The 288358-nt window shown below is 40.7% G+C and overlaps 7 protein-coding genes and 1 long non-coding RNA gene across 24 annotated transcripts in view; 5 read left to right on the top strand and 3 right to left on the bottom strand.

Moving 5' to 3' along the window:
• The window catches only part of LOC131701839 (uncharacterized), a 7888-nt gene extending 3415 nt beyond the window's left edge, over positions 1 to 4473 (top strand). Inside the window, exon 3 of the long non-coding RNA XR_009309059.1 lies at positions 4431 to 4473. This is a non-coding gene — a long non-coding RNA (uncharacterized LOC131701839). The remainder of the gene's footprint in view (positions 1 to 4430) is intronic.
• An 89514-nt stretch (positions 4474 to 93987) lies between these two features.
• Positions 93988 to 176726, bottom strand: LOC117431976 (rho guanine nucleotide exchange factor 10-like protein). 5 transcript variants are annotated; one of them, XM_059002060.1, is made up of 28 exons: positions 176439 to 176726; positions 164613 to 164948; positions 164365 to 164392; positions 158988 to 159094; positions 157620 to 157670; positions 156049 to 156141; positions 155052 to 155185; positions 152732 to 152848; positions 151454 to 151562; positions 149776 to 149879; positions 148838 to 148915; positions 148047 to 148226; positions 146918 to 147034; positions 146040 to 146132; positions 144233 to 144403; positions 142774 to 142919; positions 141632 to 141807; positions 137516 to 137631; positions 136865 to 136992; positions 131466 to 131566; positions 119051 to 119172; positions 108307 to 108393; positions 104414 to 104628; positions 103964 to 104121; positions 103233 to 103375; positions 99102 to 99273; positions 97626 to 97748; positions 93988 to 97147 (listed from the first exon to the last, which is right to left on the bottom strand). In XM_059002060.1, exons 2-28 carry the CDS (start codon positions 164941 to 164943, stop codon positions 96606 to 96608), a joined length of 3942 nt encoding a protein of 1313 aa, XP_058858043.1. In that variant the 5' UTR covers positions 164944 to 164948; positions 176439 to 176726; the 3' UTR covers positions 93988 to 96605. The 5 variants fall into 5 exon arrangements, with proteins under 5 accessions (XP_058858043.1, XP_058858042.1, XP_058858044.1 ...); XM_059002059.1 differs by having other exon boundaries at positions 176443 to 176726; XM_059002061.1 differs by lacking the exon at positions 157620 to 157670 and having other exon boundaries at positions 176443 to 176726.
• Positions 176727 to 178511: 1785 nt separating this feature from the next.
• On the top strand, positions 178512 to 188278 carry LOC117432085 (protein RCC2 homolog). The gene is made up of 13 exons (XM_034053535.3): positions 178512 to 179074; positions 180982 to 181190; positions 181528 to 181621; positions 181791 to 181934; positions 183501 to 183632; positions 183779 to 183867; positions 183964 to 184078; positions 184458 to 184624; positions 184856 to 185036; positions 185207 to 185312; positions 185456 to 185528; positions 185825 to 185902; positions 186273 to 188278. Exons 2-13 carry the CDS (start codon positions 180987 to 180989, stop codon positions 186375 to 186377), a joined length of 1488 nt encoding a protein of 495 aa, XP_033909426.1. The 5' UTR covers positions 178512 to 179074; positions 180982 to 180986; the 3' UTR covers positions 186378 to 188278.
• A 558-nt stretch (positions 188279 to 188836) lies between these two features.
• LOC131701818 (protein-arginine deiminase type-2-like) lies at positions 188837 to 206605 on the bottom strand. Of its 3 annotated transcripts, none has more exons than XM_059001827.1 (16): positions 206570 to 206605; positions 198664 to 198832; positions 197623 to 197692; positions 196751 to 196812; positions 195699 to 195816; positions 194905 to 195030; positions 194384 to 194562; positions 194058 to 194161; positions 193720 to 193831; positions 193469 to 193576; positions 192952 to 193103; positions 192625 to 192772; positions 192353 to 192446; positions 192164 to 192240; positions 190147 to 190275; positions 188837 to 189833 (listed from the first exon to the last, which is right to left on the bottom strand). In XM_059001827.1, exons 2-16 carry the CDS (start codon positions 198736 to 198738, stop codon positions 189600 to 189602), a joined length of 1788 nt encoding a protein of 595 aa, XP_058857810.1. In that variant the 5' UTR covers positions 198739 to 198832; positions 206570 to 206605; the 3' UTR covers positions 188837 to 189599. The 3 variants fall into 3 exon arrangements, with proteins under 3 accessions (XP_058857810.1, XP_058857808.1, XP_058857809.1); XM_059001825.1 differs by lacking the exon at positions 206570 to 206605 and adding an exon at positions 204528 to 204814; XM_059001826.1 differs by lacking the exon at positions 206570 to 206605 and adding an exon at positions 200018 to 200129.
• A 2295-nt stretch (positions 206606 to 208900) lies between these two features.
• LOC117425464 (succinate dehydrogenase [ubiquinone] iron-sulfur subunit, mitochondrial) lies at positions 208901 to 213846 on the top strand. The gene is made up of 8 exons (XM_034904373.2): positions 208901 to 209049; positions 210275 to 210423; positions 211364 to 211449; positions 211934 to 212070; positions 212398 to 212514; positions 212796 to 212897; positions 213292 to 213414; positions 213556 to 213846. Exons 1-8 carry the CDS (start codon positions 208981 to 208983, stop codon positions 213634 to 213636), a joined length of 864 nt encoding a protein of 287 aa, XP_034760264.2. The 5' UTR covers positions 208901 to 208980; the 3' UTR covers positions 213637 to 213846.
• Positions 213847 to 214670: 824 nt separating this feature from the next.
• On the top strand, positions 214671 to 238382 carry LOC117432301 (polyamine-transporting ATPase 13A2-like). 2 transcript variants are annotated; one of them, XM_034054007.3, is made up of 29 exons: positions 214671 to 214782; positions 222821 to 222912; positions 224358 to 224525; positions 225125 to 225183; positions 225330 to 225399; positions 225676 to 225755; positions 226121 to 226198; positions 226612 to 226681; positions 227268 to 227402; positions 227697 to 227763; positions 228198 to 228329; positions 228536 to 228703; positions 229326 to 229436; positions 229574 to 229620; positions 229725 to 229913; positions 230911 to 231117; positions 231272 to 231385; positions 231501 to 231657; positions 231979 to 232099; positions 232294 to 232418; positions 232840 to 233015; positions 233177 to 233287; positions 233548 to 233627; positions 233972 to 234124; positions 234455 to 234551; positions 235090 to 235313; positions 235639 to 235790; positions 235961 to 236133; positions 236510 to 238382. In XM_034054007.3, the coding sequence occupies exons 1-29, from the start codon at positions 214773 to 214775 to the stop codon at positions 236675 to 236677; spliced, it is 3534 nt and encodes a 1177-aa protein (XP_033909898.2). In that variant the 5' UTR covers positions 214671 to 214772; the 3' UTR covers positions 236678 to 238382. The 2 variants fall into 2 exon arrangements, with proteins under 2 accessions (XP_033909898.2, XP_033909899.2); XM_034054008.3 differs by lacking the exon at positions 214671 to 214782 and adding an exon at positions 219276 to 219462.
• Positions 238383 to 238547: 165 nt separating this feature from the next.
• LOC131701836 (microfibrillar-associated protein 2-like) lies at positions 238548 to 251144 on the top strand. The gene is made up of 9 exons (XM_059002176.1): positions 238548 to 238677; positions 242075 to 242164; positions 243086 to 243169; positions 243691 to 243711; positions 244050 to 244127; positions 244813 to 244854; positions 247371 to 247458; positions 247751 to 247824; positions 248379 to 251144. Exons 2-9 carry the CDS (start codon positions 242128 to 242130, stop codon positions 248480 to 248482), a joined length of 528 nt encoding a protein of 175 aa, XP_058858159.1. The 5' UTR covers positions 238548 to 238677; positions 242075 to 242127; the 3' UTR covers positions 248483 to 251144.
• Positions 250156 to 285566, bottom strand: LOC117432308 (rootletin-like). 10 transcript variants are annotated; one of them, XM_059002169.1, is made up of 39 exons: positions 285399 to 285566; positions 280960 to 281092; positions 280483 to 280622; positions 276826 to 276876; positions 276236 to 276310; positions 275753 to 275944; positions 275414 to 275497; positions 275091 to 275191; positions 274442 to 274607; positions 274092 to 274198; positions 273533 to 273760; positions 272789 to 272885; positions 272089 to 272193; positions 271314 to 271541; positions 270577 to 270776; positions 270022 to 270204; positions 269668 to 269812; positions 269036 to 269182; positions 268321 to 268551; positions 267462 to 267655; positions 265628 to 265755; positions 265225 to 265394; positions 264516 to 264695; positions 264101 to 264235; positions 262136 to 262279; positions 261819 to 262057; positions 261472 to 261631; positions 261017 to 261184; positions 260143 to 260527; positions 258790 to 258968; positions 258423 to 258543; positions 258033 to 258196; positions 256560 to 256775; positions 255586 to 255810; positions 255322 to 255471; positions 255028 to 255228; positions 254420 to 254551; positions 252093 to 252272; positions 250156 to 251672 (listed from the first exon to the last, which is right to left on the bottom strand). In XM_059002169.1, the coding sequence occupies exons 3-39, from the start codon at positions 280615 to 280617 to the stop codon at positions 251586 to 251588; spliced, it is 6033 nt and encodes a 2010-aa protein (XP_058858152.1). In that variant the 5' UTR covers positions 280618 to 280622; positions 280960 to 281092; positions 285399 to 285566; the 3' UTR covers positions 250156 to 251585. The 10 variants fall into 10 exon arrangements, with proteins under 10 accessions (XP_058858152.1, XP_058858144.1, XP_058858145.1 ...); XM_059002161.1 differs by lacking the exon at positions 285399 to 285566 and adding an exon at positions 282930 to 283378 and having other exon boundaries at positions 280483 to 280673; XM_059002162.1 differs by lacking the exon at positions 285399 to 285566 and adding an exon at positions 282930 to 283378.
• Between the last annotated feature and the right edge of the window lie 2792 nt (positions 285567 to 288358).

Genomic DNA, 288358 nt, shown 5'->3' with positions numbered 1-288358 from the left:
CATGGATTTGCAATATACTGCAGATCAGCCCTGATTTGCTGGTACTCTGTCTGGTACTGCAATGTATTACTAATGTAAATTGGTTCATACCATTGAGATACTGTTGGTATGTCAAAATATGAAAGTGTTAGCAGGCAGATACAATCATTGACCCTTATGATTGAACCACAGCAACAGTGCCTAGTCATTGTAGATGTTGTGTGCTCTAGTCTTTTTGATAGTACTTTATGAAAAGAGGGCTGACAGTGGCATACAGTAGAATGATGTATTCAGATGCTTTGTATCAGACACTGTGTTAGAGCAAAGAGACTGAAGGTGAATGATTGAAGGTGGATGAGTGGAGAGCAGCTTTTCATTGGAGACACACGAAACCCGCAGAATTGCCAGCTACAATACAGCTTGTGTTGGTGTCAAGTCTTATGAAAGACAAGTTTGGAGCAGGGAGCCATGGCACGAAGGAGAAATGTATAGAGCCTGATTTCAGATGCATAGCTTTCCTTCAGGGTTTAACAAGCTTTCCAGTTGAGTGTTTAAATGGGAGCTCTGGATTCCAGTCAGAGAAGGGTTACTCTAACTTTCAGGGGAGGGGATAAACTCCACTGGTCAGACTGATTTCCCATGACACCAGCAAAGCGAGCAGCTCAGATAAAGCTATAAAGAGCAGAATATGTGACCAGCAGAAGAAATTAAGCACCTTATCAGGGTTAAAGATTTAAAGCCATAGTACGCCACTGTTGTGGTTACATTCTTTACTGCATAGTTCTAGAGTTTAGAGTTCTGTGCTCTCTACTTCAGAAAGAATGCAGACCCCGTTGGCAGTCTAGTTTGTGTACATTCTCCAACTGTCTTTCAGCTGTTTGGACACAAGCTTCCTATCTACACCAGCTTGTTTCAGGTCTGTCGAGAAAGGAAAACATAAATCATTTTTATTCAAAAATTAATTTTGAAAAACCAAACTCGTCCAGTTGAATACATTGCAATGATGTATTTTCAGACATAGGTAAGTATCAGGAATATGTGTTATCCCAAAATGGGTAACAATACTAAAAATACTGACAAACTTTATCGGTTAACCACTGGGTAAAACACAAATAAAAAACAGATGAAAAACGCTCAGATATTTTCCAGCTATTCCTATGTGTAGTGGTGAGTCTGTTTTCTGACAGGTGTTTGTTTCTCTTTGTTGTTATGTCACGGATAGTTGTGTTGTCTGCCCAACTCTGTCAACAGCAAGTACGCAAAGAAACCTTCAGACAGCACTCTGAGGTATTACTGCTCATCCACCACATTTCAGGTCTGTGAAACGATCAATAACCTTACTACAAAGATAAAGTACTGACCCTTTTCTGACTCTGATTGTGTGGGGATATACAATACTATATCATGTTTATAAAATATATACTTTACTCTGTCTATATTTAAGTGATAAGCCGCATTGGGTGTGCAGCAATCGGTCTTCTCTCAAGGTTTTTAGCATGGGTGATGGTTGTCTCCAAGTATACCAGGATTATATAGCATGCATTATATAGCAAGGGTCCTGGATTTGAATAATTAAATAGATTTTAATGTATTTGTCTTAAATACTGATCTAAGCAGAAACAATACTAGGAACATGTAGATGGTATATCTCTTTAAGTCTCTTTAAGTCAATTTAAACTAATATTTAGTCATCATGCTTTTAAAAACAGGTTATACATTTTTTTATGAATCCGGTCTTTTATAACTCGGAGGAGATTTTTTTCAAATCCTGTTTTGTCTAATTTAAGTTACTAGAACAAATGACTTCTGTGTTTGTTTTTTTGCTTAACAATACTACCTGTTTCCTTTCATAAAAAAAAAAAAAACACCTTTGGGTATACAAGATGGAAATTCTTTGATCTGAAGTTTGTGTACCTGAAAAAGCCTAAACAGTATTTCTCAGAAATAAGGTATGACTCTCTTTGACTAGAATAGCTGATTGGTTATATTAAAATATATTATACCATATATATATGATTAGAGTAAATTATCATAAAATAAGAAAGAGTTGTATCATAAATCACAAGATCAAAGGTATGTTACCTTTATATGACGTTTCAATCATTTGAGTCTTTCTAATTTCAATTAATTAAATACTTATATATATTTATATATATATATATATATATATATATATATATATATATATATATATATATATATAGATAGATAGATAGATAGATAGATAGAAGTCCTTGTAAATACTGTACGTACAAGCCATCTGGTATTATTAATTACGCTTTTAAAATGGGAATGAAGAAATTATTATTTTGCATTATATATGTGAAATCTGTCATTTGCTTTCACTGGGATTCTGAATCACAATACCCTGTGATTATGGTACAGCTTGGATGACTAAATCAGAAATACTGATTCACAAGTGCTTACTGCTGAATTCTGTTCAATCAGGACAAAGAGCAGAAGTAGTGTATCAGACCACATACATCCAGAGCCTTTATTAAGGTAAACCCAAAGCAGCTGTCACATAATAGCTAGAACAAGAGAGATAATTGAGTGTACTTGGAGACATCTGTCTTGACCTGCAATCTCAGAGTTGATCCACTTAGAGGAATAGAAATTGTGTGTGTATGTGTAAAAAGAAGAGCAAAGGGATGTAATTGGAGTATTTATTTCAGACGTACATCAAAGTTAAGTAGAACCAGCGGGGAATGGACCAATATGAAATGCAGAGTGTGAGTGGGTTTTGAAAAATGTGCCTCTCATTTGCCGTTATTTTGAAAGTTCTCATTAGTTTGCATTTTTGAGTGTTTAATCTAAAAGCTGTTGGAAGCCAAACCGTTGGGGAAAAAAAAAACTCTTCATGCAGCTCATTTGAAAAGAACAACGGATTTAGACCAGAAGAGAATTAACAAAGGGAATGACAGGGAACACACAGAATAAGCTTGTACTAATGGCTGTTTTTACCATGTGGTTCTAAATACTTTAACATATTATATCCTATCACTGCACATTATTTTGTAACATGACTGTCCCACATGGAATAGAAAACTAGTGCAGTATATTTAATTCAAAGCACTAAAAATATATTTCATATATATCGCAATTTATTGTATTCCTGTTTACATAATATATGCGGTGTAGTGCAATATATTCTGTTTTATATCCCCATATATTTCAGCATCCTTTCAAAATAGACATTGCAATATGTTATAGAGGCCATTTTTTATATTTCAACATATGTATGCTTCTAACTATACAGTATTTCTAAATACATTTCCAAATATATTATCTTTTTATATATTTCTCCATGTGTTTTCCATGATTCCAAGTAACCAGGAATAGGAGCTACAGTATTTTATATTTTAGCTGTGTAGCTGGTTACATAAAGAGCCAAGCTTAGAAAAATATGAAGTTCAAACAGGTTTCCCAAGAACTGCATTTCAAGATTTACTGAATTATTTTATAGCTCCAAGTATTTCAGTGCCTTCCTTTTAATACAGTGCCGTTTCTGAAGTATATGAAACGTGCAGCTTTCGTGCATTTTAAACTCTTCTTTGTCCTTCTATTAGCTTAGTTTTCCTATTTCAGAGTAAGGAGATAAAGAGGTCTAAAGAGTGTGAACTCGTATTTGAAAATCAATGAAGCCTGGTCTGCCTGGCTGTGGAGTTTTAACATATTGATCACCTTGCAATGTTTGTACTTTCCTTGGCACATTTGTATAATTGACAAAGCTCATTATTGTTAATCACCTTGAAAATTACCTGTACACCGCAGGCTGGAATATCTTCCTTCATTTCCAGGGCAATTTCCAGTTGTAATTCTTCATTTTTTACTGATGTATATTTGCACATACTGGCATTGCCGGGGGACAGGTTAATGGTTACATTCTGGTGTGCCAGCTGAACTGGGAACCAATTTGAGGTTACTTCTTAAAAATGTGCTGTGATAACTGCAACAGAAAACGATACACAGTACAAAGTGGATCTAAGCAAGATGAATACATTAAGACAACCGCAACAGTTCGCACCCATACCAAGTTGCTGTCAGGTTGAATATAGTATTTGAGGTTGTATTTTTAAGATAAACTGGAATCTGTCTCTACTTGTCTGTCTGCCTCATAGGAATGTGAAATGTATCCCTTTTGTGAACAGTGACCCATTCATGTATTAAGGGTCTCCATCCCTATATATCTTACTGCAAGCAGAGCCAGACAGACAGCATTTGGGAGAGTAAGAGTGAGCACTGACAGTAGGAGCTGTCCACTTTAACATTGGTTGACAAGGTGCTGGAAGCGTTGAGCGGGAAAGACATGACCTGCCACTGTCTGGTGGCGCTGAAAGCCAGAGAATGAGACTGTTCATTTTTTTTTCTTTCAGGTTTGTCATGTACAACAGCAAGGTTCCAGACCCTTTGTGTCAGTTTTGACAGGTGTTTACTGTTTTGTTTTTTAGGCTGCTCTGCATGAAATAATCGCCCGCGGATGCAGTAAAAAGGTAAACCTGAGTTTCCTATCCCTTTTTTGTTGGCCTTGTCACATGATTGAGAAGTCAACCCTTTCACATGTGAGGCAGAGTGGGATTCCATGCCTTGGTGGAGCTGCAACAACAGCAGTTAACTAAGATAAAGACACCCACTGGCTGATCTAGCCTACATTACATCTATGGCAGGTAACTAGAACTGAAGAGCTGCTCAAAGCACATTATAAAATAATATAGAAGTCTGCTAAGAGAGAGACAGAGACAGGGACAGAGAGAGAGACAGACAGACAGAGACAGAGACAGAGAGAGAGCGAGTGAGAGAGACAGAGACAGAGAGAGTGTGCTTGTGTTTGAAAAAAAATAGTACTGGCATCCATGTTTTATTCATTCACAGCCAGTACACAGTAAATGCAGTTTTCAGGGAAGCTGCAACAGCATGCACCACCACTGAGCCCCCAGCAAAGGTATCACCCCATTCCTTTTTCACACAGACCATTAAAAGCCTAATTGTTTTAATGTCTCTGCCACACGCCTTATCCCAGACTGATACAAATGAAAAACAAAACATTTTAGCCATTCAGAGTCATAAGAAAAGTGGGCTTTAAAAAATAACTGTACACTGCTTACTCTTTTAAATTGTTTTGTAAAGGAGCAAGGTTATCCCATGACACTGTAAACATTGCAGAGATCATTGGACAAGCCAGTGTACAAATAATATAAAATTTCATTGGGAGTCTGTGGGTTACACAGGGATTCAAAGGGTAAGCAGGTCATTGTAAGAGTTATAAATTACATTCTGCTTAAGCTCTTTTTTTAATTGAATAAGGTTTTGTGTTTCAATTTCTAATGCCAATTTCAGTTATCATACTTCATACCAGGCACTTTTATTTGATCAAAAGCATATCATTCAATAGAATTACACAATCCTAATTGAATAGAATGATTGAAGGCCCCCATGATGGATTATGTATTGAGCATAATTGTCAAGGAGGGCAGAGTATTAATCATACATGTATTTCTTAATGGATCACATCATAAAGCTAAATATAATAAGAGCTTATTTTCTAGGAACTCGAAAGAAATTAAACATTTTAATACTAATACTAAATTGTTTTGCTCAATCAAAAGCTATGCAGACAGAAAAAGGCACTTGGAGTAGTATCATATAAATTGAAGTGATTGGACATGACTGATCATTTTGTAGGTAGCCAATACCAGATAATTCACTTCTACTACTCTCTAAATCTGACCTCCTTTTCTTTCCCTCCTCCTCCCCCTCCTCTGATCTCTCTATCTCTGTTCCTCTGGAATCTACCACACTCTCTCCCTCTTCCTCCGCTAAGAACCTTGGAGTCACCCTGGACCCCTGCCTCTCTTATTCCCAGCACATCACTCTGGCACGCACTTGCCGATTCTTCCTGAGCAACATCCGAAGAATCCGACCCTTCCTCACCAACTATGCTACCCAGCTCCTGGTCCAGGCCCTGGTACTCTCCCGCCTAGACTACTGCAACTCCCTCCTGGCTGGCCTCCCTGCGTCCGCCACCCGTCCGCTCCAGCTCATCCAGAACTCTGCTGCCCGCCTGGTGTTCTCTCTGCCTCGCTTTGCCCACGCTACTCCACTACTCCGCTCGCTCCACTGGCTCCCGATCACCGCTCGCATCCAGTTCAAGACTCTTGTACTAGCCTACAGATGCCTTGACCAGACTGCACCCAGCTACCTCCAGACCCTCATCTCTCCCTACACCCCCACTCGACCTCTCCATTCCGCCTGCACTAGAAGACTAGCTCTACCTCCGCTACGCTCCCCTGCCTCCAGAGCCCGCTCCTTCTCCACCCTTGTTCCGCAGTGGTGGAATGACCTTCCTACAGATGTCAGGACTGCCCAGTCCCTGACCACATTCCGGCGCCTCCTTAAGACTCACCTCTTCAAAGAGCACCTGTAGAACTCCTCTGTTTGTATCCTGGGACACTATCACCCTTCATGTAAATGTGCTTTATTTTGCTCTTATCTGCCCCCTATTTTACTGCATTTAATCCTGTACTTCAGAATACTGTAATCTGCCAAGTGTTTAACCTGTAGTACTTTGTATTTAAACACATCTTGATGTAACTATCACTATTTAATCATATCCTGATGTAACTATCACTATTATCTGCTGTATTATTGAATTGTGGGTTGTCACACTTGTACCTTGCTTGAACAAAAGTTATTGTATTCTTGCTCTTATTGTATTACTTGTATTGTAACACTTGAAATGTATTTGCTTACGATTGTAAGTCGCCCTGGATAAGGGCATCTGCTAAGAAATAAATAATAATAATAATAATACTTGTGATATAATTGTAATTTATATCTTATATCTTCTTACTAAGTACAATTGGTACACCAGAGTGTTACCATTAACCTGTCCCTCTGCAAAACCCAGTGGGTGAATAATGTACCATGATTATTTGATGTGCTATTTCTTACTGATGTATTTATTAGATTGTTACTGGGAGGCAGGTTAATGCTGAACCAGATGGAATAGAGAGATACCTTTTTGCTGCCTCAGCAGTGTTTTGTTTCCAAGTTTTAAAAAGCCACCAGGACATGATGACTAAAACAGAAAATGCCATACAAAGCGCATACAAACCAGGCGAATACATTAGGTAAAATTTCATAGTCGTACCAAATTTCTCTTTTAAGTAATTCAAAAGAGAATTTCCCTTTACCTTTTCTCACTTGCCTTCGAGGGGCTATTGAATTTAAAGGTGAATCTGAATGAGGTGTACCCAAGCGTGACACCTCTCGGGTTGTACTTCTTTGTGTGGCACTGATTACTCCAGAGAGCCCGGCAATGCTGCTCAATCAGCTTGGAAGACCGCCTTCAGAGGGATTAGTAACTTTTTCAATTCTCAACTTAAAGATAAGGCAGAGGTCAGTAACAGAAAAGAGTTACTGTGCTAGCCTTTCCAGTTCAGCGGCTGCATTGCAATGAAAATCTGACTGATCTCAAACCAACCCTGCATTCTCTGAAACAGTTTGTTGGGGTGTAGCCCAGTGACCATTATAAATCGCTTACTTTTTTGTCTCGGTGTCACAAAGACGGCCGGAGTGGGTGGCGTCAGACCAGAAGCAGGAAGTAAACAGACAGACACTTGGAGTTTGGTGGAGCTGAGCGAATGGTTTCGCTCAGCATTTAATAAAACAGCACAGAAAATAAAAGGTTTGAAACACAAAAACACTGGACACGGCACTGCACGCCAAAATAAAGAGACAAACAAAACGGACTACACAGACAAAACACGGTGAGTGAAAACACTTAACTATTATTATTATTCTTATTATTATTATTATTATTATTACCTCCGTCTCCAATCCCGTTCTCCACTCACTGAACACCTAACCCCGACTGAATGAAACGTGCATCTATATACTGTTGTGCTGGGATTCAATTACTAATTAATTATTCACTTGAATCCCAGCACGTGAATTAATTCTGTGCAACTCCGTGCTCACATATTACTTTTAACCAGCACGTGAAGTGATTTGTGCCCTCCTCGTGCCTAAATACAAATCTACACTTTTTAAATCACACGTGAAACACAGACCCGTTTATATCCCGTGTACCAATCCATACACCAACATTTACACACGCACGCAACACACAACACATAAATGCACACAGGGGCGGGGCGCATTGCCACATATACCCCCCCTTGTGCGCAGCACACATGGCCTCAACGGCCACCTCCCCCCTTAAAAATCCAGCAGTCCAGGCCAAAGTCTCGGGCTGGGAAGGGAGGCTTCAGTGGGCCCATGGCTGGCCATGCTGTCAGCACCCCTGCCGGTAGTGGCACGGCTGACAGCATGCTGGTCCATTCCTGCAGCGAAACTGCTGCTGGGGAAAGTGGTCTCCTGACCTCTCCCCCTGTCTTTGTAGCCGGGAGCTCCCTTTGGTGGGGCTCCGACCACAGTACTTCCAGCAGCAAAGAAGCTGCAGTGGGAGCAGGTCTCCTGACCTCCCCCACGATCTCCGGCAGCGAAACTGCTGCTGGGGTTGGTGGTCTCCAGACCTCCTCCCCCTTCTTCGTGGCCGACAGCTCCCCTTTCTGGGGCTCCGGCCACCGTACTCCCTGTGGTGGAGGTACGGGAAGCAGAGACAGCTCCTGCTGTCTCTGCTTCTGGCAGTGGCAGAGGCAGAGGCAGCTCCTGCTCCTCTGCTCCTGGAAGTGGCAGAGGCAGCTCCGGCTGCTCTGCTCCTGCCGGTGTAGGTGGCAGAGGCAGCTCCGGCTGCTCTGCTCCTGCCGGTGTAGGTGGCGGAGGCAGAGGCAGCTCCGGCTGCTCTGCTCCTGCCGGTGAAGGTGGGAGCAGCGTGTAGTCTCCTGCCAATGGAGGTGGGAGCAGCGTGTAGTCTCCCCCTTTTCCAGGAGACTGGTGCTGCTCTGCCTCTCTTGCAGGGAACTGGTGCGGCTCCGCCTTTGACGGGGAAACCAGCAGGCATTCTCCCTCTGCTGGTGGAGGTGGAACCAGCAGGCATTCTCCCTCTGCTGGCAGCTTGGGTCCTGGGGCTGTGGAAGCCCCGACTTCCCTCTCTTCGGGCTGTGGACGCTCAGGCTCCTCCCGCTCGGGCTGTGGACGCTCTGGCTCCTCCCGCTCGGGCTGTGGACGCTCTGGCTCCTCCCGCTCGGGCTGTGGACGCTCTGGCTCCTCCCGCTTGGGCTGTGGACGCAAAACCAGCAGGCATTCTTCCTCTGCTGGTGGAGATGGGGACAGCAGGCATTCTTCCTCTGCTGGTGGACCTGCTACCTGGGCTGCTGTTCCACTTATAATTGCCACCAGGTAGCTGAGGACCAACCCCACACCTTCCTCCCAGGTGCTTACGGTCTGTTCCCTTGCATAAGCCTCCCATCGTTCCCTATCCATAAACTGCAGGAACCGGACGACTACTGGGATAGACTGGGCCTCCTGCCCAGCATTTTCCAGCATCCAGTCCCGCACTTTGATGGCGTCTTCTGCCATATATTTTTTTTTTTTCACAAAACCCCCTCTCCTGGTCTGACGCTTGGAGGCGCTATTATCCCACGATGACACCACGTGTCACAAAGACGGCCGGAGTGGGTGGCGTCAGACCAGAAGCAGGAAGTAAACAGACAGACACTTGGAGTTTGGTGGAGCTGAGCGAATGGTTTCGCTCAGCATTTAATAAAACAGCTCAGAAAATAAAAGGTTTGAAACACAGAAACAATGGAGACGGCACTACACGCCAAAATAAAGAGACAAACAAAACGGACTACACAGACAAAACACGGTGAGTGAAAACACTTAACTATTATTATTATTCTTATTATTATTATTATTATTATTACCTCCGTCTCCAATCCCGTTCTCCACTCACTGAACACCTAACCCTGACTGAATGAAACGTGCATCTATATATACTGTTGTGCTGGGATTCAATTACTAATTAATTATTCACTTGAATCCCAGCACGTGAATTAATTCTGTGCAACCCCGTGCTCACATATTACTTTTAACCAGCACGTGAAGTGATTTGTGCCCTCCTCGTGCCTAAATACAAATCTACACTTTTTAAATCACACGTGAAACACAGACCCGTTTATATCCCGTGTACCAATCCATACACCAACATTTACACACGCACGCAACACACAACACATAAATGCACACAGGGGCGGGGCGCATTGCCACACTTGGTCATCCCCAACGTGGAGAAAAATGAGATCAAATGTCATCAAAATTGTATTCTTTTTACCACTATCACCATGTGGGGCATGAAATACAAAGCTGTTTTATATGCATAAACATGACACCTACCCTGGAACCTTGTTCTCCATCATATGTGGTGTATGTACCGCATTGCAAAATGTAGTATGGTAAGGCATTTCCCAATTAATCAATTAACAAAGGTGTTAGGGCTGCAGGTGGGAGAGACTCTGACAGGTGAAACAATCATTTGTATTTGTAGTTTAGTTTTGAAAAACTAAATATTTGATTTGGTTTCATTTGAATTAAAAGTGATATCGAAACATTGATCTGTGGACTCCCACTGGAGAGACTATGACGGTCTTGTTTAAATCAGTCAGTTTCATTAATTGAACCTCAGTTTTTTTGTTAGACTACATTATTGGTTAGTGCCAGTACGGATCTTTTCAAGAAGCTATTTGACTCTCATTTAGGTGGGAATGTACTTTAATTTGCTGTGAACCTCAATATTTTATCATGGGGTCCTAGGACCCCAGAACCCCATATTTCATATTAACCGATACAGTATCTGTGACAGTAATTATAACCCCACCTGAAACGGCAATCTCTCTTTTTCTGTACATAGGATTTGTCATTGTGGAAAACCAACGACTATTCAATGGCTGACAGCATGGCCTGCCCTTTCTACCTGCTAGAACATGTGTGGAGTTTTTACAGTCCAATATAAGGATGGTCGACTGTGGGAATGAATGAGATTAATTGGTCCTAGCATGAGCTACTGTATCCCTCGTTATTTATAACTGCTTATTCTTCTGCCCCACTGTGCGTATGATAGCAGGTCCTATGGATTCTATTTGGTGGCTCCTGTCTGTTTTCTCTCTCTGCCAAATTACTTGTACAGGTCGTGCCCCTAAGCTCATTACACTGTCAGCTGGTCATTAATAGCAGGCAAGCAAAATTTTAAGTGTCGTCACCACTTCATTTAACTCAGTTAGTTACATATCCCTCTAGATATTGCAGGAAGAATATTAGGGAGCACCACGCCTTGGGAAAGGAGTTTAGAAATGCAACACAAACCAGATACATACATTGGAATTCTAATGCTTAGTAAATGTACTCCAGGTCAGCTACAGATTAAAGTGTTTGTTACTGGCTGCCATAATCTCTTACCTCTATCCCAAACAGTTTTGTCTGACATTCTACTTATAAACTAGGGAGATTTTTAAACAAACATTTGGTTGTTTAAGGGAAACTGCAGCTGCAGCAAAGCTTTCAGAGCCTCGAAGATAATGAAATAATTCCATAAATCAATCCGGGGATGGAAATAAGGCTCACATTTCATAGCTGTTTGATCCATTCCTGTTTTCACTATGAGTGAAATAAGACACACCTGAGCTTGTCACCTATACACTGGGGCTAATCAAGCTTGTAGTAAAACCTGGAGTGGGTGAAACTGCTATGCAATAGGAGTCCTATTTCTATCCCTGCTGTCATGCACTTCAATTTCTTACGTAGATCTCACATGGGCAGTAATTGAAAGGCAAATGCATGTTATAGCAAATGTGTTATTTTCAACTAGGTTAAAGAAAGTGTTAGTTAAAGGCGAGAAAATAGAAGGAAGGTAAAAAGGTGTAATTTCACCAGAAATGTAAAACATTGTTTAATTACTAAATGGCATAATCTACTGCATTGTGAGTCTGCTCAACATGTGTAATGGGTGAACATTATGACAGGCCTCAGAATATTTTCCAAGGGGAGAGAATACAAAAATAGCATCCAGGTGTGATCAACAGCTGCAACTTCCTTTTGAAGGAGTTCAAACGGAGTGGGGTGTCATGAACATATTTGATTTAATGTCGCATGACGTTCCAGTGCTCCAAACAATTAAGAAACATTCAGTGCTGGGTATAGAGGCATCCATTCACACACTCATGTCCAGTATCTTGTCAGACCTGCAGTAGTGTCCACGGTGATCACACAGTATATGGACATACAGTATTGAAGGTGCACTATAGGGACTGCTTATTCCAATGTAGGATTTACCATTGATGTTCACATCTCTGACTATCAACTTGTTTAGAGCACTGTAGAAATAAAAATTAAATTGGGACAACCTTTGTGATGAAAGAGCATTTTATTAGAGAATAAAACCACATCAGGGCATTTTGACTTGCTTGTTTTTTGGCACTGAGACCAGGTGGAGGGTGAAGGTGGAGGGTGGGGAGGAAGAGGAGGTGGATTTAAATAGACCTTGCTTGAATGCTATTGCCAGCTGAGTGAAGGTTGACATTAATGTGGGAGTGGTTGACTTCAGGTGATGATTTCAGGCACTTTCCTTTCAATCAAACAATCATTTTTGTAGCTGTATTTAAAGTGTCCTGCCTAAAACTTTGCATGCAATGTGATGTGTTAGTTTACCAGATCCACTCTTGTCAGCATTTTTATATATGGGGAGTTGACTGTAAACTGATGCTAAACACATTTGCTACATTATGTCTCTTGTCCCTGGCTGGAGTGGTGAGTTAGCTGTAAAATCAGCTCAATGCCAAATGTTAATTTATTCTGCTCCACAGCAACAAGATTCCTGAAACATTTCCCAAGGTACTTTAAACATACAGCAAATGTTACTTTCTCCAACTCTGCTGGAACGCCATGGGACTAGTCTAACGTATGGATATTGTACTTTGAATGTTAATTCCTCTGTGCCTGATGTTTATTTTGAAAGCTGCTTCTTAAACCTCATAGTGTTGTTTCCTTGTTCTCTTTTCTCTACACTTATTATACAGCAAATGTTCCTAAATATGTAAATACTTACTTGAACAACAGTCAATGCCAAATGGCAGAATATTTTGTTTTTTATGTCCACTTTCTATAGACATTCTATTTTTACCATCAGTGAATTACAAAATAAACAAAATAAAATAATAAAAACAACAACAGACACATGAAATGCCTCTTCTTGCACTGGATAGAGCGACCTTTAGCAGAAATATTTACCAATCGTTGTTGCAGCTGGTGTCTTTTTCGCTGAAGACATTTTAAAGAAATCACGCAACTCTATGCAATGTGTTGAATCAGGAGTCTCCAATCCTGGTCCTGGAGGATTGGAGACCCCTGTGTTAAATCATTACAGGAAGCAAACTAAACTGGCTGCCAGGTTCCTAAATGTGAACAGTAGTGCGTCACTAAAGCAAACATTTGCTGTATTTATTTTTAAGTGCTAAAATCTATGTATATTTGTGGCAGAGTGGTTGAAGTGATGTCACGGACCAGGAAGGAGCAACACAAAAACAAAGGCAGCAAAGGTGGGTATGGGAACGAGACACGTTTGCGCTCGGCTTTTAATAATAAATCAAATAATAAACAAAACACTTACACAAAACAAAAGGGCTCGATGGCCAAAATAAACTAACAAACAAATACCGTGTGGTACAGCGGTAGCAGTTGCTTCGGGTGTATTCTCTCGCTCTATAGTACTCCCGTCTCTGGCTCAAAGGAAAATGCCCCGATTAACCTGGAGCGGGTTCTTTTAAGCTGTGGCTGGAGCCTTAATTAATTATCAATAAAACAATTACCTTGTTGAGGCTCCAGCCACATTCTCACAGGTTTTTAAATTAAAAACAAACAATAAAAACATGGTTTTCCCACAGTCCCAAATATAATAATAATAATAATAATAATAATAATAATAATAATAATAATAATCCTACAAAACATTCAAATAATACAGGGGTGGGGTGTACCTCGTCACAATATTTCTTTCAGAAATGGGAATTTTCACAGGGTACTGCATCTCACACAACAATGGGTACATTTCATGAAAATCTGTGATAACAGCGCGGAAAATACAGGCTTAGTCATATGATAAACAGAGGGGAAGGGGTATTTGCAAATTAATTCCAAGTCCCAAATCCCCAAACACTGTGCTGGACAGTAAATAGACTGGATCTTTAGCAGCGCAGTCCCTCTGCACCATTGTAGGGTGATGAGGGATGAAAAATCCTTGGAAAATCCCCATTTCCAACCTTCTTCCTTTGAGCTTCAACAACAACTTGGCTTTGTACAAATCACAAATACGGACCCATGAGAATTCCGGATGATTAACGATTCCATTTATAGCGAACGCAACATGAAAATATTGCTGTCCTCCCCGTGGAATCCACCAAGGAAAAACACGCCATTATATGTCGCCTCGTAGCAACAAGTCCAGCACACACACTCTCACATTAGAGCTGTAATTCAGCTGGGGAGCGCTAACATATCTAAGAGTGTCCATCACTTCTCTTAATTAGATCAGAAATCCCTTTACAACATCACCAGCTTATTTATCTCTTCCCCTTCTTAATCAAATGATACACATGGCCCAGATACAGTATACAGACTGTGTAAATGAAAGCTTGCTAGCTGGCAGTACTGTATTTGCATGTCGAGCAGAGCTCACACATCTTGGAACACCTTAGCTTTTGCAAGTGAACACATGAGAAAATCTGGATGCCCGCAAAAGGTTTAAATGGTAACAAAATTATCTATTTCAGGACGTTTCAGACAAAAGCCCTTCTTCAGCTGTTTTGTCTGAAACCTTTTGTGTCTATCCAAAAGAATATAATATATGTGTATGTGTATATTAGGTCTGATCTTCAGAGCTTCATTCGGTGAATCTCTATAAATAAAAAATAAAGTAAAAGCTCGTTTGGGGATTTTTACTGCAACAACATTGTTACTAAACTTTTAGACATCTGTGGACTCAAAATCCACTGACCAAATCATTTTTAATCTTCTACTGCCGAAAGTTGAGTGACACTGGGGCTCTATTGTCCACTGTGTTGTAATGATAAGGCATGACATTTAATTGAATCACAGTTTCTGTTACTACACCTGTTTCATATTTTCCTTTTCTCTTATATGGAATTTATTTTCATATTGCACGTCCTTTAAACTGGGATGTTTATTAAGGGACATCATCAACCCAATTTAATAAGAGAAAGGCTCAGGAATTAAGAGAGGAGTTATATCTGGGGAATGAAACCCAACAAACTGGTCTACTGAGCACACCCAAGGCCAAACTACTGAAGACTACAATATACAGCATGAACGCACGATATCCTATTACAGTGTAAAACTCAGCGTGATCTTAGAACACTGCAGTTTTTAATTGCAAAAACATCTCGTTAAATACTGTTAATTTATTCTAGCCCATGACATTGAGACTGCTGAACATTTTACTCACCCCAGTTGCAGCTTCACAATGGGATTTGTATATAAAAGTCAAAGAAGATTTGCACTGCTGTAAACACTTGGATACAGCCTAGTTTCAACAAATGAAATAAGGTTAGGTACTATATATACAGTATAGGTTAGTAATACTGTACCCTTACAGGAAAATGCTATACTGTTTCCATGAATAAACCCTAGCTATGCTAGCAGCTTTGTCAAATTGATATTGTCAAATCATTTGTTTTATTCCCAAAATGGTGGAAAACTGTCATGGTACTTCAATGGATTTCAATACAGTAACTGCTGTACCATCTCCCCAGGGTCATGTTCTGTAATAAGGAGAAATGGTAGTGCAAGAGGAGCTACAGTGATAGCTGCCGCTGGTAGAGTGGTACCACCAGGAATGGTGTTGCTAGGCTTCTTTAAACAACACTGCACACTTGCATAACAGTGTCCGAATACTATTTTCTAAGCTGAGTGGTACGGACCGCTATGGAACACTAGTCTACTCATTAACCCAACTGATCTTGTTTTCTCTGACATTATGCCAACATTTACACTAAATCCCCTAACTCTTGCTTGTTGTTTATACGAAAGCTCTTTGGTATGAGCAAATGAACAACGATAACAAGAGGGGAGAATATATGTTTATGCAAATGTTTTCTATTCGTGTCTCCAGGCACTTTCACAAATATCAGTAAAACAAATAAAGTGAGCACCACTGATCAAACAGATCATTCTTTAATGAGGATTTTAATTGACCTAGAGAGTGCCTCTTTCCCAGTGCCTACAGAAGTGCTCCCCAGGGGAGGAGGAGAGGGGGGCCATGTTCGGGGAACCCTCCCACCCACAGATCGCAACAAGGAGCAAAGGGAGCTAAAGTTCAGAGAAGATTTTGGATCAACCATGTTCAGAGATGAAAAACTACCCCATGAGACTGCAGGTAAACTTGGAGCTAAACTGCAGCTTTTAAGTAATTGCTTTTTTAAAAACTTCAAACAATATATAGACAGGGGGAGTCAGAAAGGACAAGCCATAAGAACCTAATGATAACAAATACAGTAGACCTTTATAAGGGGTACAGCAGGGTCAGTATTATAATAAAGTGGGTCTGTCACAATGACAGGAATTGCAGCCTCGGTATAGGATACAGAAGGCAGACAAACAATAGGTATAACTCAAGAGTAAAAATAAAAGGTTGGGAAGTTCAAAGAAAAACCCATAAGAAACTTTTCTAAAGCAAACAAAGTCCTGTCGGGATTCCCCTGACAGACTCGCTCTGTGGTTTCAGCACCACCTGACTGGACAGTTCCGTTTTGGGTTTTCTGCTTCACTTTCAGCACCTTTCACAATAGTGTAGAGTGGACAGCTTCTGTTGTCAGTATGTGGGGCAATCCTCACTCCTGCAAATCGTTCTCTGCCTCCCCTGCTTGCAAAGACACATACGTATGGTATGTGGGCTGACACCTTTATTGTGTGGCAGAGCCTATATATATTCCACACTAGGGTACTCGACACAACCAATAAACACACAGGGCAGATATTCTGAACAGACAACCCTGCCACAGGTGGTATAAAGAGATTCAGAGGAATAGTGAAGTCAATCATTTGCTAAATATATTTTGGAAAAAAATGTCCCTATGGATGCATCCTTTATGAGTCACCCGAAGCTAATCTTTAATGACTGAAATAAAAATAAAATGTACTTTTTTTTACACGCTGTTGCTTCTTAAAGTCCAGGTTTCATATTTGTTTTGTTTTTTAGAACATACATAAAACTGTTTCAAATGAATCTAATCAACTATTAAGTAGGCAAATATTATAGAATCTCATTTATAAAGTTTTTAAAGCGCACAGCTCTTCAAATTATGAGTAGAGTCATTATCTCACTCTAAACCTTACTAGACTTTAGAATCCTGAAACGTACTGTTAACAGTGAAATACATTTCAAACAGCCTATGTGATCCAGTCCAAAAATTCAAACTTAAGAACACATTTTGAAAGTGTCCCCAGCTCAAAAACATACATTTGGTTTATGATAGCATTAATGTGCTCCACAGCGGTCATTATCTGTTGATAATTAACCTGGTCTTTCGTTAAGAAATCGAAGATGTCATTTTAACCTCCTTATGCTGCAAGTAGTAACAAGAGTTTGAGAAAGCAGGTTTAAAGGGGAACAAAGCATGTGTCTATTCCGCCACTTTTTAGACTGTAAACAAACTAGATGATCAACAAGGTCTATTTTTTGATAAGGTTAGGGTGCACAGAAGGCTTAACTATGAAGATGTTTATAATCAGACACCAAGAAATGCTCTTAAACAGTCTTAATATTTTTTAAGACATTTTGCAGTAACTTTACTAATAATCCATATTTAACTATATGTACATCAATGTGTGTTTTCTTTATTAAGTTAATTTAATAAGCATGGAAGCTTAATTCATTCACATTAGCTGAAAGTCCCCATAGTTTGCTGAATATTTAATAATTTACATACTTTTTCCAACTCCAGTTGTAACTTGACTTTTATAATGAATCTGCATACAATTGTACAAATATGCCCCTGTGTTTCCCAGACATTGCATCTGTGTCAATTTTAAAGTAAAGTAGATAAGAATTGCACTTTGGTTCAAGTGCACTTTGTGTGTTGTGCATGAGGTTTTTGGCAAAAGAAGATACTTAATATACCAATTCGGGTTTGTTTTCAATATACCATTCTGTTTCCATGGCAAAACTGAATAGATATTTCATCACTGAAATGTGTTTATACTGTAGTGTCTAAACCTGTTTCATTTTTCATTAATAGTTAGGCAACACTTAAAGTACTTTAGTTTTAGAGTAAGTTACTACATGTTTATATTAACACCAAAATGAACAACATGTGTTTATAAGTAAGCTAGGTAAAAGTTAAACCCCAAAAAATTAGTATGGAGGAAAATTGTAATAAAAAATAAATAAATCAAGGTGAACTACGTTTTGTTTTTTCAGTGAGAAAAACATCGCTATCACTGGTAATTTAGGAGCATACATTATACATTCTCATATTAAAATATAAATTAGAGAACAGTAGAACTAAGTGTTCTACAGCACATTATCAATCTGAAGTACTGCCCTTCCCTCACCATTAAATGTTACTTAAAGTCAGCATAACTGGAGAAGTTCCTACAGAGCACATGAGGGCAGACTGATATAAACAGCAAGACAAAGAATTCTATAGCATTAGTGTTTCCCAGAACCGAGTTTAACATATAGGAACATCTCATCGTCCCTAACAATAAAAGCACCCAAAGAAGAACCAACTTTAAAAGAAAGCTGCTTTAATTGGGTTCCCTTAATCAGAGATTGATTGTTACTGAAAAATCTCCAGGTTTTACAAATGCAATATACAGTGTATGTATGTATGTATGCGTGTATATACATTTCAGTATGTTTAACATACCTTTGTCAAGGGAAAGTGTGTTTGAAAACAAACAGTGGAGGTATTTATAGGCTTTTGATGCCATGGTAACCACACATTTAAATCGAATGTCTTTGTGATGTCATTTACTATATAAAGAGCCATGAAGGGCATATTGTCCTATATGGCCCAAGTGTTGCTGGAGGACAGGTTAATGGTTACACTTCGATGTACTCTTTAGTTAGACATGTTTCTGCGAGCTCCATAGAGGCCACGTTGTGTCCCGAGGATGTGATAACTGAAACAAAAAATTGTAAATATAGAGGATACTGAAAGATCGTTCGTAGTATACAGTTTTTATTCACCACAGGAGGATGTCCCAGTAAACCACAAGCCCCGACAGGAGGGAGTGGTTTATGTAAGACCATCCTCCTAGGGCAAAAAAAGACTATACAATAAACGATCATTCAATATTCTGCTTATACGTATATTTAAAAAAAGAAATAGCAATACAATGTGTACATTTTTTATATTAAATCAATTCAAGGATTATTTTAACTGCCAGATCTTTACTTTCATTTTCAACAGACTATGCTTCAACATGGATTCATTTTGAACCCTGTTTATGGCCTCTTTGCAAACGTCTTTTTAGACAGTCCCTTTGAGGGAGGTCTCTGCTGTGTTAACGAAGGGGCTTCAGGCAGATCGGTAACTGGCATTTCTTGACTAAACTCATTCTCAAGGAAATCAGGGTCCAAATCAAAACAACAATAGACATCTTAAATTAGTCAGACATTTTGTATAAAACACATATTGTGTTGTTTGAATACCGAAGCACAGCTCCGTCCTGAACTTCAGCAGCACACCACTGGATTGGAATGTAAACAAAGACACATTCAAAACTAGTCCCGGTAAGCATGTTATTCCACTTAAGCGGAATAACAAAAATGTACCCTACGTTAGATATACCTACTCTTGTGGTATAAAAAAATGTATATACTGAGCAAGAAGAAGAATACATTGCTTAAGATATCGCTGGTATTTCATACCTGGACAAAGTTGTACTTTAAGAAAGTCAAGACAACATACTGTGTATCTAAACTTGTAAAGAAAGGAAAGAAAAAAAAAGATAGGTTCAGTGAGTGCTGAGTGACTATTTAATAAAATGGATGATCTGGCCTGAGGGTGTGCTTTACCATTCCAGAGCTCCTCTCACTACCCAAGCAGAGATTGATGTCGGTTGTCAATCACCTCTGGCCTTTTCATTTTTCAATGCACCTCAGCGGCACGGTGCACTAAGCTGAGCTTCATGAGTTTCCATTAAATAAACCATGAGAGTGAGAGAGGAGCAGACCCATTGAACAGGGGATAAAATGTGTGGGACTGGGGGACTGGAGCCCATCTTTATAACTTTCCATTCCCAAAGCAATACCAATCACAATATATACATCTGAAATATTACCAGGAAAATCCCTTTGAGAGGAAGTGTCTCATTTTATACTAGGGCAGAACAACTCTGGTTGCATTATACATTATACATTCTGCACTTTCAAATAAGAACATTAATAAACATTAGTTATTTAAGACAGTAAATGTGACCCCTCTAGAGTCTGACAGTCTCCAACTGCTTACGTCTTACAGGACTAAAGATATTCTAAAGCTGTTGTGTTTCCATAACTTGTAAAATAATATTAAGAAGCAGTGATTTTTTTTTAAGTTCTGGGCAGTTCTATAAGGGATTTAAAGTGGAATAAATCTTTATTAATTCAGCACTTGGATATTCCTCTAGATATGAATTGCTTAATTTGTATCCTGTTGTAATCAAAGGTTAATTGGAGTATATTATAATTAACTGCCTTGAAATAAATACTTTATGGTGTGGTGATTAAATCCTATTTGATTCGAGGCATTCTCTATTAGAAGTGTAAACGAAAGAGTTGATGGAGAACTTTTTTATTACAAAAGGTAATGAAGGGCATCCTCGTTACATGACTTATATTTCAGATAAAATCAAGCAGACAAACAGTTCTTTTACCCAGTGTAGTACCAGATATTTTAATATCATTTGTTTATTTGGTTTATTTCACTGCATTTCAACAGTAAATGCTAAATTGTAGAATATTTAGTTTATTATTATTATTATTATTATTATTATTATTATTATTATTATTATTATTATTATTATTTATTTTTTAGCAGACGCCCTTATCCAGGGCGACTTACAATCGAAAGCAAATACATTTCAAGTATCACAGTACAAGTAATAATACACTTAAGAGCAAGATAAATACAATGACTTTACAGTATGTGCATCTTTTAAAGACATTCCATTTTCACTATCAGTGAATTATCAAAAAAAATAAAAACATAAATAATATAAAAATAACAACAGACATGTGAAATGTCCCCTTCTTGTACTGGACGCGAAAATATTTCCGATCTTTGATGCAGCTGGTGTCTTTTTCATTGAAGACATTTAAGAAACCATGCAGCTCTATGCAGTGTGTTTAATCATTTTACCAGAACTAAACTACACTGACTAAATGATGGTGCATCAATAAGGCAAATGTTTGCTGTGTTTATTTTAAGTGATAAAAAATATGTTTAAACTATTCTTTCAGAAATGGGAATTTTCACTTGGGAACAACATATTACACGGCAATGGATTAATATGACAGAAATGGTGAAATCTGTGATAACTAAAAAAAAAAATACAGCCTTAAATATGGTGAATAGAAATGCACAAGAATAAGATTTATGAAAATATTTAGTTTGCTACACCCACTTTTAATTGCATTCTACTGCAGTATATCTTTTGTAATGAAACAGTATACAAATTCTCTTCACCAATTTCACTAAGAACTGTCTGGATTCAGCCAGTGTTTGTGTATGCAAATAAAGTCTTGTTTGGAAGTAAATAATTAACAAAATAATAATTTGTAATGCCTTCTGATTTTTGAAAAACAAAACATCTGAAATGAGCTGACAAAACAAAATCTTCACCCTCCTACACAGAACATGAAAGGAAATTGCAGGTGTTTTATTAATTGGCCTGTCATTAACTACAGCGGTCTTAGCAAAGGGAAAAACAACGGAAGTGATAACACTGCGTGCATGAGATTGAAATCCATTTCTTAAAGGTCTGACTATAATTCTAGGCATCAACACACCATGCCTCCAGTCTTATTCTTTGCCAGTGTAATTAATGTCATCATCTATTTCTCCATCTCAGCTCTGTTATCTAAAGTGATATTACCTAATCATATACTGTGCTGTCTCTTTATAACGCTATGGTCTATTTGTGTTACACGAAGGTTAAAGTGCTGGTGGAATGGCATTCTGGGGCATATGGGAGCCACAGCCATGCTGGTTTATAACTGGTTTCATGGTATTAAGGGACCACCTTATAAAGGAGAAGCACTGAATAGGACAGAGCATTAAGCTATACAGTTTAACTGTTCTTGTGTAGTTTAAAAAGGATTTAGATAGAAGCTGATTTTCCCCCACTCAAGAACAGAGTGATCGGAAAAGCCCACTTGTGGATATCAGGTTGAATCAGCGTGATCTTCTGTTTATGTAGAAAGATAAGTTTAGATAAGTCGCTGTTTTAAAAAATGAAAGTGTTGCTACCGAGTTTGTGCAAATGCTAATGTCTCTATTGCATTTAACTTGTTCAACATTTCAGGGGCCAATTACCCATCTTCTAACCATGTCCTCTAAAAATCTAAAGATTGCCTTATTAGCACTACTTTTAAGTGTGACTCATTGTTTTATGGATAAACATGTATTTGAAGAGTATGGTTTAGTCTGTACTTGGTTTGCTTGCTTGCATCTTGTCTGTCATTCTTGAAATGCAGCAATCGCAATCGAACTCTTAACCTAACAGCCACTTTCACATGTACTATTCCCCAGCCGGCTTGCTGTTTGCTGCAGCAGTTTGCCTGGAGGAGATACGACCCATGGCTTTGATCTCCAGAGGTTTCCTCAATATGAAAGAAAAATGACATTCTTTGAAGAATAGTATTGTGTCTGCTTGAAAGGCAGACACAATACTATTTGAGAATACATTAGTGAACTTTTTTTTTCTAAAAGTGAAGTCAATCAAACGTGTATTTTGCGGTGCTTTCCGGAGCTGCTTGAATAGCATATTTAGGAACATTTGTTGTATAATAACTCTGGAGAAAATGATACATTTTGAGTGTGACAACGCTATTTTTTTCTGCTTTTAATAAATATTATTTTTAATTGAGAAATATCTTGAAATACCTATTTTACTCTGAATGGTTCTTACACAGCAATTATTCAAACAGTTTTTTGGTAAGTGTATGTGAAGGTGCTGGGAGTTTCAGAGATGCTCTACAGCTGCTGCTTGCTATAGATATATGTAATGCAGGCTAGAGCAGTCAAAGTAGCCTTACTGTACATTAGTAAGCGCTAGCACCATCTGGTGTTACAGCAAAACTCAAGGAAACTTGATCCATGTCATTGGCTCTTGCTCCAGTAAAAGGGCGACAGAAGTTAATTTAGCATTATACTGTTAATAGTCTCTGTATAAATATTTGTAAAACTATAAAATCATTTTAAATTTTTTTTTTTTTAATATAATAAAATAAAATTCTGTTAAGAACTACCTTAAATAAGTAAACATATTATAGTCCATATGGGGTACTGTACCACTACACGAGGGCAGGCATTCAAACTGTTCTGAAATGTATTTTGAAACACATTAGGTTATTTTCAAATGTATTTAGAATTTCCAGAGAGGCGGTGTATCTGAGCAGTGAAAACGTCTCTCTTTTTGATGGCTGACAATCTAGCCTGTTGCATTGCAATGTGCAGACAGACAAAAGAACTCCAGCTAAATATCCCATTTAAATGCATTGAGTATTTGGAGATAAAATAAATAAATAAAAAATACAGAACTTCACTGGTCAAAATAATGAATGGAGCAGTCGCCCACAGTGCTGTCCATGTGAGCATGAGAATAAGTTTTGTGACAATCAGCCAGCGATGGTTGCTGTGCGTTGGCTTGGGGGGATCTCAGTAGGCAACTTCTTGATTGAGCTCCGGAGAGGGGACCTGACCAATCAGCTCAGGGTAATTGAAGCCACCCTGGGGATTGTGAAGGTCAGGAGGTCATTGCGCTAGGCAACCCCCCGTCTTCTCTGACCACTCTGCTCATCACTGCAGTAAAGACTAAAACAGTTACAAAAGACCATCCTCAATTCCCTAACCAGTATAGCGGATACACAAGCAATATTATGTATTATTGTAGCCATTAGTCAAAGTACTTATATATTTTATAATAATCAACAGGGTCCCACAAAAGCATTGCATGGAGGGGCTTGACACAGACTGAAGTTGTACTGACAGGTTGGAATGGGTAGGTAGTATCAGTGATTTTAACAAATGTACTTTGTATTATTTTCAGTTTATTATCACATATATATATATATATATATATATATATATATATATATATATATATATATATATATATATATATATATATATATATATTATTACAAATAAAGTTTGCTTTAAAATCTCTGGGACACACATCAGAATGTATTTACCCAGGAGACAAAGAAATGGACAATAAACAACCAGGCTTCCTTGACATTAGCACTAACATGTATCATCAGATTTGCATCAAGTTATGAAATGTTTACTAAAGCCTGCTACTTGTTTTTGAGCTTTGAAGAAGTAGGCTGTGAAAGATCTATACATTCTTTAAATAATTTACCAAATCGCAAGATTGTTTTCTGTTCAGAGTTCAAAACAACATGACAAGTCGAACATTATTAGAATAAACAGGCCCAGTTGTTCTTTGAAAAGGATATGATACACGGATGTTTCTTGGTTTTATCTTTATTTTTAATTAATTTGGGTTTATTTTCAGATAAACGCAAAGAAAAGAAACTTTCTTTATTTAAATTTTAAAAAAATCTAAATTATGAAAATAAAACAAAATGTCCCGAAAGCTTCAAATTTGAATTGTACTTGCATTCAATATGCCTGTCATTTTTTGACACCATTTTCTGTGGAAATTGCTAAACTTCATCTTTAAATTCCCACTTAAAAAAACTGCAAAATAAATAGAATATTTCATTAGTAAACCTCTTTTAAAAATGACATAGACAACTTCAAAATATCGCCAGTTAGTGCCGATACACAGAAAACTTGACACAAAATGAAAACTAAACAAGTGAAGAGCATGAATAGAAATGAGTAATTGCTGATAGTATCTGCTCCTCCATGACTACTCCATGTTACTACATGGAAATGTTGTAATTGCATGGTAACAGAAAAGTCATTTTATTATACACATATTCCACCAGTCGTGGTGAGCTTGTCTGGAGAACCCTAAGTGCTGGGACCAAACAGCCTTCCTCACCTGACAGCTCCGCCTGCTCTCTCTGATTGTATAAATGTAGAGTAGCTCATAGCATCTAAAGGCAGGATTAGAAAATAAAGAGAACTCCGCAGTGGAGCAGCATAACCCAATTGAGATCAACAGAAGCCTGCACAGGGATGTTATTCATTTTAGCATCAGATACTTTCTGAGTAAGACATCCTCTTTTCATCTTCACCAGGCTTTCTAAACCCCTGTGCCTGCTTCCTGAGAGCTCAGATCCCCAGCCCTGCTTCGGCCTCTCTCTACATACCTGCACCACAGGTCAATGGCATTAAGAACCACTAATTAAGTCCATAAATCCCATGTGACCTTTCTGCACCGTGCAACGCTGTGTACATCATTTTCGATTAACCAGCTTGTGAAAAGGGCTATGCTACCTATTAACTCTATGCCACTGTATGTAAAATAAATCTGTAAACTCACCTGTAGTTGAAAATGGACTGAGCTTCCCTAAAAAAAAAAAAAAAGAAAAACTTCTGATTGGGCCTACATTGTTTGGTACTGATTATGGGCCAGTATAACTGAGAGCTCTCAACATGTTCTTCCTTCTCATTAACCTTGTGGCCTGCTAACCCAAGCTCTGACATTCTGTTCTAAGCCAAATTGATAAGAAAAGGGAAAAAATCCACCATGAAGATTTTATCCGCTTGTTATCTTTTTCTTTTTGCTCAAGAAAAGATTCAGGAAAGGAAGGAATACATTATTTAGACTGTTGTTAAGGGCAGGATGACCATACTTGAGAGAGTTTGGACTGGTGTTCATTATTAAGGTTCAGGGTAATAATGGCGCTGAAGAGCAGAGAATGGTTTGCTTTTATCCTTGGGCTCACTATTAAGGAGCATAGTAATGACTGTGCTGAAGAGTTGAGAATGGAGTGCATAGATTAGTGCTCATTATTAAAGTGCAGTGTAATATTACAGAGCTACAAATAGAGTGTTTTTAGGCTTGTGTTTGTTATTAAGGTGCAGGCTAATGACAGTGCTGGAAAGCTGAGAAAATCAAATCAATCAAAGCCGCAGAACACAGAAGATCCTACCTCTAGTTGAAGAAAGAGGTTTAGCTACTGCATACAATCAGTGTGTATAGAAAGGGTTATTAAAAAAAACAACGAGAAGAGGCTCATTACGACTGCAGCTGTTCTGACAGCGTGGAGGAGCCTGCATTAAACTGATCTGGCTGAGTATTTCAATTAAGAATAAAGACTATTTATCATATGCATTGTCTGACATTATGTAATTTTACTGTTATATTCCCCAATGGCAAAGTTTAGAAATCCATTTGTTTTATTTAACAGTCACTAGAACAAGTCATTTTATTGTATTTTGTGCTGAACAGCAGGAGTCTTAGCATAATACTGTAAACTACCAGCTCAAAACATCTCTGTGGGGTATTGATACATACAAGCAACAGAAGTTTGCACTGAGTGATTATAAAATGTGATATGAGAACTGAGGAAGTAACTCCCACATTCATGTAAAACCTTCAAACAGTGGCAGCAACCGATAGGTACATTTAAATACAGTCTGTGTCACGCTTATCAGTTTACCTCCTCCCCTCCTCCCCAACCTCCACCTCATTTTTGGACTCTCCCTGCCTATCTCTCAGCATAAAAATTCAAGGCAGCACCAAGTTCCCCTAAAGGCAAGGCCAAGCGCCAAAACCAAGCAAGTCAAACGCTGCGATGCATGCATATGTCAACCACTTTTATTCTCTAATGAAAATGTCGTCTTTAAAATGTAGGGGTTGTCCTGACTGAAAAGGCTGTTCAGTTCTCAGGCATCAGCTTTTTATTTTTACTAGAATGTATCTGTTTTTTTTTTTTTAAATTTAAAAAATACAAAAAAGCTGAACATAATAGGCTGTAGAATCCCAGGGTTTGCTCTTGTGGTTTATTGTATCACCAGAACTCCTCAAAGGAATTACAGCTTTATTATTATTATTATTTATTTCTTAGCTGACGCCCTTATCCAGGGCGACTTACAATTGTTACAAGATATCACATTATTTTTACATACAATAACCCATTTATACAGTTGGGTTTTTACTGGAGCAATCTAGGTAAAGTACCTTGCTCAAGGGTACAGCAGCAGTGTCCCCACTAGGGATTGAACCCACAACTCTCCGGTCAAGAGTCCAGAGCCCTAATCACTACTCCACACTGCTGCCCTAACCACTACTCCACACTGCTGCCCATTAAATCATGTGGAAAGAATAGCTGGAAAAAAGAAAATATTTTTGCCAATATCTTTTGTGTTATAACAAAGACTTTTAAAGCCAATTTTCTTTTTAGTACTACTGATTATTTGATTGTGTGTTTAATGATATTTGTTCTAAATCCATTACTGTTGCCGTTGCTGTTTATACAGCTAGGGTTCCTTCAAGTGATGCACAACCTAGCACTGCATCACAATTGCACCCCAAATTTGCTTTTGAACTGTTAGGGAAACAGTAGCTAATGAGTTTGTCTACTTGGCTGTTCAGTGTAACTTTATGCAGACAGAAGGTCAAGAATGTTCTGCAACTGTGTAAGAGCATACGGAATAAGTACTCATCCCAGAGATAAGCATTTGCATTTCCAATGCCTTTTAACAGCAAAGACAGCAAAAAGAAGCCTTTTCATGAGGGCTTGTGAACAGACCCTCTTCAGTTGCATGCTGTGATCTGTGATGTGATAGCAGAGACTTGAAGTTTCTCTCTGTTGGGGATTCAGTGTGCAACATGTCTGGCACTCGGAGGCACACCAGATTTTAAAAGCACACAGCTCTGAACCGTCTGCCACTGCAGATCCAAAGAGAAACAGACTGAACCATAAGAGTGATCCAAATGAAGCAAGTGCTGCTGTAAAGGGTAGAAATGTCAAGTGTCCCTTATTTGAGAAACTTAACTGGTATTCATTGTAGCAGTCTCGCTCTACATCCACATGTCATCTTCATTTTTTTTTTTTTTTTAATCTCACTTGTTTTCGATGCCCTTGGCGTTTCTGAAAGAGTATTGAAAATGGAAATTGATGAATTATGAAGGGCTGTGTGACTGTGCTAACATGCGCTGTTGGATGTTTGATTTGCATAAACCTTGTGGTTGACTAATTATTTAAACAGCGGCCGTATTTAGATCTATTTAGATCAGTTGAATAGACCCTATCTGTCTTTGTTTGTAACTTGTTATTCTAAGAAACACCAAACCCCCAGATACAGCTTGTGTAAATGTAAAACATTCTCAAGCCTCTGTGTCTACACCTCCCTACAACTGATAAGACACCCCAGCACAAAGCAGCATGCACAATTCTCCATTGATTCATCAGCTGTCCCTACCACGTCCTGGAACTCCGTGACAAACAAAGACACATTGCTCTAGGGGAGCGAGACCAAAGAGCAGGATTGAGCCACAACTCCATAATTGAAATAAGTCTGTCTTTCTCTAGGCTGCTGAATCTGATATTAACTGAATAATCTAGATGTGAGCTGTGCCTGTGAAGTGCTTTCTGCCCCATCTCTGTCAGACCCAGGCGTGATCTATAAAGTCAGCCCTTGCTTACAGTTTAGCCTTCAGTGTAACTGTCAGACTGGCTCTGGTCGCAGTTTATATCTGATCATAACAATACACTCTGTCCTCAAACAACCCCTTATCGTGAATGTGATATATAGGATAATAGACCTGTCTGACACATTTCAAATTGGTTTAAATACTAGAGCAGGGTGTCTTGTCACTTTGAGGTACCTACATGAGTCAGAAATATATTTCAATGTATTACAGGGGCTATTACAGGAAATAATTGGTAACACTGACATTGCATACACAGCAGTAAAATTGAACTTAAATTACATTTTAGAAAACAAGATAGGTTTGGACACCCCTTGAAAACACGATCTTAAATATTTTGGAGTATTTTCTTGTCACTTAGGTTTCAGAGTATATTTGGTGTCGTATTTGATTATGCATTATGTTAGACAATATAGCTCCCACTGTGAAACATTGCTACAATATGTCGGGACACATTTTCATACAGATTATATTAAATATATTCGGGCCTCAAGCAGAAATTGGGTCAGGATTGTGACATTCTGAAGTTAATGGCAAAAACGTTGTTATTATCTGCCGGCCAGTTGACCTTGGAATACTGGCATATGCTTGTTCACATGCAAACTTGTGGAGGCGGTGAGCTACTTCTTAATTAGCAGTACACCTTAATGACCTAACATCTTTGAGAGACTACATTCTACATGAGGTCTTTCTGTTATGTTAATGACCAGGTTTCTTTTTTTCATTACACCATACTGCAATGCAAATACATTCTATTGCTTTATCATTTTAAATAAACTATGTCCTTGAACACAAATGTTTTAAGATGGAAGTACATCTTGATTTAGATATTTTAACAGAGGAATTTCACAAAGACTTTACAGAACACCTGAAGAATACACTTCTCCACACACCATACTATCTGGTAAAAAGTAGTTTGATAACGTACAGTACCTTCAAATCAGTTCTGGTAGCTACAGTATATAGTCTTATTGATGTGTTTTTTTTTTATAGCAAATATAAACATTTGTGGCATAAACAAGATACGGTATATCATTCGGTCTATCAATGCTCACTCATTTCCTTGCACCTGATTGGTCCAAAACTGTGTCTTAAAGGTTTCCAGTGATTCAGCATCAACAACCCATTACCTTCAACAGATTATGTAATCATTTCAGATTGCTTCTATTCAGAATACTGAAGTGTTCAAAATACATCTGTTTTATAAACTCAGGAGTCAATGTAGGGGTTAGGGGGTCACATTACTGCAACACTTGTATCAACTCACTATAATACATCTGCTGCAGTAAATCATCAGGCTTTAAGATTTGTGACTCTATCTAACACAGACTGTCACAAAGACGGCCGGAGTGGGTGGCGTCAGACCAGAAGCAGGAAGTAAATAAACAGAGAGATGGGGTTTTGGTGAGGCTGAACGCGTGATCGCGTTCAGCATTTAATAAACAGAACAGAAAATAAAAGGTTGGAACAGACAAAAACAGGACACGGCACTTGACGCCAAAATAAACAGACATACAAAACGGACTAACACTAAACAAACGGTGCACGGACAGACAAACAAACACGGTGAGAACAAACACTTATATTTATGATCTTTACTTCTTTTAACTCTCCTCTCTCTCTCACCCGTTCTCCTCTTCCGAACACCCAACCACCACTGAGTGAAAATGTGCATCTATATATACTGTTGTGCTGGGATTCAATTACTAATTAATTATTCACTTGAATCCCAGCACGTGAATTAATTACGTGAAACCCCGTGTTCACATATTATATTTTAAATGCACGTGCGTGATGTGCAATCCCGTGCCTAAATACAAATATACACTTTTTAAATACACGTGAAACACAGACCCGTTTATATCCCGTGTACCAATGACTATACACCAACATTAACATACGCACGCATATACACAACACAGAACACACAAATGCACACAGGGGCGGGGCACTTTGCCACATATACCCCCCCTTGTGCGCAGCACACATGGCCTCAACGGCCACCTCCCCCCTTAAATACCCAGCAGTCCCGGCCAAAGTCTCGGGCTGGGAAGGGAGGCTTTAGTGGGCCCATGGCTGGACATGCTGTCAGCTCCCCTGCCGGTAGTGGCACGGCTGACAGCATGCTGGTCCCGTCCTGCAGCGAAAAAGCTGCGGGGGCAGGTGGTCCCCCGACCTCCCCCTTCTTCATAGCCGGCAGCTCCCTCCTGTGGGGCTCCGGCCACAAGAACTCCTGCAGCGAAACTGCTGCTGGGGAAAGTGGTCTCCAGACCTCATCCCCCTTCTTCGTGGCCGGCAGCTCCCCTTTCTGGGGCTCCGGCCACCGTACTCCCTGCGGAGGTACGGGCAGCAGAGGCAGCTCCAGCTCCTCTGCTCCAGGCGGTGGCGGAGGCAGAGGCAGCTCCAGCTCCTCTGCTCCTGGCGGTGGTGGAGGCAGAGGCAGCTCCAGCTCCTCTGCTCCTGGCGGTGGTGGTGGCGGAGGCAGAGGCAGCTCCTGCTCCTGGCGGTGGTGGAGGCAGAGGCAGCTCCAGCTCCTCTGCTCCTGGTGGAGGTGGAACCAGCAGGTATTCACCCTCTGCTGGTGGAGGTGGGAGGGGCAAGCAGTCCTCCCACTGTGGTGAAGGTGGAACCAGCAGGTATTCACCCTCTGCTGGTGGAGGTGGGAGGGGCAAGCAGTCCTCCCACTGCGGTGGAGGTGGAACCAGCAGGCATTCACCCTCTGCTGGTGGAGGTGGGACCAGCAGGTATTCACCCTCTGCTGGCAGCTTGGGTCCTAGGGCTGTGGAAGCCCCGTCTTCCCTCTCTTCGGGCTGTGGACGCACCGACTCCTCCCTTTTGGGCTGTGGACGCCCCGACTCCTCCCCGTTGGGCTGTGGATGCACCGACTCCTCCCCGTTGGGCTGTGGACGCACCGACTCCTCCCCGTTGGGCTGTGGACGCACCGACTCCTCCCCGTTGGGCTGTGGACGCACCGACTCCTCCCCGTTGGGCTGTGGACGTTCGGGCTCCTCCCACTCAGGCGTAGGACGTTCGGGCTCCTCCCACTCAGGCGTAGGACGTTCGGGCTCCTCCCACTCAGGCGTAGGACGTTCGGGCTCCTCCCACTCAGGCGTAGGACGTTCGGGCTCCTCCCACTCAGGCGTAGGACGTTCGGGCTCCTCCCACTCAGGCGTAGGACGTTCGGGCTCCTCCCACTCAGGCGTAGGACATTCGGGCTCCTCCCGCTTGGGCTGTGGACACTCAGGCTCCTCCCGCTCGGGCTGTGGACGTAAAACCAGCAGGCATTCTTCCTCTGCTGGTGGAGACGGGGACAGCAGGCATTCTTCCTCTGCTGGTGGGACTGCTACCTGGGCTGCTGTTCCACTTATAATTGCCTCCAGGTAGCTGAGGACCAAACCCACACCTTCCTCCCAGGTGCTTACGGTCTGTTCCCTTGCATAAGCCTCCCATCGTTCCCTATCCATAAACTGCAGGAACTGGACGACTACTGGTATAGACTGGGCCTCCAGCCCAGCATTTTCCAGCATCCAGTCCCGCACCTTGATGGCGTCTTCTGCCATTTTTTTTTTTATTTTATTTTTTTAAATCCAAAACTGCGGTTCCTGCTCTGGCCTGAGTCCTGGAGGCGCTGTAGATCCCACGCAGGACACCACGTGTCACAAAGACGGCCGGAGTGGGTGGCGTCAGACCAGAAGCAGGAAGTAAATAAACAGAGAGATGGGGTTTTGGTGAGGCTGAACGCGTGATCGCGTTCAGCATTTAATAAACAGAACAGAAAATAAAAGGTTGGAACAGACAAAAACAGGACACGGCACTTGACGCCAAAATAAACAGACATACAAAACGGACTAACACTAAACAAACGGTGCACGGACAGACAAACAAACACGGTGAGAACAAACACTTATATTTATGATCTTTACTTCTTTTAACTCTCCTCTCTCTCTCACCCGTTCTCCTCTTCCGAACACCCAACCACCACTGAGTGAAAATGTGCATCTATATATACTGTTGTGCTGGGATTCAATTACTAATTAATTATTCACTTGAATCCCAGCACGTGAATTAATTACGTGAAACCCCGTGTTCACATATTATATTTTAAATGCACGTGCGTGATGTGCAATCCCGTGCCTAAATACAAATATACACTTTTTAAATACACGTGAAACACAGACCCGTTTATATCCCGTGTACCAATGACTATACACCAACATTAACATACGCACGCATATACACAACACAGAACACACAAATGCACACAGGGGCGGGGCACTTTGCCACACAGACACATACCATTATCATTATATTCAATATGAATATACAGTATATACAATCCAAAATGGTGCTGCTTGGAATACATAAGCATTATCCTGTATAGTTTCTTATTTTCCTACAATGAATTGTCTTTTTGCCACCTAAATAGTTGTATGTCACACCATAAATGTGAATGAGTATCGTAAAGAAGCGTTGGAGGAAATATTGCTGTTATGTTTCTTCACCTCAAATGTAATGAGTCACCATTGGATCTTGGATTAACCATACAAGCTACACTGGGATTATCACACTGCACAGTAATCATTGGAGCCAAGAACTGAAGGGTAGAGTATAGAATTTCCCTCAGTGATGCTGTTTTGAGAAAATAAGACTTTGTAGAGTGCTGTATGGGGAAAGTGCTACTTCAGGGACATTTGAAGTAATTGTAGCTAACAAAATAATTCCATTAATCTAACCCAGTTTGCACTTCCTTCAGCTACATAGGTCTCAAATGTGCAGTATAGTTTTTAAAAATACACATGTTTGCTGTAACTGGTACTACACAAGGTTAGATAAAGTTCTCAGTTTGTTTGCCTTGTCATCCAGGAAGTCTGTTTTACTTGATCATTTCATCCCAGCAGTGTCTTCTGTGTTACTGGCTGAAGGCATGGGGTGGGGATTATTTCATGCTCCAAATGCATATTTGCTAAAGCATGTGTTTCTTTTAAAACTGCACACTTGAGACCTACAGTACCTATAGATGTGCGTGGCAGAGAAATTGTAGTTTGGTTCAATTTCTACAGGCCTATTAATAGATGCATGCAGTATGCTTCTAGTTTCTTTTCATGCGTTAGAGAGTACAGCTGTAAGAAACCCTAATGCTATAAGGTTTGTGACTCCATCTCCCACTTTGTGTGTGTTTGCCTTTACCTGTCTTTTGGTTTCTTGAGATAAACATTGATATTAACAAAAATAGGTAGCTTTGTCTGTAGCTCCCTACAGTCACCAAGGGGTCTTACTATCGCCTCTCTCAAACCATGCTTCACTGTATTTGTATTGTATGTACAACACATACTGCACCTCCAACGATCGTCAAGGAAAGGATTTATATCTTATCTCAATCCATTACGTCCCCGCTGTGTGCCACAGTTCCTTGTTTCTAGCTTCCACCTGCTTTTTTGTTTCGTCTACTGGGGAGGGCAGCTATCCTGCCCCCCTGCCCATGGCTTCCCAACAGTCAGCCTCTCCACTTATCTGCAAGCTAATTTATGGGCAGGGGTACCTCGAAAGGCGAGGCCAAAGGCCAAAGAATGTAGTGTAAAATATGTATAATATAGTAGTGTTGTGTAATCTATGCTTTTAATAAATAATGTACCGTATGAGTTCCACTATATTCACAACCACCAAAATGTAACAGAAAAAAAAAATCTGCTTGCATTTTATGTGGGCAGAGGACTAGAATGCATCAGTACACATATGTATCTCATCCAACTGTACAATACAATATTAATAATGTGCAGAATTAAAACACACAACCAGAAACATGGCATGTCTTTGGGAAGTGAGAAGTCTCAGGGGTCTTGGGTTCTACACCTCGAATTTCTGAACCTCTCCAGGCAGTAGCAGATCATCAGTGGTGCTTTTTTTTAAAGAGGCTACAAATGGGGTCAATGATACATTCGGGGGGAAAATGTTCATTAACTATAACATTAAAGGAAATCAGAGTACAAATGACTCAATTTGTTTTGCTGGCCCATCTCTGCCTTTCATTACTGCGTTTCCAGATATTCATTGCTAAGTAATTATGATAAGCTGGAGCCAGGGACAGCTATGAATTCCAGCCTTATTAGCATTATTTCAGAGGTAAATGGATCAGGCATGTTCCTCTTCTGGCTGTGAGGTTTGGGTGCTTTAAACACATTCAAAGGGAAAGGCAGTGCATCGGAAGCATACTCTTCCCTTAATCTCATTACCATGCATAACCTTTGCTGCTGCTTGTCACGATTAGAAAGGGGAGGATAAAGGCACACGCTACAAGCGCAAGTGAGAAATTGCACACGCTTTTGTGGTTTTTGGATGAATAAAAGACAAAGCTTGCAATCTACATATAAAGCGGTACCCGTGCCCCAAGCCCCTCTGTTGCTGGAGCCTAAAAGCAGACACAGCTGGCTAATGTTTGTTAAGGTATCGTACACATAAGGCTTAGTCTAAAGCTTGGCTCCCCTGCCACCTCTTTAAGGCAAACTGAAAAATCTTTGTAACCTGTGTTTTCCCTCCAGCCTGCTAGGTGGTGCATCTGCATTCTCAGAACATTTGACTTAACTGTATTTACTTATATGTATTTGATGCATTTAGCAAAATGTGATCAGGAGAGGTTTTAAAACCCAGCATTATAAATATCGTGGTATCAAGTCTTACAGGTGAAACTCGCTGCAATGGCCTAGCAGCAATCAGACCATGTGACCTACAGCAAAAACACTAGGATGCCAAAGTTTATTTATAACGTTTTAGTGTATTGTGTATTGTCCTTCTGCAGCACTTAAGCTATAGTTTCACAAGGGTCACTGAAAATGAGTTTTTAAAATGTGGCTTATGGTGCTATCCATCCCTGTACCCCTCCAGTTAAACCTCTGGCTAGTGAGGATTTATGACTACCCATTAAGCAAAGGTAAGGAGCCTGTTTTTGTGACCATTTCCCCATTGCAGTTCCAAATACCTTTTGGCTTGGGAACAAGTGAGTGCTAAGGGGTTACTCTCTAGACAGATTTATAACATTTTATTTGGAATATTTACATACCCTCAATTAACAAACAAGTAAACAGAACAGTCCCAGCAAAATTAAATGGTGAGCAGTAATAATGTTAAGATGACTTTGAAAGCGAATTCAGTGCTACAGGGTGATTATTATATTACTAGTAGTAGTAGTAGTAGTAGCAGTATTAATATTAGTATTATTATTATAATTATTATACCTGATCTTTTTTTGGAATCAACCTTGTATTAATTTAAATCTAATCACAGAATAACCAGGATCATGACACTGTTCTATGTTATCCTGCATTGCTAAGCAGAGGCAGTGCTTGATACATTCAGCTAATTTAGATTTAAACTTAATTTTACATACATTGTAATTGTGGTATGAACAGGATACTCTGTGAATGCTCATGCAGTGCTTTGTTTATTTCACTCATGAGGATGGTCGTTGACGACTCCTTCGTTCTTCTACAGGGGCTCTTTGGTTATTTGTTCATCCTCATTGGTGGAATAATACAGTAATCCATTAACGTCAATGGACTATCTTCCCTGAGAGCCCTTTCACTCCTATTTTGTAAAGTTCTATTAAGCTTGGCAGTGGGAAAGTTACATTACTGAAGATGGGGGGGGGGGGGGGGAGTACACATCAGAAATATACAAGATGGAGAGGGACGGATAAACACAGAAGATTAAGGGAGAGAATGAAAGGACAGATAATGTCGTTTTAGAGGAGGACAGATGAAGGGATAATGAACACCAATGGAAGGGGCTCACTAAGAAAGAAAGTCAAAAGAAAATTTGGTAGATAACTGGGTAACAATTCGTACTTTATCTAAATGATTTTCTTTGAGGTTGCTTTCAATTAGAAGCAGCGAGACACCGCTCTTGATCTTTCAAGAGAATAATTGCCTATCTCCTTACCCTTGACAACATTTTTGCAGCAATTAAACTGTATTTCTTTACCTTAAACCATCTCAATTTTCCTAGTATTCAAGTATACAATTTTAATACCCTATTGTGTATGTCCTTTATAAATTATACTCTCTGTCTCTACTTGCATCATTATTTAACATGATTTTAATAATAATTACATATGAAATAACATGATTTAATTCATTCTTGTGGAATTCAAATCAAGTATCAGTTCAAGAATTCAATACATATCATGTTTTATTAATTAATGAGCACTCAAATTATATTTAATAATTACAGTATATTCCTATTTTTAAAGAAAAGAGCTATACAAGTACAATATGCTGTATTTGATTGTACAGTATTTCAGATATACCACTAGTTTTCTTGTTTTTCTGGTCCTGCTATACAAATAGTGAGACATCTCTTCTTTTACACATATTAAAAACATAATATAGAATCATATCAAAGTGGATAAAAAATATAGATTTGAGATATTTTTCAGAGAGGCAATATTGATATATAATGGATCTATCCTATGGGTTGGTATTTATCTAGCATTGCCAAATTATCTTTCAGAAATGCACAGTAATAAATGGTATGGTATTGATTATGTTCAGGGAGGCTGCCTGGAAGTGATCCTTTCCTTAAATCCTCTGTCTGCCCTGTGCCCCGGGCTCTGTGGAGCTCACAAATTTAATTTCAGAACTGGAAGCACCGAGATTAGAATGTGGAAGGTGTGCATGCAATCCACACAACCAGAGGCGCTCAGCCCAGGCAAGACTAGCTGTATCTCACTTGATTGATCTGCCTGTTTGTTTTCTTCTTACAGAGACATTGCAGAATAGCAAAGTTCTTAATGCCCTGTAAACTTTGCTGTTGAAACTTTTATTTCACTTCATTGCTCAGTCTGAACGCACACACACACACAGACGTACCAGCACGTTAGTATCTTCCAACGTTCTATTACCTTATTACTGTATAGTGTTTGCAATCGTTCTGAGTGGTCTGGGGTTATATAGAGGAAGGCTGTTTTATGCCAGCACTTAGGATACTAAAGCAAGCTCAAAGCTAGAGAACACATGATAAAAACAGGGTTACACTTTACAGTAAGTGTCTCTAATTGCTTTGTATTTATGTAGTAGTTACTCAATAAATACATGTGTACTTACACATAATTACAATGTTGTTATGCATAGTTACAATGTTACAGAGGAAATTTAAAACAATATTGGTCAGTTAATCTTAATATTAACAGGGCATATCTACACAGAAACTATATCCTTTATAAGAAGCTGCTACTGTAGACCATGACTAGAACGTGTCTTTAAATGCTATTGTAATGAAGTGTGAATCACCAAAACCTTCAATACCACATTTGGAGATGTTTTATAATTGGATCCTTAATTAAACTAAAGTGATCTACCTACAAGAAGCATTAAAGAACTGAAGAGATTGTTCGATTGTGTTGCAGTACTTTGTGGGGGGCAGTAAGAAACATGGTCTTGAATCAGAACTATCCCATAGGGTATTGCTGCAGCCCCCCAGTCATCTCAGCCCCTCCCCCGTCCACATCACCATGCGTCCCAGCACTCAACCGTACGCATTGACGGGAAGTGATGTGTTACTAGAAGAGACTCTGAGAATTGTAGTAATTATTGATTCCTTTTTAACAATGAAAGCAAAGCTGGCAAATGAATTAATTAGTATTTTTTTAATTAATTTTCACTTACAAAGATTGCAACATGGTTAGTTGCAGCCATCTCCTTTTGATTATATATAATCAAAAGGAGTATATATGATCTTGAATTGCAGGGCAATACATTTATTAACTGCACCCTGCTGTTCAAGTATATTACTCTTATGCAGCACTTAAGCTATAGTTTCACAAGGGTCGCTGAAAATGAGCTTTTAAAATGTGGCTTATGGTGCTATCCATCCCTGTACCCCCTCCAGTTGAAACTCTGGCTAGTGAGGATTTATGACTGCCCATTAAGCAAAGGTCAGGAGCCTGTTTTGATGACCATCTCCCCATTGCAGTTCCAAATACCTTTTGGCGTAGGAATGTGTGTGCTAAGGAGTTACTCTGTAGGCTGGGGGGATTTTAATGAGTGTTTCTCCTGGGCAGCCCCCCAATTTAATTAGATCTCGAATTGAACAAAGCTAGTAGCTCTCATTAAAGGGTAAGGACTAGGATGGATGGTACATCCCTTCTCTAGTGCCGCTCTTAACACAAGCGCTCATCTGCCTCCAGTTTCCAGTCGATTGATATACTGAGCAGGAGATAAGGGAGACCAGATTAATGATAAGACTGATAATAGGAATGAATTTTGCTTTGGATTCCCTTTTCAACTACAGATTGCTGTTGTTGCAGGATTTTTTTTTTTTTCCATAGCGGAAAAATTCAATACACCGTTGTAAAATTAAAAAACAAATTATTTCAACTCTGAAAATGCTGCTTCTTTTCTTAATTGCTAAAACAAACCCTTAAGCCATCACAAAGGGAGTAACATTTTATTTTCTATGCGAGGGATCAATTAGGCAATAATAACCCAAAGCAGTGTGCAGAGCATTGCCTGCTAAATTATTTACCATGGTGGTAGTTAAGCGGTCCAATCCATTTCCTTAATGTTTTGTTGATTGCATTAGGGCACTGTTTTAAATTCATCAAACACACAAACTAATCTCATCTTGTTCTATTTGGGGCAACCTATGTCTGGTCTAAAATCTGCCACTGGGCATGTATTACTTTTCTGTATAATATCTCAGTTAGTAATTTCTTCACCTGCCTACAGTGCCGAGTCCTTGGTTGTGCTTGTAAGTGTTTTCCTCCATGTTGGTGTCATTACATTAGGTAACTTTCCCAAACTTAGCCCAAACAGTCCTAACTGGGGCTTGCAGAGTCCCAACTGAATCCAGATTGTGATGGATATTTCAGCAGCAGATAGAAATGGAGTATTACAGTACTGGCTGTTAAAGTTCAGTTCTATAGCAAATATCTTACCCCTATGCAAGTTCCTGGTCATATACCATGGTAAAAGCATGGTAATCAGTAAAAAAAGAGAGCCAAACATTGTAAAGCATTTTAAAAAAAAGTCTGGTAAAAAAAAAACAAAAAAAAAAACGTTAACTGCTAAAGTTCCATGCAATAAAAAACATAGTGTGCAAATATGATTTTATTTTACATGGCCATGCTAACAGTACTGTAGAGTACTTTTCTAAATAGGACTTGGAGGTCTGTCCAGTTTTTACCATGGTATGCCCAGCTTGTCTCCTGTTTCTTGTCATTTTCTTTTAAGCCTGTCACAGCCTACTCACCAAGTCTCCACCATCTATGTGAACCTGGAACTGCAGGATATGGTCGACAGTTAATGCAGCAATAGACCATACCCGTTATTGTGTGTGTATGTGTGTGTGTTTGTGTGGGGGACAGAATTCCTTCATTTCCATGTTGCTCCTGGATACCTGCCTTTGGCTTTATAAAATTGCTCCTCGCACAATTTCCCCTTAGCAGTAGAATTGGCCAATCAGAATGCTCTACAAGCAGATACTACCTTGTTGCCAAGGGTCATGTTACCTGTTTTCCAGTGTTCTACGTGTGTTGGACAAGTATTTGTAAGCACCTGGGATATGTAACTATCCCTCATATGTTAGTGTTCATTTTTCATGTGTACTTCCATGACAGACAATATTGTAGATCCATATTCTGTCCTACTTGTTCCACAGCGTTAACATCCCTGGCATGTAATCTGTAATGTATAAAAGCTGCTTCTCCCTGTTGCAAGTCAGTTATGATTAGGGGTGTGCAGAAACTCGTGATTACCTTTAAGAAGTATTTGTCAGCAGGTATTAAATAAATGTATTTATTAATGTGTTGATTTCAAAACAAGAAAAGCTGTCCTTCCCTCATCTTTACAATTGCGTACCAATCAATGGCAATTAACTTCTGCATTGAGTGTTTTAGTATCCGATTGGAATGAATTTTCCTGATTCGTTATAAATGTGACCTTTCATTTGTCAAGTTTAATCAGAGAATACACCTAGCCTAGGACTACAATCTCACAACTCAATACAGAGATGACACGTTCCCAAAGAAACTAAGGAAAGTGAAAAAAAATTGATTTCATACCAAAAGGATAAAAGAAAGAAAAATAATCGCTTATAAAATAGAAATGCGTTTTAGCTAGTTTGATCACGACAGGCTCTATATTAAATAACACTGCCAGAGTGTTAGTGATTGATACTCAATAATTGTGTAAACAAGGGAAACTGAGGGGGCTGCATTGTTTTGTGTTGAGTAATCCACATGTTTTATCAATTTAATTAATACCTAACAACTTAACATTTCTTAAAGGTAATTACTGGGGAATTACAAGTTTTGGCACACCACTACAGACCACTACACGCCCACACTTTTCTCTCAGGCTTCTCTCAGATGTTGATTATGTATAAAACAAACTGCATGGGTAAGGGTATATTGATATGGTTTGAGTTGCTTTCATGCTGCTGTGGCACAATAAATGAATGGCTATCTGTGGTACAACTGGCTGCAAAGACCTTGAGCCTTTTATAAATTGTGACTACACAAGCACGTGTGTAAATACAGTGCCATTGCAATGGACATTAGCATTGCTTTTCGGTTTTATTGCATTCGAACTACACAATGTGCAATTGCAAAGTAGTTTGAGACACTTACTGTAAAGTGTTAGCAAGATACGTTTTGATTTTTTGGTTACCTCCCCTCAATTAGGTGGCAATATCGTTTTGTACATTTTTTGTTTTCTAAAAAAAACAAGAGTGTGACCAAGAGACAGGGCGTAATATAAATAATTGCTTACATTTGAGCACTCAGCTGAACTGTCCTTGCACTGTCTGCTTAATATTGTGCAGAACTCGTTCCCAAACATGCTAGGCTAATGTTGGTGTCAGATACTGAGAAATATCTCCCAGCCAACCCATAAACATGGGTATACAAATAACTCAATCATGACTTAGAAAAATAGGTCAGGGGTAATGGTTTAAAAAACAATTCTGTACCATCACCCACTCCTCTCCCAATCTTCATGTATCTCATCATGTGATTTATGTCTGTGGTGGGCATGATTACTAACCATTTTGCAAAAACTGATCCTGAAAAGCCCATTGTAAGAATGCTCTAAAACCTATAAAAGAGTGTAAAGTACTTCCTCACAATATTCTGCAGCACAATCTCCTTAGCTGGTATGCTGGTGGTGCTCAATTTCCATGTGTGCTTCCATGACAACCAATTGATCATATCTTTTTCCTTTTGTATTAGTTCCAGTGCCTTAACTGTAACTCACTGCACAGATAGCAACGTTGTGCCGGGCTTCAAGAACATATCTGTGCTAGTCTCTTCGAGGAAGAGGGAGAGAGTGCAGAAGAAACATAGCTGTCAAAGCTGAGTGTTCACCCGTGAACGTTTTTACACAGTCATCGTTTTAAAACGTCCGCACCTAAGCGACAGGGGAAACGATCAAGCGTGAATAATGTGACATCTTCAGCGAAGAGAAATTGTCAAAAGGTAAAATAAAAGTAAGAATCTATGCTGATGGGAAGGGAGTAGGATTTTGCCCTAGACTGGAGAACCTAACCACCTGTATCAGACTCACATTATCGCAGGTTGCACTTCCATACAGCTCCACCAGGGGGAATTGCTTACATTGTTACCAGAGACTGGTCACCTCTGGCAGAGACACAATGTGGCTGTATTTTGATGGGGACAGTTCATTGTTTGAGAATAGCACACAATATGTGTTCAAAATAGAATATAGAGTTATAGGAAGGCAAACGTTTGTGTGACACTACCATTCCAATATCTCCATGACATACTGATTTATTGGTAGCGCACAAGTTGAAAACATTCAGATAGTATAACGAGGCAAGCACGCATTTCAAATATTTTATTTATGAATGTCAAGTGATATGTTGTACAGTGATAATTACAGTTAAACTCAATGAGACTTTAAGATAGAGTGGTGCCCTGTTATGTAGCCAAAGTTATTTCAAAGTTGAAGGTAGCTCCATTCAATATGATTTTAATATCCTAGTCTACGTTTGAGTAATGTGTGTCTATGAAACTACACTGACATCGCAATGCATTACAAAAGCATTGTTATCTAATTTAGTTTAATTATTTAAAGGTAGATTATACATGACCTGTGATGTAATACCTTTTTATACAGGATCAGAGGATTCACTTTTTATGTTTGGCCTTTGCAGGGTTGGGGAATTCAAACAATATGTCCTTATAATATGTTGGTAGAGATCGAAATGCAATCATGTACAAACAAGCATGTGATTTTTTCATGCATTTCATATTGAATTCTCATTCCACACACATTACTGTACTGTTTGCATTATGGTTTGTACTCGTATTGGCTCTTAACTAATTTGCATGAAGCATCCAGCTCTTTTGCAAAGTGAGTTTGGATTTTGTATTTATTTATTTTTGTATTCCTTTACAGTAAACTATTTTGTAATACACTGTCATTGCATTGTATCATCCCAATAATGCTTTATAGATCAAAATAAGTTCATTAAACTTACCATAATAGCTAATAACCTGCTGGCCTGGCATGCATTTTGTATGTCAAAAGAAACATTTTATCATTGAGTCCGAATCCAGTTTGAATGCAATCTGGATCTTGTAATCTAATGCTATTTGACTTGTCACCACTGTAGGCCATTATAGCCTGCATTGTTACCAGAAATAGATTGGTCACCTCTGGCAGGTACTGTTTTTTTTATTATTATTGTCCTCACTGATAGATAAACCCATCTGTATCTCGGCTGAACGGGGTCACTATCTGGTCTGTGACCCACAGGGAATCAGATTTGTTGCCGTGGGAACCAGGGCTATCTGTGCTGAACAATGTGTTATCACAGTCTTTGCTTATGGAGAATGGATGATTAACAGAAATGTAACAACTGAAGCCTATAATTGCCTTCTTTCTTCTTCAGCTGGTATGAAGGCATATCATTTTTTTCTGTTATAAGTGAGAACATTATTGTCTAACTATAATGGAAAACGATAAACCCACACAGTTGTCTATGGGTGCATATGTGTGTGTATGTATATATCGTCCCTTTCCTACTCATAGGGCTAAAGTGCTAAAATTCTACTTTAGGAAAACGGAAAAAAAAAACATTTTTAAACTTACTGAATAAATCAATGGCAATTTAATCTGTACACATTTCACAGAGCATTATGGTGCAATGCAAGGAAGAAGAGTTTTTTTTTTCTAAATCCACACTCTTTAGCCCTATTTCTATTCATTTCAATTTCATCCTTTTGGCATTTGCGGTCAGTTTTATTTTGTCTTACTTTGTGCTGCCAAAAGGGCGAAACTGCAATGTTACTATTTATTTTTAAAAAGAGGCTTTTGCTTGAGGTTAATGATCAAAGTGTCAACGTTACCTGGTCTGTGTTTCTATGCTACTGAAAACAAGCATGCAGCAGCATTCCTTTCCTCTGCTTAGGATATCTTTGTAATGTTAACATTTACAGTAAAATAAAAAATTGAAAAAAAGTGCCATAGCACGATATCCTTCTGAAAACACGACCATACAACTAAACAATCATTTGATGTAAAGTGTGTGCAACAAGCAACGGAACGCTCCTGATAGAGGCTGCCATGCTGCTCCAAGGATTTTGTATACAGGAAGTACCACTTTGTTACTCCAACCACCCGGCCTTTGTTACTGTTTCAAACACATGCTAATGCAAGCAAGGTGAAAGTGCCCATTAGCCTCTTCATACCGCTCTGATTATTAGAGGTGCAGGCTCGCTCTTTTAGCATGTTATTTATTTCACTTTGGGCATGCGTTGTTTCACTTAATCTGAAAATAGCCAAAAATGCAGTTTTGCCCTATTTGCAGGTAAAGGAAGATATATCTACAGTGCATTCCATGAAAATTGCATCACCATGTTTTAATGGCTTTTTGAACATTATACAAGGCAAACCGGATTTTAAATTGAAATTATCCAAATTGGCACAAATGGGAAGTCATTGTAACATGGTTTGAAAGGAGTGTGTTTGTACCTAGCAGTTAGGATTGTCCAGGCTTGCTCAAAGCCAGGTACAGACTGATGCAAAGAAAAATGATCATACATTCAGTAACTCAATTGGAACAACAGAATCACTCAGAATAATTGTAAATATCATAAAGGTAATATGTAAAAAAAAAAAAAAATCAATAGAAACTACATTTCAAGTTACTAACTTTCAAAATATTCATATTGAAGGCTGTCCAAAATCCTAATAGAGATATCTCACTCAATCCACTTTGCTTTCCCCTCTAAGAAACCCTAACTGAAACATTAGCAGATACAGCGATGACAACACCATACATTTGGAACAGATACGGAACACATTATGATGCAGTTCATTGACCCCAGGAAGGACAAGCAATGAAGAAGGTGGCCGGTCATCGGCTAAGAATACTAACTAGAGAATTTCATACAAAACACCCAAAAATGTATTGCCATTCAGAAGAGGGCTTTAGTTGGATTTGTGTTTCTTTGCCCCACGGGAAAGGGATGACTGAGGAACAGATTATTGGATGAAAATCTCTCCCAAATGAAACCCTAAATGTGACAGGAGAATGACAGTTCATTTAGATCATGTGAATCATTGCTGGGATTTTACTGCAGTGCTTGGCTGCTGTGTTAATACTGTTTTTAGAATCAGATGGCAAGACTCCTTTTGAGAGGAGGCAAGAGGAAGGGGAGTGGGGGTGCAGAGGAGGGATCAGTTTAAGTGAACACAGCATTCAGAACTATGTACGATATGATACTGTAACCCAGTTGTGGAAAGAGAAAAAAAAAGTACAATGTGCTTTTCCGATGAGCATTATACTTTTTTTTCTCTTTCCTTGGGCCTTTTAATGCAGAAAAAATAAATTGTTCATTATTTTCATTGCTCAATTATTAAGAAAACATTTTACAGTTTGATCACATCATCAGAGCCTTACCCCCCCCCCCCCCCCCCGGCAAAGGTATGGTAATAACACCAGCCACTTTCTGTAGATTTGCAATGATCACACTAACACATTAACGCTCCCTGTTCACAGCTCTCATAAGTGTAAATTGATTGATTTGGAGAAGCTGAGCACCTGGTATACATGTTCCTGATTTCATCCATTTGACAGATTGATTTGCCCATTGTGATGTGAACCCGGGTTTGTTTGGAGTGGAGGCTGAACGCGCAGCCAGCAGGAGTAAAGGAATTGGAGTTTGATTTGGCAGGTGGTAGGAAAACAAAGATGAAAGAAAGAGCCGTCGAATTTAAGGGCGTATCTCCCTGCCTGTGTTTTCTTTCTGTTTTTAAATTAATATTTTAAAAGGCATTGGGGTTTTAGAGGAGTGCTGGAGATGGCGTGTATTGCTTTTATTGTTGTTTCCATGCAGGTATTGAACTGTACTGCCCTTTTTTTTAAATTGTAATTCTGTATTTAGTTATTATTTTAATTAACAAGCAGTGCAAGCCCCCTGCTGTGACTGTGTATTCTAGATCTGCCCTGTTTGTTAAGTATAGTTTACCACCTAAAATGATGTTCATTGCCCGATATAATGGTGTGGTCTAGTTTCTTTTTCTTCTGGTATTATGCCTGGCTGATCCCACCCCGATCAGAAAGAACCACAGGACCTCCCGGGTGCTACAATTAATTATGAGCTTCTTTGAGCTTCATTCCTTTCAAATCATGTGACAACCTTTCAACTCTGTCAGCCCCACCTACTCTCTCTCTCTCTCTCTCTCGCTCTCTCTCTCTCTCTCTCTCTCTCTCTCTCTCTCTCTCTCTCTCTCTCTCATATATACATACAGTATATATATATATGAATAAAACGTTCACTTGCAGTGTGCAGGGTCACCAGTTTGTGCCCAGCCTCCCCCTGTTACACCTCATTTGAGAGAAGAAACTGGATTCAACCTGAATCTTTATCAAGTTTTAAACACAAAGTTTACAAACGAGAGGAGGCCATTCTGCCCATCTTGCTCGTTTGGTTGTTAGTAGCTTATTGATCCCAAAATCTCATCAAGCAGCTTCTTGAAGGATCCCAAGTTTTAAACACACATAGGAATCTTCACATTACCTACAAAAATTATAGTGCACTTCATATTGCGTAAACCATTTCTGGTTAATCACAGTAGAAAGGCAACTGTATTGTGCACAGAACTTTGCATGTTACAGTGTACTAATAGTTAATAGAGAAAATATTAAAACAAATTAAATCACTACCATAACACGATCTGCAATTCCACTAAAAATTAATAGAATAAATATCAAACCCGAGAAACTGGCACACAGCGAAACATGGCTATTATTTTAGCTTTGACATGCCTTCTCCTCGACGCTCCAGCGATTGTAATTTGAATTTGTTGATTTGAATGTGATTGTGATCTGTTTTCCTCTCCTTTAAAACACATTTGTAATTAAATGTATTCCCCTGGAATCTGGGCCTCTGCTGAAAATGATCACGTTTTGTCTGGCCTCCCTCTCTTGTTTAAATAGAAAAGTAATTTTTTTTGTGTGTGTCTTACATCTAAGAATGTCTGGTTTGCTGAACTTCCTTAGCACTTCTCAGTCCATGCCACCTGAGAAAATTACACTGAAAATTAGATGTGGTGACAGAGACCAACACTGACTGAGGGTTCTGAAATTATTCCTCGTCTGTATGTAAATTAAATTCTTTCCGTCAGGGTGAAAAATACCACAGTTTTGGACTTAATAAGCAGATTAAAAGCATATATAATTTTGTCAGACCAGCATGGGAGCTGACAGCATACTGAGAGCTATTATTTTCAGTGTCAGCTCTCGCTGCTATGTAGCATGGCTTGTTCAAGTCTTAACAGGGGATTTAATACATTACTTGACTTTTTACAACATCCTTACTGCGACTGTGGTTGTCTATGCCTCATGTGTACTGCACACTGCTGCAAATTACTTTCACACAATTGGTATTTGTATCACACTGGCTCTCCTGGTGTTTTGGGCTAACTTTGCTAATTTATCATCATTCCCCCTCCAAACAGGCTTACTTTGTACAGTCACACTCTTATAATATAACTTCAAAGGGGCTGAAGGGGGTTGACTTCATCAGGAGTTCAGAATAACCTTGTGAAATAAAGCATTAAAACACAGAAGTGTTTTAAAATAGGCCTGTTTTGCTGTGGAGCTAAGATGTTGTGCTAGGTACTGTATAGCTCTGATTTACAATAGTTATATTCTTTCATTATATAATCTGTTTCACTGTACATGCACACCACCTGCAGTATAAATATTTCAGTGTTGTTTGTCCCATGTTGTGTTACTTTACATTAAATACCCAAAACATTTAAATACAGCAGCTTACTAACATGCAAACCTTCTAATCTTCCACTATCATTTCCTAAAGTGATATGAAGAGGGATTGAAATCAGCTGTATGTTTAAATGTGAGCGATGTTAACCAGAGTGTGATAGCCAATATCAGAAGCTTGTCCCCACTGACGCTCATTATAGTCTGGCCTGGACATTTGAATGTTAAAAGCAAAGGGTGACATTAACATGAGTGTTATTAAGCAGGATTCACTGTAGTAAAATTTGCACAAATTGGGTACCACAGTGGCTCACTTAATAAAGGTACTGCCGACTTGTGGTGTAAGCCATGTTATGGGGAATTTGCTGGTTTGAATCCCAAGAGGCTGAACTTGGTTGGGGACCTACACAGAGCACTGATCTGCAGTGCTCTTGGGCCGGTACGTGGCTTATCAAAGTTTAAAAATTGGGGAGAAATGTATACCCAGACAATGCATAAATGCATGTCAAGGGGTGTTCATTCTGCCTGCAACGTGACTGACTGGAGTCAGTGCCATGGGCACCCACCTTTATAAACAATGAAACTCAGAAGACTTGGTTCATAAACAAATGCCTTATGAAGCTACCATTTAATAAAAATTGCAATACTAGCTTTAGGAGTACAATATGTGTACATATTTAAAAAATATATGGTGGTTGTTCCTATACATTGGTATCAATGTTACTGTATTTACAAAAAGTGCAATTTTATTACATGTGGTACGTATTTATTTCACATGAATTATTAACTGCTCTTCATGGGTTTTTTATGTATCACACCACACTTTTCAAAATGAATTTATATGAAAAATGAGGGCATTACTTTAAAGGCATAAAACATTTAACAGGAGCGAGAACCAAGCGAGAGCTGTTCCTTTCTTATAATTGTGCTGTTGCTTGCTATATTTATAGTTACAATTCAGAAAATGTTATTTTCCACTTTCAAAATAGGGTTCTGAGACAGAGGCCATGTTTTCTGGAGGAATATGAAAAATATATATACAGTATATATTGTGTGACAGTAACCTTAAGATACTCAAGCGAAGCTAACAGAGTATTTAGTCCGCTAATAATGAACTGACTTTGGAGCTCATTATCCTCTGCTGTGCTATTTCAGGGCTGCGGAGAAACAGGAAATGTGGTAGAAAGATGAGCCGTGGGCCAAATCCTGATTAATCATGTGAGGCTTAGCGTAACGTGTAACTCGAGTTGTTATTGAGAGGCATGCGAGGAGACAGAGTGAATCTCGATGCGCAGAGACCCCAAGCAAGCGCATAGGCTGAAGCGTTAAGGAGATTTACAAGAGGATCTGGCCTGGCAGCCGACAGATTTGTTTGTGTTGGAGTCATTGTCCCACAGGAGTGAGTGAGAGAGAGAGAGAGAGAGAGAGAGAGAGAGAGAGAGAGAGAGAGAGAGAGAGAGAGAGAATGTCTCTGATCCGCAGGGAATGGATTTGCTTATACCCGAGGATTGTGGCTGTCAGGGTTATTGTTCAGTCTTCCATCTCCCTCCTTCCAAACCCAACAGTTGTACTGAATAAGATTATTTTTTTATTGTCTCGAGATTGCGTGCAAGTTAAGATGAAGCTTGACATCATCTTGAGAAAGCTAAAGGGCTTTAGAGCTTATTAAAGAGCTGTCACGCCTAACTAGGAATGGAGTAATGTTTACAGCAAGGTGTTGGAGAGCTGAGAATGGTGAGTGTTTACAGCAAGGTGCTGGAGAGCTGAGAATGGTGAGTGTTTACAGCAAGGTGCTGGAGAGCTGAGGATGGAGAGGGTTTACAGCAAGGTGCTGGAGAGCTGAGAGCAGAGAAAATGGAGAGTGTTTAGACGAATGCTCATTATAAGGGTGCAGGGTAATGACAGTGCTGGACAGACTGGCCTGTATATTGGGTATGATTGGAAAGGGTGGAAGGCTTTTGTTACATCTGGGAAACAGTCTTGATGGACATGTTGGTCAACACAGCCACCGAGACTCAAACCGCATGCACTGTCACCCATTACCATGCAGGGGAGTGGGAACTAGGGGGGCTGGGGGTGCAGTGCACTGCACCTTTTTACATTGCTTTTGAATAGTTTATAAATGGCATTGTTGCAATCTCACAAGAATCAGTAAGGAGGTGCTGAGTTGTGGAGCAATGCTAAAAACACATGTACACAGTGACATTCTGGACGCGGTAGATGTCCATTCCCTCGTGACAAAATTCATCAGCATGGCACCGGACCGCAAGTCAACCTTTGGAGCTTCTGACTGTCCTTGTCTACGACTATTGTAAATAAATCTGTTCAACCTGTTTTCACAAGTAAATATTTCTGAATTGCAGTATATAAGTGGATCATAACAGTATATGCTAATTTTCGATTTGTTTGCTCTAAATGTTTTATGGTAAGCATGTTGTAAACATTGCAAGGACTGTGGTTAAAGATTTGTTTTACTTATAGATAAACAGGTGTTGATGCTAGCTTCGTTTTATCAACATGTTTAATATAACAGCAAACGAATGCATGGATTCCATCATATACAGGGGTTACAGTTTTCTTCAATGGCTTTTAATACCCCCACTATGAAAATTGTTCCAGCGCCACTGTTATCATGCTTGTGAAGTAACAGAGATCCTTCTGCTCTCCCATGTTTGTTACTAAATCCAGTGCTCCCCCTTTATAATGTCTTTGTCGGGAGCTATAGGTAATAGATTAATAACCAGAATATAAGTCTTTGTGATTTTGGGTCAAATGGGAGCCATGACCACATCACTTTATAACCTGTTCTACAGTATAAATGGTCGCCTTATAACGAGCAACATTCTGCTGTCATGCATCTTATTTTGGTCTGTCGACCACATAAATTGAAGAATAGGGGATTTTCAGATTTTAACATTTTCACAGTTATTCCCCAGTCAGTGTATAACAAACAGAAGGAGTCATTTCTAAATGAACAAACCAAACTGTCACCAGGTTTTATTACATCAGCTAATTATATTTCAGTCTAATGGTTGTGGTACACTCCTGTGTAATATCACCCATAACCATTAAACACTCAATACAGCTGAATTTAGAAATACTTTACTACAGCAGAGTTTGAGGTGCAGGGTGAAAGTGTTGTATCTGAGAGCTAATAAAAACGTATTAGGATGCAGTACAGGAAACTGCAAGCCCTGTGGAGATTTCTTCAGCACAGGAAAGTCAGTACCGTGAAACCTCCAGCGATTGATTAAACTTCCCCAGCATTAAAACTACCAATTAAGCACCAATTTGAAACACTTACAAAGTCATCTTGACAATACTGCAGCAAAACTGTTTGCTTACCAGGTCTTAAATCTGCCTGGGTAAAGATTATTTGGTATAGAAAAAATGAAATTATTCACAGCAACAGAAGAAGCTGGGTGGGGTAGATAAAACCTGCAGACCTCTGAGACTGAGATGGGTTTAAAACCCCCATCTCCACTTTCATTTGACACTGTGATAAAGTGAAAAACAGGGCCGAACAAAGGCTCTGGAAATAACAGATGCCTCTTTGTTTTAATTCATCTGCTAAATAAATAGTAATAATAATGGTAATGACGCCTACTCAAATGCATCAACCGGGGTGAATTTGCATGCCAAGATTGACTTTTTCTGGGAGCCGTAGCACAGCATGCCTGCTTGGGTCGTGATAACGGTCCATGTTGTGCCAAAATCTCCATCCCTCTGCCCTCTTCACCAGCAACAGGGTCTAAACACCCTCGATGCGGGATTTTGCCGAGCTCTGATAAGGCAGCTCATTCGTGGCAACAGGGCAGGTATTAACCTGCAATCATGTAAGAAAAGACTGCTATGACAGCCCAGGAGGGTTGGGGGGAGAGCAGGAAATCAGTACTGTATTGTCTATCAGCGCAGATGAGTGGCCAGTTTATAAGAAGTGAATAAAAAGACAGATGACAAGAACTGATCATTTCGCCTCTGACAATGGAAGCAAAACTGGCATCCTGCAGTTCAATCAAAGAGCTGTATGTTGTAAGCAAATGTACTCATTATTCTGAGTATCTATAAGCTACCACGCTGATGTGTCCCTATAGGGGCAAGGGCACTTCATTACTGTTGCTTTAGTCTGTAATCAGTACTCTGAAGGCGCTAGTCAACTTGTTTCTTGTATGTCTGACCTCGAGTCTGTAACATTCATTTTCTAATAACACTGCAAACTTATCTTTAGGGAGTCTGCCTTTCAGTTGCGTGGCATACTGTACAGGGGACAATAAATTAGAAGCGCTTGCTATAATACCGTCAATGTGGGTTCACAATGGGCAGTCAGGCTGCAAGGAGTCTTAAATTGATTCAGTTGTTCTGGATGGATGCTTGACCGTTCCTCAGTGATTTCTCTCATTCTCTTATTCCTACAGTGAGGTTGGAGGGTGGAGATCTGTTCACCAGAGTAGCTCTTTGAGTCATCAGGAATTTGCAAACAAGCTGTGCAGTGATTTCCTCAGTGTGCCTTGAAAGGAACTAACTTTGTTTAGCGTTGAATTTAGAGGAGCTGGATCTTGTTAAGGTGTAAAATCAATTTTCCATATTTAATTCGGTTATGTTGTTGTAACTTTGAAAAGACTCTCAATTGGGCTACTAGTTTGGAATTGAAAGAGTTTGTCTCAAAGAAAAGGGCTTCTCTGATTCCCGAGGTGAAATTAAATATTACTGAAGAGACAAAACCACAGATAGGGAACAGCGTGGTGCGGTACTAGATTATTGGGTACACAGGGACCAAAATAAAATGAGATGAAGAGATTGAAATGTAGAGATAAGCGGACAAGGAGATTAAAAAACTGAGATAACCTGCTGGGGATACAGGAAGAGATGCTGCAGTGAGATAAATGTGTGAATATAATGTACAGTATCTAAACTAAATGGCACATTGTGACAGAAATACAATGAGTTCTGGTGATAAATCTTCCTCCCGACCTGTGAGGGCGCTAAAGAACGGGAGGAGAAGTATCTGGAAGGGCTGGCCTGACAGTTCGTTTCCGGGACCGGGAAGTGGGTCAGCCTGGAAGGAAGCGAGACTCTGTTGTAAGACCGTATTGATTTGACAGGTAAACGAGGGGCAGCTGCAAGTAATAAGGCAGCTGCAACCGTTTACCTAGATATCATGCGGGATTACATATAGGGGCCAGGGTAACGCTGTTCTTTTCCTTCGTTTGGGTTAAACGTGTGGAGAGAGAAGGATCGAGAGAGGAGCTCTCATCGTTAAAAAAAGGAATAATTACGTGTTGTGTTGTGTTGTGTTTGTCTGTGTAATTGTCTGTGTTTTTCACCACCAGACAGTTAAAGCACTACTCCGGAGCTGTCGCCAAGGGTCAGCACTATCCGGAGCACCACTGCACCCCGCACTATCTGTGTTTGCCCCAGCAATACTGCGCTCACCCAGGACTGGTGACCGTCTGTTTGTTTTTGTTCAGGACTGTGCCTTGTTTATTGTTATCCCCGTGCGTTACACATCGTTGTGTATCGCCGGGGATTTAGTTGCTTTGCGGTCACCAGACCTGGAAAAAAAGAATAAAGCACTGTTTTCACTGGAATACCATTGTCTGCCTGTCACTCCTGCACCGCATCACCGCTACACCTGTTCCCCTTACTTACCACTTTGCCACACACATACATGTAGTAAACTCTTTAAAATGGCCTCATTATAATGCATTATTTTCTATATTGCCATTGTAATTACGCACAGTTCCTATAGTTGTATAATCCTTTCCCATGCTAGGCAGCAGTGTGGCGTAGTGGTTAGGGCTCTGGACTCTTGACCGGAGGATCGTGGGTTCAATCCCTGGTAGGGGACACTGCTGTTGTACCCTTAAGCAAGGTACTTTACCTAGATTGCTCCAGTAAAAACCCAACTGTATAAATGGGTAATTGTATGTAAAAATAATGTGATATCTTGTAACAATTGTAAGTCGCCCTGGATAAGGGCGTCTGCTAAGAAATAAATAATAATAATATGCATATCTATGTATTGCAGTGCATAAGAAAGCAATAACGGGTGATGTTCCATACAAGGAGAAGCTAATGCCATTAAACCACCTATATTTGAACATTGGTAAGTAAAATTATATTTTATTTTTTTATTTTTATTTTTTTTACTATTCAGGGTGTTTGAGCGGATTTTGTTTTTGCTACAGTATTGCAATATAATGTTTATCTAGATCTGCTCTACCTGGTTTTCAGTTTGCTTGTCTAGAGAAGAGCCAGTACTGAACACACCTCGGTATTCCATTCAAATCTTGTCAGGGTGACCTTTCAAATCTTCTGGTCTCACCTGCTCTCTGTTTATATTCTAGGCAGAGAAAAGGTAAGGCTGACAGAGTTGAAAAGTCATCACATGATTTGAATGGAATGAGGACGTCTGTTCAGTCCCAGTGCTTACGATTCTCCACATAAACTCAAAGCAAGTTCAAAGTAAGGCTCAGGCAGATATACATCATACAGCAGTGTGCAAATGTATTAGAACACCTCAAGATTTGTCATTTATATTCTTTATATGCCTACCTGCATGAAAACCTCTGGGTGTGACAATTTCAAAGTAATCAGTAATATAGAAACAATAGGCACTCGTGTGAAAATGTTAGACCACTTTGTGCTTTAATTAGGCATCTTAAACAACCTTTAAAAAGTCTCATGCATTTTATCATGTGTGGCTATGTGTTCCTTTTCTTTAACTATTTTAAATTAATTGCATGTGCAGCCCATTAAAGTCATCAATTAAATAAGACAATCACCAATTTGCTTATTTTGACAATGTTCCAGGATTTTCAGTTCCAGTGGTTTGATTTCATACACACATCAAATCTAAACAACAGAAGCAATGGGGTGCTCTAATAAATTGTTCTGATAAATACTGTAACGTAATATGGGAGCCACAGAACCCTTGAACCACTGACATGATAGAAAACATCAGAAATAGAAAGGAAAACATGTCAATGACATTTAAAGCTATTCACTTTTTCTCGTAGAGATTTTCGTTGTAGTTCCATGTGGCGAATAGTTACTCACATGCTTCAACTAACCGTGCAGAAATGAGGCTGTGGGCAAGAGCCAGATCAATTGGCAGACATACACTGGCATCTGAATGTCCAGAGATCAAACATGTACTTCTGTGCAAACCCAAACCATTTAACATAGAATACCAATTAAATACTGATGCATTTATTAATTCCCATTTTATTAATTAAATGGGCCCTATCATTTGCAAGAAGTGCGCAGTTGTGTAACTTCATTAACATTTAATAAAAGCCATTGTTAATTGATTAATAAGTTCCAATTGCTGCATTCATTAATGTAGGGATCATGTATTAAGCATGAAGCAGATGTGTAATTATAGGCCATTTAGGTTTAATTAATTTGTTAATGAATGGTTTTCTTAATTGAGATTCTAATAAGGTCCAACTTATATCCAAATTCAGAGACAGGTGGGGTGAAGTCATTGTCAAACTAAGATAGAGGGCCTGGTTTTCAAAAGGGGCAAAATAAGAACTAGGTCGCAAAATTATTTTTAATACCTAATTTATGTAACTCAATCAAGTTATTTATATTTTTAAGGGTTCAACAGGTGGATACATGGCACATTTTATATTAACTCTTTGAAAGCCTTATGTTTAGTGACCTAAATCAAGTTTTAAAAATCACTTTGCAACCTAGTTCTTATTTTGCCACTTCTGTAAATCAGGCCTTAAGTGTCTATAATGGGATTAAAAGCTAGAATGTCCTGTCTTCCAATTCTAAACTTGCATCACGTCCAAAACACTGATCAAAAGGACACTGCCTCCTATTTCTTTTTTGTTATGCTTCTTGAGAGGTTGAGATGAAGAGGTTGAGATGAGGTTGAGATGAAGAGAGAAGCGGACAAGGAGATAAAAAAAACTGAGATAAACTGTCGGGGATACAGGCAGAGATACTGTAATGAGATAAATGTGTGAATATAATGTGGAGTTTCAGAGGGAGAAACCCAGCACTGAGCCCATGCACTTTTCTAATAATCCAAAGACCTTTTACAACAAAGAAAGGAGATGGAGGTTTACGGCAGCCTTGAACTTATCATGGTCGTAGGTAGAGGGAAAATGGAGGCACCAATGAGGCCAATTAAAAAAACTCTCACAGAGAGAGAGAGAGAGAGAGAGAGAGAGAGAGAGAGAGAGAGAGAGAGAGAGAGAGAGAGAGAGAGGGAGAGCTTAATGCAGGTTTCCAAAGAAATGTTTCTATTAGTAATGCTTAGCAAATAACCCAGCATTTTAGATTTACTACAGTAATATATCAGTGTTTAGTTCTTTAATGAAGAAGATGGACCCATGCTGGACAGGGATGTTAAGATGATAAGCGCATATATCTATTATAACCAAGGAATAAAAGATTCATTGGATATTGATTATTTTTACTGGAAATCTGTGGTTTTACATCAGCAGATACATAATGGAATGATGAAGTAGTCTGCTGTGTATTTAACATTCTCTACTGATGCAGATTAACGTTAGACAGTTATTAACATTAACACTGAACGAACAGAAGCCAGTGAGCTGCCTTTCTTCCCTGCCTTTTTGTGCTGATTTTCACCTCTATTAATTTTTTTAATTAACACTAATAAATGCTCAGCAAATGTTATATAAAATAAATCCTGGAAATAAAGGTTTTCCAATTAAATAGACTGGATGAGCCACGATTGCCTCATAGGCAGACACATGCATTTATTGATGCTTCCAAAGGCTGCTAGCAAGAGTTTGAATAGATCATGTGATTACCAGCATGCCATTTACCCACCAAGCCACCAGGAACCAGAGATACAAAATGAGGTATATCAGATTTCTCAAAAGGTGCATCATTTGTATAAACCAAAATTTGAAACACTGTGGATGAAGACTTACTGAATTAATTTATCAGCTTTTAGTCAGGATCCTGTTAAAAAATGCCATTGAATCATTGAATAGTTCACAAGTTAATCCTTTGGAGAAGGATTCAGAAGTACATAAGAAACCAACAATAATAATAATAATAATAATAATAATAATAATAATAATAATAATAATAATAATGATAATAATAATAATAATAATAATAATAATAATAATAATAATAATAATAATAATAATAATAATTCATAATAAATGTGCTGTCTTTCAATAGTTTACCCTGAGCTTGTTCACTAACAGCCTTCTCAGGGAGGTAATAAGTAACCTCAGATACAGAGGTGACTGCTGTCCGGGTGCATGGACTTTCACTTACGGTAACTCACTCACTTGTCAGGTTTTTAATTCACAGATTTACATGGGTATCAGAGGTGTATATGAAACAAAACACTCCAGGGTGCCAGAAAAGACTGCTGGGCTTTCAGACTCTTAGAACTGTAGGGAACCGTTTCACTATCAACGGCTGTGGGTATGGATCACAAGTTATGGTAGCTGTATTAACACTGAAGGTTTGACACTAGAAAGTGTTTTCTTTGAAAAATACACTTTTTTCTCCAATGATTCAATTCCTAAATTCAATTATCACCCAGACAGACAGGGGCTTTAACCCTTTCCATGCTAAATATGAAACAGCACATACAAATCTACTTCAAAGAATACCCGGTAGACTGCATTTGCATTAATAAGAAATATGATTTTTCTCCATGGATGGGTTCTGCAGCTAAATTAATGAACCCAATTATGAAACGAATGTGTTGAAGAGGAAGTAGCTCTGAATGTAATTGTATTGGTTCCATCTCTCCTTGCATTTTTATGAAGATTGCAATCTTTCAGATTCTGAGGCTCCAATATTGGGTAACATTTTACAATAAGTGTCTCTAATTACTGTGTATAGTTACAATTTACTTAATGTATACATTTTTTGCATGATATAACCCTAACTCTAAACCTAACCCAAACCCCACTAATCCTAACTCTAAACCTAACCCTAACCCTTTTCTGATACAATTGTGTACTTACATATGTCATGCAAAAAGATTTACACGTTAAGTACATTTTAACTATGCATAATAACATGAAATGTGGTTAACACATTACATTTTAAGTGAAAAAAATAGCACAGTTACTTTTAGTCATTCTTCAAATAAAACAGGACTGCGGCTAATGCATAACATGGAAATCAGAAAGCGAGGCAGAGACGAAAGATAACTCAATCTTGAATCAACAGAACCCATAAATGCTCAACATAATTGCAAATCAATTGGTATTTCATTGTTTGCAAAAGTAAAGGGAAAATAATAGTTTAAGTTATTTATAAGGGAAACGAGAGCCATGGCATTTACTCTGTCCACTTGAAAAGCCAGGCACATGCATGTCCTGGCACCTGTAAGAGGATGTGCACGCAGATACATTGCTCCATTTAATCTTGTGTAAAATGCCCCTTAAAAACATCTTTAAATTATTCATATCAATAAATTATTGAACAGTGCCTCTAATCCTATTCAGTGTGCAAGGGCACCATCTCTGCACACTGCAAATACATTCCCTGCAGCCTAACTATATCAATAGTGGGGAATTAATAATGTTATCATCCAGCTTTATTAAAAGTGGACTTCAATGGTGATTGGTAATGCAATTTAAAAACCATGTAGAGAGATGCATTGCTATATATGACAAACACAAATAAGCAAACCTTTCTAGGGCTAGAAAATGACATTATTCTGTAATTTAATCCAGCAATGGTGCAAAGATGTTCAGTATCAAAAGGCTTTTCATATAATAAATATAGATTAGCAGTTTCTTTAATTGCTGGTAATGCTGTGGTGTGATAATAGTTCAGTTAGGATTTATTTTGGTTTATACACTGTAACCAAATATATTTCTGAAAAATAAACAAGGCACCGTTTTCTAGTTGATGTATAGCAGCATAAAAAAAAACAACATTTCCTTTTTTGACATAACTGCAACCACACACATAACACGCTCGCACACACACGCTGCAGTCACACATTTCAACAGGGTAGTAGAAACTGGGAAACTTTGGCACTGAACTGTACCTGTACATAAAAGTACAGCTACCCGTTTTCATTAAAGTTCATAGAGTTGCTGTACAGTTTTTAAGCAGGTTCGTTTTCATACTGCTGAAATTCTTATGGTGTTACAGACAGAGCATTCAGCATCACACAACGCACAATGGGACACTTGCAGCTGCATCTATATGCTTAATAATCCACATACGCAGTGCATGTGCTCACACTAAGCACAGTGTAAAACATTCAAAACGATCGGTTCCTTTTGCTTTTGTCTGTAATAAGTGAATGTACGCATTACCTGTGTGAGGAGCCTGTATAATCCCATTATAAGCTTCTTGTAAGGAAATACTTGCTATTTCTGCTATTACAACAGGCTTCCATGGAAGTATGGTTCTTGTTTAGTATTGAGTAGCACTGCAGGAGAGAAAGTCTAAAAGGCTGTTCCATGGGTTATTTACAATCCCCCTGAGCGAGCTGTAAATTAAGTTAAAGGTGAACTGTTGGGAGACGGCACCTTGACTGTATATTTCTGAACTAGCTTACTTTTTTAAAATGATTAACTGGTGAACTATTCAACTGATCTTTAACAGCATCATTAAAGGACTAAAAGCTGATAAATAATTTAGGAAACCTGAAATGTAGGGAAATTTGCTACGCGTTATTGAAAGAAACATTTCTTTGGAAAGCATGTTATGGAAATTATTTTGTGATGATACATATATATATATATATATATATATATATATATATATATATATATATATATATATATATATGTATAATATATTCGTTATATATATACTTATACTATATATATATATATATGTATATATATATATATATATTCTTTTTTAATTGTCTGTTTTGAAATTTTCTATTTGTACTGTACGCCGAACTAAAAGCATTTTCTTTAATTACAAGATTGTAAAAAGGTAAATAGTGTATTGTTCACAAAATACAAACCCAGCACTTCACATTGAAAGCTTTTTAAGAGATGTATAATTAAATACTGTAGCTGAAACAAGGTTCATTATGGAGTGACACAAAAGCCTGTAGCTATAAAATCACAAACTTAATGGATCGCAAACTCACAAAGAAAGAGGTTTGGTAAATGGATTCCAATCTGTTTGCTTTACTCTGCATGTTAAATCTGTATTCCCCTGTCTATAGCAGAGCCTTGAACATATTTGGTCAATCAATGCATTCTGCAGCCCTAGGGTAACAGCTAAGTGAATTGCATGGGGACTGGGCTGGATGTAGAAATATGACGATTATACCGTAGCTCCATTGCTGTCATTTAAGCGCAATGATCTGTTTTAAATAATGTATAAAATATTGATGAATGTGTTATAATACACAGTGATCCTTAATTCATCATGTTAACTGCCTTGTGTAATGTACTTATGTTAGTGTTCTAAACTGTTTTAATTCTACTTGTATAAAGGTACAGTACCATGCAACAGTTATTTCATGATTGAGCAACATAATTTTTATTTTGAAAGCCTCAATTATCCATTCATGATGGTGGCATAGTTGTAGCACCATTTAATCATTATCTCTATACATTTCAGACGAAGATGACACTGTGGATTCACTGTGCTGTAGTACGCTTAGCCATGAGTTTTTTCCCCCTGTTTCACCAAGCAGGTTTTTGCTTTACAGTGCTTTTTAAAACTTCTGTGCTGGCTGAGTTTTACATGACAGTATATCACTGCCTCATTACTTAGCTTCCGTAAACTGATTAAAACTTGCCCAAAGCCTGTTTCCTCAGCAATGTGTTGTTTTGTTCTTTCTCTCTCATTTCCCACATTGAAAGTTCTCGTTACAGTTTGACACTTGAATTTAATTCTGCCTGGGATTTGAAAATTCACTATATATATATATATATATATATATATATATATATATATATATATATATATATATATATATATACATATATATTCTGTCAGTCACTGAAGCAGCATGATTATTCTCCTCTTGCATTTTAAAACTAATGCTTTATTTTGAGCGGTATAAATATGTTTTTAATTAATATGCATGTAACAATTTGCTGAAGTTTAGTTACATGTTAATAACTAGATATGCCATGCATGTGTGTATCTATCATTAGACTGCCATTTTAGCTCATATTTCATATGTGTGTTGAGAATGTTTTTTGAGACATAAGCTATAAGCTATCCATGCTGCCTAAATAATGCACATTTAAACCAAATGAAATCACAATTTAAAAGTGTGATGATCGCGTGAACCAGGCATTAGTAGCTTTGTAAGTCTATTTTACTGGAGCAGGAAACTACCAGCAGGAAACTATAGGAGGCTGTGTGGTCCAGTGGTTAAAGAAAAGGGCTTGTAACCAGGAGGTCCCTGGTTCAAATCCCACCTCAGCCTCTGACTCATTGTGTGACCCTGAGCAAGTCACTTAACCTCCTTGTGCTCTGTCTTTCGGGTGAGACGTAATTGTAAGTGACTCTGCAGCTGATGCATAGTTCACACACCCTAGTCTCTGTAAGTTGCCTTGGGTAAAGGCGTTTGCTAAATAAACACATAATAATAATAATACCAAGTCTCAAAACTTACATATGAAATATAAGCTCAAACAGCAGTCTAATGATCGATACACACATGCATGGCATATCTATTGACTGGTTATTAACATACAACTAAACTTCAGCAAATTGTTAATTGCATATTAATTAAACATGTATGTATGCCACTCAAAATAAAGCGTTCCCAATTCAATATAATAGTATTAATACAACATTATTTATATTTCATCCAATATAAATAAGCATTTAATGGTATATTAACAGTGTTATAAAACGTGTAATAAAGGCGTTATAACTAATGCATGTGAAGCTTTCTGCTCTGCTTGATAGATTGCTCACAACCTGCCTTCATTTCATGACTGGGTTGCTGTCCATGTGGATTAACACCTTTCAGATGTGACTGTCCTCTGCAGCCATCACTTTCCCCTTTCAGTCACCAGTCGATTCGCACCGCACCCAACCTGGTCAGTTGTTGTCTTCAAAGATGTTTTGTCATTACTTAAATGCTTGCCCATTTTAAATCCTGCTAACTGCTCTAGGACACATGGTACAGGTACACAAATATCTTTGTGATTACTTTCAAACAGTTCACAATAAAACAAGAACCTACGGTGAATTTTTCTTTATATACAGCATTAAATTAACATGCATTACTTTTTTTAACAAACTCTAACTAATATTCCAATTAGTGTCGCTGTGTTTCTTATCCTGAACTGAGCCCAGGGAGGGTGGGTTTAAAGAAGCTTTGACACACACAACAACACTGCGGCAATACCTGTCCTTACAAGAGTATATAAAACAAACATACAGTATAAAGCTACTGCTCCAGTCTCTTTGCTTACAACAAGGCACATTTGCAATGCTAATCTAGAAAAAAAGCTCTTTGAAAGGTATACATAGACTGCTGTCAGCCACATCACATGCGCTGATGACTGAGCTGTGTGAGGGAATGTATAATCAAACCTCCATCTGAACACCCAGCTTCTCTGCTGTCTTTCTTTGAACAGCTCTTTTTTGTGTCGACAGGCAGTGCTGAGGGATTCATTACTGAAAGCTCCTCTTAAAAGTATTCTAAGACTTTAAAAAATATTTAAATTGTATTTATAAATATACATTTTATTTTCATACCAAAAAAAAAACAAAAACAAACCTATCCTGCAGGGAAACAGTTTATGCAAGTGTTTTCTTTGCAGCCAGGTCCCCCGGAGACTGAAAAGAAAGAGCTTAGAAGAAAATAAAGATCCTGCTGTATTTCCTCATGCTCAGAATAGGAATTGCTTTTCTGCAGCCACGAGGCATGGCAGCTGGTACAGTACAAGCATCACATCAGAGCACACACTGTCAGACACTGATTGCAGATCCCAGACAGCAGGGGAATGACTAGCCTACATGCACAACTTAAGCACTGTTTTTATGCGCATGCAATATTATATTGGAGTGACGATGAAATATTAGTTACCTGAACTAAAGTATTCCAGTTGTTTTTGATTCACATTTAAAGCATCTCTGGTGCCTCATTTGAGCTCAGAATCATGTCCAAGTAAATCTGATACACTTGTTACGTAGAACAAACAAGTTATTGCTTACTTCCACTAGGGGCAGTGTTGCAGGGGACAGGTTAAGCTAAACAACTCAAACCCACTGCCTTCCATGTTGAAGCCCAGCACTATTGTAACCACTGAGCTCTCAAACCCACACTGTGACCCAGCACTTTCTCAATACCACTGAGCTACACCTACCAACTACTTTTCATACTGCAACCTCTTTACACTGGCTCCCTATGCAGTATAGAATTAATTTTAAGATTGTGCTGTTAACTTACAAGGCCCTGAATGGATTAGCACCTAGTTATTTGCAAGAGTTACTGACCCTGTATCTTCTAAACTACACTCTGAGATCACAGGATGCGTGGCTGCAGGTTATTCCCATGGTCAACAAAAAGCAACACAGGAGGTAGGGCTTTTTCTTGTAGAACTCCTAAATTATGGAATGCTCTGTCTTTGTTTGTCAGGGAAGCTGGGACCATTACAGCTTTCAAGTCAAGACTAAAAACACACTTTTATAAAATGCCTTTCTTAGCTTAGTGGGTTTTAATGTAACTTTAAAATTGCTGCTTTTGTATTATTATGCATATACTGTTATTTAAATGCTCTGACTGTGGCAGTTGTATGTGTGACATGCTATACAAATGCATTGTGGTTTGTTCTTTTTTTCTGCTATGTACTGTAGAGTGTTTTGCGATACTTTTGTATAAAAAGCGCTATATAAATGCAATAAATATAAATATAAAACTAACCACTGAGCTCCTCAAATACATTACTGTGTCTACACTGTATTTCAACACTTTCTCTACTGAGTTACTCAAACCCACTACCTTCCACATTACAGCCCAGTTGAGCTCAAAGAGCACGTGATATACTGACATGTACTCCAGCAGTAAGCTCACTACAGTACCTGTGTATCACTAGCAAAGATGAGCTTCTTTTTGTGTTCAGAGAAATGTAAGTAATGTTTCTTTCATTATATATAAAAGCAGCTTTTTCCTTTATGTACTCCTCAGGGTCTAAGCCTCACACACACAAACAGACGAACACCAACCCTTTGCAGGAACACCGGGGCTCCGAGGTCTCACTTTGTAAAGGCGAAGTCGAGTGGTGTGCTGGATGAGTTATGCAGTCGGGGGTGCAGCTTTTCATCCTGGCTGTGTCAAGTTCTCAATTGGCTAGGGATTCGATATTTTCTTGCTTGTGAGTTTATTTTGCTGTAAAAATGTACTGTATTGTATGTCTATATTACATCAACAGGAGTATATTCAAAATCCTAGCTATAAAGTGGGGAAGGACGTATGATTTAAACTATAAGCCAGAAGGCTTGATAATATGAAAAAGCAATGTTGCATGAACAGCATGTAACATGCATGTATGTCATATATTTGGCTTATGTAAACTAAATATATGAAAACTAAAGATGTGTAATGGCAGGGGTGAAATGCTGCCGGTATTCATCGGTACAGGGACTCATTTTAATGCCGGTACTGGGTACCGGGACTCATTTTAATTCCAGTACTTGGTACCGGGACTTATTTAATCACACAGTCCACTAGAGCGACGTTTCTCAAATGCGCTTTCATTCAGCACAGAGGTGTGGAAACCCTTTGTAGTCGGGGTGCACAGGATACAGAGACCACAAACAGAACCTAGAAGCGGTATAGGTTAGATTACTAGGTACTTATTTTCTTGTACCACTGCAACCAGTTCAAGTTCAAGATAGGACTCTCTACTGGTATACTTAAGAGATAGATATTGCACTGGGGGGTGGGAGGGTGAAGGTGTTTTTTTCTCTTTTCTTTTCTTGCTGTGGGGTTGATGGAGGGGGGGGGGACCATAAATGTGAAAATGTACAGTGCTGTATATTTGCAAATCTTCTGTTTGATGTATATGAGTACAACAATAAAAAAAGATAAAACAATTAAAAAAAAGAAAAATTATCACCGATTTCCTTGCCAGAATTTGTGCGAAAGTTTCTAAAATAACAAGTGATGTGTGGCACAGTTGGGATTAACATAAAAAAAGCTCAGGATCAACAAAGTGCTGCTTCAGATTTGGTAAGTGAGTCAGAATCGGGATACAGATGCAGTGAGGTGTGCTTCACGCTTTCCATACACAGGCTCAACTTGCAAGGTGCATGCTAAGTATAGCGATCAACGTTAGTTGTTGTGATCCTAGTATTTTCTGAAACGAAACCTGTTTCTGCCTGAAATACTTTCTGGAATAGATCATGGTAATTAATATACACAGAAACACAACAGAGAAGCACACAGAATATATTATTATAGATAAGTAATAAGTACAAAAAATAAATAAAAATAACAGGGATATATGTTCTGATCCAGGATTGTCATTGTAGGATGGCCAGGTCCTGTTCTAGGTGATTAAAATGGTCAAGTCAAGTACATCATTTTGTTCAGAGTAGTGCCTGCTACATTAAAAATTAGAGGGGTATTTTAGATCCAATTGTACACTGTTTGATATACCTTTTTGTATAATTTTTTCATAGCACAATTGTTTTTTTATACCATCATTCCTTTTTTAGAATATGTTGAAAGAACTCTCCCTTTCTAGAGCAGTTACTGCATAATGTAATATTTCTTAATACTTAGATTTCAGATTTAACTTAAGTGTTATATCACAGTACATGACATGAGTGATACATGCAGAGGGTACAAAGCTTCCAGTATTTTCAGCTTCCTTGTTTATGGTGAATTGGTTATATTTAATCAGTTATTTTTTAAGGCTTATTTTGTATTGATAAATGTATTGTGTACCGATAAGTATACCTTTTAAAACTATTTATTAATTGTAACTCAAATTGTCTCCATTTTTGTAATGTTTACACCCCACTGTGCATATGAGAACCTGCACTTATTTGTTGAGATTTTCACCACTGTGTAATGGTCTGTTAATAGTAAGCATGTATCACAAATATATCTGTTCAGCATATATGACATAGACGCCAGTCCATCTTATAAAAGACACAAACCAAAAGATTTTCCAACAGAAGAAATAATAGCGATAACATTTCCTGTGCTAATAAGAGGTAAGAAAAGGGATTTACAAACCTCAGCAAACACGCCTGTGAAAGCATGTCCTAGCTATTCCTGACTGTAGACATCGCTATGAATCACTCATATTTTATGAACAGTCTTAATGTTAGCCCTCCCGTTATCATGTCATTAAAAACAACAACATCTCTTTTACTGTAACACCATTCCACTCGATTCAATGAAGGCGTTATCAAGATACATAACCAAAATAAAAGGAAAAAAAATAGTGTAGGTACACAAAAATATGAATAATTGATTTAAAAAATTGAATTATATCAGGACATTTCAGACTGCAAGTACTTCTTCAGCTAAATATATATTTATATATTGAGAAAAAAAAACAATATTTTAAATAGCATATTGCTTGCATTTTTCTTTTTTCTTTCATTTATGGTCTTGCTAGCATGGTCCTTGTGTTTATGTGGGTATATGGGACTATAATAATTTAGTTTACTACTATTTTCAATACAAACACATCGTTGTTTTAAGGAGAAACTAAATACATGAGCTTTTCTAGTTTACTACACTGAGAGGATCCAACCTTGTCAATTTCCAGAACTTGTCAAGCGTATCACAATTTATTTGTTATCTCTAATAGCAGCAACAATTAACACTGTGAGAACCAGGCTTTGCTTTACATAGACGTTATTTCCCTGGAGAGCTGTGTTATTTATTTTTAATCAAGGCTTGCTTTCTTAATCAATCATTCATTCCTAGAGATGACATCCCCGAAAGCACTTTTTTATCTCTCAAGAGACGTCTCAGTTGTTGTCATTTGTAATTAAGCTGCACGAATTCGACACAGCGAGTTACAGCACTTCATTCTTAATAAGACATGTGTTCAAAAGTATTAGCAAACATCATATTTGTAGTAGTTATTTTTTTACAGTAAGCTCATTACTTCAATCTGTGGTCTTGACTTATAATTGAAACCAGCAGTACAAATATCTGGAGTTATCTTGTGTTGTTTGTAAGTGGTTTAAACGGTAGACACAGACATTCATTTGCATGTGTCAAAATATCAAACCACTCAGAAGCTGGATTTATTGTTCTCAGCCAGAGCAAGAACAAGTTAACTTCTGTTGTAACCTTTAGGTGTCATTCAGGGAGCAGGTGCAGGGGCTCCTCCCTAGTTCATCAAGCCAATCTATCAATTAAACTAATCTATAATGATCCTACCTACTTAAGCCCTGGGTTGAACACTCATTCTTTGTTTGTTTTTTTGCATTTGCTTATTGTCACGCAGCGCTGCAGACCCCACTTGTCATTTCATTTCTGCCGTCTGTCTACATTAATTGTGGCAGCATGTATTCACAACACCTTCTCGTTCTGGCTTACAGTGATTCCCTGTGCGATTTGGTAGTGGGTTGTCTTTCAACGTTAGAAATGAAAAGGTCAGTTTCTGCTCGTTTTGATGGCGTTCGTGGTGGTGCGCGCATTGAATCATGGGATAGCACAATTGTCCTATCCTGCTCGCTCTGTGTTTTGTTCTGTTTACTTGTTTGTACAATCCCGTTCAGGCTCCAATATTAGCAGCAACACATTCATTAACATTAAAATATTTCATTACCGCTGCGCCCCTTATGCTCACAACTGTGTTTGTTGTGTCTACATTAATTATGGAGTGGCAATGCTTGTTACCCACACATCTGAGTGGGCTCCAATAAAAGCGCCTGTAGTGTTACTCATTTAATCATGGATAAGCGCATTGGATCATGGGGCCACACAATTAAACGGTTCAGACGTCTGGTTTGTCCTATCCTTGATTTGGCCACGCTCGCCCCGGCACTGCAGCTGCCAATATTTCATGCTGATGTCATCTCGTTCTGTCTTCTAATGCTCCCTGTGCAATCTGCTGCACCTTGACCAGGCAATCCATTCAGCAATATTCTTATTCTCCTTCAGCAGTAGCCATAAGCTCACAATTTAACCGTAAGATACAAGCCCAGTGTAAGCTAGGAGCTCATTGTCACAAATCAAGCTCGCTGTCGCAAGTCGAGCAGTTGCCAGTTTCTGCCACTAGAGGTCTCCCTTTTCCCAAGAGTGAAATTTTGAAACTGAACGTTCTCTAGTCATATCAGATTCATATCATTGGTGATTAGTTCATTTAAATATATTTATTTAATTTATTTTTGGCATAATATCTGCTCTTATTCAGTAATATCTGATACGTCTCCTATGGGGGGGATAAAATAATTAAATAATTTGTTCTTCCTGATATTTATTGAGTGGGGGCTATCCCTCCGCTGGGACCACCGAAGGTTTCCTTCCGATTAAGGGTTTTTCCTCTCCACTGAGTGGGTGAGTATTATTAACCTATGTTCCTTACTAACCCTTATTTTGAATTCTTAATTTATTTATTTTTTGCATTGGTGGCGCAGATGTGGGGAGCTGGGGTTCCTCTTTTGGGGGCAAGCGACATCACTTCCCAACCTTAGGCCCAGTCGAGCTGGCCTCGACCTCCAAGTGGAAGGTACTCCGAGAGCCAGAGGGGAGTATAGAGGGGTACAGATTGAGGGAGAGTTGGGGGCTCTGTTACAGTACAGAGGTGTTCAGATTGAGGGAGGGTTGGGGGCTCTGTTACAGTGAGGTATAGCGGGCAATGCATTAACGGAGAGTTGGGGGGCTAGATTAAATCCAGTGATTTAGGAATCTGAGGGTCGCACCCTCTGCTGGACTAAGAATGCAATGTTTAAGGTTGACTAAATAATAAACAACTGGCAGCTCAGCTGGAAGATAATTAATACAGCTTTGAACAGGCAGAGTGACTAAATGCTTATTTGGAGAAAACAAATCAATAGTGATTCTGCAAAGTCAACAGAGCAGTAAATGGAAATAACTCCTTTGTCTAAAGACCCAGAGCTTTGGAATACAGGGTCTTAGAGCGCACAATTCCAAATGAGGAATTCCAGTGACTTGAGATCAGGTGTGTGGATATATAAAAAGATATACTGTAGTACTCCAGTGTCCAGTGCTGTCGGTCAATTCATCCCTGTGGAAGATTGACTGGGGTAACTCAACCTCTTACATCAATGACTTGGGTCAATTTGTTATTATTATTGGAAAGCCTGTGAAACAAGATTTAAAATGACAATAACGTTATTTGTCATCTACACATGCAAATCAATTAGGTCAAAGGTCATAAAATTGGCATCCTTTCCACAATTTCTCATGTGGAGCACAGAGCTCACTTTGCATGTACAGTACACGACACTGCTCTGGGAATCATAGGTGATATGTGGCTTATGCTATGTATCATCAACTATAGTAGACCCTTGACGGAATTGGTGCCTTTCGAGCTGCCAGTAATGTCCTTACACCCCATTGACAGTGTTATGGTAAGTGGTTCTAATATTTTACACTAAATATTTAGTAAAGTCAGTGCTTTTTCATCCACTATTCAGTTAAGATTCTCAGCTCAAGCACAGACATATGCCTCCTCACGAATTCCTATGCTACAACAAGGCCTATGAAAGGCCTGGGCTGCCTAGTAAACATCCCTTCTGCCTTTGTACTCTTAGGCTTCTGTACTTAAGTCATTTTGAAGGCTCTTTGTGGAAACTGTGTTTGATGCTTCCATATCTACATCATTCTCATTTTAAGGCCCAATACTATGTCTGATGTAAAGATGGAACACCTATTCCCCCATGGCCATGTTCCACACGTGGAGCGAATCTCTGATAGAGGAGAGCCATACTCTGCCTCCTAAGTGCAGTGATTCACAGTACCTTTCAAGTAGTTTTAGACTGCAGTGCTGTGATTCCGAGGACTATAATGAGACTAAGATAAGATGATTGCCATATCCCAGGAGCCATGCTTTAATAAGGGTGCTGGAGGGTCTCTATGAGATAGGGCTATCGTCTTTTAGCCGGTTGAGGTCTATTGCTCAAACCTGCAAGTTTTCAGCACTTTTGTCATTGGCCTTAATTAATTGCTGCCTCTGTGAGTTTTCCTAGAGTTGTCACTAGACAGTAGAAACTGCTGTATTTTCAGTCTGAATGTATCATCTCCCGCAGGGGGTGCATATCCCTGGGGACTAGGCTATTCTGGAGGCGAGTAGGTGTGCCTGGTCTTGAATATGTGTTAAATGTCTTGGTTTCCTTTTTAGAATAGCAGCAGAAACAATCCTGACAGTTACATAAGTTTCAATATCAGCAGGTGAATATTAGTTAACTTAACTAATGCATTGTTCTTACTATTTAAAGTCACTTTGTATCATTTTTTCCTTCAGTCATCTCATCTTGGGGACTTTTTAAAACTCAAAAAAGATGAAGATACCCACATGGCCTCAATAGAGCTCTTAGAATCATGTGTACAATAAAACTTCAAATAATTTCCAGGTCTCAAATAATCGCCTGTCTCTAATACACGCTGGGTCTATTTATTTTAAAAATCCTATCGTAAATTCAGCGATGTTACCGCAAGAACTAGAGCATGGAATAATGCCATTTTTGTTAGTGAATTGAGCCCTCAACTAGCCCTACACATTTGGGATAATACCTTTATCAGCCGTTTCTTCAGTATATAATATTGAGTGTTTGAAGTTGTGGATGGTATTTTAACTTCTATATTCAACATGTATTCAGCCGTGCCCTCTATCAATAAATGCCGATTTCAAGCACTGGTGGAACTGAGATCCAGGCATGGCAATCTTGTTAAACGGATTGCACTTTTTCATTTGAAAGGAATTGTCGTTATTGTTGTCACTTTGAGGCCGCCGCTGCTGAAGCCTGATTCTGAGCTGCATCTGTTGGAACTCTGGCAGCCATTAGTACCCCAAACAGCTGTAATTTACAGCCAGAAGCGCTTGTTATTATTTGAAGATAATAATAGAGGACAGGTCGTGTATGCTCGCTTTTCACACAGTACTTGACGTGTTAATGGCATACCCTTCCAACTCATTTTACTGTGGGATCAGCAGGGAGAATTTCCCCCAGAAAATTCTCTCTTTATCAAATGATCTCCGAAGGAAATGCAGGTTGCAATGGTAATGCAACAGCTATTTTCTAAATGGAAAAAATGTGTAGAACAATTACCAGTAATGGCAACACAATCCTGATTCTGTAGTACACTGTCTGGAACTAATATGGCACAATAATTGATTACCAGTGTGTATCTTACAGTACAATTGTGAGAAGATTTTCACATTTTAATATAGTTGCACGTTCTACCAATAGCATAGTGCTGTAAGTCCAATGTCGCCCTTGTGCTGTCATTGCCCTTTAGTAAAACAACATTGATTGTCTGCATTGCTATTGAGGAAAATAAATCAGGTTAGCTCTTTGAAAATGTGCCTCTACTTACATGCCTCTACCCACAGACATTCCACAAAGGATAAATGTTGCAAGATCACTGGCTTTAGCAACCCATCTACTTCCAAAGAGTAATGTGGATGCCCAGCAGGGCAGAGTTAGCACACCGAGCAGTAATAGGAATACCTTGTGTGACCTTTCCAGGCTCACATTTCCTTTTCCAATCCAATTAGCTCTGTTTAGTGTTTACATTTCCAATCGAAACCATTTTCAGCTTCCATAATTAATCCAATTTGATAAACTGACCAAGGTCAAATACAGGCCAAAAAATGCTTTCAATATTAATTTAATGACCCGTCCACGGGGGACTTGTACTGAGGGATTGCAAACATGTAGCTCACAATGACACCCAGAGGTAACTGCAGCAAGGAAACAGCAAAAAAAAAAAAAAAGATAATAATAATTTCAGTGTAAAAGAAAAAATGGCCAGTGTAAAAGAAGTAAATCATTCTCAAAGTTTAATAAAAATGTTTTACTTAAATTTAGATTGCCCAATTATTTTAATTGCCTCTTTATCTTAAGAAAGCATATCACCAGTAATGACAACACGATTTTAGAATACTGTAGCGACTCGCTGCAGTGCTGTCTGTTGGCCTTTCCAGGAGATGGCGCTGCCAGCCCTGGCACGTAGTACATAGTTGCCACAAGGGACTGTGGGAATTGAGATAATCCTTGTTGTAAATAGTTGAATTATGTTTGCTCTTGGTCACCCTGCATGTGTTTTCCTGTGTTTGTCTGTGTGCTGTGTGCGAGTTTGGTGGCTGTTTATGTGTGTGCAAGAGACACCATGAAAGTGTGTAAGTGTGTGCGAGGGGCTGTCGTTGAAGCCTTCTTTCTTTCATTTGCATTGCTGTTTCCAGGTAGCAAAATTGCTCTAAAGGGGCATGGCCTTTCCCAGAGGCGCTAATCTTATTGTAAGGCTGGGTTTTGCTGCCAATAAAGAGTGTAACTGCCTTGAGCTACGTGCCTGGCTTCATTTATTGACATGATAGGTGGCATCTTTGTCAAGATTGCTACAATACATTTTATGCCGTGGCTCTGATACGCAGCTTGGTACCGATATGGTGCCTTGGTACTGCGTTGGATAACCAGCATTCATTGATTCATACCGCTGTGATAGACTGTTTCAGAATATGAGAATGTTTCCATTCTACCAAAGGCGGTCTCATCCCATCCCGCTTCCCTTGTGCTCCGATTGCCTTGTCGTAAGGATTGTAGCGCCACGGCTCCATTGCCACTGCAGAGCATTGTCACTGTGGTTAGGAACATAGAGGAAGCTGCTTCAGGGTGGTGCATGACACTGAATTTCATTGCAGCTCTGTCCTCGAGTCAAGCTTTGCAGCAAACTTTGAGATGAGTTCAGAGGATCTCCGGTCCAGAGCAGCTAAACCAGCTGGACTTCAATGAAACTGATTGTTTGTTTTTTGCCATGACCTTGCAATACTGAACCATGCTGTGAAGTTTTTGAATTTCTAAATGCTGTATACTACTCAAACTGCCTCACAAGCCACTTTCTAAACAAAAACACCGGTGACAGAAAACACAAAGAAAAACAATTACTTTTCTTTCATCTTTAAGAAAATTGTTACCACTGGAAAATAAGACATAACTCATAAGTCATAACATGGAACCGTTCTGTCATTCAGTATGTGGACTAGCTCAGGTTCCCTTCCTCTCCATATTTTTCATCTGTTTCCAGTTCAAACCACAGCATTTCAGTTGCTCCGCGTTTTTTAAAAACAGGATTTGAATGATAAACACCTGTCATATGTAGGCTATACTGGTGTGTAACTGAACTGTTCCCCACATCCTTTGTTATTCAAATGCAACCCTTTAAAGTATTCTGTATTATGCAAAAGCTACATCTCCCTGTTTCAAGAAGTTTGTTTCTGAAGTTTTATACAGCTCAGAGGGTGGAAGGATTTTGTCTTTTTAATACATTGTAATAAGACGTATGAAAGCTTCAGATGTAGCTTCTTGTGATAAATTTCATTTTAACTTATTTGACAAATATAGCCTATAATTTGAGACTGTATGCTTTCATCTAATTTCCAGCAGTGTCCGATATGAGCAACGCAGTTATGAATCATTCATGCATTGCTCCACAATACAGAAACTTGTAAAGTCTTTGCTAACTTAACCTGTAGCTCTGCTGAGGTTACTCTATCAGCAGTATAACACAAATGAGGAGGCTTTGAAGTTTTCAGATGCATTAAATGTTATGGATCAGCATCTAAAATACCTCACTAGGCACAACAGTAGGTTGCCTTTGACACCTGCTTCGGTTGCTGATGTGACACAAAATGAGAAACAATATGATACTAGGACAGGGTTTCTCAAACTCTGTCCTGGGGACCCCCTGTGCCTGCTGGTTTTCATTCCAACTGAGCTCTCAATTACTTAACTATACCCTTAATTGAACTGATAATTTGCTTAATTAGACCTTTTTACTTGTTTTCAGCTCTTAAACAGTTGCAGTTCAAGTTACTTATACAATGTTACAGCTAACTTGAAATATGCAACTGTTCAAACACAATGTGTGGATGTCCATGTGTGGACCCTGTCCTCGGTGAAGCAGCATTCTAAGCACCAGTTAGTATACCTGTCACTCTTGTATTTAATTTGAATTTTCCATTTCACTGTCTGAGTGGCTTTAAACATCTCATTATGCCCGCCGTTGCAGAAGCAACAGTGTTAAAAAAAAAAAAAATAACAGCTCAGTAATTACTTTTCAGGAATCATTTGGGGGGAGCGTCATTATTATCAATATCTGCGGAATTAAATACTGTGAAGCGAGCAGGCATGGGAGCCAGCAATCTCTACAGCACACTCATTTTGAACTCCCCCATGGCACTCCCTCTGCCAGCTGGAAGCCAGTCCACATACAAAAAGGGTCTTCTTGGTAGTGCTAAGTTTCCAACACACTGCTACATTTACTAATCAGAGACAATGTCAAATACTTATTAGTACCTCATACTTAATAGTCTGGTATATCTAAACACTGTTAAGGTGTAATAACCATGACTAAAAACCAGAACGCACACATACGGTGGACCCTCGTAATCTACATTAATCTACAGGTTAAAAATATATATATATAAAATCGATAGTTTATCTGTCCATAGATGGCACATTTTTAAAGAGGACCCAAAACTAAATGAGTGGTTAGCTTAACAAGTAGCTTTGCTGTGGGTCAATTGGTTTTCAAGTCACTGGAGCAGTATAAGCACTAACTACACAAAAGATTTAGAAAGTTTAAACAGCTGTTCCATTGTAAGGCCTATGCAATCACGTATTCTGCTGTATCACATGTCTGATTGCATGATGACTATATTATACCAGTATATAATATATAGCAAAGCCTGATATTGATGTAATACAGCCATTTGAAATGTTTGTATCAGATTGATCTCATTTACATTAGGAAAAGCCCATTGTGGACTGCTGCTTTGATCTCTGAGGGAGTGGATATCCGCTTGAGTTGTATATATTTTCTAAATATATATCAATATTGCAGTGATTTTTACTGGGGTTCATGGGTCTTGCCTAGACAGGTGAATACTGCTGTATTCTCAAACCATAGTTCCATACATGCCAACAGTCCCTATATGGTCGGGACAGTCCCGATTTCATAGCAAATGTCCCGCGTCCCGATGCATAGGAAGAAAGTCCCGATATTTACCCATAAATAAAATGATTTATTCTGCACAGTAGAGTTAGTGAAAACCACACGCGGTGCTCTTCGTGCGGCTGACACATCTGCTGATCACTAACTTATACAAAGGTAAGAACGCTTCATTATGTCTATTTTTACCGCCATGATGGTCGTGTCATGTTGAGTTGGGGGGAATTATATTATTATATGATAATAAGTGTTTTTTTGTGTATGACTCCTCCCATGTGTACGATGCATATGAGCACCCCCCCCCCCCCCCCCCCGCCGGACGGTAAAGACATTCATAACCGTCTGTAGCATTCCTGCACATCTCCTCCAGCTGTTCATAAACACAATCCCTGTTTGTTCAATGCAAATACAGTACCAGTATGTGAATATTGGACTTCCTTTAAAGCCTTTTCTTTATCTGATGAAGGTTTGCTACAAGAAACAACATCTGTTAATGATGGCAACTTAGAAAAAAAAACAAAAAAAAAAACCAGATGGTTCATTTAAGAATTCTTAAGGGTACGTAATGTTTCTCACTTGTCCTGTACCATTCAGCTTGATTCATAAACATATGGGAGACGTGGGTGATGTGGGTGCGAATGATGTTTTTAGAACTAGCCACAAGCTAAGTCTGGTGGAACTTGTTAATAGATTTCTTGCGCTCTTTTGAAAGCTATTGCAAACTATACTATAAGAGTAAATAGCTTACCATTGTGCGATGCTTGGATTGTGATTGTGATGAGTGGTTCTGAGCTTTATACAAGTTTCCCAAATAGCTGGCTTCAGCTAAATTGACTTCGTACCAGTATACTAGCTAATTCACTCATTGCTCATTCCAGAAAAGCAGCTGATGTTATGACCTCTGCTAAAGGTCAAAGTGTTTTTCTGGAAGGAGGAATGACTATACAGAATGCAGGCAGCTGATATGCTTAATGTTCAGTGAATTTAGATGAAAGATCAAATATAAGGTTGAGATTCAATCACAAAATGCAGCACCCATGTTAATTCACTTTTTCTGGCGTGATTCAATTAAATTATGCAATACACTTGTCTTAAAGAGCAGGCAGCTGGGTTCCAAAAAATATAACATTACTGTCCCCACGTGTTGTTACTATATATATACAGATGCATGGCATGTGTATATATATATATATATATATATATATATATATATATATATATATATATATATATATATATATATATATATATATATATATATTATAGATACGCTTCAGTGAGTCACAGGAAAATAATTTCATCTAGGGTTTATGTGACGTCATAATTTAAGAGACCGTAGGTCGAGTAATTTATAAACTGTCACAGAAACGCGAGATGGAATTGTTTTCCTGTAACAACTCACTGAAGAGGCCCATCTATTTTTTTTTAATAATACGTGGATACCCTTGTGATGCTAATATTAAAGAAGACGAGGTTCAGCAGTACAGTTGGTTTTTTAAACGTCGTGTTTCAGTGCTGTACAGACGTTCTATGTCGTTATCCGTTTCTCCAGTTTCTCTGAGACACGAATGTACCAGCTCTACATCATTTTTTTTAACATACTCTCCTCTCCTCCTTCTCCTCTACTCTCTCCTCTGCTAAATGTACTTATTTCCAATCTGTAATCCAAGCCTCCACTTACAACCCACGTAAACTATTCTCTACCTTCTCCTCCCTCCCAAACCCTCCCCCCTCCTCCTCCCTCCTCTATCTCCCCTGATGACTTTGCCTCCTTCTTCTTTTCTAAAATCTCAGATATCCGCAAACTCTTTAACACCTCTCCCTCCCCCGCACCCCCTCCTGCTCCAACCCCTACACCCACTGCATCCCCTACTAACTCACCCTCCTTCTCCACCTTCTCTCCCCTCTCACACTCTGACCTCTCCTCCCTGCTCCAGGGTCACAAACCCACCACGTGTGCCCTGAACCCCCTCCCCACTCACCTCTTTCAAGCTGCTGCTCCTGCTCTACTTCCCTTCATCTCCTCCCTTCTCAACACCTCTCTCCTTTCTTGTCTCTTTCCCTCTGCCTTCCAAAAAGCCTCTATCACTCCCCTCCTCAAAAAACCTACCCTCGACCCCACCTCCCTCCAGAGCTACCGCCCTGTCTCCCTCCTACCCTTCCTCTCGAAAACCCTCGAGCAGACTGTACACTGCCAGCTCTCTGCTTTCCTGTCCAACCACTCTCTGCTCGACCCTCTCCAATCTGGCTTCCGCTCTGCTCACTCCACTGAAACTGCCCTCCTGTCTGTCACCAACTCACTTAAGTCTGCCCGAGCTGCCTCTCTCTCCTCTGTCCTAATTCTCCTCGACCTCTCTGCTGCCTTTGACACTGTTATCACTCTATTCTACTATCATCTCTCGCTGACCTGGGGATCTCTGGCACTGCTCTGGCCTGGTTCTCCTCCTACCTCTCCAACCGCACTTACCAGGTAACCTGGCGTGGAGCAACCTCCACACCTCACCCTCTCTTAACTGGAGTCCCCCAAGGGTCAGTCTTGGGTCCTCTCCTGTTCTCTCTCTACACCCGCTCCCTGGGCCCCCTCATCGCATCCTATGGTTTCTCATACCATTTCTATGCTGATGATGCTCAGATTCTCCTCTCCTTCCCCACCTCTGACTCCACCATCTCCTCCCGTATCTCTACCTGTCTGTCTGCTATTTCCTCCTGGATGCACTCGCATCACCTCAAACTCAACCTCTGTAAATCTGACCTCCTTTTATTTCCCTCCTCCTCCCCCTCCTCTGATCTCTCTATCTCTGTTCCTCTCGAATCTACCACACTCTCTCCCTCTTCCTCTGCTAAGAACCTCAGAGTCACCCTGGACCCCTGCCTCTCTTATTCCCAGCACATCTCCACTCTGGCACGCACTTGCCGATTCTTCCTGAGCAACATCCGAAGAATCCGACCCTTCCTCACCAACTACGCCACCCAGCTCCTGGTCCAGGCCTTGGTACTCTCCCGCCTAGACCACTGCAACTCCCTCCTGGCTGGCCTCCCTGCGTCCGCCACCCATCCGCTCCAGCTCATCCAGAACTCCGCTGCCCGCCTGGTGTTCTCTCTGCCTCGCTTCTCCCACGCAACTCCACTACTCCACTCACTCCACTGGCTACAGATCACCGCTCGCATCCAGTTCAAGACTCTTGTACTAGCCTACAGATGCCTTGACCAGACTGCACCCAGCTACCTCCAGACCCTCGTCTCTCCCTACACCCCCACTTGACCTCTCCGCTCCGCCTGCACTAGAAGACTGGCTCTACCTCCTCTACGCTCCCCTGCCTCCAGAGCCCGCTCCTTCTCCACCCTCGCTCCGCAGTGGTGGAATGACCTTCCTACAGATGTCAGGACCGCCCAGTCCCTGACCACATTCCGGTGCCTCCTTAAGACTCACCTCTTCAGATAGCACCTGTAGAACTCCTCTGTTTTTCCCCTGGGACACTATCACCCTTCCTTAAATCTGCTTTATTTGCTCTTATCTGCCACCCTATTTTACTGCATTTAATCCTGTACTTCAGAGTACTGTAATCTGCCAAGTGTTTAATCTGTAGTATTTTGTAGTTAATCATATCCTGATGTAACTATCACTGTCACTGTCACATCTGCTGTATTATTGAATTGTATTTTGTCACACTTGTACTTGCTCGAACCAAAGTCATTGTATTTATCTTGCTCTTATTGTATTATTACTTGTACTGTAACACTTGAAATGTATTTGCTAACGATTGTAAGTCGCCTTGGATAAGGGCGTCTGCTAAGAAATAAATAATAATAATAATAATTGCAATGCAAAATGCCGCAAGTGTGTTTAGTTTAGTCAGTTTTGCACTTACTTATTATGTATGAATCTGCTGATTTTGATTGATAAAAATTTTTATTCATTACTGCATGATGTGCTCGAACGCAGAGTATTGGACAAAATAGCTACTTTGAGTCTGCATGCTGTTTACACCACTGAATGAAATAATACATTGCCCTTTTCACCACTTTTCAAAAGAACCCACATTCTTATCACTTTTCTTGAACCAGCATAGCCAGTATAATTCCTTTACTTCTATTCTACTAAATGTTTTAAGCAATGATTGTGTCTGAGTGGCCTTCTACTTTGCTGTAACATGGGGTTCTATTTTATAATGGCACTTGCATGTAGATACAGTGAGGAGCCGGTACTTCGCAACCATTTACATTTTTGACGCATTGTAAAAGCAGCTGTAAAATCAATAAGCCATTGTGTTTCATCCTTGATTGCTGCCTAGTTGTATTGTCAGTGTAATTAGGGCCCCCATAAAATTAATCTGTCAGAGTTACAAGCTAAACTGCTCACAAAGAAAGAATGATGTGCAATTGTGTCTTAACACCATTCAAAAAGGGAAGACAGCTCTACAAACTTCAATATTGAAGGGAATGTGATGAAAATAGGACAAGGCACCCATTTTCTATCTTTACCTCCGAAAATCTATTGTAGCATTTTAAATCTGAATGAAGCACACACTACCAAACTGACACAGCATTTAATCTTCTGCTTGCGGATTAGTAATACATGACTCGTGGAGCTAGCTTGGATGCATCAGATCAGTCTGACATCGACACAAACTGGCTTTCAGACCAAACAGGAATAATCACAGCTGTCTTTGTCATTGTGTCTGGCCACCTAGGTTCTAATAGGCTTGACAGCGTCATTGCAGGACAGCAAGGCAGTTTCCAGGCAAGACCATGTAGAACGACTGCGGCAACAGATCATCTTCCCCTGGGCACCCAAATCAAGTGCAGATTCCTACTTTCTTTCAGCTCTCTGTGATGCTGCATTCAGTGAGAGTATTGTCTAAAAACCCATTTAGAAAACACTTTATGTACAGTTCACATCTGGTGGGCAGAGTTTAAATCCAGCTTAAGTGAATTAAGTTTGGTAGAGAAGCACAATGTACAGTATATGCCTGTTGATCGAGATATATTGCGTATAGAACTATGCTTGTGGGTTTTTCAAAGCATATTTATTTTTCATTTCAATGGCAAGCTTGTTTGGTGAGGGTGGAAAACAATCAATAGCCATGATCATATATATCTAGGAACCTGTCCATCCCTATGTCACACTTACATTTTTACATGCCCATGGATGTACCGCTATGGCCAAAAGCTTTGAATAAAACCTGCTAAATAATGTTATGTTAACATATTGAATTAGATAAGGCATTGCATATACTTAACAAAAAACGGACAAAAAATGTGACATTGCGAAATCTAACATGAAATACTGTACTACTAGTATGGCTTCCGGTGATGCAAAACTTTTGGCCATAACTGTAGATCATGGTGTGCCACTGTTTTCATGGTAGCTGTAATCTTATATTTACAGCCCTTGTAGGGCATGCTTGTTACTGTTTGGTCCAGATGCCTGTGCTCCAGGGATAAGGTCTTACAATTCTGGAAGAGGGATAGCATTTGTGTTTCTAGACCTAATGTACTGATGATCTGCAGAAGCTTCCATAGATGCTTGTGGATTTCATATTGTATTGTTGTTGTTGGTAGCTGAACTCCACCTTTGCCTAGCTGTGCTTTAACATAATCTTCAGGTTTGAATAATACCAGCGGTGGGCCGACTGATCTGATGAACAAGAGTGACAAGCGGTAGTTTTTGGCGTTTAGCTATTTGGGTTGTGAAATAAATTTATTTTCTTACTCGTAGATGACGCATCCTAAAATATATGGTTACAGAACACTTTTGGCTGTGTGGTCCAGTTGTTAAAAAGGGCTTGTAACTAGGCAGTCCCTGGTTCAAATCCCGCCTCAGCCACTGACTCATTGTGTGACCCTAAGCAAGTCACTTAACCTCCTTGTGCTCTGTCTTTCAGGTGAGATGTAATTGACTCTGCAGCTGATGCATAGCTCACACACCCTAGTCTCTGTAAGTCGCCTTGGATAAAGGCGTCTGCTAAATAAACAAATAATAATAATTTTGTCATCCATGGAACAGGTAAGCATATTTTTATGTTGCACATGTTATGTATTAGGGTTATTTTTTTGGAACAAAATTATGTTGGGTTTTTTGGGGGGGGGGTGGAGGGGGTTTTGTACGGTTCATCATTTGCAAACTGTAAAAATCTCTATGGAACCCATCATCAAGAGACTGCTGGGAAAGCTACTGTAAATGCCCCCAGTCATAAAGAGGAAGTTGCAATATGAATCCTGTCAGGTAGGGTCATGTAAGGTCAGAACAGTCTGAACTGAACTGCCGCTAGGCTGAAGTAGCATTCAGATTGATTTTTCATTTTCATTATTGCACAGTAAATTCGTAATTCATGGTTTAAATTCATAATTGATATTTTATTATTGGGCCATCGGTAAATGTGTCAAGCCAGGGTCAAATGACTGAACTGGTGAATCATTTTAAAGCTACACTAACACAGTAAGGAAGATATAACTTAATTTGAGGCTGTAGGTGCCTCAGGGGGAAAAGCTGTTGTCGAGCTGCTAAATTCTTCCATCATTTAACCTGCGGTTCATTCAATCGGACTGCAGGTCTGTTTGTTAACTCTTTTGACAAAAAAAATAAGAAATGAGTTGAGGAGAAAAATAACAAGTACAGTGACCAACTGTATCTTCACTATTGGGAAGTCTGTGATGAACTCCCTTATAAATGACTAGTCTTTAAATAAAAAAAAAATAGAGGTACTGTAAATCTTGTAGCTAACACACAGATTTTCCTAAAAATTTGTAAAGGAGTGTGCGTTATAGTTTTTAAATGATGGTAGCTGCTTATTCCTGTTAAAATTGCTAAAATATAGAAAAATTGTACCGAAGAGTAGTCTAAATAAAGAGACTTTTTTTCCCCCGCTTATAACTCATTTAAATAAAAGCTTTACATACAGTAGCATTTCCTCTAGTGAAAGAAGGAATGTAGGGTATTTGTATTAGTTGCATGTTTTTACTAAAATACAATACAATAATTACATATAATAGCCTCCAATATTCCCCAGTTGAAATTGTTCAGTCAAAGTACCGTGAAGACACAGTACTTTAAAAGTTTACTTCACTATTCTCTGGAATTTTGACAAATAGCTTTTATAGAATGTTTTAAACGGTAATGGCATGCTGAGTGCAGCACACTCAACTGTGTCAGTGTAGTTTAGGTAACTTATAATATGAAAATAATATGAAGCACTTCTTTATCCAAACACAATCTTTGTCTCCTTATAAAGTAAAAAATATATATGAAATGCAGCCTTTCCCTCAAAAAAAGATTATTGGAATGAAGTGTATACCCCTTACTGTTCTGTATTAGTTACTGTAAAAACTTTTTTATAAGTCTATTTTTTAGGTGTTTTAGGGGGTCCGATAAAGGGGGGAGTGACTTATACACCGGTGTGACCTATAGGCTTTTTCCTGAAATTTTTGTCTCAAAGGGGGGGAGGGGGCAACTAATACACCGGTGAGACTTATACACCGTTTTTTACAGTATATTAGGTGTAGCTTAGCACACTGTGGTGCTGGATAAGTGCGGAATCAGCTGTCATATTCTGTATATCTCATTGTGAATCTCAATGATCTAACAACCACACTATTCAAATAATATACACTGGATTTCAATAGGAAGGGGAAAAATAACAGTATTTAAATGTTCAAAGAGCCATCAATGTTTTGGCATAATAAGGGGGTTGCTGTAGGTTTATAAAACAGAGTGAAAGGATGTGGTAACATTCAAACCAAGGCTGCTCTTCAGTGTCTGCATAGCAGAGTGCAGAATAGCTTAGGTATATATATATACTTAGACAAGGTTTTATTTCTGGAACCAGGGCAGCGTACTGTGGCTCGCCGTCTTGGGTGCTCACAGCCAGCAATTTCAAACATAGCGAGACGGTATGACCAGACACACTCTGTCAATGACAGGCCACGAACTGGGAGACCAAGAGTCAACACCTGCCAAAGATCGACAGATCATTTTGCAGCATCTTCGTAACATGTCAATTGTTAATCAGCACAATAAAAAGTCACTGCACCTGCTCTAAAACAGAGTTTGTCATTTTTCAATCACATCTAGTGAATTTGATGCTCATATATATATATTATTCTGATCTAAATGTGTGTCAGTCAGCTTAGTGATGTAGATGAGAATGTTTTCATTTCATTTTTGCATTCACTACGCAAAACATGAAAATAGCAACACGTGTGCATAGATTTTCACTACATACAGAGACGTTGAATAAACACTCAAGTTATTGTGCTATACACTAGTTTACTGATGCCGTCAAGAAAGGAAAAAACACATAAAGCATTGAACTTAACTGAAAGACAGAGACTTCGGGAAAAGGATATTAATTCTCATGTTGGTGAAACAGAAATCAGTCAGAATCACTCAAATGAGAGTAAATCAATGTGCTGGAGATTATTTTAATGCAGATTTTAACATATTACAATTACAATTTGATATTGAAATATACAAGGATAAAACTAGCAGTGAAAAACATTAAAAAAAAAAGAATTTAAGAAAAGTACACCTTTAAGAAATCTAATTGCTGGTAGCTAGTCTTTTCAGGTCTTTTCAGGTCTGGGTTTAAATGTTATTGAGATGGAAGTGGATGCTACCTAATCTGAATAACACTACAGCAATTATTTCAGATTTCTCGCAGTCTTTCACCTGCCAGGGATTCCACAGGGAGCGTCGCATTTGCTGTGGTTCTACTGTGGGTTAAGGAAGTAAAATCAACAGGCACTGTTTCTCCTCACCACTCTACAGTGGATCCTACGGGCCAGGCGTCTGATTAGCTCAAAATGAACACCTGTAGGGCTGGCCTTTGTCTTTGACTGTAGAGCTCCAGAGTATAGAGAGGTAATTGGCTTGGTCATGGGATCAGAGGACACACTCTGACCTTCAGCTGTCCTGAGCTCTTGTGCTGCAGTGAGGGAAAATAATTGGACCAAAAAGAAAATGGAGCATGTATGTTTAGAATAAAATCTTGAAGAAAGAAGTAAACAGCCACACAGAAAATACATTTTACCATAATAAACTGAACACGATTATACAGTAAGACATACAGTTTTAAACCAAACGCAAAGTAATAAGCAAATGCCACACCCGATTAATGCAGTTCGCAGTCACAGAAAATGGTTGTGTGATTATATTAAGCGTATAAAAGCAGAACATTAGAAAACATGAATTCAATTAGGATAATGGACCTGTTTTCACAGCAAAGTGTTCAACTATATATCTAAAAAAGTACAGTTAATTGATCATTTCACATTTCTGGCATTTTTCAATTTACTGGTAAACCAAACTCTTTCAGTTTACAGATTGCTGTTAACCCTTTATAGGAGTGCTATCCAATGCTTTTACACCTTGTATATGCACCAGCAACATTAGCACTGGACCCAAGATTTTCCTCTGCATTGTTTTTCATATCAATGCAGAAATCCGATCACAGCTCGCATCCAGTTCAAGATTATTATTATTATTATTTATTTCTTAGCAGACGCCCTTATCCAGGGCGACTTACAATTGTTACAAGTGTATTGTAACACTTGAAATGTATTTGCTTACGATTGTAAGTCGCCCTGGATAAGGGCGTCTGCTAAGAAATAAATAATAATAATAATAATAATAATAATAATAATAATAATAATAATAATAATTACATTATTAAGACTCTTGTACTAGCCTACAGATGCCTTGACCAGACTGCACTCAGCTACCTCCAGACCCTCATCTCTCCCTACACCCCCACTTGACCTCTCCGCTCCACCTGCGCTAGAAGACTGGCTCTACCTCCTCTACGCTCCCCTGCCTCCAGAGCCCGCTCCTTCTCCACCCTTGCTCCGCAGTGGTGGAATGACCTTCCTACAGATGTCAGGACTGCCCAGTCCCTGACCACATTCCGGCGCCTCCTTAAGACTCACCTCTTCAAACAGCACCTGTAGAACTCCTCTGTTTGTATCCTGGGACACTATCACCCTTCATTTAAATGTGCTTTATTTTACTCTTATCTGCCCCCTATTTTACTGCATTTAATCCTGTACTTCAGAATACTGTAATCTGCCAAGTGTTTAACCTGTAGTATTTTGTATTTAATCATATCCTGATGTAACTATCACTATTTAATCATATCCTGATGTAACTATCACTATTATCTGCTGTATTATTGAATTGTGGTTTGTCACACTTGAACAAAAGTTATTGTATTTCTTGCTCTTATTGTATTACTTGTATTGTAACACTTGAAATGTATTTGCTTACGATTGTAAGTCGCCCTGGATAAGGGTGTCTGCTAAGAAATAAATAATAATAATAATAATAATAATAAATCAATGGGAACTAGGCGTGCTGTGCACCTGCTGGTGCAATGATAAATCCTGCTACTTTCATGAATCTTATGAGCTGTGTGTGTCGTGCACTGCGTCTTTGCACATTGCTTTTGAACACAAACGATAATAGACCAATCAGCGACGGCTGTCACAACAGGGGCGGGATATTTTATAAATCGCAAAGTTGCAATCTCAGTGGCACCACATGCTAAAATCAGCTCGTCACACATGCTGCTAACTTGGGTGTTGCTTTGTGGAGCAAAACTAAAAGCACACGTACACAGTGGCAGTCTGGACACACTAGATGTCCATTCCCTCATGAAAAAATTCATCAGCATGACACCAGACCGCAAGTCAACCTTTGGAGCCTTCTGACTGTCCTTGTCTACAACTGCTGGAAATAAAATACAACTGTTCAACCTCTTTTTACAAGTAAACATTTGTGAATTGCAGTATGTAAGTGGATCATAACAGTATGCACTACTTTTTGATTTGTGTGCGCTAAACATTTAAGCTTGTTGTTAATATTGTAGCAAGGACTGTGGTAAAGCATTTTTTTAAATAGATGAACAGGTGTTGATGCTGGCTTAGTTTCATTAACATGTTTAACATAACAGCAACCAAATGCATGGCTTCCATCTTATACAGGGGTTACAGTTTTGTTGAATGGCTTTCAGCACCCCTGGTAACTTCCTGTGCAGTAGGACAGCCTTACTCCAATCATCTTGCAGCAATTAGACCATGTGACCAGCCACAAAGGAAGTGAGAGCAAATGGAAGTATATTTGTGATTTTACACAAAAAAGTGTTATTTATTTTTCATATCCAATGCTGAGTGATTCATTTTTACAGCGAATCTGCATTTATTTCAAATTCTTTGACAGAATGACCAGCAGAATTGCACTGTTTCAAATGAAGCTGCATTGCTAGATTATGATTCATATTTTGTTGTTTTAATTTGGGTTTAAGCATACTTTCTTTTCCATACATTGTACTTGTTATATAAACTTAAATACTCCATGAACTTATGAGGCTTGTTGGCTATATGGCTTTCCTCATCATTGCAATCACTACCGTACTCCATAAATGTTCATGACGTATCCTCGATATCTTTGTGTACAACAGCTTTGGGAAAGAACCTGAAACAAAATTGTTATAAATCAAGAGGAACAGAGAGTTATATTTCGTCCTCTTTGCACCCCAGCTGTCAGTGTTGCAGCAGCCACTGCTGCATTTCCTGTTAAACATTGCTTGTAATTAAATGTAATTAAACTCTAAATAATTGAAAGCCGTTTCATATTGGTTTATTGTGTTAGGAATGGGATAGGCGGATCATCCCAAGAGCCTTCATTCCCTGACAATAAAGCTATTTCAAGTCTTTTAATTGGAGGCCCTTTTTAAAGGTATAGTCAACTGTTTAATTAAAAAGTAATTCATTAAAATATTGCTCATTTACTTTTCTCGAAAGATGTTTGAAATGAGCATCCGATGATCAAGTGAGACAAATATGCTGGCTGGAGTCGAATCCACGTGTTTTGGAAGAAAAAAATATGTGCTTAGAAAGCTTTTTCTATGAAACAAAGACTAGCTAGTGCTTCCAAATCCACTGTTCAAAATGAAAAAGTAACACACACAGATAGGCAAGAGCAAACCATGGATAGCCTTATTAGTGAGGAGCAATATTTTTAAAAAATATGATGCTCACTAGCTGATGTAGTGTCTTTAAAAATATTCATTGTTTACAACTTGTATCTACTGTGTCTCTTTCCCTTGACTCTAAATCCCCTGGTAATTGGTTTACTTGAAATGTATTAATTCAAAAAGGAGTCTTTGCTATTGACTCGTGTGCAAATCATTCCGCTCTTAAACCCCTTCCCCATATTGCGTTATGTCCTTGTCAGCCCCCTGAGAAACTAGACGCTCCTTAGGTATTTACATGTAAAATCTAAATGGACAGTTTTTATTAGGATTACAAATGTGTTAGCAAAAGAGATGCATGCAATGCCATAACTTTGTAAAACTGACCTTGAAAATATTCCCAGTCGAAAATACAAAGGAATATAAGAAAGCATCTCCACCACAATGACTTTCTTTATTTTAAACCATGTGTTACTGTTGGTATTGCTGAAGGTTGGATCTAAAATGAATGCAGAGTGCCGCTGAACATCCCTAGGGGAGCAATCAAGTCTAAATGTAGGGTCAGAGAGCTTTAGGGAGGCACCGCACAGTGGGAGGCTTTAGGGAGGCACCGCACAGCTTGAATCCCTTTACTTGCGACTTTAAGCCAGTCCGCTTTGCAAGGCCATCACTGGAACAGCATGCCAGCAGTAATTGAATTTGGTGTTGAGTTAATTAGAAGTACATTACATGCATCACTATTAACACTACATCAGGAGTTTTCAGCCGGGAGTACGTGTACCCCTGGGGTACTTCCAAGGATCATAGGGGTTACGGAGAACTACTCAAAAACACTAATAAAGTGGGCTTTACAGCAACTGACACATAATGCAAGGATCCACACTGTGTACTCTGAAAGGTTTAACTGGACCTAAACCTTTGAGGTAAATAAAATAAAATGTTACATTGTGTCTCGAATTACTGTCTCTAATTACTCTGTGTTTACATAGTAGTTACTGAGTAAATACACGTGTACTTACACATAGTTGTAAATAGGTACATCTTTTTGCATCTGCAAATGTGCAATTGTATCAGAAAATGGTTAGGGTTAGGTTTATATCATGCAAAAATATTTACACATTAAGTACATTGTAATTATGTGTACCTACACGTGTATTTACTCAGTAACTACTATGTAAATAGAACATAAGAACATAAGAAAGTTTACAAACGAGAGGAGGCCATTCAGCCCATCTTGCTCGTTTGGTTGCTAGTAGCTTATTGATCCAGAATCTCATCAAGCAGCTTCTTGAAGGATACCAGGGTGTCAGCTTCAACAACATTACTGGGGAGTTGGTTCCAGACCCTCACAATTCTCTGTGTAAAAAAGTGCCTCCTATTTTCTGTTCTGAATGCCCCTTTATCTAATCTCCATTTGTGACCCCTGGTCCTTGTTTCTTTTTTCAGGTCAAAGAAGTGCCCTGGCTCGACATTGTCTATACCACAGTGATCAGAGACACTTAATGTAAGGTGTTACCTAAAATAGAAGTCCCTTCTCTTACAGCCCTGGAGGCAGTTTCTGCTTAACAAACTAAGCGGTCACTATTATTATTATTTATTTATTTATTTCTTAAGGAGACGCCCTTATCCAGGGCGACTTACAATTGTTACAAGATATCACATTATTTTTACATACAATTACCCATTTATACAGTTGGGTTTTTACTGGCGCAATTTAGGTAAAGTACCTTGCTCAAGGGTACAGCAGCAGTGTCCCCTACCAGGGATTGAACCCACAACCCTCCGGTCAAGAGTCCAGAGCCCTAACCACTATCTTGTGTACCAGCCGCATTAATAGAAGCGAGAAAAGATCTAGTCTAGTCTAGTCTGTAGCCTTATGCAACAGAAATGTTAGGGAAAGTTTTGCCTCAATTTTTTGAATTTTTCTTGAAGGAAAGAAAGAGCAGGGCTGAATTAGGGAGATCAGGTGCATCAAAAAAGTTTTGCCACTAGCAATTTTAATTCTAAGGGAACTTGCTTTTTACAAGAAGAGTAACAGATTTTGTTCCTCAGTATTGAGACTAAGTCAGTGTTGTAAAATAGAAATATGTTACATGCATTACAGTATTTTAATAATGTAATTCTGTAAGTTTATTTTCAAAGATATTTGGTTTTACCTTTATCTTAGTTACATTGCAATAACACACTCCTTTGTTGTGCTGTTTGTTTGTATTTCACAAGTATTTACATTCATTTTCACTTACAGTGACAGGATTTTGATTTTGATTTACTTTTAAAACGTTTAAACCTTTAGTAGTTTATTTTGTAGTTACATTGTATTTAATATGTTGTTATATATTTGCAGTGTAATTACTACATAACTGCAAGTGCATCTATAGTGTAATTCATTTACCTTGATTGCCTATCCTTTTCCCCACTTTGAATTTACCATTGTTTGTATTAGTTAAGCCTCTCATTGCTTTAAGAGATCCCTATGTCTCTCAAGCTCGAGTGGAATGTGAAACCTCTTAAACAATCACATATATTCTGCACACCCGTTGATTGAAATCAATATTTAGGACTTTTCAAACAGCATTTTACTGACAAAACACGAATGTCTCCCTAATGGGTTTTTATTGAGTGGGATGTTGTAGAATTTTTTTCCACCAGTTATTCTAAAGCAATTTGAGAAAAGCTCGAAGTGGTTTTAGGAGAATGTAAGAAACAAATGCTCAGTATAATGCCTGCATACACTGTGCTGAACTGAATAAATCCTGAAATTGTTTCAGTATTTATTTTGGGGGTGACTCAGATATAGGTTTGACCGCACGGTGTGCAGGGTGAGTCATGCAGTCAGGAGAGTGCAGGTTTGCATCCTGGCTGTGTAAAGTTGCCAGACTTCACTTTGGATTGCACAGGGATCATTGGCTCTGGCGCTCCCATGGGTTAGGGACTGATTCCCCTCACTGCGCTACAGCAGACCATACTGGCCAGGCACCGAAGGAGCTCAAAGCATACATATGCAAGGCTAGTAGCTCACCTACTTCTGCTGTAGAGCTTCTGGGTCTAAAGAGGACACTCATCGACCTTCAGATCAGTTTACCCCTAGCAGTACCATGAACAGAGCATTACCAGCTATGACTACATGATTGCTACCATTGTGATACCACAGATTATTAAAAACGCTGCTATCTGTAATATAGTGCCAGTATTCCAATATCATTATACCTGCCCTTGTCCTACCATAGTCCCTTTGTGCTGTACATAATTGCATTGTCATTCAAGATTTGGTAGTGGCACTACAGAAAGAGTACAATTCAGTGGTAACCACTAAACATTCTCTCGCCTACAATTTAAATAACCCTGAATGCACTGTGTTGTGTAAGATTGCATGGCAATGAGCACTAAAGGGCTCCATTCTCAGCTCCCTAGCGCTTTGCCACACTCATATTTACACATACTGCTTTGTGTTAAATTGTCGCGCCAGCTCTTCGTGTCACTTTTAATACTGAAGTCTCACCTCACGAGGCCTGTGCAGATTTAATTAACACGCTGCTGAAACTCAAAATGAATTTAATCTCGCTTGCCGAGGACCTGTAAAGTAATTGTGCTGACTAGCAGATGGGCTTGTTACAACACGAAAGGATTTGGAAATTGCATCATTTTTCCTTTATGGAAATCAACCACTTCAAAATGCACTGCAGCTGTCAATCATGTAGAACGTGGAATTTTTAAGCTGGTGTTTACTTTGTTTACCTTTGAATAGCGAGTATGGGGTAAACAAGGTAAACAGAGTTGACTTGATCAAGAGTTCATCAAAAAAATGGAGAAATAAGCTTTAAAACACAGAAGAAATGTTGCTGTAGGAGTAAAATATAGATATGGAATTTATTACAGTTGTGTTCAATTATAAACGGTATTATTAATATCTAGACTATTACATTGCATATCAACAACAAAACTAATAATTAAAAGCTGTGAACACACATGCATGCTACCAGTACTTTGTATTCAGAACATTAAAATACAAGACAGCAACCTCCTTGTTATCTTAGGCTTTTATTTTTCATAGTGATATTAAGAAGGGTAAAAATCAGATGTACGACTGTTAATTGTGAGTGATATGAATGGTGATAAAGTGATACTATCAGGAGCTTGTCCCCATTGACTCCCATTATAGTCTGGCTGGGATATACTGTACTGTAATGTGCTGCTATTAAGCATAGGTTGACATTAAGGAGTGATATTAAGGAGGTTTGACTGTAGTTATCTTTCGGCTATGCAGATATAATGACTTCCACTGTAACATAATTTTGTTTTTTTAAGAAAGTACCTTTATGGGAATAACTGTATCCCACCTAGATAATACCACTGTTATCCAAGTGCATTACCCTGAAGAAGCCACAGCAAATAGCCCGGCAAATATTGCACAGTGATACGGTACACAGTTTTGTTCCAGATCAGCATCTACTGTAATATAAATAGAATAGGACCATGCACAATCTCTTTGTAAGTGCTGCAGATTTGCTTCTGTTTTATTTATTTAACTTTTCTTTGTCTAGCTTTGCTGAATCCCAAAGGACTCCAGACAACTGCCTGTGTGCCTCTCTTACCAGCGAGCTCTCACTGTCTGCTCCTGTTCTTCCAGTTCAGATAGTTGTTAAATCACATCACATTGGAAAGTTTGTCCGGCTCGCTGAATCCTAAACCGTCTTCAACAGTATTTTTTTTGTAAATGTACTGATTTAAGCCGAAAGATAAAAAGAGAACTGTTGACTTTGTTTGAAACCCTTAGGAGACGATTTCTTGAGCAGCTGTGATGGATTACTGAAGCGGATTGCGTCCCACTGCATCTCAGCAATGTGAAGATGGAAACAACAAGGTGGCTCCATGTCTTAGTGTAAAATAACTGCACACAAAGCGAGCAGCTCAGTGCTTAGGCTTACAGGGAAAGCTTTTGAAGTGGAAGTTTCACAAGGCCAAATCCCACCCTGAACCGACTCGGCCATAATGAATTGTAAATATCACCACACATTTGCTACAGCGCAGGTGTAAAATTGAGTGCTTGGTGGCTTTATATTAGTATGCACTTGCGCCATCTAGTGCACAGCAGTGTATTGCCAGGAATACAAAAGAAAACTTGATCCGAAGTGGATTGCTCCTGTAAAGCCGCTTTGGATTATCTAGCCTGTGTTACATACAAGTATATCTATGGCAGGCACCTGGAACTGAAGAGTAGATCCTAAACATCATCTGAAAGCATCTGAACAAAGACATATAAATAATCATTTAAAAAAGTAATTGCAGTAAGAAACACTCAAAATGACTGAACGCATAACACAAAATGGTAAGTAAAATATATGTTACTTTAAATCTAGATACACGTTAAAGTTTAATGTGCCCACACATCTAGCATCTAATTGCTTTTAAAAAGAAAAAATATCAAAACAGAAAAACAACCTTGACATGCTTCACAATCTAATGAATCTCTTGGTCCCTGTGGTTCTTATTGTACTGTAGTTGTAGATGGCTGATTTGGCAGCAGTCAATGCTTTGTAAAGAGGTCCATTGTAGTTACTTCTATCACACAACAAACCTTAAAGGCTGAGTTTGGTACTGCACATTGACCTCGTTATCAAAGGTCAAGCTATGACACCTATTTTATAACAAGAAAAAACTTCTAAATTCAATAAGTCATAAAAAAATGTAAAACCCAAATACACAACATGGTATTGCAACATTATCCATTGCACTGCACATATATGGCGGATTAATTAATACCACTGGCACTGTCATTAACATTTCATGCAGCAGTGTGGAGTAGTGGTTAGGGCTCTGGACTCTTGACCGGAGGATCGTGGGTTCAATTCCCAGTGGGGACACTGCTGCTGTACCCTTGAGCAAGGTACTTTACCTAGATTTCTCCAGTAAACACCCAACTGTATAAATGGGTAATTGTATGTAAAAATAATGTGATATCTTGTAACAATTGTAAGTCGCCCTGGATAAGGGTGTCAGCTAAGAAATAAATAATAATAATAATAACTAAATGAACAAACTATTGGTGTATATAAACAATATCAATCAGTCTGAGTTTCTAAAGCAATGTTGATTCTGACATTGTAATAGAAACGCTTATATTTCACTATTTGTGTGTTTTTTAGACTTTCCTGTAGAATACTTTGTGATTTGTGAGTCTGGGAACATGTCTACTACAGACTTACTGAACTAGTCACAACATGTAAAAATCTCTGCATGTAACACTCTTGATCTCTGTTTATCCTTTGGCAATGAAAGATGTTATTGAAGTGCTGCTTTTCTGAACGTCACTTTTTGGTGTTTTTGTGATCTCTCATGCTTACCATAACATTCTCGGATGAGGACGGCTAATCGCATGTGCAGCCATTTTTTTATTTCTATTTATTTATTTTTTGGACTCCCACCCCCCACCCCCCCACCTGTTGAGAACCACTGGGTAAATGTAATGGATTCGCTATACAACACTTCATGTTAGCTGCTCATGTATAGTTTACTTTGAGTTCTTGTGATAACAAGTTTTTGAAAATTCAGATTAATGTGAATTAAAGATTGCCAAATGACAAGCTTGGTTTCTTCTCACCCAAACTAAGCTGTACTAATAACAGTTGTTATAATAGTGGAAAACACTAGTGGAAGCTTTGAGTAAATTGTTGATGCTCATATTATCGATATATATTGTAACTCCTGAATGTGTCTAAGACTTTTGCACAGCAGTGTATGTAAAAATGTTTGTCCTGTTCTCATGTAAACCCAGTAAAGGACATCCTTTTTGAATAACTTAATTTCCCGTTCTTCAGCTCGACAAATAATTCAGGACTGAAAGAGTTAAATGCCAGTGACAGCTTGAGTGACTGTGTGGTGTTTCTTTTCTTCCAGCACTACCAGGAGAAAGTTTTCCTTCTTATAGATATACTAACAGCAAAGACTTGACACAGATTCCTGTACATCTCTTTATTGAGTGTTTTCACAGTCAAAGATTTGTCACAGAAAAAAGACACTTGTTTCAGGTTCTAAACCTGTGGTATATACACTATAACACAATTGTGTGGCATTGCTGTACAGAACTTATTCAGGATGTATACATAGGTACTAGACAAGTTTCATAGTTTGATTCAGTACATGTATGGTCTCTGTGTGAGAGAAAAAATGACTACACAGATACAGAACAGTTTGTTGGGGTTAAACAGTTGCTAGGGGACGTACCACACTGCCCGTCAAGGGAGTGTCTGCAAAATTCAAGCACAATTAGCAGGAGTAAGGGATTATATACAAATGACCAATTTAAGAGAGAAAAAAAACAATGTTAGTAAAACTTTTAAATATTGTAAATAATGTTTACAGTTGTATTTTTTTTCACAACCCTTAACAGTGCAAATACAAGACACTCATCCCTCCTTCCCTTTTCTTTGATCTTAAGTTTCTTCTCAACGCAAAATACAGTAACCTGAATCTCAGATGATCAAAAACCCATCCTTTAACTCACTAGTCATGATCTTTGTTCATTTGAACCACTTTAATATCATTAAAATGGCTTGACAAGGGTGGGATATTCATAACATTTTAAAATAACCTATTTCACAATTGTAGAATGGGATTATTTTGAGCTTTGATATTGAGCATGATTGATTCAACTCAACGGTCACATCCCAGTCTTTGATGACGCGTACATAAATGTACAGCACATGTATTCATACTGGTGATGAGTACAAGTCCTACAGCAGCTCTATACGGACCAGGAAAGAATAGACAGAAGAGGATGGAATGTATGGCAGTCTGGAAACAGAAAGCCTTACAGTAAGTCATAAATTCAGTTCAAGCCAATTAGCAAACTATGAAATTCTTCCTTACAGCACTAACACCACAGTCCACTTGTGTGCAGTGAAGGTTCAGTGTTCCATGCCCTCTGAATGCAGCTTTCACCTGTGCAGGATGTTTACCAACCTGAAACAGGTTCTGACCAGGGCCCTCTCCTGTGGTCTTGCCATGACAACCGTTACCAGGCCAGCAGGTGAAGGCAACAGGAAGTGGTTGAGAGCTGAAGGAATGCTGGATAGAATGGCAGGCCAGCTGGCATTGCTACAGCAATTCAAAAAGGTGCCATCTGAGAGACCATATTGTTATTTTGGATTGGAGAGTGATTCTGGTTTCAGCCAGAGTCACTTTTAAAGACCAGCCCACACAGTTAAATGGTACGATTTAAAAAGAAAAATTGTACCAAGCAAGGCATTTGTAATTGTCAACACCATGGTAGCCTTCCCAAAAATTGTCTCTAAATAACTTGATAGAACTTGAGAAAGCCAAGTTATTGCTTTAGAAGCAGCTCTGTTATTTCTTCACATTTACAGTACATCTTACAGCACCCACTACAATATTCCCTGCTGGGTACCAAAACCAATTAAAACAAAGCTGGTTGATTAAACCACTGAAGACAGAAAATCAGCTAATGACGGCAATACAATTGAACAGAACACTGAACAAAAGCCTACTTGTTTGCTTACTTTTGTGGATGCTGGTTTTCCCTGTGCAATAGGGCAGCAGTGTGGAGTAGTGGTTAGGGCTCTGGACTCTTGACCGGAGGGTTGTGGGTTCAATCCCCAGTGGGGGACACTGCTGTTGTACCCTTGAGCAAGGTACTTTACCTAGATTGCTCCAGTAAAAAAAAAACCCAACTGTAAAAATGGGTAATTGTATGTAAAATAATGTGATATCTGTATAATGTGAAATAATGTATAATGTGATATCTTGTAACAATTGTAAGTCGCCCTGGATAAGGGCGTCTGCTAAGAAATTAATAATAATAATAAATTGCACTTTTTGTTTGTAAAGTTTGTGAAAGATACCAGGTGTCAAACTTGAAAGGGGTGTGGTCAAGGTCAGAGGCAAGGTTACAGGTCAGTGAAAGACATTTTTGGAGGAATTGGAAAAGATCAAGTTCCATCAGATGAAGAAAGTGGGAGGGGCAGACTTTTACATGGGGTGTAGTCTGGTGTAAACGGGTGTGGCTTGAAAAGGGGATGGTGACAGTGTGTTATGTTTCCAATATTACAAGTGATCTTTTACATCATTTCCATAATCAAGTTAATCTGCAAAGTGCTTTCACCATCTGCTTGAGAATGGTAATTCAATCCAGGTATTGTGTACAGAAGGTGAAAGAGAGAGAGAGAGAGAGAGAGAGAGAGAGAGAGAGAGAGAGAGAGAGAGAGAGAGAGAGAGAGAGAGACCCTATAACACCGTTCTCTTGCACCCATTGTAGGTGTAGATCTGAATGAACCAATTAAGAATGGTTCATATAACCGAATACTGGGTAGTGGAATCACATATTTAAAATGTTACCAGATCATAATTATCCCAGTCCACTCTCATTACAGGTGCTGTGCTGCCTCTCATAGCATCAGTGTCCTCCCCACAGGAGCCAGCTGGACCGCCCCATACCCGTCCCAGGAGCACAGCCTATTGAATTCCAGGAGGCCTCTTTCCAGAGCCTAGGGAGACCCAATCTGTATCTGGCTAGGAGCAAGATTGACTGATGCACAGTTTCCTTGTAGCACACAGGCCCTTGCCTACACAGTGAGAGGGAGCTGCCACACCATGAGAATGCTCTCCGATGATTCGGTGCCAGTGCTGTTCCCGCCACCCCCTCCCAGGCTACGGAAGCCTCTCCCCCCGGAGATGACGGCAGCCGAAGTGACCCCCTCTTTCCGAACCCCCTCCCGGGCCGAGGGCCGGCCGCGCACCCACACCTCGGGGTCCTCACTAAGCTCGTAGATGGAGCCGTCCTCCACGCTGTGCTCCAGGGACTCCAGAGACGAGTCTGACGCTCCCTCTGGTTTACTGCTCAGAGGTTTGCCAGGGAGCTGGGAGGTGGAGCGCAGGCGGTACTGCAGCAGGACCCCCTTGCCCTTGCCCTCCCTTCTGGGGCCGCCATTGGCCTGGTGTAGGGACTCCTGGGAGGAGGTGTTGGTCTTGTCCTCCCCCCCACTAGGCGAGTCCCCCCCATCCCCCATGGAGTCCCTCTTGAGCAGCTGTGGGGACAGCGTGCTGGAGGTGGCCACCAGGAAATCCACCGGCCCGCAGTGAGCGTTGAGAGAGGTCATTCCTTTCCCTGGAGGCACAAGAGGGGAACGATGGTGACATTTCTGTACTGTACAAAAAACACACAGGTCATGCCAATTTCCCTTAAGGAGGAGTGACAACCAAGACTTTAGAAGCCACTTTATTCCCTCTTATCACTGTTCCACTTCTGTTTTGCTGAAGATCTTCTGGTTATTTTCATTGTATATATTTTTCTATAGATTAAAATGGTTTTAACTGCTGCCTCCTGTTGCCTAATCATTACTGGAGTAAGCAACTATACTTATACTTAACTAAGACTTACAGGTGTTACAGGGCAGTACAGGGTTACAATGCAAGGAAAATATTTAAATACTGTATAGTTTACATTAAGTGCAAATTAAATTAAAAAGTACAATATGAAATAAGATGAAATAAGTTAGGATTGCAACAATGTATATCTACTACACAATTATTGAATGAAGATTTGGTAGAATTGACCTAAAAGTATCTTCTAGAAAGAAGCGTACCTGTTATTTTGGGGATGCCCTCCAACTTGGGCACTGGCAGTGTGACAATGATTCCCTGGGCAGTGCCGACCCACAGTAACCCCTGGCAAATCAGCAGACTGGTCACCCGCACGCTCTTCTGAGCTGTAAGGAGCACAAAGGGAGCAACGTTAAATTAAGTTGGTAAAGATCCTTGGAAAAAATTACATTTACTTGAAAACTCGGCTATCTCTTAACTACTATATTTAGTAATGTTAAGTATTATCGAAATTTATATTTATATATATATATATATATATATATATATATATATATATATATAAAATAACTAGCCACTAAGTGCCTCACATATTGTAATTCTGATGGTGGAAAGCATTTATTTATTTTAACAATCAATGTTTTACCATGTTCAAGTTACAAGCACCTGCCAGTGGAGTTTCGCCCGTTTTGACAAGAAAAAAAACACAACATTTAAAAGTACATCAGTCAGCAGTTGTCGACTGCTTCAAACTATCACCTATCCTCTAAATTTTAATTGGGATGAGGTGAAGATGTTTCCATAGCAACCAGAACTTCTCCTAGTTACCAACCCCCCCAACCCCTCCAAGGGCACATGAAAAGGGAAGTATTCATCTCCACCTTTCTCTAACCCTCTTTTGCGACTCCCGTACTTTATTAATTCATGTTCCTGCCCTTGTGTCTTCATTACCATTTTTCTTTCTATTTAATAGATTTGTATTCTTCTCATTGAAATCAACCCATCAGCTCTTACCATAGGGACCAACTGCAGCAGGAACTGAAATTGTAGGACTGGGAAAGGAGGAGGTCAGTCTTAATTGGTGCCTCGCTGTAGCTCTCATTAGAAGATTTGTTCCTAGCAAATCTCTTAACTCTAACCCGATCAATGGCACAGGTTTAGTCTTTAAAATGTTTACATATAAAAAGGGGAAACTTTTGAACAGATGCTTGATTTCATTCATAAAAATAATCCCAGAGAAAGCCATCATTTCCCGAAAGGTACAGTAATGCTCACTTTTTTCACAAGATGAGAGCGTGGGTCAATCACTGTGACAGAAAGGGAATTCATTTTTAGGAAAGCACTGCTTTAGGAGGTAGCAATTTTAATAATGAATTTGTGTAATAATGTACAGACATTGTCATTCAAAAACTGAAATATCTCTTTGGAGGGAAGCCTGGTGGAATCTTGCCAGACTACGCAGGCTAGACCACTATTAAAACAAATCAGATTATTTATATTAAATTGCGTAAGACAGTAAATACCTTGCTTTAACCATTTAAGGGAGGCCTAGTGGTGTGTGGGATACTGTGACATAAAACTGTAGGAAAGTCAAGTAGATAAACATTTGGATAAAAGGCCAGAAAAATTGTGCAGCGTTTTGTGATGTTCAGATCAGACCACCAATCTTTTTTGATTAGAGGCCTCCAGAAGTGAAAGCCGAGAGTCTAGTAAACCTCCCCCTATTCCCGAGGACTTGCCTGGGCTGAGGAAGGTGGTGCGGGCTGAGATGTTGATTTCCTGGAGGGGCTCCAGCGTCTCGGTGTGAAACAGGCGGATAGATGAGCCCTCGGAAAACGCCATCCAAACCCCACCCCCGGCGCGCGCCATGTGGGCCACGCTCACCGCCGTGTCCTGGTGCGCTTCAAAACTCTGGATGAGAAAAGAAAAGCCCCTCATGAACAAACACAATACCCAGAAAAAATAATGACGGGACTTGCATAGTGTGAAACCAATCCCTGTAGACCACTTTCCCAATCCATTCAGAGCTTGGACGGATATATCTCCGGTCTCCATTCACTCTACATCATCTGAGAATAATACACAATATTTTAGAAGATCTAAACAAGGCCTGGAGCATTACACCTGGTGTAAACCATTCAACATAGCAGTAAATTACCCAGATTGTTCTATCCGATTTGTGTATCGGCTCACCGCTGCAAACCAAACTTTCGGTATTCAAATTGGAAAGAAAAAAAAGTTAGGGTAAAATATTATAAAAATACATTTTAAAAAAAAAGATGTAGGACTGAAGATTCTCTATAGCAAACCAACAACCTATTTATACCTAACCAATACCAGGTTCCAGGTTACCAGGTCCAATTGTGTTTTTTTATTGGATTAATAATTCCCTAAAAAAAATATATACTGTATATATATATTTTTTTAAAAACAACATACAGAAACATTAACATGGGACCTCAAAGATGTGTTAAATATCCTTTCTCCATGTCCTCACACACCGCCACACAGTGTAAACTGGGCCTTTTCAATGTTACTCAGTCCTGGGATGAATTTTGTTTTTTTGTTTTTTTAAATCTTCTATTCGCTCCCAAGGAGTACATACACACACACACGTGTGTGTGTCGCCAATTGAATTTCATCCCACACACTTATTATAAAAATTCTCAATTTATACAACGGCCATTCCAAAGGTAGTGATTATTTCCAGCTCTATAATGACAACAGATTGAAAACATGAAAGAGTCATCTGGTGACCAAAGAGGTCTGCTCACTGCCTTACGCACAATTGAGTCTGTTTATCAGCAACCAGTAATTAGCAACACTGAGTCCCACAGACCAGAAGTAATAAGCAGTCTCCATTTAAAATTTGTTTAGAAATCATCTCAGACAACCCAATTGAAAGCACCGTGTTCCATACTAAGCCTGTTGATTTGCTTAATGCCCCACAGCATGTTTGTGGCTACGTGCATGAACCCAGCTCCTAGCTTTTTAAATTCAAAGCCTGTCCAAAGTTCACTAATTACCATTATTTATTTTTTGACTATGCTTTTTATGTAGTGTCGCCACAGCAGCTTGGCACCCAATCAGGTGAGAGGAAATAGGCTGTGTAACCAATGACATGAGAGCTGGCTGGGAAACATGTTCTGCTCTTTTGGTTGCTAGGTAACCAATCACAGCAGGCTTGAGCATTCTAACTTCTCCCATCTCAAAGTGGTGTTTATTTCGGCTGTCAATTAGGTTTGAGGAGCCGCTTCTCAAACATGGAACATAATTCTGCATTTCTATTGATTTATTATTTTAAAAAGAATAAAACCTTCCTACCAAACTGAAAATAACAATAATAATATACATTTTAGGCACGAACACTCAGATAAAAGGCCAGGAGTTGGTGCAAAGTTGACTTAAGGCACATTAAAAATGTAAATATCACAATAGCTGCAGTTTTATTTGATAAACTGCACAGTAATTCTGTCCAGATTTGGAGTTGGCAGTGGCTGGATTAAACTGACAACCTGGGGATGGAGAGATAAATCTTAATATTGGCTGAACCCCAGTTGCATTGAAGCCGATTGAACCTGGGGGTTAAGCACCCCACCGGATTTACTGAAGTAAAGGTCTCTCAACAGGGCAGGACTGTTTGTAAGCCATGTTGACAGGCTTGTGGAAATGAGGTATTGTTAAGCTTTTCAGTCCTAGAAAGGATTAACAAAACAGCCACCCTTTTCAGAAACAGCTAGTTAAAATCACATCCATGGAACGGCGTTAACCCTTCAGCACCTGGTCTTCATTCCTTGCGCTTTGTTTACTCTTAAACTTCAAGGAAGAACAAAACATTGATGAGTTTGTAGCTTATTTTAAAAAGGTAGCTGTTCTTTGGGTCCTTAAAAACACAAATTGTGGCTTTTAAACTGCTATATTAAACATGTACACCCAAATATCTTGCATGACTTCTGTTTCAAAATACTTTTTCTGGTCACACTCAAGATTAAGGATCCTATTAAAAGGTTGTGACGGTTATTAACCAATGATCTTGGCCATTAGCCTTCACAAATCCCGTTATCCTGCGTTAAACACCACAAAGGGTCACATTGACAGCATAGTGACAGCAGCTGTCGTCGAATGACTGATTTTGTTTGAAATCAGACTCAGAGAGGACGCTTTATATAACTGACTATTAAAATCTTTAAAAAGGAAAGACTAAAAGACTAACATTGAATCTCAGATCTCACACGCTCTGTAGTAATCGCTTATGCAATTCAGTGCGATAATATTTTCCTTTTGCCTCGCTTGCTCTCTAGCCCATTACCTTCCAGGCTCACACTTCATACATTATTCAAACACACCGATACATGAAGCAGGATCAGCTCTCCGGGAGATGTGTTCTGCAGGAGCTCCGAGTCCCTCTTTCCTGACAAGACAGACACTCACAGGTGACCCATCATCATCACACTAACATCACTGCCCATTGCTTGTATCAGCTAATCTATCAAGCTGGGGAATATGTAACGGGCCGTAAAACCCAGCACTGGGTTAAAGAAATCTCTGTTTGCAAGCCATGCATTCAAATAAATGTTCACTTTGTTGGTCCCTGTAGTTCACCAAACAGCTGCTTCCCCTATTGACTGCTTTCAGCCAGTTACATGCTTTGAACATGTGACACTGCTGAGGTGACTTGACCCAGGAAGGGTAAGCATAGCAGATTTCCTGTGAGTAAGGCATGAGAACTTTATTTAACCTAATGTAGTAGCAGACATTTTTTTATATGAAAATACATGCTAGCTTAAAATCAGGTGTTTTTCCAAACTGCACATTTTTTACCTATGCAGGGAATGGTAGTGCAAACCAGATCCAATATACTGAATTATTTTGTTAGCTTCATACAATGTAATACTGGTGCAGCACATTTAATACAGTAGTGTGTAAAGATGCAGTCCTCAATTTATATTAAAAAACTGGGGAAATGAAAGTCATTTAATCCAAGTAGAATTGGATTGAGGGAGCCAGCAAAAACAGCACAATAAAGAGAATAGTGAATGGGAGTTTGTGAAGCTCAGGAGGACAGACAGACGGCTTCAGTCTCCAATGCCGCCAGTCCCTTTCACAAACACTAAATTCATCCCTCTCCTGTCAGCTTTATCACCTGTCATCCCCGGTGTTGTACTGCATCTGCCCAGCACTGATAAACCCTGCTCACAAAAATACTGTCAGAGTTTCAGAAAAAAAGAAAGAAACTCCAGACAGAGGGGAAAGTGTGTCTGCTAGCGTCAGCCTGGGATGTGCTTTGAAGATAAGCGGTAATAACATTGCACAGGCCTCGTGCGACGGAGTGGGGTCAAGAGGATTGGCGCGGGGTCACCGAGTCCTTGTAATGGTGTGTTACTGCAATAAAATCCCATTTCTTTATTTTCTCAATGTCATTTAGCTTCACTGTGCAGCAATGTAATATAACCAGAAGCCCTTTCTTTAAAAAACAGATGAGGCAGTAATTGTTTAAAAACAATGTTTTTTAACAACGTCCTAAACCACTCACTCGCTGGCACTTAGAGGTGCAGTTTTATCTGCATATTTGCTTCTAGGCAGACCTGTCTTAAATTTCCTGTTACCCATTTAAAAATCACACATTCTGCAGTCCAACCCTTTTTACAGCAGTTCAAAGCGACTGAGCAAAATGGTGATAATAAGCAAAGTTATCAGGAGTTCACTAAGAACCTGGCAAAATAAGCATTAAAATACACAAATGTTAATTTCTGCTATGCTGTGGAATATACAACTAGGTATTGCATTGATTACTGCAGTGTTTATTGATCAGACTTGATTGTCTTAGGCCATGGTGAATACTGTGTAAGGCTGTGGCAGGTGACTCCTACCCGGGTGTTCATGGTGGCTCCTTCAATGACGATGACCCTGTTTCCACAGCTGGCCCACACAGTGTCCTCCAGAGCCAGCAGCCTGCGGACCGGCTCTGTGCCGATACTCACGCAGCAAGGGGACTCTGGATCCCACAGCTCCTCTGGAAACAAAGCGCAGAATGAAAAGACCTGTTGAAACCTGTGCTGCTGAAGTAACACAGTCACCAAGCCAGATCATCATAATAACCGACCTGGGAGCTAACTAGAATTCCTGATTTACAGGTTGTATTCACTGTGCAGTTAAAAAATTGGTGTAGCGTATACTGTAGGCTAATTATTCAAAGTTATAATGTAGTCGACCATGTCCCTTTTGGTATTCTCATTGTGCGCCTTGCATGACTGAGCCACTCAGACACTCTTACCATAAGAGACACTGATTTGAATTAATCCACGTCTACAATGTCTGTCAGTTGTTGATAGTATTAAAGTCAAGACCAGACACAACTCCAACCCAAATGGCACGACTACAGGATGTGATGTCATATCATTGCGCTCATAAACGTCAAAGCGACACACTTTTCAAAATAAGCTGTACTGGAATATTCTGAAATCGGATGGTTTCGATTGGTTTCATGATTTTGAATTCGTATTAACCGTAAAACATGTTTTACAGACCAACTATCGTCTTCTAAACTATACTGCAAGCACCAAAATAAAACAAATGTAAAATCAAGCAAACCGCTTCTTACCACCGCTCTTCCGTCTGTAGACGACAACCTTCCCGTCCTTCAGCCCTGCGAACAGGAAGTTGCCGGAATGTTTCAGGCACAGCACTGGGCATCCCTCGGGATTACGGAAGGTCAGCAGGCACTGGGCGGCCGTGTCCACACTGCCGTAAACTAGGATACTGGAAAATCAAGGAAAGAAACCAGGTCATGTGTGTTACAGACCTGTATGCACTTGTTCGCCTCAATACAAGACTGTTTTAAAATTTATTTCCTCCCCTTTTATTGCCTTCAGGACAGTGTGCTGTTGAAATTAATTTCTAATAAATGTTCTTCTCTTTGAAAAGCCTACCGAATGCACAACATTAGTAGTAACTGCTTTAGGGTCCCCTATGCGTTCTCTGTTGGACACGTATTTGGGTACTCTTTTTACCCGCGGACCAACATGGAGGAAAGGGCTGTTGTCAAACCCACCTGCCATCCTGTAGCCCTAAACATATTGTGTTGCCGACCATGGAGGTCCGTTCAGCAGCCCCACTCTCCCCCTCCTCGGACTGGCTCTCTTCGGGAACATACGCCAGACACAGCACTGGCGCCCCCACCTGGAAGGATTTGACAGCACGGGGAGTAGACCTGTTGAGGGAGAAGATCTCCACCTGACCGTGAGAAACATCGCCCCCACTGGCCACCTGTAGACATAGCAACACAAAATTTATTTCCTCACAATTGGGAAAACACTGCAGTCTCTATCGTTAAGGAAAATGCTATGTACAGCTGGACAGTTTGATATGACTTGACTGTTGTGTAAAGAAGCCAACAGTCGACTAGAGAATAAACACACAGTTTTAGAAAATGTAAAATACCAAAAATGAATAAATATGCAATCTTTTATAAGTGATTGATTTATTTAACCAGCGATTCTTAAAAGCAGTTAACTTAGGCAGCACACCCTGAATGGTAAGTACATTATTTCAGTCTCCTGTGCCATGCTGTGCAACTGGGGACTCATTCTAAAGAGAGGTGCTATTATCAGATAGCCAGTACAGTATTACATCACAGCCAGGTTGAAAGCAATTGAACACTGAGAACTAGTAAAAAGTATACAGTCCATAAGGACACTCCAGACAAAAAAATCTTAAATCAGGTGTAAGAATTATAAATGTTCATCCTGTTCTGTGAACAGAGAGGCATTTAAATATAACACTTGAGAATCACCTCTCCAAGTAATCTGCAGAATCTGTACAGTAAAGGCAACTGGGCAGAATGCTACTAAAATATTTCCTGTCAAATGTGAAATGAAATGTTATAAATAGGAGGCAATCCTATTTATATAACAAAGCTTGTGGAAGCCATATGGCAAGTTTTTTAGCAAAACCTGAATCAGATCTACTGAGGATTTTGAAAATGTATTAAGTACAAATTGCATTAAAAATAACTTTAGGAAGTGAGATCAATTAAAAAGTGACGTGCACACTTTCACTGCAATAGAGGGTTATTTTGTAGCATGCAGACCTTGTTGACAGTCCTGCTTCATTGGCATTCAAGATACAAGATTCAATCCGAAAATATAAATATTGCATGAGAAACCAAATAACTGCTGTGGATTGGGCAACATTCCAGTAATGATGTAATCCTGTGCATAGAACACACAGCATAGTTCTAAAGCTAAAAATAAAACACTTCATGCTTATGTAGAAATCCTTTAACACAGTTTGAGCAGCTCAGCTTCGATCACACACTCCAGAGACACGCATGCGATTTCAATAAATAAAAGGGCTTTCAAAGTTTGTGACTCTACTTCTAATGCTTTATCCCCATATGACTAAGTTTGATTGAATAGTGACATTAAAACAGGGAAATGACGCATGTATTTTTTAATTCGGTATCTCTGGTGAGCCAAATGGACATACTTCTGCTACTGCTTGCATCAGTGGGAAGTAGACCTTTAAAGTTGCATTATAATATAGCTCAAACAAGAGATTTAAAAGGATTTTATAGGGGAAATATCTACATCTGATATTTTCAAAATGGTCTATAAGGCAACAATGGTCTCAAACATTTTTTGTATGGAACACTGCACCATTAATTGACTACGGAGAATGTTTTTATTAAAACAGAAGGTACGCATTCGGCGCATTTGCTCCTCGTTCAGATTTTTTATGATAAATGACACTATCTTCATGCAACACAACAACAATTATGGCTGTACATGGTAACCGGTGCTTTATCAAAGCACTGAAAACGCAGAAGTGCCACAGCAAAAAAACAACAACAATGATACTGCATAGTGAGCATTCATTAGCAAGCTGTTGCTGTAATAAAAACATTACTTTCTAGCAGGCTCATTTTGTTTTAATAGAAAATCAACAATTCAATTTGTAAAAGTGCTTTTCATGTGGAGATACCTCAAAATAAACCGTAACACACACACACAAATTGTGAATCCCCAAACTTCTGTGAACATCCCTGGGGGACGGCATAATTGCTCTAGTCTTCACCCAAAGGTCCTTCGACAGTTTCAGAGGGGAATTCAATAAAAAAAACTGCAGCGCCACTTCAAAATATGCATTCTTGTTCTGTTTTATGTAGCTCGCACAAATGAATATGTAGCTCGCACAAATGGGGGAAAATGCAATAAAGAGGAGATCAACTTCTGAGTTCTACGCCCACTTTTTAATGTCTGCGATAAGGAGGTTTCCTCTTTTTACAGGTTTCTCCTTGTCCAAATGACAAGAGGTCTCAACAAAATACACACCAGTCACACGAGGCTCTGTCTTGATCTAGTGGGATTAAACGCAGGTGTAAAATGCTGAAGGGAACTGCTTTTTATTTATTTTTTCCCCCACAGTGGTCTGTTCAGAAAACAATTCATGACATGTTTAAAACCCAACATAAATAAGCTTTCTTCCAATATAGTTTGCTATATACTGTATTTGTAAGTGATTTGACAATGCTGTTTCTGAAATGGAGCGTTAATCAGTCAAAACTCAATTCCTTTTTGTACTACAGCATATCAGGAGAGGTACAGGTAGTGTTCATTTAGTAAAGTGGGCTTCACTTCAGTATAGTTTTACCTCAATTTATATTCTTCCAAATGGATTTACTTTTAGTGGCAGCACCAGAAGCAAGACTCCCATTAAATACAGACCAGACCCAACTCTGCCAGTATCTGAAGTTGGCACGACTACAGGGTGCTGTGCTGTGCCTGCTGAGCTCAAAACGTCAAGTGTTAATCTTTTCCTTCCATTGTTTTTCAAAGAAAGAAACAAACTATGTATGTAAAAATATGTATATCGCTTTAATCTTTTACGTCGGCATTATGCAAATCTGTGTCTAATTGCTTCACACGGTAAGAATTTGCATAAATTATCTTGATTTTTTCCACTTCATCCGTATCAATGCAGTGTTTAGGAGGTCTGTCCTTCAGAAGTGTTTAATCTGAAGTTTTTGTTGTCCTGATGTGATGAATAAACATCAGCAGGAATCAGAGAAAGACAGACAGAACGAGAGAGGGTTTCACATGCTAATTAGAAGACAATGAAATCATGCTAATCAAGCCATGGAAGCCCCAGTGGCTGATCACTCTAAAGTAATTAGTGCCGTCCTGAATTGGAGCAGCTCATTCAGGTTTATCCAATACAGAGGGTGTAATGATACACGGTGGTGCTGCAGCAAAGGACCTTTAAAATTACACCAGAACTGTAAAACCAAAAGGGTTGACCCAATTCTGAATTCATAGGTCGCATTTGTCACAAACATCCTGGGTATTCCAAAACGCTATAAATCCACAGCCTGGTTTTGTTTTTTAGCGGAATTTATTTAGGCCGATTTGTTGCCGTTAGGCCCTGTATTGAAGCAAAGTAAGCATTTTAAAAAACTGGAATAAAACAAATAAACAATCTGAATTGAATATAACAAGTAAGAAAATAATCCAACTGCTTTTTCTTGCAACAAAAACATTACGATTACAATGCTTCCAAAACTTTGCAATTACTTTATTTCACTCTTTTTGCCTTTGCCTCAAAACAGGGCCCATTATGTCTCAAAAGCTTCTACAGGTTTACTCTAGGTTCAAAAGTAAAATGTGTTTATGGCCACCAGAAAGAGTAGAGATACGCTACACTAGGACTAAATGTGGTTTTAAAAGATGGCAAAGGCCGTTGAAGAAAGGTTAAGATGGTTATGTTTTGGACTAACTATAGTATCTGTCAAGGACTGCTTGACACAGTGCTGTTAACCTCATTTTCTATCAAGATAAGCCTAACCTTGGTCACCTACTTGTTTTTTGCAAGGATGCCATTTGCACCAATGGCCTTGGCACCCCCCCTCCCCGGTCTTTTACTGATCCAGAAGCACAGGTGACTCACCCAGAGGTAGCCTTGCGGTAGGGAAGTGCTGGCAGCGGAGAACCCCAGAAGTGCACACTGCACCGGATTATGGAGGACAGCTTCCAGCTGGTGAGAGAAGAAAGAAGGAACATTTTAATAATTCATTCAGTTAATCCTTGAGGTCTGCGGTCACTATGGGTAGCTGGAATGGAATTGTTTACTGAGAAACGACAGAAAACTTAAATGACCCACTTAATGTGCTCTTTCGATTTGCTCTTGTGGTTTATCATGTCACCAGAACCCCTTTGTAGAATTGCAACCTTTTTACATGCAGTGTTTTTAGGGTCCTGGCTCAAAACGTGGACCCTCAGGCACTGATCACGTCTGTCACACTATACATGGTGAACAAGATAACTGCTTATTCTTCATTTTGTCTCCTTAGATCCTTTGGATTGCACTAAGATGTGCTCCAATAAACGTTTTCTTTCATAACAATGTGCTTACATTTTGCATAGCCTAACACTATGATTAATGCTCTCATGTCATTGTACGTTTGTTGACTTTTGTCATTTTGCGCATGGTCCCTTGGAATGGCTCGTCACACGAGGCTAAATATAAATGTTATTTTCTTGTTTCAGATACATTCTAACCAGGCGGTGATCCAACAAATCCATTACACAGTTTCCTATTGCCTGCGACTGTCCATACACGGCAGTTTGTAGGCGGCATTTAATTACCAATTTGATTTTGTTGTTGTCAGTGTTAAAGGGAAGAAAAATAAAAACGAGAACTGGGAGTGCATCTGCTCTAGGAATAAAAAATAATAAATAAATAAATAAATAAATAAATAAATAAATAAATATTAGCTGGACAGATGGGTTGAAAATAACCATCTGGCTTTTCTTTCTATACAGCTGCATTTGCGTGTGTAGAAGAAGGGGCTTAAACAAAATGCAGCCGATTTACACTTATATATAACTGAGCAACACTAAAAGCCAGCAGGCGGCTGCCCCTGCTGAGCAATTAAAGTTTGCCATCCGACACAACAACCTCCCCCATCCACCTTTCATTCCAACACAAACCAAGCTGCTACCACCGCCTGTCAGTGTCCCCGGGAGCCAGAGGGAAAAGGCTGGCCGCTTTGTCACTGGTGTCACAGGGAGCCTCGGTCTGATTGTTTTACTGTTGCCACATTTACTTTTAAAAGGCTCATCTCCGCTTTCATTCATTCCTCTCCCACTCCGTCTGCAAAGCTCTGAAAGTTACTAATCTTGAGAACGCTCTTTCTGTCTGCTGTTTGTGTGGGAGCATTTTACATTTAATGGGTATTAGGTCAGGATGCTGTTGTTCAATATTAATATCTAACCTGTCAAAGGCAGGGGTGAACAAAGTCCAGGATGTTCTAACCATGTTCTAAATTGTTAAACCAATATAAGTGCCTGTCACAAAGACGGCTGTAGTGGGTGACGTCAGACCAGAAACCGGGAGAAACACAGAACAGACAGAGACAGCGAGGTTGGTGAAGCTGAGCACTTGGTTGTGCTCCGCATTTAATAAACAAAATAAGAGAATACAAAAAACAGGACGCGGCACTTGCAGCCAAAATAAACAGGTAAACAAAAATGAACAGACACTTAACAAACGGTGACCGGACAGACAAACAAACACGGTGAGTACAAAACACTTATTATATTATTTTACTTTAACGTTCTCCTTCTCTTTCTCACCCGTTTTCCACTCTCGAACACCCAACCCCCAGTGAGTGAAAACATGCTGCTTTTATGCAGTTGTAACAACTGCACGTGAATTAATTAAGTGTACTCCCGTGACCACACATTACATTTTAACCAGCACGTGAAGTGATCTGTGCCATCCTCATGCCTAAATACAAATCTACATTTTTAAATCACTCGTGTTACACAGACCCATTTATATCCCGTGTACCAATGACTATACACCAACATATAACAGAAAATACACACGGGGCGGGCACTTCGTCACAGTGCCCCAGGATCGGAACTGGCCATCCCAGGTCAGGAGTGACACTTGGTTTGGTGCTCTGCACGCACCTAATTCATTATTGACATTGCATTAATACCATTAGGTGGCGCATTAAGCATTTTGTGTTTGAGTTCATAAAGGAACATTTTAATTACAACTGCAGGGATTGTTATAGAGTTGAAGTAGCATGTCTTGGAAGTTATCACGCCCACTCAAGCCTGCTGTTTCAGTGTGCCAGAGACACAACCACAATTAGCTTTAAAGCTTTAATATTTTTTCAAATACATGATGATATTTATTAAGGAAATAGGGAGAAAACAGATAGCCTGGATGTGTATTAGGCTGCCAACAAAAATAAAAGTGGTCATGCAGTAATTCTTTATCCAGCTCCAAATGAAACAAGTTTGGTAGTCTCTGCTTCCAGTGTGCAAAAAATAAAAAGGTAGCTTGAACAGTTATAGGACTGAATGGTAGAGGTGTTCAGGACAGGATTGAGGAATGAGGGAAAGTTTTCATTCCCCCTGCCTGCCAGCACTATGCTTTAGCCAGTGTCATTGTCACATGTTCCAAAAAAAAAAAAAAAAAAAGGTCAAACATTTAATGGAATGTGAATGAGCTTATCCTGCCGTAGCCCCGGGTTACCTTTCTTAATCACATGCAAGTCTCAAAGGTTTAATTATCTTGGTTAAATAAGATGAGGTGCAAATATTGGAACGTAATTGAAACTCTCTTATGCACACACTACCTCCTAACATTGCATAGCAGAGACGCAAACACCAAATACTAAATTGAATCTGGTGAAAGAATCTCATACTGTCAACAAATGTGTTCATTTATTCACAATAAAACACATACCGTATTACTTCAATTTGGCGTGGCGGCATTGATTTTAAATTGATTAAAATGACTGCAGCCCTTAAACGAAGGTGGCCATTATACAAGGCTGGCCTTTATTAATAATACCATGATTCACAAACGCTGCAATATTTTATTAAATGATTTAAGGCACTTTAGAAGCTGTGCCGTAAGAGGCTCCGATCTGCAGCAATATACTCGTGTGTTTTTGGGGCTTGAATACAGGGCATTTACTGACAGTTAACAAGAGCCTATTAGGTGGGGGTTGAGAGGTCAGGGGAGTACTGTATCAGCGAATCAGGAGTATGTATTGGTTGCTATGGGGCGGGACAAGATGAAGAGAGAAAACGGTAGTTGAGTGTGATGCAGTTGTTTTTCTTAACGAAAAATATTACCTCTGAATATCAGGTTGATTTCTGTTAACTAAAAAGCCCTTGTTTTATCCCCTGTTGTGTTGGCACTGAAAAAAAAGTGAAGGACTGCTGTAGTTTATCTTGGGTTGTCTTTCCGGACTGTACCATAAAATAAAATGAGCTTACTAAAGTGTGTGTACATTAGTTTGTATTACATGCTGGATTGAGGCTGGATTGTGGATTGAAGTCTCTTAGGGGGTGTCACATGTACATAGCCAGAGTTGCGCATTTCTTTATTTATTTTTTGAGCAGGGGTAAAAAAAAAAATACCTTCATGTAATGTGATATCTTGTAACAACTGTAAGTCGCCCTGGATAAGGGCGTCTGCTAAGAAATAAATAATAATAATAATAATAATAATAATAATAATAAAGTTTCTTTATTGAGAGCAGCGTTTATTCAAGGGCTGCACCTATTACAAAGCTGATATCTGAGAGGTGTTAATTCTTTTATTATGTGACGTTATTTTGTAAGTGTCCAATGTGTTAAATCCACTAGGCAATATCGTTAATCTCATTGATAACATAAATCTTTTAATAAGACCCTAGCCAAAACAGACATTTTGTATTATTTAATACCAAAACATTATAAAAGATGATTCAACATACTCATGGTGGAAAATACAAAACAAAACTAGAAGAATGTCCTTGTACCAAAGTGTTGCATTTTGCTGAAGTAACAGACAGGAATTCCCCAGTACTGCATTGTTACTTATATGATATACAACATTAATTTAGGCAGGGAGAAACAGAACTTAAAATGCGTTAATAAACATATACTTTGTATGTATATTAAATAAAAAAAATTTAAAAAAAAATAAAGAAATAGAATATATGCAACAGAATATATTAGGGAGGCAGTGTGGTCCATGGCTTGTAACCAGAAGGTCACCAGTTCAAATCCCACCTCTGCCACTGACTGACTCACTGTGTGACCCTGAGCAACCTCCTTGTGCTCCATTCTGCGGATGAAATGTTAAATCAATGTCCTATTGGAAGTGACTCTGCATATAATGCACAGTTCACAGCATACCTCTGTAAAGCGCTTTGTGATGGTGGGCCACTATGAAAGGTGCTATATAAAAATAAAGGTATTATTATTATTATTATTATTATTATTATTATTAGCAAACAATATGTGTGTGAAGTTTGTCATTTATACTGCAGTATATTATACCATCTTTCTGAAACCATGGTATGTACGTCTCCCACACTTAGGATTCTGTTCAGAGTGTCATCTCACACACAAAATGTCAACACGTAAAAATTGAAAGATTTTTACACTTCATTACCAATGGAGCTGTTCAACATTCTAGGTCAACAGTTTAAATCAGTAAGGTTAATTAGCTATTGATGGTTTTAGTTCTTAAATACCAGACCTCCTTCTGTTTCTTTGTTACATTACGACTAATGTCTCCATCAGTGTTATGACGTCTTAGTCAATGTCTAATATAAAAAAAGACAGAAGCCTCGTTTTAAGTCATTATAAAGCGTTTGTTTTTATGTAGTTGTATCTTGCATGTTAAGCCAAGTATGAAGTGCTAAAACAATACTTCAAAATCCATCTTCATCTTACTTTTATACATTAGAACTGTTCCCCCTTTTTTGTGCTCAGAATCCTTTCGCTAAAGAAGAATATAAAAATACTTGAGTCCTGGTACCTTTGTGCAGGTCACCGATTGCAACTGGACCGTTAGCGAGTTTAAACTACAGCACATGAAGTAATTAGATACCAGGAAGCAGCTGCAGCTCTATAGCTATATTGTTGTCTTTGTACTTGCTGGATTCTATACTTGGAATATGAATATATTTCAAAAGAGCCAAAAAGATTTTAAGCATACGACAAGAGCACCAGCGATGTTAAGAGGCACAACCTTGGTAAAGCGTTATTGAAGATATTCAGTGCTTTGTCATTCTGATTTCAACATTTTAGCTGCGTAGCATTCTTCATGGGCTTGGAAGAAACGGTAAAACACCATTAGTAGCTAAAACTGATCTTTTTGCAGCTTGCTTACCAAATCAACTGCCTACTTTATTAAAAGCAGTCAACTGGCCCTTTAAGCACGAACGGCCTTGGGCAGGAGAGTCCAGGGATTGACAAAGTTATCCCTTCTCATTCTGTCTCCCTGATTGATTTTGTCACAGCATTGATTAATTTGGTACTGTGTCACTTAATTTAAAGAAAATATAAAACAAAGCAGTGTAATAATAGACAGACGGTGAGATTAAGTAGCGGGCCTGGGCTTCTGAATCAATCATTTTGTGTCAGTGCTGAGTAAACACAGCTAGCCGCACTCACATTCATTTAACACAGGAGGGCAGGGTTCCAACAGCAGGGAGCCAGGTGGACGTGTTGACTGCCAGGGAGAAACACAGCGATATTGTCTACACACGGTTACAGATAGGCAGGCAAACCATTGAATTATCACAGGGGCATTAATGGTGACAATAAAAATGACTATCAGGAGCACCAATAACCTGGCAACGCATGTGTTAACATAACAGATAGGCCTGTTTCGTGGGGGAACTCAAATATAGCACTAGCTATTGCATTGATTACATTGATCATTACTAAAATGTAAATCACACTGAACATGTACAACACATTGTAATGAATAAACAGATGGACATTTTCTGTATGCCTTATTGTGTTATGTAGAGTATGCTTTATTGAGACAAGTGATATTAAACGTGTCTGACCATTATAATGAACACAAATATTAATACACTCCCCAATCCCTGGGTATAAAGAGAGCATTAACCCCGCGTGTAATTTATGTAAGGATGCAGCAGGTCTGTTCGAGGCATGCATGAAATCTTTGCATCTCTTTCTATGAACTGGAATGTGAGAGTATGCAAGGATAGTATTAAAGCACACCTTCCACAACATTATTTTATTTATTCCCCTTAATATTTTATAGTGTTTCAAATAATTGAGTGGTTCTAGGCTCTGTTGCTCCAATCATTTTTCTCTAAATATTTACCTGGCTTTGAGCTTGCTTTTATTGCAGCTTGTCCAGGGAATCCAAGCCTTCCTCGTTCCATTTCAGTAGCGTGACAATTTGTCCTTTCAACTGTGCTCTGTCTGTGTAAGCTGGTACAAGATTTAGATGGAATGCAGAAAGTCGGCACATAGGACTCGCCAGACAAGCTCAAAGCAGCTCAGAAGACTTAGATTTACAGAAAAACGTAATACTATATTGAAGCAACATTTCCCAGAGCACTAAAAAATAAAATAAGGAAAATGTATAAAAATTTAAAATCTGAACTATATATCCTTTCCATCATCTAAGCATAACCTTTTTTTTTTTTACCGGATATATAAAAAATTAAAGTGAAAGTGTACCTGTGCTTTTCAATTAAGGAGTTAAGAGCGGTATTATCTGCACAGTGCTAAGCCTGGGGGGAGTTTCGGAGGAGGATGAGGTGCTGTGAATTAACAAGAGCAAAAAAAACGGTACCGCTTAGCATTTCAACACGCCAGGATTAAAGGAAAGCAAAGTGGAGAGGATAAGTAAATGTGAATTCAATAGTGAGAGGGTGGAAGGAGGGGACTGTCAGGATACAGGCCAGAGCTGAAAAAAAAAAAACAGGGCGGGATTTACAACCAAGAGCCTACAAGCTGGGAAGCAAGTCTTTTTTTTTAATTAAACTCAATTGTATGCACCAATAGCTGACACTCTGAAACACTGCCAGGTGGCACAGTTTGTTCCAAGTCCATTTATTCATTTTATTTTATTTTAATTCTACAGGTTAAAAAAAAAACAACCCCAGTGGGAGTCAGATAGAAGCAATCCTTAAAATCAAAAACAATATTACTGCATAATTTGTCTTCACAATGGAGTCGCCTGTCAATAGGGCGATGGTTGCTATGGATAGTCATGAAGGCAATGGATTAAAGTCTTCTGTTTCAGTTCTGGAGGGATATGTGATAATTCCTCAATGATGACCACTGCTAAGGGAAGCTCGGCCACTGGCACCTATTATCAGCCCTCTATCTGCTGCCTGGCCTATCGTGCCTGAAGTGGATCTAGGTGTTAACCCTATGGGTGCTACACCTATGTTGTATGGTAATGCTATGGATTAAACAAATCCAAATAAAAAATAAATAAAAAAAAAAGACTACAACATTGGTTACTTCAGCCTCCTTCAGCATACCTAATTTTAGACAACAGCACTCCTACCCAGTTCTAGCACTGCAAGATCACTTTAACGATCTGACAAAATTAAACTATTTTCACGCCAAAACTGCTCGGAAACGTCAGTAGGAGACCTGGAAGACAATGTCCAAACGAGACACTGAAGTGATGCAGCCAAACGAACCGCAGCGAGTTTATTGCCCCCACCCCTGACCTCTTAGAGGTACTTAATTACACAAACCAAAACACAAGAGTCTGGCTTAGAACCCTAGTCTACCTAGTCTACCAGTTAGAGCACTAGGACTAGATTTAGGTTTATAGTCTGAACCAGCATTCCAGCTGATGAAACTTGGGACCTATGCACTGGTATTGCTAGAGCAGTACGATGCTGTAATGCAAAACCAGTGTTTGAGAATTATCATAGGTATGTATAAAAAGTTATCACAGTGGAACCATTCTACTTGTGGCAGAGAATTGTAGATGACCACGTGCTAAAACTCTTAGTACAGAACCATTATATTAATCAAAGCATTGTTCTTTTTTCCCTATTTGATTACAGTGCAACAAAAGCCTCCTGCTAATGCAAGATCACAGTATGGCCGAGAGTCAACAGGCAATTAAAAGAATGAGGAGGCAGAAAACTACCTTGGAATGTACACAAACTGGAAAGCGAACAACGGTGCCGTTTCTGAGGAAGCAGAGTGCACAGAATGGTGAACGATAGATGAATTACTGTTAAAAGGCAACGTGAGGTTAGCGCAGAAGTGGTCAAGCAGTCTTGTGCCTGGGGCTCAGCAACTGGAAAGCTAGGCAGAGCAGCTATTGCTTCCTGAAAGTATTGCTGTAATATTAAGGAGACAGATTGCACCTTGCAGGCAACCTGCCGTCAATATAAGACATGGTTTGCTGCTTTTGACAGCCTTGTAAGCTCAATGTCAATGGAACACTGCCCTCTGGTGTTCAGGTGTTCACAAAAGCACAACACAATTTGATGTGGACTAACCCTTCTAGGTTGCAAATCGGCTTGATTTGGTAGAAAGACGACAAGCTGGCTTCCCTGGGGTATTCTGACAGGAAGCACTCTGTAAATTGCTGCACTGTTAACCTTCACCTGAGAACTTACAAAGGTAATAGGGACCCACTTGTCCCAGGGTGCAGCATTTAATATCAGTAGACAACCCAGGCAGGGTCCAACTCCCTGTAACACCACACACACACACAAAAAGTGAAAATTCAATAGAAAGACATAATTCAAACAAAGAACTGGAAGATTTTAAAAAGGAGAAAGCCAGTGATAATGCTAACAAACAAAGAAAACAGATCAGCAATACTCCTGTAAGACTATTTTCAAATCAACAAACAATATACTTGGCATTCTTGGAAGCAGAAGTGAAATCAAAGGGACACAGACACAGTCAGGGGACACAGTTTCTCAAAAGAAAAAAAAAAAGGTGCAACTTCTAAATTACCAGCAATATTTCCAAATCAATATTGCCAATTTAATTATGACTCTGTGGCAGACTGAGAGGCCTTTTCTTTGAAAATAATGAAATAAATAAACAAATAAATAAACAGATTTTTCAGAAGTGCTGGTACTATAATTCCCCCGCTGGCATTTTGTTGCACAAAGAATAAATACATATTAAAAAAAGAAACACACACAGGAGGATGACAGTGAGAGGGGAGATTCTGGATGTTCACTTCAAAAGAAGCTGTCAGTCATTAGCCTGGCTATTCCCATTATTTTTATTAATTTTCACTCTGTATGATATTTCTTAGAGCATTCCTAACTAAAGATGACAGATTCAGCCGCAACGATTACCTTACACTGTACTTACACATGCAGGCGTGTATTTTCAATGTGGTATTTAACATGAGTTTATAAGAAGGGTCGGGAATTATTTCAGTTTTAGTTGTGCTGAACATACACATGTAGTAATGTAGTAACAGTAAGCATATGCACTGTCCTGTACCGTATGTAAAATATTATTGACACATTTCAGGTTGTCACCTTATACGTGTATCAACAGTATATTTATTTTCCAACTGCTTCAGCATACATATAAAACTCACAGGGAATACAGTATTACATTTGTAAAAGAGTGTGTTGGATTACGGTTTTTAAAGAGTAAGTAGCGGGGTTCCGAAAATTATATAGCGTTACACGTCCCCGCATGTTGCTACAACTGTTTAAATAACATATGTTAACATCCTGACAACTTTTAACTCATCACTTTACAGTTTGTTTCAACCCTCTTTTCAAAGTGGCCACTCTAGTGCGCTGACAGTGCAAGGATTATTGCCCACATTGTCAAACAGGTAACACAGCAGTAACGATCCATGAGGTGGCATGGTACAGAAAAGCCAGAGCACTTGTTAGTTTTTTTTTTTTTTTAAATCTTGTAGTGATTTAGAGGACAGATCTCAAAACCCAGTCCACTAGAGCAGCCATTTTGAAAAAAAAAGCTTTGAAACAGACTTTAAAAGTTCTAAGTGTAAGAAGTTGGCAGGATGTTAACAATTAAAAGAAAAAAATGACAGGTACGTTATTTAAGCAGTTGTAGCAACATATGGGGACGTAGAGCACTATTTTTCGGGAACCCCGCTACTTACTCTAAGGCAGTGGCTAACGAACGAGGTTTGCTTCCTCATGAAGTTTAGTGCACAAGAGCCTCTGGAACAATGTGGTAAACAGACCACACTGAATTTGGGATAAAAACCAAAAGCAACTGTTGGCGAATGAAAGCTAATGTAGTGAGAGGTTTGTAATACTCGTAAGCATTGCTTCCCTGTCTGTAACAAGACTGCCCTCTCTCCAATTTAAAGCGTTCTTCTGTTTAGCTGCCCTGGGCCCTTTAAATTGTGCATTTACAGCAACTCATTTGCCCAGTGGGTAGCAGAGCAGGAGCACAGTAGTCGTGATGCAGAAGGCTTCCAAGCTGAGCAGCTTGCCTTTTCACAGAGACATCTGTACAGGACAGCAATGTAAACCGTTATGACTGCAGACAGCTGCGCATACTGATCAGTAGGGTTTAAATCACTGGCTCCACATATCCCAGCCAACAGGAGCGGCTTGCTACTGCTCTTAGGTTTAAGCTGCCCCCTCACCACGTTATCCACGGACCCTTATCTCGCCATTCCTTTAGGGGACCCAGGAGCACAGATTGAAGTAGATGTCTTCCTTGTACAGATCTTCTAATTAACTAAGTTTGTCTTTTCTTGACCTTACCAATATGGCACCAGCTGTTTCAATCTGGCAAGCTTTCAGATGCTTGTTTTCTGAGTAATGGATGGGAATCTATTTTTTTTTTATTTTATTTTATGTGTTCTGCAGGACATGAAAAGGTGTGGGGAATGTGTTTGCAAAATGTCTTACCTTCATTTCCTGAGCTTTTGAAGGGAAAACCGGGACACAGCAGGCAAGAAGTGGGCACCAAAAAGGGGCTTTGGTCTTTACATCATCCTCTGCGGAGAACCAGCCTGGCATATTCTCATCTCCTGAAAGAAAACCAACAAAGCTGATGAGAACACATTACAAACACACTGCACAGCTGGCAGTCTCTGCCTGAGAGGGGCAGGATTGAGGTGCGCCACTTGGATCTCAGCCGAGAAGGGAAGCTCATGCCCTTTAGTGTCACGCCAATGTACAGTAACCGTCCTTCACCTTTCCTGACCTCAAAATTCACACTCTCAACATCAACACTCACAGAACAGCTGTGTTTACTGTACCATACATATTTCATTTAGCGCCCTTCATGCATCCAAGCACGCTTTACAAAACTAGAACAAACTTTATAAAAAGCGCTCTGACTGCACTAGTAAAAGGCCACATTAAAAAAAAAAAAAAAAAAAAAAAAAAAAAATAACCACTAGGCTTTTAGCTTAGATTTAAAAATATTGATTGAGTCAGCATTCCAAATTGACCTGGAAGAGAGTTCCAAAATGAAGGAGCTAGTGCTCTTTTGTAAGGAATAAGTAACTCACATAGGACCAACTAGGCAGGACCAGACCCATGGACAGCTTTAGAAGTGAGGAACAGCATTTTAAAAAGCCAATGAAATAGCCTTAAAACTAAGGAAATGTGACCAGTTGCATTGGTATGTGTCTGTATTCTGGCTGCAGGATTTCAATGGGGGGGGGGGGTTGCATTAGCCAGTTTGCCTCTTGTTCTGTAAACAGTAGCTTGTTCCCCATTATACAATATCACATTACTACCCCATTAAGATTATACAATTCACTTAAAACCGTTACAAATCGCAGTGTCATGGAGTTGTTTTATTGGAGACGTGGAGCAGTTTTTGACAAGTAGCTGCTCATTTTACCAAAAGGATCCAGGGCAGCGAGTATAGACAGGAGACAGGGGGCAATTAAGGTGTCGCACATTTCAATATTCAAATAGGATTTCATTTAAAGAGCAGAGAACACAGCGACAGAATTTCAATGTAGGCATGTTTCCACTTCATTACAAGCCAAATAGTAAAGTGCTTCAAAATGTCATGTTAACAGGTTCATTACCTTGATCACTTTGTATGTGCGGTGTTTAAAATCACTGTTGCTCCAATATTGACTTCAATTCATTTTCTCAACTTGCTGGCTTTCTGTTTCCCCGGATTTTAATCCACAAGCTTTTTGAACTGTCGGCTCAACCGACTGCACCTTGAGGTTAACAGGCGAGTCAACCCAGTTAAAGGTTCAAATCCACTGGGTAGACAGGTCCTAATAAAGTGGCCAGGCAGCATAACGCTTTATTTTGAGTGGTATAAATACGTATTTAATTAATATGCATGTAACCATTTCCTGAAGTTTAGTTACATGTTAATAAACCGTCAATAGATAGGACATGCATGTGTGTATCTGTCATTAGACTGCCATTTGTAAATATGTAAAGCTACTAATAAGCTGTTCACGTGATCATCATGATTGTGAATGTCAGTCAAGCCGTTTGAAAACACATTTAGGCAGCATGGATAGCTTACAGAATAATAAAAATCGGTAACACGACATGCTAGTCTGTGTATACCTGTGTCCTGATTGTTTTGAGATCTTCATTTCACACATCATGGGCAGATCAACTAGGGAATTAATCTTTTCAACTTTTACTCAGGAAAATTAATTAGGAGAAAGAGAAAGAGAATTGAAAACATGGCTGTGTGCTCGGATCATTGCTCCCTCCTGCAGCTATGCTGGTTTTAGTGCTGTGAGAACACAAGCATTCTTGCAAGAGGGAGTGCGATCTCAGAATCGCAATGTATCCCGAAGAGAAATCCTCTTTCTCCTGGTGAACGCTCCACAGTAAACGTTGAGCCACGTATACGTCCCATTGACTTGTGACCCATGATGTGAATAAAATGTCAAGAGTCTGCAATAGGTTTAAAAATATAACGCTGCAATACAGAAGACAAGGGACACAGCAAAGTAATGCGTTTCTGGTAAAAAAAAAAAACGTTCTGTGACACTAACACACTGCAGCAACTCTTTTGTGGAGATTTGCTTTTACATTGTGGGATAAATTTTACAGGGTGTTAACATTTCTTAATTTTTAAATTATCTCTTATGCTGATTAATGGTTCCCAAGTTCTTGGTCTAGCAAAATTGCTGATTTTATTTTAAAATTTGCTGCAGCATGCAGCCTGTCTCACTTTATCCCCAGCAACTAATTATGAAGAAAAACACCCCACAGCAGACCAATAACCCAAAATGTGAGAAACATTATAAACACTTGATCATCCTATTAAAGGTCGGACTTATTAATAAAGTGCTTTTAAATCAATTTTCTAACATTATCAGTCCCCATAAAGCTGTGCTGAAAATGTTCTGTTATAAAATTATTTTGTATTTTTACTTAATGCTGTCGAGACATTTCATTATATTTGAATTTTCTTTTTCCATCGTCCCAATCTCTCTGGAAACCACTTGAGTGATGCTGACCTACAGCACAGGAAGCGTACCAGGAAGCAGCAACTTTCTAAATCTAGTGGTGTTTGAAAAATCTGCACACCCCTAATTAAAAGGTAAAAACAAAGAACACAAAGAGCTTCATTCGAATGATAGGGGCTCCTGTGATAATGTTTCTTAAATGGAGAAGGTAAGTAAATAGTTTTCATGGCCAAGTTTATCGGTACTTTAACATTAGAATTGCTAGCATTTTAGAAAGTCATTTTAACGGCGGCCAATTGTGGAAATAGGAAGAAAAAGTCCATATATATAGATTTTAATTTTGTCTGTTGATAATTGAAGAAGTCAACTTTCCATTTGTCAACTTTCATTTACATGAGCATTTTCCAACTGTGCGTTAGTTTCAGTGCCATCATCATATTCTTAAATTATTGAAATGTATTTAAATCTATTTTAAATGTTTATACCAGCACAGCCCTCCTGAGATAGTTGATTTGTTTCCATGAATGTCCCAAATGGCAGCAGGCAAAGGGATGTGAAAATAATACACTGTGTGATGGAGGAAGGAAAAGGATTTCAGTACTCACAGATAATCTTAAATTTTCAACAGATGGCAAGTTGTGGAATAAACCAATCCCAGGAATAATCAGAGTCATTGTAAACATTATAAAAAGGATTATAATAATTGTTTTTACAGTTAATTTACCATTTCAACTAATTTAGCCTTGCCAGAAGTAAAATTGGCCCTTCTAGTCTAGTTTTTACTGAATATGCATTCAAGTCGTAAAGGAGATAAATATGTATTTATAGCCCGGTGGCTATGGCTTGCTACTGAAAGGACGCAAAAATCTGCTCTGCTGGTTTAACACTTCTTATCCTTTACAGTCCTTCAAGAAAACACGCTATATTCAACTCATTCTGGTCTCTGTCGATATACAACTTGATTATCTAACTAAAAACGCCTAAAAATAATAAGTCAAAAAGAGCTGATTTAATAAATGAGAGCGCGATCGAGACGGAGGCCTGTGCTCCACCCTCGCCATCGACTAGCGATCCCGATGGCGATGCCGATGCTACTCAAGGCCGGGACCACCTTTCTGGTAAAATACTGAATGAAATTCGTTTAATGAAAGAGGACTTCTCCTTGAAATTGAACGGCTTGTTAGCGGCGGTGGACTCTATTAAAGGGGACATAAGAGACATTTCCGGGAGGCTGACACAGGCCGAAACTCGAATTAGCGATGCTGAAGACAACATAACTACTCTACAATCGAAAACAGGCCGCGTGGCAGCAGTGTGGAGTAGTGGTTAGGGCTCTGGACTCTTGACCGGAGGGTTGTGGGTTCAATCCCCAGTGGGGGACACTGCTGTTGTACCCTTGAGCAAGGTACTTTACCTAGATTGCTCCAGTAAAAACCCAACTGTAAAAATGGGAAATTGTATGTAAAATAATGTAATATCTGTATAATGTGAAATAATGTATAATGTGATATCTTGTAACAATTGTAAGTCGCCCTGGATAAGGGCGTCTGCTAAGAAATAAATAATAATAATAATAATAATAATAATAATAAAGACCTGACAGCTCTCATCCTAAAAGTGGACAAACTGGAAAATCGTAATCGCCGATCTAACTTAAGACTAATTGGTCTCCCCGAGGGTACGGAGGGCAGGGATGCAGCACTCTTTTTGGAGACATGGCTGCCGGAGGTTCTGGGGTCGGCAAACTTTCCGTCACCTCGAAAGAACGCATAGACTGACAGGACCAAAACCCGCTCCAGATGCTCGCCCAAGAGCTCTCATTATGAAGTTTCTCAACTCCAGAGATAAAGAACGAGTGCTGTACATTGCCAGAAACAAGGGCAGGGTGATGTACGAAAATCATCATGTAATGTTTTTCCCGGATCTGTCGGCAGATCTACATAAACAGCAAAGACAATTCGACGGAATTAAACAAGAGCTGAGGGCCATGGATATCCAGTACGGACTTATATTCCCTGCGAAACTACGTGTTACCTTCAAAGACCAGACTCACATTTTTGAATCTCCTTTGGCAGCTGAGGTGTACCTTAAGAAGATAAAGCGAATAGACGTTTGAAAAATCCTATCGAACTCAATAACGAGGACTCAATATTAAACAAGATACTTTTCTTTCTAGGTAAGTATAGTGAGTTATGCCTTTCCCTTTCTCCCCCTTTATTAATTATTTATTATTATTACTCGTAATATGATGAGAATGTGTTATCTTTTTTATATATATATTTTCTAAAATCTAGAGGAAGCTACTAGCAGGGATGGAGGGGGTTTAGGCTTTCGCTGCATACTGTATAGGGGACGTGTTTGAATTATTTGCATTTTGTTTTGTTTCTTTACAGTAAATGCCAGCAGAGCGGGTATTGCGATACCGAACTGGTGTTTAAGGTTAGACTGCTCCTCAGCAAAGTGGATCAGTTTGCATAGCAGCTTTCCCGTGTTTAGTGGGATGGGGGTGGGTGAGATCTATGTGGAGAACAGAAAAAGATCTGTGTGGGTAAAAAGGTCTCGTTTGGGGAGACCGACCGGGAAATGTAATAATAGACGGGGTTTCAATACTTGGGTGTTTCGTGCATAGTGACCATTCTTTTATTTACTAGTGGACTCGTTTTCAGAACCGCGCACTTCTTATTGTGCTTAGTAAACAAACTACAACAGAAAGAGAACTGTGACTCGATCCCAGTTTGGAAAAATCTTGTGCTCCCCATGCATCCACTTCAACGATACGGTTAATGACTGCTGCATGCAATTTAAAATGCAGTCAGATAGTGTCGGCAAGGTGTGTGCGATCATGGACATACGAAAGGAGGTATTCAACCAATACAGTTTTTATCTGCTTATGTCTATGACTTTTAACCTTCAAGATGTAAAATAAGATGATGTCTCTAAATGCAGGGTTTAAAATAACCTCTTGGAACGTGAGGGGTTAAATAAACTCTCTAAAATAAAACAGGTACTTACCAGGCTTAAACAATTAAACTCTAAGATAGTGTTTCTGCAAGAAACCCATCTAATGCAAGATGAAATAATAAAAATTCGAAAAAGATGGCCAGGACCAGTAATATCGGCATCATATTCTACGCATGCAAGAGGAGTAATGATTCTTATACATAAATCCGTTCCATTTAAAATACACCATTCATCACCCGATCCGGCTGGTAGATATATTATTGTTCAAGGGTCATTGCTTTCCCAAAATATTAATTTAGTAAATATATATGGGCCTAATACAGACAACCCCAAATTTTTCAGTAGTTTATTTTTTATCTCTCCCATCGCTCCCAGGTCATATCATTATTGGGGGGGACTTTAATTGTACTCTGAATCCACTTCTTGATCGTTCTTTAAATTCAAAGGCATCTTACACGCAAAGTAGGAAAATAATACTGGAATTAATTTCGGATCTTAATTTGTGCAAGGTCTGGAGAAAGATTAATCCAACAAAAAAGGAGTACTCCTGCTATTCAAGCACGCATCAATCTTATTCTCGAATAGATTATAGATTAGATTAGATTATTTTTTAATCTCTAGCGCACTTATTCCCAAAATCTTGGATTGTAAATATGACTGTATTGTTATATCTGATCATGCACCAATTTCACTATCTTATATTGATTCTAAACTGATTGCTGACCCCCCAAAATGGCGTGTGCACTCAGAGTGGTTTAAAGATTCAGACTTTCTAAGATTTGTAGGAGAACAAATTGATTTATATTTTGAAATTAACACAACCCAGACCACTGCCTCGGTTAGATGGGAAGCCTTTAAAGCATTTATCAGAGGACAGATCATTAGTTATACTAGTTCTAAAACGAAAGCTTTTAAACTCAAAATGAGTGAATTAGAAAATAAAATTAAAGCTTTGGAAAGGGAGGTTCTTCTGAATAATACTTCAAAAGCTCAAAAAGACCTTGTTTCCTTGAGAGCACAGTACAACAAACTTTCTATTAATAAACTAATATCTAGTATGACAAGGCTAAAACAAACGTATTATGATCAGGGAGAAAAGGCTGGAAAGCTTCTGGCCTGGCGCATTAAAGCTGTACAGTCTGAAAGAGCAATTAATGCAATAGAATTAGAGAATGGCTCTGTGTCAACGGACCCTAAGGAAATTAATAGTACCTTTAAATCCTATTATGAAACTCTATACAAATCAGAGACTAACAGAGACTCGGTAAACCTGCAAAACTTTCTGGGTAATCTTCAGATTCCATCTATTTCTGAAAATCAAACCTCTAATTTAGATAAAGAATCTGAAGTAATAAATGCCATATCTAATATGAAGGGTGGTAAAGCTGCTGGTCCTGATGGTCTCCCAATTGACCTATATAAAATATTTAAGGACAAACTAGTGGATCCTCTCTTAGCCATGTATGAGGAATCATTTGAAAATAAACTGCTCCCTGCTTCTTTGAGATGTGCTATGATCACATTAATTCCTAAATCTGGAAAAAATCCATTAATGTTCGGCTCATATAGACCAATATCGCTCTTGAACTCGGACACTAAGGTCCTTGCAAAGGTGTTGAGTAACAGAATGGAATCTTTACTCCCACAATTAATAGACAATGATCAGAATGGGTTTATTCAGGGCCGACAGGGATTTCACAATATTAGAAGAGTAATTAATGTTGTTTATGAAAACGCAGGGGCGCCAGACAAAGCTGTTTTGTCGCTGGATGCAGAAAAAGCCTTTGACCGGGTTGAATGGAGTTACTTATTCCATGCACTTTCATGATTTGGATTTGGCAATAATTCTCTTCAGTGGATACAGGTTCTCTACTCTGACCCTTTGGCAGAAGTTGTAACAAATAATATAATATCCAGCCCATTTCAACTGTCAAGAGGCACCCGCCAGGGGTGTCCACTCTCACCTTTACTTTTTGTCCTAGCGATTGAACCCTTGGCTATTGCCATACGTAATCATCCGAACATAACAGGTATAAAAATAGGTCACTTAGAACACGTTTAGCACTTTATGCTGATGATGTTATTTTGTTCCTGTCAGATTTATCTGATTCTATTGATGCCCTGTCTGAACTTGTATCTAATTTTGGAAAATTCTCGGGGTATAAAATAAACAAAACTAAATCCGCAATACTATTTTTAAATGAGCAGGAGAGACTCCAACCAAAAATAAAAACTCAATATTTAAACTCCCCAGAGGGCTTTACCTATTTGGGTATAAAAATCACTCCTGAAATAAATAAAATTATTCTAGCCAACAATAATCCCCTCATTTCATCAATAACTAAATCACTAGACAAATGGTCTGAAATGCCTATCTCCCTGATTGGTCGCATAAATATAATTAAGATGAGCATCCTTCCCAAATTTCTATACCTTTTCCAATCTATTCCCCTCTCTCCCTCTCCACTCTTTTTCTCCAAAATGAAAAGCCTATTAGTAAATTTTATTTGGAATAAATACTTGCCATATGACCCGGGGGGGGGGGGGGGGGGTTACTGGGCAGCACAGTTGAGAGCTGCTATGTGCTGGTTTTCACTTAATGAACCTCTGCCCTGGGTATCAATTGAAATGCACTCTGTTTCAGACATGCCTCTATATATTTACCTCTACTCAGCCAATGTTAAGAAACTGAAAAAACAAACCTCGAACCCTTTTGTCAGGACCACAATCAGTGTTTGGCATGAGGTACGGAAATATAAGGGTGAAGAGTCACAGCTGTCACGTTTCACTCCAATCTGGAGGAATGATGATTTTACACCCGGAAAATCTGATTCAGGATTTAAACTTTGGGCCAATAGGGGGATTGAAAAAATTGCTGACTTGTTTAAGAATGAGCTAATAGACAAATTAACATACATAATAAAGGGGAAATCAGGATGCTTTCAGGATATTTGGGAACCTTTTATACAATTTTTGAGTTGCGGAAATTATGCTTGAGTGAAAGACACATATTACTAGCTATATATAGAGATCCTGATGTCTGCGTGTTATATTATTCATGTATTGCATTACTTGTGTACTAACTAGAAGCCTGCTAATGTCATGACAGTAGGACCTGTATGATCGCACATAACAGTTGATTTGGAAAAGAAAGTATACTAAGGAGGGTACTTTGGATTGCCCTTCGGTCTAAACGGTCTGAACAGTCTGAATAATACATGAGTCACTATATAAGAAGTTTTATTTTCCTTGTAACCCTTTTTTTTTTTTAATTTTAGGAGGGTGTCACAAAGACAGCCAGAGTGGGTGGCGTCAGACCAGAAAGGAATACACAGACAGACGGTGGTGATGAGAAGCTGAGTACAAATGGTAGCACTCAGCGTTTAATAACAAAATAAAAGGTTTAAAATGGAACACAAAAACAGGACATGGCACTTGAGGCCAAAATAAATAGACAAACAAAAACGGATTAAAACAGTAAACAGACAGACAAACGGTGAGTGAAGCAAAACAAACGTTTCTTTCTTACTTTCTTTCTCCTCTCTCTCTCTCCCGTTCTCCACTCACGAACACCCAACCCCGAGTGAATGAAAATGTGCATCTACATACACTGTTGTGCTGGGATTCAATTACTAATTAATTCTTCACTTGAATCCCAGCACGTGAATTAATTCTGTGCAACCCCATGCTCACATACTATACTTTAAATGCACCTGCAGTGATGTGCAATCCCGTGCCTAAATACAATTATACAATTTAAATACTCGTGCTGCACACACCCATTTATATCCCATGTACCAACTACAATACACCAACATTTAACACACCACACGCAACATACAACATATAACACACAAATGCACACAGGGGCGGGGCACATTGCCACAGAGGGTTATATGTTTGTGTGTGTGGGTATGTATGTGTGTATGTATGCAAGTGTATATGTATATGTGTGTGTATGTATGTGTATATATATATATAATATATATATATATATATATATATATATATATATATATATATATATATATATATATATATATATATATATATATACACACACACACATTTTCTTTCTTTTTTATATGTATAATTTTACTATTTTATTTTTCACTTTGACTGTTATTACAGTGTTGCTATTCTGATATTTAAGTACTATCATTTATAACCTTATGTATCTCAATGTTAATGTTATGTGTGTGTGTGTGTATATATATATATATATATATATATATATATATATCGTTCTGTCTGAGTTGTTTAAAAGCAAAAATTTAATAAACACAAGTTTTAAAAAATATATATATATATATATATATATATATATTTATCCCCATTAAACTTGCCGTGGAATGGACCTTGACATATGACAATAAGGAGGAAAAGTGGCCAATGAATCCCCACAGTCTATTTTAAAAGAACAAAAATAGTGGTTAAGGTGCGTTGACAAAAATGGAAAAAAAAACTCAAATTACAAACCCATTCTACACACTGCAGTTCTAAAGTGGCTCATCCCAGCTGTTGGTTAACAAAGTGATTTCTGAGTCCCAAGCGACTATAATTAAGCAGGAGTTGGCCACATTACGTTCTTAACTGCCTGTAAATGTTTGTTAAAGTGCAGCAGTGTATACTGGGCAAATGGTCCTTGAGGAATTTAACTGCTAGTCAGGAGAGAGAGAGAGAGAGAGAGAGAGAGAGAGAGAGATCCACAGACCCTATGACACCGTTCTCTTACACCCATTGTTGGTGTAGATCTGAATGAACGAATTGAGAATGGTTCATATAACCGAATACTGGGTAGTGGAATCACATATTTAAAATGTTGACAGATTATAATTATCCCAGTCCACTCTCATTACAGGTGCTGTGCTGCCTCCCATAGCATCACACACACACACACAGATAAAAAAAAAACAGAGTTTATTAATATGAAATATGTCCTTCAGCGTCAAAGATTACCTTTTACAGTTGTCAGTAATGTCAGTTAAACTGACACTATTCCTTGATTTAAAAAGAGTTTGTGTGAATCAAGTTGTACAAACATAATGTTTATAAGCCCTTATAATCATACCTTTAATAGTGCTAAGGTATTCGCAATAGGCTGAGCTTTAAAAAAAAAAAAAAAGAGAGATAAAAAAAATGGAGAGTGACCTACAGCTCCAGGGATATGCACCCCCTGATCTGTGGGGGTGGGGGGCATCCTTTAGCAAACTGTATTTGTCATGCATTTCAGTAATGTTTTATTTCTAACCTTTGCAGTGCCCAATACTTCATCCGATATGCTATCAAAGGCTTCAAGGCAAATTAAAGCTAATCAGAGTGGTTGTTGCTGCCTCATTGGTTTCAATTTGAACGTCTGACTGCTGATTAAAACAAACTGACTCACTTAATCCGCCCCCGTGACACTAGCGAATTGATACAGACTGCATGAAAAGGACACCGTCAACTGACATTTTCAAATCAATAGAGAAAGGGTAACTCCAATTAGAAAATTCAAGTGTTCAGTGATCACTAATAAGTCGATGTTATTAGAACATGGTAGCTACGGGGTAGTATTTTGTATCCAATGTGCGTTTTGTTTTTCAAACCGTTATTGATATTAATTAAATCTGTATTAATTATTCCCTGGTAACAGACCACCCTGCAGGGCTTACAAGAAACGCACTGCTGTTACCTTAGACACTTGGGTGATAAATGAGAAAACATGTTGATACCTCTTACTGGACCGACTCAGACGTTGAAAATGTAGAAGAAAGGGTTTCGAGGATTACACTTGAAAAAGGAATTAGAAGTTAACAAAATGGAACACAGTCGAATAATTACGTAGGGTGTCTCAGAAGTCAGTCATCATAGGAATAATTGGCAATGTTCATGGTTTCTCTTTCAGTTGTGAAATAATGATGTGTGGTGCAGATAGTCAGAGTGGGTCTACCTGATCTAACAGAGAACATCCTAAATCAGCATAATATAGGACATTGCCTAGGATTTCTGACTTAGTATATTCACAGTGCAAAAGGGTGCTCCACAAACAAGGCTTCTATTAAAGCACAACTACTGGTAATACAAATCCAGTTAAACACAATCAGAGCAGCTGATCCATTGCTCCCCGACATCAGCAAAGAGGGTTCAGTTCAGGACATGTCCATTACTTTTTATACATTACTATCCCCCCCCCCCCACCCCCACCCCTCCTAATTTAATCCCTTTCCAATTATTTCCTATGAAACATTTTACAGATTTGCATACAGAGGCTTAGCAAACTCTATCCTCCAAGCGAGATGTCCACTGGGATTAAGGACAACAACAGCAGAATGGGCCTGCATATCAGCAGAGGGCTTAAATGCTTAATGCAGAACTTCCCCACAATGGGGCATTCACAAAGACAGAGGAAGCTGCTGGAAAAACAAGTGTGCTTGTCAGAGGCTTAAGGAAATCTGCCCACTTGGTGAGGGAGGAAGGAGACAGCAGAATCCCCTTCCATAGCCACGGTCGGCCCACGATACTGCTGATCCAAAGGGGATTTGAAAAGACTGTAGGACATTTTGGATCACTGCTGTGGAAAAACATCCATTGAACAATAAAAACTGTCAAGTGATGACTCTCAATGATCAGCAACAGAATTGTTTAAGTATATGAAAGCATTCATGCTATGATACAAAATTAAAAGGAGGGGAGAACTAAGTTTATTAACAGAGCACTATGGATCAATCATGAACCTTATTCCACAGGACTCGTATTAATGTTAAGTGGGGGACAGGATGGGGGGACAAAACTATCGGGAATAATTTATATAGGAGTGCTTTGGTATTTAGATGTGCCACTGTTTAGCATTACCATAGATCTGCAACAAGGTAAAAGAGAGAAAATCAAAAACAAAAGAAAAACCAAAGAGGCATCACTGCCAGTGTTACTATGGCTGAACAAGGCAATACAATTTCCTGTATTGTACTCACTCTGTGCAATCTTGGCGAGGTGCAGCCTGTTGACCCAGGAGATTTTACTGAGGGGGCTGGGAGTGCTGAAGACCACCATGAAACTGACCGGCCGTCCAGACCTGTAAGGGAACACAAACACTCAGCATTTCAGATTGAGCAAGCGTGCCGGGGCAGCATTACTGACCAACAGGGGCAGCACAGCTAGTGGGCAAAAGTGAAATCAATCTGAGAATGCAGACTTGGTAAACAATGGTACTGATTCCACTTTTACATGCGCTCTTCGGTGTGTAGCATGCTGGAGTTTTAGTTATGATAAACATTAACTTTTCTAGACTGTTTCATTACTACAAATGTGACAATTTTTTTTTTTTTTACATTTCGCTTACTATCTTAGAGCATATGTGATTGATCTGAGTGGTTCTGTTCTGTTGTTCCAATATTGAGTTATCATTGTTCTGTAAATATGCCTTTACCTGGCTTTGAGGTGCTTGACTGGAGAATCCTAAATGCCGGTACTGAAGAGACTTTCTCATTCCACTCAAATCACACTGTGACCTTCTGAACTCTCCCAGCCCCACCTACTCCACATGGACAGTGGACATGGAATGAGCAGAGCTGAGCGATCAGCATCACATGATTGCAATGGAACGAGAAACAATACCTGTAGCTCTAGCTCAAGCTCAAAGCCAGGTAGATTAGAGAAAAGGTATAAATCACTGTATATCGGAGCAACAGAACCACTCACAATGACTGCAAACATCATAGCATAGTCAGCTACTTATTCTTAAACATGACAGTATATCACTTTCATAAATAGTGTTTATTCATCAGACTTGGAATGCATTTAAAAGTGTTAAAGCTTAAATGTGTTAAAGCTTGCGTAATCTTTGGTATTTGTGAAGGCTTTAAAAAACAGTAATTAAACATGTTGTTCTGTGAAAGCTGCCTTTATTCTCCCCCTCTCACTGCTATTAAAAGTTTTTTTCCCTGCATCTCTCCTCTCACAGGGAATAAAGGCAGACAGGTATTCATAGTTTCACTATTTGGGTGAAGAGTTCAATGTTGTAAAAGGGATTTCTTCCAATCCCAAGTGAAGCCAATCTCCTCTTTACACTCAGGTGCTTGTCAGCAGATGCAATCTACCAGGAACTGGAGGACAAAGACAAGCCTGGAGGTGTCAAGCTAGTGGGGGGCGATGGAGCGTGGTAGTGGTGGTGGTGGTGATAGAGTAGCATGGGCCAGCATTGTCCTAATATTTTATTTCTTACCTGTGTCATATCCTATTATGATCTATATTATACTCTATTCTACCTGGGTGATGATTTGCTTATTAACAATTGCAGCAAAAATGTCCCTCAAAGGAAATGGCTGATATACTGAATGGAAGCTTCAGTGCACAGTGTTTCACCGGAAGGCTGTAGAAGCTACTTTTACTGGAAAATATACACAAAAAAAAACAGGACAACCAGACAGAACATACATAATTGGGTATTAAACAGGTAAATATCAGGAAGATTGAGATTATATGAATTAAAATGTATGACAATGTGCTGTGTGAGTAATAATATATATATAAAAAAATATACACACATACATACATACATACATACATATATTATATATATATATATATATATATATATATATATATATATATATATATATATATATATATATAAAGTACTGTGCAAAAGTTTTAGGCAGGTGTGAAAAAATGCTGTAAAGTAAGAATGCTTTCAAAAATAGACATGTTAATAGATTATATTGATCAATTAACGAAATGCAAAGTGAGTGAACAGAAGAAAAATCTAAATCAAATCCATATTTGGTGTGACCACCCTTTGCCTTCAAAACAGCATCAATTCTTCTAGGTACACTTGCACAAAGTCAGGGATTTTGTAGGCATATAGTCAGGTGTATGGTTAAACAATTATACCAAACAGGTGCTAATGATCATCAATTCAATATGTAGGTTGAAACACAATCATTAACTGAAACAGAAACAGCTGTGTAGGAGGAATAACTGGGTGAGGAACAGTCAAACTCAGCTAATAAGGTGAGGTTGCTGAAGACAGTTTACTGTCAAAAGTCATACACCATGGCAAGACTGAGCACAGCAACAAGACACAAGGTAGTTATACTGCATCAGCAAGGTCTCTCCCAGGCAGAAATTTCAAGGCAGACAGGGGTTTCTAGATGTGCTGTCCAAGCTCTTTTGAAGAAGCACAAAGAAACGGGCAACGTTGAGGACCGTTGACGCAGTGGTCGGCCAAGGAAACTTATTGCAGCAGATGAAAGACACATCATGCTTACTTCCCTTCGCAATCGGAAGATGTCCAGCAGTGCCATCAGCTCAGAATTGGCAGAAAACAGTGGGACCCTTGTACACCCATCTACTGTCCGGAGAAGTCTGGTCAGAAGTGGCCTTCATGGAAGACTTGCGGCCAAAAAGCCATACCTCCGACGTGGAAACAAGGCCAAGCGACTCAACTATGCACGAAAACACAGGAACTGGAGTGCAGAAAAATGGCAGCAGGTGCTCTGGACTGATGAGTCAAAATTTGAAATATTTGGCTGTAGCAGAAGGCAGTTTGTTCGCCGAAGGGCTGGAGAGCGGTACACGAATGAGTGTCTGCAGGCAACAGTGAAGCATGGTGGAGGTTCCCTGCAAGTTTGGGGCTGCATTTCTGCAAATGGAGTTGGGGATTTGGTCAGAATTAATGGTCTCCTCAATGCTGAGAAGTACAGGCAGATACTTATCCATCATGCAATACCATCAGGGAGGCATCTGATTGGCCCCAAATTTATTCTGCAGCATGACAACGACCCCAAACATACAGCGAAAGTCATTAAGAACTATCTTCAGCGTAAAGAAGAACAAGGAGTCCTGGAAGTGATGGTATGGCCCCCACAGAGCCCTGATCTCAACATCATCGAGTCTGTCTGGGATTACATGAAGAGAGAGAGAAGCACCTGAGGCTGCCTAAATCCACAGATGAACTGTGGTTAGTTCTCCAAGATGTTTGGGCCAACCTACCTGCCGAGTTCCTTCAAAAACTGTGTGCAAGTGTACCTAGAAGAATTGATGCTGTTTTGAATACAAAGGGTGGTCACACCAAATATGGATTTGATGTAGATTTTTCTTCTGTTCACTCACTTTGCATTTTGTTAATTGATAAATATAAACTATTAACATGTCTATTTTTGAAAGCATTCTTACTTTACAGCATTTTTCACACCTGCCTAAAACTTTTGCACAGTACTGTACATCTAATTATTAAATGTGTGTGTCTGTACTCGTACTGCAGTTTACTGGTGCATGATATCCCAGCCTTGGCCCTCTCTGTCCTGGTTCTGTACACAGCCTGATAGATTCCTATTACAGCAGCTTGCTGCTTAAATCTGCTCATTTGTCACTGCGGCTAATGCTGTTAGCAATGAAGAGGTTCTTTGTGTTGAACGCAATGCAGACGACTCGCATTCAGATATCATTAGGGGGTAATTGACTGGAGAATGCTGCTTGCAGAGAATTCACTCCCGTCACCCCCAAACTCTGTTTTGTATTCCTTATTACTCGGAGAGCAGTAATAATGAACACGTTACTTATTTTTATTTTATTTTTTTTTATTTCTGTGCCCTTGCTTCAAAGCAAAGAAAAATTGGTCTTGAATTATATTAAATCCCTCGCTCAACCACTGTGTATTTAACCTGGAACAGCAGCCGTACAAATGCTGTGAAAGCACCACAATTATGGCAATGCAATTTTGTAGCCAATGCAACTATATAATGGTTATATTGTTTAGCGCGCTCTAGTGGGAAAACTGAACAGCATTTAAACTATGCAGGGTTTGCAGCAATATATCAAAGTGATGAAATTGAGGGGAACAAGGGTGCCCTTAAAACAGGGACGCTTTCCTGAGAAGATTAAATCTTCTTTAATAACGTTAAGAGCAAGCATTGAGTAGATGTTTCATTTTGCAAATCTTTTTATTAATACTGTACTGTAATCCAAGGGAATTTATCCTGGTGTCTTTATTTATTTTTATATATATATATATATATATATATATATATATATATATATATATATATATATATATAAACAGTGTGTTTCTAAACGGCCGAGTGCAGCTATCTGGTCAGGGAAATCGCTACCATCGTGGCTGGTTTCCATGATATACGACAAAACCTGGCTGTTTGTTTGACTGTGCTCTCATTCTTAACCAGAGTCCTTTTTATTTGTAATGAGCCTGCGGTTAAATATATTTATTACCGCCGTTTTTTTAAAACAAAATACAATCCCACAATCCCCCAGTGACCTTTGACATGTCAAGAATTTCCAAGGTTGGCCAGGTTTGTAAAAAGCACCGAAACGCTCTTGATTGTGGTGGCTAGCCGTGGGCAGCTGAAGCCTGTAGCTCCAGGCAGTGGAAACAAGGTAATATTCTCTAAATAAATGCAAGGGTCATAGTATAACTGTAATTAACTGGCCAGTCGCAATACAGTTCTGTAGTATTATGTAACAGCAACATTACAGTGCTCTCCATTACCATGATACAGTAGTTTTGCTTTCTCTAATGCCAATATCATGCCTCTATAATGGCTTACTAATATACTTTACTCCACGTTGCTATGCTTTTACAATGGGATAACGATTCAGAGAAAATCAGAATCTCTTTAAAGCATAATAACACCCATAAGCTCAGTAAAAGGTATTGCTGCCAACTGTCCACTCAGCACAGCTCTGAAAAGCAGACACCTCTTGATGTTCACGCAGTCGATACTGTCCATTCAGAACAATGCAGTCCTCTGCCTGTCCCTGAGAACTCCTTTGTCTGTCATTACCAAGAGCCACGGCTGACATTGTTCAATACAGAAGCATTTATGACAAGGTCACCTACTCAGCTTTTTTTCTTTTTTTTTATGAAAAAAAAGGTGAAATCTAAAGAGTCCAAAAGGCAAAATGTTCCTGAATTTTCACAGCCAAGTAAAAGCAGTTATCTGAGGAGTGTAAGTAAAAATAGGCCCTCAGCTCAAAATTGAGAACATTTAAGCCAAGAATTATATTCTTGTGGAGGTATTTATATAAAAGTAAAAATAAACATGCTGCTCATTTTGTTTGTCGGCAATATTTTGAGATTAAACTTCTACTAATCCCTTATCAAATATGTAAACAGTCACCATCAAACTTAAATCCCTAAATGACTGCTTTAAAGGGACTCTCCAAGCTCAGGCTTGCTGTGCACGTTGTCTTGTGGATCAGGTTCTGTTTAACAGCCTGCAGACAGGCTCTCTATGGCTGTACAGTAAGTGGGAGCTTTTATTGAAGTATCAGAAACAGCACACCTCCCCCTTTCACTGTGCTGTATGGCTGGAAGGTACGGAGTCCCTAGGCCCAACTGTGACCCCGTACTCACTTGTCTGACTTCCCAGGTACCAGCAGCCGCAGTCGGCACTTGTTAGCAGTCTGGATCTCATCCTCCTTCATGCGGATGAGCCTCTGCAGGGACAGGCTCCAGTCCTGGGAGACTGCAGAGTTCAGGTTCTGGAGACAGAGAGAGACACACACAGAGCCTTTATTTACACTACAATCAGAAAGAGGTTGCTGTACATGCAGACCAACAAGGGAGAGGAAGGCAGACAAAGGGACACGTCACCTAGACTGTCAGACCGTACCTGGAAGGCATGGACTGATAGGCGAAGGCTGACAGAGGCAGACAGACTAACAGAATCTTGGGCAGTAGAGCCTGGTAGGCTGACAGACAGACAGACAGTTCTAGGCTGCATTCTCTTGTAGAATTAGACATTATCATAAGCCCATGTAACACCTGGAAACATTCAGACAACTTCTCAAGCAACTGGTTGTAGGGGCTTTTCCAAGCAATTTTCACTTAGCAGCTTTCAATCAGAATTGTTCAGATATTGTACTGTAGCTTGAACAACAAGTTGCTTCAAAACCTCCAAAAGCTTTCACTTGTGTACCACCTGGCTGGCTGAGACACACACACCGACAGTATTGCAGTCTGCCTAGACAGACAGACAGGAAGGAAGGAAGGCGGGCTGCTTACCTGATAGGTTCCCTGCAGCGTGCTGACGAGCTGGGAAATCTGATCCACCACATCCAGGTCATGCTGCATCTCCAGGAGCTCCTGGTAGAGTCTGGGGGGCCCCAGGAACACCTTGCCTGCAACAGAGACACAGTGTTGGGCATTTGCTTGCTGCGCCCCCTGGTGGCATTTTATACTGCCTCAGATTGAAAGATACTTCCTCTTTGTAGTCCTGTTTTTATCTTGTAGACTACATCTTGTTAGTAATTGAGGACAGTGGACATATAGTAGTTGACAGCAAGGGAGATTGTAGTGTGATTCTGATGAAGAAAACATTCTGTGCATGTACTGTACATGTCCTCTCGATTAGTAAGAAACAGTATTGTGTTTGCTGTGATCTAAATCATAACTTAACTGAGTATTTATAGTACTGTATTGTCCAATACCATACAAGCCTAGAATCACAAAAAAGGCGAGCTTAAACTGAAACTGAATATTCTGGTACTGCTGTAATGTTAATCTTTTAAAATGTTTGTAACAGGACCAAGGTAATGAAAGTCCAAGCTTCTGAAACAGTAAGAAATCTTAATTGGCTGATGTAAATTATTTAATAAAATAAAGAGAAGGTGAATTTAGAGTTTCAGGTGTGAAAGTGAAAGAATAGGAGTATTGATCGTTCTTAGTCTAAGCCTCCTGCATAACAATGACATATCAGTTTTAAAAAAGGAGGTCTTATCATCAAGTACCAATGGCATCTATAGCAAACTGCAGAACACGGCTAATTCTAGCATGAGAAATATGCCATGATCTTGCAGATAAATGGATTATTACAGCTTGAGGCTGCTGTTAGGAGGCCCAGAACCAATTTACACTGGCGGATCAATACATGAGAAAGAAGCTTTGAACTGATGGTGTTGTTTGCAGTAGCGAAATACAATGCAAAAAATAAATCAAACCTCTTCAAATGAATATACCGCACTGCTCTGAACGGACAGCATATGAAACGCAATATGTGCCATTGATTTAAATAAGTTGTTTTTTGCAGTTTCTCCATGACCTTTTCACCAGCTTACAGGGAAAATGTAAATCGATAACGGTGTGTGCAATTTGACTTCCATGTGTTTTGAAATGCTATTAAATGAAGAGTAATTCATAACTGATAGTATTTACAAGTTCACGTGTTATCATACTATTTTACCAATGTCACGAGGCAAAGTATGGAAGTCGTACATCATAGTCTGTAGGCCTGATAGGGGGCCGATAGTAGGTGCAGTACTCAAATAGGCAAATGATTAAGCAAGACCAATGGTATCCATTTACTCACTGGTGAGATATGTATTCTTCATTTTACCCTCCAAAAATGTGTTTCTATAATGGTGGCTGCCAAATTCGATATTCAAGTTATTCTGCATGCTAGTGGTGTAAATAGATAGTGTTGTGCTATTCATCTTCGTTATTTCTGTTTCTCTCATAGGTACATCGCTTACCTTTGTGTGCCAATTAAAATAAATCGCATTCAAACCAATGCTAACCAACTACAAAACCTTCGGTACATGCTCTCCCCAATTTACTAGTATAAAACTACCATCTCGTTTTGCATTTGCTAGACCCAAAATAGGCATGTTCAAAAATGCATCTCTGCAATCCCCATTGAAAACAACATTACACAGAGGATAAAGTGCACAGCCCCTAAAAATATCACATTTTTCTACCAGGATTGAGAAGAAAAAAAAAACCACTGGCATTCCCAACAGGCTGCCCTATTCCATCTGTAAATTAGGGCACCCAGACCTTCTGGAGATGAGAAATGAGTCTCTTTAAAATGGAAGCTGTAACATCTGGTAACCAATTATAGCAAGGAGTCCAGGCTCTGAGTGACAGGGCTGGGGAAAGACATGGCCTCTGTCTTGCTGCGTCTCTATAAATACATCAGGGCTCTTAATGTCTGTCTGGAAACAAGGAACTTCTCAGCCACTTTCCGTGCAGCACAAAAGCTATTGGGGAAATGGAGAATCAAATGTCACTGCTTTTATACATCAGATTCAAGCTTGTGATGCTAATCTGAACCGTATTGTTCTTTGTTCTTTGGTGCTGTTCAATAACATTACCTATGTAGTGTTAGATGCATAAGCACAAGCGCCCCCTACCTGTGATGCTGTTGACAGAGGGTGTCTTGGCCCTGCAGTGCTGGAACTGTGCCACCTGCAGCTAGGGGGCGCTCCACTCCACAAGTCCATAGGTGAAGCATTGTGCACTAAGCCTATGCAATGCTAATATGCTTCACTGCCTTGAAGAACAGTTGTTGGTTCAGGTCTTTACTTTTATTCATAATTGGTGCAAATAACTCCAAACTAGACAGTACAGGAAAAGGTCCCTTTTTTATTCAGCGATTGCATACATTGGCAGTTTAGCTCCATCACTGAAAGACATCCAGCGATTGGTTGTCTAAATAATTCTGAACACAGTCAGTAGTCAAATCCAAAATAACAAATCATCTGCTACTCGAGGCTGAAAACCTGCATGCTACTTAAAAGGGGTCTTAAGGATTCTTTATAGACTTCAGAAAAAATCTGCCTTGAGAAGTCATTTGAGAGGCAACGGTGTGCAGGAGCAGTTAGTAAACACCGATCCCAGCAAAAGGACTAGAGAGACTGCAGATGATATTGCAGCATCTCTTTAAGACTGTCTCAATAAAGAGGTGTTCTGATGATATCGTAGTATCCTTTAAGCTGTCTCAAAGAGGTGTTTTGATGAGATTGTAGCATCCCTTTAAGGCTGTCTCAAAGAGGTGTTCTGATGGTATTGTAGCATCCCTTTAAGGCTGTCTCAATAAAGAGGTGTTCTGATGATAATATGGCAGTATCCCTTTAAGGCTGTCTCAATAAAGAGGTGTTCTGATGATATCGCAGTATCCCTTTAAGGCTGTCTCAATAAAGAGGTGTTCTGATGATATTGTAGCATCCCTTTAAGGCTGTCTCAAAGAGGTGTTTTGATGATATTGTAGCATCCCTTTAAGGCTGTCTCAATAAAGAGGTGTTCTGATGATAATATGGCAGTATCCCTTTAAGGCTGTCTCAATAAAGAGGTGTTCTGAAGATATCGCAGTATCCCTTTAAGGCTGTCTCAATAAAGAGGTGTTCTGATGATATTGCAGTATCCCTTTAAGGCTGTCTCAAAGAGGTGTTCTGATGCTATCACAGCATCCCTTTAAGGCTGTCTCAATAAAAAGGTGTTCTGTCTCAGGCTGAATGTCTATTTTCATCCCTGACCACCTTTTGGAAGACATATTAACAAAACCGCTTTCCTGCTTGAGTTCAAGTCCCTTGCAATTACTCCTAACAGTAGCTGTGAGTGCTGTAATTGAACTGTACTACTGAAATGATTAAGTATTTGCCATTTATAAAGTACAATTAAATGTAATTTCCTGCATAAAAGTCGTCCTTATGGTAATCAAGTGACCCTGATCCAATAGGTCCAAGTGTCACAAAACACCTTGTCATTTTTACAATACCTTATTACTTGCTGTAGCGGCCATCTCCAATTATGATTTTAATTTAAAAACCAAATAAATTTGCATGACGCAGCGATAGAAATTTAATATAAAAAAATTAGTAGTATCTAGGGCTGACTAAGATGACGTTTCGACGTACAATCAGCTTTGCTGTCCGAGGACAAGAACATCCTGTCTCTGAACAATACGGATTATACACTGTACATTGAGTCTAGATCGTGCAAAAAGATTTACAACTTAAGTAACTATGAATAGTAACATTGTAATTATGTGAAAGTACACAAGTAACTACTATGTAAATACACAATAATGCGTGACACTTAATATAAAGTGTTACCCACAATTCATCAAAATAAAATCACACAAGAGCACAATTAATGAGAGAAATGTAGATAAACATTCAATCCCAGGTAACATGTGCCAATGCACCTCTCAGGTAGTGGTACAACATCAAGAACATAACAGCCAATGCATGAAAGTGTTCCTGTGTGTGCTCAATTAATGATTTGTTTGCACTCAAATTGAATAAAACGCTTTTGTGCAGTGTTGCCTCAAAATCAATTGTCTGATATCCACCTGGTTTCTATACATTCTCCATGGAGACGACAAACATTATCGCCCCTTACCTGTGATGCTTGTGCCAGAGGGTCTCTTGGCCCCGTAGTGCTGGAACATTGTCTCCTTGTTCTGGACACTGCCCTCCTGCCCCACCTCCACCACCTGCACCTGTAGCAAGGGGGCACTCCACTTCATGGTGTACTTCAGCCCAATGGGAACCAGACTGCTGAGGTCAGGGGGCCCCCTGGTGGTGAGAACAGATATAACAGAGTTGCTATAAAAAGCTTCCTCAATGATAAGCTATCCCACAAAAGGCATTGCTTGGTGTCAACAAATGTACTGAAATCATATATGTGAGTATTACAGTAACTGGCCTGAAGGATTATCATTTTTATATTATTGAAGTCTAGTTTTGTAGCGTTAATGTATAAAAATCAGTACAAGACAAATAGGTAATGTGTAAAACAAGGCACTACATTAGATATTAAAACCAGTTAAAAATGTTAACATGCAAGGTCCTTCCAGCTGAAGTGAATCAACATTAGCTACTCTCCCTCAAGTCAGTTACTTACAGTTCATTCTTTTTGGTTTAAAAGCCCTTGAAAATATGCCTGAACATAAAAAAGGCCTTGAAACAAATAAAGTTGTTTGTCTCCAACATGGTGAAAACTGAACAAAAATTAACATTTCTACCATCTCCAGACACCATGTGATCTTTTTTATGCACATGACCGCTCTGGAATCTTTATCGCCTAAAGTGGTTCACTGTATGTATCTTCAACCAACAAAACTTACAACCAACAATAATTAACAAATAAAATAATATCTGAGAGTTAGGTTGCTTTTATAATTTTGATTTGAAAAATTCTGGAAAAAGAAAGTGCCTATTGAAAGAACATGTCAGATATGCATGTACGATATATAACAGAGCTTGATGATATGTACAGCCATCTGAAATGTCATGGTATCAGATGGAAGAGAGATCACATTAAAATTAGCAACGCTGTTAAATCATTCTTATTTACCCGTGTAAGATATAAGCAGATTGTCACCTCTCAAGGTCAGAGCAGCCAGTAAGCCCTCTGTTAACCACCCTGACCTCTCACAGAGTAGATACCAGCTTGTATCACACAGAACCCTGGAACATCTAGATTTGACTGGCCCTGTTCAAAGCTATCACAGAATGAAGACTTCATTAAGAATCACTGACTTGATGTTGATGTTGGCGCAGATGAGGGTGTCGTTGAGGAGAAACACTTTGCGCTCCTTGGACTTGAGAACCTGCCCCCGATCCCCGTACACCATCTCAATGAGAGTCTCACACAGGATGAGCTGGCGCTGGCCTGCGCTGAGCAGCTGAGAGAGAGAAAGCAAGCGAGACACAGCTTTAAGCCTTGCACCAAGGCAGGAACAGCGCGTTCCTTAGCAACGTCCGCTTTCTGATAAGAATACGCATGTACATACGCCATTTTCAAAGGGCAGTCCTCCCTGTCAGTCAGTCTGTGCTCTCTGTCTGCAGTGGTAGTTAAGTATACCTTGTCTCGCTGTGGTGCTTCAGGCAAGAGCTGAAGATTTTGAACAAAACCAAGCTGATCGGGAACACTAGAATTTGTTCTCTAAAAAAGTAAGTATGTAAAATACATCCCTGGCTGTAAATCCTACATTACAGCCATCAGTATGATGAGAAAGTTGATAAGAGTGACATATATAAAAACTGTATGTACAGAATAGATTTAGGAATGGGTAATTCGGTCAGTACAGGTATTAGTAACATGGAAAAGTATATCAAAATTATTTTCTGTACCTGCAAGATACCTGTGTGGCATACAGACGGATGTACAGACTGATGACACCTCCACATGTAATCTGATGCATCCAATAGTGTATGCGAAATAACGTTAATACCAAGTTTCATCACAATTAAGGCTTTCCAGATATTTGCAAACATGTGTGACTTACAGGTGTATCAACGTCTCCTCTATATCCCCAGCCAAGTCAAGAAAACCAAACTCATTTTAATGGTGATTTGCTCTATATTTAGCAATCTCTCCCTCTATGACTGCTTAAAGGCTTTACTATGATAAGAGCTCCCTCTTCAGGCAGAAAGTGGTTATGAAAATATTGCAGGGAGCATATTGATTATTATTATTATTATTTGTTTATTTAGCAGACGCCTTTATCCAAGGCGACTTACAGAGACTAGGGTGTGTAAACTATGCATCAGTTGCAGAGTCACTTACAACTACGTCTCACCCGAAAGACAGAGCACAAGGAGGTTAAGTGACTTGCTCAGGGTCACACAATGAGTCAGTGGCTGAGGTGGGATTTGAGCCGGGGACCTCCTGGTTACAAGCCCTTTTCTTTAACCACTGGACCACACAGCCATCCAACATCTGATGACTGCTTCTGATATCGCCAGATAACTGACAAACCGACCAGAGATCAAAGCTACTGAATTCTGTGTCTCCGTATATTTTTTCATTGAATGTCATATGAGCCAGTGTGACTTCACACATCTTTTTGATTTAAAGTTTCTACCATCCATCCCGGTGTACAGAGACAACTTTTCACACAACTGGACATGCTTTCTGTTATGGCAACTATTCAATCTATGAAATCTTCAAGCTCATGTAAATTTATGTACTCACACAGACGGCCAGACAGGTTACCTTGTTTAGCGCTCGGTCGCTGACACTCTTGGCTAGTTGCTGGATCTCTGCGATCTGGTCGGCCACGCGTTTCTGCTCGTTCAGTTTCTCAGCCAGGGTCTCTAGCTCTGTGAGAGCCAGCTGCAGAGGCAGCCTGTCCTGGTGACCCTTCGGAGTGTTCTTCAGCATGTCCTGGGCAACACAAACCATGGCGCAGGTTACAAACCAATCCTGAGGGTGGATTCAATCAAAAAAAGATATCCAGCCCCCACATTTACAGCAGCATTCAATGAAACTACCAAAAGCCACACACACACTTTCTAAGGGTCAGTACTTAATATCGGGTTGGTCTTGGTTCCAGATGGCACCAAATTCATTTTCATACTTGACAAGCCTCTCAAACTGTCTTTTCTCCCTAAGTGTTTGCAGCCACAGCTGTCTGGGTCACCACTTTAACTTCATTTTCCATTACTGACACGCTCTGATGACTCACAGCAGCTTAACCAACATGACTGTCCTTGCTGCTGTGGCGGTGAACTCTTTCCAGTGCTGTTGGATCTTTCCCCATTTCTGGTAGACTGCAATTGTGCTGCTCCCACATCTTAATAGTGCAGGAATGACCTTTCATAATGCATGATCAACCTAATGTGCATCTCTAATTCAGGGCCATGACAAATCCAATCTGGTAGACAGGTCCGAGTACAGCAAGGCACCATAGAAGAGAGAAATAATGTTGGTCAGAGTGGTACTGTATTGGTTGATTGAGTGCATATGTGTAGAGATTGATTTGAAAGCAAGGTTGTGATTGATGTTCCAGCTTAGTTAGTCAATTTGCCTCAAATACCCTTCCACACCCATGAAATACTCTGAAACCCAGTGAGATGTTTACTTGGCATGTGATCAGACTGCCTTCATCAACAATGACTTACGGACGATAGTTGTACAACGCACACAAATACACAGCTGTATGATCAGCCTATTCCTGCCAGGGCGTGTTTTGTAAAAGTGGAACAGCTACAATCTGCATCCCCATCTCAATAGCTGGAATAGCCTACCAGGGAAGCGTCAATCCTAGCCAAGCCTCTGGGCGTTTAGAAACTGTGCCTGTGAGACTGACTCTCTCTGAAACTGAGCAAACTTTTCTCCCATCTGTGTATTCAAACCCTCTCAAGACACTTACAATGGGAAGCAATGTGCTGCTTAAATAAAATCATAAATAAAATGCAATGCATGAAATGAGTTAACATAATGACGCAAGTGCTGCAGGGCTGCATGTATAGCGATTTGAGCACAAAAGAAAATACATCATAATAACAGTCTATTATATAGAAAAATGCATTGCACATTGGATTACACCCACTCCAGATTCACATGACATAATGGGACATATTATATATTTTCTGCATTAAGAAAGCTACAGGCCCTTCAAGAGGCTGTTTATTACCTATAAAAGGTAGTGATTCATACAAACAGACCCCACAGTAATTAGATAAAACTCTTTAAATAATATTCTTTCAAAATCAGTTTACAAGGACAGTACTGGTGGGTAGTGACATTCATTCACAAGAGCTTTAAATCAATGAATAACAATTGTGACTCAATTAATTAAATCGTCTATATATGATTAAGTCTATATATAATTAAATACTAAATCGCAACAGAAGTCATTGTTTATCATCGCTCGGATTGAAAACAGTATTTTATCAACTGTGTACAATTTTTACTTTTTTTTATTGGATGACAAGCAAATGCAATTATGTTAGTTTCTGTTAACCAACTGCCAATTTCAGTAGTGGGCGTGGGTGACCCCTAGTGGTGATGTACTGACCTGCAGCAGGAGGATGAACTGGGGGAATCTCTGGATGGGTTTCACCATCAGGCCATACAGAGTGATCCGGTCTACACTGGTAGCCTGCTTTTTCTGGGTGTCAGGAGAGAAGACGACAGATAAGACACAAACACACACACACACACACACACAGAGCAGGCTCTTTGGGGTCAAAGCATGTCACTAGCTGCCAACACGTCTGTCATTAGGGGAAGCAGCTGGAAAATACCAAGTTGAATTGTTGAGGACAATTCCACAGGACCTAGGAATTGCAAGACTAGCTGAAAGTCTAGGCTTGCAATCAGAGCTTTCTTTAGCCTAATACTGTAGTGTCAGATTTTAAATGCAAATACAGGTTTTCTATCGCATGTGTTTCTTTCAAAACTACACGAAAGGCCTGCTGTACATAGCGAATGGCACCACAGGGAAGATGTGTGGAATTATTGCTGTAGCTAGAACCACTTTGGTTGCATTTCATTTTGTAACATTAAGCATTCTCTCCCTTCAAAAAATAGGATTTAATTAAAAGACACTGAGAATTTGCACAATAGTCTTATAGTTTGACCAAAGTCAGACACTGTAGTTGAGACACACATAAACATGTTTGTTTATGGGGTAATGCAGATTTTGCATTGACTCCCACATAGTGTCGATTTACAATCCTAAACTCCGAGGAGCATGGATCACCACAATAATGAAAGTTGAGGCTAAACACTCCTGCATTGAACGTTCTTTTAAAGGTATATTTCATTTTTTTGAAATACATGTTGAAATGCTAGAGGGATGACCTCCCAATAAGGTATGTTTTGTCAGGTTCTATTACCTTGTGGGGTCTTCTTTGACCCCGTAAGCAAGAGCTCACACATCCACACACTTACCTTGAGGAATTCCAGGAAAGCAGGTTTGGAGATGCAAGCCTTTTTAATCAGAGCCATGGCATTAGTGAAGTTATTGACATAATCGCTGTACACATCCAGAACCATGGACTTGGAAAACTGTGGTATAAAACCAACAACCAAATTAACAAATAACAAGCATTTTCTAAAATGTTACAGTCCTCAAAACAAGCAGCTAAGTGGTGTTGAATTTATGGAGAGGGCTTTTGCATGGGGGCTGAGTACCAGCAGCCCAGCCCACTCAATTAAAACAGCTGCATCATTACACATGTGCGGCATTGTGGGAAGAATCATTTTATTGTTTGGTAAAATAATGTCAAGATAAAGCGAGGTGCCCTTTTGAAATCTAAACGCTGCCTTTAAATTAAACCAGATGATTAATTAGATCAGTGATTGATCGGGGTTTTATCAAGAACTGGAGTGGCTCATTAATTCCTTGCAAATCGTTTTTTTTTTTTTTTTTTTTTTTTAATAAATTGTTTATGGATTTAAATTTTATGTGCATTGTACTTTCTAATTGCTTTTAAAGAATGATGAAGCAATAAAAAAGTAGCAGGAAAAAATGACACTGAGAAAGACTGTCAAAATGTTTGTCATTTACACAGTTGCTTTTAGCGTATCTAAAGCGTTCATAAATGATGTATGAAACGTATGGGATACAGCAAAAGTAATGTGGGGTTTTTTTGTAAACCACAAATTTGCATTAAAGTCAAGGTGAACAGCGACATCTTTAAGGGGGTGGGGATGATTTTAGGCATAACATTATCTCTATAGGTAGCATAATCAAAAAAAAGTCCCTTGCAGAGTGACACTACAATTGCAATGCTATAGGGACAATGGCAGCACAAAAGCAATTGCAGAAGTATAAACCATTACAGTATTACCACAAATGAAATGCCACATAGATATATGGGTTATAACCCAGATATATGGATAAAGCAATCCACACAGGTAATCTATTGCAGTACCATACAGTGTACAATACTTGTTCCATTAGCTGCAAATACTGTTGCTAATTATACTGGTAAGGTTTCTATCAGGGTAACACACTAGTATTTGTCAGCCAGTTCTACGAGGGATATCCAACTTTGTTACACCCTGAAAGACTCACCGAAGCCACAAAGAGGTCACCTATCATCTCATTGAGGTCCCACTCGGCCACGCGGGACGACAGGGCGATCTGGAACATGGAGTGGCACTGCAGAATCTCACGCAGGCGGAAGAATACCAGCCGGACCTTCTTTGTGCTCAGCATACGCGGCTCCAGCTCCAGCAGTGGCTTCTGGTACTCCTGCACGCAGAGGAGAGAAATCCACAGGTGCCCTTCAGAACAACTCCAGTCAGGGTTCAACCAGCTGAAAACCACTTTACCGCCCAGGCTCTGCTTCTAGGACTTGACATGGTCTGTGATAGGAAGGCTCTGTACATTAGACTACATTTTAAAATCGGTATTCTATTAGGCCAGGAACCTGTGGTACAGCATGCTGGTAGACACAGAGCATAAAGTATAGGGCCTATTTTGAAGTGCAAATGCAATTTCTCTGAATTGGAATGGAATCTATTGTACAATACAAGCAGATAGGAGCTGTTCATATTTTCTTGCTAGTTTTCTTCTCAAGGGAGCACAGAATTATCTATTTTTATAGTTCGCCCTTTGCAACTTTATAGGCCTGCTTATCTTTGTGTAGCTGGGCCTTTATTTTTAACGTTAATTGGCCTTTGCAACAGTAGTTTTGTGTTCTATTTGTACAGCGCTGTCTCAACGAGTTTAAAAGTCAAATTTTTTGTTTTGTGTTCTACCTTACACCAAGTTCTTTGTGTCTCTCAGCCCCAACACTTGTCAGTCCGTGTATATAACATTTAAAAACTGTTCTGTGCTTGGTTAACTTATTGTGGCCTCACCTGCAGGATTCTCTTGAGCGATTCCAGGTAGTTGCGCTCGCTCAGCACGATGGAGCCCAGGATGTGACGCCTTACAATCTGTGGAGACAAGAGGAAGCGCCAGGATTCAGGCAAGTTTGTGTGGAGTTTAACATGCTAGATAATATCTGATGGGAATTCCAATGTGGCAATATTAAACTAAGCTAAACATGTGTAGAAAATCACAATTAAAAAGCAAATCACAGGTTTACTTCAACCTGTTTTGTGATGGAATGAGGGAGGCTGTTCAGTACCGACAGTTAGGACTCTCCAGACAAGCTCAAACATAACGGCAGACAAAAAGAAAAAATATGACTTCATATTGTGGAAAAAGAACCCATAACCTCTGAGAATTATTGCATACCATTCAACACCATAACATAGACAGGGGGAAATACATTTTTTAAAAAGCATTAAAATTACATTTAAAGAGAATTACTCTTTCACTGAACAAACAAGAGCATTCGAGTTGAAATCAAATGTGAAGAACATTTATACTTTATTCATAAAACTGAGTAAATCCACAAGCCACATTTTGAAAACTACGAATGGGATTACCATACAATGTAGTTATTTATAGGTAAATTGCCTGCTGACAATGTCATGCTTTAGGAAATAACAGCACATGAATGCATTCGGATATCTTGTATGAACTAGTAAAATACAAAATCACACTCATTTATATGAGAATAGATTATTGTATTAAATACCAGGCCCTAATCAATTTCTAGTCAAATAGAGGAAAAACAAAACACTCTACTGGCCTCTGCTGGTGGTTTAAGGAACATGGTCCTGCTTTAAGGCTTCAGCAGCTCTGTCACAATTGAATTTTCTATCCCCCACCAGGGGGTCTGTTTCCCATGGCTCTCCCCACCTGGGAGCTCTTTGTTTCCCCACGGAACGGTGAAGGGCATACTGACCTGCTGATTGGTCAATCCATCTGGCATGGGGCATAGCTCGGCAGGGGGGTGTTTGGACTCTGAGAGGGCAACATCCAGGTAGCCAGCATCATCCTCCATCTCATCTGCGAGCCAGCACAGCACCGAGAGAAACCAGGACGAGAACCACAAAGCTTGAGCAATTCAAATCCTTTTCTGTTCAACTGAAACAAAGCTCGTCCCAATGTAAACCAAATCCAACCACACTCCCTGGTTTACATCTGAACTTCAAGCACTCGGTCACAAGGTAAAACCAGAAGAAACGAAGGGCTGAACATGATTACTAAAGATATAAAAGATATAAAAAGATATCTTTGAAAAAGTGTTACCTTTAGAAAAGATCCTTTGGTTGACATTTTCAAAATGTGGCTTGTCATTAAGTTTTAGTATTTCTAAAAATTTTATTTAATCCAACAAATAAAATTCAGATTTCACTTTTCCTTTCAGTTAGGCTTGGGCTCTCGTAAACGGAAATTATTTTAAACAGAATACATTTCAGCTATAATAGGAATTGTTCAACTTCTTACATCAATAGTTTGCATCAATTAATGTTTGCTGTAAAGCACTGAAACTAGCTTTAAAATGATACCCTTGTTATTTGTCATCCACCTCATTCTACCACACTGTTTTATGTGGGCATATTATACAGCTGCTTTTTTTTTTTTTTTTTTTTTTTTTTAACACAAACCCAACACCTGCCCTGGAACCCATTTCTTCAACACGTAGCTTTCTTTACCCACAGCTCCTCAGAATTTGGTCCACTTCAAATGAAACCCAGGACTGGGCACAGGACTAGTGAGAGTTTGGGTAGATGTGTGATTAAGGAAGTTTCTCACTTTGTGTGAGAGTGTGTTATACACAATGCAGCTAAAACTAAAGTAAATTAAGTGAGGTAAACAAACATTACAGTTGGTGTGTACTAGTGCCACCTTCAGTGTATTACACACACACACAAAAAACAAGAGACTTCCTAGAATGGGCGTGCCCTAAGAGACTTTAAATATCTTAAAGAAAATCTTCAAAAACGTCCACTCTGCATCTTTGAGAGGCGATGTCATGGAAGTAAAAGGTAAATGAAAGTGTTTTGTTGTTGTTGTTATTTTTACTGTTTTCATTATGTTTTTGTGATTCTTGGTTTGTTTTGGATTGGCAGGGAGGGGGTTAAATTCCTCCCTGTAAAAATGCATGTGAGAATGTGGCTGGAGCCTTAAGTGTTTAATTGTTAATTATTAGTTAATTGGGCTCCAGCCACAGACTATAAAAGACAGCTGAAACCCTTTGTTAGAGAGAGGAGTTTTGGGTGAGTTTGTTTGTTGGTGTGCTGTGCTGTTTAGTTTTTGAGAAAGAAACTGTAGTGAAGGCTAATGCCCAGCCTACATTTCTGTATTTTGTTTGAACCTTTTTGTTGGCCCTTGTGCCTGTTTATTTGATTATTTTTTGTTGAATAAAGATCATTATTTTGCCCCTTCCACTGTCTCTGAGCCTCAAACCTCTGTCATCCTGCCACACGTGGAAACAGTAAAAATAACAACAACAAAACACAAATTATAGGGGCGAGCTGGCACCCCATCACAGAAAGGTATATCTTTTGTTTCTAATGCTACACCTTCAGAAATGTAGAGACAAAAAAACAGCACAGGGTTATTTTCTAAATACATACCTTGAATATCCTTCTTCAGCAAGAAGGGGACTTTTTTCATGACAGCAATTTTTGTCTTTTCCAGTCCGTCTTTCGTTCCATTTCTGGCGGCTTTCATTAGCTGATGTACCTGTTGGCAACAGAAAAAACATATATTATTTTGACTAATGTGAGATAAGAGTTCCGTGGTAAGAAAAACTGGTCTGCATATCACAGAATAAAAATCAATTCTTTAGATTCTTGACCAGCAATTCCAGGCTTTTTGATAGCCACCAAAACCTGGAATTATGATTGTGGATTACATTTCTAAGCTAATAAGGGAAGGATCTCTATGCTTAATGCAGCAAAGCATCGCAAGGCAGTGTTTCCTCCCCTCCATCATTTACCGCAGTCAGAGGAAACTGTAGCACTTTACTGGCAAACCCAACTCAGACTATGTCGAACGCAAGGGCTTTGCTAGAGAAAATCAATCACGTCAGTAAAGTAAATACTGCCCTGCTCAGCCAGAGGACCAGAGCGCTGCAGTAATAAATTAGAAAGGTTTTTAACCTCCCGGGTCCAGGGATACCGCTCCTTCAAGATAAAACCTTGTGTTGAAAGTTTCTGTCGATTTCTATTGACGTCTATTTATTTACGTATAGCTTACCCACAGAATTGTTCGCTTTACTCCATGATATTGCTCTTTGGTGTCTTTTTTTGCAATATTTTCAGTAGTTTAGCCTTTTATTTACTCTACTTCAAACACCTCAGACCTTGTTGACCGTGTAGTTTGTCTACCTTCTCCAAATGTCAGTCTAGCTAGCAGTGGGTGTTTGAAATGCTTCCCTGTTTTTTGCAAGTTCTTATGATTTTTTTCTGCTGTTTTAGTTCATTTCGTCTTTGAAATCAGGTGAAGCCTATTTATCGTGCCACCATGCATTGATTTACCCCCTGTGCAGCAGGTATTCAGATCCCACTTGACACCACTTAAAGTGAAGTTTCATGTTTCAGGTAGGATCCTAATACCTGCTGCACAGGCAGTGAATCTACAGTGTGGTGGCAGGTTAAAAGTTCGCCAAAGAGATAAAAAAATAAAAATATCCAATAAGAATTAGCGTCTTATTTTCCCATTTGAAAGACACAAACATTATTTTAAACGTGTATTTGATTTTTTTTTTTCCTAGCAATTAACGACCAAAAGAAATAGCAATGGAGTAATGAGAAGAGCATGAGGACTCCAATAACGCTTGTTATCTCTAAGAATCGTTTGGTTTAATTCCACCCCCTCCCCCTAATTCCAGGCCAGGCAACCAGCTGTACCTTCCAGTCATAGCTCGGTTTTATCTGGCTGATGTCGCGGCGCCCCAGCCGCATAGCAAGCAGCTCACGCTTGGTCCGGGCGCACCGTTCCTTCAGGCCCCGCACGTCAGGGGAGAGCTGTGGGCATCGCCACGGTAACCCAATACAGGGAAGCAGAGAGGAGAGAGAGAGGGAGAGACAGGAGAGAGGAGAGGGGAGAATGAAGGCAAGCAAAGCAGCAATAGTTTGTGAGCGAGTTTGTGAGCATTCCTGCAAAAGAGCAAGGGTATTTTAACCCTGTTGCAAATGAACACTGGTGACAAGGGCCCAGTCGGGAAAGTTTATACCTAGACTTGCAGAATGCCTGACCAGTTGGTATCACTAACGCGTGATAGACAATGATCTCCAGACAAATTTCCCCCTGTGAAGGGCCAATCGAATGATCCACCCTGCTAAGATCATCAACTTGCAACTGTAGAATGCATGTCCTGCACTCCAAATGGTTTTTACCACATGAGCCACTGACAAGATATATAACCAAAAACAGCAGAACATTTCATTTTCAGAGCTTCAATATTTAGGCAGATATTGTTGCATTGCGGACTACTACTGAATTACAATCATTTTCAAACACTAAACCTGTTTTGCTATGCGTTTTGTAGGGTTACAGAAAACATGACCAACTTCTGGCCTAATCATGTGAATTTTGCATTCTGATACTGTATATGCTCCCTCTTTATTCTTAAGCTCTCCCTGCTTTTACAGCCCAATTTCAGATCAGCAGAATCATTCAATTACAGTAACAAATATCCTTGATGTCCTGTGACGGAATAAGCAAAGGTAGAGGCTAAGTGATGGAAGATCTACCAGTACCTTGAAATGTGAGAGAAGGCTCAGCAAAGCTCCGAGGCGTTTCTAAATTCCAGCATTCACCACAGCACAGGGAAGGACAGAGAGACAAAAAAAACTAGCAGAAGCACAGTCGGGAAATCCAGAGAGGAAGAGAAACTAAAAAACACTTTCAGTTTGAAGGAACCCCATTCCTTATGTCACTTCCAGGCCAATGAAGAGCCTCCATGAAGCACTTACACTATCCCTGTACCTGAACATCTCCCTGTACCAGCGAACTCACCATGTAGAACGGGACACCTTTCAGAACAGGTTATTCATTCTTCTGCTAACACCTACCCATTCCCCTTGCCTAAACCCCACATTCAGCTACAGGAAGAGAAGAGGCGCATTTCCAGCAAAGAACTGTAAGAGTATATTGGAGTTGTCGTTATCCCCATCTAGATAATTAAACCAGGGCCACCTGACCACGAGGACCACTGGAGATCATTATATTATTATAAATGAAATCGTTCTTCATTCGGAGCATCCCAGGGCACTTTATACAAAAAAAAAAAAATACATAAATATATATGTGTGTTTTAAGAAATAGTTGTGAGTCATGCATCTCCCTAGCTATTGTAATCATTTCATCCTTGCTCTGTGAAGACGACAGTGGACAAAAGTTTGTAGCAATTTATTTAACCTTCATAAGGTAAGCTGGAGTCCATTCAGACCCCATGGTGCTTTAGTATCAGTTATGTGGATCTAGTACTTGATTTCTGTTTCCTTTTAGGTAGTTGTCAGGCACCCATCCTGTTACACTATGCAAAGCATCATTTTTTTAAAGGATAAGTCCAGGTAGCCTGGTTGAATTTCCCAAATTGTTTTAGGTTTGGGGTACGTATGGACCCCAGGCGTAGTGTATCAGCGGGCCCGATCTTCTTGCATGAATATCTCAGGCACCATAATAGCTAGCTTCAAGGCTTGTTTGAAAGTACAGATTTGTAGCTTTCCAATGATGTATCGTATGTCTTGATTAGACGTTCCTAAGCAAACTACAGCAAACCGAAACTAAGGCTCGAGTCATGTGACGAGTCAGCTCCTATGTTTTGTTTGTTGCCTATTACTCTGTTGCTTCAACAGATAGCGTTCCGGTTTCAACGTCATTTAAAAGCACAAGCTTTGTGCTTTCCATTGATTTCAGGCATGCCCGTATGTACTTTCTACCACCCCCTCATTCAGTGCTCCAGTGCTGTGACGCGCAGCAAATCGGTAGCAGCAATATAAAGTGTTCATATACACATTTTCATTCATTCATTTACTCCAGTTAGTTATATGTTGTTTTATTGCTGGGGTCCGATTGGACCCCAGGTTACCAGGAAAATCAGTTTTCCAACGTCTCCTTATGAGGGTTAAAAAGTTAGTTATCTGTTTTTCAATCTAACATAGATCCACAGTGTTTTTAAAGGTATTTTAGCCCCAAAAGAATGTCTTCCTCCCCCGCCGGTACCTTGCTGCGTGTGGGGAGCTTGCTCTCGCTCTCCTCTTCAGACTGCTCATCGTAGCTCTCAAACTCACTGGTGCTCCAGCCATCCTGGGGGCCTGGCTCCTCCTCGCGCTGCACGTCTTCATAGACCAGGTCATCTAACAGACACAAGCCAGACAAGAGCACACAGGTCAGGGCAGCACGCTTCAATAGAGAGCCTGGATTCCATGGTGAGCCGAGTTCCATCAGAGCCTTCACCAGTTGTATGTTACGTTGGGGTTACGCACACAAAGGGCTGAACGGATGATCAGTAACAACATACAGTTTGCTCAAAGAACTTGGCTGTATTCGATATAACACTGAAGATAACATTTCTTGTGAGCTTTGAGTCCTGTACTGCAGTATAACTGTTGTTTTGTTGCTAGACCAATGTGTTGTTTTGCCTAGTATTGTAATAGGTGAATGTATTTTTGTAGGGCAGGTTATTTTTACAACAGATCCAATGGATAACTAAAAGTGAGTTTAATCAGCATTGCGAAGACTTGATATTGACCTCCAAAAAGGTATGGACACAATAGGTATCAGACACAATAGCCATTATGTACTCTTACTAGTTCGTTCACTTTTAAATGACAGATCTGTATACATGTTTGTTCTAATGGGCGTAGTCACAACTTTGAGTGTTTTGTTATATTGAAAGTGATTTGTTTTTAAAACCCATTTTGTTTATGAAACCCTTTTCAATGGTTTTAGATAGGGTAAAAGACATCTTTATAAACTCTTCAAATATGACTGCCCTTAAAACAGTCCTTACTGTGAACAGCGGCCAAAATAGTCCACCAAAAAAATTAAAAATACGGACAATACTATGTTAATGATGATTTGACTGGATTCAGAACTGCAGATGGGCTTTGGACCAACAGCCTTGAGGTGTCCACCCTGTGTTAAAACACTTCATTAAAAATCAACACCCAGCAACACATTTCAAGGGTAGCTATTAAATAAAGGAGTCTGCTCTCACCTTCTGTCTTGGGCTGGATATTTTCACATGGAACATCATCATAGATCACTTCGGGGCTCTCTGTCCCAGGATCTATTGCTGGGGTGGAATGGGCTAAAATAAAATAAATAAAATAATTGATTTAGTTTGACCAGTTTTATTCATAGAAAATGTATTTGATCCATAACATGACAGACAGTGGTTTCTTGCCTTTATATAAAATGTTTGTCTAATTTTATTCTGAAAAGTTTGACTCTCCATATTTTTTCTTTTTTTTTTTGGTCTGAAGTTGTTAAATGTACACAAAGACTTTTAGGCAGATATTTGAGATAGATTTTGTTTGTCATATTTCATAGCACAAGCAATGGAATATGACAAACAAAAAACTCAAGGAATCTTGGACAACACTTCGAAGTGTGTGGAATATTTCAAACACTGACACTTGTAACCTTTTTCCTGGAGCAAACAATTTAGCTTAAGGTTTAGCTTAATATAGGCTATAAAAAGGTCAACTGGTGGAATCCACCACATACATCTGAACGTCCCAATAACATATAAATAAAACCGCTGTAAGAATTGGGAAAGTAGCAAAAGCAGTAGCAACGCTAGTGAAAGCTTTTTGGGCAGGCTTTGTAAATGGCTACACATTTAGCACACTGGAAACACATCTATGATTCCCATTCACCTATGCTTGCGGAATTAAGCCATTTCACTTACAGCTGGTAGAGACGGTACATAAAAGATAAAACACTGCTACAGAAAAGTACAAACAGCAGGACATTTGCATTAATCAGTTCAATCACCTTGAACAGTGTGTAGCAAAAGCCTTGGGTTTTATCAACAGCAAGCATGAGGGTACTGGGTATTTAATCAAGTGGCTGTGGAAAAACTTTTTAAAAAATCCTGCCAAGTTAAAAGCAGAGCTTGTTTATCTGCACTAGGAATGGCCAGCAGCCCAAATAGCAGGTTAGTCTTGCTATGATAGGAAATAGGAAATAAAGGTTGTTTTGTGTATTCAGGTTGTATGCCATATTTTGCTTTGTTTTAAATAGATATTTGCAAACGCAGTGGGGTAGCAAGAATCAAATTTTACCCCCCAAAAAAGACAGTCACGGCATCTCTTTTTACTGACGTTAAAAAGAGTTGACATAAGCATATCTCTGCAATTCTGATTTGCTTAATAATTAATAATAATTTATTTCTTAGCAGACGCCCTTATCCAGGGCGACTTACAAGATATCACATTATTTTTACATACAATTACCCATTTATACAGTTGGGTTTTTACTGGAGCAATCTAGGTAAAGTACCTTGCTCAAGGGTACAGCAGCAGTGTCCCCACCGGGGATTGAACCCATGACCCTCCGGTCAAGAGTCCAGAGCCCTAACCACTACTCCACACTGCTGCCCACATTTGCTTGATATTGGTGCTCGGCCTCACCTTTCTGGGACCAGGACATTTTGAATGAGCGGAGAGAGGCAGGGAGGCAGGCTGACTGCTAAATCTCTTGCCAAGTCTGAGAATGAGGTGGAGGACGAGGTCAACTCAAACATACAACACAGACCGCAATGAGAAACAGCTTTCAATTTACCTCCTTGGTCCAACGTCTGCTTGATTTTTGGCGATGGTTGCAGGGATTTTCCTGTCAATAAAATTGTCGATGCATTTAGAGTTTCCTGCCTGAAACTTTACATAGCTTTACATTAATTTTTCTTCTTAATAAAAAGAAACGACTGCTGGAGAGGAATTAAGGAGCAGGGTCAGTGCTAGAGAGCTGAGCAAGGAGTAAGGATAAGGTCAAAGGATTCCTTACTATTGGTATACCAATTGTATTGCAATAATATGAACCAATACAGTGGTAATATATTCCAATGCCATGGTGCCTGTGTGCCATCAAGACCACTGCATTTATTCCACAATTTGCATTTGATGTGAATGGTCTGCTAGGGTTTCTTCAGGGTGATATGGCAGTGGTTCAGCTCATTAAAGGGCTTTATTGTGTGACGGATGTATTGGGCCTCGTCAGAGACACATCGTGATGTTGATTGAGACACAGGGAATGCTAGGAGGATGGGAGCCCAGTAGCACATTGCTCTCACAGAGCTGTTGGTGTACCTTTGCACAGGAAGACAGTGAGTTCTGACACCACACTGAACCACTCGTCCTTAGCTCCAGGCAGGGCCTGAACAAATACACAGAATGAACAGCACGGATTCAGGGGATTCTGCATGTCTGCTACAGTGGGGCTTTTGAGGAGAGCAAGACAGACCAACAACTGAACCAAATAACTTATTAGGAAACGACTTAAAGCAGTTGCTAAGCAGCTCTGGTTAGGAGAAGAGTGAAACTGTCCATTGTCCAGCTGGTCACTTGTACAGTGTATCACGGTTCATGGGTTGAAATCTCCTGAAAGATCGACCCATGTTATCCACAAATTAGGCATTTGTGAAAGACTAGTTCAATTTTCTTTTGTTTTGGTGTGGTGGGTATTTGTGGCCCGTTTGACCTCTTCTCAGAAGAGCTAACCAAATATCTGTGTATACCCAAATAGATACTAGTCTGGCTTCAAATGTTTAAAAATGAATCTTAAAGTGGTACCCAAAATGTAAATTTATGTTTTTAGAAAAGACAAAACACAAAAAGACAAGCAGCTTTAACTGATAGGCCACACTACCTCCCAGTCACTGAGCTCTAACCACTGAGCCACAAGACTTCCAAAATATACCTCAGCTCTAACCACTAGACCACACAGCCTCTTAGACCTTCCGCTCTAATCAGAAGGCCACACTACTCTCTCCCAGTTCCTCAGTTAAAACCACAAGAGTCACTTTGCATGCCATAATAAATCCCACACTTACTCAAACATTCTTAAATCATATTATATATATATAGATATAAATATATATACAGTCACATATTGTAACAAGCATTGCTGAGATACTGAAGACCACCTCCTTACCATCATATATGCTGTTTCTCTTCCAGGAAAGACCCTCTGATTTGTCCTTAGAGACTCCCGGAGCATCCTCTTGCACTGAAATCTTTGGTTCAGTGGAAGTTGAAACCCTTAAAAAAAAAAAAAAAAAGGAACAAACTCAAGTTCATTTGACTAGGAGACTCCTGCAGACCACCAACCTTAAAAAGGGCTGTTTTACAGTGTTACCTTCTCAGAGGCTTCATAGTGAAGAAAGCTTATTAATAATGGAAAGGACATCTGATTGAGTTATACTGCAGTCCAGTTTTTGCAGTACTTCGAAGCTGCATACAGTATTATGTTCTGTAGCTTAATGACTGTACCGTATATTTCACTTGTGAAAAAAATAAATAAATAGCTAGTCGGTATTTTTCCCGGGATGAACGTGACCTGCTACATACCATAGATATGTAAAGCATGTTGAGTAAATAGAAATGCAACAGTATTTGCTGGCTGTCTTTCATTCGTGTGTCTTGATAAATTGCACCCCTTGGTGTACAGAGAAGAACCAAGGGAGGGTAACCCTAGTCCTCAAACCCCACATCCCAATAAGACAAAAATATTTAACAGTGTGAGAATAAGCAGAAGTGCTGCAGTGGTTTTGTTATATACTAGACAAGCAATACCAGTAACAAACACAGATTAAACCATCCAAGGTCTTGCAGAATTCAAACACACTTCCTAGAACGTCTGGCCTTTCACTCTTGCATTGTTCTGAATAACTTCCTTTTAGAAATCTTGTAGAACCACGACAATGACCAACAGTACTCAACACTTTGTCGGAAACAAATCATTCCTTTTTTTAAGGAATCGGCATCTTCAAATGTCATTCATATGTCTTTACATTGTCCGTCCCACTGTATGGCATTTGCAATCATTCTGAGTGGTTCTGGGTTCTGTTGTTCCAATATTGTATTGTTTTTCTCTAAACTTGCCTTTACCTGGCTTTGAGCTTGTCCTGAGAATCATAAATGCCAGGACTGAACAGCCTCCCTCATTGCATTCAAATAGCATGAGAAAGTTAACTTTCAACTCAGCCAGCACCACCTATTCTACAGACAAGGAGAGTATGTGGGGCTGACAGAGATGAAAGGTTGTTACGTCACATGATTTGACTGGCATGAGGAAGGCTGTTCGTTTCAAAAAGGAACCAATAATACCTTGATAAACTGCTTTTCTAACTAAACATACAAACATTCACAGCTGAACATTGTCCTTGCCCTGTCTTTACTGAAAAAGTCATTTATATTTCTTATCCATTCTTAAAAGGGTAGTGTTTGAATAGGATATTCCAATCTTTTGCCAGTAGTAGCACATTTCATTTATTTTAAAATTTTTAACAAAGTTGTTTGTTAGAGTGCATTCATAACCCTCTCAGAAAAGAAAACATATGTTTGGTCGAGAATAATATAACATTTTATGGAAATGCTAGTCTGCTTGACTTGGTGTATAGTTTGCCTCAAAAATCACTGCACAGTAAGCATTTTTGGATTAAATAAATCAAACCGTTCTTCTGAGACGCATACCTATTTCTTTCATACGCCTGAAGAGGCTTTTGAGGTCTCTAAAGCCAGTTGTTGAATCTAGTAACAAACCGCTTCAACTCTCCCAATCAATTATTTTAAATATCTCACTATTGTCCATGTATCTTTAGAAACATTGCACATTCTTCAACAATTCTTTGACAGTAAAACAGGTTCATAATGACAGCAGCATTAAGGCAAGTTTCAGGGCTAGCCTGCTTGTTTACCACACCCCACCACACCAACTTTCCTCAGGTGAGAAACCAAGCTTGTTTCTATTTTACCTGCCTCTCCAAGACAGTCTCTTGTACATGCTGCTGGCATGGCAGGGGTTAATAGTCCTGATGGTGAGTTTGTTGTATAAAAGCAATCCTTTTCAGATCTATTGCTGTTTTTTAATCTCGTATATGCCACAGAACCCAGGAAAGCCTGTACTGTTGCAGATTCCTCCCCTAGAAGGCGGGCCTCATGAATATGTAATAAGCAGGAGGAAGGTAAAAGGTCAGGTTGAGTGTTCTGCAGTGTTAACCCTTAAGGTACTGAATTAACTGCAACAAGGGAAAATGCTGCTCAGGTTTGAACTTCTACATTATTTTTTTAAACAAAGCAAAAACTACATTAAGTATTACTTTATTTGTCAGCTTGAACAAGATGAACTTGTTATGCAAGACATAATGAAATATTATTAGGCCAGTTTGCATAAGCTGTTGTTTAAAGGAAAATGCAATTATTTGGATCCTATTTTGAAGCGACGTCAAATGCAAATGTACTCAGAGGAATCAATTGAATGGAACACAGGATATTAAAATGGGTTCTGTGAGTTGACATGAGCAGTCTCTTTCCAGTCTCGCACAATTTAAATGATTTTAGTCCACATTAATGGGTATTAAACAAATGTATAGCTTGGTCTGATTTTACAGAGGGAAATATTCATTTATCATTTTTTTTTATTTATTCATAACACTTCCATCTGGTTCTCATCTATATCTGTAAGTGCAAGTCATGAAATATACATGTATTAAAAGTAATTCATTTTACACACACTGCATCATCCATCTTTCCTTTTGTGTCATTTTTATAGGAAGTAACCACAGTCTGTAATCATGCAACCAGACTGCTATCAATTACATTGGACGAGTATAATACAATACAATTGGTATACAAGTTATGTCTGTTGCTCTAACTAAAGCAGGGGGGTCTAATCACGGTCCTGGAGGACTATTCCACTCCAGGTTTAACAGGTAAAATGAGGTCATCAACTACAGGGTCTGGATGGAGGTTTGATTGGTTCAATTAAGCCATTTAGAACAGGGTTGGAACAAAGACCAGGACTGGAAGAATCAGCTTCGGCCACCCCTAAACTAAAACATTGCTTTCATTAAAGAGCAAAACAAAGGGAGAATTTAGTTAAAAATAGCTTGAATCGGTTAGCTTGTCTCGCTTGAGACCATGGCAACAGGCAAATGCTGCTGTGTGTATGCAAATTGAGTATACCACAGACCTTTAAAAATCTCAGTCCCTTATTTATTTTTATTTTTTTAATAATTTAGTCGTTGTCAATTAGTTTTTATTATTTTCTCCCCAATTTGAAATGCCCAATTATTTTTAGGCTCAGCTCTCCGCTACCACCCCTGCGCTGGTGCGAAGATGAACACACGCTGTCCTCCGAAGCGTGTGCCGTCAGCCGCCCGCTTCTTTACACTCTGCTGACTCACCGTTCAGCCGCCTCAGAGCTACAGCGTCGGAGGACAACGCAGCTCTGGGCAGCTTACAGGCAAGCCCGCAGGCGCCCGGCCAGACTACAGGGGTCGCTGGTGCGCGGTGAGCCGAGGACACCCTGGCCGACCTAGCCCTCCCTCCCTCCCCCCGGCCGACACTCGGCCAATTGAGCGCTGCCCCCTGGGAGCTACCGTCCACGGTCGGCTGTGGAATAGCCTGGACTCGAACTCGCGACGTTCAGGCTATAGAGCGCATCCTGCACTCTAGCGAGTGCTTTTACTGGATATGCCACTCGGGAGCCCCCAGTCCCTTATCATTTTTACAATGAAACGTACCAGCCCTTTAACCCTATGGATATATAATAACTTTAGCAGAGACTAGCAAAATGTGAAACATGTTAGTCATTATGACATCAGTGAGGTTCTGATTGACCACACCTGTGAGGATCATTTTTCAGGGAGACTGCCAATGAGGGATAAGCTGGGTGTTTCCAGGGGAGGTGCTGGTGAGACCCACCTTCCCTTGGTGAGCTGTTTGTTCTGTTCTGAAAGCCTGTCAGTCTTTGGTTAATGTCTGAACTTGTGCTTGTCATTTCAAGATGCCACATGGGGTATGCACAGTATGTGCCCAGACAGCATTGATAAAAACAGCAACTAATCTCCAATGCTTTCAATTACAGATTTAGGTATCTAGGTGTGTAGATGACGCTTGCAGAAAAAAAAAAAACTGTTGTGCCAAAAAAAAGGTTTCATTGTTTGATTCTAATTATGGGATTGTGTTTTGTATTTATCACACAATGTGATCGGGTGTATTAAAACTGTATTTGAATACCACATCTTTTTTTTAATGCCTTGTAGAAATTCACAAAATTAGACAATATAATTGTCTTGGGTTTGAACTGGTTTACTTTGTTTTTGTTTTGTTTTTTCCCCCAAAATCTATTTTTTTAAGCACAGAAAATATGCGAACAATATTAGTCGTGGAGAAAATTAAACAAGACATGAAACTATGGAATAGTTGCACAGTGTACCAAACAGGTCTACCAGAATGCAGCTGCAGTGAAAATAACAAACCATGTGCTAAGTACACTAGCAAGGGGCACTGTACTCATTGAAGAACTCCTACAGTATTGCCACAGCTTCTGCTTTAAGAGACACAAATGAAAACAGTTTGTCTAGTTTGATACGTGCCCGTGGAGGTTCACTTTGAGGGAAAAACAAGAAGCTGAAAAAGCTGACACAGCACTAAGACGGACTTGTGCAAAGTTTTACTTTGGTTAACAGCACATCCTCACAAAATGGAATCAAAGCTTCATTGGTAACATATTTTATTTTTTTTGCTAATGTTTGAAAGCAGAAATATTGATGATGTCTGTGTTTCTGTCCTGCAACCTTTTTTCTAACCATTTTTCTTTTCTTTGTTTCAAATTGTTTACATCTTTTTTTTAACAAAAAAGAAGTGAAGAGTAAAAGTGAAATCCACTACAGCTTTAAGTGAGAATCGTTGGGTTGTTAACATACTGTCAAAGTTTAATCTCTTTATACTTCGTTCTACAATCTAAAAATGAGCCTTCAAATATGTACACAGTCTTGAACCTTTTGACTTTATAACTCCAGTCTGTCAAAGTTGTTTATAGTAACAACTAAAAATATAAAACCCAGCACAAATTCAGTACTGTGTGAATCCAACTTTCAAACCGATTTCAAAGCTAGCCATTGCATAATATTGTGTTATATCTCGTCTCCACTATATCCCCTGTGGATGATAATACAGTTAAACAGCACTAATGTGCAGGAACAATGCTCCACAGCAATCCTGCGGCAGATCTCAAATTCCAGGGATTCAGAGAGTCTCTCTGCAGACGGCCCACGGGAATGAGCACTTCGTCCCCTGGCATTTACAAACGCTTCCGAAAGCCCTGAATAACAATCTGGACTGCAGCCTACAAGGTGACGAGATGAAGCCCAGGCTTTGAGTTCTGAATACAGTCTCTTTGAGTGCTTCACTGTATGTTGTTTTATGTTGTTTGCTGCTAAACCCATCTTTCTGACTTTGTAACAGCCCTTGTGTGGGACAGTCTGTCTAATCATATCTTCCTGTTATAGTGAAAAATAACTTACCCTCCTGTTGCCTCACTAGCTGCCAAACCTGTTGAACAGATTGCAAAAAGAGTGAGTTTAATAGAAAATTAAACAGATTTCAAAATATAGGATAGTATCAACAATGCCCAGCTAGTGGCTGCAATAGCTGATAATATAAAAGATTACAGAAGAGTTACATATCTATAAATATACATTTTCACATTCTCACACTCTCATTGACCTCTCAAAAGTAAATAGTAATATACTGCATTTCAGTGCTTCCTTACCTGGGCCGGCAGGTTGTGCAGAGGAGATTGAAGGTGCTGTGAGGTCCTCCTGACCAGCAGGGGGTGTGTCAGATTCTGGTTGTTTCGTTCTGGAAGACTGTTGTGCTTGTTCGGTGGGAGAGGTTTGCAGGTCTGTCTGAGGGTTGGGGCCTGAGTTCAGCTTCAGGGTCTCCTGTGTACCATGGACAGTCTGCTCATTGTCTTTTTTCGTGGGACTGTCCATTTTGTCGTCCTCGTTGGCACTGTCCTCAAAATCAAACTCCTCCCCTTGATCTTCTTCCTCCTCTTCTTCCTCCGGCTCGTTCCTGTCTTCTGAGGGTTCTGTCGCCATGGTGGCTGTGAGGGAAACAAATCACTGTCAACACTTTGGCTGGCAGGTTCATTGCAGAGGGCTGTCAACAGGCACACATACTTTAGCTGGTGATTAGAACCACGCATACCTGTACATCTATATGTATTATAAACTGGAGGGCTCGTCTGATCCTATACAAACTGAGGAGAAAACTCTTTGTTAATCCCACAAGAAAAGCATGTCAGCTATCTGTATCAATGGACGAAAAAGTGAATGACCTTGACGGATACCAACAGTATGTACAAAATAGTGTGGAATAAGAACTGGCAATGAATAGTTTAATGAAAATTGGGCAAGTGGTATTTAAGACCTAGATGTCATTAGGTAAGGAAATGTGACATACAGACAGACAGATATACAGATAGAGGTATCTCCCTAATCTGATACTCCCTGTAACTTAATCTAAATAATGTTAATACCAAGATTCATCATAACTGGATCTGTGCTTTTCGAGATATATGGAAACATGTGAAGTGTCTACCCTGCTGCCTCCCCTGCTGTATATCATGCATATTGTTGGTTGTTTAAATCCAGCTTTGTAACATTGACAGGTGAGTTGTAAAGCAAAGCAACAAAGTTACCTTTTTATTGCTCATGTGCAATATCTATATTTTGAAAAACGTTTGTTTGCAAGGAAACACTAATCTTATTCACTAGAGGGTTTTAGATCCTGCCAAACTCACATTACCGGGCTTGCAACAGAGCAGGTGTTTATCCGCAGTCACATGTTTCACTTTATTACACGTACTAAACATTTCAAGAGGTGTGTCTGTATTTAATGAGGAAGTTCATCTTTAATTAGAAGACCTGCTGATTTGCAGGTGACATTAGAGCATTTCATTTCATCACGGGACAGTAAGGCAGCTGCACCTGCCCTGACACATTCCGCGCTTGACTCCTCCTGAAGGCAATCCCTGTTGCTTCATGACAACTCCAAGCTGTTTCAGTTCTCCTCCCCTGCATTCCTACATTTCAAGCACAATAACTAAACACTCAGTCAACAGCTATGGCCAAAGGTTTTGCATCACCTAGAATTTTAGGAAGGAAACAAATCTATATGAACATAATTTCGATTTTTTTATTTAACATCATGCAACTAAAGAAACTGCAAAATTATATCGCGAAAGTCTACCGGAAGCCAAAATAGTAGTACTGTATTTCATGTCAGATTTCTCCAATTTACCAGTTTTTTTGTTATATGGAAAATTACAAAGCAGAATGCTCAATTTGTTGACGTAATATTATTCAGCAGGTTTCATTCGCCTTTATGAAGCAATATTAGTTCATTTATAGGAGGATGCAAAACGTTTGGCCATAGCTGTACAAGAATTTTGGATCCGCTGTCAGTCTTGAGAGAGGAACAGGATTAAAAGGCAGGGTGTTCAGGGTGGGGGTGCGTTCACTTGCTTGCCCCAGTCAGTCTAACTGTAGCCAGTGTCATTGCCCCTCATGTTTCAACACTAACCTAATACACGACAGACAGGAATTCTACATTTCTGGTTTAACATGCATGCTTGTTGGGTAAAGCGTTACAGCATATGAAACATTATCGTATATTACAGAAAGCATTTGGGTCTGAAAATGCAGTGGAAAGAAATCTACAAACATCAAGGTTTGTGAAACAGTTTCTGTGATACAGTAAAGCTAAGGACTGTGAAAGCAATAATTGTGAAACTGTATTTATGTTATCATATATGAAAGTCATTAATCTGTATTGATATCCACAAACTGAAAAAAACATCCAGATTGATAAATAACCCATGGGTTTCACTCAGTAAATGCCTGAAAAGTCCCTTTGGGACCAGAGGAGAGCTGCTTTGTCATGAAATTGACACAGCTCTATACCCACATCTCTACAGTTCAGTTCAATGGCCATTGTGCACATTAGGTAGGTCTACATACAGTATTGTAAATCTTATTGTACTAAAATGATACAGTTTGTAAGACATTCAAATATATACTTTATATAAAGTCAACTGTGTTGTTTGTTGGATGTCTTGCAGGGTTTGTTTGAATCATTTACAGTGCTAGTGCTGCTCAATTCTGCTGTACTGTATCTCTTTGTAAAAGTGGACATGTTTCTGCTCTCAGATTATAGTCTGCTATTAAACTGTTTCGGAGAATAAGCTTCTTTGCATTGTTAATGCTGTGACAGCGATTCATTATCACCCATTGCAACCATTTTTTTAGCATAATAAAGCATGAAATGAGTCCCGTCTTTGTTAGGTAAAGACTGGATATTGGAAGGGAGTTCCAAAAGCTAACATTAGATGGGGTCCTAGTAAGGTTTAGTTCCATTATAAAGTCTACAGTACCTTGTTAAATATTGTAACCAGGGTACGCTCTCCAAGGAAGGCTATTAAAGTGGTTGTTTTGCATGCTAGAAAAACTTGGACCTCATCCGTTTTCTATTTTGGAAAATATAGTTTATCGGAAGTGCTATTTCAGTTTTGCAGATTTCTATGTGTCTCTGTGTGGAGCTTGATCACTGCCTGACACTGTCTGCCTTGGCTTGGAGGCAGAAGGAGCTTGCCCAGTTCATGATGCTATAAAGAGTTAGGAGTGTCAAAATACATTTCTTTGTGTTTTTATGATTGCAAATATTGTGTTTTTTTTTAAAGTCTGTGTTAAGGTGCTTTGAGTTCAGAAGCTGTTCTCCAGGTCTAGCCCATGCCATAGACATATATAATACAGGCTACATATAAAGTGTCTTGATATTAGTAAGCAGCAGCATCACCTAATGCTCAGCTTATTGCCAGCAAAACTGAAGGAAACTTGTTTGCAAAGTGGCAGGTCACTAGATGGCGCTGGCTCTTACTTCTAAGGCACTTTGGCAGATCTAGTCTATGTTACATGTATCTATGGTAAGCAACTAGAACTAAAGAAAAGCTCCTGAACTTTTAACTTCTGACTCCTGAAAAGCAACCCAAGATGTGATGCCTGAAACAGAAAATGATATGCACAGTAAATCTAAAGAAGAAGGATACATTACTTTAACAGGGATAGTTCTTACTCATACCAAGGTATTTCATGCATACTTTTTAGAAAGCTTTAGTTGCTAAGCAGCCTTCTATCCACTTAGCAATAATCTGTCATCCGGAAACAAGGTGTTTTACGTAATTCCTCACGCTTGTTTGTTTTCCCCGATTTTTGTCCGTTTGGAGCCAGTAAGTGAAGCCTGCCCAGTGACAGGCCTGATCTTCAAAGAATTTGACTGCTGGGAGACTGTGAACTGCGCACAGACACCACACACACACTGCCCAGTCAAACACACATCGCTTCAGAACAGGGCAGACTAATACAAATAGAAACAATATAGAAACACAGCAGAGTGGAGTACATCACAGCTACAAGAGATTTAAACTGTTTTTAAAGTGCAATTCAGCTACTCTCTTCCAGACACGATTCTCAGAGCTGTAACTGGATAAAAGTAAATAAAGAATGAAACTGTTCTAGTGACTGTTATGTAGGCAACTTTACCAACAGTATATTCCTGAATATCACACTGGTTTATTTAGAATATCAGACTTGTTCATTTCTATCAGCATCATATCGAGATCAAATTGATTTCAGTTGGGACTCTCTCAGCCCCAGTTAGGATGCTCTGTGCAATTCACACTGCAGGGATGGAAATACAACTCCTATTGCATAGCAGTTTCACCCATTCCAGGTGTTAATACAAGCTTGATGTGCCATAGTGTGTAGTTAACAAGCACAGGTCTGTCTTATTAAACTCATAGTAAAACCAGGAATGGATCCAACTGCTCTGCGATCGGAGCCTTCTGTCCATGCTAGAGGTGGGTTTTAAATTTTAACATGAAGTCTGTGTGGCAAAGTGCCCCGCCCCTGTGTGCATTTGTGTGTTCTGTGTTGTATGTTGCGTGCGTGTGTGTGTAAATGTTGGTGTATAGTCATTGGTACACGGGATATAGACGGGTCTGTGTTTCACGTGTATTTAAAATATAATATGTGAAACACAGACCCGTCTATATCCCGTGTACCAATGACTATACACCAACATTTACACACACACGCACGCAACATACAACACAGAACACACAAATGCACACAGGGGCGGGGCACTTTGCCACAGTCTGTGAATATTTTATAAAGTCATGGAAATGTTTAATGTTGGTGAAATTATTTCTACAAAGTAATTATACAAAACCTTACAGGTGATCTTTGACTTTTGTGTATTGTCCGGTTGCAGATTGGATTGTAGATTGTATACTGCGGATAGAACCGGCTGCAGCCCCAGTTTGATACTGGAGCAAGCTGGTTTGACGGAAATGTGGCATAAGGCAAGCAAACCGAAAAGTCTGTATCATATCCAAGTTCATGTCAGCTCCGCAGTGTCTTAAAGCGACAGGTTGGCAATTTCACTTTTCAGGTGAAATGACTAAGGAAGTGCAAGACTACCTCCAAACCAGGGTTGCGAACAGATATCTCTTTAACCTACTGTAGTGCAGAACCAGATAGCATGTTTTAAAGTGAAAATACATGTTTTCTATAACAGGTTTGTCTTTCAAAACTGCACATTTGAGACCTTACATCGAATGTAAGTGCATAACAGGTAGGATTTGTAGAATGTAAGCTCAGAAGGCATGGAGGATTGCTACTCAGCCAATAACCAGAGAAACCCTGTTCAAGGTTTACTGTCCCTGGATCGGATCAGTTTACTGGAGTGTGTTAGCTCTTACTCCCCCTCTTCCTCCTTCAATGTTCAACTCATTCCAATGAACGACTGTCACCAGCATTAGCTGCAGACTGTCTCAACTGACCCCTCGTATTTCACTGTTTTCATTTGTATTGATGATAAAATATTTCTCCAGAAAAACACAAGCGCTCACTCCCACATCTTGGAATTGAACCCTCTTCTCCGCATGCAACACATCTGCTTTGTATTTCAGCTGTTGCAAAATCACTTCCTATGCAGAAAATTCCAGCATTGGATTGGCTCCTTCACTGTCCTGCGGGGGGGGTGACATCACCATGGAAGAACACCGATGAGAGAAAACAAAGTTTTACCACAAACGTTTACTCCAGTTTTCAGAGAATTTATGTCATCCAAAAACCTTAATCTTTTCTCAGCCTTTAAAGAAGAGATAGCTAACAGATGTAGTCCAGATCTTTGCTGGTCATTTTCAGGAGTAAAGTTAATCTGCTAAACTAAAAGAAACAAGTAAAACAAACCATCAATCGTCAGCACAATGAAAGGCTAATAGGTCTTAAGGCCTTCGATAGCCTTTAATGCTTACCCCTGATCAAAAAAGATGAAAAGGCAATGAGATGTTTACGGTTCATCCATAGCTTCAAACATTCAATCCTCTGTATAGCTGTAAGAAACTAAGGGGTTGATCTGATCAACTCATACCCTGCAGAGATAAGCCATGGCTGAATTAGAACATTTAACAGCACCAGCATAGTTATCCAGGGATTGCCCCTAACAATGAGATGGATGGCTTCCCTGGTGTTGTTAAAGCTCTCATGAAATCCAGCTGTGTCACATCTGAGCTGGGTATAGGTTGAATAAACCTTTAAGCCAAGTAGACAAATGTTGCAGCTAGTACCTTCATTTGTGTCAATGTCCAGAGTTCAGATGCACAACAAGACCACACGCTCCCTCAGAACCAGAGGGATTAGTCAGTCTCATCCACTCACAGGGACACTAAGCCATGAAGATAGTAAGGAAGTCAGTGAAGAAGGAACTCCTTAAGGAACTGGAACACATTACTCTGACCTGAACTGATCTGTCCTAACCTAGTGCACAGGTCTCTCATACTTAAAGATAAAAGAGTGGACACCAACTACCAGAACAAGGTAATACTGTCGGTTTGCGCTGATTTGTTGGTCATTATTTGTTGGCCCATGTCCCTCAGCTCTAATCACTAGACCACACTGCTTCCCTGTCCCTCAGCTCTAATCACTAGACCACACTGCTTCCCTGTCCCTCAACTCTAATCACTAGACCACACTGCTTCCCTGTCCCTCTGCTCTAATCACTAAGCCACACTGCTTCCCTGTCCCTTAGCTCTGAACACTAGACCACACTGCTTCCCTGTCCCTCAGCTCTGAACACTAGACCACACTGCTTCCCTGTCCCTTAGCTTGTATCATCTGTAGCCCAGTCAGTTAATAAGCAGAAATCCTCCCATCTGGTATTTCAAGACTGATTGTGGATCTGTCAAGCGGAGGTAGATTACACCTTTACAGCCACCAAGAAAATATTGAAATCTGGGTTCATTCAGCACCCTTAAGAAACCTCTTTCATGGTAAAAGACTGTCGATCGGGAGCAAGGTGAATGAGACTATAGATTTGTCTCAAGGCTCAGGAACAGCCATGACTCCAGGAGTCTATCTACAGACAAGCTGAACCCATGTGAACACACGGCTCCTGTGCATACACTGAAACACACCGCTGTGCATGCACTGAAACACACCGCGTGCATACACTGAAACACACCGCTGTGCATGCACTGAAACACACCGCTGTGCATACACTGAAACACACCGCTGTGCATACACTGAAACACACCGCTGTGCATGCACTGAAACACACCGCTGTGCATACATTGAAACACACCGCATGCATACACTGAAACACACCGCTGTGCATACACCGAAACACACCGCTGTGCATACATTGAAACACACCGCATGCATACACTGAAACACACCGCGTGCATACACTGAAACACACCGCTGTGCATACACTGAAACACACCGCTGTGCATACACTGAAACACACCGCTGTGCATACACTGAAACACACTGTGTGCATACACTGAAACACACCGCATGCATACACTGAAACACACCGCTGTGCATACACTGAAACACACCGCATGCATACACTGAAACACACCGCTGTGCATACACTGAAAGACACCGCTGTGCATACATGATACCTCTTGCCTGAGGGCGCTCTCTTTAAGCAAAATCATAACACATGTGCAGGATGCTCCTGGAATATATCTTCTGTTAAAACATTTCCTTGACCTAATCTTATGGATGGAGGCGAAACAGAAACCCAAAGCTTACAGGTGTATGAGTAATGTTAAGTTTCTGTGTGGATACACCTGCCCTGTAGATAAAGCCAAAGCCAACCATATTCAAATACAGTTAATAAAACTAATCCGGGTGTGTAGCAATAATTAGAATAAGCCTCTGCGTGCTGTGCCAACCTTGGTGTACACCCAAAAAAAACAGAGCTACAGCCTTTTCATTATTTTATTTTTATTTGTATTTAAATGTATTGTGAAGGTTAATACTTTGTCCTGCATTGTGTGGCAGCTTTGTGACACAGACTGTTGGCCTCGATTTCACTTCTGACCTGATTTGAACCCGTGCCTCCAGTGGTAAAAGGCTGGTCCATTAACCTGTTGATTATTAAGTACAAATGACATCCAATACCTAACACTAAAGATGTCCTACATTGTAGCAGAGCCTATTAACCACTATTGGAAATACCAACCCAACCCCAAATACTTGTATGCCCCCTATAGTATATTTTTTTCTTTATTTGTATTAAAATCAAAGAAACAACTATTACCGGTTTCAGACAGTACTTTTCAATACAAAAAGCAGAAACGTAGCCCTGCCTGTAAGTTACCGTGTTAACTTTAGTTAACCAATACTTTGTTAAAGATGACCTTGTCTAAAAGTATTATTAATAATAAATACAATAAATTACACTGAAATAAACTCCAAACTGAAATATCCAAATCCAAAACAATTAAGTATTGTAATAAGGTACATTTAACCAATGGCTTTAGGTTTCCATCAATTCAGAAGCATATTGTTTCCTGCAAAGACCAATAGGTTACCCCCACCATCTGCTAGCTATCCTTAGTACTATTACCCTCCTCACGGTGAACAGAATTACAGAAACTAAAAGACAGGTCAGGTATATCTTTAACAGAAAGGATTTGAAATGACATGAAACCTTAAATAAGTCGATGTGAAATTGACACTGGTTGGTTTTGAGTTTGCACGTAGGTTCAAGACTCTCATTCCTGACCCAGGGGCTCTTCAGCTGTGTTTTGGCAGCTCTCTGAGGTAATGATGGCTGCTGACTGCGCTTGTGAAATTCCTCATTGGTGTGTGCTGCAGATCCAGGCTTGCTTCTGCACTGTTATCCCAGTATAGGCAGGGCTGTGTTTTAATGGAGGGAGGCAGCTCAGAAATAAATCACAGTGGTATGAAACAATACAGACTGCTCATCCAATGCAGTTCAAGGTACCATATCAGCACCATACTATGTGCTTCTGTATCAGGACCACTGTGGAATACATTGCAAACCCATTGAGTAGCAAGTATTGGTAATGCTGTGGCCCTGGTAATTATTCTCCTATGGCTTCTTCAGGGTAATACGCTGGTATTAGAATATATTAGTATCCCAGTGGTATTTTTGTACTGGGGAGCCCAGTCTCACATAGCACTTTCCCCCCCAATTAACCCACAGCAGGTTCATAACCCTAACCCTCACCCACTGCACAGAGATCAGGGCACATTAATAATTTACAGCCCTGCTGTTGGTTCTCAGGAGAAAGGGCTAGGCCATGTCAATAGACAATAGCAGAAAGCAGCTTGTGAAATGCACAGCAGAAACAGCACAGGGATTGTTCTCAACAGAACAGGCCAATCTGGGGCTGACTCCTACTGCAATGAGACAGGGGCAAGGTATATTAACATATATAGAATGCACAGTCAATGGAAATGTCTTGCTAAATTGCACACTTTCTGGGTACAGAACAACGTATGTGTGTAATAACTGTTGTCATAAATACTGCTACTTAGAGGGCTTTGATACATGGATCTTCTATACCTGCTGTCTACTCACTTGCACATACAGTACTAGCACTGATAGCTGCATTATGAAATGGATTACCCTGGATTTTGAAGACTGTCTCCTAGCAAACCTCAAAAATCCAGCCAATGTCATAATGCTGCAGAGGACTATGCCGACTATACCTGTCTTCCCAGCACCGTGAAGAAATCCCTAAGAATTAGTCCAATCACTGTGGAAATGCAGCCAAATCATTGCAACACATTTATATGCCTGGATCCACCCCCTAGATACAGCAAATACAGTGTAACAGCCAGCACACATACTGTACCATCACACACCTAGACTACCGGATTCAGTACAATGTAGCCTCTGTCAGGCACTCGGCTCGCTTTCTCACAGAACTGGGTATCCACAATGTTCTTAGCATTCTAAGTAAATGCGATATCATACATAATCATATTGTACTGTCAGAAATCGGAATGGCGCACTGATACATGCGTGCTGTTTGGCTCTGGGAGCGTGATATGTACGGCACTCTGGATCTTGGTTTAAATATTCCTCAAATTTGGTAGTTTTGCTCTGGGGTACATAATAAGTAATAATATACGACAGGATGTACCGGTACGTTCAAATTAATAATATTTTAATTTTTTAGTTTTTAGTTTTTATTTCTTACAATTTATTTTAAGGTATAAAGCACAGCACAGTAGTGTGTTATTACTTAAAATTCACATGTGGTAAATAAAGTGTTTAGTATTACTGTAATACGATTTGGTGGTTAAAGTTACAGATGAACTACCAACAGAATCACAAGATCCACTTGACACAAGAAAAAACAAACACAGGTAAGCACTGTATTATTATCTATACATACCAAATGTACACAGTAGCACCCTGCCTCACAAACACACACCCCATTACACCATACTTAGCGCTACCCAGACACACAACAGCAGTGTCACACATCCACTACACTTACAGTACATTCCACTGCTCTGACACACAGTTGCACCCCTGCACCACCGACGCCTCACTGTCACGCACACTGATCTCATTGTATTTAAGAGGACTCGTCACAGAAGCCCGCGTTATTATGCTGGAATCTCAATCAAACTGACCCCCTGTCCCAAAACTAAACCAATCGCTACAACAGTGGAGGGAATTATGAAACGAGAATTTGGGGACCAGAAAGGGATTCCGTAGATTCCATTTCTGAGTTCCTGAAGTCTTTAATTGCAGATTTTAACATAGTAAATACAGATACACAGTGCAAATACATTCAATAGCCACTAAAATAGTTTTTTGCAGGACTAGGACTGGTATTATAAAACGATCAAAAGTGAAAAATACTCTTGGTCTAATCACTTTATGCCTGTCATGGCTTTAGCTGAATGGTCTGTCTTACTTTTCTTAAGTTTTATAAAGTTTTATAAAGTTAATTCAAAACCCTTGCCCTGATTGTGGCTCTCAAACAGTGAGACAGTGGAGAAAGGGGGGTCTAGACACACCTGATAGATATCAGTTCTGAAGAGTTCTCTCAGAACCCTGTCATGTCTTGACAGCACCTGTGCTCAGCTCAGATATGCATGCATGTGAGGCAAAAGCTGCAGTTAAAGTGCTTCAGTAATACTTTTAAATCTCTGCAAGAGTTAGAAAGGATCTCTTTCAGACAATGTGAAGCTCACATATTCCTAAGAAATAAAAGAACTATACCAACTACACTCTCATATGTATAAAGGGGATCTGGGACAAAATCTTTCATTGGAAGAACTTTAGTTCTGGTTCATCAAAATATTTGTCCCAAATTAAGTTTTTGATAACCTAAAACAAATAAATCGAAGGCTGTTTTAATAAAGTCTTTTCTAGACGTTACCGTTTTTTAAAGAATAGTAAAGAATCTTCTTCAGAGGGTTGCCTCGTCCCATCTGCTGTGTAGTTTGGGAAGGGGAGAATAAAACCTGGTAGGAGGTCATGAAAGGATTTTACAGGTCAGCCCAAATTCTAAGATGTGGGACAAAAAAAAGGCCAAAGTGACAAAAGTGAGGTCCTGGGGAAAGTCGAGGCCAGTCTGGGAGCAAATATTGTCCTTTTGCCATAGAAACAGAGGAATCAAAATCCTAACAGTCTGAAGCCTCATTTTCAACCTGCTACTTTGAGATCCATGTGTTTCTGAGTTAATATTGAAATTGTTTTTTCCACAGCTGAAAGCTCTAAAGTTGTCTATTTGTGCTCGATTCGGACTGTTGTCTGTGTTGCACTGCCAGGCCTCGCCCTCCTTATTTTAATTAATCTAATGCCACTAAACGACTCTTTTGCTTGGACTGCTTGCTGCACTAACTATAGAGGATAGTATAGTTGACAGCAAACAGCAGAATCAAAGATCAGTCTCCAAAAAGGTGTATTAAAAGCCTCCCTCAAAGCCAGCATTCCCACTAGTTGGGCTTGTTTTTCAGCTGATGTACTGCATGTCTGGCTGACAATAAATTTAGAGGTCGTCACCAGGGGAATTCATCTTAAAATCGTTATATAAAGCTCTGGTTATGGAGCTCTGAGGCAACTAGCCTCCATTCCCACTGCACAAGCGCTCATGTTGCCCCACAATGAACAAGTAGCGCCCCACTGTTCAACCCCCTACAGGCACCCCAGCCTTTGTTGCACAGAGAGGCAAAGAATGGACACTTACTCACCTCCTCCTCCTCAAAAGGATTGCTACCAGCTAGTAACAGCAGCTCCTTTGCTTTTAATCTCAGGAATCCCCTTGTCTTCCTAGGTCCTAAGCAGCTGGGCTCTCTCGATCTGCTCCCATTGCTTTGCAGTACAACCCCAGCTTGGTGACCCTACCCCTTCTTCCAAGATGCAGAGAAAGCAGCAAATAAATCCTGTGTCTGAGTGTGTGTGTGCGTTCCCACAAGAAGAAATGCTGTAGTATTCTGTGCAAGCTGCTGAATCTAGGAACCTCCTCTCTCTCACTCTCTCTCCCCCCTCCTCGCTCTCTAGCTCACCCTCCCACCCTCGCAACCACAAAAGCTCTTAGCCAATCACAAGGCTCTGGGTCTCTTTTGCACCAATGAGATGCAAAGTGCAGGGAGGAGAGAGAGGGAGAGAGAGAAACGGAGAGAAAGGAGGGACTCTCAGGACTGAGAGCCTTGGGACAGACTCTGGCTGGGGCAGTGGATGGCTATCATTAGGAAATGCACATTAACAAACCACCCCCACCACTATCAAAGAACAGAATTCAAAGATCTGGGTCAAATCTGAAAATAAATGAGGATGGGGAAAATGTTTGGATTGAACAGGCTGCACTCTCCTGTGAACAGAAACCAGGCCTGGTGTGTACAGTCATTTGGAGAGCTCTGCTGGAACTGCTCATCAGAGCCCAGTGATGTTGACTCAGTCACAAGCAAACACAATATACAATAAACAAGAGCTGAATAAACAAACAATCAATTGAAGCCATCGCTTCTAGACTGTAATCAACACAGCAAGTCTGTGCGTCTTTGATTCAATTTACAGCAGAACTAATTCAGTGATACTTTGTATGAATAATCGTATTGCCAAGAAAATAACACTCTATTTTGAAAGTTCAGTCCATCTCACAGATGTTTCTGACCATTACAATGAATGTATTGTGGCTGCAGCTTTAAGGTGGTATGATGCTTTACGTAGCATAGGCCAGTAATGTCAATCCGGGTAAGATGGGCAGAAAGGCTGATAGGCTGGAGAATTTGGGGCTCTGGCACCAAACACTTGGCTCAGTAGGTTGCTAGCGAGCTATATACTGTACCAGCTGCCAAGACAATAGAGGACATTGCCCCAGCTGCCGGGACCAACAGGGTTTGTGAAGCACCAGTGATGTGCGATGGGCAGCAGTGTAGAGTAGTGGTTAGGGCTCTGGACTCTTGACCGGAGGGTCGTGGGTTCAATCCCAGCTGGGGGACACTGCTGCTGTACCCTTGAGCAAGGTACTTTACCTATATTGCTCCAGTAAAAACCCAACTGTATAAATGGGTAATTGTATGTAAAAATAATGTAATTGTATGAAAAAAAAAAAATAATGTGATATCTTGTAACAATTGTAAGTCGCCCTGGATAAGGGTGTCTGCTAAGAAATTAATAATAATAATAATAATAATAATAATAATAATAATAATAATAATAATAATAATAATAATAATAATGTCTATTTGTAGGTGTTAATAGATAGTGCCGTCTAATTTATAGAGTGTAATGCTGACACCTGCTGGTGAGATGAGGCAATGGAGGCACACTATTCAAAAGCATCTCGTTACAATTGCTGATGGCTAAAGTCGTTACATCAAAACGTGATTACTGGTTTCCAGATACAGCCATCAGCCAGTCAGATGTGATAGAAGAAAATGTGCCTAATATACTACAGTGCCTTTCTTTGAAAGTACACGGGTTAATTTATTTTCTTTTTAGCGTCACCTAACTAAAGTTTACCATAATAAAAACATTGAAACACAGTGAATGCATGTTCAAGCATGTTAAAGCATAATATGATAGCTTCACTACGCTTGGAACAAATGTAGGTTCCGTAACCTGATGATTCATATTTAGAACTTCGAGGCGTTCCGTGTAAATCCCTGAATTTGAGAACCTCCCAGTCCCTTATAGTCTGCGGTCCGATTATTTTTTCACTAGTCGCGCCTCACTCAGCACAGAACTGCAGGTTTACCCAACTTTTCATTAGTCTTCCTTCTCACAGGAGGGCGCTGTTTTCACTCATTGAGCTGTTTTCCACTCTTTTTTCGTCTCTCAAGTCCCCCGCATGTGTTTCTATTTTGTGTGTTTCTTCTCGGCTCATATTTACATTTTTAACAAAAAGACAGACAGAGACGGAAAGTGGGCGGGCTTTTGTTACGTATTGACCTTTTAGACGTAATCAGATATCTTCACTTTAGCGCTCGTTTACAATTTGCTGGAGAAGAAAAGCTAACTGATTAACCGTCAGTTTTATTAGAGTAGTGGACACGGTGTGGTCGTTATTAAGAGGAACTTTTTTTTTTTGTCATATACATTTTCTATCAGTACGTATTGTTTAACCGATAGCAAAATTGACTTTATTCTAGCAATCAATGAAGGCTTAACCCACGTGGTTTGATGAGACAGGCTGCAGATTCTTTTGTTCAAAATCACTCAAAATAAAGGAGGAAGACAGGCGGCTAGGACAGTAAACCAGGAAGAAGCAGCGCACATTTAAACCGAATAAAAACAGCCACGCTGCCGAACATCAAAGTTTATTTCTTCAACTTTTCGGAGGGAGAAAGTTTTACGGTATTATATTCTTGAGACGCTAAGGTATGCATCTGTGAATTTAATTTCGAATTGGATATCTTAATTTATTTTATTTACTGGTTAATTGTTTAAAAAAGATTATTATATGCAAACGTTTTTTGTATTTATTGATATTTGTGAACCGTAAAATTATATCTGTATTATATGTGTGAAATGCTTTTTTGGAAATGTCTGGTTTTGATACACTGTGTAGCCTATCAGCTGAGCAGAGACAAAGGAAACGAAACGGCCCTGGAGTCTGATCCGATATGAAATGTATTAACCCTGCTTGCATTGCTTAGCACTCGACATGTTTATAGGCCTGTACAAAAAAAGTATACAGTTTTCGTTGATTTTTGCTAGGGGGTTGAACTGCGAAATATTTGACTTTTTAAAAGCTGTAAAATGAAACTTGATTGGGGGGAAGAACTTTTTTTTTTTATAAAACCATTTGTTAGTATGTAAAGTGCTGCTGGTCATCTGCTGTAGTAACGGGTTTTATATATCTAAGTGAAGTTTAACATCATGATATGCTGTCAACAATGTGTGTGTGTGTGTGTGTAACGGCTCTTTGTAATTTAAAAACCTGCAGCATTTAAACTAAAAAGGTTTCGAGCAGTATTTTCAGTTCTTTGTGCCATCGCCGGCTTTTTGTTCGCCTTCCTACCAACCGTAATATCCCTGAGGGATGTGTGATCCAGGATGCTAACATTTAAACAAATTGCTTTTCGTACGCTGTTTTCATACTGTATATATTACAATACGGGAATTAGGAGAGAATGATAATGGTACCTCATTAATACGACAAACCATCGATTATGTTGATGAGATGCTAATGTTATAAGGAGTGTGTGCTTTACTGGCACGCGTAATCGTGATAAACCGCACAGCTTGGAAGTGTGTTTAAGATGGACTCCGTGTCTGTTCGTATAGCAGACGGTAGTGCCTCCCCCATTCTGTCGCTATAACCCTAGGGGCTAATGCTTTGTTCGGGTGAAGTACCACCTTGCCCGACTTTGTCGATAGTTTGGGGTGGTGCTGGAAATATTTAATACTGCTGATCTTGTCTCAGGCAATTTTGAGTTCGTTATTCACAGTACAGTTCATGGTCTAGTGTCTATAACTTTCCCAGAACTTATAACTCATACAAAACAGGGCTGTTCTTCCTAGCAATAGAATCAGTTCCTGATAAGAGAAATTCAAATAAGTGGGTTTACTGGAAAACAAGGTTAATTTTATAAAGCTGGCAGCTTTATTGCATTTAAACTCTGCATATGGCTGATATTAAAAGCATGTTTGACAGTCTGGTGTGTGGTTGATGAATCTGACAAATCTCCCTTTACATCTGCTCAAAGCTAAGAGAAGGTTGATGGAATTGGGGGTAAAAATGTAACCCCTCCCTCCCTCCCTTTTATAGTTTTAGTAGGACTCCTGTAGCCAAATTAAGCCATTTTAAAGCATTGCTTTGAGCTTAGTCACACAAGAGAATTAGTCCTGCAAACTGAAGACCTGGGTGTAACTGCAATAGGAGTCTGTACTGCTGTCCATTGTGCACATGCAGTCTGGTGGCTTTGTGCTGTTTTAGTTTAACTACCAGAATTCAGCAAGATTTTTTTTCCTTGTTTTTAATCGGTAGGTTCTTTGGGTCAGTCTCTCATTAATGTGCCATCCTAAATGCTGTTTAGGTGAGTCATCATGGTGGATTGCTTTAATTCAGTTAAGAACCGTTTTTTTCCAAAGCAGCAGCAGCACAAAGTAGAAAGAAATCAAAACTAAAGAGATGTTGGCTTTCATGGTGCCTAAAGAAGGGTTAATTTAACAATCTTCTTGGCAGTGGTATTGTGATCAACCCTTGTTTAGATCAATAACACAAACCCCAGTGTCTTTACCGGCCATGCCTGACAATATTACCCCTGCTTTCTGCTCTGCAGACACGATGCCACGGAAGAAGGTGAGCGAGGTCTCTGGGAACGGGGGGATGAAGAGGAAGAGAGGAGGCGGCAGGAAGAAAGAGAAGGAGTTCAGCAGCGAGGACGACTTTGACGATTTCGAGCAGGAAAACGCCAAGAAACCCGGCAAACAGTCCGGCAAATCCAGCCTCCAGCCCATCACTGTCCCCGACGACATCAAGGAAAAGATCGTAAGGCATTCCTTGTTTCACCTGACATTTATACAGCAGCGTTACGCACTCCTGAACAAAAAGGAGGTTAAGTGAAAAGGAACTTGTTGCGACCTCAAGCGACCATCCTTCACGTTTAACATCGTGCACGTTCCCAGGGATATTTATACCCAAACAATATAATTATTTAATTAAATACCATAAAAAAACTGCATTTATCTAGCAATGAGTTACATTTGTTTTATATTAAAAATGGGGCACCCATTACTGGGTGTTTTTTGTATTTCACGTGCCATAAAAGCACGGTTACTTGAATGACCTAATTCAAGGTCCTTTTTTTTTTTTTTTTTTTTTACAGAAACTTGAACGATCCAAAGCCAAGGGTCAGCTTCTAATTTTTGGAGCCACCAACTGGGACCTGATAGGCCGTAAAGAAGTCCCGAAACAGCAAGGTAGGGTCCGGGCTACAGTAACGTAGATGTTTTTCTGTACTTTGACTTTGACTTTATGTGAAGACTAGGTTGTGTGTTCATTTGTAGTCGTAATCCAATATATTGAAGTTTTGAAAACCAGATTTGTTGCTGGAAGGAGAAAGCTGTTGACTGTCTCTGTTTTTGACAGCTGCCTACCGGAACCTGGGTCAGAACCTGTGGGGCCCTCACCGCTACGGCTGCCTGAGCGAGGTGCAGGTGAGCACTGTGGTGTCGGGTCCCTGCTCCGCACACAGCCTGCTCATCACCACAGAGGGCAAGCTCTGGAGCTGGGGTAGGTACCGGGGGGAGGGACTGGGTAGCAACAGCACAACACCTGGCCACTCTGGTTTGAAGTGTTTCTGAACAGTAAGTGCTTTGAAGTTAGGAAAAAGGTTCTGTAAAACAAAATGTTGTTTTATATATACAGGGGTGGTCTGAGAAATTACATTTTATAAGAAACCAAGTCAAGGAGACGCATGTTTTGCGTTAGTGAAGTACTAGAATATAAGATTCATGGAAGATACTATCCGTTTGTTTATGCATATCCTGTACGTACGTCTGTCAGACTTCTGTAGAGATTTTACATGCATCTAGAAAACCACTTATCCAATTGTGGTGAAACCTGGTAAGGACATTCTTTAGCACAAGTTATTGAGAGTATGTCGCTCTTTTATTTTTACAAGCTGGAGGTAGGCTGTAGATCATGGTGTTCCATTTTTCATGATGCTGAGCATCCAGCATACTTATTGGAGAGGTTGCTGAAGCGTTGTACTAGAACTTATAGAATGTGTGGTAATGACTGGTATTGGGAGCCCAGATTATTATTATTATTATTATTATTATTATTATTATTATTATTTATTTCTTAGATGCCCTTATCCAGGGTGACTTACAGTTGTTAAAAGTTATCACAGTACAAAGTATTGCATTATAAAATATCACATTACCAGTTATCGCATTATAAAATATTTACATTACAGATAAGAGCAGATATGAAAGTACAATAAAATCAATTCAAGTAAGAGCAAAATAAGGCATACAGTAACTTAAGTAAGAGCGAATTCGACTAAGTGCAGTTAACCCTTTGCGGTCCATTTATTAATCGCGCGTCAGGCACGCCAGGTCTAATTAATTTTCACACACGCAGTTAATTTTATACGCGCTGTTTAAAAGTATTTTTTTTCACAGTCAAACGGGTTTAAATGGCCCTGCATATCAACAAAGCACACACTAGGCATCTCCAGCCCCTCCCCAGCCTTTTGTTTGCTATAGCGTTCAGCTGTGTAAGAAATAAATAATAATAATAATAATAGTCGTACATACCGATCGATCATCTCCAGATCACTCGTTTTATCATTATTTTATTACTATAACATCTGAAAAAAGCTCTGCAAATGTCCATGATAGTCTCAGTGCGCTGACGCACTTAGCCAGCTTGTTTATTATGGACGCCCATTATCTGATACCTGATACCATGTATGACTATTCATGAAATACGCCTTTTTTTTTTTTTTTTTTTTTCCCGACTTGTCTCGGCTCCTGTCGCTACCACTCGGCAATTGAATGGTTTTCTCGGCTTTTTCCGGAGAAAAAACGACTAAACACCCGTTTATTGCGTTGCTATAATGATGTCGGACCCAGTCCGACAAAGGACCTGTGAGGAATAATTGCAATGTCGGGCCCAGTCCGACAATGGACCGCAGAGGGTTAAACCTTATAGTAACTGTTTGCTTGTATGAGTAAAATCAAGTAAGAGCACGTAGTAAGTACGATACATGGGTGAGAATGATTTCAAAAAAGAGCAATTGCAGAAAAGGTGAGTACAGATGCTGAGCTAAGGTTTGCGTTTCTCCCTCAGGCCGAAATGAGAAGGGGCAGCTGGGCCACGGAGACACCAAGCGCGTGGAAGAGCCCAAACTGGTGGAAGCACTGGAGGACGAGGTGATCGTGGCAGCAGCCTGCGGGCGCAATCACACCATGGCTCTCACAGGTAGAGGGCGCTCTTGAGTGGATTTGTGCTAACTTGTTTTTTTGTAGTGCTGTGTTTTTGAAAGGTGCTGCCCCGGTAGATTGAGTGATGTAGATTACTGTCCATTATGGAGGAGTGTGAATTCTCACAGCTGTTCTTTTGTTCAGAGGCCGGCTGTGTGTTCTCATTTGGGGAGAATAAACTGGGCCAGCTTGGGCACGGCAACCAGACAGACGCGGTTCCTACTCCTGCGCAGGTCAGTGCTTTTCAATCTGTGTTTTCTATTTCTTCTTCTCCACTCCATATATTGTCTCTTACCCGTCTGCCTCTTGCCGCCCCTTTCTCCCTACAGATCCAGTACAATGGGCAGCCCATCGTGAAGGTGGCATGCGGAGCAGAGTTCAGCATGATTGTGGATTGCAAAGGGAACCTGTACTCCTTTGGGTGTCCGGAGTACGGACAACTAGGTAAGCACTAGGGTGGTCATCTACCGCATAGTAAACGAGCCAGGATAATTGTCATATTGAAATGGCCGGCTTTGGCAGAATTTGAGGGTAGTTTTCGCTGGAAGGAAATAACTGCAGTGTTTGCGAGGGCAGTAAATGGATATTTTGCAAGGTGCCAATCCTAGCGCAGGCCAAGTTTTTATATATATTAGACGATGACTGTTTTATTGTACACTGAACTTTTCACACTGTCTCTGAGTCTCTCTAATGATAAAACATTTTTAAACTGTCCCTTCAGCAGCAGGTTTCACAGTATGCCTCGTGAAATTGGGTTTAGTTTGAGCCTCCTGTGGGTGATCGTGTATATCGTGAGCTCACCTGCTTTTCTATTAACCTGCAGGGCACAACTCTGACGGGAAGTTCATCGCCCGTGCCCAGCGCATCGAGTTTGACTGTGAGCTTATCGCTAGGAGGGTGGCTATCTTTGTTGAGAAGACAAAGGATGGCCAGGTCTTGCCAGTGCCCAACGTGGTGGTGCGGGATGTGTCCTGTGGAGCCAATCACACGGTGAGGAACCTTCCTAGAGCGGGGAAACTCTATTCTCTGGGGCTGGAGTTCAGATCTCTGAGCAAATCCCAGTAACTGAATTGTCTTAACCAAATCTAGCCACAAGAGGGACACAAATCCTAATTTTTCAAAATGTAGACGGAAGATAATATACATTTTGAATAGTGTGCTCTAGCTAACCACCCAGTTTGTGGCTGCGATTTGCTGAGTGCCTGGTCTGTCTCTCTTCAGCTGGTCCTGGACTCTCAGAAGCGAGTGTTCTCCTGGGGGTTCGGAGGGTATGGGCGACTCGGGCACGCAGAGCAGAAGGACGAGATGGTTCCACGTCTGGTCAAGCTCTTCGACTTCCCAGGCCGAGGCGCCATGCAGGTCCACGGGGGCTACCAGTGCTCCTTTGCAGTCAGCGAGACAGGTAAGAGGAGGGGAGGGACCGTGCGATAGCTCTTGACTTATTGCAATGTGGATGTATTTGTGTCGCATGACTTGATTTATTCGAAGATGGGACATTTTCTGAATGCTTGTCACTTCCCAGGTGACTCCTGGTCAAAGCCTGACGTTGATGGAATGACTTGTGTTTTGCAGGGGCTCTGTTTTTCTGGGGTGTGACCAATACATCCCGAGAATCAACTATGTACCCCAAAGCTGTGCAAGACCTGTGTGGCTGGAAGATCCGGGACCTGGCCTGTGGGTGAGTAAAGGGTTGATTTTGTTTTTGCTTCCATGGAAGCTGTGATAGTTGGTACAGGCATCCCTTGGCACAGATTATTGTGTGACTAATGTAGACTGAATCTTGGCTATAACTCTGTGACCAGCTTGGCATTTCTCTTCCAGGAGGAGCAGTATAATCATCGCTGCAGATGAGAGCTCAATCAGCTGGGGACCTTCTCCCACCTTTGGAGAGCTGGTAAGATCGTCTGGTGTTTCTTTGCTGAAATGTTCTGTCTGTTTTTATACATGTATGAAAAACAGTTTGTACATTGGTTAAATGAGTACTTCAAACACTTTATCGAAAGCTGAAACTATAGTGAAGTAAGTTTGACAGAACTTCACGCAAGTGTTCTCGCATTTCATAGCATAAGCAGTATGTATAAAATATGCAATCGACAGGGAGCAGAAATCCCAAGAAAACTGACAGGCGGTGTGTGGATGACTCGCGGGTAACGCTTTAACATGCATGTTGTGTGTTTTTGCTGTTTCCAGGGTTATGGGGATAACAAGCCCAAGTCGTCCACCACAGCCCAGGAAATCAAGACGCTGGATGGGATTTATGCTGAGCAGGTAAGTGTTACTGATCTGGAGGAGACAGAGAAGGAGTCTCTGTTAACCTTTTAAGGCAGAGGATCAAATCTGCTGCAGGAGAACAATTAAAACTTGGCTAAATTCACTGGTGCTGTTGACTGCCAGGCAATTTTTTTATTTTGTTAATCTGGTGATCGTTTAAACGGTTGGATAGGAGAGTCACAGCCAATGCCTGGTTTCTTGGCATTAAACAGCAGAGTGAACTTGGCTAAAAGATAGTAAACCGCAGGGAAGGGAGTACATGGAACTCTGTGATTTTACTAATACATTGCTGCAGTGTGTGTTGAAAGGGTAACGCGCTGTTAAGAGAGAGCGTAATTAATTATCTTGCATTGTGTTTGTGTCCCAGGTGGCAATGGGCTACTCGCATTCCCTTGTGATTGCACGCAATGAGACGGACCAGGACAAAGAGAGGCTGAAAAAGCTGCCAGAGTACAATCCCCGCATGCTCTGATTGGGCGCTGCGCTCCACTGCTCTGACCTTCAACCTCCGAAAGGCAGCTGATTCCATTCCTAGATGCACTGGCTCCCAGCCTCTTCCGACACGCCACTGGAGGGAGTGGGGAACAATCGGACATTTAGAATATCCCATCCCTTTAACTCTTGTCAGGGCAAGCAGGGTCTATTGGACCCCAGCAGCCAAAAGCAAAAGCTGTCATAGAGATGGGCTGTGTTTTGTTCCTTTACAAACCATGTTCATCTGCAGATCTTGAAGGCATGTGTTGTACAGCTTGCCCTGATAAGGGTTGGAAAGAAAATACACCTGTTGACACAACTTATTTTGTTTATTTGGGGGGGGGGGGTATTTTGTATTTAATAAAGATAAATCAGGTGAATTTCCGTGGCACGTTTATTGTAGCCCTCTTTGCCTCCTGGTCAGAATCAGCGATCACCTTTTGTGTCTTAAATTTCAATGTGTTTTCAGCTTCAAGTGATTTTTTTTATTGAAAAAGAGATCCCAGATCTTATAATGAAGCCCTTGGTGCTTCTGCAGCTGGAATCTCATTGAACCTGATCCAGCATGGGGTTTACCTGAGGAAACAAATCCCAAGCCTGATCTAGCAAACCTTAAGAGAAAATTATTGAACAAATTAGAAATGTTGTTGGGTAGTTTTAGTATTTCATTTTGTTGAACAAAAATCCATTTTAAAAAAACAACTGTTTATAGAACAAAGCAAAAGCTCAGTTTGCATTACCTCCTCTCTCTGGAACGAGACTAGGTCTTGAAGTCCGGAGAAGTTTCTGAACACAGATCATAGACCTTGACTGTACTGTGTAAACTTTGTATACAGAAAATCTATTTAAACCTCAGGTCTAACGGGACCCTAAACCAAGAGAATAGTCTTAGTCTTGTGAAAGGGGAATTGCTGTGCTTCAATATTGGATGCTTCCTGTGTCCTTGGGGTCAAAGGTCAGGGTTGTACTTTGCCCCCCTGGGGTGTGCTTTATTACAATCTATTAACTAAATCTAAACTCCTATTTATATCGAACCCAAACTTATTACTTCCAACCGGATCTTGTTTGTAACAAAAACCTACAAGTTTTGAATATGAAAGTCATTAAAAACTCAAATCTAGTATTCAGTTGTATGTTGACCTTTGTACTGGAGATCCCTGATGTGATTTCTAATACAAGGTTGCTACAAAGATGCTTGCTCTTTTGACTGGTGGTTTAGAAAATAGACTCAAACTTCTGTCTAACCCAAGCGCAGACTTTAGTTGCTTGTTTCACTGCTCCTGAATCCTGGTTAATACACAACTCTGAGGACAGAAGCATTAAGCTTGCAGTCTGCTTCCTCAATTCTACTGAGACTGGAAGGAAGCGGTGTTCTGTGTTTTAGTGCTAATTAGCACAAGCAGAGCTAAGCTCTCCCAGTGTAGCTGGCTGAGTTTTATTCTCTGCCAACTTCTAGTTTTAAGATTCCTGTTCCCATAACTTTGCCAAACGCTTCCATCAGTTGCAGGTTTAATACTCTGCCTACAGCAATCTGGTGCCTTTTTCAGTGGCTGCAAAGTTGGTTTCTCCTGTTGCCCTGTATTAACATGCAGTCTCTTCCAGCTTCAGTGCCCAGACATTCCTGGCACCTGCTGTGTCACAGTGCTAGAGCTGCTGCACAAACTATTCTTCCTTTAGGTGCATTACATATATTACTGGTTGTGGGAGACAGAAAAAAACATACCTGCCAAACACATTCTGTCTGTTTCCATTAATTTAATCCTGTTGAATGGGGTGACCTTTTGAGGTGTTTTTTTTTTTTTTTTAAAGCTGTTCATGTTCTATGGGTCCTGTTTCACTTGTTTTTTTTATATATATGAATCTTGGAAATGTTTAATAAAAGGCTTATGTACTACAATATCTTATCGTGTGCTGAGTATTGTTAAACACAGGACATTTTACATGTACTGTAGAAGTGTTCAAAGAAAAGTGTTGACGAGCCTTTGGTCAAACCTTGCTTATTGAAATACAAGGCAGGTGCAAAATTAATGATTAACGTAAGTTACTTTTTTGAGGTCTTCTTTGTTCAGTAAGGGAGAAAAGCAGATCTGCAGGTAGCAAAATGATTTTTGTATTCATTTTGTTATTGGTGCATAAAAGGAGAAGTCTGATCCAAATGTTGCACATCTTATACCTGTCTAGGTGTGGCGGGTGTAGCAGTGAATTTAAACCACTTCTTGTTTTATTGTCACAATCCCATAGTGTATCCAGGTGTAGCAGTAAATTTAAAACATTTTGTTTTAGTAACATAGTGTACCCATTGTTAGACACGTGGAAAAACACCTACTTAGCTCCTCTTGCAACACCAGGTGTGTCCCAGCCTGCTGCCTAATGGACAATGGTGGTTTATTTTAATGAACTGGTTACTCCAAAACAACCTACATAGAACATGAAAGTAAGGACAAGGTGGAACACTCAGAATTTTTAATCAGCCAGTTTAATTGCTTTAAAAAAACCCATTGAAACTTTGACCCAAATGTTAGTTTTTTTTGTTTTTTTTTCTCTAAAATTAGACATTAGTCTTGGCTTTCAAAGCATACCAGTCCCTTAGCTAAACACCTTAAGTAATACCCGATAGAGGCACATAGTGTTCAGAACAGATTTGAGATGCATCCACTTGCAGGTCTGAGAGTTTAAAACCTTCTGTAACCTGTGCCTTTGTCCCCCATCTTAAGAGTACCAAAATTCTCCAAATATATATATAAAAAAATAAAAAAACTCCCATTAGTGGTGAGTTGGTAGATCAAGGTGATTACACATTACAACTTTTTGAAGGATTCCAGTATCTGCTTTTCTTTACCCAGGTGTAGTAAATAGTATTTATTATTATTATTATTTTTTAAACTGCAATTCCACCACTTCTTCACAACAATATCTGACAACTACAAAATGTAAACCCTTAAAAAATAAAGTTGACAAAATAGTCCTGTACTGGCTTCCCTGGGTCATCATATTTCAGTGTGTGTAGATAGCACAGCTGTGCAGTCCGATTCTGGATCAGTCCTTACAGGCAAAGTCTATCTAGACCGCTCTGTACTACACCCTGGGTAATGTATCTGGATAAAATCAAAAACCGTTGACTGATCCTTCCATGCAGAGGTATGACTGGGAGGACAAGGTAGCGGATGCTGGAGCTGCATTGGCGTCTTGGAGGAGGGCAGTGGCTCCCATCGTGCCGCCCTCACAGGGCCATGTTCCACCACTTGTAGCTGAATGGGTCCCGTTGCACATTGGAGCCGCAGTGCACCTCCCCCTCCAGCTTGTGGTAGGAGGCGAAGTCATCGATGAAGAAGAAATCGAGACCCAGGCCTCCTAGCAGGGAGCACACCTCCTTCTCCAGAGCACACACTCCGTCGATCTTTGGTCCGTACGGCTTGGGGATCCCCAGATTCTTCCCCAGCACGATCATGTTCACCTGACCGAGGCAGAGCAGTCAATCATCACAGTTAAGAACTCATCCCACTAGTGCCTGAGTGATGGTTGTCTTCATCACCATAACTGCTTGCACATCTCTAGTTTTGCAATACAGGAGCCAATCAAGACTAGCTGGTTGATCACTGCAGTGAGGTTCTACCACGCAAGCCAGTGCCTGGGCATGGGCCTTGCGTCTGGCTTTTGCTGTGTTTATCGGGCATGGGTTTGATAAGGATAGGGAAGTCAATGCTGTCTAAATAGGGGCTTTGGGTAATCTGGGGAAAGGGATACAATAGGCACCCTGCGGATCTTACCATGTCAGGGTAGTAGGCGACTGCCCGCTTGTCCCGCTTGAGGCTGAAGAGGATGGGGAGGTCGATAATGTCTTCTTCCTCCAGACCCAGCTCTTTCTTTAGGATATCCCGGTTCCAGTCAATGCAGTTCTGGGGAGAGGGGCAAACAGTTATTATCCTCTGCCTTTGTGGTGGGGGGGGGGGGGGGGGGGGGTGTACTGAAGGCATGTGTATTGTCCCCAAGTCACAGTTTTGCATGTTACACGAGAACCACTTGTTCCGTTGCTAAGGGCCTTCTTTAGCACAAGTCATAAGAACAGTTTATCTAAATGTGAAGAAACTTGCTAACGTAAGTGTCATTCAAGCACCTTACTAGGTTTACTAGTAGACAGCATGCACCGTGCTCTTTAACATGGACCCAGCATAGCTCCAGTGTGTGATATAAAGTAGCTGATAAATTTTAAGAAATGTCAGGATTAGCCCAGCCCTCGACTGCTGCAAGTGCTGCTGGGAGCTCTACATATTGCAGAGAGAATGTGGAGGAGCACCCTCACTGCAATCCTCAACAGGTGCCCGGTCTATTAAAACTATTCTAGGAAAACTGCACAGAAGAGCTTAATGTTAAAGTCAAGTGCCATTGCTAAAACAAAGACTGCACGGATTAAAGATTCGATCGAGTGCTGGAGACTGAAGAAGCCTGCTAGAATGTAGCTGCTGCGTTCTTGGGGAACCGTATCGTTTCATACCGCTGCTGCCGTTTCACTGGGAACCAAGGATCGCTTTGCTTTCTACCTGAGATTAGAGCCTTGAAAGATATAATAATTCATGTCCAAGCAGCAAGGGCCTCCCTTTCAGTAGCCATGAGCTTATACAAACAACTTGTTATTGTTACTCGGTTAATTAATCGCCTTTGGCAGTGTTCCACTTAACTGCAGACACTTCCTTACAAAAGCAGGGTGTAATGGGATGCTCCAACCTAAAACACTTCTCCGAAACAAACTGAAGCTTGTCTTCTACAAACCTCCTATCTTAGCTTAACACGTCTAGGAATGTCTGTTGCTATTCCTTACATAAACACTAACTCTTTCTTTGTTCATCTCTAGCCTTACAGCCTTACCACCCCCAGGTTTGTTCGCACCCTCTATATCATCTCAGGATGTTTCTCGTTCTCTTTGTTTTTTGTATGCTTTCCAAGTGCTGTACAGTGAAATCTTTTTGGTTTATCAACAAGATCTTTCAAATCTACTCGCTTCAGTGAATGCTTTCATGTTAAATGTTAACTAGCAGTGCAATGAAACTTGAATGACACAATTTTAGGGCGTTTACAATAGCTAATTCAGCTGGTGATAAGAGGAAATTTATTTATCAGCCTTAAAGCTGAAGTTTGGAGTAAGGTTTAGTACACTGTGCAGTGATGCCATGAAAAGTGAAAGTACTGAGTTTTACCAAGTAAAACACATCTTTAATTTGTAAAATACAATCTCAGTAGTTTACTTGCAAATACATTTTGTGGTATTGTGTATATATATATTTATTGATTGCTGGCATTTGTTAAACCGTAGTTGGGACATTTCACTCGTTCTGTAAGCTTCAGTGGGGATATCAGGTCGCTACCCTGCTTTGCATTACAGTATTATTTATTCAGCATTTTTAAATCCTGCCTCTTGTCTTTTGAATAGGGTAATACAAAAGGGACACTGAACAATATCTAAACCTCTTCCTGGCTTAGAAATGGTTAAGTGTGAAATGTAGGGAAATATTGACATTAAAACTAAGATCTTGTGCACACTCTAGCCAGTAACGCGATATAGAAATCGGGTTTAAAACAGTTGTACTATATTGTGGCCCGAATTAAAAGCAACTTCGATACAGAATCACATTTGATCACAATTTGGTACATGATCTAAACATCCAGATCTGAAAACGATATGGACCGAATGCTGCAGAACCCTTACATAAATAACTACAAATCACCAGCTCCTCTTGGTTATAAAGAATTCAACATTACAGTGAATTAGGAAGGACTCGGATTGCTTACCTGGACAAAGGCGTTCTCCTGCTGAAACTGTTTGTTTGACAGAATCTGGTCCACTGTAACCTCTTCATCTTTCAACCCTGGTGCACGGAATAAAAATGATCAGAGAATGTGCCCATCTTAGCATACTGCTCACAATGTTAACATCCCAGACTGCTAGATGCATTTCAATTGGCTGTTTACGGAACGTACCCTCAAACATTTTAGCTTTGCCGTGACCCTTCTTCTGCAGCCCTCGGAAAAACTCGTACCCCGCGTCTGGACTGGCCAGGAGCAGCCGGAAACCCTGGACAAGCACAAAGGGTTAATACGTCCCATAAGGCACAAACTGGATAGCTTGCAACAGCTAGTCAACTATTTGCCACATTTTTTTTTTTGTATGGCTCATTTTACATAAAGTCAAGTCCTGTTTTAAAGCTTGGTTTTAATGTCTCTGCCCCCAACATTAAAGACACATGCATTACCTTTCTGTTAGGTGCAGGAACAAAGGTCATGAACTCGTCCACATGACCAACGGAGAGCCAATCAGAGAAGACTGCAATGGGAGCCTGAACTTTCTGAGCCCAGAGGAAATCCTGCACAACTTTAGTCATATTCCGACCTTTAACCGTGCTGAGAGATAGGGGGAGAGAGGGAGAATCAGGATATTTTACTCCAAACTAATTTGTTTAAACAGTAGCGTGATGCCATACTTACTTCAGGAGACTGGAGATTTATTGAATTACTAAGTACAACCATATGACCAACTAAAAAACACAAATATGTGATGAAAGCACGGCCTCTATACTCACGTGGGGAAGGCACAGCCGATGATGATCCTGCCCAGCGGGTACTCCTTCCCGTTCACAGTGACTGGGGGACTCACCTCCAGGTTCCCAAAAGAGTCCAGACTGGTCACTTTTTCATTGAGAGCGACTCGAGTCACATAGCCGAAATCTGGACCCTGCAACACACAAGCAAGTTGTGGTCAGCAATAAATATCTTGCACATTCTTAACACTGACTAAGGCATTTGTCTATTTGACTTAAGGCTCCTTTTCAAGATTAAAGAAATTGGATCCCGTTGCTTAGATCAAATTTCTTACACCCCTATTCCTAGTGGCTGGGCAATTTCAAAACTTTGTCAAGTCAGATCTTAAAAGGAACCCAATGATTCAGCATGAACAACATACCCTGAGGACTCTGTGGAAAGAAGAAGTGTTGCCTACCCTGGTTTGCTGCGGTTAAAGCATTGTCTTGGGTTAACATTGTCAGCTCCATTTAAGATTTGAAAGACTTCAAAAATCACATTTCCACGCATGGTTCTTACCAGCAGCTCATTGTAGGGGAAGTCTTTCAGGTCACCATCACGAGGGGAGTCCAGCACCACAGGGAAGCACTGGTGAGGAGCTTCAACGTAACCAAACTCCAGCTCATCCTGCAGGAGGGAGGGAGGGTTACCAGCACAGCCTGTTTGATCAGAGTTTATTACGTAGCACATTGTCTATTTATACACTAATGAACGTACTAGCCAAAACCCTTGCCTACTTGACAATAGAAATGCATGCTATTGGAGATTACCTGCATCCAGCGGTCCCCACGATTCATGTACTCATGGCAAACCTTCAGCTTGCAGCCACTTTGTTTTACCAGCTCCTTCATGTCCTTCAAGAAGCTGTAGTTATCTGTGGTGCTGCAACACAAAAAAAGGCAGTTTGTAGGATTTTTGATTGGTTAATCTGGGATTCCTGTACAAAAAATAAACAAACTGATCTAAACTGGTCACTGTGAACATGCTAGCTGGTAGCCAATCACTTTTCTTGATGCAATGCAAAGCACAGTAAAAACCTGGAAACATGACATGACAATCAATACCCATAGCTAAGAATCCAAGTACACGGCATTGATGATTTTCTCACCTGCACACAAACACCTGCAATGGTCTTAAGGTGTTGGGAGTCATAATCCAGGGGGCCATGTGGAAAACCACCTTATCCGTAAAGATGGGCGTATCGGGGAACCCCTACGGAGACAAGCTGGTTTTGTTTGCTTTCTGAAGTGCAGAATGTATTGGGTTCCCTTTGTGTGTCCTGTACATGCAATCATAATGTGCCATGTTATATGACTGAAAAGGACTCTTAAGGAATCCAGGCGTTGTTCATTATGGTATTTACAATCTTAAGCACACGTCCCAGAGCCTTGAGCTCCTCCCCCAAACTGCTCTTGTAATAAACTAGATGCTGACCTTGGTTGAAGGCTCCAGCAGGCTGAGATAGATGGTCACCAGCCCCTCAAAGTTCTCGTCCAGAAACTTGCGCCCCTCCACAAAGAACTCTGTCTCTGCTGTGCCCCCCTCGTACTTCACCACGTAAGACAGGGTCTTGCGGCCCAACACCATTGGGTAGCTTTTGTTCAGCACACTTTCTGTGAAGAAAAGTGCGTATAACAGTGAGTAAGGACTGTGCAAGAAAGAAAGATCTGTTAATAGCAGTTGGCTGCTTGGGGGCACCATGTGCCAATTTAAAATATAAATCAATGAACCACAAAACCCCTGTGCTCATAGCTTCCCCTGTCACTGTGCATAAATCTACCCCTCAAAAATGCAGACCCCAGCAAATACACCACATTGGGTATTCCCTGGCTCTTACCCAGTACCTGTGTGTTTAATAAATTATCATAATAGGTGACAAATGTCTAAATACTGTACCCACAACAAACCAATCCTGTATGAAATTCCAGCCTCCTCTCAGAAAGGTGATGACTTACTGACTGTCTGAAAAACCCCAATCTTGTCTGCATCGCTCAAGGAGATGTGCAGCACCAGTTTATACCCTGGGGGCAGTTGGCCTGGGCCGTTAGTCCGCAGCACCATGCGGGACATGTCCTTCAGATCTGTCCCAAAACAGAGAGAGAAACGCAGAGTGAAACAATGTGCTCCAGACCAAGGCTGGAACTAAAAGCAAACTTGGCAGCTCCAGCTCTAGACCCATTCATAATTCAAAGCATAAGAAGGACTTCTGGAACAGATGCTTTATTGATTTACCAAGTGCTGAGGCAGTTGGTATAGAAAAGCAGAGAGCAAGAATATGGAATATATGCAGTGCCTAATATCATTAACAAAAACTTCTATCTCAGCACATAACTCCAGTCCTGTATAAATTGCATTGGCTCCCTGTGAAATACAGAGTTGATTTTAAGGTACTGCTACTTACATACAAGGCATCAAATGAGCTAGCTCCAGGTTACCTTAAGGACTTACTGCGGGAGTATACTCTAACATGCAATTTAAGATCTGCTGATGCAGGACTTATCATCTTACCTAAAACCAGGCTACGCACTATGGGTGATAGAGACTCTGTGACTGTGGATATTTTTTTGAGATTCTTGAAAAAGAGCTTACAAATAAAATGTATTATTAATATTATTCACTAGAGGGAGACTGATAAGAGAGTTGTTGGTGCTGTGTCTGCAAACTGATTCAGAGAGACCCTGGAACGAATGAGGAACACATTCTGTAATATCTAGACTTTGCAACTCTTTCAGTCACCGTGGTACCATACCTGACAGCCTGCTGAGCGAGTCAACGTCACAGTCTCGCTTAGTGCCCACCAGTGACTCCATGTCACAGTTGACGAGAACGATAGCCCCATGCCCACTGGGACCCCACTTCCACGACCCCTGAAAACAAACAAGACACACCACACCCTGTCTGCTATAAGAATACAACACAACAGTCGATCCTGCTTAATAAAAGTGTGAAGCGCCCATATAAAAGTGTTCTGTGCTGACATGTGGCCTTACACAATGAATCATTACCACTCCAACAACTACATTTCTAAAAGGACAGTTCTGCAATGGGTTTAATATGAAGAATTAGAAACCGTTCCGGTACTATTTTCTACACCACTGCTGCCCATAGTCAAGCTGGAACATGTGTAATAGACAAGCTAGGTCACATGACTCACATCTCCCACACAACTGTCTGATTCAGTCAGTAGTCCTCTGGATTGAATGAAAAGAGCATTAGGAACTTCTAATACAAACTTGTTTAAGAAGGCCAAAAATGCTGACAAAGACAACAGCAACAACAGCGCAGCGACTACCACTGAAGACACAAACGAAGCTGGAAAAAGATACTTGTGGAAACTTGTAGAAATTAGACAAATGCATTACCTATTACTGTATATGTGTTACTAGAACTTCAGTATACAAATAAAATGAGAATCGTATAATAATTCTTGTTTAAGAATATCTGTATTTTAATGGTGTTCCGGTAGCTTCTGATTTCGGACACCACTGATTAAGTGACGATTAATTGAAAAATTAAAGAACTGATTAATTGGCGCATTCTGGTGATAGGTTCAGGGTACTGATCATAATCTGCACCATAGCAAAAACAACTTTGTTTCTAACAATAACCCTTAAACAACTACCACTGTAAATGTTTTACACACTTAAAAATCAAGAAATGTTGAACGATTTACAATACGTGGTTCTAACAAAAAAGGACCCAAAACGCACACATCAGAGATGTATTTTGCTGCCGGGTTTATCATCCTCCTGATTCATTTTATTAGAGACCTCTGTTGTCAAAAAAGAAAGAAACGTGTACCTTGTGCAAGTTGTTCTTTTCAACCACACCATCACGGTCTGCATCAACATCCAGGGAGAGTTCTGTGCAAGGAAAAAAAAAGCCACTTATTACTTATTTACATACATATTAAAATTGGCACAGGCTTGGGACTGAAAATGCCAAGCCTGTATATGAAAGCCAATGCAGTGCCTCTCCTTCAAATTAGTGTGTTGGGTTAAAAAAATCCATCTGATTACAGCCACTCCAATGCTCCCCTGCTTCTGTTTTTTATCACATCCTAACAGGGTATGTACAGTATTGAATCTCAACGCTCTTGAAAAGCAGTTTGTTCATCTTACCTGGTTAAGTATTTCAATAAAAGATCATGTTCTGCATGTATGCACTATACTGCATTTCCTACTCTTAGGGGACAATACTTGTTTAAAGCATACTGTAGGCCCTTCTCAAAACCGAAAAATGAGTTGCTACAAGCTTACAAAAAGCAGAAGGAATTTTGGCTAATTAACTATGCAGTAGTAAGCTTCTTTTGCTTCTTACATTTGCCAGAAGGCAAATTATTTGATTTGTTCATACCTGTTCTTTGAGCGTAGCGTCGTTTTTAAAGAGACAGGGTGTTAAATAAGGCTAGAATGTACTGTTGTGTGATTCCTCTCTTGCCTGCTTACCGTTCTGGCTATCACTATTACATACTGAATCCAAACAGGCACAATATATGTGGTGTGAGGTGAACTACTTTGCAAACCAACGACCCCTCTGATCACCAAGTTAGTGACTTTTTGTAAAGCATTTTGGACAGGGAGGAAGCTGGCTTCCACTGAACAGCAAAGCCTGATCCGTACTAGCCAGTAGGCTTTCAAACTACTCCCTATCACTCCTGCGTCCCAACTTACCCACTGAAGTGAGATGAAGGATGGCTTTCCCTAGCTCTTTCAGGTTGTCTCCAAAATACGAAACAGCAACCTGCAAGAGAAGAACAAACGTTTGGACATGCTCTGCAGACACAATTGCATTATGTCTCAGTAGCCTGTTCAACAGTTTACAGAACTGAAAAAGGCATTATTATTATTATTATTATTTATTTCTTAGCAGATGCCCTTATCCAGGGCGACTTACAATTGTTACAAGATAGCACATTATTTTTACATACAATTACATTATTTTATTTTTACATACAGTTACCCATTTATACAGTTGGGTTTTTACTGGAGCAATCTAGGTAAAGTACCTTGCTCAAGGGTACAGCAGCAGTGTCCCCCACCTGGGACTGAACCAACAACCCTCTGGTCAAGAGTCCAGAGCCCTAACCACTACTCCACACTGCTGCCCATTAACGCAAAATCAAGATTACATTCTGTAAATTCTTGCATCATATACTTTTGCTAATGAAAGTACGAACAACAAGCTAAAACAGGTTCATGGGCTAAATGTCATTTTATTTATAAAACAAGATAAGCAGTTTTTTTTTTTTTTTTAATCCAGCGTTTTCAGCAGCGTAATTAAATGTCACATTTAGATGTAAAATCTTACTTTGACACAGTCTAACTTGTGTCATTGCGAGCACAGAGGGAGTTAGCTGCTTGTGTGTTTGTATGGCGATTGCAGAAAGCCCTAGCCTAGACAGCTTGGTAGTCGTGCTACTTTTCCAGTCAAGTTTACAATGGGTGCCAAGAATACAAATCTAATTACACATGGGCGTTTAAAAAATAATTATAAATGTACCATCCTCAGGGCATATTGAAAAGTAAATAGCATCTCTGTCAGACATCTCTGTTTTTTTTTTAATAATAGCTATGTAAAAAAAAAACGGATCCATGCTTTTAAAGTGACACATACTATGTGTCATTAACGGTTAAAATGTGGCCATAAAACTTGGATGATACTAATAATAAAAAGATCACTAGGGTTTGCTGACCAGCCTGGCTAATCTTTACCTTGTTGTCACTGGCCTCCTTACTAGGAGCCATCATTGTAATGGATAGAGACAATGACTTCTCCAATGGCAGCATGTTATTGGATGTGCTGGAGACCTTGGGTGAAATCTGGTACTGTACAGCATTGGTGCACTTGACTTGGAAGAACTGGCTACCAGATGGGGCGCATCTGAAAAAGAAAAAAGAATGGAGAAATAATTAGCGTTGCTTTGTAGGAACTAATAACCATTCCCCTGACAATGTAATTAACCCTGAGGTCTGTACTGAATCTGGGGATCAGCTGATCCCAGTCTTTGTTCCCTGTATTTTTCCATTGCAGTTGATACCAAGATAGTATACAGCTGGGGATGACAGTAACGTACTAATGATTTTAAAGATACAGCTAAAGTTTTTGTTCTGTAACAATCTCTTTATGTTATAATAGTATGAGTTCTGACTTGTATATAGTTTTTGTTATTGCATTTTATTAGAAAATACAAATGATTGATTAAAACCCTAATACAGCGCCAAGGACTAAATTCTCAAGTTCACTGGAATTGACCACTCTAGTGGTCTAGTTTTAAAACAACACAATGCACAAAAATAGAAGACTATAGAAAACAGACACCAATCTCTTGTATTGCTTGGGATTGTGGAGCACTGCAAGTGAAAGCCCAGAGGTATAATCAAGTAGTTAAATGCTGTTGGACCGGGAATGATTCTATTTAACAAAGAAGAACATATTCGGCATAAAGACAGAGTTGCCCATCCCTGTAAAGTAATACAGCAAATTCAGCACTACTGAGTTATGGTTATGGATGGAAAACAATAAAATGTCGTTGGTGTCGCAGTGTAGATTTTTTGTTTCAATCCTTTGTTCTGTTTTTGCCTCAGTGTCTATTGTGTTGAGAGCCCATGGGTAGGAAAGCATGGTCTTGGCTCCAACAGTACATGTTTATCCGGTTTAGTCTCGGAGCGCTGCATTTGTCCTTCTATCCTCCTATTCAAGCTCTCATTCTTCTGAAAGGGAAACCCTTTCCCTGCCTCTTCCCATCAGCCTTGCTTTATTTATTTAGCGCTTTTTATACAAAAAGTAATCGCAAAGCATTGTACAGTTCATAGCAGAAAAAAACAATATATTTGTATAGCATGTCACACATACAACTGCCACAGTCAGACCATTTAAATAACATTACACACATAATAATACAAAAGCAGCAAATTTAAAGTTACATTAAAACCCACTAAGATAAGAAAGCCATTTTATAAAAGTGTGTTTTTAGTCTTGACTTGAAAACTGTAACAGTCCCAGCTTCCCTGACAAATGAAGGCAGAGCATTCCATAATTGAAGGGCTCTACAAGAAAAAGCCCTACCTCCTGTGTTGCTTTTGTTGACCCTAGGAATAACCATCAGCCCCGCTTCCTGTGATCTCAGAGTGCGGTTTGGAAGATACAGGGTCAGTAACTCCTGCAAATAAACTAGGTGCTAATCCATTCAGGGCCTTGTAAATTAACAGCAAAATCAATTCTATACTGCACAGTGAGCCAGTGTAATGAGGCCAAAACAGGGGTAATATATTCACTTTTCCTGGTATTAGTCAGAATTCTAGCTGAGGTATTCTGAACAAGATACCACACGTTTTGGGACACCAGAAAAAAAGTGCATTACAATAATCAATTCCAGATGAAACAAAGGCACGCATAGTCTCTCAGCATCAGATACAGAAGTACATCGGTCTAAGTTTGAATATATTTCTCAAATGGTAACAAAATTCTTCAGTATCTTCCCTAATATGAGTCTCAAATGAGAGATCAGGATCAAAGATGACCCCCAAACTCTTAATTACTTAGTTTAAGTTTTGATGAGAGACTGCAAGGGTTGAGCTCATGTAATCCCACATTTCCTTTTAGTTGGTTCTGCGAGCCAACTAGCATAACCTCTGTTTTATCTTAATTCAACATTAGAAAATTCTTTAAGAAGATGACGTGTACACTCCGCTCACATAGACACCACTTAGACAAGATTGCAAGACAGCCAACCACCACACAACCCCCAGCCTAATAATAGCTTCCTCAAGATAACATTTTGCAAAGTTAGCATCAGTCACTATGACAAAAAGAAACCTGTCTGTGGGTAAGAAAGATCACAGTATGATTTCTAGAGCTGGTACGGTTTAATTCAGCTTACAGAATGCATTAGATCATTTTACACTCTATAATATACAATACTCCCAATATTTACGTGATGCAGTCAGCTGGTAGTTCTTTGTATCAGATTGCAATGAAGTCACATTAAGATTTGCCGTACTGTTTAATCATTTTTACACATCAGTCTAGTACTTGCAAATTTTAATACAGAAGACTACATTATAAAATGAATTCGGGGGCTCTTACATACAATATGGTATGTTTCCTTATAATAGAGCTCTTCTGCTTTGTTATGTTTTCTTATAATGAAACACTAAGGATTTGTTGTGCGATCAGCAACTCAATTCCAAATCCAACAAAACTGAACTGTTAAGAAGTTACAGGACAGTAATTGATTCACATTGCATGACTGGTGTGTGGATAATGGAGCACAATAAGGCACTGTGTGCCAGGCAGTGATCAGAGACAAGCCAGGGAGGCAAGGAGGGAAGACCCATGTGACACACAAACACAGTTCCATTTAAATCTATTTAAAAATAGTACATACTTTGATACAGTTTTAATGCACCATATGGCTGGTATGCATACGGCAAAGTGCAACTATATGGATGGGGAGCTCATATAAAACTCTCTTCTAGTCTTTATATGGGGACATATGGAAGAAGCAAAAGGCATGATGGCCTCATATGAGGATGCCATTTTTCCCTACATAAATCATTAAAGGGTTTTAGAAAGACTCCAGAAAATTGCTTAAATATAAGACAGAACAAGAGAATGAAAAGCTGTTAGTTATGCAATACTGGGGTCAGACAAAAGGGGAAAATGAAGCACAAATCACAAAACGTTTTTGTTTGTATTACAAGATAACCCCCTGTTGTAATATTACACCATCTGTGATGTTACTGTAATTAAAATGGGTCAGCAAGTTTTCATCACAGTGATGCTTCTATTAGGAACCGCCTGTACTGTCAGCTCTCTCACTGTATTACTGTAATGTACCACAATAAATAGCGAATGCCTTCTATATGCAGCATCAAGATAATCATTTCTTTTTTTGCAAATGGAAACTAGATAGTAATGTAAAGCTAAGATTTGAACTGTTTTGTAGTGTACTGACTTATTTCAACAGATTTTCTACTTGTGTTCTGTACACACACCAAGATGAAACCTCCTTATTTAACTAGCAGGTACAACAGCACGTTTCTTTGTTTAGTACATACTGAATGCTGAACATGTTGAGTCTGTTCCTTAATCATTTGGATCACATCATTGTGTACATTATTTGCATTATTTTATACTGTATAAATGAGCTTGTATGAGATGTGTATAAGGACAGCAAACCCATGTCACTTCAAAGCGGATCCAGCTACAATAAGTTTGAGAACAGCGACTGTAAAGTATTGAAAGAGATTCAAGGTGGAACATGCCCAGACAACCTCCATGCATATGCGCCCCATGGGGTAACCTTTTACTCAATATGTATATAAAGACTGTTCTTAAACAAGAGGTTCTTAAGCTGTGTAAATAACATACCTGTCATTTCTTTTCATTGTTAACATCCTGACAACTTTTTACACTTATAACTCTAAAGTCTGTTTCAAAATGTCTGCTCTAGTGTAAGGATTATTGCCCATATTGTCAAAGAGGTAACACAGCAGTAATGATACATGATGTGGTACAGAACAGAAAAGCCAGAGCACGTTTTTAGATTATTTTTTACTTACTCTTTAACAATGTTCATTTTCTGCTCGATGAAAATGAAAAATTACACCAAGCCAGACAGCTGACCCAATACTTTTTTGAGTAATTGAAAGCCGTGCAAACTTGGATTTGTCTCCAGTCATCCGCACTGGTGAGTGCCATATTGAGCGAGAGTGCCTTCTGAATAAGCCTGAATCATATTGACAATGTAAACGATGCCTATGGAGGAATTTCACAACAGAAAGAGGTGGCAGGTGTATTCTGTTACCTGATGAATGCAGTGCTGTTTTGTGAGGTCATTTTGTTCTCACGAACAGTGGTAGGAAGAGACAGGCTTTAATTAGTAGCTATTGTGTGGCTCAGCAAAGCCTTCTCCTTTGTCGCCAGCCTTAATTGCAGAGTACAGTAAGGGACTACCACATCAAAAGACTAGGGTTCACTTTAAAATGTTTAGAGACAGGGTGGGGATATATTTAAAGAAACCAAGGCCAACTAACACAGCAACAAAAGCCCTTCAGGAACTGAAATAGAACCATGGAGGCATATGCTAACATGGTTTACAGTTCATGGGGCTTATTGGCATTTACATTCTGAAAATCCACAGTAAAAGTACTGCAATTTTATTACAGATCCAGGGTTAGATAGAATTAAACCTCTCGCACAGACATCCCATGGATTGTAATGAGAGTGTTAGTTCAGCTTAATGAGCCAATTAGATTGGTGCTTGTCACTGTAAACAACACACAGACACAAAGATGGCAGCGATGGCCTTGTTAATGCTTTCTGATAAAGCGGACTGCTCAGAGGCTACACTATGCATGTAGTTAACACAGGCACCAAGGAATTAGATTGCAGTGTAATAGCGAACATGATTGTCGAATACAAATGTGTGGTCTACCTTTCATCTTGCCACCTCATTATTAATTGATTTATATTAAACATAATACATCACGGGCAGCATAAGGGCAGGAGTGCAAGCGAGATCCTGCATCTCATTCGTGTTTGAAGTTCAAGCAGAAACAAAGGTAATTTCACGGGTATTGCAAACACAGTAAACCAGGCTAAACTAGAATTTCAACTTCAGATGTACTTGCTCAAGCCCTTAGCTTAGCTCCAACTGCTGGACTTGGCAGCCGGTAGGTATTTCCTCACTTGTGTTCCTGTTTCATATTTGAAGATGCGTTTTTACGCCCAGTGGGCACATTCATTCTAAGTCTCGCCACTCAGCGAGCAAAAAACGCTCTTTTGTTCTATGGCTATCAGTTTAAAAGTAGATTTCTATTTTTTTGTTTGTTTTTGTATAATCTTCTCAGGCATTAATTTAACACCACCATGTATGTTTTCTAGCTTCTTTCGGGAATTGTGTCATGTGATATGAAGCGCCCAACCACCATGATTTTAACGTCGTGTTATGTCTCAATAGATGCGGCAGCTGACGACATTCTCAGCGAGAAGACCGCAATTAGCAACCATAAACGTCTTACAGCCATCAAAGAGAAGCTAGACACATGACACAATATTTAGCTGCAGGGTATTTGAAATGTTGGGATTTGTTTTTTTTACAATCAAATCATTCTTTACCTAAGGAGTGTTCTATCATGTCATTTCCTGAAATTACAATAAACTGGTTCTTATACGCTTCGTCTTAGCCAGCCACATATCTCAAAACTGATGAACCGAATGCGTATGTGTTTGCTATGTGTCACATTTGTTTTCCATTAAACAAGAACGACAACTATTGATTGCATTGTGTTGTAGTACTGTGAACTATATGGGTGGAAATTAGACTCCCGTTGCATGGCATGAATGGCTCATACAGTCCCTGAACCATCTAGTACTAGCAGTACATAAGGCTTCCTATGCATGCAAGTTATTAGAGTCACTCAGAACATAAGTTTAGCAATCAGACACGAAACCCTTATAAGCCATGTTATGCATTATACAAATACCGAAACTACATTAAAATGCTACGCTATACTGTTAAATAATAAAAAAAAAATGTTATGGCTACTGTAATATCATGCATCGACTATACCTGTACAACTTCACGTTCAGCTGCGTCCCCAACACATGCAAGACATGAGTCGCCTTTCCACATTCCAAACGCACCGTCCGTTGCTGGAACATGTTGCAAGTTATTTTGTATTGAAATAACAGTTTACTTTCACACAGCGGTTTTGTATAGAAACTCCAACGCTTCGCTTCCTTCCTTCCTTCCTTATCTCACCAAGCGAATGCTTCTGTCACCAGATCAAGCAACTCAGGTAATATAAGCCCAGAAAACACTACTACCCTTCCCGCTGATTGGGCAGCAACGACAACTAATTTATATCCGCGTCCGTCACTCAGGGTGGGCACACGTCACTACAGCTGCTCCAAAGTCATAAGTAAACAAGTCGTAATGTAACGCAGTTGTACTTTGTAAATTATTCAGTAAACATAACCCATACAACGGTACCTCCTTTGTTGTTCAATGTATAAAGGCATTCAGCAAAAATGTATTACGCATATTATACTGCTGAATGGAACCGCTATAAAAACGGGTAACAATGTAAGATATGCAGAATTGCTGAGGAGAGACTACCTCTAAGTTGACGGTTTACGGGTACATTAAACCAGCGCTAAACTAGAATTTCAACTACAGATGTCCTTGCTCAAGCCCCTTAGCTTAGCTCTAACTGCTGGACTTGGCAGACGGTATATATTTCCTCTCTTGTGTTCCTGTTTGATAGAAGATGCTTTTTCACTCTGGTTGCACCCAGTGGGCACATTCATTCTACTGCGCCGTTCTACACAAAATTGGAAAACTTCTAGCAAAAGTGCGGAAATAGAATAAGCAACCTTTAAACTAGTGGGAAAATATGTGAAAACAATGCTGTTACATGAAGTAAAGCTATATTGTAAATTCACATTGGTTTTGCCTAAACACTCTTTGACAATAACGTTTTGTTTAAATTTAAGTATTGATCTTATTTACAAAAATGTTATGAATTATTTAACTACTGAACTTCATGAACAAAAAATTAAAATGACCGAAAGCAGAACAAAAATATCAATTAACTATTTACATATAAGGCAGCAGTCTCACGGACAGTATTGTGTGATAGCAAACTTTTTCTGCTATTCTTAAAACAAATCTACAAATAATCGCTGGTTTTCATGTAACTTTCCCTCTATCTCTCTTACATTTCAACATAAGCCTTGTGAATGGCCAAAATGCTTTTCTTTTATCTTCTTCACAGCACCGGGAAACATTTCTTTCTATTCCGGTAGGCTAGTGAGATAAAGTGACACTTATGTTCCTAACGGCAGTATTCAGTTGCTTTTGGGTGTTATATTCTCAACATGTGTGTATCAACATTGTCGTTTTAAAACCGTCCCACGGAGTTCTTTGTTTGTTTACCGACATTTTTTCCGTTTGGTTACACATTCTCGCACACACCCCACTGGCTCTGGGCAGCTACCATGCCGTGCCAGTATCAGGTATAAAAAGATGCTGGCACGGCATGGTGCTGACACGCCAGGGCACGGTATGGGTTTTTACAACAATCATGGAAACAATGTGGCACGCTTTCATAACAGTGACAGAACAATACCAGCACGGTGCTGCCGGTTCGTGGAAACGAGGTATAACTAAAAACAGCGAGTAGAAAACGCGCTTTCTTAATATGACTATCAGTTTAAAAATATATTTCTAGTTTGACTTCTGTATAATCTTCTCAGACTTTAACACTACCACGTATGTTTTCTAGGTGTTATTAAAAGCCCTGCCTTAGTCCTTAAGAGCTCAACAAAGCAATTTAAATGCAATACACAGGAAAACAGGTGCACCGAATACGTAAGTTTAAACTAATAAAAAACAAAACAATTTACCTTCCCTCCCCAACCAACTGCATCCCTGGGTGTACATAATTACTGACCATTCAAGCAGGTGTGCATCATCATCATACGAGTTAGAGACAATGTCATTGGCGTCAAATTCTAAAAGGATGGCAACACCCTTCTGAATGAACATACACCTGTTGATCTAAGAACAGGGATGATGTTATTTTCATGTTTATCACAATCTGTCTTTACCTGGCTTTGACATTCTTTCAGTCTAATCATGTGAGACTGTGACCCTAAAACAGTACCCCCAACTCTACATTGATATAGACAGAGCCTAGTTTGGGCTAAATCTGTCCCTGCCAGCAATCACAGGTGTGGCCATTACCCAATTAGGTAACTGATGCTAATTAGTGAGTGGCCACTTGTATAAAAAAGGAAGCAAAAAGCCTTTATTTGGAAGAGGAGCTGGAGCTGGAGCCGGAGCCGGAGCCGGAGCCGGAGCCGGAGCCGGAGCCGGAGCCGGAGCCGGAGCCGGAGCCGGAGCCGGAGCCGGAGCCGGAGCCGGGGCCGGGGCCGGGGCCGGGGCCGGGGCCGGGGCCGGGGCCGGGGCCGGGGCCGGGGCCGGGGCCGGGGCCGGGGCCGGAGCTGTGGCCAACGCCGGAGCTGTGGCTAACGCCTAGCCTACAAGTGATTTATTGTTTTGTTTGAACATTTTATTTTGGCCCTCATGCCATGTTTATTTTGTTCCTGTTTTTGATTTAACCTGGTGAAGTAAATATTCGTGAATGAGTTATAATGTGTACAAGAACAGGTTTGAATAAATGTCAGTAATACACTGTCAGTAAATTACACTGTGGTATGTGTACTATGCACTGTATGTGGAATGTCTTTCTCAGAGGCTAGCCTGGAGTGAGCCAGGACTGTGATCAAGTCTCAGCCGGTGATATAGAAAAAGAGGGGTTTGTTTGTTTTACAAACGTTTATTGTGAAGTTTTTGTAAATTTAGTTTTTGCACTAGAATGTTTCTCTAATTGCATGACTAAGTGGTTGTTTTTGTTTAATACTAGAAACTTGAGATTGGCATCTGATCCTATCTGTAGGCTCCTGGATGAGCTGTCAGTGAAGGACAGTATAACGAGACCATGAGGGGAGACTACATTTGGGGGCTGATTCGTGAAAGTGATTTACAGTATAATCGTAAATCTCGAAAAACTACTCACTTCTAAATCTTTTGTAGTCATTTTTGTATTACTTTAGTATAAATACATGTTAATTTGGATTCATATGTTGTTTTTTTCTGACTTTATGTGAACGAAAAGACACAAATTCGCCCGTTTTCTCATTGGAAATAGGTAAATTTCAAAATATCACTCCTGGTCACAAAAGCAAAGTTTGTGGGGAATAATAGCCATTTTCTATACTTTTGAGGCATAAGCAATTAGGAAATAACACTTACTACCCAGGAACAAAAATTGTGTTACATATAGACCTCACAAATCAGGTTTCAAATTCTTTATTCATTCTCCAGTCCCAACGGTGGGTGTATGATCATAATCCTTAAAATCCCATTTTAAACTTTCAAGGAGTGTCCTGCACTGACCAGGGGGGGAGAGATCCAGTCTGTGTGTCTTTCACTGACCAGGAGGGTAGTTTACTTTATAGTTATGCACTCTATAAACCTAGCACAGTAGGGGTTGTAATGTGTAATAGAAAAGCCTGATTGTACAGTAAGCTTTACTTTAGTGCCCTCCAGTGGTGATGTTGTAAACCGATGCCAGATACTCTGAATCAGTGGGATAGCTGTGTTAAACAGCCGTGCTAACTTCCTCTCCTGTCATTTGTTATTTGTTTAACTCAGAGGGCGAAGTAGGTTATCAGCTAATACTATACCTATCTGTCCAGTATCTAAATAAACTTTTCTCAAGTGCAGTAGCGTGTTGAAGTGGTATATGTGGAACACCTTGTTAACACTCAAAAGCCAGAGAAAATGCTGAGTTACTTGAATCTTTTAAATAAAAGCTGCCCTAGACTGTCTAAATTAAACCTTTTTATAATAATAAAAAAAACACTTAAAGTTGACTAAACATAAGTACACTGCTTCAACATTATAAGCCTTAAATTGAAATGGGACACTTGACCTCTTCATTAGAGCCAAATTCTGCTCATTCACTTGACTATACTGGGAATACAGTAAATACATTAATAGTACAGAAAATGCAACATAACAGCAACACGTTTATCAATTAAAATGAACTCTGAAAATGTTAATAATTCAATTATTATTAGTTGTATTATTACTACGTAAATGCTTCCTTAAAAAATCTAGCTTCTCTTACTCAGTCAAAAATACTGATAGTAGGCTTACTTTTGTCTTTATTGAAAATGGTATATATTCAATACTTACAGTGGGAACTTGTATTTTATTTTACAGACAGAACTAAATATTATTACTAATTTGAAGGGGGGGAAGTGCACTGTCCATTTTCGCTTACATAGCACTTGCACTGTATTTAAGGCCTCTAGATTCTCACAGAACTCAACAGAAAAATATAAATATGCAAACCCGTTGCATTGTGGGATATGGATAGCGTTCCAAGCGCACGGTCACGGGTGTGTGTTTCTGTTGGGTTGTGGTATAGCGGAGGACTACAATTTCCAAGATGTCGTCGCTGATGCTCTCCTTGAGAAGTTGCTCCGCCGTTGTCAGCCGAAACACCGGGTCTTTCCAGGTAGAGGAGCAGCCCTAAGTCGAGGGAGAGGCAGCTAAATGAAACGTGGGGTCAAATTTGCTGAATGTTAAGTCATAGTTGCTGTTGAAATGTGCTTTGAGACAAGCGTCACGACCTGTCAATTTTCTCCTTGAGAAACGTCATTAACAAATAAGACGTAACAAAAAAAAAATGTTATGCAACTTAATAATTGTATGTTTAACAAATGATATTCTGAAAGTGCAGGTTTTATGCTGGATTTGCAGACTACAAAACGAGACGTAAACAACATGTTTTATTTAAAAGAGTGTTTTGAAGGTGCTGAGCTGGAATTTATCATGTTAACAATTCACGAGTTTGGGGTTAACAATACATATAGGGATTTTTAGATAAAGTAAAAGGCTGTGGCATTCTAAGTAAAATCTAGTTAGTGTTGTGCTGTGATGTAACACTGTTAACTATGTCTGTGTGGCTTAGTTATGAAAGATGTTTGCGTAACACCGGTGCTACCTACCTATTGGTTGTTCCACATAACTAGTATATGTATATGTCAGTGTAGCAATTCGTAAACAGTATGCCTTTCCCTCAAACCATGCTCAATTTTCTGTTGTAAATATGTGCATTTTTAAAAACATCGTGTTACCGACCTTGCGCTGTAAACTATGTATAATTACTAGTTCTGAAAGAAAAGGACTTGTACTGATTTTATTTTAGCAGTCATCAGCAACTTGTTAAATGTTATCAAAATGTTAGTAAAACTGCTGCGACTGGTGTATTGCAAAGATCATACTGATTGATCATACTGCTTTCATGTCAGCAGCTTGTGTTCACCTTAAACTCCAAAGAAAAACATACTTATGTTTGAAACCTCTGATAAATCAATAATATTTTGAACCACCAGGGGTTATATAGTGAAGGCAGGGAGGCAGAGATTTACATATATATATTAGAGAACTGCTTATTCTGTTGTGAAGAAACTTGGTATGGACATTCTCTAGCACAAGTTATGTATAGCATCATGGGGTTTCTACATGGAGGCATCTGGCATGCGTCACTGATGTGCTTATTTTGTACAGCATACTGTATTGGGGCGGGTCGCAAGAGAATAAAAGCAGAAACAGACAGTTAAGTGTCATTTGAAATTTAAATATTTAAGTACGTGTTAAGTTTTTAGGTTGTATTTGCCATTAACTTCCTAAAATTGAATAAATTAAATATATATGTGTGTGTGTTTTAATCTTTGCAGCAAGCCGCACGCAATGCACAGACAGCTGCTGCAGCAGCCCCTGCCTCCCAGGCTGAGGCCCGCATTAAGAAGTTTGCAATTTACAGATGGGACCCTGACAAGGCTGGGGACAAGCCCCGCATGGAAACCTATGAAGTGAACCTTAACAAGTAAGTCTTTGGTGCCTCTTGTGTGGGTGTTCTTAGCAGACGCCCTTATCCAGGGCGACTTACAATTATTACAAGATATCACACTATTTTTACATACAATTACCCATTTATACAGCTGGGTTTTCACTGGAACAATCTAGGTAAAGTACCTTGCTCAAGGATACAGCAGCAGTGTCCCCCACCTGGGACTGAACCAACAACCCTCTGGTCAAGAGTCCAGAGCCCTGACCACTACTCCACACTGCTGCCCATTAACGCAAAATCAAGATTACATTCTGTAAATTCTTGCATCATATACTTTTGCTAATGAAAGTACGAACAACAAGCTAAAACAGGTTCATGGGCTAAACGTCATTTTATTTATAAAACAAGATAAGCAGTTTTTTTTTTTTTTTTAATCCAGCGTTTTCAGCAGCGTAATTAAATGTCACATTTAGATGTAAAATCTTACTCTGACACAGTCTAACTTGTGTCATTGCGAGCACAGAGGGAGTTAGCTGCTTGTGCGTTTGTATGGCGTTTGCAGACAGCCCTAGCCTAGACATCTTGGTAGTCGTGCTACTTTTCCAGTCAAGTGAACCCTCGACCCTCTGGTCTGGAGTCCAGAGCCCTAACCGCTACTCCACACTGCTGCCCTAACATTTATCACTATGTTAATTCTGCTTGGTTAAGTAAGTAAGGGGTGCACAAGCAAACAACTTAATTTGTTATGTATTCCCAGGTCGTGGTCAATATATACTGCTGGAACAGACAGTATGAAAATAACATCAGCGACCTCATCTAATGCTACATGAGCATTCAGCAGATCTAGTTCCAAGTTCTGGCTGATGTGTGATATTCTGCTTGAAAATTCGATAGTGATGCCAATGATACAGATATCAGTACTGATGAGAATGTTGTTAATGTTAACACTGTTTGTTTTTAATTCACCCCCCCCCAGCTGCGGGCCAATGGTGCTGGACGCACTCATCAAAATCAAGAACGAGATGGACTCAACCTTGACCTTCCGCAGGTCATGCAGAGAAGGTAAGAATATGTGTCAATGCTTAGGTCTTCCAAAAACCTACCATCACAGGCATCTAACTAATATCTTGCGTTGTCCTCTGCTGATTATCAGTTGGTAGTAACACTACAGTGCTACCAAACGCTGGTTATTCCACAGACCAATAACAAAAAAAAAATATATATATATATATATATAGTGAACAAGACAGCCTTATTTCGGGTTCGTGTCCCTATAAAAACGTGACCCAGAGAGTTGATGTTTCCAGCGCAGTTTTGTTATACAAAACAAAAATAAACAAACAAAAACCTAGCTCTTCCAAGCACTTACTACACAGTGCAGCAATTCTTAAAGAATGCTTTTACTCACGCAGTGTTCTGTATAAATGTCATGGTATTTTATTTGCTGTGTATTTTATTTTTATTATTTTTTACTTCCACTTCCTTCTGAGTGTTTGAACACGCCTTTTTAAATCTGATTTAATGCTTGTTCTGTTAACCCCGGCAGGGATTTGTGGCTCGTGTGCCATGAACATTAATGGAGGGAACACGCTGGCTTGCACAAACAAGATTGACACCAACACCAGCAAAGTAACCAAGATATACCCCCTCCCTCACATGTATGTAGTGAAGGATCTCGTCCCGGTGAGTTCACTTTTAGATTAATCAGACTAGGTGTTTAAATGGCCTTGAATTATAGCAGTTTTATAAAGTAGGAGAACTGATTAGTCACCTGTTATATGCTGCCTAAAATCACTCCTCTGAATGGGTGTTCTTAAATTATATAATAAACATGCATGACTGACCAGATACCTTACAGTTAAATCATGTTCCCATGTCATACAGTTTGTATGTACAGTAAATGATATGGGGATCTGCTGCCCCAGCAAGACACAATGACAATTGCATTTAAGCTAAACGAATGACAGTATTGAGGCTGTGTATTGACCTCTTGCATCCTTTCTCTGGCAGGACATGAGTAATTTCTACGCACAGTACAAGTCCATCGAGCCCTACTTGAAGAAGAAGGACGAGTCTCAACAGGGCAAGGCTCAGTACCTGCAGTCAGTGGAGGACCGACAGAAACTGGTACATACCCAGGGCAGCAACAAGCCTCACTTGTTCACTTACCAACTTACCAAGTATGTTAGACGTGGTTGTGTGCCAGAACAAAACAATATCACAGAGATGTTCTCAATTTGTAAAGCCTCTTGAATCTTGCACTTTCAGGTTTTGTACAGATTAAGGATATGCATTACTGTTTACACTATAGGTGTCCTAATCCTTGTTAGGGTGTTTTAAACAGGGACACGGTGATCCTCTATTTAGAAACATGATCTGTTCAATAATGTTCTGGTCTTCCTTTGCAGGATGGCTTATATGAGTGCATCCTGTGTGCCTGCTGCAGTACCAGCTGTCCCAGTTACTGGTGGAATGGGGACAAATACCTGGGACCAGCCGTTCTCATGCAGGTGAGGCTGTCCATGCCTTTGTGCTTGTAGCCATCTGACATATCGACCAGGATATTTCCTGACTATACCTGCAATAAACCACAAGAGCCTGTTTCCATAAAGGACTACTTGAGAGGGAGGATTGAGGCACTATTATCCTCATTTCAAATCCTACCAGTTACCAAATGGAAATGTATTTTAATTTAATTACCTAAAGGTAAAAAAAAATATTTTTTTAAGACACAGGATGATGCATAGTTAATCAAGAGATCTTATACTTTGCAATGATGTAATCCCAGTAGAGCTTTTGCTGGAGGTGAGGTAACAGCTATTGGCAAAACTACTTGTAGTCAGATTGGATGCAGATGCGAGTCTGGTAATTGTAAGGTGTGCCTGCTGTGTTGGTGTCCCGCAGGCTTATCGGTGGATGATTGACTCTCGAGATGACTTCACAGAAGAGCGTCTGTCCAAGCTGCAGGACCCCTTCTCTCTCTATCGCTGTCACACCATCATGAACTGCACAAAGACCTGCCCCAAGGTACAAGGGATTGCATTCATGCAAAATGACAGTTGCAAATAAGCTGCAATTCAAATACTGTGCTTATTTTGCAAAATTAGTCTTGCAAAATTACAATGCATTACCATGCCACACATTTCACCCCTCTCCTTTCTTTTATAGGGTCTGAACCCAGGAAAAGCAATCGCAGAGATTAAGAAGATGATGGCCACATACAAGGAGAAGAAGGTGGCCAGTGCATAATATAATAGAGTACTGTCAACTAAATAAATCATTATTATTGGAAGCGTATGTCTGTATGTCTATTCAGGGAGCCTTTAGTGTGACCTATAAGGAAGACTTGGAGAATCTGTATAAAACTAACTACATAACTCCTGAATTAAAGCAGATCTGTTTATGCTGTATATTGTCTTGTTTTTGTACAACTAAAGGAAAAATAAATTATGAAATGAGCTTCTGGATGTGATTATAATGCATTGGGCTTTCACTGGAGACCTGGTACACAATTCAGGACCAATAGGTGGCCTCAGATTCATTGTCAACCATTAATTCATACAGAGATTTCACAGAAAATACATGTCAGCAGAGTTGAAACAACATTAAATCTAACAAACACATACAGGGGTAGGAATAAACATGTAGAAATAACTGTCAATATGAAGATATTGACGACCAGCCTATTTACACAAATCTATGTTCTACATATGGCATGTGTTTCTCTGTATATTTAAAACAAAGGAGGGAAATTCCCATGCCATGAAAATAAACATGTGCTGTTTAGGATTGCGGTCGGTTTAGTTTTTAAAAATGTGTGAATCACGAGAATATTAAAAATACAAAACTACACAGCTTCGCAGAAGGAGGGCAAATTGCTGAACTTAATCTTGATAGAACTTAGTGGGCTGGAGGGTCCCACCACGCAACACATGGACATGCTAGAGCAGGTAACGTGTCTGCAGGCACGCAAATGCTCCACCTGGACAATTGGGACGTGTTGCCCACTTGTAAAGCAGACGACCTTATTAACAGTTCAACATAGAAAAGGCTTTCAACTCCAGTCATCAAGTGCCCACGTGGGTGCAGGGTTTTATTTAAATCAGTAACTAAATGTATTTTAAACATGCACGGTTAACTCATCCACATATTGTCAGAAAAATACTGCATGGAATTATGTAGTTTGCTGTCCCAAAAACATCAGCAAAAGACTACATCTCCCATATGTTTTTGTCGTACGTCATTTGATGTGGACGGTGACTATGACGCTCGCTTTACTAAGTTTGTGTGTAATAGTACGGGAATTGCTGGCGCGTTCCCGTAAAATGGACGAGTACGCGCCTGGTGTTCCGACTGGAGGAACGGTTCGCTAGTATGACTGAGACATGAGTGCAGGTAAGACTGGGAAGGCAACGGGTTTGTGTGACGGGGGTGCGAACGCTGTGGAAACAGGGGAACCAGTATAGCCTTTTTCGGGATTGCTTTAACTGGCAGCGATGTGTGGCAGAGACTGCTTTTGTGTACATATGTGATAGTGTAAACGGAAGCTGAAACGTGCTGTCATTCTGCGTAATGTAATATTGTTATGCACATTGTACATTTTAAAGGGTGACCTGTTTATTATTTGTGTTAGTTACAGTATTATACAATGTTGGCCTGTGTTTTACGTTTTTGACTTACAAATACTGCTACTTTTAGCAGTGGTTTCTGCAGAACATGTACTATTTGCATGACTGGTTTCCTGTAGAGTGCTGTAACGTTTCTTCCTTGCCAATGCAATGTGTATGAATAGATCTTCTAGTATATGATCATCAAGTAATATGTTATTAACAATGTGACTGGACATTCTTTTGTGCTTTGTGTGTGTTTTTAATGTGAGACGTGAAAGAGAAATTAACCCCGTTTCTGTGGAAGGGAGGTCATGTGACAGTGTTATCACTGGTTAATATGACTCCAACCAATGTCAATGCTTCCTGGTATATTGCTATTTTTGCACTTTCAGTACACCAATGCGACAATATACTGTAATTACACAACAAGCTGTTCCATTACCGTATTTGCCTATTAGGATAGTGTTTCATTTTGTGTCACAGAGTATTGCCAAACGTATGAAAAACCACTATGTAATGTATTTTATACGTTTTAGGGGTATGTGCATTGCAATTTGAAACTTTTAATACTGTTACATTACTGTGCTTCTGTTTGTCCATTTTATTGTAGTACCTGTTCAAGTTTTACAAAGGAAGTCCACAGCCTTTATTGCTATATTTACATAATGTCACAGTTGTCAATTAAAGTATGACTGCAGCAGAATACTGTATGTTATCAAGGTTATGATTACAGTAGTATTGGTTCTGTGTTTTTCACTGAACATTCCCACAGTTCTAACCACAAGGCCACTCTGCCACACTGCCTCCCAGTTCCTCTTGTCTAGAGTACAGCTCGGAGTAAAGAGGTGTGATTGACCTGTCAGGACTCCATGGTGATGAGTGATGACTCATTTCTGTTTGTTGAGTCACATTTCACTGTACATGAAAGGAGCGAAGTGGAGAGTGAATTTACAGCATTGGGTTTTTTTTTATTAATAGCGTTCATTTTGAAATTATATTCATGTAAGGTATGAAAACTAGTAAAGCCCCTTAATTAACCTTACAAGCCGTTGCTTACCAGTAACATTCACGATTTTATTTTTCCTTTAAGAAAAAGGTGCAAATTCTGCCCTTGTGAGAAACACAGGATTGTAGTGTTCTAGAATTACACTTTTCAGGTACTTAGCACAGTTCTCCCAGGACTCTCCACCCAGCACTGTGTCTGCTGCTGGGTTTTGTAAGATTATGCATTTTGTTGATACACATGCTTCAGATAACAGCATTCTGCATTCAAAGCTGCTTATTAAAGTTCACTCGACCTGCTAATTGTTGGCAGTAGTATACACTATGGAGGCTCCACTGTTGTTCTGTTAACCTGCAGTTTTTGTTGTTACTGTAAGTTTTACTGGACATTCTAATCTAGGTCTGACCTCTCAGCCTGCTAATGAATGAGGGCAGCAGTGTGGAGTAGTGGTTAGGGCTCTGGACTCTTGATTGGAGGGTCGTGGGTTCAGTCCCAAGTGGGGGACACCTCTGCTGTACCCTTGAGCAAGGTACTTTACCTAGATTGCTCCAGTAAAAAAACCCATAAGGGCATCTGCTAAGAAATAAATAACAATAATAATAATAATAGGTAATTTATAGGTGTTTATTGACAGACAGGAAGGGGGGAGTAGACCGTAGATAGCTTCTTGAGTCACCACCAGGACTGTTTCCTGTCTTGTGAAAGAGAGACCGTGCTTACAAAATGGACAGGCTTCCAGAACCAATTAATCTTCTATAACATTGCAAGCAGACAGTGGCCCTAGAGTAGCAATGCAATGACTGAAAAATGGCAGATACAAGGGGGTGGAATGATACCACAGTGGGGACAGTTTCATATTGCGACAAACCAACATTTTTGACTTAGCAGGCTGGGAACAGCTGGTTCATCTCAAAAGAAAAAGCAGCTCCCGTTTTGATTAGGAGTTTCCCAGCTGGTCATCTGCTTCCTGTTTCTTAAACCTGTGAAACTCCTGAATCTGCAGTTTTCAAATCTCATCATACCAGTTTTGGCTTGTTGTCCACCCAATGACCTTCTGCATTGCAAAGTCTTTTTTTATTCTATTAGATTTTTTGTACAATATTTAATTGCTCATGTGGTTGAACGCGGAGAAGTGACAAACAGCAGAGATCAAGGCTGCTTCTGTATTAATAATGCAGTATGGATCATTTTTACCACCTTATTAACCCTAAACAGTAAATGAAATCAGCCGGTGTACAGTTACAGGGCAGCAGAATTGAGATCCTATAGATTCCTGTGGACCCCAGGCTATATAGAGGGAGAGTCAGTAATATAATGTATATAGAATATTGTATAGAGAGTGGTACGATACAAGCTGATATCCACTCCACTAGAGAGGGTTACTGGCCGCTCTGACCTATAGTGGGTGAAAATCAGCTTCTATTCTACATAACATCCTATACTGTATATGTTTCAGATGACTGTATCACATCAATATCAGAATATACTGTATTGTATAAAGCAATACAGAACCACTTTCTTTTATAATAAACTTATTGCTGTTTATTAGTGTGGTCGGCCTTATTGTAGTACTTCTGTTTTAAAAAACGCTTAATGCTGCACCTTCTACTTTAGGCTGTCTTCCAGCATCTTGCAGACTTGATATACCCCTGGTTGTTTTAACGGCTGGGGACAGACAGTGCAGTACAAGTTCAGATGTGGCTGAAAGGTGCAGTCAGGTAGATTAATAGCTGCCTACCTACCTACGGAGAGGACGAACAAGAAGGAAAAGATCCCTTGACAGGATAGACATCACAGTACTAGCTGCACCCCGCCATCCCCACAGTGATCTGTTAACCATCAGCAGACTCCATGGTCGGTGTCAGCTCTGTGATGATGGGCAAGCGACCGCACAGAAAATCTCAATTTCCATGCTTCAGCAGATCCGGCTCTGGCCTGACTTGCTGTTAAATCACAGAGATGCGCTCTACAGTTTGAATGCTGTGCTTTTAAGTTGAACTGACAATTCCAGGTCAGTTTAAAATAGTGCTGGGACAGAAAAGGGTTTTTCATACAATAAACTGAAATTAATAATTTAATAAAATCCTCTCCGAGTTTGAGCCCTTTTCACACTCCAGTCCTCTTATGTGTTTGCTGCCTTCAGTCTCCGGCATACAATGAAGCTCTCCTCTAACAAAGCAAACATGTGCTGCTACTGTAACCATCAAAGCCTCCCTCTCGAGAAGATGTTTACAAAAAATAATCAGGCTTGGACCGTGAAGCCAGCGGCATATCCTAGCAATGAGAGCAAAGAAAACGAGGGTCGCTTAGCAACAGGCAGAGAATGGAGTAGGAGTAGGGCCAAGCCAGCGGACTTCAGCTCTCTCTAACTCGGAGACTGAGGGAAAAGGGTAGGTAGAAAATGTAGCCTAATTGTATTTAATGATTTTTAGGTTGGGTTTTTTTTGTTTTTTTTTTAATGTATTTCATTATTTGTTTCACGTTGGTTTGCCAGGAATGGAACTTTTTCTCATTTTTAAAATGTTCCCAGTTTATGGCAGTATATTTTTGTAAAGGTAATACATTTGAAAAGTAGCAACAAATCCACAAGGTTCAATATTAACTGCATCGTGTAATTCTCTATCAAAGTGGTGAGAACCAAAGCTTTAAAATTGCTTATGTTTTTAAGCATCAGCAACACATTGTGTACCACACTGGAGCTTTAGAGAGTTAACATACTGGTACCCTATTACTTCCAGTACTAAAGGTAAACCCAATAGCTCCACAGCCTGACATCTATAGGACCCAGCAATGATAAAGGTGCAAGCTGAAACGTGTGTCTACTTGACTTGATTTCTTATAAGAACAATAAGATTTGGTACAGGTTATACAATACGTGGAGTGCTAAAAACAGTAACTGTGCGGACAGATTTCTTTACGCCTAAATGCAATTTGCGCCATTTTTTGTGATAGGAAAATCAGATTAATGTTATGAAACAAACCGCTTAATTTGCGGAGTTAAAAATCTGACTTGGATGATCATTAGCAGTTTTAAAACATTAACAGCCGGAATGACTCTCTACCGCGGTATTTTAAATCCTCCAGTGTATCTATACACGACACAAAGTGCTTTAACGCACTCACGTTATTTTGTTACTTATATTATTAATACTGTATTGAGTAAACTGTAACCAGTTTTGCAAGCACATGTGGCGGTGTATAAACGTCATGTTAAAAAATTAAGGTTTAAAAAAACCTGCTATGTGGAGGGGGGTGTGGCCAAGTTACAGTTTTAGTCGACCGGCTAGGTAAAGAATAGAAGAGGACAGGTAGGGCGGGTTTTTCAGCGTTACACATGCCGGTGCGGTGGAGTGTAGGGGGTCGGGGAGGTGAAATTAGGGATCTGGATTTACTGTAGCAGGTGTGCTGTTTTTGGATAAAGCGGGGAGCGAGAGAGTGACGGAGGGAACCGAGCCACGTCAGGTAAGAAACGGAGGTGACAGAACTGCTTTCAACAGGTGTACGAGTGGCACTATTGCTGTTTGGGATTATGTAATGTAACCATTGTGTTTTTAATTGAACAGAGCAGCACATTATTTACCATTAGCCACTCTGGTGTATTTATTTATAACTGGTTGGTTTTGGTTGCTGTTAATAATCATCTTCGTTATTTAACTTGTTGCTTTGGATAACACAGTGTTGATTAAACACTGAGGCTGAGGCTGTTTTCAATTTCCTGGTATCGTGAAATATGAGACATGGGTAAACAATATGTCTAATGCGACGTTATACAGCGGCAGCCTTTTTAAAGACAAGAAGACAAAATATTTTAAAGGTGTGGTATAACATACGGATTTTAAAACAAAATACAAATTATAAAAGAATGTTTTGGATGGAAATGGTTTTGTACACAAGACTGTCAGTGTCTGCTTTCTTATAAAGTTAGAATTTGTGTTATAAAAGACTATAGCAAGCAGATGCCAAAGGCGCTTCTAACATCAGTACACGCATTAAGATTCCAAAGGTGGGTGTAGGCATAGTGGCATACTGTAACTTTAAATAGTCCTTACAGCCGTGGCCGATGATGTATATTATTACCAAGATGTACGTGCAAATGTTCTACTACAATTTTGCATTGTTTGGGTAAGATGCTTTACATGCGGCTCAGGTTAAAATTTGCATTTAAAATAACACTAGTTAGTTTGGTTCTTGCCTTAATAACTATTTAGGTGTATTTTTAATACCTTACAGTACTGTAATTAACTGGTCAGCAATGGGACTCGATATTTGTGGCTGCTTAGCCTGTAAAACACCAGGCAACTTTCAGGAAAGTCTTATTTTAACCTCTGGACTACCAAGCCTTTTTGAATTGGCATTGGTAGTCTTTAAATTATTATTATTATTATTATTATTATTATTATTATTAGTGGGGCGAAGGAAGAGTCCTCACTTTAAATCTTCGACATACTTATTATTATTATTATTATTCTTTAGCACTCTACTCCTCTTACACCGTTTAAGCTAGAAACGCCGTTCAAACTTTAAAACGTGCAGACCGGTCTGGAATAGTGTGCTTGCATACAACTTTTTGATATATTATATACTTTTTAAACTATTAAGCTTTTTGTCCTTTTTTGTCCATCTTCATTCACTTTAATAGGACTTTTTTCAACATTCTGAAGCTCCCCATTGTTTAAAAACTACCAGACTTCCAACATTCTATTCACTGTAAACGATGTAAGTTTTGACACAAATCAGCTACTTTGACCACTTTCCCAACATGCTAGACAAAAAGTTAGTGTATGACCTCTTCCTCTATTTCTCTGCTATTCAAATATGAAATCAAAACAGAAATAACTTTTACCAATCAAGAGGTACACCTGTTTTAGTAACCGCACCAACTACGTTTTCTGTGAACTTTTAGAAATAACTGCCGTTTTGACCACTTTCCCAACAAGCTAGACAACTATTTAGAGGAAATGAAAAATCTAAACAGGAATGGCGTCTACCAATCAAGAGGTACAGCTGTTTTAGTAACCACATCAACTACTTTCAGTAGGCTACTTCCCACTGTTGAATTAACTGTCATAGAACTTTGAGAAATTTCAAATTATAGCACATTCTAAGCATGAGACAATTAGTAAACAATGTGACTTTTGACACAAATCAGCTACTTTGACCACTTTCCCAACAGGTAAGACAAAAAGTTAGTGTATGAAATCTTCCTCTACTTCTCAAATCTGAAATCAGTTCAAAGATATCTTCTACCAATCAAACAGTACATGTCTGATGAAATGTGTGATCTAACTGCCCCACAGTCCAAAGTAATAAGGTTGATATAGGAGTCTATCAAAGTAATCAGACCAATTATTTTACTAAATTTAACTTTGACTGTATGTAACTGCTTTGCTTTAAAAAGTAAAACTGTTTAAACTTCTTCCACTACCACAAAAATACTTTTAAAGAGCTAAAGCAAGCCCCACAACTTTACTTGTAAAGTTACCATCTAATTATTATTATTATTATTATTATTATTATTATTATTATTATTATTATTATTATTATTATTATTTATTTACTTAGTTACTGCATTATTACAGATTAATCAAATCATCATCTTCTTTTACTAGACAGTAGTCAAGTGACTGAGAGCACTCCCTTGAATAGAGAGTCATAATGTTTTAATAGGCTACAGCTGTACAATATATTCCAGTTACTCCAGGCTTACCTGTAACATATATTGGTAATAATGATGGTAATACAGGTGTAACAGAACACACTTTCTGTCATTTCTCTGTTGCTTTGATTGTTGCATGGGATTGTATGACTCTTGTTTTATTTTGTATAAAGGATTTTTTTTATATCCATATCATGAATCATGGTAGTGAAAGATGCTGGCCTGCTTTGATTATGAACAGTTCCTACAATGACCCTTAAGGCATCAATCTGCAATGGCTCATATGGACTTTTGACAAAGGAATACCAAAAAGTACTCTGGCATGCTTGAATGAAGAACAGTTTCCAATCTGTGGTCCCTGGAAAAAGGATCTGCCTATTTTTGCACTGCTAACCACTGTACAAAATATCTCAGCAAGCTCTGTGCTTCCTAGTTGCTGCTGTTATAGTTCATGTGCTAAAAATACTCAGTCAATGTCATTTCTAATCACAAACCAGTTTGTTACAGGTTTCATAGTTTGTATGATGTTAACATTCCTAAAATCAGGGAAACGCAGCCTTAGGCAAATATTGACTGGTAATATTAACCTTTCTTGCATTGTTAAACTAGCTCAACCAAATCTGGCTTTCCACTGTAAGGTATGACTCCTTGTTCTTGTCTGATACTCCTGAACTGTTTCAAACAGCGCCTCTCTGTAATGGAGCTACAGTGCTGTGTCTGCAGTGCAATTAGTGTGACAGATTTTTTAAATTAACATATTAAACTGCATTAATTTCACTTTGCATGCCAGGCTTAACAACGTGCGGGTAACCAGAACCGCACGTATATTTATTTGGCCTCACCATGGTAACATCAATATGGAATCCTCAGATGACACACAAGACTAGCCTCAAGTCATGGTATATTAAATATCGAATCATGAAATATTGGTTAGGAAGTTTGCTACTATCTTTAAATAGGTTAGAACCATTTGGAGTACAATACATTTGAACAGTTTCAATATCTAAGTTTCTTTATCTTCTTATTACATTTACTTGTGCCTGATGCTCAGATAGACTATCGCAGTCTGAGACCTCCGGCCCCCCTGCCAGTGTGAATGATGCTGTCTCTTGCAGTGGGTCTCAGTTTGTCTAATGGCTCTGTGTTGATGCCCATGTCTTTCAGATAAGGATATGCTGCTGCCTGAGCAGCAGTCTCAGCATCAACCTTGCTACGGGACCTTGCAGCAGAAGAAGAAGAACACAGAGACCTGCATGGTAATGATGACTCGACATCCGCGGTACGCGAGTCTGGACCTCGAGATCCATTCCAGTCCAGGTCTTTATTCCAAGCAGGTCCTAAATGAGTTAATTGCCTTTCGGCAGGTTCACTTAACTACTTTAGAACCTGGTTGAGTAAAAACCTGGACTGGAATAGATCTCAAGGGCCAGGGTTGAGTACCACTGCTCTGCATTGATTAACTGCTCCACCTCATCTGAGTAAGCTCCAACCGCCACAAAAAATGCAAATCCACAGAAATGGCTTTTATTTACAGAATGTACTGCTTTAAAAATCTCAACTGCAATAACTCAGAATCTGTACTCTCGAGTACTAGAGAAATAAACTGAGAGTGGTACTAATAACAAGCAAATAAATAACATACTGAAGGAATTTAGAGTCAGATAGCTCTGTTAAGCTTAAAAGTTTATGCCCACTGGTCAAGCGTAGAGTTTTATGCCCACTGGTCAACCCACTTACTTCCAAGATAAGATCATGTATAGATTGCTTCAACATAATTTAATACCACAACACACACATTTTGTTGAAACCCACAAGTTTCATTTGAATCCAGTCGGAGACGGTTTGCAAACAGGCAGTGGGTTTCTGTTCTGTGTCACAAGAATCTAGTTAAGCCGTGGAATGTGATGTGATGGAGCATTCTTATGAAACGCAGAAAGCCTGATCATTTATCAGTTACAAGCAAAAAGACGCATCTTTATTTGCTTTAACGTTATAATTAGAAACTCATGATCAGACGCCCCAGGGGCATTTTATTGACATGACTTACAAATTTTAACTTAGCCACACATTTGTCCGAGCTGATAATGTGACTGAACTTTAATAAAAATAGGTTCTGCATTTCAGAGAAGCTGATAAATGTCGTTTGACTTTTGTTCTAGTCAAAGGCTGCTTTGTGTAGAAAGGACTGCCATGACACTCTCAGTATGGCGTAGGGCCATCATGGGCTGTGTCTGGAAGGTGTCCAAATTGTACTGGAGAGATGCTTGACCATTCATAATGATTGCCACATCTAATTCTTTCAGTTAGAAAATCTTCAGTATGTTCTGCGGCATGTCTTTTGATACACTTAAAAGTACTTGCTGCATATCATGGATGTTACGACTGGTACTGTGTGTGTGTGTGTGTGTGTATATATATATATACAATATAAAATGTCTTGCTGTTTTTTAAAATTATTTTATTCCTTTCTGAAAAATCTCCTTGGTACTTGTTTCATTTATCAGTTTCTTTAAAAAATTGTGTTTTCTCCAGACCTGCAACATCTGAAGTATACATCTTGCATTCATATCTGTCCGTTGGATGTTGGACAGGCACCTGTAACCCCCGAATTCTTTTCTGCACCCTCCTCCTCTTTTCCTACCTGTCACTGCCTGGCTGTGTATCCTCACCCCATGTTCCCCTGTGTTCTCGTTGTTGCCAGGATGTGTGTGGGTACCAGCGGGTGCTATGGCGAGTCGTCCTGTGCCACCTCTTCACCCTGCTTACCGTCGGCCTCCCGCTCATCATCTTCCACTGGAGGCCCAAGCTGGGCGTGCAAGCAAAGTGCCGGCCCTGCCCCCTGTACCAGGCAGACTGCATCATCATCCGGGTAAGAGTACCATGGTGGTGGGGGAAAACGTTCACTGCAGCCTGGAGGACTAAGATAAAATACAAAACTGATTGTGTATCTCGTTCTGGTACATGATGTGAGAGAGCTCGGAGTGTACCTGGGACTCAGTACAGGATGTAGTAGCTGAACTAGGGAATAAGTGAAAACCGGTTCGATCCCCTTGCTTCTCTGGCTTTAAATATCTTGGAGTTCCATTCTACGCCAAAGTCTGTTTGTTATCTATTTTGTGTTTTGATTTATCTGTTAATTTGTGCCTAAGTTTAGGTGTAGGTATCTAAGTCATGAAGTCGTATTTAGGTTTTCTCTTTTCATTATTAACAAATAATGAAAAGTCATATACTGTTCTTGGATCTCTGTGTGCTGCTGATTTAAGTTTGAACCACACATGTTTTTATTGTGTTGCTTGTACAATTGTCCTTATTGTTTTCCAGGACCCCCTTGTAAACAAGGCCTCGGTCTCAATGGGTAAATACATAAATAAATGTTATAATGAGAGATACCCAACACACAAACTATTAGCTTATTATAAATCACAAAAGCGAACATTGACCTCCTAACTCCCATGCCGTTTCCTGCAGGACTCCTATGGACAGGTGTTCACTGTGGATGTGGTGACTGAAGAGGTGGACGAAGGAAGGTGAGCATTCAAACCGCTTTACACAGCACTGTCTTAAACACTTGCGGTTTTGTTAACATTGATAACTATTTTATTGGCAATTGGTTACTAGAAGTTATGCAGTCACCTGCTTGTCTGGTTCCCATGGTAACCTTTGTCATCTGCAGCCTGGAGCAGTTGGGGGCGGAGTCTGAAGAAGATGATTGGCGGGACACAGTGCAGCTCCACAAAGAGGAGGTATGTGGTGTGGTGAGGGGTGAGGGGTGAGGGGTGAGGGGTGTGGGGGGCGGGGCACGACTCAGGGAAGTTCAGAATCCGCTACCCCTTCATTGTTGCCTGTTCTCCTCTAGGAGGAAATTGAGGAATACCATCAACTGTATTAAGCTAGCAAGAAACTACTCGGAATAATAAAGGAACTGCTCATTCCTTCAACTAAGTAGTTTCCCGCCATTTTTTACATACAGTACCTAAACATTCATAGTGAATGACATCAATCTATTTATCTTCCTTTAGAAAAGATTCCTCCGCTACTACGTATTCGAGGGCCTGCGCTACATTTGGATGGCCAAAAAAGGAGCTTTCTGTAAAGTGAGGTGCGCCGACTCGGTCCTACTATTTCTTTTGACCGGTTGCTCTTTTGTCTGCTTTGTTGTTGGTGGTGTTTGTTTTTTTTTAGAGCTGTAGATATAGTTAAGTCACTGTGGACCCCTCAGGATCCCCTTGTAAATGTTGAGTCTTTTGGGGTTACCTTTATAAAAGTCTACCACAGTATTTTTTTAGTTTTCCCATGCTTTTCCCACGGTTATACAAACGATTTCCCATTGTTTTTCTTGGTGTGCCATGTTTATTAATATGCTTTACCTTCCCTTGCTGTTCTTTACAATGCTTACCTATGCTTTATTACACTTTGTAATCCTGGTCAATAAATGTGCCCCCTCTGTCTCTGTGCTCTCTACAGCAAGCTGGATGAAAACTGGACCTGTGGGGATATCTATCACCGCCGAGCCGGGCTCAGCAGACAGAATCAGAGTGCCAAGTGAGTGCTAGGAATGAGGCTCGCATCAGCTTCTCCCAGTCAAACGTCTACACCACTTTAGATATTTCACTCGATTCAAGTTAATTATGTTTTTTTGCTTTATTGCATGAAAAGTTATTCTGAGTAAGTACAGTACTGCTTACTAAATGTGCAATGAAGGAGTTTAATCACACGATTTCAAAGTGCCTCCTATTCCATTGTAATTTTGTCACAGTCATTGCATTGAATACACTTGTAAAAATGCCCTCATTCACATATGTACCCAAACATGATACAGCAGTTTATAAGTCAGCATTGTATTCTATGGTGTGGGAGCTTTACAGTGCTGTGATCAAATCTGACATTATTACACTGCCTGTACATAGCTAGATCAGGCCTGTGCTGACTGACTGTCTTCTGTCTTTCTGATCCAGACAGGTGGTTTATGGACCAAACCTGATCGACGTGCCAGTGAAATCCTACCTCCGACTGTTCATTGATGAGGTAGGAGAGGGGGGGGGGGGGGCTTCATGTTTCCATTGCATTGTTGCTGATCCAATCCAATTCCAATTCCGATTTTCAGGACAGACAAAAATCAACCAGTTTATATTTGATAAGTATTACAGGATTTCAGTATATACAACTGCAATGGAATAGGAGTAAAGTAACTGGTCATGCTGTGAGTTTACAAACAAAGCCATTGTGATGGATAGCCCACTAGATAAATGACTTGCAGGGTTTTGAAGGAGAATGTATAGTGACATTTTGAATCTTGTACTGTAAATCTTTTGCGTTTCAATTCAGATCTCTTAGCTTTAAAATGCAATATCAGGGCTGGAGTTCAGATCTCAGGCCATGGAACTCTCCCTATCCCTAGGGCTGGAGGTCAGATCTGTAAGGTGGGAAAATCTAGGCTGGGGTTCAGATCTCAGAGCTAGGTAATTCTCCTTCTCCAGGGCTGGGAGACTGTCTCTCTAGGGCTGGGGTTCAGATCTCTGGGCTGGGGAACTCTCCCTATCTAGGGTGGAGTTCAGATCTCTGAGCTGGGATGCCCCATCAAAACCAGATGTCCTGTCTGCTTCCTCCACAGGTGCTGAACCCATTCTACATTTTCCAGATTTTCAGTATTACTTTGTGGATGTTTGATAACTATTATTACTACGCTGTGTGCATCCTGTTTATTTCAGCCGTCTCCATTGCTCTCTCCCTGTATGAGACCAGGAAGGTAACAATTTTGACTTACATATGCAAATATCAGACAGTCATCAGTGAGGTGTTTAGACGAGTGCTCATTATCTTCCTCAGACGATACGCATGTCACGCGTCAGAGTTTTACTTGAATATAAAGAAAAGCATATCCAATTGTGATATGACTTTAGTTTTTATATTCTCCATAGCTTACCATTAAACTAATAGGAAATACTGTTTTTAAAAAAAATACCGTACATCCAGCAGTTCCTTTTTAAATAACTTCACTAATACAACTGTATTAATGTATTTTTGTTTTATTTTCTAACAGCAAAGTACCACTCTGAGAAACATGGCCCAGATGAAAATCGGTGTAACAGTTCTGAGGTCATCAGGGAGTGAGTTACTCTAAATCTATCCAGAGAATTAAACATGTTACTGGGATAATGGCATTCTTCAACAGTATTGTCGTTGTGCCATTTCAATTTAGAAGTGCACTAAAATCTTGTCTAAAAGACTTCTCAATCTTTTAATACAGTTCAACACTGTTGCAGACAAAATAAGGCTGTGGTATGGCCCATAACAGCACCTCTATCCTTTCTACTCTGCCCTTCTGTTTCATAGTTTGGCATAACAATGGGTAACCCCATTGTTCCCTATGATCTGCTGTGAGCATCCCTGTAAGCACCCGTCCTATCCAGTCTTCAGTTCTGACACTTAGCCATGCCACCTTCCTCCCAGTCCCACTAGAGCCACCCTGTCCCTTTGTGATTGTGTGGGCTCAGAGCCTGTACTGTGTTTCCCAGTCCCAAGCCTGCTCTCTCTGTTTCAGTAATGGAGTCGGTGAGCTCCCTAGACCTGGTGCCTGGGGACTGCCTGCTGGTGCCCACTGATGGGTTGCTTCTGCCCTGTGACGCCGCCCTGCTGGCTGGAGAGTGCATGGTCAATGAGGGCATGCTAACAGGTAAAGAGAAATGTGTTGCTCCTACATTTTCTACTGGCCAGCAACACTGGAAGATTTTATGTTTATGGCTATCCATAGAGATCATTAGAAAACCGGTAAAACGGCATATTTCCATGCAATCCCTTATTCTCATCCCTGTAGTGGTATTGGGTTTTGAGGTATTTTTTGCAATATTAAGGGGGGGTTTTGTGGCTGCTGTCTCACAGGAGAGAGTGTTCCAGTGATGAAGACCCCCTTACCCTCTGGCTCACATGCTGCTGGCATGCAGTACTCCCCCGAAGAACACAAGAGGCACACGCTGTTCTGTGGCACACAGGTCATCCAGGCCCGGTCCCTGGGCAATGACAGGGTCATCGCCGTGGTAACTCGGACAGGTAACGAGCAAGCACGAGATATGTAAAGTTAATTGGGAGAGCGATACTGAAGTAGAGTGACTTCCCTCAGATGGTCATACAAGACGTATGGGTCTGAAAACATTAAAATGTAGCCTCATAAGGTTGAGTTTTTACATATTTAAGGAGGTTGTTGCCTTATAAGCCCATGTTTTTAAAATATCAGTTCGATACATGTTCTTGTAAATTGAATCCATTCGTGCAAGTTATCTTGACTTGTAAGTAAGTGGTTTAAATGGTAGGTGTAGGACTACGTTTTTTTCTGTCAAAGTATCAAACAGCTGTGAGTAGTGTTTATAAAGCCAGTCTAAGCACGAGCCTGTAAAACTTATATAATTACACTCACAGGCGGTCTGGAAGTTCAAGTGTGTGTTTCTCAGTTTCAGAAAAGTGGGACTTGTCAAATATTTGCGCTGATGGCTTCATTTGTTTACAGTTTAACAAAAACTCCATTTAGGAAAAATGTGTGCTTTTGTTTTTTTTTTTTTGCAGTCCACTCCCTGTATATCATCACACTAATGACAAAAGAACTACATTCTGATGCGTCTGGAAGATGTTTTATGGGTCTTTTTGTTTTTTCATGTCTTGTATGAATATTTTTCAGGTTTTTATACAGCAAAAGGAGACCTGATCAGCTCCATCCTGTACCCCAAACCCATCAGTTTCAAATTCTATCGAGACTCCATGAAGTTTGTTGGATTTCTCGGTATTCTAGGTACCGTAACTCGCACTTAAATCAATCTACTGGAAATCAGTTTATTAGCAACGTCAAACATATGTTTGCTGACTTTGAGTAACCAAGCCAGATGTTTCAAATTGTTCTTTTTTTTTTTTTTCTTGTCTGAATTTTAGCTGGGATTGGCACTATTTACAGCCTTGTGACCCTGTATAGAAATAAGGTAACAGCATTTTTTTTATTTTATAATTGTATTATTAAATATGTTTGCGCTTCCCGACCGGTCTGGCCCTAAAGCAGCAGCCCTCCTCTTTCCTGTGTCCCCAGGCTCCGTGGAAGTGGATAATTATCCACGCGCTGGACCTGATCACCATCGTGGTGCCCCCCGCTCTGCCCGCTGCCATGACCGCGGGCACCATCTACTCGCAGAACCGGCTGAAGAAGCACGGGGTGTTCTGTATCAGCCCGCCACGCATCAACGTCTGTGGCAAGATCAAACTCTTCTGCTTCGATAAGGTGAGCCACGAATGAGCTTGAAACTCGCACTAGCCCTGCACCCAGTCCTGGGGTTCAGAACTCCCGAGTTTGTTCAGGGGTTCATTATTATTATTTATTTATTTGGCAGGCGCCTTTATCCAAGGCGACTTACAGGTAATACAGGGCAGTACAGGGTTACAATGCAAGACTAATATTTAAATACAGTATAGTTTACAGTAAGTGCAACTAATAGAATACAATATGAAATAGGATGCAACAAATTAGGATTACAAGTTACAGTGACATAGCAGTGCAATAATACAGTAGCTGAGGATCCAGTAACGTGGTGCTTAGGTCAGGCAAGTCCAGTGCAGAGTAGGAGGGGTAGATCAAGAGACCTTCAAGTGCTTCTAAACAGGTAGGTGTTGAGGAGGCTGTGGAAGGCAGGGAAAGATGGAGCAGTCCTTAAGTTCTCCGGTAGCTGGTTACACCACAGAGGGGCTAGGGAAGAGAAGGAGCGGGCATGGGAGGATGGAGAATTCATGCAGCTATTAGAAATGAACAAAAACTCCTTGCTGCTGATCATTTAAATGATATCCTTAAGTGAGTGTAGTAGAAACCCAGGACTGGGGGCTAGTTTTATGCCGTGAATCTTACTAAAAATGCCTTGTCTAGTCTTTTGTTTTATTTTATACTTTTTTTTTTTTAAGCACTTCACAGAATTATGATATTGAAGTTTCTACAGATGCTATCCGCATGCATTTCCTTCCGATTGGGTTTATAGGTCAGTTTGGATTAGCGAGAGCATACTGTACTGGAAAGTCTTCATTGCTGTGCCTCATACAGGTTTAAAAATATTTACCTACAGTGGCACAAATACGTCTTCTACCACTTCTAGTTATTCAACCAAGCTTCTGTACAATTTGGCATGGAGTGAAGCAGCCTGATTGTCACTTGCGGGGATAGTGTGCCGCACTCTGTAGGCAGCTGGAGTGCTGTGTGCGGGCTGTGTTGACTGTCCCTCTCCGTCTCTCAGACAGGCACACTGACGGAGGAGGGGCTGGATGTGTGGGGGGTGGTCCCGGGGACAGGGGAGGGGTTTGAGGCGCTGCTCCCTGAGCCCAGGAAGCTCCCCCAGTCCCCGGTGCTGAGAGTGCTGGCGTGCTGCCACTCCGTCACCCTGCTGAATGAACGGCTCATCGGAGACCCGCTTGACCTCAAGATGATCCACTCCACCGGCTGGGTGAGAAACCACTACCTACCCGTCTGTACAGACCTCTGTCTCTGTGGCTTTCTCTATCTGTCTATACATCCACGAGCTAGATCAAACTGTGTGTCCCTCTCCCCTGCTAGTGCTGTGCAGTGAGACTGTGTGTGCTCTCTTGCGCCCTCTACAGGTGCTCGAGGAGCCTGAGGGAGAGGAAGCAGTGGCCAGAGCTGAGCAGGAGTTTGGGATGAAGGTGGTGGGTGTGATGAGACCCCCTGTAGTGGAGCAGCAACCCTATGGCATTGTGAGTACCGGACCACAGAGAATACTTCACTGTGTGTTCCCTGCGTATCTTGTATGTTGTAATGTATAACATCCTCCCCCTGCCTCCACATAACGTCTGTTTCTCCCTCTCCCAGAGCCTGGAAGAGCCCCTGGGGATTGTGAGGCGTTTCCCCTTCTCCTCCAGCCTGCAGAGAATGAGCGTGCTCGTAAAGAGGCCAGCGGGTGGCGCTGTGGAGGCCTACCTCAAGGGGTCGCCAGAGATGGTGGCCAGCCTCTGCAAGAAAGAAACGGGTAATCACGGTAGTGAATGCTTCTGTAGCCCTAGAGTCCTGAAAAGGGTGTCCACAGCAACATTGGTAAAATAGTCGAGAAATAGCTTTGACCTTTTCTGATTTGATTATTCCATCTCGAGATCTGATTATTTGTAAATTTGTTTAATTCATGGCTAGGCTACGTTCACAGTAATGTATGTGTACTGGGCTTATATTAGATGCGTGCTTACTGTTGGCAGTCGCAGTTCAAGCTGTGTGATTTATAGGAATATAAGCTGTTAAAAAAGCTTTCCAGTAACATGCTGTGTTATTTGCATTGCTTTACTGTCTCCCCCCTCAGTTCCTGCTAATTTCACAGCCACACTGAAGGAGTTTACTGGAGATGGCTTTCGGGTCCTGGGGCTGGCCTATAAGACCGTGAAAACTCAAAGCAGCTTTGAGGAGCTACAAGAGCTAGAGAGGTATGAGTTACTGTGGCATATAAGCCAAGCAGTAGCTGCAATTCCTGTTTGCCAAACAGTTTTCTGTTAAGGTGTGTTTATTAAACAAAAAGGTTTATTATAAAGGAAATCCACAATGTCCTAGATCTAACATCCAGGGGGTTGGTTCTGTGCTCGTGTGAATGAAGGGCGTCTCTGCTTGTGTCTGTCCCCAGGGAGAGTGTGGAGAGTGGGATGGTGTTCCTGGGATTTCTGGTGATGAGGAACCTGCTGAAACCGGAGACCAGGCCTGTGATTTCCATGCTGCGAAATGCCAACATCCGCACAGTCATGGTGACCGGTAGGACCATGCTACCTTCCAGGAGACGAGAGTTCTGGCTAGTGTCTTCATCGGTGTCTTAAGTGATCAGCTCCTCACAAGAAGAGAAACAAATGCCCTGATGAAGGCACTAGCCCAAGTGTTCCCCCTGTGCAATTTATAGGACTTCTTGCTAGCTCTTTATAAAACCTTGTTATTAGGTGTAACTGTCGTTGCTTAATGGGTGAGATCGAGGTTATTGGAAAATCAGTGAATTTCACCAAACTAGCAATAAACAACTTGGGGTCGCTTTCTGAGTTCAGTTTGCTTGTTAACTAGCATTGCAACTGTTTTTTTATTGTCGCACAGCCAACATAGAGGTAAATACAATTTTTATAAACTGGGGCATTGCTTCTCCACCACCAGCTTAGATGAACATGTTTCTGTGCCCCCTGCCTTGCAGGAGACAACATCCTGACTGCGGTCAACGTGGCCCGCAACTGTGGCATGGTGGCCCCCAGGGAGAGGCTCATCTTCGTCCACGGCTCACCTCCCTCCCACCACAGTCCAGCCACCCTCAAATTCCTGCTGGCAGAGTCAGGAGCTGGGGGACAGGACAGCACGGAGATCATCACACAGGTACCCTCCGCCCTGCCTCTTGAAATCGGATCTACATTGGATACAGCACCATTCTCACTGCCAAAGGGTGTTGTAATTTCTAAACCTTAAAGGGATACACATTTTTAAAAAGTGAATACCATACTGTACCCACCCTACTCTCTCCTCTGTGTCCCTCCCAGGGCCTGTATCAGCAGGGCAGTCGCTTCCTGGACCAGGGGCCCTACCACCTGGCCCTCAACGGGAAGTCCTTCGCTGCGGTGTGTGAGCACTTCCCAGACATCCTGCCTCAGGTGAGCTGCTTCACTGCTTACTGGAAACTTTAGGATTGAACATGTACACATTGCGAATGTTAGCCACAAATCAGAAGCCCCCCATCAGTGTTTTATAAATCACTGCAACGTTTATCTGTTCTTGTTTTTAACACAAAGTTTGGAAGAGCTGAAAGTTGAGGCCTCTGGGACCATTAATATATAAACCTGTGAATCGTATGATATTGTAGGGATGTAGGTTGCAGTGTTCAAGCCATCTCCCCCCTCCTGTCTCGTTGTAGATCCTGCTCAAGGGAACAATCTTTGCACGGATGGCTCCTGATCAGAAGACTCAGCTGGTGCAGGGACTGCAGGAAATCAAGTGAGTGCCCCAGTGATGAAGCCTATGACTGTGGGGCGTTGTGTGTGTGTGTGTGTGTGTGTGTGTCTGTTTGTCTCATCTCTTCGCAGTTTCAAAGCAAACATGTGCAGTGATGGATTCAATTACTGCAGGACTCTGGAGTGTGCGTCTCTGTCTGTCTGTCTGTCTGTCTGTCTTTCTCACAATTGCATAGCTTTGCAGGAATTGTGCATAACGGAGCCCAATACTGTGTGTCAGGCCGTTGCATCTCCTTGCAGTTACTGTACAGGGATATGCAGTGATGGAGCCTATGACTGTGGTGTTCTGTGTCTGTCTGTCTGTCTCACCGTTGCCTGTCCTTGTAGTTACTGCGTGGGGATGTGTGGGGACGGAGCTAACGACTGCGGGGCTCTGAAGGCAGCGGATGCTGGGATCTCCTTGTCCGAGGCTGAGGCCTCCATCGCCTCCCCCTTCACCTCCAAGATCGACAACATCGAGTGTGTGCCGCTCATCATCCGGTCTGTAGTCCTGCCTTTCATTGCCATGCTGGCCTTAGCCATTTCTATGACACTAAACAGATTAGTATTCTTGTGAGCTCTAGTTGGTGATACTAAAAGAGACTTGGTCAAACTTGCACTAATCAGTCCCTTTATTAATAAAACTTTAGCAATCTTCCCCCTAAGCGGTTCTGGAGGTTTGCATGTGCGTGTGTTTATGAAAATGCTGCGTTCTGCATTCCGCTGTTTTGTAATTTCAAGAGATTATATTGCTGTGCTGTCAGCGTGCTTGTATTTCCCTCTGTATCAGAGTGCTGTGTGGTTCAATCTCTGCTCTGTCTGTCTCTTCAGGGAAGGCCGCTGCTCCCTCGTCACCTCGTTCGGACTCTTCAAGTACATGGCCCTGTACAGCCTCATCCAGTTTGTCTCAGTGCTCATCCTGTATTCTGTGAGTATCCGCAATGCGTAGGCTGTATTACTTCAACTGAATTACGAAATGCGCTAAACTTTGGACTTGTCTATTCGAGCTTAGTAGCAAAGGGTGGGTTTTAAGATTAAATCTATTAAAATAAAAAATACATTTATTGTGTTTTGATGAATGTTGTTCCAGTATTGTCCACCGGGGGGAGTAGTCTCCATATAAGTAAATTCTTTTGAAAATTTGTTTGACAACTGCATATCCCAAGTAATGAATGCCATTGCTTTAAAAGCTTAATTTGTTTTAAATAGCTAGCTAACTGGTATTCGGAAATGGAGTTATCAAAATTAAATTGAGGTGATATGGTAGTAATTGGAAATTAATCCAAGTCATATTTAGTTGCTGTTTGTATAGCAATAGAAGTTTCTATTCTTTGAACACTTTCTTTCCTTTCCATAATTTTTTCTGTATTGAAGAACATGTGAATATCACTTCTATTGAATTATGATTAGACCAGTGCAACAGCGTCTCCTCGTTCTAGCTGTTTATATTACTGTATCTGTCCTAGCTGAACACGAACCTGGGTGACCTGCAGTTCCTGTTCTTCGACCTGGTCATCACCACCTCCGTGGCCATCCTGATGGGCAAGACTGGCCCTGCTAAGGAGCTGTGTGCCCAGCGGCCCCAGGGCAGCCTCATTAACATCTCTGTGCTGGGGAGTCTGCTGCTGCAGACCTGCCTGTCTGTCATCATCCAGATCAGCACCCTCATCATCACCCAGACCCAGGACTGGTGAGGCTCCACACCCACCTGCTGAGCTCAATACAGCTCCCCTGTGCACTTGCACTGCCCATGTAGGCACATTAACCTGCTGATGCTAATACAGCTCTCCTGTTTTGTGGCCGTAACTCTTAAAGGGAATGTCAAATTAAGTTTTTAACAGCCTTGGTTTAGTAAACAGTACTCCAGACAAATAAGGGATATTCTGTTTCTATGAAGCATGTGTTATGCAGGCGCTCAGCACCTGGCCTGTATTGGTGTCTGTGATGATCACACATCATAATGGATAGACGGAGGGTGTTCTTTTAAATGCTTTTCTCTCCCTGTACTCCTCTAGGTTCGTTCCTCTGAACTCTACGGTTATGTTTCCTGAAAACCTGCCCAACTACGAGAACACTGGCATTTTCTGTGTGACAGGGTTCCAGTACCTGATAGTTGCCATTGTCCTGTCCAAGGGGTACCCCTTCCGCAAACCCCTCTACACCAACGGTGAGAGTTCTCTTAGAATTTAAACAAGACTTCACTTGTTTCCACCTTTGTGCTGTGATTGGACAGTGCTGTACAGTATCCAATAACCTCTCTCCCTGCCTTTGCTGTGATTGGACAGTGCTGTACAGTATCCAATAACCTCTCTCCCTCTCTGTGCTGTGATTGGACAGTTCTGTACCTGGTAGTGCTGTGTCTGCTCTCTGCTGTTATGGGCTGGCTCACTCTCTACCCGGTGGGGTTCATGAGGAATGTGCTGCACCTCAAAGTGGTCCCGGAGATGAACTACAAGCTGTTGCTGCTGGCGCTGTCTGGACTGAACTTCATCAGCGCTCTCCTGCTAGAGGTCAGTGTGAGATCTGATAGCCACGCAGCACACTTTATATACGTTTTGCAAACCTCTTGCCACTGCCAGTTACTAGTCATTTCATTATCGTATCCAGTCCATGCACACACCTTTGTCTGTATATATAACTATAACTATATTGTATTGATTTTGAAACGTTGCCCAGCACTATAAGGCTATCCATGGTTTTGGTCCTTCCTGTTTAGGTGTTACTCTGAGATCTGCCAATAATGATCTCTTGTTACTGTTAGATATTCCAATCGCTGCCTTTGCTTTTACAGTATTGAAAACCCGATCCTGACATGATCTTGTTGTGTCTGGTGCATTTCTAAATCTTCCCCGCTGTTTTGATGTCTTGCTTTCTCTTCCCACTCAGACTGCTATAGACCACGGCATGCTGAAATGCCTGCGGCGGCTTCGTGGAGAGAGACAGTCCAAGAAGATCCACAAGCGGCTGGAAGTGTCTCTCAGTCAGCAGCCCTCGTGGCCTCCGCTGGACCAAGTCATCCAGGCCAAGCCATGCACTGCCATTGACTGCAGTTAGCCGGCCCGGCCCGGCTCTGCTCTGCTCCCCTGCCAGATCCACTAACAACACTTTACATTCCGTTCAACTGGCAGCTTTCTCACTGCGGAAAATTAACAATGGACGCAAATGAAAAAGGGGCATCGAAACCATGCTGTTGCCTGTTGCTCGAAACACCAGCTTCATTTGGCTGATCGCTGGACAGCTTATTCACTGGGAAGTTGTGAGTGGCCACCATCAGATTCCTCTCTGAAACATAGCAGTAAACAGGGCTGCAATGCTACTGACTAGGAACTTGAGCAAAAAGCACGCCCTGCACAGAGCTTCCGAAACCCAGTAACCAGCGCAGAGAGCCACCACTAAGCAGCCCTTTAAAACCTGAAGCCAGCATAGCCAGAACCATAGCATAGTCTGTATAACACTGCTTTTAAAAGAACAGTATTGGCGCCAAAGTCACTTTTAAAACCTTCAATTAGATTTTGTAAACTTGCACAGTAAAGATCTCCCGAAGGGGCAGTGTAGTGCTTTAATATCGGTTTGACAGTTTTTTTTTTAGGTGCTGTCAGGACATGCAATAATATCTGACAGTAAACAATCGTTTTACTGACAAATGCCATTCAATGCACAATTGTGTACAGTGCAAGGTTTTGTAATACAGTTGTAACCTCTTGTAAACAGCCCCTTTCCGTGTATTCACATAGTCTGCTTGAATCATGTTACAACAATTTGCTGGTAAACTGAACTGGACCTCTCCTAGAATAAAGTATTTTTAAAATCCTGTTTTTAAGAGCTGTTTGTTTCCAGTTTTAAGGACTGACCCAAAATATTGCTCCAATTTTCGGATTTTTAATATAAAATAACAATAAATTAATTAATTTGTATCAATAGCAGTAGTGTAGTTTAAACACTTCATTATCAAGGCTTTCATCCAACATTGTCTCATTAGAATAGCTTGCTAGCTTCTTGTTATGCCAATGCTCTTAATGTTGCCTGGTGTTGAAGTGGAACCAGTTTGATGTAGCATTTCCTTTCCCCATTCACTTCCTGTACTGTGATGCACATGAGAAACTGTGGCTTTGGTGGGATCATAAAACTGTAACACGGCAATCCCTCAGTTTAAGAGGAACCCCTTTTCTACTCGCAGCCTATTCCCATGAATGTAAACACTTTATTTTTATAGCATAAATACGGTAGGTAGGTATTTACCCTTATAAAAGTACAGTATTTTTGCACTGTTTTACCATGCTTTTTCCATGGTTACACTATTCATTTACCATAGTTTACCTGGTTTGCCATGTTAAATAAAATGCTTTACCATACCTTGCTATTCTTTACCATGTTCTGATTTTGGTTTATTACACTTTGCTATGCTTTTACTGCGGTAAACTTTCAGATGGGTAATTGAAATGAAATTACCTGGGGTTTTTTTTTTTCACTACAAATACAATATTGCCTTAATACCTGTTAACAGTAAAAATGTTTTATGTTTGAACTGCTGTTATACTATTTGTTATTTTATTATTATATTTTATTAGTGTATTAAATCTGTGTATGGTGTGTGAATCTGTCCAGCATGTGGAAATGAGGTCCCAGATGTGTAAAACATGAATCTTCTTTTTAAGTTAATTGGGTTGTTTCTTGAGTTTTATTTGTTTATAGATATATTCTACAATAAAAATAAATAAAAGATTCTTAATTTGGCAAAAAATTGTCACTTTTTGGATAAGTTTTGTGTAGTTTTTTGTTTTATAATTATTGTTATGACTAGCAAGCCTTTGGTTTGTTTATTGTAATTTTGGCGTGGGAAAAAATCAAATCTTAACCCTGTACACATTCAGACTTGCATCATACTGCCAGCGAGATGTATTTGGTTAGGCGGCACTAGGACCCAGAGGAGCGTGTTTTTTGGGGGAGGTGGTTTTCAGCTGCACAAGTCCTGTGCTGAAATTCGGCGGAGTCAGACTGAGATTTGAGGACACCCGAAGCAGAGCAGTGAAGATCAAACTAGTTAGCAGCGACTGGTAAGACAAGGGGGAAAAAAAGCATAAATAAAAACGTCTGTGTGTGTGTGTATGTATATATGTATGTATGTATGTATGTGTGTATGTATATATAATTATACGCACGGGATAGTAATTAATTAAAAACGGGGTGCAGTGTTATAATTCCTATCCAGGTGTTTATTAGAGCAGCCAACTCGAGCTGAATTAGTATTCTCCAAAGTTTCTGGTTTGCATGCCCGGTATGTTCGTGAGAAGTCAAAGTTAATAAAGTAAAAAACAGGTTTCCCTGAAATCGTGAACCATTTAGTGCTCCGCGGAAATGTGTTTGATGCTTTGCAAGAAATGTGCGCTGTTCTCAAGTAAAGTCTATTAGAATTCTGGTGCAGTTATTTATAAGAAAAGCTGCAAGGAAGTTGCAACTAATTTCGCTGATATGTCAACAAAGAGCTGTAGTTTATATAATTGCAATTTAAAAATGTATCAAAGTAAGTCGTGTGTTTACTTTTGATTAATTTGGGGGTGACGTTTTAAACTACACTAAATAAAGTACAATAAAGTACTTTTTTTTTGGTCTCAAACGGGGCTGTTATACTGTATAATCTAAAGTTTATTACATACATTTTAAATAAACCTTAACTCACCACTTAAGGTAAGTACTTTTACATTATAACGTACTAAGTTATTTTTTCTGTATGAAAAATACAAAATAAAATGTGTGTTATTTCCATTACTAAATCAATAAACTAAAATGTCATAACTGATCTAGTTTTTATTTTTAAATAATTGTTTACTATTTAATTAATACAATAATTAGCTTACTGGAAATATCGTATATAGTGTATCTTGTACAGCTGTTACTATAGCACTCATTTATTGTATATATGGTCATATATATTGCATAAAGATATTTTATTTTAAGCTTAAAAAAAACGACCATCTCATCAAAATGATTTGCTACTGTTACTAATGTTGAAAGTTTGTAACGGTTTTCAATTTGTGGTAGGATATTTGTAATTTTAGATTTTCTCGTAAAAATGTTTTAGAAAATGACGAGCAGTTTAGGTATGCGTGTTTATGTAAACAAGCGGACAACAAAAACAAATGCAGACATACGGCGTGCGGGCCAGCCAGCCAGCGCTACGGAATGAAGTGTCCGGGCAGGTTTCTTCAACTCCGAGAAAGTTACTGCGTGAGTTAGCGGCTCCCTTCACATTCTTTGTTCTCAAGAAGTCCAGACTGTGCAAGTCGGTGGGGGAGGGGAGGAGAGGTACTGGATACACGGAGAGTTCTTTGAAAAAAGGAGATAATTACTCCCAGATGTGTGTTGTAAAAACATATGGTTTACTATAAACCGGCGCACCACTCATCCGCAGCAAGAATGTCTGCTCTACATTAAACAAAACAAAAAATAACCATTTAGTTTAATAAGCAACATATTTGTTTAAAACTCTACTGCCACTTTGTTTAAAACAATAGGGATCAGTTCAGTTGTATGACCACACAGCGCGACCACCATTATAATGACCACTGCAGGTTTTTTTTTTTATTTTCCTGGAAATTCTTACGAGGTCCTGCTGCTGCACAGATTAATCGCTAGTCCATAAATCGCGCATTTATGCACAAATCATTTTAAACGTATTTTCTTCAGCCTGAATGTCAGATTACAAAAATATCTGTATGCAGTGGATTAATGCACTAGCCTTCACCTCTGAAGGCCTTGCAGCACAAGTACTCCTACTCCATACTCCTACATTTTAGTAATATTTTAACTCCTATTTGTCACATGCCTTGTGCACAGCGGCTCTAGCAATGTAATGTCCTGTTGCATACCAATCCCCACTTTCTTTTTTCAAAAAAGATGGTAGGAGACATTCCAACATTTTGATTCTAGCTTTGTTTTTAACTGTATGTTTAATAATTATGTATAGAGGGTTTGTTTAAAATATCAGGGCTCATGAAAATGAGATACTGATTGCAGTAGAGCCTGCTGCAGCTAGGAGGCACTGCAAGAGCTTCCCTTCACAGCTCTACAAGTAAGAGAGCGCACGTCAATCCCAGGGGTGGAGCAATTCATTGCATATCGATGAATCTCTGCATGATATATCATATCGTACTAAAGATATGTATCGTTAGACCGTGATTCAAGACCGAAAGCACAGCAGTTCAGCCGTTCATCAAGTGGTTCTCGATTGAAGAATAAGTGTGTTCTATAGTTGCTATGGATACATACATTTTCTGTTTAACATTAAATGATCATTTGATCTTATTATGCATCATCCAAGTAGTCATTGTGGACCATCACATGTATTGCATTGTGACCTGCATATCGTGATACCTACCATGTCGTGACACTAGGGCATCATTCCTGACCTGAACACGCCCTGCCGTTCAGTCCTGCGCCTCTCTCTCCTATCTCGTGAAACTGCACTGACATTTTTATGCAAGACCTCATATTTCAGTATGGAAGACTGGGCTATATCTTGAGAGGTGCTTTGTTTGAGTTGCTTGGCCCCCCCTTCCCCCTTATTCAGGCCTCTAGGGTTGTAGACTCCTGGGGCCGTTCAGTCCTCTCCTTCTCCCCACTTTCAGAGAGAGAACCTGGGATAGAGTTCCAAAATCAACAGGTCTGCCTTGGCGGCCCTTTGATGGCACTTATGGAAAGTGCAGTAATGTAAACAGAGAGGCTCTGGCAGCTGGTGGGCTGTGTGAGAAAGAAGGGGTGGGGGTCCTGTCTTGGAATGCAGCCCCTGACTGTCTGCTTTAAACTTTTAACGAAGAAAAACAAAGGAGCAAGACACAGGGATTGTAGTGGATGTCAGACACATTACATTCTTGCTGTCAAGCTGCCAACGGTGCTTGGCTGTTTGTGTCAGCCTGTCTTCCTGGAGTAGAGACCAGGGGGGTTGCCTCTGGAGGCTGGGGGCAGGTGGAGGCTGCTGCCAGGGTGGGTTGGCAGCCTGCCCTGGGTTTGAATAAAAAGTAAACCGGTCCTATGTTGGCTATAGATTCCTAGACAACAATAAGGTAACTAAATGAAACTGCGCATTACTCAGCACAGCTTCTTGATGTCAGAGTTATACCTGGCTGGACAAATGGAGTCCATATATTCTGCTATTTGATGAAACTATTTGAAACTATTTTGTGCAGGGTCAATCAGTCAGGGTAGCGCAGGTTTCACTACCTGGTTTCAGATGTCGGTCTTCGCTGTGGATCCCACAGAGCATTGACTCTGGTGCTCCTGCAGGTTAGGGAGGAAAGATGGACAGGGAACCAGTATCCTCCTCGTCCAATATCATGTTTTTGTTTAATTCCCATTTTATAACTTCCTTCCCGACAGTATAATCAGTGGTATACTGGTACCTTTGCTTTTACAGTTCAAGGTCTTTAGTAATACTGTCTCTGTTTTTGTCCACAGTGACTGAAGCTATTCTACCTACCTCCAGAGACCCCGCCCCCCCTGCAGTCGCCATGAGAACCACCTGCCTCTTCCTGCTCTCTTTGCCAGGTGAGTACAGACAGCCAGGCCTCCATACCAGAACCCTTGACAGAGTGGACAATATTGAACTAAAACAGTGTGCAGCAGTCAGCCATTCCTGTGGTTTTAGAATAGAGGACTTCACCCAAGTAGAGGGTTATTCACAGGTCTAGTACTCCCTTGTGGATTCGCATATAGTTTGGTGTAAATTAGGTCTATAAATTATAAGCTTCATAGATATTTGTTGTAAAAGGTTATCTCTATAACAAGTAGGTCCCGTTGCTTATATTTTTTTAGCTTCCCTGCGTTACAGCAGACCTTGCAGGTGATGTCTATAACCTCTCACTGCTGCAGGTAATAGCAGAGATGTGCAGTTCACGGGAGCTGAGTGTGTAAGCTATTGGGCCAGTCAAGGGTCAAGTCGACACATCCTTGTCGGATTGCGTCTTGTGATTCTGAAGCTGTTAAAGGCTGTGAATCATTTGCCCCTTTGGCCCCCAGTGTAGATGAAACAGCCTTCTGCCACCCATGTGTTGATTGCTCTTGTCTGAGCGTTGTTTAACACTGCCATTGCCTGTTTGCTACTTCCACAGGGCTCCCTGAGATACATCTCAATAGGGAGTTAGATTTCAATAAAGTGGAGGCGGGAATTTCACTTGACCAGATGGAACAGTCTAACTAATGCATCCTCCTGATTCAGCAGGCCATGATTGATTTGCACTTGACTGACTGCAGTGAATAAACTATACAGTGTAGCTCAATGTGAAGTCATTTCCATCAGATACAAAGATTTCTGATGGCTGCATCAAGTCGATATCCAGAGTCTACTACACTTTATAAATAAATTAATGTACATTATCTTTGCAGACTGGTTTTAAGAATTCTTTCAGCTTCATTGAATCAAGTCCTTGTTTGGTGTTGGTAATACCTGACTCTCTCTCTCTGTCTCAGCCCTGCTCCTAGCCCAGCAGTACGATGTGGGTGAAGAAGACTTCTACCCAAGCCCATCGCAGTATGGACCGTATATTCCACTGGGTATGTATACTGTATCAGCTAACCAATACAGAGACCTAGATCAAATGAATTAGGGTTCCAGGCTTGTGTACGTATTTTTGTAAAAGTTTACAGTTTGGCACCTTTTTAGCAAGCTTTATTTTTTTAGTAATGTCTTAGCACTGAAAACAGGAACTAGAGGGAGCACCCTTTCTCTTAGGGGGTGAGGGAGCAGTTCAGTCTCCATGCCTCAAGCCTGCCCTGGACTGGAGAGAGCACCCTTTCTCTTAGGGGGTGAGGGAGCAGTTCAGTCTCCATGCCTCGAGCCTGCCCTGGACTGGAGGGAGCACCCTTTCTCTTAGGGGGTGAGGGAGCAGTTCAATCTGCATGCCTCGAGCCTGCCCTGGACTGGAGAGAGCACCCTTTCTCTTAGGGAGTGAGGGAGCAGTTCAGTCTCCATGCCTATGCCCATCTTATCCTTTCATCTGTCACTTGATAATTGTGCCACAAACAATGATGAAGTAACAGTTGTGTGAATTTCATTGTTTTTTGTTTTTTTTTAGCGGAAGAGTATGACTATTCAGGTAGGTCTAAATATTTTTTTATATATATTCTGAATATTCATTGTGTCTCGATAGTAACAGTTTCTGTTTCTGGTTTCTCGTTTTTCTGTCATACCTGTCTGGCAGTCCTTCCTTCCATCTATCTATCTATCTGTTTGTCTGCCTGCCTGTTATACTTGCTCTCTGTTAGTTAGATCACCTGTAACTAGAAAACACTCAATGCTAGGATATGTCCTCATACTAAGAAGCCTTTGTATTTGAGAACCGCTTGAATTAGAAGGCTTTGGCAATGGGTACAGTTTCAGTAACTGTGAAAACAGTACAGCCTTACTCCCCTCTCCGATCTAATCGCCCCACAGAGCAAAGCCAAACAGAACTGGAGACACAGCAGAGCCAGCTGACCCCCCAGGAGCAGCAGCACACCTTCCCCATCGTGGGTAAGCACAGCCCAGCCTCTCTACAGCAGAGCTGGGGGTCACCAGTCCAGCCCGGCTTCCACTTCAGTGTAGCTTTTCCAGGAATTTTGAGAAGTTCTACTTGGTTCAGCTCAGTTCTAGTGTAACATTCTTACACTTTGGAGTTACGAACGTTTGTTAGTCTTTGTTTAAACATGTGTCATCTTGAAGTTTAACTTTTAGGAAATGAAATGTTTCAAATAGAATACTCGGAATGCTTGACCCAATTGGAAAAGCCATGTAATTATGCAATTTGTAATTAATTGCAATGTAATTGGAATTGTAGAGGAACCTTGGCACACCTGCGTAATTGGAATTGTACCATATAATTGATCAATTACAGCTCAATTATGCATTTATTTGTTATTCGATCATTATTCTTGTATTTTCAGCCACTTTTAGTGACCTGATGTGTCTGAAATAGTTCTATAGTATGCTTCTGTATTAAGTACCTGTGATTATTGCATTGGTTATGTGTAGTTTAGTGTCATTGAAATTGGAATTGGAATTACTGCAGAATAATTGTAATTAAAATTTCAGCAAACAGTTCTGCTGAAATTAAAATTATAATTGACCCCAGGTTGGCCCACACCTACCACTATGTAAAGAGTAAGTGTGACAGCTGTATATGTGCTTTGACCCTCCTGTCCTCGTGTCTGTGTTTCAGATGACCTGCCTGAGACAGAACCGACTGAGCCAGGACCCCTGGGTAAGACGCAGGTTCTCCTTGCATAGCAGTTTCATCCATTGCTGGTTTTACTATGAGTTTGATAAGACACGCCTGAGCTTGTCACCTATACACTGTGGCCAATCAAGCTTGTATGAAAACATGGAATGGGTGAAACTGCTATGCAATAGGAGTCTTATTTCCATCCCTGCTGGGGTTGGTATCAGCATGCTCCACTGCAGTGTAAATGTAAAGGCATGGTTTATTTAATGTAGTATTATTATTATTTGTTTATTTAGCAGACGCCTTTATTCAAAGCGAGTTACAGAGACTAGGGTGTGTGAACTATGCATCAGCTGCAGAGTCACTTACAATTACGTCTCACCCGAAAGACGGAGCACAAGGAGGTTAAGTGACTTGCTCAGGGTCACACAATGAGTCAGTGGCTGAGGTGGGATTTGAACCGGGGACCTCCTGATTACAAGCCCTTTTCTTTAACCACTGAACCACACAGCCTAGTAAGGTTACAAATTATGCTAGAATCACACTATTTTATTTGACCAGTTTTATAATTTCTGGTCGTGTCACATGTGGTTTCGATTGGGTTGTTTAACTTAGTAAGCAGCGGTTCAAGGGGATATAAAGTTTGAAAAGAGATTTTATGTTCCAAAGGGTGTTTTAGTGATAAAATTTAACATGCGCTGATATTTATGTGTTTGAATATGTATAAAAATACTTGTGCCGTGCTCTGTGTCTTTAATCATTGCTGCGGCTTGTAGCTCTATAAATACCAAACAAAAGACCCCTTCAGTGAGAACCCAACCCTCCCCCGACTCCAGTGACCAGAAACAGATGCCGGCTAATTGTGAGGAAAACCAGCTGGAAGCCGCCCAGCAACAATTGTTCCAACCGCAGTTCTCGTAGTGTTCGGCTCCCATCCATCACCATCAGCCTGTATGCTTGTAATGCTAACCAGGCCAGAGAACCAGGGGGAGCTCCATTATAAAGGGTACATACACTGTTAAAAGCTGAGCATCACAAAGTGTTTTTTATACCAAGCTCAAAAGGATGTTAAAAAATCTGGGACTGTTACACAGTGGCTCCAGATATATTGGGACACTCCAGTTAATTGGTGCTTCAAAACATTTTGACCTGAAAAAATGATGGTAACTAGGGTGATTTATCTTACCAGGGTTCCCAAGATATTTAGGAAGCAAGAGGTCTGATTGGGGCACAACTAGCAATAAATATCCCAACTGAAACACCGCAAACCAGTTACAGGCCTGGAAGTTGCCAAACAACCGTGCAAAATCTAGCACTGTAAACATGGATGGAGGACAGGAAAGAGCCCGCAAGATCAATGGGCTAGGGTCAGCAAAGTTCAAGAGGGCTGTAAAAATAAAAATGCGTGGAGAAAGCGCTGTATCCCTTGGGGGCTGAGCTGAATGTAATCTGGTTTTAAACACAGGACTCCTGCAATGTCCATCCTGAAGCATGAATAAGACTTTCTGTACTGACCAGTCATCCATACCTATAAAACCACTCAATGGTAGACTATGTAGTAGAAGTCTTTCTCAATGGCTAATGCCTTTCTTCATATCATACTGCTGCAAACTTTAAAGCATTACAATTAAAACCGTACGTTTTCCACGCCAAGACAAATGAAAAACTGTAAAGGACCATGATCTGTAAGATGGGAAATAAATATTTACCTGTGTCAACTTTAATTGAACTACCATATATTACAGAAATGTGTTTATTGCCACAGTCACATTTTTTCCATCTCTTATCGAATCCTGTGTAGGATCACATGTGCAATTTCATTCATTGTAAGGTCATTTTTCCTACTTTGCATTACTTTTATGCAAGTGACTTCTTTAAAACTGTTTAGCATTGCGAGATGTTAAAAGATGATAATGTTTAAAGATGACGCTCCTATTCACAAAGCTGAAATAAGTCCCGTAGTAAATATTTCATTTTTGGCTTTCACTTGTAGGCAAAATTCCCATCTTCTATAGACCGTATATTATAATCTGTTTAGGAAATATTTTTGTGTCTCGTTGCTTCCTAACTGCAGCGGCTCAGCCAGTGTTTTTATGGGAGCTGTGTCTGTCAGTCTGGGTTCCATTCCCCACGCTCATTAATCGAATTTATTAATGCCATATTAATGTAAAACTACTAGAATACCCCCTTGCTTGGCCTGCACAGTGAGACATGCTGGGTCCAAGTCAATTCTGGAAACTGGAGCACTTCCTGTACAGATGTGGTGCTGTAATAATCCATTCCTTATGAATGCAAGAACTTAGCCACCTAAAAGCCATTTGTGGTTTATCTATTCATCAGAACCCCTCAATATCATAACAGCCTTATTATCTATGGTTTAATTAAACCTATTTATTTATTTATACATATAATAAATTCATGAGAACTTTGCGGCAAAAAATAAATAAACAACAAGCTTCTAATACTGTGTGCAAATCCAATAGGTATCTAGTATGAATAGAAAGTACTTTTGGGAGCGTGCTGTTTCAAGTGTGGGGTGGTGTTCTTCTTTTCAGATTGTAGGGAGGAGCAGTACCCTTGCACTCGACTGTACTCTGTCCACAAGCCCTGCCAACAGTGCCTCAAGAGTCTCTGCTTCTACAGGTAAGCATTCCTCAAGGATCCAAGCAATCCCTCACCATTAGTAGCAGGATGTCCAAAATCTTCAGGGCACAGACTCCAAACCATCCGGAACCAAATAATTATACATCTGGAAGTTACAGGCTAGGCTTGATTCTATTTCACTTTGAGTTTTGCAAGAAATAGCCGAGAACAATTACTGTCGGCTCGACAACAGCTGATGTGCAGCTATTCTGCAGCCCTGCCATTGACTCTTAGATTGACTGCGCTGGAAAGAGAAGCTCTCAATTTACCCGCTCTCTGTGTCTCTCTGCAGCCTGCGAAGAGTCTACGTGGTGAACAAGGAGGTGTGTGTGCGCACGGTCTGCGCTCACGATGAGCTGCTCCGAGGTAAATACTGTTCTGAAATATATTGAACACAATTTTCATTGAAGATCAGGGGAATGAGATGCATTTTAAGGAAGGGGATTACTTTTTTTTAAAAAAGTATATTGGACCATCAACGAAGTCATCCAGACTTTTTATTTATTTATTTCTATTTAATTTCAGTTTAAGTGTTGATAGTAAGATGTGCTTGAATAATTTCCATCTCTTGTATCTTTTTCGATTTTTTAAAACATTATTTGTTTTTTTTTTATTCACTGGTTAAAAAAAAATATCCTTTGTTATATACTTTTAATTATAATTGAACAATATTACTAAAGAGATCTGTCCAGTCTAGGCTTTGGGCGGAATTGGTTCAGACCTTATTTAAAACATATCCCCTTCATTCACCATTTTTAATAAAAATAGAAAAACAACAGTTTTTGTGAAGAGGTAAAAACATATATGCAGAAAGTATATATATAGAAAGTATAGCCTAGCTAGAAAAGTGAAGACAGTACAGCGGCTGGACTGTAATAATTGAAAGGCTTGTATTCTAATGGAACCTGTCCCTCTCTCAGCTGACCTGTGTCGTGATCAGTACTCTAAGTGTGGAGTGATGGCTCACACCGGCCTGTGCGGGACCATGGGGACCTCTTGTGCTAAAAGCTGCGGGGGCTGCTAGACCAGAACATCAACCTCCGCCCACTTTACCAAGACCACGCCCTAACCCGTCAACTCCTCCCACACCTATGAAACCCAAACCCTCAGCCACCTGTAACTCCACCCACAGCCCCTCCCATCACATAGGAACTCCGCCCCTAGCCTCTCTTCCACCATGCTTGCCAAAAAACACATTCTGTCAGTATTGGGGAAACCGCTTTTATAAAAAAAAATATATATATATATTAAATAACGGTATGACTTCAATGGTGCTAAAATAATGGTACATAAAAGTAGTATTTTTCACATGCACATAATTTTTTTTTTAGTTTTGTATTATAACTTTTTGATAACTTCTTGAGCTGAGAGTGCATCTCTCAGTTGGTACTAAAGCAGTTTTTAATTTTGTTTTTAATGTTTCTGTTTATAGTTTTGTTTTTTTTTTGGTGGGACTTTTTGTTGTTCTGTTGCTTTGTGAACTATTTTATTACAAAAAAATACCTTCAAGGAACTGAGAATTCATTTACCAAAGATTTAGTTTTTATTTTAAAAAAATGTGGTTAAAACCACCTCCCCTTTAAGGTGGTGTTATTTTCCTTTTTTTTTTTTACTTCTGTAATTCAGTGAATTGATGTTTCTCTTTAAGGGAACAGCTGAGCCAGAGAATCTCTCCCTATTTACAACAGATGGTTTCTCTGTGCTCGTAAGGTAAAATATGCATCAAAAAGCTGAAAGCATGCTTGGCAATGTATTTTTTTCGCTGCTTTATTTCCAGTGTAGCAGGACTGTACTGTACCGTGTGTTGTCTCTCATGAAGAGGTTGCTTGTTGAAGGTACTGTACTTCCCTACACTGCTGCCTCTGTTCCACACCCTGGTGCTGGGTTATTGGTGCTCTTCAGTATTCAATGTACAGGAATATTGTGAGCTGCATGGACTGGGGCTTTACCAGATTACACCTGTGCACAGTCCTGTTTACAGCTTTACCAGGATTACCACAGGTAGTTACCGGATCTCATGAGATGTCAGTTCTTTTATGCTCAGAGTGGACTGTAATGTAAAATGTTACCTCAGGCTTGGTACACATACTTTGTCAGATCCATCTTACAAGACCCCCTTATCCTAAGAACACTACAATGTACTGTATTCTTCTCATAGTGATGCATTTTGCTGAAATGGTGCTGTGCTTTATACTTATATACGTATATATACACTTTTGTGAGCAGTGCTCTCCTGTACTGTATCACATTGTCCCGTACTGTGTGTTTCCTGCATCTTATACTCTTGTTGTGTTCTGTTCCACAGATAGACAGGACTGGTGAGTGATCTAGCCTCTGTACAATACACATTGGGGTTTGGTTTTTGCATTTTGCATACACAGTACCATAGTACTATTTACTTGTTTTTTTTGTTTTCTGGTGTTTTGTTTTTTTAATAGAAAGTTAATAAAAACAAAAAAACTGCACTTGAACTGCCAAAAAAAGGGTGTGTCTCCCTCATGTCAAATTGTTTCACCAACGTGTGGGTGTGTGTGATCGGTTAGACAGTTTACAGTTTTGTTTGGGTCTTCTGTGATTCTTCAGAGATGTCCTGCAGTAAGTATTGGGATTATCAAGTGATAATCTAGTCATCACAAACAACTTGCACACTAGTCTAGGTCTGATATTAGGACCTACAAGTACACAAAAAACATACGCTTTTTTGACAGCAGTTTTTTCTATTTATTGTTACACGCAAGAAACCTGTAATATATCTAGTGAAAAAATGTAAGACACACTTCCAAACAGTAAAACAGTCTTCAGATCGCTCAGGTAAACAGTTGGTTTGTTACCTTGACATATTGGAATGTTCAGGAGCCAACGTTCTGTGAGTTTTAGTGATGTAATCGTGATGTAATCATGAGGTAAGAGTGGGGAACCAAGCTGGCTTAAGCAGCGTCTTATTTTTTGTATTTATTTCTTTATTGATTTAATATTTTTCTGGATGTCTAACAAACCAAAAACCTTACTTCACAGTACTCTCAAGCCACCCACAAAACCAGTATTTCTTAAATCATTGTGAAGGAATTATAGATTTGTTTTCTACGTCCTCCTTTACAAAGTGCTGGTATGGTTTAACATACATTTCTTAAGGTAAGGTGTGTTTGTAGGTTTCTGATGCCATTTAGTTTTAGTTGAAAAATGTGATAATATAATTAAGTTTATTAAAATACAGTACCAAAAATAACTGCTACCTTCAAATAGTCATGACACTGACAGTTATTATAAACATCTTTGTGTCCTTGCTTTGCGATTTAGTGTTGTGACGTGAAGCAAATAATAATGAACAGCGATATCAAACACATTTCTAAGATTATATAAATTGGTACAGTTGCAATGATTATTATTGAGGATAGGAACTTGCATATCCTTCAGCAATGTAATTTGATCATAATATATGATGCCATTTTACATGGCAAGAAACTGCATCACTTCCTGTTTGTAGCACCACAGACATTAACACTGTTGAATAATAAAAATCACAGAAAATATTAGTGGTAATTTCGGTTGTCTATTACTGATAAAGTGCTATTTTATATAAAATTAATTGTCACAGTCTAAATGTACAATACAATGTTGTACCAAAAATTGTTTATAAAAAAAAAGACTAAACTAAAAGTGATTTTTAAAAAGGCAATTCAAAAATAGTGTTAAGGAATGACTTGCAAAGGAAATGACCTGTGCGTGTCCCGTCTCCTCCACCAATCAGAATGTCCCCAACCCACCGTACACAAAGATGTATACTATGCAACCAGTTATTAAAATCAGCCTCATTATAGATTTAAAAATAAATGTACTGGGTTACCACGCCAGAAACAGCATTTGAGATTCTACATAAAAGCCAAACTTTAAAATATCAATAAGAACATATTAATGGGAAATCAGTTTGAGACTATTTACCCAGAGAGGCCTGGGTGAGAGTAAGCCTCCTCTTGCCACCAGTGTTCAGGGGGCTGTTACCTGTTCAACACTTATGGCCAGTAGTTAAAATCCTATTTCAGTGTCATTAGAGCTGATGGGATCAGTTCTCCTGTGAGGGTTGCATGGAAGGAACGTTTCAGTGTGTACAGGGGTGCAGGGTCTGTGTCTCAGTTTCCAGACAGGATGGAGGAGTGGGAGAAGTGAGGCTGGCGCCTTCGGAGTTCCTGCTGCAGCTGCTCCTTCAGCGTGGAGACCTGAGGGGACAGCGAGAGACTGAGTGCAGGGCTGTCTGGTGTTCTGTGGCCTTCAGATTTAGCAGTTATCAAACCGGAAAAGCTGTAAAGGTTTATGCGTTTAAAACAGCCAATAAAAAAGTTTAGTTTAACCAGAAAATGTCCCGTTTTCTCTTCATGCTGATAAACGACTAAGTTGAACACTGCATGTGATATAAATACAAACATATAACTATAAATAATAAATCAAGTCTACTTTTTCAATGAAAATGTGTAAGACACAAAGTGACTCAATAATTTTCACTTTAAAATTGATGACGAGGCCTTACACTGCAAGGTAAAACTACATCAAGTAGAAACGCTTCAGCCAGTAATTTTCATCAGTGTTTCTTCACTTATTTTTAATGTGTTTGTATGAGTGAGTGAGTAAGTGTTGTGTACCTGCTCCTCCAGCCCCTTGACACGCTGTCGGTGTGCTCTCTCTCGCGCCTCCAGAGTCCTCTCGGCCTGCAGCTGAGCTCCCCGGAGCCGCTCCGTCTCCTGCTGCATATCCTGCTGGAGTCTCCGAGACACCTCCGTGAGGCCCTGGGATTGCGTCTGCTCCATCTCACCAAGCTGGGCCTGAGAGACACACACGCTCTTAGGCACTGACACACCGGAGCCATGCACAGTAAATAACAGGAAAATAAAAGCTAGCAAGCAGCACGACTGAGTTTTAAAACAGCTCCCGAAAGCAGCATTATCTCTTATTATTGTGCAGTTTGAAAAACACTAGAGCAGCCCAAAGCTACAATACCTCTTTTCCACTGCACAACTGAGCCGGGCCAGGGCCAAGCCAGCCCAGTGTGGTGCAGGAGGACGTGCAACTGAAGCCACGCGCAATGAACGTGTGGAGCTGCGTGGTACTGAGATGTGTCTGAATTGAGAATGGCAGATCCAGAGGGTATGGTTGTGATTAGGCAAAGAGGAGAAGAATGCTTCTCAGAGAGAGCAGTAATTTGAACCTGCCAAGCAAGATACTCTGCCTTCGATGCTGTATGGTAAAAAACAAAAGGTATGGCTGTTGAATGATGCAACATAATAACAAGATTCAGATGTTGCGAGGCCAGAGTTTCACGGTTTGGACACATAGCCAGTGGAAAACCACCCGTACCGTGACGGCCTGGGGGCCTCATGGCTCGGATGTGCCAATGGAAAAGGAGTACAAGGGTAAGACCGGAACATTCATTATAAGCCCTTGAAGTGATACTGTAAAGCAAAGCAGTGCTACAGCAGGGAGGAGGGGTGGGCGACACACTCACCAGACACAACGCTATCTTCCTTCTTACCCTGCTTAACTCCTCCTTTCCACGCACAGCCAACCAATAGAAACAGAGAACCCCAACCATCAGCCAATCCCAATAAGGAATTACTAACTGCGCTTCGGCAGCCCCAGGCTTGACCCCTACCCCCTTTTGCCATATAGGAGGCTGTGTGGTCCAGTGGTTAAAGGAACAGGCTTGTAACCAGGAGGTTCCTGGTTCAAATCCCACCTCAGCCACTGATTCATTGCGTGACCCTGAGCAAGTCACTTAACCTCCTTGTGCTCCGTCTTTCGGGTGAGACGTAATTGAAACTGACTCTGCAGCTGATGCACTGTTCACACACCCTAGTCTCTGTAAGTCGCCTTGGATAAAGGCGTCTGCTAAATAAACAAATAATAATAATAATTACATTTACTTGCCCAAAAAAATAAATAAATAAAGACATCATATTGAGTAAGAGCTTGCCAGCCCGGGAGAAAGTAACAGTACATCAGGACTTTGTTCTGTGGCCTGGCTGTTAAAAAAAGCAAAAACAGTTTCTACTAGGAGTAGGTTGAGTATTATTCTGAGCAATCCTTGCTGGTTTCACAAGAAATTGTCTTTGCCAGCATACCTGAATATGGATCTAAACTACCTTATGATAGGTGGTCCTGGATTAGGGCTGGCATATCTGGGTCTGTGAAACCTTAGGAAAGTCTTATCCCATTAAAGATTACGTCTTTCATTTAGTTTTACCTTATTTTTCTACTACAGCCTGTCAATCTGACCCTCATTCCATAGCCAGGTTTTAAAAGGACAAATTCTTTCTTTCCCCCCCAAAGACCACTGAAGAAATCCGGAAACCCACAATGCCTCAAATTTGAGAGGGAGGCAGACAAGCAGTGCCAACATGTGGCCAACAACTTAACTTAAAAAAAAAAAAAAAAAGTGGCGCAGGAGCCGTGAATGCATCGATTCACCAGCATCTGGTTACAATAAGGCAAATGGAAGCACGTCAGTGTGTGTGTGTGCTGGCAGCCACCACACTCCATTCACATTCCAGCCCCTCTCCCAGACCCCCTTTTCATTTCGGAGGAACGCACTTTGCAGAATGAGTTACACCCAGTCCAATTTTCTTGTCAACCCCCCCCCCCCCCCCCCCCCCTCCCCTCCTTCCTCTCCCCTCCTATGCAGTTAGACAGCACACTGTAGCCAGTCCAAGTCTGAACCTTTTTCAAAGCTGGTTCATGCTCTGGCAAAGAAAGGCCGGTGAAATTAAAAAAAAGCGTTCTGCAGAACTCTGTCTCTTGTGCGGTTTTGAAAGACATAATGGGAAAAACAGCTGAAAAACTGAAGGGGCCCTGGACAGAGAGTGGGGAAATGAAAACGTGCTGGCTGTGAGAGGCCAGGGATTGAGTGTGTGAGAATGCGTATCTCCCCCTCTACCCCTGTCTTGTTGTGAGCTGTAAGGAGAGCGCCTCCTACCTGCAGCAGCTGGATCTGTCTCTGAGAGTCCACCAGTTCCTGCTCCACAGAGCTCAGCGAGCGGTCCAGACGCCCCTTCTCCGCTGACAGACGCATGCTCCCCTCCTCCATCTTCAACTTCTCACGTTCAACCTGGGCCCAGACAGGGGAAAACAAGCTTTCAACAGACACACCCCGACCTGCAGTACTCCCTAGAGGAGACCTCGCATCTTTTAGACTCCTTGCTCCACCCGTGGCAATGAGAGGTAAGAAAATATTTCAGAAGGGCTGGGTGGTGCTTATTCACTAGCCTTTAACCTCTGAGGTCTTGGTTTCAATCCAGCTCTGTGAAATGGGTTTTTATGGTTTTAGTTTGGCTCCCATTAGACTAATATATTCCACATCACAAAACCACCACACAATTGAACATAAAAAGCGCCAAAACTTAACAAGCACTCCCCTATAAAACACTCAAAAGTGATGAATTAAGAAACTAAATAAATACAGTGACAAACATTTTGACCAGAAGTCTTTTTCAAACACTGAACACGGCTTCTAGTTGAAACGTGTGTCATTGAAATGATTTTTAGTATTTTTTTTTAATCAGCTTGTTCTGAAAGGGTTCCCACCTTGTCGAGTGTGTTGCGGAGAGCTGCCTTGTCTTTCTCCAGCCTGACTGCGGCCCTCTCCGCCTCCCTCTTCTCGCTCTCCAGCTGGGCTATGGCCCTCTGCAGACTCCTCAGCCTTTCCTGCGCCAGAGCCCGCTCTCCCTGCAGCTTCTCCAGGCTTCTCAGCGCAGCCTCCTCCGACTTCATGCGCTGACGCAACAACTGCAGCAAAAAACACATTGTGCATCAGCCCTGTAGAGATATGGATTGCACACAGTGTGGATTCCTGTTTACCCGGTCTCCTCTCTCTCCCACCTCCTGGTGTTGCTGCAGTTGCCCCTCCAGCTCTCCCCTTTTCAGCTCCATCTCCCCCAGCTCGCTCTGTAGAGTCTGCACACGCTCACTCAGCATCCCGGCATTCTTCTTTCCTTCCAAGACAGACGACCGCGCGCTCTCCAACCTCTCCTGCAGGGGGCGACAGGAAAACAAGGATGAGCAATACTGAGGGAGGGAGAGTGGAGGAGAGACTGCACTGTGCTACACTATCAATGTGAATGTTGTTGTAGTTCCGGAGGTGACCTGCAGGAGGCGACGCTCCTGCTCACTGGCGCTCAGGCTCTTCTGCAGGGTGAGCAAGCGGTCCTGGGCGGCGGCCTGGCTGGTGTTGCTCTCTGCCACGCACTGCGCAAGGCTCTGGAGACGCTCCTTCAGTGTGCCCTCGCTCTCCTCCACCCTCGCCAGGGCCAGGTGCAGCCGATCCAGCTCCAGCTTCAGGGCGCTGGCCTTCAGCTCGCTGTCCGACACCTGCGCACACACAGGTACACACACACACACACACACACGTGTATACATCGACACAAAACAAGGGGAAGTGGGAATTTAATTGAAGAAATCTTAACTGCAGTCACTACTAAAGAGTATAAGAGAACACAAATAGAAGCTGAGTAAAAGGAACCTCAAAACAGAAGGTAGGAAGAACTCTCACATGGAGGGTTATAAATGCAAAAGCCTAGCAGGTGAATCAGAAACATCTAGAAACACTCCTTAAAAATCCTGTCTTCTCATTCCCACTGTTCTTGTGTAAAATATTACTAACAAGTGTCTTTTAAGCAAATAATTCCAAAGGAATATTTAAGAAGGAGCAATGATTCCACTGGAGCACATTCACACATGCATATAGATTTCCTTGTGCAAGTCAAGTGGCCGATTGGACACCCCTGCACTAGCTGAACCAATCTCAGTCCTGGAGGGCCACTGCACTCCAGGTTTAACAGGTACAATAAGATAATGAACTACTTCAGGGTTTGGATGGAGGTTTGATTGGTTCAATTAAACACTTTAGAATAGGGTTGGAACAAAGACCAGGTCTGGAAGGGCCAACTGTGGCCACCCCTGAGCTAGTGCTGTGGATGATTTCCTTTTCCCCTTGATTTACCATAATATACCTGCATCTTAATGCTGTGCTTTATCATGCTTGGCCAGATTTGCTTTTACCACTGTACACTACAGCAACCTGAATGCAACCCGTTCCCCCCTCCGTCTCTCTCTCTCGCCTGTCTCTGCAGAGTGTCTATGCGGTCCTGTGCCGCCTGGATCTCAGTCTCCTTGTCCCCCAGCCCCAGCTTCATTCTCTGCAGCTCCCCTTCCAGAGCGCGCCTGGCCAGCTCCAGCTTGGTGCCTCTGCTCTCTGCTGCCTCCAGAGCCTCCTTCAGCCTCCTCCTCTCTGCCTCCAGCCTCGCCTCGCCGGCCTTCAGCTTGTTTATCTTATCCTGGAGAAGGGACAGGACAGGGAGAAGCGGCCTGGGTGAGAATCTAGAGGTTTAGAACAGTGAGAGCACTAACTTTACCTTAATGTTTTATTCTGATAAATGAATACCAGCATGGCCATAGATATAAATACAATGCTCCCCCTGTTATAACACAATAGTCAGAAGCCAGAGGTATTTGTTTTCTGTCTTATAAAGAAAAAAAAATAAAATACAAGTGCTAGTGGATTGGTATTATGGGGCAAATGGAAGCCATGACCACATCGTCTTATAACCTGTTCTGCAGTATAAAGGGACACCTGATAACGAAGGGGCACTGTATATTAGTTTTGAATAGTTGATCTATTTCAAAAGGTCTGGCCGTGACCATAGTGCCTTTTAATGCATTTGTACTGTATTTATTAGTCTCTCAGTTACTAAGGACTGCGAATGGCATTTCTGGAACGAGCAAATCCAAATGGCTCTGGGAGGAATGAAGTGAGTTACATGCATAGCTGAGAAGAGGAAATAGTTCTGTGGATTGCAAGCTTGCAGAAAAACAGCCCTGGAGAAATATTTCTTAAGACAGTCAATGATCTCACACAGCAGGGCCCGACTGCCACAGTGTAATATGTGCGTGTCTCTGTCTGCACGTCTCTCCGTCTGTCTGTGGAGTTTTGCAGCAGTGCTCCAGTCCAGTCCCTCTCTAGCCCTGCTTCAGTCTGCACACTCAGCAGAGCTCAGACCTGGTGCTGCCCAAGCCAGCTGGCACCACGCCAGCCTCAGTTACAGAGGAGCACGGCCAGGGCTGACAGACACAGTGCTCAGACAGAAAGAGGGGAGCAGGGGTGAGACTGGGCTGGACGCATGTTTACTAATGGACTTCATTTCTAAAAAACCTTAATAGTTTATCATCAACCTTTCCCTAATTCAGTATTTAATTTTCTACCTTTAAAAATTTAAGTGTGTAATGCGTGATTCTCTAGTGTTTCGACTATGGTAATTACTGGTCACCCTTACTACCTATTCCGGCAGTCTGAAGGTATATTTGTACTGCGGTAAGGTGGAAAGGCACTGCACTGAAGCCTGTGCAACACTGACATGCTTCCCCATCTCCCGTCAGCCTTGAGGAGTCTTTCCAGAAGCAGTTTTTGTTGGATAGAGTTAGTAAGCCTGATAAATCATGACCTAAGCTGAAACAACAATGGCGGACACACAAAATTGGATATTATAACAGGTAATAATATTTTCAGATGAAGCAGCCCCCTTTGCCGGTGTTACCTGCGTGCCACGGCGCTCGCTCTCTGCTCCCTGCACACTCCTCTCCAGCGTGGCCACCTTGTCCAGCAGAGCCTTGCGCTCGCGCTCACTGCGCCGAATCAGTTCCTCCTGCAGCATAAGAGCGGTCTGAGCAGAGCTGAGCCGGCCGTCTGCACCACGCTTCCCTGGAACACAGCGCAGCAGCTTTCAAGAGTTCACCCAGTCAAAAAACATACGAAAAAAACAGCCCACAATTGCCAAATATTTTAATCTGGGGCTCAACCTTTTCACCTGAAAATGTCATAAGAGCTGGCCTGTCCGATCACTTGATAAACGCTGTATAGCTATGATAATAAAAATCGAGGATGCTACACCTGTCTGACACCCACAGGCGTGCAGGGTTTCGCTCACCTTCCTCGCACTCGGCCAGGGATTTCTGCAGCTGCTGCAGCCTCTGCTGGGTCCCGTCTCGATCTTCTTCCATCTCCCCGAGCTGCCGAGCGAGAGTCCCGGACTGTGTACGGGCCTCATCCTGCTCAACGAGACAGAGACGCAGGTTAACAGGGCCACGGCATTACCAAAAAAGTCTGGAACCCGCAAATAAACTGGGATATACAAGGTTAACATTTACCTTTACTTGAAGACTTTTCAACGAATAACAAAAAGTTAAACCAGCTTGGCTCAACCCACTACTGCAAGTAAAGCACTGGCATGTAGTTACGTATGCGTCGACATGTAACTATTCCGCTAATAAGCAGGATGAAGCTTCCTCTCTCACCCGCTCTCTCTGCGTGTCTCTCAGCTCCTGCAGGAACTCTCTGAGCGCACTCCGGACTGTCTCAGGGTCCAGTTCTGGGAAGGGTGTGTCCGTGCGGTCAGGGGAGGCGGGTCTGGAGGCGGGGCCTCTCTCTGGGGTCTCCATCCGAGCCAGGGGGCTCCTCCTGCTCTCATCCAGTCCTGGATGAAATCAAATATCCCCTTTAACCTCCAGTCAAGAGGTATCAACCAGGTTACGTGAATAACAATGAAAACATCTATTGTTGAGATACAGCACAGCAGGCAGCGAGTATTAAGCTTGTCTCAACAGGGTGTTCGGTATCACTTGAAAACATTTGAACCTCAGCTGTATAAATATGTTGTACAAATGAGGCAGCCAAGTTAAACAGCATACAATTAGACTTCAAGTCATAAACCTGAAATTGAAAAGTAAGTTGGCAACAATTGCATCTTGTTTGACTTTTTTTCTGTTGTTGCTTCTTTACACAGACAACCCTTGGCTCTTTTTTGTCCACATGAAAAGTTTTTGTTGGGCAGACATTAAATTAATAATGACAGTAACCTCAGCATCGTCCTCACTCTGAGATTCCCGTCTCCCTGTGAATGGCGCCCTCACTGTGACCTGCACTGAGCAGCTCAAGGACGGTTCCAATGCGAGATGAAGCAATGTATTTATGCTGGGAGCCAGCTGTTTACTGCTGGACACAGCCCTTCCGCAATAAAAACACAGCAGTGTTTAGACAGAGGAGCTGGTCTGAAGCAAAGGGACCGACACAGAAGCATGTCTTGAAATAGGGTCTCTATTTAAGAGAAGATTTAAGAAATGATATTATCAGTCCTCTAGCTCATTGCCTCCCAGTTTCTGAACCCAAACCACTACAACACACTGCCTCCCAGTCCCTATGATGACAAGAACATGCTAGAAGTTCTACGTTGACAGAGAGAGGGGATCTAGAGAGACATCTGGTGGTAAACACCATGAGTTGCAGTCAAGTTGTGAAGTAACTACATGGTTTTAAGTTTTGCAGAAGGGCACTTGCAACCACTAGACCACACTAACACCAGATGAGAATTTGAGAAAGAAGTGTCAGACATTGGGCTTCAGGGGGTGTGATGCAATGAGTCTGTTATGGTATGAGACTGTCTTCCCCCGAGGACTCTGGGTGGGAAAGAAGACTTTATGACCCAACGCACAGGCAATTTCTTGTTGGGGACGGCTTTAAGCAGCACTGAATAGATCAAGCAGCAACGTAATCTAGATGTGAGCTACTGAAATAAACATCTCCTAATAAGAGTTGCTGAAAACATTTATCAGTCCTCCCCATGCAGTGCCCCCTGCTATCCTGCCACTCACCTTTAGGTGGTGAGAGTGAGCGCCGAGGGGAGTGGCTGCGTCCGCGGAGGGCGGGGCTGTTCCCGCGGCCCCGCCCCCCGATGCCCAGGGTGCGGCTCAGGGCGGAGTGCAGGCTGCCCAGTTTGAACTCCAGCTCTCTCTTGTGCCCGTCGAGTCGTGTCAGCTCCGCCTCCAGGCCGGAGATGCGCCCCTGTGCCTCACTCAGTGCCAGCCCCAGCTCCGTCAGCTCCCCCCGCGCCTGCTCAGCCCGCAGCTCCAGGTTGCGCGTGTTGTCCTGCAGCTTCTTCTCGTTGCCTCGCGCTTCCTCCAGCTGGGCTGCCAGCTCCCTCTCGCGCAGCCGGCACTCCGCCTCCAACTCCGTCATCCTGCGCTGGAGGCTGGAAACCTGCCGGGTACTCCACAAGTTATTTTTTATTGTCATTATTTGCCCTACCCCATCAGAAAGACTTAAGCGCAACCTCCACTCCCACTCTTAAGCCAATCACTTCTTTACACCCACCTAACCTAAGCTACCAAGTTGGAGGCAAGGAAAGTTAGAACAGTCTCCACATGACGGGTGACTGAAGCCCCATAAGGGGAACTATCCCCAGCTTCTTCTCCTCCCTAACCATCTGGGAGAGCAAATGTCAATGCAGAGCTCAATGTGGGTCCCTAGCAAGATCAGAAACTTGCCGCAAGTGGGATTCGCAAGTGAGCGACTCTCCCAGCAATCCAGTGGTTAGCACTTTTACTAGGAGAGACCCTGGGGACTTTCTGACAACGTATCATCTTCTGTACCTGGGGAATGTGCACCAGAGTATCTATTTAAATACTGTACAACCAGCAAGCAGCACACTAAGTGCAGGTAGGAGTAGTTCATTTCACCCCTCCCCACCTCCTTGCGTGCGCTGTCCCGGACAGCCTCAGTCTCCATGATCCTCTGCTTGAGTCCGAAGGATTCCCTGCGTGTGTCCCCCTCCCTCTGCTCATCCAGAGAGACCCGAGCCTGCAGCTCAGCCACCTCCCGGCCCCTCTGCTCCTTCTCACTGTCCAGGAGCTTCACCTGGGGGGGGAGAGAGAGACACTGAGCCTTACACACCCCAGTCTGGTGGTGAGCCACTTCCAGCTGCTCCTCTTCACTTGAGAAAGAGACACAGAGGACCTTGTTTTGAAGCCAGTCACATTTTCAGAAAGGTATAAAAACTAGCAAGAAACTACTCAGTAATGTATCTGCTACTTCCTGCATTGAAGTTGTTTCTTGCTGCAGTTCCAGTTCAGTGTTTCTATACCTCTGAATTATTTTATTTCTCCCCCCCCCCCCCCCCCCCAGGGTACTCAGGTGTTTGTTACCTGGCGGCGGAGCTCCTGCAGCTCTCTGCGGGCCTCTAGCCTTGACCTCTCGACCTCGCGAAGCCCCGCCCTCAGCTCCGCGGCCTCTCGCTCTGATGCGGCTCGGCTCTCCTCCAGCACAGCCAGCTTCTGCTCCTTCTCCTCATTCAGCCTCTTCAAACTGACGAAACAGGGCCCAGTGATAACATCTCACCTTTAGCCCATACCAGATTCCCTTCTCCTTTCCCCTCATCCAGCCCTCACCCTCTCCCTGCTCTTTTCCCTTCTCTCCCTTAATCCCCTACCTCACCTGATCCACTTGCTATCAGCTGTTCCTTGCCTCCTCTATTCCTCCTGCTCCCTCTCACCTGATCCTCTCGCTCTCTGCTCTCTTCACAGCCTCTCTCAGCTCCGTGTTGGAGGCGTGCAGGGTGTCTCTCTCCTTGTCCTGGTCCCCCAGGCTGCGTCGCAGATCCAGGATGTCTTTGCGCTGGCTCTCCCGGACGTCCTGTGCCTCTCGCAGCCTGCGCTGAGCCTCCAGCAGCTCCCTCCGCACCCCATCCCGCGCCTCCTCTCCCAGACGAACCGCTGTGCGGGCCTCCTCCAGCTTAGACAGAGAGAACAGCCATCAAACACGAACAAGCATCCAGAGTCAAATCAACAGTTTTTCTCCCCCAGTCCTCACCTCTCTGAGCACGCTCTCCTTCTGCCTCCCCACCTCCTTGTTCTGCTCATGCAGGCTCTTCACTTCCCTCTCGTGAGCCGTCACCGCGTCCTCAAACTGGGTCCGGAACTCCCTCAGTTCAGTCGTCAGATTTCTCACGGTGTTCTGTCACACAGAAACAAACACACAACACACTGCGAGTCAGGGAGGAGCTCCATAGCAGCGTTTAAATGGGAGAATAATCCAGCGTGTTTGAGTGCTGTTAGGCATGTGGATTATCTGAAGAATGACTCCACTCTCAAAGAAAATTCAGCAGATTCAAAATGATACTGCCAAATGCCACCACTTCTAAGCAAATAAAACCATGTTAATATTAAAAATGTAATTGACATTTTCAGATCGGAAAAAGACCACTACTCAAAAAGACTTTTACAAATCTAGTTTTCTATTGCGCTGGAAAATGAATCAATTTAAGGATTGTGTCATGTAAAAAAACACGAATATCGTTCCCACCTCACCTCTACACAATGACAAATAATTAGGCTTGCTGCTTTGATATTAAAAATTGGTAAAGCTTTTTAAACGTCGAATTCCCCCAAAAATATGAGTTTGACTGAAATAAATTTAAATAGGAGAAACGTCAGTAAAACCACTTGCTATTTTTTTTATTTTCTTACCAATGATAATCATTTAGAAATCATCTCTAGTCTGTGTAGTCTTTATACTTACTGTCTGTCCTTTCTCAGTCATCTCAGTGATCTGTTAGTACTGTAGTTTCATCCTGTTCTGACAGATCTCGTTGACTGAAGCAGCGCATTTGTTTAAATTACTGTCAATCATCAAGACCTGCACTGACTGTGCACTTTCATTTGCCAGCTACAGCACCTGTCATTCAAAGCGCCTACTTTGAAATGAGCGGGTCAAGGTGTAGGTAAACTTCTGCTATAGGTATACGGTGACAGTTACTAGTTTGATTTGAAAATGGGGCGCAAGAGGAAAACACTTAATGACTATTGTGCACAATACCCTGACCGACGGCTGAAGTCTCCGCGGCAGGACGAAGCGGGCATGTCTGCCTTACCTTCCAGTGACTCTGAGTCCAGCTGTGCTGAAGCAGGAGAGGGGGGAGCTGCATTTTCTACGGTTTATTTGAGACAATTTTTTAATTTGTGTAGGATCTTTATCTTTACACGGTATAGCTCCGCTGTGACCAAACGTTATTTCAATTAGAGTGTTTGTAAGCATGGCTTTGTTGCATGTTGAATATGAAAAAGGAGTTTCACTAAATTAGATGTTTCTCTGTGGCATAAAACATTTTTTTTAAAGCGTAAAGGTAGATTTCACCTATTCCTTGCTTGAATTGAAAAATAAAAAATAAAATGTTTTAAAAAGTAAATTCTTTCAAAAATAAACGTTGATATTAATCAGATTTGGCAAAAAAATTAAAATCAAATAGTAGCAAGCCTACAAACAATCTAGCGGGAAACGACAGAATATAATACAGAACACATTTAATAAGTAAGGCTGTTTAATGATAATCACGGATTTTCGTGATATTTACCCATTGACGTGCAATATGTAAAATTCCCATTTCTGAAAGACATTTCCAGTGGCTTATTATTTTTACATTCATTTATGTTTTTATTTTGCTTGATAATTGAAAAATGAACGCCTTTAAAAAAGTGGACATAAACTAAATATAATACAATTTAGCATTTACTGTTTTTCAGATAAGCATTTAAATATGTTATATAATAACGCTACAGAAAATTATTCATTTAGAATGTGACAACGCTATTTTTTTTTATATTTTAACAAATCTGTTTAAATCGTGAAATCATTTTCAGACCGTGAAACACGCTATTTTTTATAGTGAAAAAAATACAGCCCTAGTAATAAGATATTAAACAGGTAAGGGGCATTGGGAGCATGCGAGTGGCATGAAGTATCCCTTTAATTTGAGGCAGTGGAAGTTGCTGCACTCACCCGCTCCTGCTCCTGTCTGCTCTGTGCTTCCCGTCGGACCCTCTCCAGCTCCATGCTGGTGGTACCCAGCTCGTGCTGGACGCTGGTCAGTTTCTCCGAGAGGATCGTCTTCTCTGACTCCTTCAGTGACAGGGCCTGGGACATACAGACAGACAGACAGGCGCTGTACTCACACTCAGATCACTTGTAATTGTGCAATTCGTAATTGCAATTACTATGCAATTGTAGTTGAAGTCAAGCACACCTGGGTAATTGAAATTATACCATATCATTGAACAAAAGAGTATGCAATTGCAATTTCAGCAAACAATTCTGCTGTAAATGTAATTGTGATTATAATTGAGCACCGGTCTGATTGCAGGGCTGTGGGACCCATCTCTCTCTCTCTCTCTCTCTATCTCTCTCTCTCCTGTACCTGTTGCTTCTCACTCTCCGCTATCAGCAGGCTCTGGTCCCTCTCTTGCTGCAGTTCTGTGATCTCCTTGTTCAGCTCCTCTTTCTCAGCCTCGTAGCGAGACACTATCTCCTCACGCTCTCGAGTCAGCGTGTACAGAATCTCGTCCCGCTGTGCCTCCAGTGTGAGCCTCAGTGCCTCCTGAAACACACACACACACTCACACTCAGCAGAATTAAAAACAGGTGCATCTCAACCTCACTCTGCAGCCGGCTGATTTCACCCAAAGATCAATGAACTCTCATGCACGACGGCCTCATCGGATAAAAATAAAAAATAAACTCTTCTAGTCTTTATATGGGTACATACGGAAGACGCAAATGCATGACAGCTTCATATGAGGCTAGGCGATAGCATTACCTTTGTTGCATGATGACCTCATAGGAAGATGCAATTTTTCCCCCTACATAAAGCAATGGCTTTTTTTATTTAATGAAAACTGTTTATTATTGGTCTAAAACTACCTCAAATGTTTTTTCCCCCAGCTATTTTCAATAATCCACGCATGAAAGGGTTAATAGAATGAATCGATTTGTACAAATACAGTGTCATCACAGTTTTTGGTTCTCCATTTGGTTCGTGATGAATACTAATCAATCCATTGCAAGGAGACAGATTCAAACCCCTGTAATGAATTTCCAAGCAGGCAGTTCATGCGAGTGGCCCTCACCTTCTCGTGGGTGAGGCGGTCAGTCTCCTCTTGCTGAGCGGTCAGAGCTGACCGCAGTGTGACCTGGGCTTCCTGCTCGGTCTGGCTCTGCTTCTGCACCAGCAGCTCCTTGTCTCGCTCCAGCTTGACCAGTCCGACCTCAGCCTCTGCCCGCACTCGCTTCAACTCGGCTGGGGGGGAGAAGACCATCCGCTTATTTACATCATCACCCCAAATCTAGACTATTAGTTCAGAGTCTATGGCTGGTTTCATAGACCTCGATTAGCTCTAGTTGACCTAAATTAACATCAGGTCTTTAAATTAAACACATATGTAATACACACGTCTCCCACACGAGTCCATGTTCAATCCTAAAGTAAAATGTTTTAGAAATTGAACCCAGTCCCTATTAAGATCCCTGTACCTTGCAGTGCCTCCTTGGCCCGCAGCAGGGCCTGGTGTTCTGCCTCCAGCTGCTCCCTCCGAGACTCCAGCTGAACCAGCTGCTGCTGCATCTCGAAGAGGCTGGTCTCCAGAGCCTCTCTCTCCGACCTGGGCGGGGGGGACATCAATCACTTAATACTGATCCCTATCCAGCGTGCCACAATTAATATAGCAACATACCAGCAATACCAACACCGACCAGTATGCAGAGTGCCAATCAATTAATATAGCAACTAATACAGATCAGTACCCAGCGTGCCAATCAATTAATATACCAACCAATACAGATCAATATCCAGCATGCCAATCCATTCAGATATATACACTCAACCAATATCTGTCATTACCAAATACCAATCAATACCGGTCAACTAATTTGGCAGCCAACACAACCTGGAAATTGGTGGAATGAGTATTACAGTTATAAACACTGTCTTAGTCATATATATACTATTATATACAAAACCCATAAAGGTCAAATCACATACTGGGATATTTAAAACCAACATGCTTTTTGGCAGTGACAAGTGGTTAGCTGGTCCAGGCTATCATTTGCATACCCAGGCGCTCCACGTTTCCATTCACAAGCCTGTTTGCATCCTGAGTTGCTAAGAAACCACAGAGTGCAGCAAACACACAAAACTGCAGAGAGGATATCAAACCCAACATGATACACTGCAATACATGCAGCAGGAGACAATTCAGTCTGGGGAGGAGTGACATGACTGCAGTGTCACAATGACAAAGCGTAGGTGGACTTATTGCAATCAAAACCCCAACATGGAATCAATCTAATAATAGTGATGTTTTAATCTCACTGCAGAGTGTTTTGCTTTTGTGGATGTCCCGCGTCACTACCCAAGCTCTACATTTTAAAGTTAAGATTCCATAACAAAAAGGGTCAATTATTCAAATAAATCAAACAGGATGTTGTGTCCCGTTCTACATAGTTATTAGGATACTCACATCCTCCCTCTGTCTGCTGTTGAATTCGCGAGCGCTCTATTAATATTTATGGATACAGATCTAGACGTGGTCCCAGGAGCTGAGGTAGCTAGAGGCACAAAGTGTGGATTTTTCAGTGGCCATTTAAAGATTGTGTCTAGTTTTTCTTTGTCCACCGTGTCTCTATTCACAGTCCTGTTTGAGTCCTGAGTAGCCTAGAAACCGCAAACACAATATTGTAGCATGGATACAAATCCCACACGAAAAACTAATAAAAGAAATCATTGCGCCTTTGTTCTTTGTGATTTACAATGCCGGTGTAGGAGTTCTTTAGTACGTTTTAATAGGATTAGCTGACTAAATACAGCAAAACCGATCCTGCAAGACCTGACACCCCCTATTAACTAACAGACCTCACATGCTTTACCAGCTGAACAGTTACCAGCTGAACAGTTCAGATGGAAGCTGATCAATGCACATTTCATTACAGGTCTAAAACAGTCCATTCAACTCTTAGGAGGACAGAATGGATTCAGTTGCAGATAAAGAAAAGACGTGGGTTTGGGAGTTCAGTTTACATGTCGTCACTTTATGTAAAACAAACTGTCCAGTTTAACCACGTTCAATAAAAGAAAACAAGAAAGCAAGGGATTGATTGAATTACTGTTCAATTAAAAAAGCTGAAACAAGATTTCTTCACCAACCTCCAAAGCCAGTTTTGTGTGCAAGCTTTTTTGTTGCTGTTTTTTAAACACCATCTCTGTCTCAGGTTAACTTTTTTTGAAATGCTGTTTTGTTAACGGCCAAATACTGTATTACAGTGCTTAGTATTCACCGATTCACTGCATATATTTGCTGCTGGTCAGTACCTGAATGCGGCCACCTCTTCAGCCAGGCTGTGGTTCTCCCGCTCGGACGCGGTCAGCTGCACCACCAGGCTGGCCTTCTCTCTGGTCAGCTCCTCTTTCTCTCGGGCCGCTCGAACCAGCCCCTCCCCCTGGCGCTCCACCTCCCGCTGAGCCTGGGACAGGTCCTCCAGGAGGGAGGAGCGCTGGCGGGTGACCTGGGGACACACAGCCAGCGCGTCACACCACACTGCACCCACCCGGGACACAGCTCCACACAGCAACGAAGACAGAACTACTGTCAGCGCCCCAGACGAGAGGAACATTCACTTCCAAATCGGCTTTTAAAACTCAATGCAGAAGGTAATTGTCTTTGACTGTTACTCAGTTGTAAAGGTGAGGGGACAGCTCTTCTTGTTTTGAAATTAACACATTAATTAATTTAATAACTGCAGATAAATACTTCTTAAAGACCACTACAAGTACAAGTATCTGCACACCCCTACATAATACTTCAAAACACACTGTTATTTGTATTACTATTTGTGTGGGATGACCTAAACGTTTTTTTTTTCATCATTGTAAAGCGTGTTGCAAGGACTTCAACAAATATAAAGGCCGTTGGAGGTTGTGTTACCACCGTTGGTTCACTTGAGCCGGAATTACCCCACTGCAGAATTTGCTCAAATGGCACACAAACAGAAGTGGGTTTAAATTGTATGTGCACCAGGTGTGTAACAACAGAATTCTAGGAAAGGAGATTGCCTGGAAACATCACATATTTAATCCAGTTTAAGCGACATCATAATACAATCTCCATGTGTTTTCCATACTGGAAAAAGTATAGGCTTATATTACACCCTACACCCTGCCTGCTCAGTACCTGTGCCAGCTGTTCTTGTAGCTCAGCCCGCTGCCCCTGCAGTGCCCGCAGCCTCTCCTCCAGCACCTCCTGGCTCTGCTCCACGTCCTGCAGCGATTGGTCCAGGCCGTGGCGGGCGGAGTCCAGGTCCAGCTTCTCCTGCTCCAATCGGACGAGCTCGTCTCGGATCGAGGCCTTCTCCTGCTCCACCTCCCGCTTCTGACCCATTAGAGAGCCCTTCTCATCCTCGAGCTGGTCAATACAAGAGACAGGAGAAGGAGTGCGAGTGTATCCAGCTCTCTCAGGACTCTCCTGCTCTTTCAACACAGCACAGCGCAAAGCTTTACAGCTCCACACTCGCAGATACCAACATCATCAATAAGACACACGGGGTAGGATTTTCCACTTATAAATGTAATCTAGGAGTAAAATATAAATATTAAAACAGGTATAGGTTACAGAAAGGAACTTTACTAAATTGAATAAATGATGTCGTATTTTTACAGCGCAGTGGAAATCAGGGCCCCAATATTACACTAATTTTGGTCTAGAAAGTATTTACAACCTCTTGAGGTTCACCAGCTGCTTACAGGACTGTGGTAAAGCAAATTGAGTACATATGAAAACACGGTTTGTTTTTGCCAGATCGTGTATTGAATTCAGTAGCACACGGACTCCCGCTGTGCTGTCATGTCTGATTCCTGATCCCAGACGCCCTGCGCTCCGCACTGTGTACCTGGATGATGATCTTGTTGAGCTGGATCTTGTCCTGGGCCAGCCCCTCGTTCAGGGAGCTCATTTTAGCCAGGGAGTCACGCAGGGTCGACTCCTCTACCTTGAGTCTGTTGCAGGTCAGGGTCAGCTCAGCAACACTGGTCTCCGCCTGGGGGGGACCACAGTACAATATGAGGATAACTGAATATCACCTTTGAGTAATTAGATAAATACGTTCAATAACTGGTTTTAGGGCTGGATGATAAAGAAATTCTCCATTATAGGCTGATCTTAAAATCATGTTTCAATCCCTCTTATTTGCATTTTCTTTCTTGCACAAACATTTTCTGTTTTTCTCACTTATTCGTTTTAAAAAATAAAGTAATTCCATTGTTCTCTACCACAGTAGAGGAAGGGGACTGAATTAAACACTTTTTTGATGCCCAGCTAAATTAAGCACCTAGCATCCTCAACTTTCCCTCTGAACAAAACATCTTGGTAGCAGTTGCACTGATCATTTTTATCTGTAGCTAAAATGAATCGCTAACAATACTCTTATCAAGATTTTTCAGTACTATCTCGATTCATAAATTATTATTTTAATCCTAATATACATATATTCTGAATTGGAGGTCCCACCGAGATTCTGCTTACCCTGCACAGAGCCTCAGCCAGCCCAGCCTTCTCCGTCTCCTGCACCTCCTTGTCCAGTGTCTGTCTCTGCAGAGCCTCCTTCACCAGGGCCAGCTCCTTCCTGAGGGCCGAGCAGCGAGCCTCGGCCTGCTCCAGCTGCTTCAGCCTGGGAGAGGAGCAGGGCGGGGGTCAACACAGGGGTACAGGATGGGGGAAACCCTCTCATTTTACCTGTCTAACACTCACTCAACAACCTCCACCCCTTTCTCTCAATTTCAAATCCAGACAGAAACAACTCTCACACAGTAAACTGCCCCCTGCCCCAGTCCCCCCCTCTAGCACCCTTCCTCTTTCTCCTCACTCTCTCTCTCTTACCCCTTCTCAGTCTCTGCCCTGGCTCGCTCCCTCTCTTTCAGAGCCCCCTCTTTCTCCTCGCTCTCGCAGTCCCTCTCTCTCTGCAGCGCTGCATTGGTGAGCTGCAGCCTCTCGCCTTCCTGCTGCAGCGTCTCCACTCTCTCCTGCAGGGCCTGCAGCGCCTTCCCAAGGCTGGTCTTCTCACTGCAAGGGAAGTAAGAAGGGAGCATGAGCAGCTTGGGCAATCAGCTGTGGTTGGTCTCGGCACAGTTAACAGTAATATTAAATCAAAAAGCAGGCGTGACATCCCTTATAAAAGTTTACCTTATGCAGTGTTCCCATGCTTTTCCCATGGCTATACTAAGCATTTACAATAGTTTACCCTGGTTTGCCACGTTTATTAATGTGCTTTACCATACCTCGCTATTCTTTACAATGCTTACTGATGTTTTACCATGCTTTTACCATAGCAAACATTTATAAGGGATGGTCGTTCTGCTGAAACTAAGAACAGTCTTGGAGGATGCCATCTATATCCTCATGTGTCGGTGTATCTGGTTGCGGGGGCTGGCCTACCTGCCAATGTGTTCAGTGGAGGAGCGAAGTCTGTCAGCATCTCTCTGCGCGGCGTCCTTGGCTCGCCCGGCCTCCTCTCTCTCCTCGCTCAGCTGCTGTGCCCGCTGCTCGAGAGCCCGCCGCTCCGTCTCGCTCTCGGCCAGCTGCCGCCTCAGAGATGCCACCAGATCCTGGGCCCCCTCGTAGCGCCCTCGCAGCTCCTGGATAAAGAACGTTCCACCACATTCAATTCTACCTGAGTGCAAATCAGCTGCACCAAATCTTAAAGCAGTGTGATGTACGATGTACCGAGCGCCTCCTGCTGGCCACTGGCAGATCCCACTACAGCCACCACTAGCAAGATCAACTTTTACCCCCTTTTCTTCTGTTGAAGATCTCTTGCTTGGATTTTATTTAGGTTATGCCGATATTTCAAGGACAACACTAAAGATAAGTTGCTGGTACTTCCTGGTACCTAATTACTTCATGTGTTCAAACTCACGCCAATGGTCTAGCTGTAAACAGACCATGTGACTTACAGCAAAGTTACCAGCATGCAACAGTTTATCTATAGAGCTGTAGTTGAAATATTTGCATATTTATAGAATTAATGTAAATGCTAAGCCTAATAAAAAGGGACCAGTAACAATCTTATTACTAATACAAGGTGTCCGGATTCAAAACCTCTGCTTCAGTGCATTGGTTAAGTCACTGCAAAGACTTGTCAGTCACACCTGTGCAGGGGCTCAGATCCTCACCTGTAAGTGGATCTGTCTGTTGGTGAGGGCAGCTCGAACGGCCCCCAGCGTGGGGTCAGCGAGGCTGGTGGAGAAGCTGCGTCGAGGGGAGGCTGATCTGCGAGGAGAAGCACCCCGGCGAGGGGAGGGGCTGCGCAGGACTGAGACCCCGCCCAGAGAGCCCATCAGGTCCTGCTCTCCCTCGAGGGGGGGCACAGGGACCCCCGTGTCAGAGTCCGCCAGCACAGCCTGCACAGAGGAACAGAGACACAACCCTGGCACACCCCACAGAATGACATTTGCGTAACCAGTGTCATAGTAACCTGGGTCCAGAAATGAATGGATCACACCCAGTCTGCTGTACTCTGCAGGCCTGTTTTTTCTTACAGATTAGATCCTCATTGTGATGATGTCACTGAAAATACCAAAGTCTTATTTCTTAGCCAAGTAACTTCTCTGATTTCCACTTCATTTTAAGATTACAGATATACTGTACTAGGCTTTTGAGATATGCGTCAACAAAAAAATAAAAGGGAAAACTTTTTTGACAATTATATTAAGCACTAGATGGTTCTGATAGAATTATATGAATTCTGTTTAGGGTTTTTTTTTTTGTTTGTTTTTTGTTTGTTTTTTAACTTGTGTGATGTCACAAAGTGCCCCCTTTCCTTATGTGACATCACAGAGTGTTCCTTGATCCTTGTGTGATGTCACAGTGCCCCCCTAACCCTGTGTGATGTCACAGAGTACCCCCTGTCCCTATGTGATGTCAGAGTGCCCCCTGTCCCTTCCTCACCTGTGTGATGTCACGGAGAGCCTGCTGCAGTACTTCAATCTCAGCTCTCAGCGCCTCCACCTCCTCCTGCTCTCGCTCAGCCTGTTCCTGGGAGAGACTGCCCTCCTGCAGGGGGCAGGCAGGGTACTACATGAGTATGAAGCACCAGGGATAGGGGCTCTATGAGCGAATCACGAGTTTGACACCTGAGGTCTAACATTCATTTGGTTTATAACTCTTTCTTTTCAAATATTAAATGCATCTTCTTTAGAAGGATTGTGACATCACTGGTGATGTAACAATTCAAAGCATCAGGACTGCCTCTTGAGCTAAGTGAATGTGGGGCCTTTATTCAGACATCTTGCTTATAAAATATCATGCAGAACAACTGGCCAGGACACGTTATTCTTTATATAACCCTTAAAATGGGTTTGCACAATTCTGACTGCCAAAAATGGTTCCACAATCCAGAGTAATTTAATTTACTATATTGAAATTAAAAAATGAACTTCAAACCCATAGAGGTCACATTTGCCATCAGAAACAATAAGAAATTATAACCAATTAAAAAAAAAAGTGTGTGTATTATAGTACTGTACTACTACAGCAGAATACAAGGGTTTACATTGAAATAGACTACTGTAGTACTGATTCTAACGAAGGGAGCAGAGCAGAGAACTTCATGTGGACCAAGCTTCAGCCTCCCCTCTCCAGTACTGACCAGGGCTTCCAGCCTCTGAGTTAGAGAGGTGCTGGATTTCTCCTTCTCCTCCCCCTGGGTCTTCATCCTCTCCACCTCCACCATCAGCTCTGTAATCCTGCAGAGAGACACAGAGAGAGAAAAGTTCAGAGTTACAAGTGATCTAGAGTAAAACAAAAACTTTCAGAAATAGGGGCCAATTATTATAGGATTGCAACATGCAATACAGAGTATGGCAGGTCATTTTGATGGTGGTTATTCTTGCTATTTTAGATTGGTCAGTTTGTTCAGTTTTAATTTTGTATATATTTTATTGATATGGTATAATTGACATATTTTAATTATATATTTTATCTCAGCAGCCAATATAGACAAATGTATTCCTCGCCAAAATTACCTGCAATACTATAGAAAGGATGAACAGGAAACAATAATGCGAATGTCCTGTAGGCACAACAACTTTGTAGTGGTACTGCATAGCAACCATACTGCAGTCAGAAAGTAACATTACTTCATTGTCCAGCCATAGCAATGCATTAGCAATAATATATGTAGAATAATTTCAAATACACCCAACTTCAAAACTCCCATTCATAGAACACAAGGAAAAGTCAAGTAGACACGTTTTGGCCACTGCCTTTGTCTGTTTGATACACTGATGAAGACACTAGCTGAAACATTGGTCTACTTTACCGTATTACTCAGGATACATGCAATGCTGCTGTAAATCGGCTGCAGTGTATTTTCGTAGGGCTGGGTTCTTACCTGGCGTTGAGCTCTGCTTTCTCCGTGTCACATCTGGCCTGCATCTGGATCATGTCTCGCACCTTGTCACGCAGCTGCTCCTCCAGCTGTGCCTGCCGGGCGCTCTGCTTGTCCAGCGCCAGGGTGGAGGAGCTCTCGCTGGCTCGCAGGTTGGCACCCAGGTTGAGACAGGAGGCGTGGGCGCTGCGGGAGGCCTTGGCTAGCTCGTTCCGCACCTCCGAGAGGTCCCTGCGGGCGAGGGAGGGGGTTAGACTGGGGCAAACTGCAACCACAGCATGCAGAGGCACAATGAATTCCCTTGTATCGTTTCATTGTGGTAAAATTCTGAAGTTAATCTACGTCTTTGTGATATATAATAAGTCAATACGTTGTGTGTAGCAAGTAAAACCCTCGTCCAAACTGCATGAGATAATTTCTTAGCAATAGGAAATATACTACACATGATGTAGTATCTTATAAAAAACTCATGCTTTTCCCACAATACAATCTTCAACAGAGTGAAGCTCAGAAAACCCTCCCCCACTGGTCTCCGGTCTCCAGCCCCTCCCTTCCCCCTCACCTCTCCGTGGCGCTCTTGAGCTCACAGATGTGCCGGCGGAAGCCCACCACTTGTCTCCACAGGGCTAGCAGGCGGCTGTGCTCACTGCTGAAGTAGGTGTGGAAGGACTGCGGAGGAAAGCACACACACACTCAACAGTGGTGTGGCAATTAACAGCTCTCTGCATTTACAATACGCAGCCACAGGGAGGCACTGTGTGCTAAGTAAAACTTTTTGCTTTTTTTTCAGCTGAAGTGAAGTCAATTAATATGTAATGGCAACTATTAGGTTTCAGTACAAACTTGAACGACTTGAAAAAATATTTGCATTTGTATGTTAAGCAATATCTCAGACATGCTGTAAAGCCCCACCTCCTCCTCTCTCCTCCAATCAACCTCCCTCTGCTCCAGCTCCTCTCGGGCCTTCGTCCAATCAGCAGTGAGTTTGCGGATGTCCTCGCTCAGTGCCTGATTGGCTGAGTTGGCCTGGTCAAGCTGCTCCCGGAGCATGGCATTCACCTGGGCGAGGCTGGCACTCCTGAGGACGGTCAAACACGCAGTCTCACAGACAGACAGGTACCAACCAATCTCTGACACAAGCACTGCATTTACAGCACATATATTCTAATATTTTAATATTATTCTGTACACACTTTTGACCTACATTAACTATATCTTCAGAATAAGGCAAGTAGCATACAGACTGTATACATGTATTCTAAATATTAACGTTCTTTGTGGGTCTTTCTTTGGCCTTGATAACCAAGCGAAAGTTTGGAGCTAATATGAGTCTGGATAAGCTCCATGCCAAGTTCTTGGTACGATAACCAAACCAGAGTCTCCTGAAAATTAATCTTCCTGCTACAGTTATTTTAATAGTTTTACCACATTAGAGTGGAAAAACTTTTGTGGCCAACCATTTTGATCAATAGAAGCTAAACTAAGTAGCTGAATATCCTCAGGCATGGCCAATCACAGCCGCTCTTGGCAGCCCCAACCAATGCTCTGGAGTCCCGCCTACCTCTGCTGCTCCTCCTCCAATCGGATGAGTGCATTCTCCAGGTCGTTGCTATGCTCCTCCTCTTCGGGACGAAGTCGGCCGGTGGAGAGGTCCAGGCGACTCTGGAGTGAGAGACACCGCTGTCCAGAATTGTCTCCAAACAGGGTTTGTGGCAGTGGAAACCACTGAGACTCCTCCCCTCCCCACCGAGACCCCTTCCCTCTCCACTGAGAGCCCTCCCCCTCTCCACTGAGGCTCCTCCCCTCCCCACTGAGGCCCCTCCCCTCCCCTCCCCACTGAGGCTCCTCCCCTCCCTGGGAAGACCCTGCCCTACAGCCACTCACAGTCATGCAGTGCTGCTCCAGCTCAGTTGATTTGTCCAGCACAACCTGCTCAAGCTCCCCACACTTCTTCTTGTACTGCAGCACCTAAGGGGAACAGGACACAGTGCAGTCCAATGAATCTCAGCATGATTTCCTGCCACTGCAGATTATAGGTCAAGAGGCAGACTATTTAAAAAACTATGAACTTCAGCACTTCAGATTCATTCAGGGGATTTGGTATATCTAAAATGTCTAATCATTTTTAACATAGATGTGTGGGGTATTTTAAGTGACACAGGAATCCTTTTGGGAGCCAGTTTGAATACTCAGTGATTCTGAGGGATTTCTTCTGGTCAGTACCTTGGCCTGTAGTTTCTGTACTAGCTGGGCCTGCCTCTGCTGCCCCTCCTGGTAAGCCTGCAGCTTGCGTTTGTACGCAGCCTGCTCCTCGTCCAGCCGTCTCCGCAGCTCCATGTTCTGCTGAGCCAAGCTGCGGCTCTCCAGGGACTCCCGGTCTCGCTCACCCGTCTCCACGCGCAGGGTCTGCTCCAGCTGAGAGAGACAGAGAGACACCTGGGTTAAAACCAGAGAAAACACCATCGTGTGATGAATCCCAAGCAAAAGTATTCTTTAGAAGGTCCGAAAGACATGTGGCTGGACAAAATATTAGAACACCATCATTGGGCAGCCAGGAAGACACTGATTCAATGCAATGTCCCCAAAAATGTTTAGTTGCTCTTCCTAAAGGAAATTGTCCAGGAACCAAGACCCAGAAGTACTTCACTTTTGATGATAGCCAACTCCTTAAATCGCTCGCTCTCCTGAACAGAATAATACGCTTACCAGAGGACTACGTGGCCTTAGCTCTGCCCCATCAGCACCCAAATCTCCACACTGCCAGCTGATTGGCTGTTCCAGCTTCCGGGTTTAGCAGAACAGAAAAGCAGAGAATGCATTCAGAGGAACAGAAAGAGACGAAACTGAGACAGCAATAAAAGATGAGCGACTGGAAATGGGCATGCAGACAGGTCCTATATACAGGCAGCTATAGAAGCACAATCTTGTCTGGAAATCCGATATGCATGGTGCTGCTCCGGCTACTACATGCAAGTGTAAAACTGGGCAAATTCATACCTCTGGGGTTATATTCATGAACACCATGTGATCAAGATACTGCTCCAAACAGTGCTCATATCACTCTCCTCATAGAAATTATTTTTTAGTTCTATGGGGTGTTTAGTGCATGAATTTCCTAATATATACAGAAGAGCATAGCAGTCTCACTGTACATTTCACAGGGTGGTGACCATGTGCTGGCATTATACATCCTGGTAGACCTACAAAAACCAAACTTAACTCATAGTTAAAGTGTCTGGACAACAGTGAAGGGCTTCAGTCACAGAAAGCTGACACTTCGCACTCTAAATACCCACATCTGCGTTTGTCACAGCATCCTCCCCCTTCAGACGCAAAGACTCTTCCAACTGCAACAGAACAACACACAGCATTCAGGATACGGCTGTCATGTATCTCAGCCCTAGAAATAGGGAGAGTCTCCCAGCCCTGAGATCTGAACCCCAGCCCTAGAGAGAGAGTCTCCCAGCCATGAGATCTGAACCCCAGATCTAGAGAGTCTCCCAGCCCCGAGATCTGAACCCCAGCCCTAGAGAGAGTCTCTCATCCCTGAACCCCAGCCAAGAGATGAGGCATGTTTCCCAGCTGGGATCAGAAATACATTTATTGGTTATTTATTAAGGTTCATTGGCAGAGTTTGAATTTGCGACTGCCCTGAAAGGGTTAAAAAGTTGTAAGCACGGCCTAGTTTCCACGGAAACACCTCAGGCCTAGCTAGCCTCTGTACTTGCCCGCTCCACCCTCTTCCGCACGTAGAGCCTGTCCTCAGTGGCGTCCTCTTCGGAGGGGCCTGGGGGTCCCAGAGTGCCCCCTTCACTCGCTCTCCCCTCCGCCATTCCCCTGACCAATTCCTTCACAATCACAGATCCCTCAGTAAATCTCCTGCCTCACTCTGCATGCAAGTGTACAGAGGCAGCAAGATACAGCAATCTCTCTCTCTCTCTCTCTCTCTCTCTCTCTCTCAATGAACAACAGGCAAGTATTGCCAAAGCTACAATAACTCTAAACATACATTGACAATCAGGCAGACAAATGTTTTGACAAAACAACTTCAGTTATAGTTTTATCTCATAACACAAGTACAAATACATAAATAATTAAATAAATGCAATTGAATAAATACTGGTGAGTAGCGCACTGTCACTGGTTAAACCCTGTGTTTGTGGGGGTAGCTCCAGGAATGTCTTTCTTTGTGAATTGGTTTCCCCATTAAACCCATCTCCTCCCTCTCCAATAAACCCAAGCAGTTCAGTCCCTCTTGCACAAAGAGCCCTGCACCATTCAAGGAAGTGTTTTACATCTCCATGGGCGACTGCCGCCATAGCAACTGGCCACTTGGTTCATTCTAATAATGGTTGCTATAGTGACAGGCCAAGCTGGGAAGCCTGCTGCTCCACCCAGCTATCCCCTCTATAGAATCACATTAAAGCAGAGAGATGTGGTGCATTGGATTTGCTCCAAGAGACACATACACACAACATATTAACTTATAGGATGTATCAAGCTCTGGTGTAATGTAACTATTTATTTGCAATCTTTAGACTCTTTGAAAAAACAAGCTGAAAGAATGTATGCATGAGAAAGTGAGAAGGGCAGTGAGGCAGGCAGGGAAAGACTGTGTCCCGACAGTCAGCCGACGTCTCTGAATCAGGAGGGATTAACATGAATCCCCCCCACAGATCGGCCGTTGTCAAATGAAAGCATTTTCGGTTTTGCCTTTCCTTTCCACCGGCAAGCCCCAGAAACAATACAAGCTACAGCTAGGGCTGTAATAACAAAACCTACAGCAGCACACTGAATGAGAAGTCAGCTAGTATTAATACACTGAGTCACAGAACATTAGGAATGATTTAAACATCCAGGGTGCAGAAAACAACACCTCAAAACAAATGTCCAGGAAACCAGAAGCTAAATGAAAACTAGACAAGTGACTCAAACCCTTAATAGCTATTCAGCTACCAGAACTGTGAAATACCAGGCACTGCACGCACCAGCATTGAGGAGCATGAGGAACAACATCGAACAAACATTTCATAGACTATAGAAGGGTCCCAAAATATAGCCTTTAATCCGAGTCAGAGAATGAGGGCTTCAAATGTTTCGGTCAATGGTTGGTTGAAAAAGAGTAGATCACAGAGGAGTAAGGCATGCCCTGTTCATAGAGGGATTATGGAAGCCCAGGATTTTTTATGTCAGCTTCAATATCTGCTGTATCGGGCTCCCGAGTGGCGCATCCAGTAAAGGCGCTCCGCGCGGAGTGCAGGATGTGCCCTATAGCCTGGAGATCGCAGGTTCGAATCCAGGCTATGTCACAGCTGACCGTGACCGGGAGTTCCTAGGAGGCGGCGCACAATTGGCTGAGCGCTGCCCGGGTAGGGAGGGTTTAGGTCGGCAGGGGAATCCACGGCTCACCGCGCATCAGCGACCCCTGTGGCCGATGGGGCGCCTGTGGTTCTGCAGTGGAGCCGCCAGATCTGTGTTGTCCTTCAGCACTATAGGTCTGGTGGCATTGCTGTGGATCTGCAGTGCGAAAAATGACGGCTTGGCAGGAGCACGTTTCGGAGGACGCGTGTTCCAGCCGCCGTTTCCCGAGTAGGCGGGGGGGTTGCGAGCGGTGAGCCGAGTATACAGATAATAATTGGGCATACTAAATTGGGGAGAAAACCGGGGTAAAAAAATTGGTGACGACTAAATTTATAAAAAAAAAATAAAATAAAAAAAATAAAATATCTGCTGTATCTGAGATGAGGTGGTGTTTAAAATTTTTCTAAATTAGCACACTCCCTCTCTAGCATTACTATACTGAAAACGTATGCTAAGCAATCACTGAAGACCAACAAAATCATAAATGATGATTAAAAAACTATTTTCTGGATCCAATCATAAAATGATAACAACCTCTATCAAGCACCACAATAAAAATGAGACTTGCTACTGGTGCATCAGTAATGTGTAAAACACCTTCAAGTATCTAACTGTTGCCTTGCTCCCCTTTCTGAAAGCTGTTAGGATTCAGTGTTTATCTCCTGCCCAGAAATGGCTTAAGCTACCTTATCTTGAAGTGAAACAGCCAGGAGGCTGATCTAGCTGGCCTGACATCTTCGCAGCTTTCTCTTTATTATTACAATCTCACCCCATTACCAGCTGTGTCTCTGCACACTATTCTGGGCCAAGCGTGCATCACATGGGCTGAGATTCATAATAATAATCAAGGAGTACAGGATAACTACCTTGAGTTTCCTGAGTCCCAGCTCACTACTAAGAAGTGAAAAGAGCCAATGGAGACATGACTTCCATCTCCACCAAAAATGAGTAATATAGTCAGGTTAAATACTTGTATACATTTCAGCTAGGTTCAACTATTTAATAATATCCAAAACCAATACTTTTTGAACCTGCCTTCAATTAAGGGGGAAGGGGGTTAAAGTTTATTCGGTGTAACCTAGGAGACAACAAATGCCACGAATGGATGGCATTCGCGAAACACTTCAGGAGACTGGGTTTGCACACAGGGAATCTGCAGCAATTCAAATGCTTGCTCTGCCACCTCAGAGCTGATTTATTAACGGGCAGGTCCGGACAGGCCTGCAATGAGCTGTACTGTGGATGAGGGAAGCACCTCCATACCAGACTGGCGTTCAAGAACAGAAACTTTTACTGGCACTCCTGCATCTTCTATATTACAGTGACAAGCCTGTTTAGTACTGGCCAGCAGGATACTGCTCTGTAATGATGTAGGCAATTCTGGAGCACGGTATACTGGTATTTTCTGTTATATACTGGTCCGCAGTGGCCTGTGCTGGTCTAGGCTGATCTGGATAGTGGTATGCTCTGTTATATACTGGTCTGCAGAGGGCTGTGCTGGTCTGTACTGTTGTAGGTCAGTCTGGATTTTTGTACAGTGGTATGCTGTTCTATTCTGGTCTGCTCTGCTGTGTGTGTGCAGTGGGACTCACCCGCTCGCTGATGGCGTTGTATTTGATGGCCAGTTCATCGCGCTCGGCTCGGCTCTCAGCCAGCAGGTCCTCGACCCGGGACAGCTCCTGCTGGAGGATCCTGTTCTCCTCCTGGAGAGAGATCACGGAGGCCATGGCTACTGGAGCCGAGAGTGAGAGAGCAGGACGAACAGTGAGATCTGCTACTGTACCTGCGCCAATACATGATTTAATAAAGTCCTTTTGACAATTTGAGTGTGAGTTTGTTCAAGAAGGCAGGAAGAGTGAGAGTGAGAGTGAGAGAAAGGGTGAGGGCTGTGTTCATAAAGACTTAGTGTGCTGGTAAATACTGAACATTACATACATTTACTGCATAACACATGGATTTATAGTCACAATTAAGTTTTATGAATCCTTTCAAACACTCAGTCATAATATATATTGGTACTAAATAGAGACTTAGTGTAGTGCGATAGAGAGAGAGAGGACGCCACTCACTGTCCTCACTCAGGTTCTTGGTGACGATCTCTCTAATTCGTGCAGGCAGCGGGGTGGGCGGGGAGTCGTGGGCGTCGCCTCGCAGGGTGAAGCTCTTCTCGTCTCCTGACGACAGCACGCTCTCCTCCAGCCTCTGAGAGAGAATAAACACCATGACACACACAGGGAACCTCAACCAGACCAGTTGGGCTGTAACATGATGCATGATGGTCTTCGGGTTGCTATCTCCAGGCTAATGATTGAATGACAAGCACAAAAACAAATAAACTATATTTGAATTGCTTGCACTTGTTGGCCACTTTATTAGGAACTGCCCCTAATATCGTGCTGGGCCATCATTTACCCTGATCATAGCCTTGACATAAATGGCACAGAATCCACAAGGTGCTGGAATGCGTCTTAAGGATTCAGTTGATCAAGTTCATCCCAAATGTGCTCAACTGGATTCAGGGATTGTGGTGGCCATGGAAGACATCTAATGTCTGTCATACTCCTCAGCTATTCACACACAATACTGGAATTGTTAGACACAGTGTATTATTGTCTAGAAAACAGCCAGCACCAGGGCAGCATTGATGGGTGGACTTGATCTGCAATGATGCTGAAATAAACTACAACATTCAGCCTTCCAGAGTAATCAAGGCTCCCAGGGTACACCAGGAGAACATGCCCCCGACCAGGGCAATGCCAAATCCAATCGGGTAGACAGGTCCTAATAAAGTGGCCAGAGAGTACCTATAAATACTGAAATGTGTTTAAAGTCTACTGCAGTGGACTCCAAAGTGCATTCGGCATTATTCCTGTATTTTACAAAAGGAACACTTATGAAGGGTATTCCAACGATTTGGAAGTGTGCCTACGTTTGTTAAAAATGGTGCACACTGTGTACCTTGTGAGATGTGACCCAATGCGCTCAGGCGAAATGTCATTAATAAACTCCTGCTGAAGTAGCAAGAATAAACAGTTCTGACTCCACTCTGAGTTCTGACTCTGAGTTCACAAGAGGGTTTATAAGTAATATATAAAATACATTAGGTCCTTCAATGGTTTAACGCCTAAAGAATCACACCCCCCCCCCCCCCCCCCCAATTTTTAAAGTCGTATATTATATATGTATATGAATAGGCCCGTTAAAATGTAAATACTTTTTTTTTTTTTAAAGCGAGAAGGCTGGCACGCTTGTTCTGTATGCGACAGTTTCACTGGCTATCATTCAGCACCCCGCATTGATTACACCTGTTACATTGTTTACCAACACGTTCAGAGAAAGCGTCACCTCAGGAAGTCTCACAGCAATTGTCTGTTTGCTCATGAAGGCTGGTGTTAATGTCACTGTCAATGCCTGTTGCTGGGTTATTTAAAAACAGATTCGTGGACATCAATATTATTTTATTAACAAAGCTTTGTGAAGAAGACCCTATTGACTGGTTAGCATACTGGACATTACCGCGGGCAGCCCAAGAGATCAGAGCTAATCGGGGTCTATAAAATTAGCTGTACATGACATAATAAACGAGTTTGTACTAAAGATTCATTCTGAAAAATAAAACCGTTAATCAAGTCAAATTCGGACTGCACTGCAAGTCAAGTTTTTAAAAATGAAACACTTGACTACAGAATATAACCCCATTCGTGTTTTAGTGTTTTGTGAAATTAAAGCAATTAAAAAAAAAATACTGAAATGTGTACCGCATTATACACAAAAATCGGTATAGTTTTTATTATTATTATTATTATTTCAAATAAATATCAATAAAATCCTAATAATGATAATAACTATGTTTATACAGTTTACTGTTCTTCACATGCGTCGCATCCCATGCATGGACACATAAATGCGAGACTGGGTTTATTACTATAGAACTATAACTTAAACAGAAAATAAAATGCGTTATTACTGTATTATAGATGTGATTATTTACTGCAATAATAATGCGCGCGTGCTGTAAAAAAATAAATACACCACAGACCTGAATAACGGCTTCTAGTTTCAACTCTCCCCCGATTTTCGACTGCGGATCTCCAGAGGCGCTCATTTGAGAACGATAGCTGAACCATGCAGTCCAACAAGTTGCATGCAAATTACTGTTTGACAACGTTTACTCCAAGTACGCAGTCTTCAACTCAACACCAAACGGGAGCATACAAATTCCACATTGCATATCCCGCGGCACAGACACAGGCCGGGATTATGAGAATCATACGACCTGTGGTAACTACAATAATTCTTTATCACATATACTGGAAAATAAATGTTTGATGCATATATTCCGTCGATAATTTGTAATGTCTGCTTAAATGTGTATTTTTTATATATACACAGTCTTGCACTGATCCTCCTACTCAATTAAACACCGATGTTATAGTGCAATTTAACAGGGTCCTCTTGCTCGCTGCTTGCCTGCACGCTGATTCTGCAGACAGGACAGATTAGATTTAAATCCCCTGTCCTCGCGGCTGGTCCAGGGCAAGAGGGAGGGGCCTCGAGCAAAAATCACGCCCAAACGACTTGGGGGTATCTCACCGTGGGGTCCTAGACGCCACGGGATTCTTTCGCTGTGTCTTTACAATAATAATAATAATAATAATAATAATAATAATAATAATAATAATAATAATAATAATAAAATATAGCGGGGGGGGGGGGAGAAATTAAATTTAAAGAAAATAAGAACGCTTCTTAAGCACTAAGAAAAAGAAAAAGAAAAAACATTAACAAACTTTCACAAACACACTCCCTTGTCCTCAATTGGAACACGTCACAGCTCAGCAGAGAAGCAGACGGTGAATCTGAATATACAATAGCAAGTAGCTCACTCCCCCTCTATAACCTGAAAACCACCTCTCCACAGTTACTAACACATCTTTTCACTTAGCTCTCCAGTAAAAAGTGGTCAGGCTGTCACCCCAGAACAGATCGCAGAGAGCGGTATTTATTGCAACAGCCATAACACACTATTCAATAGTAGTGTAGGCAGGGCCACCATGGGGATCAGTAGGGAGCTCGTTCTAAAGAGGTACTGGGGTTGAATTCTGCAGAAAGTCTGCTTTTGAGAATGGCGCGTACTGTGCTTTTGAAACTGTTCCTTCAGTCATTTCTGCAGGACGCAAAGCACATGCCAACCAGGCCCTCTGTCAATGTCCATCAGATCTGCTGTCTTGACCATCGTCACTGAATCTGACTTGATGCAGGGAGATATATATTACAGAATATATTTCAGAGATGCTTTTGACGGGAGAGATGCAGAATCGGAAGTGTTTCTAGATTATGAATCATTGTTGGGCGTGACAAATGGCGATCTCTACAAAAACCGTTACAGGATAAAAAAAATGCCCTGCTCAGATTACACATTCCAGCAGGATGCCATGAGCACGTGTTGACAGATGACGTCTGCACAGCTGTCCGCAGGAAACCGTGCTTAATAAAAAGTTCTCGAAATTCGTTACACTAATTCACACAGCCAGTCCAATTTTTAACGAGGGCAGAAATACATTCCTCTGTAAATAACTATGTTGAAGAAGTTAATTGAGCTTTATAAATTGAACTAATGATCATGAGAATGTAGGGAGTTTCCTTAATCCCTTCAAATAATCTCTGCTCACATCCGGCATGTTTATGTAAATATTTATTTAAAATGAAGTAAAACCCAGAATTTGTAAACCAGTTGGGGAAGTCACAGCACAAAAGAAAACAGAAGTGTAAAGTAGATAAACATCGATACTAGTTATCTGTTTTCAAACGCTTCAGGTCCAATTTTAAAAAAAATAAAATAAACGCTTTTGAGATTTTTATTATTAAAACGCAAAACTTTAAAATCCAGACGTTTCTTGTACGAAAACATATAATACACATAACGTACTTAAATACAACCTAACCATGAACCCCATATTTTTTCATAACTACAGCAATTTACAAATTACATTGTATGACCATTAATAATGTTATGACGTAAATCACTCCAAATTATTAACCGCTCACGTGCAGATTAGTAAAACGCAATCATATTGATCCCTTGATACTTTACGGAAGCAATTTCTATATATAAAACACCCTCAAATCGATATGTAAATAAATACATATGCTGTTTTATTTTACATACAACATCCAGCTCAATATTTCACTTTAAAATCAACATACTTTTCACACTTGCCATCTGCCAAGGTAACCTGGCTAAACAGACAGTAAGCAACACGGTTGTAACTTTTACTTCTCAATTAGCGCACTGTCCACCTGCAACAATTACTGTACGTGCAGTTTAGCGACCTGCCTTTAAGAAAACAAGCAAACTCGAAATACGTGTTTCCTCCTGCACAGTTCAAGTCTTTGCATCCTGGTTGCTTTCAATTAATTTCCAGGCCAAGACAGAAACATTTCCTTTGTTTTTCTTGGTGCAGAATTTGGTTTCGTTTTCGTGATCATAAATTTGTGCAAATCTTACCTTAGTCTTTGGTATTTATTTCCTCCCAAACTCTCCCCAGTATCTTCTCATGTTTGCCGCCGTCTGGGTTTTTAAAAAATCCTAACTGTGTGTTAGCGCAAAACATGTTTGAGCGTTGCAGATTGGATGGGCTTTTGCATTGATTCTGCGGAAGGAGGGGCGACGGGAGAGCAGCGCTTGTTGTCCCCTGGACCCCTTTTAGGGTTTGTATTTACCAGCCAGTTGCACGCTCTGAGGGTGGAGCTAGACTATCCATGATTTTGCAATATAAAACCCCAACCATTGTGAGACGCAGCCAGAACAATATCTAAATTGTTCGTTTTGAGAAGCGGAAAACAATACAGTTGTAGAACGAGAAATACTGCGTCAGCCCTAAGGACATGGATACTATGGGGAGTGTACAGCACTGGCTTGCTATTTGCAGCTCTGTCAAAGTACACATTGTAAGTACTGTAGTTATGAACTGTGTCTTGTACTCCACGTAAAACAGGCGGATACTGAAGTATTCTGTACATAGTAACGTTTCAATGCAGTACATTGTAGCAGTGCTGCATAGGACTATCTGAATATTCCATTAAAAAACGTGCTGCGGTAGGAGCGAATGCCATTGCAGTACATTTTTAATGTAGTCAATATATAGTGTGATTAATACACAACTTGCAGTAGTACTGTTGTCTAACTGTGTCCAAAAGACTATCGTCACCTCTGCGGCCGAGAAAAATAAAATGTGACGATGTAACAATCCAGCAACTTGACCATAGTCGGAATATAAAAATGTAGTTTTCTAGTTCTGTTCAGTACTGGTATTTTCTCACCAGCAGTATTGCTGATTGTACAACCACTGGTATTATTTAATTATTCCAGCTTCCTGCAGCTCAGCACTGTACCCTACCCAAAACTTGGGATATCCTGCCTTACTTCCTATTTCTGTTTATAACTTAGTACGCGAATAAAAATAGACCAATGTTTGTGATGTACAGCTATCCGGCCATTCGTTACATCACCTGACAGAATTAACAAAGTCGAATTAAACCTACTGAATGCAACATGTCTCAGTTAAAATCCTCGGTGATGCAATATTTTTGGCCATAGCTCTATATCTTAAGACTCAATCACAAAGGTGTATGCTGAGGAAGCACGAGCTGAAACATTTTAAAAGTTACACTGTAGGTATCCGTTACTTACTGTATGTTCAGCACTCTTGTTATTTTTGCACAGCGAGTTCAAAGCTGCAGTCCTTGTGCTCAGTCTAAAGCTCTCTCTGCAATCCTGTTCAGATACCTGAGCACACAACTCCAAGTTGCTGCTCTGCTTGCTTAGATCGCTTGGGCCTTTTGATCTCCAGCTTGGTAACCAGGAACACGGTCATAACCAAGTGCTTATCTCACCAAGGAATCAAACAATGCTTAAACAAACACTTTCTGCTGCTTCAACTCAATTCAACAGCATTGCTTGGAAGCATGTGGTCGCCATGGAAATCTCTTCACCACCAACTCTTACCTGTGCAGGTAACTCACTTGTGACGAGCCTGGGGGCATGGCAGAGTCCAGATAGTATTCAGGTCAAGTCATCTCTTTAAAAAGCTTGTTTCATCGCTCACTTTATAAAGGATGCTGATTAGTTGGCCAAGAGGCGATTAATCAGTCTGAACAAAGCTCTTCAGGTTAATGATCCAATATAAATGTGTTACTTGACAGCCCAATACTGCCCTCCGGATTAAAGCGATATTGGTTACCTTCTGTTCTATTTCAATCTGATTTTATAGAACCACAAAGGAGCATGGGTGATCTGCACAACAGGACAAAGCTGAAAGAAGAATCATTAAAAGAACTAGAATGAATCTACTGCTGTTTAAAAAGTGTTTTAACTATATTGCAAACTACAATCAATTGACAGCTCATTTCAAAGGTGGGGGGAGGGGGGTGAAGGCAGCAACATACAACTGTACAACCAAGCTCAACTCAGTTACAAAACAATGGCAATCCTGATATTAAATCAGTAAAAGGGACTGCTCACGTAGGAGAACTTATTCAACAGTTTCAGTGTCTTGTACTGAAAAATAAATAATGGTCAGAGTGCACTCAATCAGTTTCCTAGTCTGCTATTGTGAATGGAGTCACCTTCCCTAGACCTGTGTGCAGGGCTGCAGTGTTGAAAGAGTTGAGCACGAATCCTATAAACATGCTGTTGTCAAAGTTGCTTGGCTGCATCTCTGGCTTAATCCCAAAGTACACAAGGCAGGGTAGCTGATGCTTCTTCTTTCCCGTTTGCTTCTTAAGAGAAATACCACAAATAAAGAAACTCATTCCAGGAGGCTTTGACAGGTAAGATGACAATCTTTATTTACAACTTATGGTATCACGTTCAGCAGCTGGTTTTAACAGTCCATGCATCGGAAAGTCAAAACCCCCTTGAAAGGCACTTTGGAGTAATAAAGACAGCCCCAAACCCACCCACCCAGTAAACCCAACTTCACATAGAATGTGTTACAAAAAACATACGATAGGAGCATTTAAAAAGCATTCGTGGACCTGCCTTCACATTCATATTCAATTAGACAACCACAGCATGAAGAGCATCTCAAAACAAGTTCTGTAGTTTCATCAGGCTGTAGCATGTCCATGCAAAATGACATTCGGGTATTACCCTCTGAAGTCATTAGCCCAGAACCCATTCAAAAAGTCTTGTACCCTCAATAACGTGCTAAGGAATGCCTACATCAAATGTCATTCCAACTGAGTAAGCAGTTCAGGAGATCTTGATGAAACTGCAAATGTGAAACAGGTACATTCCTTATAAGACCCGGTCATATGACAAAATGCAACAATTCCAAAATGAGCCAGAACACCGTGGACACAGGAGATGGTGCAGAGTTCCATCCAAAGAAGGTATTCTGATCTGGCTGACAACCCGCTGGCTTGCTAAATATTCAAGACATGAAGAACCACAAATTGTTTTTA

The sequence above is a fragment of the Acipenser ruthenus genome, chromosome 27 (genome assembly GCF_902713425.1).
Source record: "Acipenser ruthenus chromosome 27, fAciRut3.2 maternal haplotype, whole genome shotgun sequence".
NCBI lineage: Eukaryota > Metazoa > Chordata > Actinopteri > Acipenseriformes > Acipenseridae > Acipenser > Acipenser ruthenus.
The sequence above is the reverse complement of the archived record's forward strand: the minus strand, read 5'-3'. Positions and strand labels throughout refer to the sequence as shown.

Excerpts from the sequence above, each read along its gene's own strand:
- LOC117431976 (XM_059002060.1), bottom strand. The coding sequence starts at position 164,943 with ATGGCGACAGAACCCTCAGAAGACAGGAACGAGCCGGAGGAAGAAGAG. Across the intron at positions 131,567-136,864 it reads GTACCTGGGAAGTCAGACAA|GTCTGGACGGCCGGTCAGTT; the intron begins GTGAGTACGGGG and ends GTTCCCTTACAG. Across the intron at positions 97,148-97,625 it reads GGGCATCCCCAAAATAACAG|GGAAAGGAATGACCTCTCTC; the intron begins GTACGCTTCTTT and ends TTGTGCCTCCAG.
- LOC117432085 (XM_034053535.3), top strand. The coding sequence starts at position 180,987 with ATGCCACGGAAGAAGGTGAGCGAGGTCTCTGGGAACGGGGGGATGAAG. Across the intron at positions 181,935-183,500 it reads GGGCAAGCTCTGGAGCTGGG|GCCGAAATGAGAAGGGGCAG; the intron begins GTAGGTACCGGG and ends TTTCTCCCTCAG. Across the intron at positions 184,625-184,855 it reads CCTGTGGAGCCAATCACACG|CTGGTCCTGGACTCTCAGAA; the intron begins GTGAGGAACCTT and ends GTCTCTCTTCAG.
- LOC131701818 (XM_059001825.1), bottom strand. The coding sequence starts at position 204,619 with ATGTTCCAGCAACGGACGGTGCGTTTGGAATGTGGAAAGGCGACTCAT. Across the intron at positions 196,813-197,622 it reads CCTTCATCTCACTTCAGTGG|AACTCTCCCTGGATGTTGAT; the intron begins GTAAGTTGGGAC and ends TTCCTTGCACAG. Across the intron at positions 193,104-193,468 it reads TCCCCTACAATGAGCTGCTG|GGTCCAGATTTCGGCTATGT; the intron begins GTAAGAACCATG and ends TGTGTGTTGCAG.
- LOC117425464 (XM_034904373.2), top strand. The coding sequence starts at position 208,981 with ATGTCGTCGCTGATGCTCTCCTTGAGAAGTTGCTCCGCCGTTGTCAGC. Across the intron at positions 211,450-211,933 it reads CCGCAGGTCATGCAGAGAAG|GGATTTGTGGCTCGTGTGCC; the intron begins GTAAGAATATGT and ends TAACCCCGGCAG. Across the intron at positions 212,898-213,291 it reads GACCAGCCGTTCTCATGCAG|GCTTATCGGTGGATGATTGA; the intron begins GTGAGGCTGTCC and ends GGTGTCCCGCAG.
- LOC117432301 (XM_034054007.3), top strand. Across the intron at positions 229,621-229,724 it reads TGACCCTGTATAGAAATAAG|GCTCCGTGGAAGTGGATAAT; the intron begins GTAACAGCATTT and ends CTGTGTCCCCAG. Across the intron at positions 232,419-232,839 it reads CCGCACAGTCATGGTGACCG|GAGACAACATCCTGACTGCG; the intron begins GTAGGACCATGC and ends CCTGCCTTGCAG.
- LOC131701836 (XM_059002176.1), top strand. The coding sequence starts at position 242,128 with ATGAGAACCACCTGCCTCTTCCTGCTCTCTTTGCCAG. Across the intron at positions 242,165-243,085 it reads CTTCCTGCTCTCTTTGCCAG|CCCTGCTCCTAGCCCAGCAG; the intron begins GTGAGTACAGAC and ends TCTCTGTCTCAG. Across the intron at positions 244,128-244,812 it reads GCACACCTTCCCCATCGTGG|ATGACCTGCCTGAGACAGAA; the intron begins GTAAGCACAGCC and ends TCTGTGTTTCAG.
- LOC117432308 (XM_059002161.1), bottom strand. The coding sequence starts at position 282,995 with ATGAGCGCCTCTGGAGATCCGCAGTCGAAAATCGGGGGAGAGTTGAAA. Across the intron at positions 269,813-270,021 it reads AGGGCAGAGACTGAGAAGGG|GCTGAAGCAGCTGGAGCAGG; the intron begins GTAAGAGAGAGA and ends CTCCTCTCCCAG. Across the intron at positions 265,395-265,627 it reads GGCCAAGGAGGCACTGCAAG|CCGAGTTGAAGCGAGTGCGG; the intron begins GTACAGGGATCT and ends TCTCCCCCCCAG.